Below are 288,358 nucleotides of genomic sequence, written 5' to 3' on the forward strand. Positions count from 1 at the left end.
TAAAGGCACAGATGGTGTGCTGCCACAAGAGGGATTGATCTCTAAGCCCTTTGCCTTGATCTCTAACTCCCTCAACATCCTCTCATGCTCCATTCTCATTCTCTCTCTCTCCAAGGACAACTTGTTATTCTCCATTTCCCTCTGACCCTCCATATGAAGCTTAGCCATCTCCAGCTTGTGTCCCTGTTTATCTCCCTGTCTTCCAACTCTCTGGGAGACAGGTCTTTGGAAGAGACACTACTGCCAGGTGGGGAAGGCACCCCTCCCCTGGCTGGAAACTCTGACCTATCCAGTTGCCCATCTGCATCCCCAGCTGGCTCCACCACTGACTCAGGGGCATTTCTTGCTTCTACCCAGGCCCTCAGCGCCTTTTGGTAGTCATCCTTTTCAGAAATGCCTGGTGTAGCAACTTTCAATTTCTTGCAGAGATGCTTGAGCTGTTTCAAAGTGTAAGTTTCCAATCTATCTTCCTCAAAATCTAGATCCATAGATGCAACAGATGCTGGTCTACTCATGGCAGTAAGAATTGGCAGTTCTCAGGAAAAAAGTAACAGTCCAAGGAAAAAAGATTCTACCCAAAAAGTATGTGGTCGCGTTTGGTCTGCACTCACTAGTAGTGTACACCAATCACTGAATATGAGTCACAAATGCAGGTTCAAATCCTCACCGCTGACCACCAGTGTTAGAACTGGTGGTCTCTAGTTGGCAGAGGTAGGTACCTTTGACCAAATAGGGACCATTGCTTCTAAGTCAGTGAAAGGGGATTACACTACTGGATAACCCCTGCTCACACCCTTGGTAGCTTGGCACGAGCAGACAGGCTTATCTCAGAGGCAGTGTGTTAAGCATTTGTGAACACATACAGTAATACAGTGAAAACACTACAGATGGACACCACACAGGTTTTATAAAAATAAGTATTCTTTATATAGACTTAACACCAGACCACAAATGACAGAAATCCACAATACTGTACTTAAAATTGGTTTCAAGATAGTAGAATTAGCTTAGTTCAAGTTGTTGGTAAATGCGACACAGTTCTCCCAAAAGTACCTGGATACGTAACGCAAAATAAACAAAAGGCTCGCAGCGTTGGAGATGCGTTGGTTCCTTGCTTCGGGTGAGATGATGCATCGCACCTCAATGCTTGCGCAGAGTAGGGGATGCGTCTTGATCCTTACCGGAGAGGAGGTGATGCATAGATTCTTGTGCTGCAGCCCGGTTGCGATGCGGCAAGATTGCGCCTCGATGCAATGCGACAATCCGGTGTGATGCGATAAGATGGCACCCTTGATGCGACGACGTTGAGACAATGCGACGTGCCCTGGCAGCCTTGCCATGACTCTCGTACTTTGGAGCCGCGACAGGCCCTGCGACACGCTTCGCCGATGATGCGACGGCAAGCATCACGGTTGCGACGTACTTCTCCAGTCATGCGACAGCAGACAGCTGCAAAGAAGGCATGCTTCTGGGAGATGCGGCGGCGGCACGCTTCTCCGGCGATGCGATGACTACAGCTGCGGTGGCGACACGCTTCTTCTTGGTGCGTCGCACTTCCAGCTCCCAGCGACACGCAAGCTTCTGCAGATAGATATCCCAGCAAGGAAATTCAGAGGGGAGCTGGTGGTGAGTCTGTTGTCCCTGAGACTTCAGCAGGAGGCAAGCACAAGTTCAAGCCCTTGGAGAAATATTCTGCAAGATGATGAAAGTTCTGTAAAAGTCCCTTCTCCTCTCCTTGGCAATGAAGCCACCACTGCAGGCCAACCCAACAACACAGCACACTGGCGGGGGGCAGTCCAGCTCCTACAGCTTCCTTTGGTTCTTCTCCTTGGCAGAGGTTTCTTCTTGTTGTTCCAGAAGTGATCTAAAGTCTTGGGGTTTGGGTCCCCATATTTATACTACTCTTCTCTTTGTTCTCTGAAGGCAGAGAGGCCTTTGCCTAGTCCAAACCAGTTCTGATCAGTCCTGGAGCACTTTGTTTACATGACTCCTTCTTTCCTTTCAGAGTGCAGGGCAGAGACATCAGACACACCACAGGAGGTGGAGTCAGCATTGTGGAGGGAAGGCCCAGCCCTATTCAGGTCCCAGGTGCAACTCTTCCCTCCCATCTAGATGCAGATCTCTCTATTCACCACTGGGCTGCTTCACCCTGTCTCCTGGAATTCCCCAGCCCTGTCACTCAAACTCCAGACAATGAATGCACAACCTAGCAGAGGCAGGCTTGGACAGTGTAGCAAGAAAATACCTACTTTCTAAAAGTGGTATTTTCAAACCAGAATGTTAAAACCAACTTCACTAAAATATGTGTTTTATCCTTCTGAGTTCAGGCATGCTAAATTCAAATTTGTACCATGTTCCCTGAGTCAGTTAGGATTATAAAATGTAATTATCAAACTGCCCATTCTGGCCTATGGAGAACAGGTAGCCTTGCAATAGTGAAAAACAAAAATGGCTGTAATTCACTATTAGGACTGCCATACACACCAAGGCATTTCCTACCTTATACTTACAATGCACCCTGCCCTTGGGCCTACCATAGGGGTGTCTGATATGAAGATAAGGGAAGGTTTAGGGACTGGCAAGTGGGTGCACTTGGTCAGTCAGCATGGCTGTACCACACTGCACATAGGCGCTGCAATGGCAGGCCTGAGACACACTTTACAAGCTGCTTCTGTGGGTGGCACAACCAGTGCTGCAAGCCCACCAGCAGCCTTTGATTTACAAGCCCTGGGCACACATGGTGCACTGTACTAGGGTCTGACAAGTAAATCAAATAACCCAATCATGGAGTCACTAATCAATACATCAATTTAACATAGGGAGCACTTGCACTGTGCACTGAATGGCAGTGGCACAGTGCCCAAAGCATCTAAACCAGCAAAACATATTAATAACAGAGGAGGCAATCAGTAAAAATGGAAGGGAGACTCACGCCAATGGTACCAGGTCTAACAACCAACATCATCTAAATGTTTAAAATATGATAAATACTTCTGCCAATGTAGATCATTGTTCTCTATTCAATTCGGTAGGGAATCTGCAAAGAAGTAAGGGCGGGATAAACTTCATTTCCATGTCCTCAATAGAAGTGACATTTTACTTCATGGTTGCTAGGAAGTTTTTCATTCAATGTCAGAGACTTGATTGTGCTTGTTTAAAGCTTACTTATCACCACTGAAGCCAATGGTGAAACTGGCTTGAAGTAACATCTCTTAATCATGGAATCAGAAGACTAGTCTCCCGTACCAACCTAACTCCTAAAATGTAGGTCTAATAGGACATCGTACTCCTGGCTGATTGGGCACTGAACATGGAGATACCAATGCTTGCCTCTTGTATTACCCATCGCACCCATCTAGCCATAGTGGGGAGGAGACCGCTTATTGTAGTTTAGTACTGGCAATTAACAACTGTTTCACCCAATTGGGGCCTAGTTCATGAGACACACACTCATGTTCTTGGATACAGCATACCATACATAGTTTGGGTGAATCCAGAAACGCAGGGTAAAGGACTATTCGCATATTGGTCTTAGTGTGATAGTAAATGAGAGTTAGACCCCAAATACCGGTCATGAGTTTACATACTAAAGAATGTGAGCAAGCTGGCTTACCTGCAACCGGAATGTGTCCTCCTGAAATAGCAGATCAAAGGGATTGATGGTGGAGTAAGCTCTGCGTACTAGCCATAGTGGGTGAGGAGACCAATTGATGTGGTTTAGTAATGGCAATTAATAACTGTTTCATCCCACCCTTCATGGCGTAGTTCACAAGACACATTCTCATATTCTTGCAGACAGCACACCACAAATAGCTTGGGTGAATCTGTAAATTTGTCTTTTTGCGATTAGAAATGGTAAACATCATCATGCATCAAAGGCCTACCTGTTAAGTCCAAACCCGGACATTGGCTACCATTTTTCATGATGTGAGGCACAAAATAATAGTTAGTTTGTTGAAGAGCTGCTTCCTGGAAAGGTTGGAATTATCCGGCCAGCTCGTAAACAGGTGTAGCACTTTGTTCACGCTCCAGGTATGTGTATATCTAAGCTTCGGGGAGTTAGACAACGTGATACCTTTTAAGAGTTTACATACTAAACAAACTGACTTACCTGCAACAATATTTTGTTCTGTTGAAACAGCAGATCAAAAGGAATTCATGGGGAAGTACACTCTGCCATAAAGATATGTACAATGTCAGTCCCCACGGGTTGCAAGTGTCTTTCCAGACACCACCTGTTCCAGGTTGACCAAGACGATCTGTATCTCTAATGGATACTTCAAGTTCCATAAATGAGGAAGCTGAGCTCTAAAGTCCTGACATATATTCCATCTTTGCCTGAGATACTCCATGGCACCAAGGTCAGTAGATTGTGACAGATCATCAAATGGACCTCTCCTTTTGGTCCTTGTAAGATTCCCTGGAATGTTGGAAGGACCACTGGACAATCGCTCAACATCTCCAGGAGAAGAGGGAACCAAGCTTGAGATTTCCAGAGTCACCAGGATAATTTCCACTCGCTGTTGTCTGGCCTGAGTCACCACACTAGTAATCATGATGAATGGGGGAAAGGCGTAAATGTAACCCCTTCCTCAAATCCTGAAGGAATGCATCCACTTCAATGGCTTCTAGATCTGGTCTCTGGGTGAAGAATTGCAGTACCTGTGCACTCAGTCTCGATACAAACAGGTCCTTGTTTGGCTTGTACCATCTCCGTCACAGCCATAGAAAGACTTGTGGATGTAGCATCCAGTTGCTGGAGTCTTTCAGATATTGCAAATTCCGGTCCACAACTGTGTTGGAACTGTCAGAAAGGCGGATCGCTGACATTGAAATTTCCTTCTCTAGACAGTAATGCGAAAAGTCCTTCGCTATTTCCACCAGAGTCCTGGATCTCATACCTCCCAGCTTGTTGATGTATTTCACTGCTGAGATGTTGTCCATTTTTTTTTTTTTTTCTTTTTTTCTCCTCTTTTCCTTCTCCTTTTTTCCTTTTTTTTTTTGTGGGTAAAAAAGCTTTATTGTGCAGAGAAAAAGGGTACAAGCACGGGCCTACAACCTCCTGGGCCGGCCGCTAGTATTCAGAGATGTTCAAGCAGTTCAAAAAACAATGACTGGCCCACAGGGGCTCCGCTAAATTACAGGAGATCAGACTGCACATAAGGGACGTCAGGATACACCCTTTTTAAAAAAAAAATAAAAAAAAAAAAAATTAAATAAAAAACCAAAAAACAAGGCGAGAAACATTGAAAGGGCGTCTAACCACAGCAGAGGAACTCCACACCCGACCACCATAGGGTGGTCGATAAAAAGGGGGTCTGAGAGGGAGGGGGGGGCCACGGGAAAACCAAACCTATACACAGATGAACAAATTAAGCAAGGAACCCTCAAGGATCAGGGGGACAAGGCAACCTCAGACGCATCCACCAGGGGGGGAGAACAGATAGTCCCTCGATACACATTCCACTGACCCCAGATTCTACCCCATGCCCCCGGTTTACCACGAGCCACATACACCGTCTTCTCCCTGAACATGCACCAGTCCATGTTCTCCTTCCATACGGACACGGTGGGAGGCCGTTGGGAACCCCAAAGCTGCGCAATATCTCTCTTTGCAATCATGTATGTTGTCCATTTTTAACAAGATGCAACACGTCGCTCTGTTTTTTGCCAAGCTGCGAATCACGAAGGAACCTACCGGGAGTTTGAGGCAATTGATATGAAAATATAGCTCCAATTGAGACCACCTTTCACCTGATGAAACATCCCCGCATTTGGCTCCCCACCTCCAGCAGTTGGCGTCCGATTCGATCACCATCTCTGGTATGGAGCCATAATTTACTGAGCCGTTCCACGCCACCACGTGGTTGAGCCACCAGACCAACTCTATCCTGGTTTCTCCGTCAAAGATACATTCTCCGAATTGGATATTCCCCTTTGAAGGTGAGAGCATTTCAGTCATTGCAGTGCTCTGTTATGCAATGGCCCGAGCAAATAGCTGGGATAGAGGATGATAACAGTCCTTCTACCCTCACTAGACTGTGTAGGGAGATCCGTTCCAATGATATAAGAGCCCTTGACTTCATCTTGATTGCTTTGATCTTGACTGGAGGCAATTCCAAGATTCCTTCCTGTGACTTGATGGTGAACATGAGGAAATTGATCTTGTGTTTTGGAACTAGATCTGATTTTGAGGTGTTGAATTTCAAGTCTTCAAAGAGCTGCACCACCATCTTGGCTTGAGATGAGATAGTGTCTTTGTCCTGAGCCATGAGAATGATGTTATCTAGGTCATCATCATCATCATCCAAACTTTTTTTCCAAACCATTAAAGTGTACAAAATCCATGCATTTAAACAATCTCATTCTTAATTAAAATATTCATAATAAAATTCCATATAAATAACGTCGTAAATATAATCATATAATCAATAAAACAGTAGAAATGTATACATTTCATTGGATATCTTCACAGCTAAATGGGTAAAAAATCAGTAGAATGTAAAGTGCAAACAAAATTGACAATTTTTCCTAAACGCAATCTTCCCCTAATATGCTTTAACTGTAAGCTCATTTTAACAATTACTTACTGGTGTATCAAACATGTAAACATACTAATCAGCCTGAGTCACAAACTTCTAGTACCTAATCCAGAAGTTTAATAAAAACGGCTTACAGCAAAAGATATTGAATCAGATGTTTCGGTTTTGTTTAGGAAGTTTTTAAGTCTGCAGCCCATGACCGTATCCAAGTCACCACTGGTTTTAGGAGTTTTGAGAAGCGCCATGGGGTGGATGACATACTTAAGGAAAGTACTATGAACTCCCAGATTTAGGACCTCTAAAGAAACTGAAAAAACCTCTGGTGAGGAGGAAAAATTAGCATCAACAGGTAGGCATCCTTAAAATCCAGCCTGATAAGCCAGTATCCTTGCCTGTGAAGTTCTCCCAGAAGATGGATGCCGTCCATATTGAAATGTCTATATCAACCGATTGTTGAATTCCTGTAGATTGGCCACCCGATGTACCTCCTTGTTCTTCTTGTTTACAATGCATATATTACTCAGAAACCCCCTTGGGTGGAGGAAGGATTTCCCTATAGCCTCTTTCCACTCTAAATTCTGTAATCAGATCTATAAGGCGGCAGCTTCCTCTGAAAAGGAAAAGGGGTGGCGGTCTCATCTGTTACCTTGGGGTACCCCAGAATTCTATATGGAACCCTTACACTGTATGCATATGAGGATATCTCCTCCCATCTGTGTAGACACTCCGTTGTTCTTCCCTCCAGTCTTACAAGGGAAGAAAACATTATCCTTATCTGAGGAGCTGTTGGGTCCTCTCCCTCTGCCTCTGCTGGTGCACCCCAAGAAAATGTGTTCCTGGAGGTGAAGAAGGGTGTATATGTCTTCTGCTCTTTCCAGTCATCATACACCTGTCCAGCAGGAACCTTGATGGACAAAGCAGCCGGACGACTGGCCCCATCCATTTCCTTAGGGTTGAACACCTTCATAAGGGAGGACTGAGATTTGGGCAAATCTTTAACAAAAGCCTCACCAAGCAATGTCTTTGGGATTAAAGAGGTTTTTGCCTTGATCCCGGTCACTGGGGTTAATTTTCGAGTTTTCAGATTCTTTTTGGACTCTTCTCTCCTCCAGGAGGATGCTAATCGCTCTAATGTTTTGACGCTTTATTAGAGTCTGAGGAGGAGAGGAGTCAGTATTGTCTTGATTTTGGTCAGAACATAGAGCCCCTGAAGGGGTATCCTCTGTGGAGAAGAGCCCACTGGGTCCAGCCCCTACTTGGGAAAGGTCCACTTCTGTAATAAGTGGTGCAGTTTCGCAAATGATTCCGCCAGCTCTTCGTACTGTTTGTAGCCCTCAATGGGGGTCTCAACTAGACCAGAACGGTGTGTCTGTGACAGAGTACAAAGAGTACCCTCTGGGTTCTTGGTGGAGGTATTCGGCAACTTTTGCAATGTTATGGTCATTGCATTTTCTATTGACTTGGAAACTGCCAGGTCAATCATCTCCACCAGCTCAGGGTCAATATTATTATATTCTTATTCCATCTCACATTCACATGGCCGTCTCCCACCCTAAAGAAACTGTGGAAACCAATGCAACTACACCCCAAAACAGAAAAAAAGGAGAGAGAGTCTAAAGAACCTGTGAAGAAGTTGCACCTGCGATGGGGGGAGACACTGCGGATATCTGAGCTTATGTCCACTAGAGAAAGCACGTTTGAAGAACAGCACGACGGCCAATAATAAAAAATGTCCGCCACAACTCCCACAGACCTATGCAATCGATCTCTAATGTGTGAGGGGACACACATGGCTGTTCCCGATCCTCCTGATGGGGTGGTGTACATCACTGAATCTCTCACTCTCTCTCTCCAGCCCGCAGCTCTTTCCTGCAGTTGTTATAAACTCAGCGGTGGGGAGAGTGGACCAAATCCTTCACAGCCCTGCTCTTGATGGGACGGCATATACCACAGAAAATGCCCTCCTCGAGCGCAGAACTCTAAGACTGAAGTCGGAGTAACTTGACAGAGGAGGGCCACAGGTAGGAAGATGCTACCAAAGGCACCCAGTAGATTGAAATCATTCTACAGTGGGCAAATAATGAGAAGAAAAAGCACTTATCTGAAGCTCCCATGATCAGGAAAGAAAGAGGACTAGTAGAGGATTACGCTGCATTATATACAGTCAAGGACATTGTTTTTGGTTGTTTTGGTCACATATTTGGTGACATACTTTGGGGTTCATGGGAGTTGTCTTTTTTTTTCAGGTCGAAGCCTACCAGACAGCACGGCTTTACTTTAGTTTACTTTACTGAAGACATCTTGAGGACATTCAGAAAGCTTTCCTGTGAATACATTCTGCCCATTGCTTACCATTGGATTTGTGGTTTGTAACTCACATTTCCTTGCTTTCTATTTGCTGGCTCTATTTGTTTTAGGCTGTCCAGCTTGAGTTTCTGCCTTCCCTTGCCCAAAACTTGTTTACCGTATCCTTCTGAGATCTCATTTTCTGTAAACAGGCCTTTAAATCTTGTTCTTATCTTGTCACATTTGCTGTGCAGAAATGTCAAATGTCAGGCTCCTTCTTCCGCGGGGGCTTGGTGTTTATTATTCTGTGTGTGACTTCAAAGTGAGAGTGTTTATAGAAAAGCTAGAGGAATGCAGATCCCTCTCCCCAAGGAACTCGCACGTGCTCCTCTTGTGCTCCAGTTTGAAAGGCTGTAACATAACCCTTAAAACAGGTCTGCAGGGAGAATGTGCACGCAATTTTTGTGGCAAGAAATATTCATGGTGAGGTTCTTCTATCAAAGCACTGTGCTTAATGTGACCCTTGAGTGAATGTCTAATGATCTTTCTGTTTACAATCAGAAATTCAGAGTACTAGACCCTCTTAGTAATAACACGCAAAAGTGGTGTAACAAAACTTGAGGGGGGCCCCTGCAAAGTACATGCAGGCCCCCCCACTCACCAGACCCAGTCCGTAGCGCTCAGGCCAGGGCCCTGCCAGTGCTGGAGGGCTCCCCCACCCCGTACCCACCACCATGCACCACGGGGGCTGCGGGGGCTTTTGTTACACCACTGATTAGCAAGCCAAATGGTGTTGCCTACACAACTTCACTTAATGACAAATAGCCTTAGTACGTGCAACATGTGCAGTAGCACCGTGCCATAAAAACCTAGACAGCACAGATTACTGCGTTCCAGAAAACTAAAAACAGGAGCCCGGAAACAACTAAATTATTATAACTACAGCCTTAAACATTCTGCCTATGTCAAAACATAGTTTGCATACTATTTGGTGGATGCGTGTGTTGTCAACAATGAAATAGGTGAACGTGTTCCACTGAAACAACGACCTTCTACTAGGGCCGGCTTTATCATTGCTGGCATCTGGTGCGACACTCTATGTCACTTCACTCTGTAACTCTCTACTCTACTCTGCACCTCTCTACTCTATGCTAGTGCACTTTACCCCACTCTACTACGCGCCACTGCACTATACACCAGTCCAGTCTAGGCCACTCCATTCTACTGTGCACCACTCCACTCTACACCAATCCTTTCCATGCCACTCTACTCTGAGACACTGCACTCTATGCCACTGCACTCTACACCAGTGCACTCTATGGCACTACTCTATGCCACCACACTCTATCCTGCACCACTCCACTCTACGCCACTTCACTCTACTCTCAATCTACTCTATGCCACTCCACTGTATGCCACTGTACTCTACTCTTCACCACTCTACGTAACTGTGTGTTACACCACTACTCTATGCTACTGCACTCTAACCTGCACCACTCCACTCTGCCCTGCACCACTCCACTCTATGCCACTTCACTCTACTCTGAAACAGTCTATTCTACGCCACTGCACTCTACACCACACTACTCCATTCTGTGCCATTCTACTCCACTGGACTCCATGCCAATGAATTCTTTGATACTGCACACTATTCTCTGCGCCACTCTACTACATGCCACTGCCCTCTACGCCATTCTACTCTAAACAACTGCACTCAACACCACTTTATTCAAAACCAATTAACTCTATTCCACTGCATGCTATACTACTCTATTCTACTCTGCACCACTCTACTCCATGCCACTCTACTCTGCAAGACTGCAATATCGGCCACTGAACTCAACGCCACTCTACTCTGCACCACTGCACTCCTCGCCACTGCACGCTATGCCACTGCAAGCTATGACACTCTACACAATTGCACTTTATCACTGTACTCTATGCCACCCTGTTCTACTCTGCACCACTGTACACTATGCCACTCTATTCTACTCTGCACCACTCTACTCTGTACCACTGAACTCTATGACACTCTACTCTGCAAGAATGCACTCTCCACTGTACTCTGTACCACTGCACTCTATACATTGCTCTTTACGCCACTCTACATCACTCTATTCCACTCTGCACCACTGTACTCTATGCCACTGCTCTGCACCAGTAGTCTCTGCACCACTCTACTCTATGCCACTGCACTTTAATCTTCACCATTCAACTGTATGCCACTCTACTGCACGCTACTCTACTACACTCTGCATCACTCAATTCCACTCTAATCTATTCTGCATCACTGCACTCCACGTCACTGGACTCTGCACAACTCTACTCTACACCTCTGCACTCTACCCTGCACCACTCCACTCTACTCTGAACCACTGCACTCTATGCCACTTCACTCTACTCTGAAACAATCTACTCTACGCCATTGCACTCTATTCCACTGCACTCTACTCTGCACCACTGTGCTCTACGCAACTGCACCCTATGCCACTCTACTCTATGTCAATGAACTCTACATCAATGCACTCTACACCACTTTACTCAAAACCAATGCACTCTACGCCACTGCAGTTTACGTCACTGCACCACTGTACTTTATCCTACTTCACTCTAGGGCACTCTATGACACTCCACTCTATTATACTCCACTCTCTGACGCTTTACTCCATTAATCTCTACTCTATACCACTTTATAACACTTTTCTCCACTCTACAACACTACTCCACTGTACGATGCTCGACACAACTCCCTTTATGTCATTCCATGCCACTTTGCTCCACTCTGTTCTGTGACACACTACTCCACTTTACGCCACCCTACTCTATGCCACTCCACCCTACTCTAAACAACCCTACAACACTCAACTCCACCCTAAGCCATTTCACTCTCCTACACTCCTCAACTTTACAACAATCTACTCTGCGATACTCTACTCTACAACACTCTACTCCCCTCTTCGCAAACACCCTCCACACCACTCCACTCAGCTCTACACTACTCCACTCCACAACAAACTCTGTGCCACTCCACAACAGTCTACTCCACTTCCTCCATGACACTCCACACCACTCCCTGACACTCCACTTCCTTTACTCCATGCTCCATGGAGCAAGATGGCGGCTGTACCGGACACAGTGAATTGAGCTCCGGGTAGGGCCAGAAGCTGCCCAGCATAATCCTCCTCACTGGTGCCCGCATTCCTGTGGATGAATCCTCTGCCGTATCTATTGTGTGCTGCCAAGATTGAAGCGGGAGAATATATGGCAGAGCCGCACAGCCTGAGGAGAGCGTCCCGGCTACAGGGGGTTCATTCAGTCTGCAGATGACGGGCGGGGACCCTGGGCAATGCCGAACCGTGCGCAGATGATCAGGCGAGGAGGATGCCACCACCGGGGAAATGCTAATGCGAGGTGACACCACCACCATGGCGGCAGCTCAACTCAGAGCAACCTCATCCTGATCCCAGCTGGACTGGGGGAGGGCGCAGAAGATGGTGGCCCCACTCTGATCGTGGAGGCCGTCCTGATTTCACCGGCAGACGCAGTGGTATATGTTTGTCGGGGAGGTGCCCCTTCCCGGTAGACTATTTCGGGGGGCCCATAGACCTAGGAGACGTCCTCCAGCCCCACGACTGGCATCCGCCTTGCGACCTACTGAGCCTCGCATCTCCCTGGTGAGATTTGGAGAGTTGTGACCTGCGGGGAACGAGCCCTTGAGGTTCGGCGAGAGAGGCTCCTGTCACCTACTGCCATTGTGGAGCCACGGGGATATTAATTGGAGTGTACGAGGGGTCATCAGCAGTGCGGCCACTGTCGCAAGGCGCTGCACTATGGGCCGTGGCCCCGGCTCGCGGGAATGCCGCGTGGAGGAGGCTGGGCCCTCCCTGGTCCTTGGCCAGCTGCCTCCCAGTGCTCTCCTGATCCAGAGTGCGGGCCCTCAGTGGCACACGAACGGAGGACCGAGGGTGACGAATGGGCAGGGCCGACCTACTGCCACCAATCAGCTGCTTTGAAAAGGACTGACGGCCGCCTCATTGTGCTAGAGCCTGGCTGGTAAGGCACCATCCCAACAAGCGTGGACTACATCTGGACATCACCAGCTGGGGGATCCCTCCCGGCCCAAGATCACCGCCCTTGAGTGCAACAACACCCTGAAGGCCTGGCTGAAAGCAAGAACCCCAGTAATGGCGAGAAGATCATGCTATGTAAAGATGTATTACATATTTGTCCTACCCTAACCCTTCAACTTTTCTTAAAATGTAACTTCAAGTGAATTTGCAACTTGCATATTTTTACTCTAACCACTAGTATCTGTAGTAGACTGATGTACTTACTACTATGCTTATGTAAATTTAGAGTTTATCTTTTCCTTGAGTGAATCTGCAACTTGCTTATATGTAACTCTAAGCACTATTATCTGTAGTGGACGTTTGTACTTACTGCAATTCTTATGTGAATTTAGAGTTTTTTCAGTTTTTTATCTTTTATGTAACTCATGTACTCTGAAGTCCTTATGTAATGTAACTGGTCCTATTGTCAAGCGCTCTGACACCTTCGGTAAAGTTCACGCTTGTTAGACCAGGCACCATTGGCGTAGGTCTCCCTTCCATTTTTGTCGTTTATTTCTCCTTCATGGTTGCTGGCGTTAGATGTTCTGGGTGCTGTGCCACTGCCATTCAGTGACACAGCGCGAATGCTCCTTATTATAAAATAACTGATGAACCGGTGTAGTCCTAGTAGTACCAAGGAACATGCTAGGGAGGTCGAATTTGGTATCCGCTCCAAATATTAACGTGCATCTGGTAGTAGTGATTGTCTTTATGTTCTGCGTGTACAACTGCCGCTTTTGGAAAGTAGGTATCTTTTTGTCTAAGTCTTTCTGTGTGTTTCACTGGTATGTGTATTGGTTGTCTGGTTTAGAGGGCCAGAGCAGGCCGGGGCCGACCTGGGTCTAATGGAGCAATCTGCCGTTGAAGTATGGGGAGGGGTGACCCCTTTCATCTGAGCTTGTCTGTGCCTGGCAAGGTGAATGATGGCTCCACCTCCCGCTGGGTGTCTGATGGTGGGCCCCTCTCCCTGGAAGGGAGGATGCAGCCTCGTAAATAAAGTGACCCAAGTCGATACCAAACTGGTTCTGGCCGGGTCGAGTGATTTGTGACTTTCTCAAGAACAAAGACTTTTGGGGTATAAAGATCTGAGCTGAAACCCCTTGGTGGTGTGTAACTTCGGGATGCCAAGACAAACCTCTGGCTGTGTAAACAAGAGGGAGAGGACTTTGAAACTTTCATCCATCCACTGAAGCAACTACCCAAGGGCCTGAATTGAGCTTGCCCCCTGCCGATGTCTCAGGGACATTAAACTTCATTCCTCAGCAGCCCGGATTCCTATTGAGAGAAATCCTACTCACAGGTGAGGCCTCTGTCGAGAAATCCAAGGCCTCTGGATCTACTGTGGGGAACGCCGCTTTTGCTTGTCTATGGAAACTACTGCTATTGCCATTGTGGGCTGCTGCAGCTGGGAAGCTGTGCCGCTGAGTGCCCGCATTTGCCTTGTCTATGGAAACTATTGCTATCGCCATTGTGGGCCGCTGCAGCTGAGGAGCTGTGCCGCTGAGTGCCCGCATTTGCCTTGTCTACGGAAACTATTGCTGTCGTCATTGTGGGCCGCTGCAGCTGGGAAGCTGTGCTGCTGAGTGACCGCATTTGCCTTGTCTACGGAAACTATTGCTATCGCCATTGTGGGCCGCTGCAGCTGAGGAGCTGTGCCGCTGAGTGCCCGCATTTGCCTTACCTACGGAAACTATTGCTATCGCCATTGTGGGCCGCTGCAGCTGAGGAGCTGCGCCGCTGAGTGCCCGCATTTGCCTTGTCTACGGAAACTATTGCTATCGCCATAGTGGGCCGCTGCAGCTGAAGAGCTGTGCCGCTGAGTGACCGCATAGGCCTTGCTACGAAAAACCTTGTTGTCGCTATTGTGGGCCGCTGCCGCTGAGAAGCTGTGCCGCTGGGTGCCCGCATTTGCCCTACTACTAGAATTAGGACCACCGCCACTGTGGGCCGCTGCAGCCGAGGAGCTGTGTCGCTGCAGGCCCGCATTGGCTTTGCTACAAGAGTTCCTACTATCATTGTTTTGGGCCGACGCCATCGAGAAGCTGTGCCGCTGAGTGCCCATCCTTACTTTGCCACAAGAATCATCGCTATCGCTATCATGGGCCGCTGGAGCTGAAGAGCTGCGCCGCTGAGTGCCCGCGCTAGTCCCACATCGGGAGCCTTGTCAACCTCCGCGTGCGCCGCTGGGTGCCGCTTCCACGCCCGTCTCAGGATTATTGTGAGTGCACGCTGCGGATCGCCACCGCCCAAGAACTATGGCCGCTATGGGTCCGCCTGCCATCCCGCTCCTTCCCTGAGTAGCCGTGCACCGTGCCCCTTTATATCCTAAGTACCTTGTACATTGTGCATCACCGGGTCGCATAGACCCCAGCCCCGAACTAAGTTTGTTCCACCTGTACGCACAAGTGCTTTCATCGCTCTTGAGACGAATCTGTAATTACGTGCATTGTGGTTCTTTGAGCATTCCTCATTTTCGTGTTTAATCTATATAAAGATAACTATTTTTTTATAACTGCTTGTGGTGTCTATTTTGTAGCGTCTTTCCTGCGTTATTGTGTATGGTCCTAAATACTTCACACACTGCCTCTGAGATAGGCCTGTCTGCTCGTGCTACGTTACCACAGGGTTGAGCAGGGGTTATCAAAGGGTGTAGCCCGCTTACTCTGACTTAGGAAGAAGGGTCACTATTCGACGTTGGCGCCAGCCACTGTTGACTAGAGACCCCCATTTCTAACAACTCTATATAAAAACCATTAAATAAATAAAATAAATGCCACTCAACTCTACGCCACACCATAGCACTCCACTCTGCTAAACATTTTGACACTCCACTCCATCAGCTACGCTGGTGTTCAACATGCCGTAAAACATATTGGCAAAGACAATAAATAGCTTTTGCATAGGCGACACCTATTGGCTTTGCCAGTGCTTGTTACTGATGGCTTCTATGAGAAAAGTAAAGAAAGTTCAAGCATGATCAAGCTTCTGGGCTTGACATAGAATTTTAATTAGGGGGAATCTTTTGAATGGATGATGAGGATTACGTTTTGAAGTTTTTGTTTATTTAGTAGATAATGTAGAATTTTTCGCATTTTGGAATGGAGTTGCTGTGAAAATAAAGCAACGGAAAGAATGGTCTAATCCTCACCTCTGACACTATAAATATAAACCAAAATATAAAATGTGCATGATTATTATCGAAAAATTTAGGAATCTCTTGTTCTTTTTTCGCGAAGGCATCTGTCCCAGGTAGGCGTTACATCGATACCATACATTTCCAAGGTGGCCGCCACTTTTTCTTACAACATGAAGAACTTCCAGTGCGATGTCTCTTTTCTATTTCCATGACGGTGTGCCAAAAGAGTGAAGTCTCCTATTCATGCTGCCTGAGTATGCTTTTATATTTCCATGGTGACAGTACTCGTCATCTCAAGTGACTCTATGACTAGACCTGACCCTGGAAGTGCTGTTATTGTAATTTCCTGGGTGGGGAAGTAAGATGGCGGCTCTTACTGGTCGGCTTTTGAGGAGACTTCACACTGTCATTAGGTATGTAGTATTAGTTAATTGTGGAAAGCACCCGATATGGATATGGTCAGACTAACTTGAGCAGTCATTTGACAACATCAGTAGACGCGTTTCGTTTTTTGCGGGTGTAGAGTGACGAAGAATATTCTTTGGTTGCTCGTGTTATTCTTGTGCATAACATGCTCACTGATGGGAACAGTCAAGGGACTTTACATAAAAGATTGGAGGTGCTTGTGTTTGCCTGTTGTCTTGTATTCGAATAGTATTGGGGAGACTCGTGAAATTAAATAGAGAGTAAAAACCGGAACAAGAGTTGCACAACTGCGCACTCGGCAGGTCCCACAGAAACAGCTTTCTTCTGTCACATGAGTATAATTGTGGGGTCCCAGGTGAGGGGCATTTTGGAATAAAACTGGAGGGGATGGCGCGCATTCTGTCATCTCATAGAGAGGGATATTATGATAAGCATTATATGTGTGTGTAAAGTACAGGGAACAGTGAACGGAAGTGTATCATGGCGGACAGTAGAGTTCGATTGCAGTAACCACCTCTGATGTGATGAAAGATCATGCAATGTGTAGGGAAACGTACAGGCACATTTCTCTGGGACGTGTGTGCTTTGGTGGTCTTAGCTGTGCTGTCAGGATATGGCACAAGTGACGCAATATGGAGAGCGAAAGCATGTTAGCCACCTTGCATCTAGTAGGAACCCCTACAGATGTATACAACAAAATAAAAACAACGCAAGGCACATATAAATATATCAATATTTTATTGATGTATACTAACCGGTCTTATTTATTAGAATATTAGAAATCAAATTCCAAGAAGTAAAGCGACGCACCAATACGTCACAATACAGTGAAAACACAGTTTCAAGACCCTTCTGTTTAGAAATCGTATACCTCGTATTTTTTCAGAACTTTATGCCTCTACATACAAATTAATTAGATTTATTTATTGGACATACTTTTAATGTGTATTGCGCCAATGTTTTGTATTTTTTGTGAAATTCTATTGTACCTGCCCGTACCATGAATTATTGTACCGTGCTTTGATGGTTTTAAATATTAACCGAATAAAGCAAATCTTTGATTTGATTTGATTTTTGCCTCTACATACCACCTGATGAATTAACTGAAGATAAACCTCCTTGTAAACACCACAGTTTTAATACAGAACTGTATTGCATAGCTAATGCAGACAAGCTCAGTATATATAAAATACATGTTATTTATTTAGTTTTTGCACAAACCTCCTACACATATCTACTCATTACAAAAAAAAATCTAAATACTGTAAAACTACAGATCAAAATCATTCAGACACCAGTTAATTTTCACAAACAAATATTCAACAACTATAACGGAATGCTCATTCTTCTTTGCATTAAGTGCAATTAAGTGCATAAGTGGTTATGCTGTTGAAAACATCATGAAAATGCATTTCATTTATTTGAGTTAAAATGCTAGTGCTATTGAAATAGTATGCATATTAATTTAAAATATTACTTTCATTTCCTCGTGTACCATACAAATGGTACTGTATAGTCTTTCTTTGTAGCAGATTTGGTCTCAGATATTTCTTCTTCGGACTGTCGTTTAAGTTGCGCTTTAAAAAAAAAAAAAACACACACACACCTTTGATGCATCAGAACAAATGTGGTATATTGAAGTATTCACATGCAGGGTAATACCAAAACTGTTTCTCGTATATCAATATAGTCTTAGGAGGAAGGAGTATTAAACAAAAAGCATAAAAGAAAATCGTATACACTAAAAGTTTATTTGAGACCAGATGACCCATTCTTCGAGCAAATATCATAATTGGTTTATCTAGCTACTTGAGCTAGACTCATTATCAAGCAAGGCTATTGTTTTACCTTTCTGTCGCCCAGATGCCTCTGTGATGGATGGAGCCTTTTAAGGTCACACAAATGCCACTACAATGCTATTAAACAACCTGTTCAGGATAATTAAATAATTGTGGTGTTCTTCTCTCTTTGTCATGTGTGAAAGCTTATGCTTCATACAGCAGGACTTTGTTGGTTTTGGTGACACGCCAGTGAATCAGAATCAATATATTTTATTGTTAAGTTAATTAAAACCATAACAATATACTAACAAAACTAAATACAAAGCAACATTAAACTATACATAAAAAATAAGCCTATTAAAATTACGAATTACATCAGGACCTGAGCACATAATTTGAGAATCAGGACTAACGACGTTATGCGATACATAAGGTAACAGAGAGATGCATGAGAACTAGTCCCTAAGGTGCCGTTATGCTTTACCCATATATTGTGCGTACAGTACGAAGAGGACACATCAGGCATAGTCTCTAAAAGAATTGCAATTTACCATCAAGATTAAATACAAAACACCATTAAAATGTGCTTAAAAGGAAATGTGCCTAATAAAAGTTACCTATTACAGCAGGATCTGAAGCACGTAATTTGAGTTTGAGGACTGAAAAGTAACGGAGTCTTAAGAACTTGTCCCTAAAGTGCTGTTGCACTTTACCCATATATTGTGTGTATTCTGCAGATAGGAGACATCAGGCGTAGTCTCTAAAGTGCATTTGTATTTTGCATCTAACTATGTTTTTAAAACGTTCTCATAATTTGTAAAAAAAAATTGTACTAAATGACAATTAAGCTGAGGGTCATTTGGATCGAGGCATCTTAATATAGCTGTTCGGCAGGTACGAATGCCTCTTGCATTAAACAGGTTCTTTAGTAGTTGTCGACGGTGTAAACTTAGAGCTGGGCAGATGCATACTAAGTGAATAAAGTCCTGCGTTGGGGATTCACAAAGGCTGCATTACTTTGGACCCTGATACATCCAGCCTGGCAGGTCTGCATTAGACGATAGCATTCCAAATCGTATTGCCAGCAACTTAGTCTTTAAATGGGGAGAAAATGATAGACCCAAGTATGTTGCTGGTTGCAATTTTGTATATCATTGCAAAACCATCCATGCATGTGCTTGTTTACTTAGCCTGGATTTGTCCTCTATTAGTGAATGCTGCTTTGACGCCTTCTTTAGTAGTTGTTGAAAGGCAGAAAATGGTAGATTCCGCTGCCACAGATCAACCATATTTGTAAGCTTTAATGATGAATGTAGATACTTGGTATAAGCGAAATGGGAATCACCTTGTATTGCATTCCAAAGCGCATTATTGGGCTGATTTTCACGGTTGCACCAAACTTTCTACCAAGTTTTTGTAGCTACATATCTTCTTTGCAGTTGCTGATGGTGCAACCCGAATTCTAACCGAATTTGTGCCGGTGAGGAGTTACAGGGCAGAGAGAATACCTTTTTATATACCTGTGTTTGAAGGTAGTCCAAGAATGCTGCATCTTTGCTGTGCTGAACTTCACTTCCATAGGCTACTGTTGGCAAAAGTTTTGCTTTCATTACCATTAAAAGTGGAGTGAATGATGGACCTTTTAACCTCTTTGACATCGAACAAAATGTTCTGCTTTTGAAAAGATAATCGACTGTCCATCTGAACCCCTAAGTATTTATAACTACGGACCACTTCCAGTTTTGTATTACTAATTTTAAATGGTGATTGTTTATGATGGCGGCGGCTTATTATCATGGCTTTTGTTTTTGTGACATTTATTTCTAGCAGATTCGCCTCCGCAAAGATCCCCAATTCGGTAATTGCTTTTTGCAGGCTAATTCTTGTGTGGCTTAAGAGCACAATGTCATCTGCATAAGAGAGGTGTGTTCTAGACAGCGTGCCCAAACATGGAGGGTGTGAGTTGGTTCCATCTAGCCTTGGTGATAAGTTGGCCATGAAAAGATTAAACAAGTGGGGTGCTTACACACAGCCCTGTTTAAGGCCCTCGCGCGTTCCTGGTTAACCTCTTTCCATCTGCAATTTTTACTCTAATCCATGTGTTGGTATACAATTGTATTATAGGTCACAATATTGTTTCCGGAAGGCCCGACTGCTTCAACTTATGCCATAAAATGCCTCTATTAACTCAATCGAATGCAGCTCTAAAATCTACGAAACATAGAAACAGATTTTGTCGTTGTCGTAAGCTTTTGTCTGCCATTAGACCTAGGGCGAGAATGTTTGTGGTAGTACCATTGCCCCTTCGAAAGCCAGACTGATTGACTGGGATTTTGTTGTTACTCTCAGACCAGTCTAATAAATCCACCAAAATCAATGAGGCATAATATTTTGCTTCAGCATCTATTAAGGCAATCAGGCGGTAATTAGCTGGGTCGGTTCGATTCCCCCACCCTTATAAACTGGATTGATTATAGAGCCTCTCCAGTTCTCTGAAAGATTGTTTGTAACATTTACCTCCTGAAATAGGCAGAACAACTTGGCCGCCCAGAAGTCAGGATCTTGCTTGTAAAATGATTGCAGTATGCCATTTGGGCCTGGCGTCCCATCTAGTCTGCCCTTAACTATGACCTTGGATATTTGTTCTTCAGAATATTGTGTAGATTGTTGACTTCTTGTCATGGTGCTCTTCATTTTTTCAAAACAAATTTTATTGTTTCATTATGCCTCTACTATTATCAGCGTCTCTGCAAGGCCTCGCTCTAATCCACCTCAATAGTTAACGGGTTAACAAACACCCTCCCCGCCCCCTCCCACCGTCAGACATGTCGCTCCTTCCGCCATCTCCCAGTTTTAAGAGTGAGTCATACTGATTGAACTATTGGTATCTCAATGTCAGGGGACAAAAGGACGGAAGCTACCACTTAGTACTCGCTGCCCTTCAACCACGCTACCCGCTCCATAAGGGCAATGCAGCCGTTCATGTGCGCAAGTCTCCTCACGAAGGGGATCAGTCATTGTCGTCCGTCGGGTTCTTAAGTAAGTCCACCATCGCCACCCATGCTCTGGCTGCAGTCAACATATTGTCATTATTGGCTCTCTGGGCCATTTGTATTCTGAAAATCCCCTCGCAGTCGGCCCACTTTATAAACTCTCGCAGCCATCGTGTAACATTAGGCGCCTTGACCGCTTTCCAATGACTGGTGATTTCTCTTTTAGCAAGGACTAGCCCCAAGTCTATGAATTTACTGGTAACTTTGTTACGGGCAGTGTGAGGGAACCAGTGAATTAAACAAAAACCCGCGGTCTGATCAATGGCCCTATCCGTTATTTCACCCACTTTAGCCGTTACCTCCCCCCAATACTCTTGCAGCAATGGACCCAAAACATGTGTAAAAATGTAGCATTCTCTAGTTTACAACGTGGACAGGCAGTTCGGGACCCGAAAAATGTGTTGATTTTGTGCGGGGTGAGATACGCCATGTGGAAGACATTAAAACTATATCAGCTGAAACCTCGCATCTCTAGAGCATTTCCACGCCCGTTCCATCAGCGCCTCCCACGGCTTCTCCTCTAAAGGGATCCCAAGGTCCGCTTCCCACTTAATACGTAGCCTCCCCAAAGGGGACCTGAGCTCCTGAGTAATACGCCTGTATAGGCAGGTTACCGCTTTGATCGTCCCTGCCGCATATACCACATATTGACAGGGGAGAGAGGTCGGGGGTTCCGCCATCCCCTTCTTCCAGTGTTTACGGATAGCTGCCGTCAAAGCAGCATGTAAGAGAAAGTCATCGCAGGGCAGTTCGTACCTTTCTAAGAGGTCTTGGTAGGGTAAAAGGACGCCATCCTCATAGAGGTCCCCAACAGTGGAGACCCCCACTTCTTCCCAGCCGCGCAGTCGCTGCCAATCCCCCTCATGTGGCAGTACCTCGCAGACCCTCAGCGGGATCTCCGGGGCATACGGGGGCCCCACCTTGGCTCTTCTGTTGGCCTGATTCCAGCTCTGCCGCACCACCCACAGCTCCCTCTAGATCTCTCGTTCGCGTAGAGGAAGCCGGAGGAACGTCCGAGAGAGCTGGCGCAGGTCCGGGCCCATGCCCCCTGTGGTCTTCCCCCAGGTGTAATCCCCTGGCCATCCACTTTGTGAACCATTGAAATTGGGCTGCGTGGTAATAGGCCTCAAAGTCAGGTACTGCGAATCCCGCCTCCCGCCTGGGGCGCTGCATGGTAGGAAGCGCCACTCTGCGTCTCCCAGACCCCCATAAAAATCCCGTAGCCATGGTGTTGAGCTGGGTGAAGTATTTTCGCGGTATCCATAGGGGAAGTGAGCCAAAGTAGTACAGAAGGCGTGGCAAGGTTACCATCTTTAGCAACGCCACCCTTCCCGCTACTGACAGTGGAAGGGTCCCCCAGAATTCAAAATTGATCCTGGTGGTTCGTAACGCCCTTCCGATATTCCCTTCCAGCAGGTCAGAGGGTTCGTGATAGATCCGGGCTCCTAGATAAGTCAGGCAGCTGCTTTCCCACCTCACGTCTAGCGCATCTGGTGGTATCCCTTTGCCACCCCGAATAGGGAAAAGGCAGGTCTTATTCCAGTTGACTCTGAGGCCTGCCACGCGCCCCAGCCTAGCCAACAATTCCCGAGCCCCCCGCAGCTCCTCGGCAGCATTGGCAAGGAACATTAGGAGATCGTCCGCGTACAGAGCGATGTAATGGAATTGACCCACCCCGTCCAGTCCCTTGTATTATCGTCCCAATCTTGCGTGCACCGCCAGCGGCTCCATTGCCAGTGCAAACAGGAGGGGAGACATCGGGCAACCCTGTCTCGTCCCCCTGCCCACACTGCAGGCCTCCGAAATCACTCACCCAGTGCGGACCCTGGCGCTCAAGAGGTTGTACAATATCCTCGTCCAGTCCACAAATCCCTCACCTAGACCGAAAGCACGAAGCACTTGAAACACATACGGCCACTCTAAACTATCAAATGCCTTCTCAATGTCAATCGATAAGATACACGCCTCTTCTCCGAAATGCGCTGAATTGTGAAGCAGCTGACAGAGTCGGCGGACATTCATGGCCGTGTTCCGGGAAGGGATAAACCCGACCTGATCTACATGCACAAGTGCTGTCATGTGGGTCAGTAGACGGCCGGCTAGAATGCTGCTCAATATCTTGTAATCAAGATTAAGCATTGCGAGGGGGCGATAGGCAGCGCGATCCCACGCCGGTTTGTCTGGCTTGAGGAGTGGTACGATTATTGCTTCTCTGGTGGAACGAGGCAAGCAGCCATCTCGCTACGACCTGTTGTAAAGGGCTAACAGATGAGGGGCCAACTGATCCACAAATGTGGTGTAAAACTCTATTGGGAGCCCATCTGTGCCGGGGGTTTTATTCCTGGCCATACGTTTTATTGCTTCCCGGACCTCCTCTAGTTCCACATCTCGACCCAATTTCTCTGCGTCTCCCACCTCAACCTGAGGGAGTTCAATATCCAGAAAATCCTCCTCCTCCAATACCCGAGGTCTAGTTGGCTTTGATAAAGGGCAGTGTAGTATTCCAGAAACTGGCCATTAATAGCCTGCTGCCCGTAATACGCTGCACCATCTCCAGCTCACAGTTCTAAGATTGGTGTTCCCCTTCGTGCCGGGTTGGCCAGCCACGCCAGCAGTTCCCCAGATTTGTCTCTCTCAGCATGTGCCCGCGCCACGTACGCCCTATAATCAAAACATCTCAGGCGTTCCACTTGGGTCGCCAATCCTTCCCTGGCCGTCGTAAGCCCCTCTTGTCTATCCACCCGTTCAGGTCTATCCCTTTCCGCGTCTCGGAGCTGCTGTTATGCCCTCTGAGCCTCCTTCAACATGGTTCTGCGCACCCCAACTGCTTCTCCTATACAGAGACCTCTTATCACTAGTTTGAAAGCATCTCACTCATTGTGAATGCTAGTGGTCGTGTTAGTGTTGATCTGGAAGTACTCCTTGATCGCAGTGCCTTTTGTGGCTCGAAAGACCTGGTCTTCCAACGTCTCCGGTCTGAGGCGCCAACTGGGAATAGTGGACCTGACTCGCAGCCAATTCATGGACACCAACAGGGGATTATGATCTGATATTGTCCTGGCTAAGTATTCACTCAGAGTGATGCCTCCATGCACATCTGGGGAACAGAGAATAGAGTCCAACGTAACATGTAGCTCATGGAAAGCAGAGAAATAAGAGTAGTCCCGTTCCTCTGGGTGATGAGCCCTCCAAGTGTCTGTCAGCCCCCAGTGTCACTGCCAGTCACGTCGGGCTTCTGCTATTCTATGCGTGGGGGCGTCAGGGAGGGGTGGGTGAGACCGGTCCAGGGCCACTTCAGTAATGCAGTTAAAGTCCTCCCCCCCAACAGCACAGAGCCAGTCAGGACTGGCGCTAGTTTCTGAGTTAGTTGTGCAAAGAAAGCCGGCTGATCAACATTAGGGGCGTATATACTTGCCATAGTAATATCTCGCCCATTAGGGCGCCCCACCACTACCACGAATCGCCCCTCAGGGTCTATTATATGTCTTACACATTGAAAGGGAACCCCCGCTCGCACCCACACCAAGGTCCCTCGTGCAAAGGTCGAGTACGTAGTGTGAAACACCTGACCCCTCCATCGGCGCTGTAGCGCAGCTCCTTCGGTCTTAGTCAAGTGAGTTTCTTGAAGTAATGCTATTTGCACCCCTCTTCTCGTCAGGTAGGCATGTATTTTGTGCCGCCGGCTCATTGTATGCATCCCCTTGACATTCCAGGTCATAATTTTTATGCCTACGGAGGTACCCATAATCCTGACTCTATACTCTGATAGCAGTGATCCCCCCTCCTTAGCGACATGTCTGATCCCAACCCACTTACCCCAAACTGTAAACCCTACCCAACTCCCACACCCCAGGACAGGCACACAAGAACAGGACTAAAGCATTCATACTCAAAGCCATAAAAAGGTGCAGGTGCGTGTCTCGCTCCCGCTGTCCCCAGAACTCCCCCCGCCATCGCTAGGTCTTCCAGCTGGGCCCCACGGTACAGCCAAGTCCCTCCATCATGTATCAGTTAGGCTACTGGGGCCAGGGGCTATAGTGGGCAGCCCATCATCTTCTCCCCAAGGAACCGGCAGACCAATCAACCAAACACCTCGTCTGCCGTCTGCGGAGTGACGTCCGGAAGTTCAGCATCAGAGAGCCCCTGGACGCTACTCAATCCTGAGCTCTCAGTTCTGTCCCTCTCGCGGTCCGTGTCATTGCCAGTCGGACTGCCATTCCCATGGCTAATGGCTGCCACTGCCAGAACCGCCCTGTCTCGCTCCCGTCGGCGGCCAGCAGGAGAAATGGACCTCCGTGGGGGTGAAACGGGAGACAACCGCTGTTGGGGTGAATTCAGATATAGCGAGCGTGGTCCAGTGTCACCTCAGGTTTCCAACCAGTCCCAAGCGGCTTGTGGGGTGAGAAGGAAGTGCGTCTCTGCCCCTGAAGTTACCCTGAGGCGGGCCGGGAACAGCATTGCGTAGGGAAGACGAAGTTGGTGCAGTTTCCGCTTAACAGCCAGGAAGAAGGATCTTTGGCGCTGCACTTCCCTAGTATATTCCGGGAATATCATCACCTTGCTGTTCCCGATCTGTATATTCTGTTTCTCACGGGCCCTCTGTAGAAGAAAGTCCCGATCCCGGTAATGCAGTAGTCGCACCACAAGTGGACGGGGTGGGGCTCCAGGTCTAGGTGGGCGAGCCGGAACCCTGTGAACACGTTCCAGGGCATAGAAGGGGGAGAGACCCTCCGGGGCCACCTCCGTTTTCAGCCATGTTTCCAGGTTCTGGACCGCATCAGCCCCTTCTTCTCGTTCCGGAACGCCTACAATGCGGAGGTTATTCCTTCTCAAACGCCCCTCACTGTCCTCAGCTCTCATCTCGAGCACCTTGACCCTGTTCATCACTTCTTTCAGTGAGCTTTGAAGGATGGTGACCGCATCTGGTATGTCCTTCATGGTAGTCTCGTTGGTTACTACCCTCTCTTTAAGTTTTCGGTGGTCATCTTTCAAGAGGGTGAGATCCGACCCAATGGCGTCCATTCTCGCTTCCAATGCCTCCCGTGAGAATATAATGGCCTGCATGATGTCACCCAGTGAGGGGTCTCCGGGTTGCCCCACTCCGCGCCTCCCGGCCGTACTCTCCTCATCGTCTGTGTGTTGTTCCGGGTCGGTCGGCCGCAGAACCTCGCATCTCTTGCTCCTGGACACTCTTCCCATTTTGCAAGCTATTGTCAGAAGGAGGGCGATGCGTGCGTAAGGTCCTTGGGCCCCGCCCTCCCCGGTCAAGTGCGATGCTGCCGCCCTCCAGTGGGTGCAATGGCACCCGCCCCTCAGCCCACGCGTGACTTGTCTGGCAGTACGTGAACCAGGCGATTCCAATCCATAGTAGCCCCTGGGAGTTGCCCCAGCTCCCTCAGTAGTGTGACGGATGGCCCTTCTAGGAACAGAGGGCTCGCCCCCGCAGCAGTCCCAAAAGTAGGAAGACCTGCAGCGCTATTACTGTGGTCCTCCAGTGCAGCAGAGTCCGGGCCCGGTACTCCCAAGGCGCTGTGAGGGCGCTCGCAATGACCGGCTCAGGCGAAGGAATGTTCCTGCGCTTCCATTGATGTTAGACCTCGCCTCCCCCACTGTAAGGCGGTCCGTCACAGTGCACCTCCGGCGCCAGTGCAATCGTGCTTTGAGCAGTGTCTTCGTCCAATCCAGCCCCCACACTCTCTCTCAGCACCGCTCTCTTGGCATGTCTCTGTACCACTCAGCGTGGGCATGTAGGGTGCCCGCGAGCACTCACCAGGGGTAGTCCGTGCGCACAAATCACCGAATCCTGGAATAGCAGGTCACTCCAGGTGCTTCCAGTCTCAGGCCACTCGTGCCTCCGCCCGTCCTTCTCCCACCTGACCGCACCGCAAATCCTCCGTGAGTCCAGGGCATTCACAGCAATCACCAGACCCTCCACGCACTGTGCTCGTCCGCAGGATCACCATGCGCGCGACCCTCAGTAGCTCCGGCCACGGGAACTTCTCCTTCCGTCCCAGCACCAGTGCAGTCGGGTGTCGCTGTAGTCTGCCGCCTCAGCAGGGTAGAGCGCTAATCCGTGCCGGTGGTCGTCTTCTGCTGGAGAGGCGGTCTAGATTCGAGTAGTTTCACTGCTGCGCAGGCAGGCTCCCCCTTTCCGCCATCTTAGGGTCAGGCAGCCTCAGCCAGGCAGCCCACCGAGGCGAGTCCCTCCTCTCCGCCCCGCAGCTTCACCGGCCAGAGGGTTCCCAGGCAAGACCCTACCTCCGAGCAGTTGGGGTATGACAGCCAGCAGTTGTGCCAGGGGCACTTGCAATCCCTAACGGCTGGCGTCTCCTCCTCCGATCACAGCCGCCATTTTGGGACCCGATTCAATGAAGAGCAACGTGCAGAGATCACAATTTTCTCCCTTTCCAGCGCTTCTCTCGCTTCAAAAGTTCGTCCAGGAGGGCACCCGGTATTCGGCATCAGGGGCCTCCGTAGCTCGTCAGGATGATCTACGGCGGAGGGCAGCCACGGAGGAGCTCCGAGGTCCGCTGCTGCTTACATCGGCGCCAAGCCACGCCCCCTGGTGCTCTTCATGATGCTTCCGACTTAGTGAAGGTCATAACTGTTTTATGCACTTGGTTGAGCTTTGATAATCCCTTTAATTCTACAGGTAGTATAAACTCTGCTGAAATTTCTACTGTCTATTGCATTATTTGGGTTTGGCCCTTGATCTGGGAATAGTTCGATATTTCCTGCACCACAGTTTTTTCCACAGCTGTTGTTGAGAAGGTGGTGGCTATATGGTGTATTCGCGCAGTCTCCGTGATGCAGGTTGGGTTTATGACTTTTAAAGGTCTTACAAGCAAATTGATTTGTTCCCAAAAGGCCCTTACATTTGATCATTCAGCGTTGTGTAGGAGTTTGGTCCAAAATGTATACAGTTGCAATGCCAAATTTGTTTTTTGTACTGCTTTTTGAAAAATTGTATTTGTGCCCAGGTCATTTTGAGTGGATTTGGGCCTCTTGTGTATCTGATCGCTCCTCCTAATTTTTTCCTAAAATTTCTGGCTGTTCTGCTCAGGGTACTGCTTTGGTCGCCCTTCGTACTTTGGTGCAAGTTTGTTTAACGGGGTCTCCTGTAATGTTTGTTAAGAAGGTGGCCCAAGATTCTACCACCAAACCGTTCTGAAATTCATATATTATCATCAATTAATTTGCCCTTGATGCGATTTGCGGAAGTGTACTACTTGTCCATCTTAAGCGTTTAAGATTTATCGATGTTCTTGACCCTATCTCTGTTGGTGCTATCATGTGCCTTGGAAAGGAAATTATCAATTCAAGACATTGACATGAGTGGTCACTGTCTGTAGTATAGATGATCGGGAAAAAAAAATGTGGGCGAGCTGCGGTAGGAAGACGATTGTATAATCTATCGTCGAACGTGCGTTGGGACCATGATACGTGCAAGCCGGAGGTCTGTCCTGTGCAGCTCTGCCATTTAGTACTCTCATCCCTAGGTTTTCAAGATCTGTCACTAGCTTCTGCCCTCCTAGATCGGATCATTTAAACGTTAAGTGGGATTGAGATTGCACTGACCAGACTGCATTTGCTGCGATTATGTTCTTCCCCGAGGTTGTATATCAGATTTGAGTTAAAATCACCCGTATTATTTCCAACGTAGGATGTTCGAACCGAAGTTCTGCTATAGTTGCACTCAGTAATTTCAATAGCGCTTTTTTAGTCTCATGTTTCAAGTGTGCATATACATTAATAAGAATGATAGTACTTGCCACTGTGTTAGGACCCAAATCCATTTTAATTAGTTGCATATCCGTTGTTGTAGTGGGCAGTTAGGCTGATGTGGAGATATATACGGCGAGGCCACCCTTTGGTCTGCCGTACCGCTAGGTTCTTACTGCTTTTACGTGGTGGAGAATGCGCCCTGGAGTGTGTACAGGGGATATTAACCATGTTTCCCGAAAGGCAAAGATTTCAAAATATTTCCAGTTCTCAGGTGGTACGTTGTCCTGCAGGTCATGCTTTGCACCTGCTATGTTCCATGACAAGATGTTAATTGGTGGGAGCTCGCATATAGCAGGTGTTATTAAGGGTCATTCGGTTCATTTGTGGGGCTTTGATCTGCCATGTTCTCTGTGAATTGTATCTTGTATGTTCAATGTTTATGCCTTATCCACCTCTTTGCCTCTCGCACTATGTAGTACTGAATAAACAGGCTTAATACTGGGATGATTGAGCTTAGTACGGAGTGAGGATAGCAGAAGAGTGGGGTAATGTTGCTTTGTAGGCTTAGACAGAGATATCCCCAGGCCTCAAACTGGGGTGCAGATTTTAGTATTGTTAGAGCTATTTCTTCGTTCTTCCACGTTGAGAGAGTTTTTTCCAAGTTGTTGTTATTCAACTGTTCAATGATCTCGATTGCTAGTAGGTCTGATGAGGAGAGGTGTTTCAATGTTGGAATGGCTGCCATAAGAATTAGGACATTTCCTCTATTTAAGTAATCTTGTGGTCCTTGTGATATGTAATGTGGAGTAAGTAAAATCTTTTTTTTATTTTTATTTTTTATTAAATTTGTTTATTGGTTTCAATTACAGCCATACATACATGATTGGACGACATCTCCAAGACGTTCAACATAGTAAGGAACAGCCATTAGTTCTCAATGCATATTATACCCTCCCCTCACATCCTACTTGTTTATTCATCTCCATTTCGACAGTAGGCGATACACAGAGATTCCCTCGATATGCATTCCAATGCGACCACTTTTATCCCATTTCTTGGGGCGACCCCCAAGCCCTAAAAACTGCAGTCTCTGCTAGCATGCACCTATCCATTTCGTTAGCCCACAAGGTGACGCGTGGTGGGTTAACTCCCCCCCCCCCCTCCCACCACCCCCAGCCTCTGGCCAATTCTCGCTTCACCAACGTATATCCCAGTGTTATGAAGTGTTGTTCAGTGTCTGTGAGGTCAGTTGCCTCCCATATGTTCAACAGTCCCATTTGTGGTTTCAGTACTATGTCTTTCCACAGGGAGGTTTGCATGTGCTCTGAGGCCCCATCCCAAAGTGGACGTATCTTTGGGCAACTCCACAACGTGTGATAAAATGTGGCCTGTTGTCTACATCCCTTCATACATAAGTCGTCAGGTCTAGCTACTATTCTCGCCAGAACTTTCCCTGTGATGTATGATCGGTGCAATATGCGAAGCTGAATCAGCCTGAATCTTTCTGTGATTGCCGCTTCTCGAGGGGACAGCCGTTTTCCAGTCTTCGTCCCCTATAGGGCCTAGGTCATCTTGCCACCGCTCTCTAAGCTTCGGAAATGTGTCTGGTAAGTTATTGCTCAACTTTTTGTAAGTTAGGGATATTGCCTTTGAATTAAGAGGCCCATCTAATAGACGGTCCTCTAGTGGCGACGTTTCTGGTATATCTTTAAAATACGGGAACGCCGCCGTCAGCGCATGTCTTATCTGCAAATATCTATATACCTCTCCTTGCGGCATATGATAGCGCCTCCGGAGGTCCTCAAAAGTAAGTAGTGCTCCCTTCTGTACCAGGTCTTTCACCGCCGAAATCCCAATAAGGTCCCACTTGTCGAACCCGGGCTGATAGCACAGCATGCCGAGCTTCTGGGAGAACCACAACGCTGTGGCCCGCGAGAGGACTCCAGCCCACCCCAGCTGGGAATTGACTATGTGCCAGATCTCAAGTGTATGTTGAGTAGGTCCGAAGAACCTCCCCCTCTTTTTCCTGTCGGCAGTGTATAGAGCCCCCAGATATCTGGACCGGTCAGTTTGATATCGGTCAAGCACGTACGCTGGGTCATCAGGGGGATGATGCATCCAGTGGTTGACAGCAACCAGTTGCGCAGCCCAGTAATAACACTGCAGGTCAGAGAGTGCAATGCCTCCATCGTACCACCCTTTCGTCAGTTTTTTAAGTGCGATCCTGAAGGCCTTTCCATCCCACAGCAGCGTACGAATTTCACCGTCCACTGCTCTAAAGTACGAATCCGGGACTCTATGCAGATAGTTATGTAGTATATAAAGGAAACGAGGAAGGGCCAGCATCATGAAGAGTGCAGCCCTCCCCAACAGTGTTAAAGGCAACGACCTCCAGTGCTTTACGTCGGCTCGCAGTCTAGCCAGAGGGGGAGCCAGGTTGGAGCTATAAAAGCGATCTGGGTCTGGAGTAACATAGATTCCCAGATAGCGAAACCCCTCCGTCGCCACTGCTATATTGCAATTCGACGGAAGTCGGGGGCTGGGCCTCTCAACATATATAATGTGGATTCCTTCCTGGCATAAAACCAGATTGATCCAGGTGGACCAGCGATGTGATAACTGTCACCAATCTATTCACCAAGACTTTGGCTAGCAACTTTGTCTCCACGTTAATCAGCGAGATTGGCCTGTAGGAGCCACATTGGTCTGCCGGTTTACCTTGCTTGTAGATGACCACTATGGTGGCTAGTCGCTGATCCTCTGGTAAACTACCTACTTCCAGGCTCTCTTAATACATGGCTTTCAGGTGTGGTATAGCCAGGGAGGCAGTTGCTTCCAGAAACTCTGCTGGAATGCCGTTTGGACCCATAGCCTTTCCAGACTTGATCTGTCCCAGGGCTTTACGTATTTCCTTGTTCAAGAGGTCAGCCTCTAAGGTCTCCCTTTCCCCATCCGAGAGGCTTGGCACATTACTGTCCCGAAGGAGCAGACGAGAGTCTTCAGCCGTATAATGCGTAGAGGGGGTGGATACCCTTTCAAAATGATCAGCGAATTGCTCCGCTATTTCTCGTGGATGCAGCACCGTGTCACCTCCCGGTGTCGTCAGTTTATGTACCCATCTAGATCCCTGCTCTCTTCTTTCCAACCATGCCAATGTCTTGCCAGTCCTCTCACCAAGTTCATAAAGTCTGTGTTGGGTGGCACGGTGCTTAGTCACCATTTGTTCCCTGGTTTTTATTCCTATATTCCTCTTGTTTCAGTAGAAGTCTGTGGCTCGCATCTGGGGAGGGATTTTGTAAGTGTTCCCGGTCCAGTGCCAGGAGGTCGGACTCCGCCTGAACCATAAGTTCATGCTTTTTTGCGACATATCCAGTCTTCAGGGATAAAGCTTGCCCCTTGATTACTACCTTGTATGCTTCCCAGAGTGTTTGCGCTGAGTCTACCGAACCCACGTTTTCAGTAAAGTAGTTCTCGGATTGTCTGCGGAGTTCATGCCTTATATCCGGTACGTGTAGAAGCCAAGGGTTAAGAACAATGGTAGTGCGTGGTTGTCGTTCCCAGTGTGTGTATTCCAGCCAGACTGGAGAGTGGTCTGATATGCCTCTTGGTAAAACTTTATACTGGGCGAAATCACCTATTGAGGACAGACGTGTGAGAAAATAGTCTATACGTGATAAGCTACTATGGACATTAGAGAAGTACGTAAATAATTTGTCAAGTGGGTGAAGAGCACGACCCACATCCGTCAGCCCCATTGCCATCGCAAAGTCAGCCATTGGGGCGTTGGCTCTCTCTTTAGACTTCGGTGGTTGGCGATCAACCGTATCGTCTAATGTAATGTTGTAGTCTCCCCCCACGATTAGTGTGCCCTCTTGGAGTCCTATTAGCTTACCTCCCAGGTCCTCTAGCGCTGCCTTGCCCAGAGCGGACGGTAAATACACTGAGAGGATGTTGATGTGTCTTCCATCCCATTGGGCCTCTGCCCCTGTGAACCGGCCTCCCGCATCCGCCCATGTCTTGTGAACAATAAGGGGCGTTTTTTTTTTTTTTTTACCAATATGGCCGTCCCCCTTGAGCCCGTGGTGTAATCCAAATGTACTAGAAGTTTGTTTCCCCACCTAGTGAGGGCCTTGGCTTTTGGCCCACCAGATGCGTATCTTGCAGCAGGACTACATCCGGAGAGTGTCTTTTTAAGTACTGTTGCACAATCCCTCTCTTAATCTTATCGCCAACCGCATTTACATTCCAGGTCATTATGGAAAGCGTCCGGTCCCTATCCCCCCCCATAGCTTTGCATCACACAATTTCCCAACACCCGGATTAGCGCAAACAGAGAAAAAGCTGAAAACCGCCTACCAAACAGTTGTCGCCCCGTGTGCAGCATGGCTACTTTACGCTTCCGAATCACAGTATAGCAGTGTTTACCAATAAAACCAACAAATAAGAAACATACCCAATGTCCAGACCTACTGGTACCCTTCCGCCTCCCCACTCCCTCGCCCGCAAAACAATGTAACTTCAAACATCCCTCTTCCCCCATCCCTCAACCTCCTCCCTGCCCCCCTGCTCGTGGATTCAGAACTACCCACCCCCAAACATGGCAGAGTGCCTCTCTCCCTCCCCAAAATGCTAGATATGCACGGGGTGATCAGCTCCCCTCCCCGCCTGTTCATATCACAATTAACTAATATTTTTGCCAACCACAGTTCGTTTCTATATGGTCCCATTCAGCTCACAACACTTAAAACCCATCGGCCTGTAATCGCTCACTAGGTCCTAATTGATAAGTCTCGCTTTACTGGGTGTTAGCAACTCCTGCCCTGACTTCTCCCCCCCCCCCCCCCCCCCCATACTTGCACTTTCCAGTCGGACACCGGCTCCCCATCCAGTGAGGCCAAGGGTCATCACTCTAAGGAAGTCTCGTAGTGGTGAAGTTGCGCTTGCAGATGGGCTTACGTTCACTCTCCTCACCACCCAGGTCCATCAGTCCCGGTCCTTCATCTGACTTCCCTCCTCCGCCGAGCCTTTATCACCTGTCTCTTTACTGAGATCCCTCTGCCGACCGGGTCTACCCGGTCTGTCTCTTCTTTGGCTTCCCACCGTGCTCCAGCCTTCCATCCATTCCCATACTGCCTCTGGAGAGTCAAAAAACCACGACTTGCCCTCTGATTCCACTCTCAACCATGCAGGAAAGAGCATTGCATACTTGAATTCTCGATCTCGTAGTTCCCTCTTTACTGCCTGGAAGCTTCGGTGTTGGGCCTGAACCTTCGCCGTGAAGTCCGGAAAGAAAGCCACTTCGTAATTGTCTATATGCAGGGTGGGATTAGAACGTGCGGTCTGCAGGATAGTGTCCCTATCTCGATAGTTGAACACTCGAGCAATAAGGGGCCTCGCGGGGGCTCCCGGTTTTGGCCTTCCTCCTGGTACTCTATGGGCTCTTTCAATGGAAAAATAGCTGGACAACGTCTTAGGCTTCAGGTGCTTCGTGATAAGATCTTCCACATATAGGTCTGCTGCCGGTCCCTCCGTTCTCTCCGAAACCCCTAAAATTCGGATGTTATTGCGCCGGACCCGCCCTTCGTTGTCATCAAGCTGCTGTGACTTCCTCTCTTGCCTCTTCTGCATTTCGAACATTTGTGTTTGGAGTTCCGACGTATCTGACTGCAAGGCACTAGTTACCATCTTTAGCTCTTTGACCTTCTCGTACATCTTCCGGAGATCGGCTCGCACTAGAGAGACTTCCACTGTAACAGAGTCCACCGAGGCACGCACCCCATTAATAGCCGCCATGACATCATGTAGAGTTGGCTCCGGGCCTTGTCCAGGCGCAGTTGCCCCCGCCGCTGCCCCTCCACCGTCTCCGATTGCGGTGAGTCCCCCGTGCCCACCGTTTTGGACCAAGCAAATTTTGCCAGCTGCTTTTGGGCACTGTTCTTGGAACCCTTCCCTCCCGTCGCCATGGTTACGCAGCAGCAAGCGGACCACTAGGTGGGGACCATCAACGGCAGGAGTGAATGAGTTTGTTTCCTACTTCCGGAGCCGCTGCCCCGTTGTCCCTACTTTCAAGCGCTGGGTATAACCAGTTGGGTAGCTCAACTCGCCGCGATGTTCGTCGAGGTGGCGTGGTGAGTCACCCCAACTTCTTGTGCGAAGTGTCTCTGTCCTCCTATTTTCGCCGTTCAACAGCAGTAATCTCAGGGGTACCAGATCACATGCCCCACTCCTCGACAATAGGGTCTCGGCCTCGACAGCTCCTATGGCTCAGACTCCAGCTGTCGCCGACTTATCCTGTCCGCACATGCTTCCAAAGGATCAGGAGTCAAGGCCTCGTCCTTCAAGTCCAGGCCATCTATCAGATCCCTTGAGCGCTGTCAGAGTGTGGGCCTCAAGGCTTATTTCTGCAAACCCATCCAGCCAGCCTCTCCTGCAGGTCTCTTCTCCCTGGCCTCCTCTATGCACATTCGGCATTGGTCACTGCTGCACTGATTTTCCCGGACTCCTCCAACATCCACTCCCTCTTCCTACCTCCTGTGCAGGTAGTCCATCGACTTCCACTCTCCGAATGCCTGCAGTCCGACCCTCTCCGCTAGGCTCCAGCCCTTTAGTTGAAGCTCCGGGCTCCTCTTGCAGTTGAACGCAGAAGCGGTCGCAGACAGCCCCCCCACGGCAGCCTCCGCTCCGCGTCACTGTCCCGTGTCACCTTCAGCAGCACGGCCCACAGCCCAGGCCCTGGAGCCAGGGCCCCCAGTAGACTCGCCTTTCACCGGGTGCTCTTCAGTTCAGTTCAGCCACTTCACCCGGTCACAGCCCTTTACAGTGGGCTCGTAGCACCGCTCATCCAGTAGCACAAAAGCGGCAGCAGACAGCGCCCCCTTAGCAGCATCCGCTCCGTGTCACCCTCCCGTAACGGCCACACGCTGGGGCCTCAATTCATCCTCCGCGGCCAGGTCTCCGAGTCCGGGGGGAAGGGAACGTGCAGGTTACCCCGACCTGGCACCCACCACAGCCCGACTCTTCTAGCCCCTTCGTTGGGTCTCCGCACCACTGTACGGACTTCGCAGGGCCTGCGGCAGCGCGACTCGCCGCCCAGGCCCGCGGAACCCAGGCCTCCAGTAGTTCCGGCGCACCCCGGGTGCTCCTCGCCACTGAACGTAGTGCCGGGCTGTGTTCCAGCCTCCTCAGGCGCCCCACTTCCGCACGTCGGTTTACGGGCCGCCCGCACCCTGCATCCGCCGCTGTGCTGAGGAATACCTTACATGCAGCCACCGATCCGGGTCCGATCCCCGTCACGCCTCGGGACCATCCCTCACTTCGGGTGTCTCCTGGGCGCCGCCATTAGTGTTTGAAGCTCCGTCGTAGGAAACAGACGACACAGGGCAGCCGTTCCTCCGTCCACCGATCCACAGTCCCCACGGGGGGTTGAAGAGTTATCACACTGGCATCAGAGCATGTATTTCGTCGTGGGTGACAGCGGATGTGTCAGGATAGGCATCGGGAAGGTAGGAGCTCGATTAGGCAGCGGCCATTCTCAACGGCTGCTAGCCACGCCCCCTAAAATCAGTTTTTTAAAGGTTTTGCTGGCTCGACAATTCGTAACTGTGATGCCGAAGCTTGGGTGAGAGTTTGATTTTCGAACTGTCGATTCGGATCTTGCCCTCTCCGCTTGTCCTGATGCTGATTTACTTGTATCTGAAGTTGTTCTCTTCTGTGGTGGTGGCATCTCTGCAATGTGATTTCTCGACCAGGCTTAATCTTTTTACTAGGAGAATGTAGGCTATCCCTTTGGATTTTATATATTGATTGCACCTCATTTGTATGTTTTTATGATTTGTTTTTGGAGGTTTGTCGATCCTCTGCTTTTTTTTATTCATTATATCCTCCGATCGGTGTGCATTGCTCATTGTGGGCAGTTTTAAACTGTCTGGGCAGGTCATTATTGCAGCTTGAGTTGTGTTTGGCCGGGGTCCTCTGCTCAAGTTCTTCTCATTTCTTTTGTTTGAGTCCAGTGGACCCTTCGGTTTGACAGATAATGAGGCTGGAGTCTCCAATAGTGCCGATTGAACGTTTCAATGCTGCTCCCCTTCTTTCTTATGATCTTAATTTCTTACTAGCCTTTCTGGCATTCTTCTTTTTCGTTTCGTTAGTAGGGGAGGTGGTGTTTTTATGTGATCATTTACAGGATTTGAAGGCCGATCGATCAAGCTTCGTGATATCTCATCTGCGCTGTTAAGGGAAAGTAATGAGGATTCTTCAGTGAGTTCCTTATCGTTATTTTCCTGTAAACACGTCAGTCTACTGGTTAATGGGGAATTGTTATTTTGATTTTTTTTAATAACGCTGCACATTTTGCTGTTTTCTTTCCCCATTTGGTGACTCACTCACTCCCACACTATTTGGCACTGAGGGCTGGACGGGCTGTTTACACTACTTCAAGATGTTCTTTAGGATTATCGGTAATTTACTTTGTTTATCGACTATTGGTCCACATGCACAATTATTTGACGGAACGGGGATAGCTGAATTATTTTTGCAGATATTTGACCCGTCAGAAAATCCAGTTTGGAATTTTTACCTTAAATGTGTTCAGCAATAATGTTCATCAAGTTGATTTGAATATCAAGTTTATCTGACTGCATGTTGCGGACGCTAATTGAGGTGTGAAGAGTTTTGATTAAGGAGATGTGCAGGTTTGAAACGTCTTCCATTTTTACATCTGGTTTATTATTCCTTCCCGTTGGTAGTTGACTAATGTTCACATGCCCTGTCCTCTTTTGTTCCTTTATAGGCCCGACAGCCATGGGCATGCTGTCTTTATCATGTTTGTCCTCAGATGAGGTCCGCTGATCATTATGTGTTTTAATTGTATTTCTTTTTGTTGGACTAGTAATTTCGCATTTTGACTGACTAAGCAAATTTGGTATTTCCATTTTTGAGCATTGTTCTGTTAATAACTGCTGTTGAGCTTCCGATTGGAGTGACTGTTGAGTATTGGGTAATGCAGTAACTGGATTCTTGTTTGTATTGACATTGATTTTTGACCATTCTAGCAAACCTGATATTTATATTATTGATTGTTGTTCTATTGTTGTTTGTAGTAGGGCTTCCAGTTGGTGCATCAGTTGAATATCGGGTTGTGTGTCAACTGGGTTCTTGGTAATAATGGCCATTGCATGTGTTAGCTCCGTGTTATTTGCTATTGAGAGTGACTCCAACCAAGGGTCATTATTTTTTTTTTCTGCTTTATTGATGACTTCCTGTGTGTAATCTTTTGCTAATCGTGGCCTTGGGGTAGAGTGGCCATTAGGTTTTTCCACATTGTAGGTGGTTTCTTGGATACTGTCTTGCAATAAATCTTGCCTAGGTGCATAGTAACCTGCGTTGCTGATGGGCACTTGGGCGTGAGTGACTTGCCTTGCACTGCCACTGCAGTTTGGTACTGCTGCCTCCGAAGGTGTATCTACTGGCATTGACTTTAAGTTTCTAGAATGGCCTAAATCCTGACCCTTTGCTGTTGTTGTTGAGGTCTGCCTTAGGCTAAGTGCTATCTCCTTGTCCTGTACAAGATCCGTTTTTTGCGGTGTCAAGGGTTTAGGAAGTCCTGAAATTTTATCCGGTGTTGTAAAAATAACTGCAGTGGGATCCTTTAAAAATGTGAATTTTCCAGTGGGGTTCATTGATCCAAAGATGGAGTATATTGGTGATATCAATGTTGCAACAGGAGATCGAGTTAAGTTTGATGAGTTTGCTGGGGATGTCTTGACTTTTTTTGGGTTTTTGCTTCTGTTTTGAGTTTTGTTTTGAATTTTTCTGCACCGGTTGCTTCCTTACCTTGCCTGATCTCATTTCCTACTGTGGTGTTTGTGTGGCAAGGTGGACTAACTAGTTAAATCACAGGGCTGGATTATGACCTTTTTATGCCACTTTTTAGTGCTGATTTGCCTGCCACCTATTTTCACTGGGATGGCTGAGTTAAATCCTCCCCCCAGCGTTCCCAAGCCCCTTGTGCTGTTTACGGGCGGTGAAGGAATCCCCCCTGTGTCAACAGGCCATCGGGACCGACAAGACCGCTGTTGGGGGACCTCAGTATAGGCGGCGATAAACGGTAGGTGGCAAACAACAGGGTTTTCCGCTTCTCCGTCTTCCTCCTTCCTCGCTGCCACGACAGTCGAAGTTCCTCAAGTTTGGGTGCCTGTCGTTTGATGCCTAAATCTTCCTTTTCCTTCTCGGCCGCACTGCCACACGTCTCTCCTCCATCCTCTTCGGATCTGCTGCTCTGTGCACACGTCGATCAGGATCAAACACACAGTGCCAGGCTGAACAAGCATTGGCATAGCCAATAGGTCTCGCCTTTGGAACCTTATAAGTATTTAGTTATGCAGTACAATATCCTTGTGCAACAACATCAACTGTTGCATAGCTAAACACTTATAAGGTGCCAAAGGCGAGACCTATTGGCTATGTCAATGCTTTTTTTGTGCAAGTTTGGGGCGTATCCAAGCACTGATTACACAGGCTGGAGAAAAAACAGGCAAACGCGTGGCAATAAATTGGTCACTCACAGCCTTATCACAGCTCAAGAGGAAAGACTGTAAATCACCAGGAGGAGATGAAAGAAATCCGGTGCCTCTCAAAGCAGCCATCGCTGGCTGCAACCGGGCTTTCTCCTCTTTTTAGCCAACAGTGTGTACATCTGGAGATATGTTGGCAAAAAAAAAAAGAAAACAACAATAACTAGGAAACAGAGCGCCGAACTCCGATGGAACAGGGTAAACATGGGAACTGGGAACTACCGGTATGTGGGTTTCGGAGATCTCTCTATTGAACAAATAGGGCGGGGAAACATCAGCCATAACCTCACAGGGAGGTTGCACCCATGAGCAGCGGAAGCAGTGCAAGAAAGGGACAGGCTTTCTCCAAGTGACTGGGAAACGAGTACTATAGATGGGATATTTCCGTTGGTACCTTGATCGGACATATTACTCCCCAGAAGACCCACACACATTGAACTAGAAAGGTTGACATACAGTCACAGGTTGTTTGTGAGGGCACACAATATTTTACTCCTAAGCGGTAACACTACCAGACCTGACACAGGTTCGGCGGCGTGGCTCAAGACCTAAGCTTTACTGCAAACTACCATGAAGAGACGATAAATTGTACACTTATCGGACGGACTAGAATGGATGGTCTAACTAAGTCTGCTGGCTTGCTGAACTGCTCATGAGCACAGATTTTAATCTTGATGGGTCCACTCAGCCTTTCACCCTTCAGAGGTCGATAAAATTAGTACCACTGAGATGGATAACAATACACGTGTTGCCTGCGCCAAAAAGCCCCAAGGGTTGATTTGTGCTCTTTACAAATACATGTTTTGTAAGACCCACTCACCTCTCGGCCCTTCAGGAAATACCTCTTTAACACACGCCTTTCAAAACACACACCCTTCAAACCACACACCCACACCATTGTGGTTCAGGAACAAATGCCTAACGGAGAACCTGCTGTAGAGAATCGCAAGTAGTCAAATTTTTTCCGAAAACACACAAAGTAATAGCCAGCTGCTGTGTTATACAGCTACCCAGTAGAGTAACATAGCACATGGTTTACAGAGTTAAATGTGAATAGTAGGCTAGTATGCTAGCTAAAGTTTTACACAAATATTATGCGGCAGCAATGAATCATTTTCCTTCAGATGCTGCAAGTCGCAGTGTGTGCCAAAATTTGTCGAGGTTACAAACGTGCAGTTATACACAGGGGTTAAAAAATTTAAAACTATTTGTGAAGTGTTGTGTTCAGTGCTGTAATCATTACGTCATCAATGATGCTGAGAGTACAGCAGTGTGATCGAACCGCGTAAAAACTACCAGTTACCTGTTTAATTGCTGCTGCTAAGACAATCGGAGACTGGCAGGGGGAGCCCCATGGCGAGAGGCAGGGACAGGCGGACGGACAGTAAGAGCGAAAGAGAGTGGGCAAGAGACGAAGAGGAGAGCGAGAGAGAGAGAGGAGAAAAAAAATATATATAAATCCAAAGCCTCAGAAGAGAAACTAAGTCGAGAAGAAAGAGTGAGAAACAGACAGCTAGAGCCAAAGAGTAAGCGAGCAACAGCGCATGCGCTGTTCTAGGCTCGACCTATAAAACTGTTCGCCAATGTTTGGCGCCCCTGATATTCCTTCAGGGTTATATTTTTCAAGTGCGTTAACAATGCTCAAATTATTTAGGAAGTTAAGGAAATGGGTGCCACTCGGTGCCCTAGCGGCTTTACAAACTATTTATTGTAGCGCGAAGGCGGGGGAGGGGCGGAGGCAGGGAGCAAGCAAGAGGAAAGACAGATGGCGCTGAAAGCTGGCGGTTCGCGCGTGCACGCTCGCGTGAATGCAAGCTTGTCGCCAGCCAGCAGCACTTTGAAAACTCACCTACTAAAGTCTCTCCGAGCAGCGCATGTGCGCTGACTCAGCGAGACCTAAAAAGGAAGGTGGTGCAGGTCAGAACTACTTGTGCCACCTGCCTGCTGCTTACATCCAGCACAATCACACAGGATCACAAGTGCAGCGTCAGGCTGCAAAAAGCATTAACGGCTAACGCAGTTCCCAGTATTAATTCAATACTGCTTGCTCAGGAGTGCACGAAGCATGTCAGTGACCAAAGATATACACTAGATCTGTTTATTATGAAAAGTTACAAGAAAGTCAGGGGGCCTGACTTATTTCTTGTGAAACCTATATGTGAAAGTCAATAAGTTTTAGGGGTGGTTGTTAGTTCTTTATTAAGAAAGGCATTTTGTTACATTGAATCTCCTAGTTTACTGTAGTAGGGTTTTAGTGTTGGTTACCCCTGTGACAGAGGCAGGTATAGAAGATTTTTACCATTATATTCCTTGTTAGGCCCTTTTAGGAGACCCAGTGTTTTGTTTAGATTAAGTTATTCCTGGCAAATCACTTAACCTGTGCCTAACCAAAACAAGCATTTGCATAGCCAATAGGTCTCGCCTTTGGGACCTTATAAGTGTTTAGCCATGCAACAGTTGCATAACTAAATCCTTATAAGGTCCCAAAAGCGAGACCTATTGGCTATGCCAATGCTTGTTTTTTTAAACGCTCGTGACATACAAACACCAGCCGTGTGGATACAATACTGGCCAGGAAGCAACACTATGCCGTATTAACTTCTATGTTGTCTATATTAAGTAGCTTCCATATACAATGTGGGAACACCACCACCTTGTGGACAGTTGTAGTAACAAAGAGCAACAAGGAAGCTATCGACTTCAGGAATGTGAAAGAAAGCTCTTGTATCTTGAAAGCCGATGACCCATGACGAGAGAGGAAAGCCATATGGTGCCTCTGCACGTAAGCGCGTGTCTGCGCACATGCACGCAAGCTCTAGGCCACAGTGTAGCACTATGAAAAGCCCCTCACTAAAAGTCGAGCAGCAGCGCATGCGCTGCTCTAGGCTCGACCTAAAAATGTGACCTTGTGTATTGTAACCTGGTGCTCATGTAAAGCATGGTGATGCCTTTGGGCTAAGTTTGCACTATACAAAACTGCAAACAAAAGTATAATTTTGTGACTGCATGTCTGATGGTTGCCTTTTCAGGAAGCTTAGGCTCATTACTTTAGGCCGGAGTTTGTTATTTTAATCAACCAATCATAAAGGGAACAGGACTGTTTAGTTCACTAACAAAAATTACATCCAAAGCCATTTCTGTGAACTCTTTATTATAAAATGTTATGACAAAGCCAGTAGGCTTGGTTGGTTTGTTTATTATAAAATGCATCTGTTAGAAGCAAGAGGCTTTTAATGGTGGATTGTTATAACCCTGTGTTCAAAGCCTGTATGCAGGTGTTTTTTTTACATGGACTCTCGCAGATTACCATAGTTGGCGAACGTTTTTGTGTAGGTGGCCTACTCGAACAATCAGTGGGGTAAGAAGATTTATGTGTAATTTTATTGCTGTGGACCGAATGGTTGTCCTGTGGGAAAGCTTATGCTCAATACATTGGGTCTGAGTTGGTTATGATGACAAGCCAGCGATCGGGACATTAGGAAAAGGTATGCCGGATGACATATTTCCTATCTGTTTTTATAAAAGTTACAACAGCAGGCCTTGTTTATGTATTATGAAACACATGTTAAAGCCAAAATACCTTTTAGGGTGGAATTCTTTTTTACTGTGTTAATCCTGCAGACACATATTTTGTTAAATCAAATCTCACAGATTACCTTTATAGGCAAGGATTTTGGTTTTGATTATCCCCTCTGACAAACCATTGGCACTATAAGTTCAGGCTTACTTGTCCTATTCTATCAATCTATCTGTCTATCTATCTATCTATCTATCTTTACACAGTAGCCATCGTCACTGTGTAGTAATAGTTAGGACCAGGTTTCCATAGGAAATTGATTTTTTTTTTTTGTTTGCTAATAACTTTTGCACCATTTTACGAATCTTAACAAAACTTTCCGAAAAAAAGATTCATCCACCTCAGAAACTTCTTTTAAAGGTTTGGGATGATTTTTCCAGCGGGGGCTGAAAAAGAGGGATCACAAAAGGAATCTCCCATAGGAATTTTAGACACAGCTACAGCCAAAACGGCTGAACGGATTTACACCAAATTTAGCAGGAAGATAGACCTTAATCCTGAAAGCACGCTTGTTGTGCTTTGGTGTAAATCTGTTCAGTAGTTTTTGAGAAATTAAGTTTAAAATGTATAGATATCCAGTGATGCAGTGCTCCAGCTGGTCCTCGTGGGCAAAAGCGTGATTTAATTGGCTGGTCCGACAGGACCAACTGATGTGATTTGTAGGATGCAAGTGGGAAAAAATGTTGCGTCTGCCATCACAAGAGTCGGGGACTTGGTCCCTGAGTCCTGAAAATGTTAATTAAAAAATAAATATAAGGGGGGAGTGTAGACATACCCTGACCCCTAGCTCTTGTGGGGGCATCACAGAGGGCAACAATTTAAAAGAAAAAATGAAAATGCCACAATCCCACTGGACTCGGCACAGCCCCTTATAGTCCCGCGGGACAGAATAAAAAATAAATAAATAAAGAATACCAAACATTACCATGCACAGCCTTTGCACTGTGGGCCAGGCCCTGTGGCCAAACATGCATGGTTGGCCATGCACGGAGCACGGTTGGCCACAGTATCTGACTTGGATCAGTCAATAAAAAAAGCAACCTTTTTAATTTTGAAGGCTTAATGACGTTTCATGTCCCTAAAAATTACAGAGGGGCATGAAATTCGCGTGTGGGCTTACGATTCTCACAATCTGGCAGACCAGGAGTTTATAGACAGAATTGCATTTTGAGTTTGACTTTAACCGGGTTAGCACAGATATTTGTATGTGATGTCCTGAAGGCTACTGCTAGAGGCATTTGTCAGTCTATTGTTGTGTGTCAAAAAGGAGATACAGCAAACTAAATCTAGGAAAACAATAGCAAAGCTTTAACAGTTACATATAGTTGCAGTAATAAGGCAGGGGTGGACGGATGGTGGATTGGAAGCTTTCTTGAATTTGATTAAGCCAAAAACACTTGTATCAGGAAAAAGGACTTGGCAATTTATGTAAATAGAAACTTAGGGCATAGTAACCTTGCTAAAAAGAAAACACTAAAAATAAGATCACAGAGATTAAAAGCAATAATAATTGACAAATATATCTGGAAAACTGTAAAGATGCTATATATCTGTTTCATAAGTGTTAATCTCTCCTCTTTTGTGAAAGTTAATGAGGTAATAAGCTTGAGGGAAAACAAATTTAAGCACAACTTAAATGAAAACCATTAATGAAGAGCTAAAGTGTTATAGACAGCTAATCTTTCTGAAGTTGCAGAGGTAATTAGTCAACTTTCAAATACGAAGGTAGCTGGTGACCTTGGCATTCCATACAAATCTTTGCCCTTACTGCTTTTGGTCGTGGAGGGTTTTTCAAGTCTGTAGGGTTGGACCTATTCAGAGTTCTGATCACATCCCAACATATGCATCATTTTAAAGAAAAGCAAGAACCCTTTGAGTCGGGCCCCTTATAGTCGTTCATCTTTACCTGATGCTGAGAGTAAAATGTATCTAAAGTTTTGGCCAGCTGCATCATTCTGATATTAAGTTCCTCTTTCCCAAGCATCAGCGGGCTCATACGAGGGCAAAACACCCAAGTGCGGCTCCTCCGCTATGGCGGAGGAACGTCGCTCCACTACTTTTAAGCAGTACAACGTAAAGGAAACATAAATTGATAATAACTTTGAGTTATCATTTTATGTTTCCGTCAGTACTGGCTTTGCAGGCTGGTGGGGCTGCTCTGCTCTTGGAGCAGGGAGGGGAAGAGTGCAGTAGCGGCTCCTGGTGGGAGTGCTGCGGGGCGGTGAGGCTGGGCGGGGGAGGGGCATGGTGGGGGGTAGTAAACCACGGAATACGGCAGAACGGAGGTAAGTACATAAATAAATAAAACCTGTTACATTGCGCACGCTGCAATGTGATTAGTTTTGTTTATTTATGTACTTGCCTCCGTTTGGCTGTATTCTGTGGTTTACTATGCCCCACCCTGGCCCTCCCCCGCCTCACCGCCTGCAGCACTCCCACCCGGAGCCACTACTGGAAGAGTGGTTTGCCCACTCCTAAGTGCACATGAATGTTTGCCCGGCCCTCATGGGCGCCCAAAACAATCATGCGTTCCACCCTGTGTTCCATGCAGGCTGCATTACAGGCTGCATGGAGAACATGCCCTGGCCCCCCATTCATTGGGTGAGCATAAAGCCAGGACGCTAAGACTAATCACAACGCTGTATTGCAGAGAAGTGATTGGTCAGGGGAGCCTGGCTGTGCTTCCTGTTTCTTGAGTCCGACGAGGAGAGCAGGACCAGAGACGCGGGACCCGACGGCAAGGTAAGTGTTTATTTTTTTACGTTTCATACCCCCCGTGTCCGTCCACCACCCGCAAGCCATTTCGGCCGCCACTGGGCACACCACTGATCACACAAACGCAATTGCATGTCTTTTGTATTTGGCTAAGCACAAAGATATTCACTTGGCTGTTGGCTGTTTGGGTGCAGAGAAGGCTTTCTTTCAGCCATGTTCGTTAATGGTCCATCCTGTGGCGAGTGCGGAGTTAAATGGAGATTCCTTTCCAGTTAATTTAAGGCATTATGCCTCTGCACAAAACCCTAACCTAATCTGATTGTATAAATAGCAAGATGACAAACTGATTTAAAAATTATACCAGTGTTGTCTTTTATCACCAAGGCCGTCGCCATTTTATCTGTAGCATTCCTGTCTAAGCTCTTTTGGAACTCAGGAATAATGGCACTGTAAAGACAGTTTATCACTTTGCAGTATTTAGTCACAACATTGTTATTTTCACCAGCGAGCCAGTAATCACACTGCCCTCAGTTATTGCGCTTGTTCGGCAGGCTCATTAAATGTAATGTTGCTAAGATCCAACTTTTGACCTTAGTTTTACCCCCATTACGAATCCCCTGTATAGTTCATACTACAACGTAATTAGGTACAAGATATCATTCAAGAACTGTTTACACCAGTGTTTCTCAAATTGTTTGGTAGTGCCAGCCGTTTTTTGGCGAGTCGTGAAAGTCCGAGCAATAAATAAATAAAGCTGCCTTTAATTCTGTGTTTATCCTTCACATTTTGTGCTTAAAACACAGAGGTCAAATAACAGGCTATATATGTCTTCTGGCAAATTGCAGCTTATGGGATTGGTTTTTACTTTTCCTTAACCGACTGCTAAATCAAAAGAGTTTTTAAAGTAGATTATGTGACAATCTTGCTGAAGTACAGGAAAGTGTGATGTGTTTTTTGCAACACACAACTAAATGTATATAGTTGTAAATAAATTGTATTCATTCAGCAGTTAGGAGAAGCAAAGAACAGGAAGCACATTTTTTGTGCGCTAGAAACCGATTTTAATAGGTACTAAACAAATCAATTCACTTTACTTTGTGATGCACAAATGATAAATATTCACAGAAACCAGATTTCCACGCATTATCATTTGTGCGCTATATAGTTTTAGCAATAAATCAGTATGTCTGTACAAAGTCAGTAGCCACTCTAATAAAATTGTGCGGTCTGTAAAAGACAGTGCGCAACCACACCATGCTTTATTAACATTAAAAAATTGCACCTTCGTATGTCTATTAAAGTGAGGTGGGTTCCGAAAGTTTGTTGTTCTACAAGGTGGAACTTGGTTCTAACAAATTTGTGAACCACTGGTTTACGCCAAAATATCGCACCTTATCAAGGAAACTGGTATGTTCAAATATGGACCAACTACGGCCTAAGTGTCTTAGCGCAGATAAAGGGAATTAAAATCAACATTCTCCCTCAGTTTTTATATCTGTCCCACAAGCATTATCACTTACTTTGGATCTTTTTTTGGCACTTAAATTAATTCATTTAAGATTGTGTATTTTTAATAATTTATGGGGTCAGTCTCAGGCTGTTTACTTTCAAGAGTTTAGAACAATGTTTATGAACCTATTAGGGTTAGGGGAAACGTTACAGATTTCTATCAAACATTTACAAACCCCAGAATCTAAAGGAGGGTTTGGTTTCCTGAGCAATGCTCATCACACAGAAAGCTACACCAATGAGATGAAGAAAGGGTCTTAGAAATTCTCACTTGTATCATTAGAGAAAAGAACTGACTAAGGAAGTTCAATTAGAGTCCCTTTTAGGACAGACAACTAGGAAAGTTAGAGTTGAAATTCCAAGCATAATAATAGCCAGAAAAGTATTCTTTCTTTTAAATGTGGTGAATGCTTATATACTTGGGAGAAGATATCATACATCCATGTAGAAAAAACTCAAATTAGAATTGAGGTTAAAACAGTATTTTTGAAATATTGGCAAATAGGAATCTGACCAGATTTGGACAGCTGTATAAGAATGTGGTAAATAAATATTTCGCTAATTTAATGGAAAGTCGTAACCTAGAGAGATCCAAACAGGAAAATTATAGCAAGCTTTGTGTAGTCCTACTTTGAATGGGTCTTAGCAGAGTATGGAAATGGAAGGTAAACCCCCACTTGGCATTTTTGATATGCTGAATAAGCTTGTGCTCCTATGCAGGCGTTTAAAAAATGTCTCACTGGTTGGTCAGTCAAATTAAATACTGAAATCTCGGAACGCCCAGGAAAGGCATCTAGTTTAAATTCCATTAGCACAGGTGGATATGTGATGAGTACTGAAGCAACAAAAATCTGTGTTAGACTAAACTGAACGCCAATGAGGATGAAAAGTTCAAAGTTAATAGATTCAGGTGTTTACTGGATATTTAAAAAAGATTTAGTAGGTACACACACTTGATTTAAGAGTGACACAAAACATTGGAATTTTGGAAGTTCGTTATGGCGAATGCAGATGGTAGTTTGTGAGAACATGTGTATCTCTGAGAAGCTATTGTTTCAGTCTGGCATTAGCCAAGACCTTCTAATGTTACTAAAATTATATATAGAAAATACTTATACGGTCTTTCAGCCAGCTCTCTTCATCTGTTGGCCTAATGTTATCATGTTGCCATTAACTTTTTTTCTGCCCACTGTTGCATACAGCATGTGACTCTAGGATAGCTTCACCATCGGTAGCGACAAGCTACTTTTTCACAAGGAGCACATCCTCACACAAAGTAATTCCCTTCAGTGTCAAGGACAACGATAACCATTTGTGTTTTTCAAGAAAACAAACATGATTTTTCTTTCAGCTATTTTTTTTTAATATTGGTGACAGACTGGCAGCTCCTTTAGCATTAAAGATTTGCAGAAAATCATGAATAAGAATCTCTGACAAAGCTAATAGACTTACAGCCAATGGAAGACCGATTGGCTCTGCCAGCGCTTATTTTAATGATGCATCAATGCTCTGTTCATAAAGCAATCTTGTAGGAATATGGGTACAGAGAGACGTTCTGGTGGTCAAAAAATTAATCCTTGTAAATGGCAAGGTATTATCACCTGTGCATGTATAGATAATACAAACAATTATAGAAAGAGTAACATTTACAACTCGAGTTAGATTACATTTCTTTAATGGGACATGGGGAAGATTTTTGCACAATGTGGTTCAGCGTGAGTAAGAGTGCTGCTAAGAAAAAGATTATATTGACATATATTTATGGTATAGGATAAATGCATATAATGTAAAGTGTGTGTAGAAACCTAAATATATATTCATGAAAGTATTATCAAATTGTCAAGAATTCCTGTCATACGAGGGGAGGAAAACGGTAACCAGCGAAAACGGACTACAGCTCCCAGGATGCTTAGCGGTTGAGAGGTTATGTAAACAGGAGAGCTGTTACATAACTCAAGGAAAACACCCCCTTATGTAAACAGGAGAGCTGTTACATAACTCAAGGAAAACACGCCCTTATGTAAACAGGAGAGCTGTTACATAACTCAAGGAAAACACGCCCTATAAAGGGAGGAACCGGGAGGTACAACGCTGTCGGATATTGTGTTTACACCGACGTACCTGCTTAGTGAAGAGCAGTGTTCCGGAGTGGTGCTCCAGTAAGGCAAGAACGGAGGTAGGTCGAGTCGTTACTCCCTGGGCCGTGTCTTGCCCCATCGTCACCTGTGAAGGACCCGGAAGCTCTACCGGATAACCATTGAGCTTCGCTTTTTGACTCAGCTGAGTCAAAGCGCAGTGGCGCTTTTGCTGGTTGGAGTCATAACTCCCAGCCCGACCAGAGATACAGGGACTGTCAGCTGTAACGGCCACCAGGAGGTGTTTGCCGCGTTACAGACTCGGAAGTCCACGGGATCGATCGAGCGGCTGCTCTCGGTTCAGTCTTCTTTGCTTGTGATTGGGGTATCGGTGACGCATCACCAGGAGGTGACTCCGCGTCCCGGTGCAGTCTGAGGAAGAGGTTGAGCGGCTGCTCCCTTCAGGTAGAGACCCCGGCTGGGTGTTTCCCTGACTCCTCGATTCTCCCCAACACTCTTCGTGCCCCTCACAGCCTACCGATTGGCATTGTCGGCCATTTCATTTCTGCCCTCTGTTGGCATACGCCGGGATCGGCGTATATGCAGAGGACGGTTAGGACCATCCGTGCTGTGGGCTGGTAACGTACTTAGCCTGGAGGATTCCAGTGACTATAACCTTTGTTTATTCCTTGTATTATTTTTGCCTTCATTAAAATAACTAAACCTTCACAAGTGGTTGCGTTCTCATTATCGTGTCTGTTAAACGATCCTGAGACGTTCAGGGCGTTACACAAATCATCAATCAATCAAACAGGTCTTGTAAAGCGGGGCTAATCACCCGTGGGGGTATCCAGGTGTTGAGAACCCTGCTGCTAGGGCGGGATTAGTTAAACAGCTAGGTCTTGAGTCGTTTCCTGAATTTCAGCAGAGAGGATGAGGTCTGGAGGGGAAGGGAAAGGTCTTTGCAGCAAGGTAGGAGAAGGAGCGTCCTCCACTGGTGCTTCGGCGGATGTGGGGAGGGTGAGAGAGGGAGGTGGCAGGTGTTTGGAGGGTTGGTGGAAGTGCAGGTGGTGATTGATGTATGCTTGTCCTTGGTTTGTAGGGCTTTGTAGGTATGGATCAGCATCTTGAAATGGTATCTCTTCTGAATGGGGAGCCAGTGGGGCTTCCTGAGGAGAGGGATGATGTGGGTTCGCGTTGGGAGTTCGAGGATGAGTCTGGCTGCTGAATTCTGTATGGTCTCCTGCCTTTTCAGGAGGTGCGAGGTGAGTCCTACTTAAAGTGCATTGCTGTAGCCCAGTCGGCTGGTGACTAGGGCTTGAGTTATGGTTTGTCTTGTGTTGATGGGGAGCCATTTGAAGATCTTACAGAGCATGCTAAGAGTGAGGAAGCAGGTGGAGGAGGCTAAGTTAATCTGGCTTTTCATAGAGAGCTTGCTGTTTAGGATGATGTCACGGTTGCAGGTATGATCTTTTGGAGTGGGTGTGGGTCCCAGTTCAGAAGGCCACCAGGCGTCGTTCCATGGGGAGGTGTTGTTCCCGAAGATCAGCATTTCCGGTTTGTCTGTGTTTAGTTTAAGGCAGTTGTCTTCCAGTTCGAAACACTCAACAAGCACCTGCGGAAGTTGACCATCACGGTGGAGGGGTTGTCTGATTGCGAGAGGATAAGCTAGGTGTCGTCAGGGAAGGATATGATGTTTAGTCCATGGGTTCTGACGATATTGGACAAGGGAGTCATGTAGGTGTTGAACAGTGTTGGGCTGAGGGACAAGCCTTGAGGGACGCCTCAGATGAAGTCTTAGATTCCGAGGTGAAAGGTGGTATTCGGCGGATTCTCTGGGCTCTTCTGGTGAGGAAGGAACCAATCCATTTGAGGGTGTCTCATGTACCAATGTGGTGAAGCCTATTGATAAGGTTGTAGTGGGATACGGTGTTGAATGCTACTGGGAGGTCGAGGAGGATCAGGGCTGCCCTTTCTCCCTGGTCAAGGAAGAATCTAATATTGTTGGTGGCATCGATCAGGGCAGTTTCGGTTTTGTGTTTGGTGCAGAATCCGAACTGAGATGTGTCCAGGTGTTCAATGAGTTGGCATTGATGGCTTTTTCGAGGACTTTGGCAGGAAAAGGGAGCAGAGAGATGGGATGGTAGTGCTTAAGTTTGCTAGGGTCTACGTATGGTTTCTTGAGAAGAGTTTGACCTCTGCGTGTTTCTATTCTTTGGGGAAGGTGGTTGTGGTGATGGATGCATTAAAGAGGACGTGAGCTTGTTGCTGATCATCTTGCTCCTGAGCTTGAAGATGTGGTGGCGTCAGAAGTCCGTGTGTGCTCTAGAGTGGATGGAGTTCTTGATAGCTGTGGTGTTTTGAGTGGTGGGCTGGACCCATGTGGTGAGCAGGTGGTCGGGGTTTGCATCTGGGAGTACAGAAGTACATTGTCATGTTTTCTCTTCCAAGGCGGAATGGAGTGCCCCCTTCTCTGTGAATGCAACCTTTAGAGATTTGGCCCCCAAACACTCCTCCTTACCGGACCTCTGGAATATGGGGTATTGTTCTCCCCTGGGGGGGCATTCCTGATTAAGGTCACCTTAAATAAGAAAAAGGGAGGGCGTATGTCCCCAAAATGGCCCATTAGGCTCTCTTCTCTTATCAAATGTTCCTTATCTTGGCCAATATCCGCTTCTTTCTGTGCCCCATTCCCAGAACCAGATTTTTCCATGCCTGAAAATTTTAGCTCCCCTATATATTTTTGTTTCACAGTCTGATTTGGAGGTGGCAGGAGGAGAGCTTCTGTACTTTTTAAGTCTCCTTTCAGATCCCCCTCACTATTTGCCCCTGCCTTTGTGAGTTTCTTTCCATTCTCTCCTCTTAATATCTCTTCTGGATCCGCAGAGGCCTTCAAAAACCTCATTGTGGGATTTATTAAAGAATTGCCCGATTTGACTTAACTTCGTAAGAGCATTAACTTCAAAAGATTTCCCTTTCTTCATAGAGCTCCATCCACTTCTTACAGTTTCAACAGTCACAGAGGCTGAAATTAATTCCTTGTACTTTTGATGTGTAGCCCTCCCTATCAGCTGCCTCAACTTGCCCCTCCTCCCCCCAATGCCACCTAGACATTTACCTTTGCCTTTTTCCTTATCACATAAGATGCTCTCAGAGCTGGTTTATTAAGTATATTGCTCCAGCCACAGCTGAACTAGCTACTATTTACTATATGCTTTAATCAGTCGGAGGAACAATCGAAGGCACAGACATTTCTTCATGAGTCAATAAGTGTTCCGTATCCAGGCAGCTTATTCCTCATTGTTCCTTCGCGTACTCTTACTATAGGGGGGGTTAGCATGCGCACAAGCACAGCAAAGGAGAGGGATCTGGTATTCTATTATATCTTTAAGGAGTCACAGAAAACTCAGGTTAAATGCAAGCCTTCTGTGCAGACTGGGCTCCTTGATAGAGAGGAGCCTCTTTTGTGGGACCTCTAAACGGCAAAGCAACCTGCCAGGCTGCATCTTTACCAGTTTGCTCAGAGACCTCTGGAGTGCAAATAAGGATGTTGGTAGGAGATTTTATAGAAGAAGGTGAATCTAATGCACCAAATTCTGCAGTGTCGATCTGGGAGGGCTATGGTAAAAAATTATTTTTATGTTTCAGATCTTCTGAAAGGAAGTCCAAGAAATGAAAGCAGCACAATTTGCCATGGTCAACAAATTGGAAGAAAAATTGGAAGCGGTTGAGACTATAATTATGTGTTTGAACAGCCGTCAGATAGAAGTGGAACAGAGGGTGGGGCATCCGAGGGCGTTTGGAGGGGGGGAGGGAATGGAATGTGGCGGAAATAAAAGGAAGGAAACTGTGTGGGCCGTACCAAAAGCGATGAGAAATATGAAGCATATGTGAGACTAGTAGGGATAGTTGCAGAGACCCCTGTTAGGATGGGATGAGCAGCTTAATTATGGTGGTACATTAGGGACTGCCTTGGATGGCGGGCTTGACGGTGATTAGCCTCATTATCAGTGGTCTTAACAATAAAGTGAAGAGAACACCCAATCCAGAGCAGGTTACCTTTTTACATGACCTTTCAGCCCAGATAGCTGGATTAGCTGGGTCAGAGGTTAACCTAGGGAGCGACTTTAATCGTGTTGTTAATGCCACAATGGACCGATCACACCCCCTGCTGCTGGGAGCTCAGGCCTACCAAATGGCGACGGTGTTGACAGACTGGGTGAGACACTGGGGGTTAGAAGACATTTGGAGGACACATCACCCTCAAGACAGAGACTTCTCATTCTATTCACCGATGCACCAGTTGAACACACGGATTGACGCCTTACTTTACTCCCCCAGCTTAGGACAAGCTATGTCACACACTGAATATTTAGGTCACACATTCTCAGATCATAGCCCCATGATACTGACCTTCCAAACAGTAGGACAATGTCCGCTGGTCCCACTATGGCTCCTCAATACACAGATGCTGGAAAACAACTGCTTCAGGGAGTCACTAGATTCTGCCAAAGAAACATACTTTGTCACTAACATGCACACAGCCTCACAGCGCTTGTTAAATGGAAGGCATTTGAGGTGGTGGTATGGGGTCTTTTGCCGGGGACAGTCTATCGGGGCACAACGGGTAATACACCAAGAACTACAGAAATTAGAAGACAAAATACATGAGCTGGACAATACGCAAGTCCAGGGCTCTGTCTTCCAAGGGAGATTGAAGTAAACGCAGACATTATACCACCAGCCTCTTGAAAAGCTAAGGTGTTAGGACTTCAAGGGATATCTAGCTAAAGTGCACAAAGAAGAAGGAAAGACTGGCCGTCTGCTAGCCTAGTTGATTAAACCAGAAATTTGGGGCTCCTCGATTACTCGAATGCGAACAAAAACAAATCCATCGGTTCACAGTCGAGGACATTAATGGCCTCTTCTGTACCTACTGCATATCTTTATATGAGCCCCCCCAGGTCCACCAGGTGGAACAAAAAGCATTCCTGTCCCAATCACGGCTGGCCACATTGGACACACAGAGCACAGAATCCTTAGGTGGCCCCATTGAGCCCAAGGAAATATGGATGGCGATCAAAAGTATGGCCACGGGTAAGTCCCCAGGCCCAGACGGCCTACCAGCTGAGTTCTACTCTGCATATGCTTCAAGACTGACCCCCCACTTAGTGACCATGTATGTGGAATCTTTGCGGATTGGAAGTCTCCCGGCGTCTGTCAGGGCTAGAATGGGGAACCCCTCCCCAAGACAACTCTTGAGGGGGCACAAGTCACAGATTTTAGACCCCTATCCATGCTCAACATAGACTTTAAAATCCTGAGTAAATCACTGGCACTAAGGCTTTTGCCACATATGCCTGGGCTAGTCCACGCTGACCAAAATGGTTTTCACGCCATCCCGCTGTACCTATAACAATCTGCGTAGATTGTACTCGATGATGTACCACCCTTCTGTGAAGCTTATGCCAGTGGCAGCTCTTCTAGTGATAGATCTTGAAAAAGCCTTTGATACTGTCAGATGGGACTTTTTATATGAGACAATGATACAAATGGGTCTGGGCGATGAGTGGGTAAAATAGATAAAGATACTCTATGATCACCCCACAGCCAGGGTCAAGACGGGTAGGGTAGTCTCAACACAATATTAAGTATTACGAGGCAGGGGTGCCTGCTGTCACCCCTCCTATTCGATTTAGCAATAGAGCCATTGGCAAAATTGTTCCGTCAGGGTGGTGAGGGCTTGAGCCTGACAGTGGGGGGCTCAATGGTTAGTAGGCATAGACAGGGAGGACTAAATCTTGCGTATGCTTGGGATTATACCCCCCTGTTACTTGCCAAAATGCTTGATCAATCGGTGGTGATCCCCCCCCCCCCCACCAATCCCTATCGCAGACCTCTGCCCTACGATGCTGGAGGCGATGCACGATGAAAATTCCGGGATCACCCTTATATGCCCAAGTGTTGCCGCTGGTTAGCTTGCCGTATGGCAACCCCAGAAGGATATTCAAAGCCAAGCAACGGTCTCCATGGACGGCGATGGGATTGGACACAGTGGGGGACTGCTACCAGCAGTCAGTCCTGTTAGCACTGGATGACCTGATAGACAATACTGGATTGCAGACAGGGCAATTCTTGCAGTATGAAGGCATGGTGCGAACATTCAAGAGGTTATGGGGCAAAGGCCTGGAGGAACCAGAGACACATGGGGTGCTGCAGTCTTTACTCATATTGTTTGAGGCACAACACCAGATAAAATGGTTCTACATCTCCCTTGTGGGGACATTTAGTACCCCCCCTTTAACATCTGCGGGGTAAATGGGAGAACATACTACATAGGGAGCTTTCAGATACTGAATGGAACAAAATCCTGGTGTATCATAAAAAAGCTTCCCCCCCAACAGCAGGATGAAATGCATACAATTCAATTACACACATTTGACGTACATGACGCCGCACAGGATAAGGGTGGTATATGATGGGGACATGAGGAACTGCCAAAGATGCGGTTATGTGGACGCAGGTTTCATCCATACGACATGGGATTGTGCTTTAGTACATAAATTCTGAGTTAATGTCTTTGAGTCAATGGGGGCAGCTGTGGGATGTACACTTGTCCACACAATAGAAACATGCATATTGGGTCTCTTCTCTCGACCACCCAAATGAAAAGTGGGTACCAAATTAGTGACTTAGCGTTAGTTATGGCCAATAGAAGAATAGCGCTCACTTGGAAATTGACAAGGGACCCCACAATAGAGGACTGGAAAAGCGATGTGACACACTGGTTGGAAGCAGATGGGAGAGCCCTAGCCAGAGAAGATGCACGAGGTATTCGGAGACACCCCGTGGCAGACCTCTGGAAAGAGGACTGGACTCCTGGGAACACCCTGAGAGATACCAACGCCAATCAGAGGCAACAGAAATGAGTTTGGGTTCAGACAGTGAACCTGATTTTCTAAACTGAGGGGAGGGAAGACTAGACCCCGCACGACCTTAGCCCCTTCACCCCAGATGCTACACTGCAAACCTCCCCCGCCCTCAATCTTAGCACACTTGTGAGTACTTGGTCCCTATATCACGTAATAGACTACTATTCAGGACTAAAGGGCAGTGGGCCTACCTGTCTCCTAGACTGCCTTCAGACCTACCCCCCCCACGTATCTCTTTTATTCCTCGCCACAGACAGACAGATATTGCAACGCACCACGCTGCATAGTTCATGGTTTATGTTTAAATTCATAATATATCGTTGATTTATGTCTTTAGGACACAACCATTTAGCAGCTCCCATAAGACCGCCAACAAGTTATTACACCGCGACTCACTTTGGTACACCAAACCTAGCTGAACAGATCTAGCTGGGATTACACTTGTGATAGAATCCATGTACACAATGATAGACAACAAAAAGGGGAATTATACCGTGAAAATACTGTGTAGATCAGGGGTCTCCAACCTTTTCTGTTTTGAGAGCTACTTCAGTTCAAGGAAAGTCCTGTTGAGCTTTTAGCAAATTTAATCACTGTAAAATATTGACAGCACATGTAAACATTACACTATGACCACCCTAAGCAGGATCATCATAGTGCCACCCAAGTATTCCAGGTGATAGTACCAGAAGAAATGCTAGGGAAAAATGTATCAATATTAACTGCTAAATGCCACCACCTGACTGATAAAGTCATATTCAAATCTTCACATGCCTTGTGGCACAAAGGACATAACCAAGTCTCCTCAATTCAGCTTGATTTATCTTTCAAGTATCAACTTTAAATGTATTTTGGAATTGCAACCTTTTGTCTTCATCAGCATATCAATTTCTGAAAAAACACAGATTTTTCTATCACCACTTTCCATTTTGGGCAAACAAAATTTTCCTGAAGAAAACCCTTGTTTGAAAAAAATGCCTTTAAAATACACGTTGTCATATTTAGGAAATATCAGCTAGTCATTTTAATTGGGCACTCACTTGTACACATGCCTCACATGGACAGACTGCTTCAAATGCTCAGGTATTACAGTCATAATCCGTGGCACCGTAGCACAGAGAGCGACTGTATAATGCCAATAATGCCCACCAGTATAAATTGTGCCAATTCTGGACACCATAAGGACCAGGATGGCCACCATATTATTAGTCATGGTCATTCTTATGCAAGGGGCAGCCACAATTATATCAGGGACAACTAAATATAGTGCAATCATGCTCTTAATATGTCACTGATGGCTGCCAGTATACCATAACTAGACCATGAATACCCCAAATAGTAAAGGATGGCCATAATTATGTCATTGGCACTATTATGCCATGAACTGACACAATTGTGCCACAGACAAAACCCATATGGTGGGGGCTAGCATACCCATTTGGTAGTCCTTGACACCACGTGTAGCTTACAGGAACCAACAGTGTTTATAATGGACGCACACATAGATGAATACAGATGAGGCTCTTCATTTTCTCTGCTCAGGATCATAACTTTCCTCAGCCCTTGGCTGCTCATGCACCCAACTGAAACATTTTCACTGACTCCTGCAGTTCCACAATTTAGTGGGTCAGCACTGATTACTGCTCAGGCTACCACTGCAACTCTTCATTTATGGCCCACTGTTCACACACATGGTGAAATTGATAAAGCAGGGGACTACCACACGGCTAATCACCTTGTGACTTAGTCCGAGACTGGATAAAGGTGACCATGTGGCAGACTCAATAGGCCGATACAGTGCGTGTTTGATTGTTAATGAGTTCCTGCCGTAGGCTGGTTGGCTAAAGATCTTCAGATGAGAAGTGCTGCCTTTTTTAATATGCTTAGAGTCTCTGCATCGACTCTCTGAATGAGATACTGGGATTGACCTCACCTCTGAGAGCTACTTTGATGGTACTGGCGAGCTACCAGTAGCTCTCAAGCTACTCGTTGGAGAACCCTGGTGTAGATTGATTGTGATATACAATGTTGTATCAAAGTAATTTGTACCAATTGTAAAGTTACAAACTGTCATACGTGAAGTTGATTAGCCTAAATCTCAATAAAAAAATGTTGAAAAATAAAATTGAGTGAAGAAGGGAAAGGGAGCTATTTTTGATTGGTGCATGCAATTTAAGATGCTATTCAAGCCCAACGTAATCTTATTTCTGGAGACTCATTGAATAAGGGGGAGAGAGACGAACAAGGCACTGGGACTGTTTTTAACCGTGAGCCCCCGCGCTTCGGAGTCAACCACCCTGGCCACTGCTCCACACCTCTTAGAGGGCTAACCATGATTTAATCACCAGAATAAGAAACCGCCAGACTGGAGAGTGCATGGAAACGGCAGAGGAAATTAAACAATTGTTTTTGGAGTGCTATGCCAATCTGTACTCTGATGATCAGGCTGGAAATATAGGGCGCGAACAGCTAATTGATGATTTCCTCAGAGACTAAAATGACCTGCTTTGACGGAAGAGGCAGCCTCGATTTTTATTGAGCCCTAATTCAAAAAGAGAGTTGAAAGAAATCATAAGACACTTTCCCAATGGTTAAGCCCTTGGGTAGGATGGTTTTGGCTCTGAGCTTTATAAAGGTTTTGTATCTATTTTAATGGACCCCATGAAGATTATTTTTAATCATCTGCTTGTCGGTGGTCAGGTACTAGGCTTATTTCAGAGAGGGGTTCTGGTGAATATTTAAAAGACAAGGAAAGAGGGCGAGGATCCAAAATCTTTTATAAACCTATAACTCTGTTAAATTCAGATTATACAGTCTATACCCAAATGTTGGAAACGTTTCAATTCCCATCCCAGTTTAGAAGATCCATCAAGGCCTTATAACAAAGGACAACAGCACAGTTAATAATAACTATCCGGCATGTCAAATTATTTTGAATTGCAGCATCCATCAAGTTTGCCCTCTTCCCTCTTATTATTTGCCATTTTGTTTAGCCCCTAGCTTAGTTTATCCACCAGTATGTAGATATCACATATCCCATGTACTTGGGCGCTAAAATGAAGGTATATGCAGCAGACTTCACCCTATTTTTAGTTGGGGCCATTTTTTAGGTTTCACCTGCACAGTGCATGCGAAATCTCTTGAAATAAAAATAAATAAAAAATCTTTAAAAGGGTTCACAGCCCGCCTATTACTTACTATTCATAAGCTTCACAGTAACTCTCATTTTCTTGCTTCTCGCTAGTCAGCAGCAGCTTCTCGCGTCATCAGGTTTCACTTCCTCTCATTCCTCTGCCGTTCCCTGGAGCTTGGACCAAGTACTGTTTCTGGCCAGTGGCTGGCCACCAGTGTCCTTCCACTGGCTGCGCGCTGACTAGTTACGTTTTTTTTTTGTTTTGTTTCCCGCATTCCATACATGAGTGCATGTGTTCTGTCGTCTTCCTGCTTAGAATCACTGGTTTTATTGTTTTGGCTTGCACTCTCCGTGTCATCTGGCTCCCTCACGCTTCTTTACCCTTCGCACTCCCCATTGTTTGTGCTCCCTATCACCTCCCGCTGTTACTTCCCACTAGTCACTCGTGTTTGCTTACCCCCCGATGTTCGTTCTTTTTTTTGCTATCTAACCCGTTCCGTGCTCATGTCGGAACCATGTCTTCATGAGCCACGGGCGCCGTGTGCTCATGACGGAGTGGTTCCGTCATGCTGCGGCCGTTGGCGGCCGCTCCGCCCACGCGGCGCTAATTCCACGCCTGTGCGGGCGATTAGCGCAGTGGGTGGAGTCATGACTGAACCACTCCGTCATGAGCACAGCTCAACCGTGACTCATGACGGAGTGGCTCCGTCATGAGCACAGCGCCACCGCACTGCCCCCAAACCACCCCCAGCGCTGCGGCGGAATTCCTGCCGCAGCCAAGGGGTTAAGTTAGCGAGAATACTACCCAGAGGTATTGGAGCACTTTACATGAGCACCAGTTGCATTACAGATGGACCCATACACTTTCAGTCTCTGAGAGATTAAGGGATTTTCTATTTTTTATTTTACTTTCTGCCGAGTGCATGGCACTCTACAGTCCCTCGTGTCTTACCCCACCTTCCCTCCTTCCATGCACCTACCTCATGTTGCTTAGCCCTCCCTTGTTGCTGCTCCAATAAGCAGAGGAGATCAAATCTTTACTTTTCTACAGTGAAATGCATGGAAAAGTTTGATGTCTGTTGGTGCTTAGATATGTTTGGTTAAAGCCTTGCCATCCAGTTATTTTCGATCTAATAGTGGCATTCTCAGTCAGAAACATAGTTGACCGGTAAACCGGCTGAAATATGTTTCGACTTAAAATTCGGTCGATTTTCAGTTGAATATACAGTAGTAAGTTGAAATAAACCCACCGTCCTGCATTCGTAAGTCCCTGGCCATTTGGAACTGTCTGTGTGTGTGTTTTAACGTTAAAACTGAGTGATGCGCTTCTTCAATTTTTTCTCACCTTTTGTCTTTCCCAGAGCCTGTAATTTTTGCAGGTGACTTTAATATTGTCTTAGACCCCACTTTGGATAAATCTCATAATAGTCTGTCTCGAATTCCATCAAAATCAAGGTCCTTTTTGCTAAACGCAATGAAGCAGTATGGTTATGTAGACATTTGGAGGTTAAGGGCAGGTGAACAGCAGGGTGTCTCTTATAGAAACTATAAATATCGCCATCAGTCCAGAATAGATTTTGTATTAATTAACCATACCTTATTGGATTTTGTTAAAGATATTAAATACCTCCCACTACACCTATCTGACCACTCTGCAGTAGTTATGGAGCTTATATTGCTGCTAAGGGTGCCGGCCAGGAGCTGGTCCTTCGATCGTTCCTTACTTTCCCACCCAGACGATGTTCTTTTCCTTAAGTCTGAGGTGAGCCATTTCTTAAAGATAAATGTAGGATCGGCAGGCATCGGAGTGGTGTGGGACTCCCTTAAAGCATTTTTGAGAGGCCATATTACAAATAAAACGGCTTATAGGAGGAGGGAATATAGGGAGGCCGTGACATCAGTGGAAGCAAATATTGCTAAGACTCAGTTAGATCTAGTTGCTGATTTTAATACAGAAGCAGTCCGCTCTTCTCTGTCTGAAAGATTACTTTCTTTAAAGGGCCATCTAGCTTCGATCCTAAATCAGCGGATACAAGAAAGGTGGGAGGCCAGCAAACTCGCACACTTTCAGTATGGAGAAGGAGCGGGGAAGCTATTGGCATGGAAAACCAAAACGGACCAAGTCCGTAATAATATCGAGGTGATTAATGTCAATGGCTTCCCACTCTCCCGAGATGACGATATTAGATCTGCCTTCAGAGAATTCTTTCAAACTATCTATTGTGAGGACAAGAATATCAGCCTAGTTACCATTAAAGATTGGCTCAGTAAGATTACCCTTCCAGCACTTTCTGATGAGCAAGGCGAGATGTTAGATAGTGAAATCTCGGAGGAGGAAGTTATTAAGGCCATACATAATGCCAAAAAGGGGAAGGCGTCTGGTACAGATGGCCTACCGGCTGAAGTATATAAAGCTCTGGAGTGGGAACTTGTCTCCTTCCTGGTAGTACTATTTAATAATATTCTACTGGATGGTGGTCGTCCTCCGACGTCATGGGACAGTGCGTCTATAACAGTAATTTTAAAACCGGGGAAACCATCCACTGAATGTGGTTCATATAGGCCAATCTCCATACTAAATGTAGATTACAAAATATTTGCTTCAATTCTGGCCAACAGATTAGCTCTTGTTGCCCCCAACATTCTACATCCTGATCAGAAGGGGTTCGTTAAGGGGCGGCAGCTATATGAATTAACCTTTGACTTAATAGGGGCTATTGACTTGGCAGTTTTGGAGTCTCTCCCCCTGTCGGTCCTTACTTTGGATGCCACCAAGGCCTTCGACAGAGTCAATTGGTTGTATCTGTCGGAGGCCCTGGCAAAGTTCAATGTGGGAGCAGGTTTTCGCCGGGCAATTGGTCTTTTATATCAGAACCCAAGTGCCTGTGTACTGGTCAATGGTAATTTATCTGACCTTTTTAACATCTCGAGGGGTACACGGCAGGGCTGCCCCCTCTCCCCGCTTCTTTTCGATCTATACGCTGAACCATTCGCCCAAAGTCTGAATGATAATGTTAATATCAAGTCGTTCGCGTACAGGGGTTGGGAGAGAAAAGTGCCCCTGTACGCTGATGATATCCTCATCTTTACATCTGATGCCCATATGGCCCTCCCGGAAATATTCAAGCTAGCCTCGGAATTTGGGGAAGTGTCTGGGTATGAGATCAATGCCACAAAAACCGAGATGATGACCTGGGGTATGGACCAGAATTTCTGTATTGCTGGTATTCGGCCAGGAAGGAAGATGAGATATCTGGGCCTTGATATTGAAGAGGACATAGACCAGATTGTCAATACTAATTTCTCCAAGGTAGTTAAGGACTGCCGTAAGTTACTTCAGTCTTGGTTTCATCTTCCATTGTCACTATTGGGAAGGGCTAACTTAGTCAAGATGTCTGTTTTGCCAAAGATTTCTTTTCTATTCAACACTATTCCCCTGTATTTTGATCCAATTTCGATTAAAACATTTCAGGCCGAGATTAACACCTTTATCTGGAATAAACATCTTCCAAGAATTTTGTGGAAAACGTTAAGGAGGTGTAGGGAAAAGGGGGGGGTTGGCTGCCCCGGACATCCAGGTGTATGCCTGGGCGTTCCAGTTATCTCATGCCAGGATGCTGTTAAAGAAACCATTAGAGTATGGGGGGGGAACTCTATACACCACTTTGCTTATTGGAGGGGGTTAGCCAGTCCGGATTCCTATTAAAATTTGGAGATCCCATGTTCTTTAAAAAAATTAAACTAAAGATTCTACTGGGAATGGCAAGGACTTGGGCCCAGATATTAAAATCTATTAAAATAGGGTACTATGGCTGCAGGACTCCCTTATGGGATCTGCCCGATAATCCGCCCTGGTTGGGAGATTCACTTGCAGTACCTATTAGAGAGGCAGGGGTGGAGGTTTGGGGTGACCTATTTGTTGAGGGGGAATTGCTTTCCTGGGAGTGTTTGAGTAGGAAGATTGGCCCAGGCCTAGCTAGGTTAAAATATCTGCAGATGTCTAGCTGGTCTCGCTCTTACACTGCACAGCCCTCTCGAAGAAGCAAGTTCCCATTAGGTGGTTATAGTACCCTTATAACTTTGTTAATTGATAAACCCCCTGCTAAGAAGGAGATTTCGTCTTGGTATAACCTGATGTTGGAGGAGATGGATGGAGTATTCTTGCTACCAGATGAGCTTTGGGGGCCAGATATAAGCAACACTAACTTGCAAGAGCTATGGAGTACATCGTGTAGAATGTTGTGGGATGTTGTGAAACCGGCGGGGTTGCGCAGGAACCACCTCTTTACTATCCACAGAGCCTACTACTCTCCCCTCCGACTTTCTAAATTTATTCAGGGGAATATGGTGGTGTGTGCTAGATGTGGGTTCTTGGCAGCCTCGGACATCCACATGTTTTATGAGTGCCCTCTCTTCTCTCAGTTCTGGGAAGCCATTTGCAAGACCCTGTCGTCTTCAGTAGACTTCAATATAATATTAGATCCCCAGTTGGTGATTTTCGGAATCTTAGAGGGGGTTTCTACATTGGCGAAGAAGTTAGTCTTTTATGCTATACTACTTGCTAGAAGGGAGATATGCAGGAAGTGGAAAGACTCTTCACCCCTTCTATCAATGAATTGTTTGCTTCTGCCCTGCAGGTCTCCAAGCTGGACTTGGCTAGAGTAGGGAATCCAGATAAAATATCTTTTTGGCGCCTCCTGAAATGGGATCATTGAAAGACTGTTTTTTTTTTTTTTTCCCCCAGGTCCAATGATTAAGCCATCTATCCCATTCCTGGGAAAAAGCCGTGCTCTGATACTTCTTTCAGTATTCTGGCTGAACTCCTGAACCCCCCTTAAGGTTATGGTATGGTGATCGCAGGTATATCAAGCCCTATCGCTGTGGGACGAGGTCCTCGCTCCATGTCTGTCCCTTCCAGTTGGTATGTACTGAGGCAGCATATCGCTTGTTAGCCTATAGATTGCTCATATAAAACCTTGGTGGCATATGAGGACAAAAAAAAAAAAATAGTGGCATTCTCAGTCAGAAACATAGTTGACCGGTAAACTGGCTGAAATATGTTTCGACTTAAAATTTGGTCGATTTTCAGTTGAATATACAATAGTAAGTTGAAATAAACCCACCGTCCTGCATTCGTAAGTCCCTGGCCATTTGGAACTGTCTGTGTGTGTGTGTGTTTTAACGTTAAAACTGAGTGATGCGCTTCTTCAACGTGTTCTCGGTGTTAGCAGCTAATTGAACTGAGGCTCGTGGACACAGTGATTTGTCCAAGATTACACAGCGTGGTTAGATGGGGACTGGCCATTATAACTCGTCTTTATTTTTTTAGACCAACCTGGACAAAGGCAATGCTCCTGGAGCGGCCAACGACTCCCCGTATTTATTAGCCAGGTATCCGCATCGTTTGATGCTAAATGAAACTGGTAATCTTATATTTTTGTCAGTAGTATTTAGACTGCTTAATATTTAAAAGTAGAAAATGTGGGATCTAGAAGACCTAATTCCACTCCAAATACAAGTCTTAAAATGTGGGAATTGACACTGACGTTAAGATCCCCTAGTCTGCCTCTTCTTTGTATGTTTTTGACAGAGAGGCCTTAAATCTTCTCTACCGCCAACCTCCCTTGGGTGGGCTTTAAGAAACTCAAACCGAGAATGTTGTTTAGGCGGGGCGGCTGGAGGTCCATCATTTTAGGTCTGAAAACATTGCCTGTCCTGTCTCTTCACAAAGAGAAAGGGTCGCACTATTCACATCTGTTTTCTGCCAAGGCTTGACCTCACCGTGTGACCATAGGCAGACCCGGTTCTCTCTATCTGTCTTGGTGCCCTCAGTTCCAAAGCTAGACGCCCTTGTATTGTTACCATCCTCCAGAACAGGATTATCTGTTATATTTACTGAGTGGGTTCAGCTGTCTGAATTTCGTCTGCCCTGTGCAGTGTTCCTTTTTCAGTATTTATTTATTAGGTCTCGCCTAGCATTGCAGCGTGCATGCGCTGCACGCTCTGCGAGACATATTGTGAGAGAGGAGATTTCAGAAGGGGGCTTGATGCTCCGCCCCTCATTTCATTGGATGGCGTCATCGTTTATGGTAAACAGTGGCCTTCGATTGAAAATGAGGCTTCTTTGTTACCGCCCTTTCTCCTTTTGGGAAGGCCCATCTGGACTGGATCGTTTGCTTCACGGCTGTCGTGAAGCAATTTCTTATCTAAAGGAGATGTGTTATATAAACAAGCCGTGAAGCAAAGGATCCAGTCTGGCTGGGTGATCCCAAAAGGAGACAGGGCTGTAACAAAGAAGCACTGTTTGGAGAGCTTGTTTTATTAGTGCTCCCTTAGCGCAGCGAGACACCGTGAGAAGCGAGGACTCTGCACCAGCTTGCCCCTCCGTGGACAATGGCTTTTGGTCTTTTACAACAGGCATGGGTGGGACATTTCTGTCAACAAATGCTGCTATTAAATGTTGTATTTCATTTATTGTCTAGCTTTGGAATCCATTCCTGTAAAACTGCTCTAGCTGCAGCAGCCCCAAGCACCTCCAGCTGCCAGGGCACCCTCTGCAGGGCCCCTCTACTGGCATTTATTGACCCGCAGGCTGTATACTCCCCTCCACTTCCTCTCGGATACAACTTACTTTGATCTGCGCCGGCTTTGTCCTCACTTCCGTCGTCGCAGCCTTTATTGTCTGGGTAACCAGGCCGGGGGGGGGGGGCGCCTCGCTCGGCCCCGGGACTGTCCAAAGTGTATCTGGGGGGACCTCACAGCTTCTGCAGGTCTCCAGGGTGGCCCAGCAGCGGCTCCGCCTTGGTCGTCGACACCTGGCTGGCCACGGGCTGCTCCGGCCAGGGGCTGCAGGTAGGGGTGTTAGACGGAGGCAGGCAGGCCGCCCCTGGAGTGTGGGCTCCACGAGGCGCTGAACACCGGAGCCTTGGGCTGGAAGCTGCAGGAGGGGAAGTCGAGGTGCTCCACCTGCCCAGGAGCCCTGCCAGCCCATACTGGCCGGAGGAGAACTTGGCGGCAGCCGACTCCTCGGCCTCTTGGCTTATAATCGAGTCCACATAGTAGGTGCTAAGAGTGCCAGAAATTAACATTGTCAGACATCATACAGGGCAGCGGGGGATAGGAACAGCACTGTCACATGCACCAGGGGCTCCCGCCACTCTGCAAGCCAACATAAGTAAAGTCGGGCTGTGCGCTTGTGAGTTCCTTGCACAATGATTGGTCAAACTTTTTCCCAGTGCTTGATAAATCGTCGGTGAAGGCGTAAATCACTGGCGCAGATGGTACTGCGCTAGTCAGTCACCCCCACCCCCTCCTGCATTCCAGCCTCGGCGGCACAGACTCCGCCAAGCCAGGGGTCGGCTGCGCGCACGCGGAGTCGGCGCTCGCACACGCAGGAGTCAGCGCTCTCTCGGACCCCAGGGTCCAGGCTTCTGCGCTCTAATGATGCCCTGGGGGCGCAGGGAAGGAAAACGGAGGGCTTTCCGCTCCACCCACCTTTGTGGGGAGGTGGGAGGGGGCATCTCGGTACTGCACCCACAGCCCCAACCTTCAGAAATACTTGTCCATTCATAACACCACTACTAAAATAATTGGAATGTAGCTACACAAAAACTTTTAGTAATATGTCACTACAGTGTGACGTGGACACTTTTCTATCTCAGCACTCTGCTCCGTTTAAGTAACTGGGGTGGCGGAGTGAGCTAAAGAATGATGATGGATTAAACCCAGATCAGTTGACTGGGGGTGATTGCTTGCATTGCTCAACACTCCGTCCATCCATCATCCCCTTTGGTTTTGCTTTGTTGGCAGGGTATGCCCAGACGTGGGTCCCTTGCTCACTTTGCCACTGGATTCATGCTAGCCTGGCTGATGATGGCTGATTAGCCAGAAACCGGTCCCAGGATGCTTGTTTCCGGTCCAGGGAAGACCTGGCTTTGCAGTTCGGCTGGACTGTGCCCATGAGGCACAGGGTCAGACTGATTTGCATACTGCCATGTCTGAACTGGGGTGGCGGAGTGAGCTATAAAGAATGATGATGGATTAAACCCAGATCAGTTGACTGGGGGTGAGTGCTTGCATTGCTCAACACTCCGTCCATCATCCTCCTTGGTTTTGCTCCGTTTAAGTAAAGGGCCAGGACGATGGGTTAATAAAATAACGCAAACAACAGACTTTTTTTTTTTTTTTTTTTTTGTAAAAACCTTTATTGACATTTCAACCAATTACAAGTATGGGCCTACAACCCCCGGGGCCGGCCGCTAAGCAGTCAGAGTAACAGAAAGCAAATTTTATCACAGGCGGCACCTCGGGGAGCAGAGTCTCCATGTTAGTATACTCTCGGCCACTGAACAGCCCAAGTAAGAGACCAGGATACAAAAGGTTTTCATTTTATAATAAGGGATGGAAGGATCAGGTGCCGAACAATTTCCCAGCAGCGAAAAATGGCAGGCAGAGTAATAAACGTCAACAATAAACAGCAATCTATCAAGTCAATGGCGCTGAAACAGGAAGTTCAGGATGTGGAGGAATATCACGGCCATTTGCGCCTGCAGTCCCCTGCCCTAAGACCCAGAAAACACCACGGAAATTGAGGCACACATGAAAAAGCAGTGATTAACAGCGAAGGAGTCCTACCATGCTGGTCCCAGAGAAGAAAGACAAAGAAGAATAAGAGAAGAAAAAGGAGGCCATGGAAAAAAAGGGTTAAAGACTAAAGAGTCCCCTCCCCCAACCCCCCACCCTGCACCTCTGCAGATGAGTACGGCCCCCCCCCCCCAGCAGTGTGCCTGTCGCCCCGGAACCAGACCCGAAATATAGAAGAAACAGAGAATAAGGAGTAAGAAAAGAAACCCCACCAGACGGGGGGGTAGAGAGAGTATTAATAAACTGGAGGAGGGCCTTCAAAACATGCCCCCGGCTTCTCCCTCCCGCACAATATGTTTTCCCCCAAAGCAAACAGTAAACAACGCAAAATCGACCATGTCAAAGAAAAATGGGGAGCATTATGCACCTATTACACTAACAGTTATGCCGTGAGAGCACACAACCCCTGAGCCCGCCCGCCTATTAGATGCCCACCTCTGAAGGATCAGCCTTATCCTTGGCCACTCTTTGCGAATCTACCCATGCATACCCATCGACCCAGTGCCATGTCCAATGTTACAAGGAAGAGGAGCGTCCATAAAAGACCAGGAAGCGACACACACATGTAGGGTGGATGTCTCTGAATACCGACACAGTCAGCATTATGGAGGGTCGTCTTTCCCAGTGCTGCCCCAGGATCTGCACTGCACACAAGGTCCAGGAAGGCGGAATCAGCCAGAGCAGGCGACCGTTGCTTGAGTATTGCCTGGGTCGCCGGATGCTGCGCGTGGGACAAAGCCGCCACCCCCCACTCAGATCCAAAACCTCCGGAACAGACCAGACCCACAGCCAGCCGATCACACGTTGGTACACTGTCCGGAGTTTCCAGCTTTTCCCTATTCACAGGGGCGGCCACGACACTGTCCTCCTGTGTGAAGTGTAGCAAGTCCCTGTGTACCTGGGGACAGGCAGGCCGCAACTGTTCCGACGCTGATGCCACACCATCAAGCTTTCTCCCCAATACCCAGGCGCCGTGAACCAAGGTGGAATGAAGGGCACCGAGAGCTTCGAGAAGGTCACTGTACCCCAGCACAGCTCCCAGCGCTCGCTCCGCCACACTCCTCATAGTCGCACACTCCCAATCTTGCTGAGACCCAGTGTACAGGATGGTAGACTTCGTCCTATCAAGATGGCCGCCGGGTAGGTCCACCCCAGATTGGGACCGGGACTCAGGCACAAGCACCTCAAATTCCATGTCACTGGAAACAGGGCTCCGGGGGCAGGCAAAAATATATATCCGGTGTGTGGTCACGGGCAACAGTCACCCCCACCACGGACCCGCGCCCGCGAAAATCCGGGAGCAGCCCGCAAGAATCGGGGCGAGTTACGGGCGGCGTCCGGGCAGCTCACCGGCGAAGGCTGAGGCGATTACCAGAGAATCTTGGCATGCACTCGTTCCGCTACGCTTAGTGGTAGGAACGACCACGGCGAAATGTAGGCCAATATTCGCACCGCTCCGGTAGTCCGACTCCACCCAGTCACCAAAGGCCGCTGTTGTTGAACTGCCGCCCGGCCATGTTGTCCACCCGAGGTCCCGGTTCCAGGGTTGCACAGGCCGCAAACTTCAAATGGACATTTCTCCGGCGGTACCGCCGCCAGAAACTTCAGGATCACACGATCGGTTGCTGCTCTCAGTCACCAACACGGGCATATAGCGCAGGCTAAGGATCTCATGCAGGATATCTGTGCGGGATGCGGAGGTTCACGGAGCCGGGAGCCTACGCTGCCGTCCCGGTCGCCATCTTGGCTCCTCCCCAACAACAGACTTAAACAAGTATGTGTGAGTATACAAACAAGTGCGCGTATATATAAATACATGTACACACACAGGTTTGCACATATGTGTGAATAAATAATACATGTATCTATTCACATATTTATAGTTGGGGGTGGCGCTTAGAAAGGATGGAAAGGACGAGGGTCTGCAGCCGTTTCCAAACCCTCAATTACCCTCCGCAACTCGGTAGCTGCTCTCGATTCACAAGCTCATTAAAATATCGAATAACTCGGCTCCGCCTCTGTCCCAGTGAACGCATAAGTTCACGACTGTTAAATACTTTAATGCAACTTACATTAGGTTTCTTTGATTTATATAGGCTGCGATTTACAGTCTGTGGAAACGAAAGTCAACAAGCATTGGCATAGCCAATAGGTCTCGCCTCTGGGACCTTATAAGTGTTTTGTCACGGGTGTTTGGAAGTTAGGTAAGAAATGCATACATACAGTACCTGCAGTTCAATCAAACGAGAAGAGGGCATGGGGAAGCCTCTTATAAGATCTCAATCAATGGAGAAGGCATGCATTACTGCAACTTGTGCGTGCTTTCACCTTATAAATATTTAACACATGATCCGAGGCAGTTGAATGCTAGAAGCGAGAAGTGAGGGAGAGAGGTAGGGAGGGAGATAGGAAGAGACGGAGGGAGAGAGGGAGGGAGGGATCGAGGGAGAGAGGGAGGGAGTAAGGGAGGGAGAGAGGATGCCTTTGGTTGTCAGGTGAAAGTCCAAGACTGAAGAGAAACTGTTCTTGATGACACAGAAGCTACGGTGTAGATAAAGATGAGGAAAAAGGAGTCACATTTCAGGACAGACAATTACTTGAACGAGAAAATCAGGGGATATACTGACATAGATGGGTAATCATAAGGTGGTGCTTCAATAAACGCTCATAAAGCGGCCGGTGTGGAGCCAGCCATAATTGTTTGTAGAGTGTTCCATATCAGAGGCATTTTCAGAGAAGGTTCTGGTGTACGTAGGTGTGCCTGTGTGTGTGTGTGTTTTCATTTAACTGGGGGACAGTTACTGTGGACTTCTTTCTTCTTGTAGGGTTCATGAGACAGCCAGCTTCGTTTTGGTTTTGGCACGTCGTGGGGTCACTTTAAATTTAATACATGAGTGTACCAGGGAATGGTTTTACATTTGTAAGCTCATCTTTGGTAATGTAAGGCCTGAATTGTCTCAGGAGTTTTATTTAGAGGGAGGCATGTCTGGAAACAATTTTAGATTAAGACTCCAGTTGGAGGGTTCTTGTCTAATACAAAACAAGATGGCTTAAAAACATGTAAACTAAAAATCTGTGCTTAGCATAGTGTGACCCCAGACTGGTATTTTGCTGCTTCTGTTATTACATCCAGATATATACTACAACAAATAACATTACACCTACAAGCCAGAACTATTGGCGTTGTGTAGGATAAATAAGCAACAACTTGCCCCTCACAGCGTTTGCTCCATCGGCCAAGAACAAGGACTCCAGCAGTTTCCTCTTTGCAACTTAAAAAACAGCAAGGGTATCTGTTTGAAGTTTGTATTGCCATTGTAAATAACAATGCCTTTTATTTATGTTTTACAAAAAATAAGAAGAAAAAAACCTTTGTCATTTACATTTTACAGTGTCAATAACTCAAACTAATGTCAATGCGAGACCAATTGCATTTCAAATGCTTGTTTATTTGAGAGGTTTTTTTATAGCGCTAGCGAGGCATGAAGGTATCAGAGCACTTTACAGGTCATGTGAAAAGTCTCCATAGAACTATTACGAGAATTCATAAGGGTAGACATGGTATGAGCAGAGGGGATAAAACAATACAACTTTATATAAGTGTATCAGAGGGTAAGGAATATACAACATAATAGATCGGTGGCGTTGGTGACAGATTTAGACGCTGAGTGGGTCGAGCATTGCTCATTAAGGGTCTTTCAAGATTTGGTTGACTGCTGCGCATGTGCATCGTGTGCTCTTGTGCGTGCCAGAGCTCTGAGGAAGGCGCTGTCTTGATATTTTCCCAAACTGGCTGGGTATGATTGTAAAAACGAGTGAAAGCTGTTGTGGCTGAAGAGGAGTCGGGCAATTTTATTTGCACTTAGGGTGTTTTATATTGTTCTTGGGAGCGCTTGGTACACTAGTAAGAATTGTGTGTGCTCAGCAGGTCTGAGGGGTGCCTGGGTAACTCCGCATGCTTTTCTCTGGGTCGATCTTCAGATAGCCCACCAGGGTTTCTGGCAGTGTCGAGGACGCGGACCACCATCACATACAAACAACTTACATAAAGGATCCTCGAACCAGTGCAGGTTTTGCTTTTTGAGTGGGGCGTAGGTAAGGGGGGGAGCTTGAGGGGGATCAGTGGAGCCAAATTTACTATCCATTGTTGGTGTTGGGTCAGGGGACACATTTTCTTTGCTTGCATTAGGGACCACACCACGTTTACTATGCCACTGTCTTTGGAAGGGGCGTTCAAAGATACCCTTTGGCCCAGTCTTGCACGTATGCCCGAGGTTTGGCCGCTCTGCTGGCGTTTACTTTATTGAAACACTTAGCTTTTCTCGCGAGGTTGTCGCAAAGATGCCTGCCGTCTCATACAAACCTGCTGTGGAGAGACCATGTATACGTTGGAGAAAGACCCGAGTTTCCTGCTTAATCAAGAATGTTAGACCTGTGGGGTGAGCCAATTTAAACATGGCAGGTGCCTGGGAAACCTTGTGTCCATTTAGCTCTTGAAGTCTGGAATGCACTGCGCATGCTATTGGCAAGGGCTATGAAGTGGCCAAAATCGGTATTGTTGCTCTACAGAACAAGCTTTGGCAAAGCCAATAGGTTTTGCCTGTATGACATTTATTGAGTGTGTCAATGTTTTAGGCGTGTTGCACAGCAGCGCGGGCTGCTGTGCAGCATAGCTTAAAGTGTTTTTTTTTTAAACGTGGCCCGTGTTAACTGTGTCAAAGAACTTATTTTCATTAAACCATGTTGATCTGCAGCCTGCGCGGCTGTGCAACATGTTTAAAAATACATTGAGTAACTCAATAGATGTCGCATGGACAAATCCTATTGACTTTGCCAATGCTTGTTAATATAAATGGGGCCTTGCAGTCAATTAAAACTTTCATGAATATAGGGGATTATAAAATTAATAAAACCAAAACCGAATGTCTGCTGTTTAATTCCTCATCGGATGTCCTCCCATTCGTTTTGAAGGAAAACCATAGAGCACGTCCAAAGGGTTTTCTTTATTCAGGAGAGCTGGAGGAAGTTTTTAAAAAAAATTGTAAACCTTTGCTGAGAGAGGTTTTAAATTTATTGGAAATATGGAAAAATCTCCTTTTATCAATCATTGAATGGGCTGCCCTGATAAAAAAATCAATTTTACCATTGTTCCTCTTTTTATTATATTCATTCCTTTGCAATTTAGAGGCTTTCTTTTACAAAAAAACATGACCAAGCCATATCTTCCTTTGTCTGGAACGATAAACGGCCACAAATGTTGCTGAAAGTGTTACAGTGGAGAAATTTTGCAAATCAACACGTATGTGGTTAATAAACACAAGTTGAGACAACACCAAAAACTGAATGCGATGAATCACTGTGATCACTGTGATTTAATCAATTATGCTAAGGTTGTCAAGAGGATCTATAGTTCAAAAGACAGCCTGAATTATACATTCAAACTTTTTGGGTCAAAACAGGTGCCTACAAGGTGATAGGTGGGGGTCAGTGCAGGTGTAGTGAAAGGGGAAGGTAGTGCAAATATGTACATCCACATTACATTTCTGAAACCTATCCAGCCAGATTTCTGGCAAATACATTCAATGTAACAACATAAACAACAGATGCAGTTGTAATATCACTGTCATCCAGGTTTGAGATGGAATGAAAAAAGAAAATACGACGTTTCGACCCCTGTGGGGACCAGCAAACTGTAAGTCTTGGGAGTGGGGTCTTCTTCAGGACCAAAGGGTAAAAGGGGTAGCACCAACGTCAGCAGGAGTCCTTCGTGTTGGGTAATAGGAGTGTGGGCCTGTAGAGCTCCATAAAGATTTGGGGAAAACCATATGTAGAGAATTTCTATGGTAGGCTGATTAGTAGCGCGGCACAAAAGGTTCATAAGTTACCTGTGGCTCCAGGGAAGCATCGAGGCATCTGACGTTGGTGCTGCATCTGTTGTTTATGTTGTTACATTGAGTTTATTTGCCAGAAATCTGGCTGGATAGGTTTCAGAAATTTAATGTGGATGTACATATTTGCACTACCTTCCCCTTGCACTTCACCTGCACTGACCCCCACCTATCACCTTGTATGCACCTGTTTTGACCAAAACATTTTGAATGTATAATTCAGGCTGTCTTTTGAACTATAGATCCTCTTGACAACCTTAGCATAATTGATTCGATCACAGTGATTCATCGCATTCAGTTTTTGGTGTTGTCTCAACTTGTGTTTATTAACCACATATGTGTTGTCTGTTGATTTGCAAAATTTCTCCACTGTGACTACTTATCTATGTACCACTAGTTACCCGAGTCCAGTGGTCTATCGGGTTACCCCATTGATATACAACTCTGCTGAAAGTGTTACACCTGCCCAAGAGGAAGGGAGGCTTTGAATTTCCAAATCTTCAAAAATACTATATGGCACCTTTTATCTTATGGTAACTATCAATGAGAACTACCTTATTTGTGGCGGCTAGACGTCCATGTCTGGAAGAAAAACCTTTTTGTTTTTTTATGAACCTAGTTGGTGGCATGCTTCATCATCGGATCCCACCCAAGGCGCCGAGTGCACCCCAGGTGTGCTATGACGCCTGATTACAGGGAAGCTGGTTTTGTGTAGTGAGAGTGAAGTGATGTGAATGAGTGAGAATTAAAAACTGTGCAATGGGTCCCTTATGATTAACGGGTTTTAATGATGGGCCCTTGGCAGTATTAAAAACAACATAGCGGAAATAGGAGGAGGTGAAATGTCTCCAATATCCTGATTTTAAGAGGTCAGGTCTACATGTTTCAGCAAGGCTGCTATGTGTGCTGGCTTTCGTCAGGACCTATGTGTGAAGTGGATTAGTGATGGTTAGGTGTGGTTTACTAGACCATGGGTGATACCGCACTCGCTAAGGTGCGTTTAGTGAAGGAGGATTTGATCCTCTGGTTGCTCAAAACGATGAGACTTTCATTGTGAGCAACATGAATCCCGTGATGGGGCCGGACCTGTAGTCACACATTCGTCAAGGTCACTGGCTCGCTCCTCATACCTGCTACGGCCTGCTACCGGGATTCCGTCGTTATCACCCATGGACCAATCATTAAAATCTGTTAATCATAAGGGACCTATTGGACCGTTTTTTCTTCCAGACATGGACGTCTACCTTCCACAAATAAGTTAGTTCTCATTGATACTTACCATATTTACTAAGGGAAGTGAACTAGTCCACATTCCTCCCTCTCGCATTTGATTGAGACCTTTTATCTTACAACTGTGGCGTTTCTCAATGCCTGCTTCTAATTTTGATAACTCCATTCTTCTACTTATGTTGAAACAGTTGGTGGTGCCTGATCTTAGGTGATATATTCTAATAGAACTGTCCAAAATGCGATCAGGTAGCAGATTGGCTTAATCTGTTATGGTCCTGCAGTCATTTTGAGATGTTTTGGAGTGGTACGTTTCATGCATTAGGCAAGACAATTGAACGGGACATTCATCCTACCCTGAGGATGGCACTTTTGGGAATCTGGGATGGGGAGATGACAGGGCAAAATTATTTGGAGTGCTTTATATTCATTGCAATGTTAATGGCCTGTTCTCTGATCACCACTTACTGAAAATCCCCCTCTGCTCCCAGGTTGGCAGAATGGGAGTAAAAAATGTGGAATGTCAGCAAGCGGGAAGCTTGGTACCACACAAGAGTTAATTGTTCCCTACACAGGAATTGATCCTGGAAGGGTTAATGTCTTGTGTTTATTTCAGTTTTTAGGGATATTTATAAAGGTCTAGGCTTTTTCGAGATGGTTGTGCACAGTCACTCTTATCTGCTATTTCTTTTTATTTTTCAGGTCATAATAGGATTGAGACGAGCTTTCAGTATTGGCACTTTAAGAAAGCACTGGTACTTCTTTTTGTGTACATATAGCACTTTAGGGTGTACAAGGAATATATTAGGAGCCCCATGAGTCTGGAAGGATATTTTTCGCTATGTATTTGATTGTCTGCTTGAGTGGTAGAATGCCTTTATAAGTCTGGGATGATGTATTTTGGCTTGATTAGGAAGTATAACGAATAGGGATTAAATTGACACACCAGTGTTGGCAGGAGGAGAGAACAGATTCTAACCTTTTTATTTTTATTTTTTATAAATCTTTTTATTAAACATTCATCGACATCTGAAATATAATACAGAGGTGGTTTGGGAGGGTTAAATGTTGATATAATTTGCCATATAAGCCATGTGTTTGTCATGGGTGGATTTTTTTTAATTATTAGCCCTAAGTGTCTGGATTGATGTATTGTGTCATGAAACTTCCTTCCTTGGAATAACTGCATTCAAATTAATAAAAAGAATTAAAAAAAATATTAATTAAATTAATTCATATGCCTCGGAAAAATCACAAACCTCACTGGAATGGCTTCATCATATTTATGTGACGAGGTGAGTTAGGTACACTTGACTTAAATTTCTTCATTGGTCAACTCTTGGCACTGGGAGAGAAATAGTAATCATGAAGAACGTTAAGTGAAACACATTGTACCATCCGCATTTATTTACATTTAATTTGTAGTGAATATTCCTTTTGCAAGACCATGCTTTTTGAGGTTTTTCATTCAAAATGTTATAAGGTGAAACTAAAGACATCCAATGCCTTGTTGCTAATTTAGATGCAAAAACAACGGTGCAGTTCCCACTGTCCTAAATCATCACACCTTTAAGCGCTGCATGCATTATTGAACTGAAATTCAAGAACATTTGATAGTCTTGAATGAATTTAGGTATTTTGCCAAATTAGAATCTAAGTATGTACTTTCCAAGAACAATTGATTCTGTTCTTACACATTTCTTCAAGCCTATTGTAAATTAAGTTGTTACTTCTAAAGATCAGTAAGCAATAAATATTTTCACATGGACTAAATTAATCAAGATTTACTATTAGCTGTTTCTTGATAGAAATTTGTTGCTGGTTGCAGTTTTGCTTACAAGCCACAGCTGCATGTGGACAAGAAACCTGGGCTCACCCATCATATTAGATAAACATGATAATTTGCTACATGATTCAGTTTCATCGCCCCAGATAACCTGCGTGTATAACCATTTTATTTTATAACTTGCTTAGATTATAATAAAACCTGAGATGTTTGGACAATGAGGGACAATAGAGAAAGCTAAATAAATGCTTGTCATTTGGGAGGTAGAATGGAAACTACTTGATATGCATATTGAGTTTGTATATTAAGTAAAATGAATGAAACCTATGAAGTGACATACAGTTACACACTTGTATGCACATTATTTGGCCTTGATATTAAAGAGAAAAACTATTGGCACAATTTCATATTTGTGGGATTGACAAATTCTCCTCTTTCGGTATGACTAGCGTGCCTGGGCACAGTAGCTCCAACTATTCATAGGTGCTGTCAAGGCCAATTGGTTTGTTAACAATCCAAGCGTTCTTGCAACCTTATTAACAATAAGGGACATAAATCAAATATAAAATGGGCACAATTTATTGAAAATTTGAAGAATCAAAGTTGTTCTGATAAATGTGTATCACTCCATATGTATTTTAATGTTACATTTATTTTCCTCCAATTGTTAAATGCGTATATTACAGTTTATATCAATGATGGGGGAACATACACACTATTTTATGTTTCATTATTCTATTTGCTTACAAGATGTAATGTTCTGGCAAGATGGTATTGCAATTATTTATCTGTTCATTGTGTAAATTTGAAGGAAGGTAGGATCTGACTGCATGGTTACCCCCACTTTTTGCCTGGTGTTTTGCTGGTTTTTGACTAGTCAGACTAGGCCCCTGCTAATCAGGACCCCAGTCTATCTGCTTTCTCCCTAAAATGTAATGACATGTACTTAGGTACACTCCAGATTGGATACTGGAGTACCCTTATCAGTCCCTAGTATATGGTACACATGTACCCAGGGCATCGGTACCCCAGAGGTCTCCCATGGGCTGAAGCATGTATTATGCCACCCATGAGAGGCCATGCAAAATGGAACTACAGGCCTGCCATTGCAGCCTGTGTAAGATGGTGCTTACACCGCTTACGATAGATATAGGTTTACTATATCTATAGGTCACTACACTTAAAACCTATAAGTCACCTGTTAGACCTGTCAGCCCTTTGGGTGGTCCCTCCTCATCATTATTTATTTTGTCCCACTTTGGCCTCAAACCCTGTTTGAATTTTTCCTTTTTGGGAACCACCAGACTTTTTCGTGTTGCTGCAGATTCAGGGAGCCATTTTAGCTACCCCTGAAACTTCTGTCTGAGGGCCTGGAGCACAAAATGGTGGCCACCTGTGACATCACCAGCATCCACTGGAACCTACCAGCACCTTCCAGAACATTCCAGAACCCTGTGACAGTTGGAGGCGGTTTAGAATGTTGGGAAGCTAAGACAGAGAGTTGGCAGTTGGAGCTGGCAGTTGGCACCTGACTGGTGAAGAGTGAGCAGCAGAAACCTGAAGGAGGAAGGAGTGAGGCAGCAGGGGTGGAAACTTGTGCCTGGAGTGGGGTCCATAAACCCACCCTTGAACCCTTGATACTAGTCCCTACTGACTGAGCCCAGCCTGGAGCCCTGTGTGGGAAGAAGCAAGAAAAACCATCCTAAGGACCTGGACAGCAGGAACAGGCCTTAGAAACAGAGAACAGCAAGATCCTGACCTGGAAACTGGTTTCCCTGGAGTCCGACGTCGAGTAGCCTGAGACCGGGAGCCCGAGGTGGAGAAGCGGCGCCGACTGGAAAGCGGACGTCGTACCCGGAGCCGCCAGAGGTCGAGAGAGGGCGCCGTCAGAGGTCGTGAGGAATACCAGAGGTCGAGGAGGAAGTCACCCGAGGTCGAGTGAGCGGCGTCATCGGAGGAGTGAAGTCCGCCCTCCGGAGTCGTCGGAGACCGAGGTGAGGTGTACCGGAGGTCGGGAGTGAGGATCGCACTCCGGAGTCGCCGGAACCTGAGAGAATCGTGCCGGAGGTCGGGAGTGGAGGTCGCACTCCGGAGTCGCCGGAAACCTAAGGAGAGGAGCACCGGAGGTCGGGAGTGAGGATCGCACTCCGGAGCCGCCGGAAGTCGACATCGAGTAAAGACTGCCCGACGCCATCGAATCGGAGGTCGAGATCGAGCCGAGGCCGCCGACATCGAACCGGAGCCGCCTACCGGCGTCGTCAAGAACTGACATTGTGCCGAGGCCGCCGACATCGAACCGGAACCGCCTCACGGTGTCGACACGACTCCAGCGGCGTCGGAGCATCAGAAAAAGGGCAGTAAGTGGAGTAGAGGGCGCCTAAGGCCCTGTGGAGACCTGAGAGACTGCTCTAAGGGGCTAGGGAGGTGCTGGAACCAACCTGACTGTGCCAGGGGTGAGCTGGGACTAATCTAGAGAGGTTGTGTGGAGGGAGAGAGCCAGGTCTCTGGTATTCCCCCCTTGATCTACCTCAGTTTAGACCTCAGCCTTGTCCAAGCCAGGGAGTAGACACCCTCAAGCCTTCCACATCCCCACAAGCTGTGCCTGGGCCAAATCAGCCCTTAGGAATTCAAATGTGATCTGATTCTATGAGTGTCACTGTCAGCTTTTAAGTATTTATTAGGGGCACTGTATTTATTGTATTTAACCTATTTATTGCTTCACTGTATTTATTGGTCCACAGTATTTATTGATGCACAATATTTATTGGTTTACAGTATTTATTGCCTCAGAATATTTAATTGCCTGTATGTATTGCACTTATATTTATGCCTTCATTATTTATGATCACCCCTATTTATTGAATCATTAAGCCAGTATTTATTTGACCTGCACTATTTAAAAAGTTTGTATATTGTGATTGTTATTTATTTATCCAATCAGCAACTAAGAGAAAAAGAAGATAAACAGATATTTTCATAATTTTTACGGTGTAGAGTCGTTTTTGGAACGGATGCACGCATGGTTATTGTTTGGGTATGTCGTATGCTTAGCACGGAGCCTGATTCCTGACCACTCGAGCCAAGCTACCACAGTGTGTCCGGGAGAACACCACCACCCTTCCAGAGTGGGAGTGTTGTTCCAACATCACCCCTATAGCAGGCCTTGATAATCCTGAAGGAAGGGTGCTGGGTTTTACACGAGATGGTGCCCCTGCATGAGCAGAGCCCCTCTGCAGCCTTCAGAGACCATTCTCCCGGATAGTCTGTGACACAGCCAAAAATATAGATAGAGGTGCATTATAACCTTGCGTTAAATGCTATCTCGAAAACGGCTGCAACAAACCATGTCGTGTTTGGTATCAAACACCTTGGAGTCATACCTCCCACACCTGTAAACGGTGTGGGAGGTATGATTCCACCCCTCAGAAGTAACCTTCGTGGGTTCCTGGTCTTCCCAGTACCAGCCTTTTCGACCCGGACAGCACAAAATGGATGCTGCTGACCAGAGACACATTTCTGCCCTCCTGCTGCTGAGCTCGAGCAGAAGGCGGCAGCACAATAAGCATCCTGTCACAGGGAGGTGTGACCACCTCCCGGACAGGATTTAGTTTTATTGGAGCTGGGTGGGGGCACTGCCAAAGTTCCTGAAAGTCTGCACGAGGGGCACACTTGGTGACCCTGTGCATAGTCCAGCTCAAACCAGTTCTGGGAGCCATTGGCTACTGCTCTGGTGCAAAACTGGACAAAGGACATGGGTTACACCACCGCCCTGTCCTGACCCTCCCCTGGGAGGTCCCCTGAATATGTCTAACCCTCTCCCGTGGGTACGAAAGGGCTTACATGGCTGTAGGACCCTAGGTTCGACGTGGACAAGATTCTGAACATGAAACCACTGACCTTCGACCGTCTGGACACTCTGGACTTCGCTGGACTCCCGACTGGGATCGATTTGTCTCCCTCTCCGTCCAAAGCATCGTCTGTGCCCGTGCACCATACAGGCTTTGTGTAGGACCTGTGGAGCATCAAGGACAACTGAAGTATTTTCCTTGGGGTGAAGGAGTCACTCCCCTGCGTTTGCAGGCACCGTAACGCAACTGACTGGTCTGCTGATCCTGAGCTCCTGCAGACTCCGAAGGCTCCAGCAACACAGGAGGTGGGTTCCTAAGTTTCTTTAGGTCGAGCTGCCCTCTCACCATGTTTGAGGCCAGTATCCCTCATGGGGACTGCATAACCCAAGCCCCTGTGCACCGTGTACTTTTGCAATTGCATATGCTTGTTGGTCTTCCCCAACTTTGTGCATTGAGCTGGCGATAGCCCCAACCTCTGCGCATATTTCGTACAAAGAACTACGGCTTCCTCGCACTCTGTGCTCTGCAAGCTGTGACTTTCTGAAACTGCTAGAGGTCCCCTCACGAATCATGTGCCTTTGGCCTGTGGGTCCACTTGATGGACAATCCTGATGTTCTTGGGCTCCCCTGGTTGCTCCAGGCCTTCCCTGACTCCCCTTGCTGCGGTGAGTCCTCTGGTCCTTGCTGGGTGAGACCGTAACCTTCTTTGACCTTCTTCATGGGTTGTCGTTGCCAAGACTTGTTGGTGCTCCCGCCAAACCCCAACCCCCCTCAGCACTCAACATCCTTTGTGGGACAGCTCATATCCGGCTCCTGGTTGTCCTCGACGCCTCCTGGTCCCTGCACTCAATGACATCGGTGGGCATTCGTCTACTGAGCCCCTGGTCACTCCTGAGTGACCCAGACTCTGTCCCCTCTGCTTTCACGTTCCTTCCATCAAGAATCCACCTGCGGTTTCCACCGGACACTTTTCTTCTTTCCAGCAGTGGCATTTCTTTGAAGACTCCCATTGAGAATGACTGCGGTTTCCGACGCCATTTCAGACCTATGCACCTTGTTTCCCTGGGATAGGTAACTCTGGTGCCTCGATATCCACGGGTGAGGTGGGTCTCCAACCTTCTATGTTCCAAAGGGTTTCCTCGTAATCCACTGGGAAGGGTCCTTTAACTTTAAAACTGCAACCGCGACTCTCGCATTGAATTGTACGTAGCACACAGTCGTGTTCTCACACTGCACCCGTCCTCCGTGGGGTCCCTACTTACTCACCTTGGGTGGTTCCTTGGGGTCCCAGTGATTCTAGACGTTGTCTTAACTTGAGTCGTGGTTCTTATACCACTATTTTAGTATATGGTTTGGTCTCCCCCAGGAGCCCACTGTGTATTAGTGCTATTTACGATTGTTTCTGTGCTATAATATTGTGTGCTTTGTGTTTATCTGCGTGTACCAGATACTATGAGGTATTTAAGGTGTTCTAATAATAAATATATATTCTTATAACTACTGTGTGGTTCTCCTTTCATATAACCAATACAATAAGATTGCATTCTAGTGAAACAAGCTGCTTAACATTCCTTCAAGACTAAGCCTGAAGGCTGCTCTCCACAGCTACCACTTGGATAGCTTTCTAAGGTTATCTTTGACCTCTTAAATCACCATAAGGGTTGTTTAGACTGGTGCAAGGTGCCCACTTTAATTAGTGGACAGCATATACCTGGCCAACTTCTCACAAAATTATTTTAACTTTTAAATTAAAAACAAACTTGTTTAAAAATGTAAACCTTCATTTTAGTTATAATAGGCTCCTTTGCAAAAACGTTTATCTTAGAACCATTATTTTTGAATCAAAATGTTTAGTAACAGGTTTTTGCAGTATTGTATTTGTATAGAATCCTCCCTACACTGACCATTATATTCTCAGTATAACAGTTGAAAGCGAAATTGTCTGAATTGTGTTGGTAGACTTGATAACTCCTGTAAATACATGGTTTGTTCAGGAACAGAAAGGGAGCATTTTAGTTATTAATTTTTCAATTTATTTCTTATTTGTTTCTTTTTATTTTTTTGCAAAATTGCAGACAGAGTGTTCCAGTTCTGGCTGAAGTACAGAAATATTCTTTATCTGGAGTAAGGGGCCATTGGCGTAAATTTGTGGCAGTGGGTTTTGGAACAACCCTCTGTGCTGTGCCCATTGGACAGGTATTCAAGTAGCATTTCTTGTTTATAGTGCTGGAAGCCAATACATGCCATCTTGTCCTCTGAATAACCCACTTATAAGAATCTTGGATTATTAGGTTGAGCACTCTTTCTGACCTTTTCTGCCATGAAAGAATTTTAAAGTCTCTTTGTTCTATTTTGTCATTTTTCTTTGGTTTTTCGTTCTGTCGTATATGAAAGACTGCACAGTTATAGAAGATGTATTTTACATTGTGAAGCTCAGAAAACAAACTATTACATTTAAAACAGATACATATATGTGGTAGTTTGAAAATGGGTTTACAGGTTAAGGTTATTATTTTTTACTTGTTTCCTCTTTGGAACAGAACAGTTGGCTAAGTATAATGTTTGTTTTTCAGCAATCAGAACATACTCTTTCCTATGAATCCTTAATGAAAAGGGCTGCTTCCTTGGTAACAGACAGCACACATACCTACCTTTCACAAACAACATATGCATTAATTGAAGCTTTAACAGAATATACCAAGGTGAGTGCTTTTATTTGATTGGTATTAAACACTTTCAGTTTTGCCTCCCATGACATAAAAGTTCTTGATTAATTGGCAACCAGGGATTTGAAACAGTGACTTGTGAAAGAAAGTTTACACTTGTAAATGAAATTAGATAACTCAGGAATGAATGTGCTAAACCGTTGCGTTCGTAGTGCCATCCAGTATACTCCCCTGATATTCATGTGAATTGGAAGGGCCTCTTTGTCGTGATAAATCATTTAAAACATATTTTCCATCTTCAATTTCCTTTAAAGAATTTCAGCCAAATGCTGGGCATGGTTTTTGAAGTATGTGCACAAGTGAGGTTGTTTCCCCACAGCATTATTCTCAAGATATAGAATACCACCATGATTCTCTCATTGTATTTGCTCTTATAAGGGGCATAAAGTGTATTGGTTCTTCGTTTAATTATGAGGCATGGGGAGGGAATGTATGAACATGAAGTTTAGCAAGGCAAAAAAAACGAAACTACAACCTTCTCATATATGGGTTAGAAAGAAATTCCATATGCAGCACTTATTGGGGTATGATGATCAAGCTCAACTTTTAACTGCCTAAATGTTTCCCACACTTTTCTGGGCTTCCCATTTTGCGAATATCCAATTGTGAGAGTTGAGAATATTCTGAAGAGCTTACGTTTGGGTCTTCAGAACTTATTATGAGTGACTTTCACAGTCGTTTGGTAAAATTGCTATGTGTTGGGGCTGCTTAACTTTCACTTATGTTTGTCTGGCCACATAGCATTATGCTGGGCGAGTGACCTCACGCTGACAGACCACCTCGTCTTGCAGTATGAGGTGTAAGAACAGGCTGCAGGATAGCTGGTAATGTTTTTTTCTTAACTGTACGCAAGTATTTCAAAATGAACTGCTATTTAGATGATTAAGGAAGTGTAACCTTTCTAGTACGAATTTTCTCTAGAAAGAGAGATCTCTACAGGTTGTTTATTGTTTGATGAGTATTCTTGTTCACGCTGGTAGCCAAGGTAAGATGTTAGCTGTTGGCTTCATCAATCCGTCTGTTGAAGGAAACCAAAGCAAGCAATGTGTTTGTGCATGCCCCTGCTGTAGCATTAACATTTGCAAGGAGGAGTATCAATTTACACTGTCTCCTTTGAAATGTGCCTATAAGACAGACATTTCTGCTGTACTTAGTTCAGGGGCGTTGGAACAGCCTATGTTCTCTATTTATTTGTGTTTTTTTTATAGCATGAACTGAACCCAAATATTGTCGAAGTTCATTACAAAACTTCCAAGTTAGATAACATCGAATTAATGGGAACTATCTACCGTAGCAGAACAGCTTGTTGCTCTAATGTACTGAAACTGTTTAATAGTTGGCAGCGTATTTTACAAAGATTCAAGCTAGCAAGCGAATATGGGTGATGGTAAAAAAGAAGGCAACTAGTCAGTTTGTCTTCTTGGGTCTTGTTTGAGGAATGTCAACAATTATTGGGACCACTAAAAACCATTGCATGAGACCCATTATTGCTATGAAAGACAGGCTACATGCAGAAGGTGACAGGACATGATAGGTGGAATTGTTAGTCCTTTGGGCTCAGCCTTGAAGACCTCAAGAGAAGGGTTTGTCCTCATTGATGAGGGCATGCAGTTCCATAACTTGTGTATGCTTCCTGAGCAGGATTGTTTAAGGGTTCATTTCTTTTTGCAACTGGGGATTTCCAGTAGGTGGATCTTTTTTTTTGATAAGCAACTTAATTAATTTTTGAGAACACCAAGAGAAGGTTAGCGGCAACAGCACAGTACCCAAGTTCGCATACAAGACACTGTAAGGGTGTCGATGGCAATAGTGTCTAGCATGCACAGCGATCGAGCATTTAACATGGCAAAGAAAACAAAAACAAGCAGTCAGCCAGAAGCAAAGAGCTATTCCCATGAACCCTCTATTCCAGCTGTTCCGACCATTTACCCCATACTTTCTGGTACTTGGCAGGGCAGTCTCTGGCTTCGAACAAGGGCTTCTCTTGAGGGGTGCACCTGTCCACCCCTCGGCGCCATTTAGCTATTGGGGGGGGGGGGGTGTCAGGCTGTGTCCAGGCCATAGCGAAGAATAATTTCTCTGCTTGGGACCCGTCTAGACCGTCCATAATACCCAGGAGGAGGCGCATAGGGTCATGAGATACATGCCAGCCCAGGATGTGTGTGAGTTTGGATTCTATCTCTTCCCAGTATTTTATTAGGCGAGGGCAAGACCAGACCATGTAGTAGAAGTCTGCTGGTTGGTACCTACAGCGTGTGCATTCAGCCGAGGCACACAGCCCCACTCTATGTAGTCTCTCCGGAGTAAGGTATGCAGTGTCGAGGTAGTAGATCTGGATGAGTCAGAGTCTGGCGGAAGCAGTGATGGTCTTGGGGGCCATAAGGGCGTCCCCCCAATCTTCATCCTCAAGGGGGCCCAGCCAACCCTCCCAGCGAAGTTTAAGTGAGTACGGTGTTGTGGGGCCATTGATCGTGAGGGAACGGTATATGCGTAATATGCCTCCCTTCTGAGATTTCCCATCATGATCTGCGCTTCCAGTGGGCTGAATTCAGGAAGAGTGGTGCCCATTGAAATGTGTGTGTTCAGGGCGTGGCGCAACTGTAAATACCTGTAAAATTGTGAGGTGTGTAGGGTAAAGCGGTTCTGTAAATCCTGAAAGGACCTCATATGGTCTCCCACCCACATGTCACCCAGTTGTGAGATGCCAAGACTTAAACCCTCGCAACGCCGCCACTTCAGCTAGCCACCTGCCCTGCCAGAGTGGTGTTTGTCGGGTCAATTTGGATTCCCACTGTGTATGACGCAGGGCCGAACGCCTGGCCAGGAAGCCCGTCCGGGTCACCATTGGGAGTGCTTTAGGAATGAGGCACCCATACATGAGGGCCTGGATTCGAGGGAAGCCCAGGTCACGAAGTTCAGTTCTCTAAGCTGGATCGGACCATCCTCCAGTGAACCAGTCATGGAGGACCAGCAGCCGGGTGGCTAGGTAGTATCGGAATAGGTCCATTATGCCCATGCCACCGTCGAAGGGCGGAATGCGGCAACGGGCGAGAGCCATACGTGGCCTCCCACCTCCCCACTGGAACCATGTAGTCATGACGTTGATGTCCCGAAACCAACTTCTGGGGCAGTGGAGGGTGGTATTTTGAATAATATACTCGAACCGTGGGAGGATCATCATCTTAAATAGGGCCACCCTTCCGAGTGGATTAAGCTGCAAGGTTTGCCAACAGCTGAGGTCCTCCTTGGCATTTTGGATAAACGGGGTGATATTCAGTGCCCAGTTCAGCTCGGGGAATAGAGCACCCCATATTCCTAAATATTTGAATGACTGCCGCCTATTGGGAATGGTGGTTTGCCAGTCAAAACATTCCCTAGAGAGACGAAGAGGCATGAGAGTCGATTTGGCCGGGTTCAGCCGGAAGCCAAAGAACTTTTCAAAGGCTTAAAGGGATTGGAGACATTTAGGGCCGGAGCTGGCCGGGTCCCCCAAGAAGAGCAGGGCGTCATCCGCGTATAGAACAATTTTATCAATGTGGTGGCTTCCCCACGACCAACCTTGAATCTAGTTGACTGTGTGGATGAGACACGCCAGGGGTTCCAGCGCGAACAGTAGCGGGGAGAGTGGGCAGCCCTGTCTCGTGCCTCTTCGGCTTGGGAATATCTCACAGAGGGTTCTATTAATAAGCACCCTGGCCCTAGGGTTAGAGTGTAGGACTCGGACAAATCGCCGGAACTGCTGACCCGTCACCATTATTGTGAGTACTTTTTCAAGATCGAGCCAGTCAACAGTATCAAAGGCTTTCTCGATGTCCACAAGAAGGAGTGGTAGGTAGGGGGTAAGTGTCTGGCGGTTTGCAAGAGCTAAGAGAAGGCATCTTAGGCAGTGTCTGGTGCTACGTGCTGGCATGAAGCCACATTGGTCGGGGTGGATCTTGACCTCAGTGTTGATTGGAGAAATCGGCCTGTAGTCCGCACTGAGAGAAGAGGGTGGTTGAGTCTTGGGAATGACCACAATGGTCGCCGTATCTGTTTCGGGGGGAATGCCCCAACTTCTGCCACATTTGGGAACAAGGTGGAGAGATGGGGGACCAGCAGCTCCTGTTAGGAAGAATAGTTCTCCTGAGGGAGTCCGTCTTCTGGGCCTGAGGTCTTCCGGGATGCCAGTTGGGAGATTGCTGCCCCTATTTCCTCTGGGGTGAAGGGAAGGTCCAAACTCGCTGCCTCTGAGTGTGACAAACAGGGAACGTGGACTTGCAGAGGGTTTAAAAAGTCTGGGAGGGAACCCTCCAGTTTGTGGGCTGAGTATAAGTAAGGATAGTAATCTGCAAAAGCCTGCGCAATCTCGACTGAGGTCTGACAATGAGGGTCTGCGGATCTCAAGTACGATTTGATTTGCCAAGGGGTATGAGGCCAGTCCGTGTAACAGCTTGCCGTACACCCGGGCGACAGACGAGCGCCTCAGTAATTTAGCTGATTCTAATGAGGTTTGCTTGATTTCTTCACGTATGGCTGCCAATTGCCTATAACGGGCCGCTTCTGGGGTTATGGCAAGGTCAGCCTCCAGGTGGAGCGCTTGGTCCTCGAGAAGGGCTAAATGACTGTCTTGGGTAAGCCGTTGCGTCCGAAGGCGTCTTTTGGCCACTCCACGGATGGTGGCCTTACTTGCTTCCCAGAGGGTACCTCGTGAGGATACCGAGCCCAGATCTGTGAGAAAATATTGCTGAAGTTCCTGTCCTATAGCTTTTTGGAACGCCTTGTGCAGGAATAATGGTGAGTGTTCTGAGATTCCCCGAGGGAGGATGGATATGTCGGTCACTCGTTGACAGTCGGGGCAGGCATGAAAATCATGTCAATGCACGCATGGTATGGTGCACTGCTGAGGTATGTGTGTATTGGGAGATTCAAGGGTTCCAGATCCTCCATATGTCCCAAAAGCCCAATGTGGTCGCCCAATCAACCAATTTCTTGGCATGCGTTGCCCTAATGGAGGAAGGTGTGCCTGTGGTGTCGAGGGTAGGTTGCATGACCGTGTTAAAGTCTCCTCCCAGGATCGTCTGTTCCCAGGACAGAGTGGAAATGTCAGTGAGATGTTGCAGCATTGAAGTGAGTGTCGCGGGAGGAATGTATATGGATAGGAGATTACAGGGATTCCCTTCCAGTGTCCCTGATAGAGGCACGAATCGTCCTTGTGTGTCCCTGTTAATGTGAGAGAGAACAAATGGGAGGGTCTGTTTTGGCAGGATGGCCTCCACCTGGGAGCCCCTGTTAAAGCCCGAATGTCACACCCCGTCAAAACCGTAGCGCGCAAGGAAGGAACAATGGGTTCCTAAGAGATGGGTCTCCTGAAGCAGGAGGATATCTGGGGAGTGTCGTTGGGCACACTTCAAGACTGCTGTGCGTTTGATGCGGTCTAGCAGACCATTAACGTTCCAGGATATGACCCGGAGAGAGTTAAACCCCTGGGTTGTGTGCATCGTGCAGAGCGAGTGGTCCATGTGGGTAACAGGGTCGTGCCTTGTGGTGAGCTTTTGGTGGGGTACAAGGCAGGCACCGCCTTCTAGAGCGGTGTCCGGTATGCGGGGCCGCCATGCGTGCGGGACATTCCTGTGTTAAAGTGCCATGTGCTGTTGGAAAAAGAAGTTTTAACATAAAACCTAAATTTAAACATTGGGCAACGGTCTTGGTCCCTCCCACCCCTCCGCCCCCCACCCTATACTTCTGAAATTAAAGCATCTGTCGCCCTACATCTAGGAAAGAACAACCTAAACTATCGCGTTTAGTATGGGAAATACATGGTGGACCCCTCCACCGGTGTCGGATGAAAGTGTGTCATCAGCATAATTCACAAGTTCCGCTGCATGACCCTGTGGGGTATGTATTCCAGAACTACAGGTAGCGATATCCCTCCATTTCCAATCGCCGCCCTTCAGGGGGCCCTCAGATTGCTGGGCTGCGGGAGAGGTCCGAGTGTGTGGCCGCTAAATCCAAGGTGCCCAGAGGGATGCGCCCCCTGGATAAGTTTTCAGCGGATTTAGCCCTTTTTGGGGGGTTTTGGAGCCCAGAGGTCTGAGAGTGCTTCCTGGTTCGTGGTTGGCCAAGCTCGGTGATCATGAGGCCTCCCTGTGGCCCCTATGCCCCCTGCGTGATTGTGTACGCCTCCTGTGCTGTTTGAGTGACAGAGGTTGAGAGGCCTGGGGATCCGAGTGTACGGGTGAGGTGTTTTGGCTGGGCCCCGAGGAGACGCTCCTCGGTCAGCCAAGTCCAGGCAGCCTGTGGAGAGTCGAAGAACTGTGTTTTGCCCTGTTAGATAACGCGAAGACGGGCCAGGAAAAGGAGTCTATATTGAAGGCCAAGAGCATGCATTTTATGTTGGACCTCTGCGTAGTAGCGTTGTCGGTCCTGCACCTCTTTTGTATAGTCCAGGAACACCATGATGGTGTGATTCTGAAATTTTAAGGGGCCCAGGGTCCTTGCCTCACTCAGAATCGCATCCCGGTCTTTAAAATTAAGGATCCAAGCTATTATAGGGCGGTGTGGGGCTCCGGGTGGTAGTCTAGGTGCAAGGGATCGGTGGGCCCTTTCAACCGCGAACCAGGTCGAGAGGGTGTCCTTGGGCATCCAGGATGAAGTCCATGTTTCAATGAAGGTGGTCATCTGCCCCCTCTCAGTCCCCTCCGGAAATTCCACCAGGCGGAGATTATTGCGGCACAATCAGTTTTCGGCGTCCTCAGCCCATCTGTGTAGCTCATTAGTGTGGGATTGCAGGCGGGTCCCTTGTTCCTTCAGTTGGTGGACATCATCCTCCACCGTGGAGAGGTGGGATTCGGCTTCCGAGATGCAGGCCGTGGCCTTATGCAAGTCTTGCCGGATCAGGGACATGTCGACTCGGACCTGTCCGATCCTTCCCTCCAACGAGGCCTGAGACGCTCTAATCGCCTGTAGGATTGGAGCCAGATCCCTGCCCTGGAGAGACAGGCTGTCCATGCTCCTCCCCCCCCCCCTCCCGATCCACTGTAGTGTACTGGTCCATTTTCGTTTGTGTTTGGGTGGTAGAGGATTTAGGGCCTTAGTCTTTTTTCCATGTTTAGTGGTGAGAGATCCAGCGGGGGCCGAGTCAGGGCGTTTCTAGTGCAGTCTCCCACAAGCAGAGGTTTCCAGTCTCTTCAGGCTCTTTGTAATGTGGTTAGGCGGGAGCGCCCTTGTCCCCGGGGTGGAAGACCCACAGGTGGTAGAGCCCTGGGGCCCCAGGGCCGGTAGCCCCCCCAGGAGGTCACACGTATGGACTTGGCTGTAGGTGCGACCCTCCCGGGGGTGAGTGGGTATGTCCAGAGCCAAGGGAGAGACTGAGTCCCGCCGCGCCAAAGGGCTGTAGGCCGGGGTCACACTCACGGCGTTGCGTTTAGGGCTCCACCCCCTTAGCAGTGAAATCCCGTCGGAGGCAGGGAGGAAATCTGCAGGCTCTAGCGTGGGCCACTGTTCTAGCCCACAGAGGGTGCAATCTACTACCTGTCCCCAGGTCTAGATAACGGGTGCCAGGTCAAAAGCCCAGTGGCCTCCCGGCAGGCGTGCAAGGATCACTACTGTGGGATGGGCCCAGTCCAAGGGAAAAGCACCAATCAAGGGCATCTGTCTCCAAATGTTCGGGAGGTGCCGCCAGGAGATCAAGTTGGGTCAATCTCCAGGCCTGCTGCTAGGGAGTGTGTAGTAAGGAGGTCCACGCAGGAAGGATGAAATTCAGGAAGCTTTATTGAAGATAGTTACATGTTGATAGTTCCAGAACAGCAGGTAGTTATGTTCTGTAGAGCAGCCCCACCAGGAGCAGTCCGCTTGCTGCTCAGCCCATTCTCAACTGTCATTCCCAACCTCTCAGGCACCCAACATTCCAATCGCATCATCACTCCAACATTCCGTGCAGCACACACACAAACACACTGGCTGAGCAGGGGGTGTAAAAGGCATAACAAGAGCCAGAGAAGGATACTACAGAGTGATTTACGGCAGGGCCCAGAGGCGACAGTGGGGGAGGCAAAACACACAGCGGGGTGAAGCCGAGATGAACACTCCCAGGCCGCTACTCCTCAAATCAAGGGTTCTAGGGTGCAGTTTCTCGGATTCCACTCCCCCCCGCCGGTCCGGGTATGCACTCATACACGGGGTCGATAATGCAGTGCAGGGGGGGGGGCGCACTCACCACCTTGTCGAGGGCCCAGCAGGTCCCAGGATCACTCGCCCCAGCCAGGTGCAGCGCAGGTCCGCAAGACACTCACTGCCACAGCACGGCCTCTTCAGTGAAGAGTTTTGTGAATAATGCTCATCAATTTCAAGATGTTTCTTGCTTTAGCCTGGAAGCAGTTCAAAGATCTCAAGAGTGAGGTGATCATACTTTCTGGAAAACCCAAACTAGTGTAGCAGCAGAATGGAAGATAGCTCTCAGGGGAGCAAGTTGGAGTGTCTGGATCCCCATTAGCAAGACGTTTCTATGGTGTGATTGGACAACATCTTTAATCAAGAGCAAATGTTTAATTCCATGCAGAGTTTATATAGTAGTTTAGCTCCTTTTGCTATGTTGTTTATGTGGGATTAAAGACTCAGCCTACAGGTTAAGAAAGGGCAGTCAGTGCTGGTGTGTTGGCAGTTGAGAATATTGGTGGCACATAGGCATGACTGTACTGGCACTAATCAGTCAGAAATCTGTCTCCAGGGGTTCCAGAGACTTTCAGATGAGGCTGAGTATTGTCAATTTGGATGAGGTAGGAGATGTTGGGAATTGTTTTTCTTTTACTTTTATGAGCATGTACACAAACACAAGCCACATGCTTAGGATAATAATCGCCAGTGAAAGTCATAAGCATAGGTTAGATGTTCAAGATTATCGCAGAAAACCGGCTATTAATTATCAGACTTCGGGATGATAGTTGATCTATAGAGACCATTATAGTTGCAATCAACAAACATAGGGCAGCAGTGGGTCCTGAAGTGCAGTTGGACAGTGTCAATTTAACAGTACTGTAATAACCGGAACAAATATGGGGGCAAGGGGAGGGGCTAGGGAGTAGAGGTCACGTTGAAGGGATGGGTCCAGCCTCATGGGTGCATAACAAGAAAGGGGGGGTGGTGTCCAAATGTGTAGGGGTGTTGTGTTCCATACCGATAGGGGCGAGAATAAAGTCTGGGTAGTTCCATTCATTATGAGGGTCCTCTGGGATAAGTGTGATAGAGGAGGAACACTTGCAGGTCATAAGATTTGCCCATGAATGCAGCTCTAAGAATACACAATCTATGTTTCTTAAGTGGTTTCTCCTTTTAAAGGTGGGCTTTAATGATCGATCAGAAGATGTTGTACCATTACAAGCTCTAATATGACTACATAATGGGAGGTCTATCATCTGCAGGACCACTTTCGTCATTGATTTTACACGGGGGCAGTGAATTTGGGGAATGGCTTGGGCTTGATCTTCATACGCAATGCCTCACAAAACTGCTGATGGCTCAGATTTAACATTAAAATCTCCTACCACAGTAACGGCAACATTTCTATCTAGTCCTTCTAGACAATCTTGTAGTACCAGAAGAGCTGGAGACTCAGTTGACTTTGGGGAACTTCTATTTTAAACATTATATAAAAGAAGTTTCTCCCATTCCAGGATAGGAGTTCCAGACCTAGAATATCTGGCAACTTTATATTTAACTGTTTCACCCGGCAACCTAGTGCAATATTGATGACCCATGTTGTTAGCCCCCCCGAGGGTCTCCCTACTTGTGAACTTGTAGCTGCTACTGAAACCCTCTTAAAGTGTGCTTTATGGATTGGTGTTGAACCCCAAGTTTCCTGAACCATAATAACATCTACTTTGTCAATGAATGCCCCCCCAGTCTTCTTGAGGCGGTTTGTTCCTCCAGCTTGCTATGTTCCAGGAAACTATTGATAGTGTGCTAGTTTTACCATTGGGTACCATGAGAACTTCTCCCGGACTAACAGGACCTACAAGTTCCGTCCTTGGTAGGGTGCCGTGGGTGTAAGATCATTTTTAGAAGCCGAGCTGACCCATGCAGACCCATATGGAGTAGGGGAAGTGAACAGCTGAAAAAGTGTGACTTATCAAAAGGAGTTAAATGTGTGCTAAGGAAGGTGTTACCTATTACATAGACTGGCTCCCCACTATCCTCCCCAGTAAGAGGATGACTAGCATTAAGCGATGTGGTTCAGGGTGTATTTGTATGCACATGTGGTACCTTCTTAAGTCAGTCAATAAGCCTAAGTGGCGAATCCAGTGTATCGCCTTGTTCTTAAGGAATTTTTCTGTCTCTATAGATGAAGAGCAGGACAGCCTAGGGATGTTAGTCATGTTTGCTCCTGCCCTGGTGTGCGTTATTTCCTTGATCCTTATAATATATTCCTCTATGGGCGTAGGCCAAATTGTTTGGATTTTCCCTCGGGACTGGTAATGAATGGCAAGGGTACCCGTATTTGTTTTTTTTGGAATGTCAACCCTCTTTTCTTCCGGGCTAGGGAAAGAACTCTCTAGAGTTCGTAATTCTGGATTGATAAGTGGTACTTGGGCCTGAATTAAAGACCCACAAGGAGGTGCAGGATGCAATTGAGGGGGTTGTGAATGCTGGGGCCTACTAGAGGCCAATAGCAAGTTAACTGTGGAAGTCAACGAGGATATCAAAGATTTCAAAATAAACACTTCCTCCTTCAAGGATTGTACAAGAGAAATACGTGAAACCTCATTGGCAGCAAAGCTACCAGGTGCTGCTGTTCCAGACATTTGACATTCGAAATTATTAGTAGCATTAACAAATTTACTGTTCGTTTTCTACTCCTCCTGCTGCTCACACAGTGGAGCAAAACGATTGCTGCAAAAGATGGTTTCAGACTGCAAATCTGGGGTTGGAGGAACTGGTGAAGGAGAAGGGGCTGAGGAAGCAGCAATAGATGTTGAACATGGTGCAATCTGGGCTTCAATGGAAAGGTTGTGCCACCTGAGGCCTTGACCTCAGAAACATTTCCGACATTCTTCGACAATTTTCTGCTGCTCGGCCAGTAGGGGAACTAGATCTTCTTGAGTGAACAGCAATAGGGTCTGAGACCAAGATCAAGATGGATATATAGGGGGAATCTTTTTAGTTGCACAGATTTCCTTCCCTCTTTTACTGCACAACTCTGGGAAACTCCGCTAATAGAGGAGCTGAACAGATCAGAAGAAAAGAAAGATGGCACATAAGGATTTCTTTTTAATGCACTGTGTAAGAGACAGATGTTCTGCATAATTCAAATCCATGTAATTAATCAAAATTAAAAATGAATTGTGGATACTGAAATGCAGCACTAGTCAACCTGTGAAAATTGAGTAGCAAAAACATGAGATAATTCTAAATGGTATTATCACATATTTTTCTGGCTGCCCTTTGTTTTCAACTTCATTTAAAGTTTGTTAGTGGAGGAGACAAAAATGTCACTGAAACAGTATAAGCATGACGTATCACAGTATTTTGGGTTTGGCCAGAAGTAGAGAGAGTTTTCATCTCAGATAGGACCACAGAGGCTCCTTTAATTAAACAGACGCAGAATACCTATCAAAGGCATTAATGGAAATGTATTATTTTCTAATCATTAGTTCCCATGGAGCAAGAAGAAAAAGTACAGCATATATGTGATCGCCAAATTGCTACACACCTGTCTCCTCCAATTATAACACTATTATCTCTTTTGATGTATGTGCTAAATATACCTCCTTTTTGTTTGACATTGTCTCTAATTATTCCTGTCAGCCTCTCCATCGCATAAATGTTTAGTGTGGAGCAGCACAAAGCAGTAGGAGAGTCAAGTGACTTCCAGGTATAGACTAAAACTAGCCTTGCTGCCAGGCACAGATGGGAAATAAGAGTGCCGCCCAACGAGGTAAAAGACTTATGTCCCATTCTCTCCCACATAGTCCAGCAAGTGTACCAATGGGCCCATTTCCAATACAGTACCTGATATCTTTCTTATAGAAGATCATATTTCCTCCCAGAAAGAAGCCTCCTGTGGGCATGACCCTGTATATATGCTGAATTGTTCTTGGCACAGCGCAACCTCTTCAGTTATCATTGAAACCACATCCTTCAGGCGCAATACGGTCAAGTACTGTTGGGCCATTACTTTATACACATTCTCCTTTTATTGGCAACAGATTGAGGATTTAGCTACTCGCATCGAAATCGTGGACTGCATGCCATTCACTATTTTATGGTTTCATTCTTTTTCTCAGTTAATCATTTTTAAATATTTGTATGATGACTTGGGTATGCTTAAGTCTGTAAAGTTTAGAGATGCTTTTTTCTATTTTGATGTTGTGAAAAAAAAGTTATTAAATCAGTATCTCATCCTTCACTGACTCCCTTGTAATTTAGGTAAATCCGCTTAATGTAAGGCGACGGTATTGAAATGTACCTGTGGGTGATGGGTGGGGTGTGGGCGGAATCTCCTCACGACAAGACAGTGTGGCTTTAAGTTGGTCGCTGTTAGTCGTGGCATGACGCCACCTCATCCCAAGCGCTGAAATCGAGAGTTCATCCACTCCAGTAGAAAAATTTGGTTAAGGACTATGGGTGACAAAGAGGAAATCCTAGTTATGTTCTAACTTTTTGAGTACGGTGATCTAATAAGATGTGGGAAGAAGACCGTACAGGAGGTTTTGGTCTTGCGGTGTTTGCGGCATATTCACTGTAAATAACTCATTGGTATTTTAAACATTTTAATAATGAGGCATGATATCCATTATTCCCCTTCTGCGTAATCCTGCTTGGCAGTGGATCACTCTTTACCATCCAGCTAGTGCTGCTGTCTGAGCTGATACGATGGCTCCATTCTCTCGAGAGTCTGGACCTGTAAATTCTGTATGTCGTGATTGATATCTTTACTATCTCAGACTTAAACCTGTAATTTATGAGTATTGTGCGCAAGTTCATTGTTGTTTGTTGCCAAAGCCACTAAGCTGTATGTCACAACTGTTTAATGCACCCTATCCCAAAGAACTATCATATGATAAAATAAAATCTGCTGCATTTATCAGTGTATGCTCTAACTGTGTTGCAGGCAGTGTATACATTAATTTCCCTTCAGAAGAGGTTTACTTCTATGATTGACAAAATAAATGAAAAAGAACAAGATGCTATGTGGCAGATCATCGTTGGAGCCCGTGTAGAGGTAAGATTTGCAATTGGAATAGAACTTTAATTTTAATGCACTTTCTGTTTTTACATTATAAACCGCTTACGTTACTCCACCTCTTCATTCAGCAGTAGTGCAATTTCCTAGTTTTCTATTTCCTTGCCATGTACAGCCTTGGGGAACATGTGTAAAATATTCAATTTAGTTTCCCAGATTTGTCCCTTTCTCTTGCTTGTTTTTATTTTATGTGTTACATTTGTCATGGGGTTCTCTTTGTCTATTTTGGCTTACAGTTCCTGTAGCCTAATGCTGTCCCTCAAATAGCTTGGCATAAGGCGCTGACCATGCCTCTAGTTATGCAATAGAGTTAAGTACTATGCATCACTCATTAATGGTAGCATCTGGCGTCTGCCATAAATCCATTAAAAACCCTCCTTCTAGTGATCTTTAACAATGCTCAGAGGTCCTGGGTAAATATTTGCATGTTCCAAACACACATATGAGCCCATCCTCTAATCACTGCAGAAGTACCAATATTTCTTTAATTGGTGGGTGGTGTAGGAGGGCCAAAGGGATGCCAGTAACGGGCATTTTTTCTGTGGACTTTAATGGTGATATTGCGCATAGTGGTTGTTCAGGAATTAGGCAGGATATTTGGCGGCTGCATTCTGAGACTAAGTATGCTCAGTATGAGTTCCGACTGGCCCCGTGCACCTGACGTAGTTTTCACAGATGGTGGATCCAACCCAGTTTGCCCAGTATATTCCTTAGGAATTCTGACCTGCACAATCTTCTTCCATGTCTTATGGTCAGCAGCTAGGGCCTTGCCCCAGGCATCAGGTTCTTGCCTTGGAACTGCAGGTTTCAGTGGGGAAGTGTGCATCACCTTACCTTTCCAAGCTTAGAATGCTTATGTCAGTAGAGCTATGTTCTGCTGTGAGCCACCTAGTGTGCCATGCTAGATGGGCCTCTTTGTACAAAATTTCCCTATAGAGTAGTGTAGACCTAAGGTGCTAGGGAGCACCACACAGTGCAAAGAGTTGTTGCAAGGAAAATTAGGTGGAGACCTGCACCAAACATTTTAGTCATGCCAAGAGTCAATGTTGTCCAGCCCATTTGGGACATGGGTGGAAAGTGCTCTCTTATTGGTAGAGAGTAGATTATAATAAAAATCCACATTTGTAAAGCGCGAACAATCACCCGTAAGGGTCTCTAGGCGCTGGGGGCCGTCGGGAAGATTAAGCAAGCTATTGCCCAGAGTCACATGGTGCTGGGCTAATCTTCCGCCAGCAATCGACCTGTGATCCCCAGATTCCGGAGTCAGTCGCCCTGGCCGCGTCGCCACACCTCGTCCTTGTGTTGTATGCGCAGTGATTGAGCCATTCAGGGCGCCTCTAGTTAGGTCCCTTGAGCCTACTTGAGGAAGAGCTGGAAGGAAGGGAGTGAGACCCATGATGCCTCAGACTGGAGAAAAGAAGCAAGATCCCTTTGTGCAAGCAGGTCCTGACCAGGCGGCTCTTAGAAAACCAAGGGCCAAGAGACTGGAAGGGCAAGGATTCCAATAAAAACTGTGCAGAGCCTTCATTTTTTTTAAGGGAGATGGGGGGAAAATTTGTATTGTTTTTTCACAAAATAAACCAAGATAATTAATTTCACAGTTGTTGCTGCCACTCTTGTACAGTGTATTCTGCAAATAGCATAGGCTCTAGCTATTTATTTCACATTTACAGTTTTCATGCTTTTTAGATGCTTCCTTAATAGCAGGCTCTTCTTTCACCCCATACCCTATACATGGGTGAAAGATCATCCTGGGTGTTAGTCGGAAAGGGCAGATAATACCCTTAAGACGAGTTAGCCTTTTCTCACAATGACTCCAGAATGTATGATGTATAAAGACCTTAATGGTGATCATCACAGAAATATCTAGGACTCCGACTAGGTACGAGAGGGATGGGATTCCTTGATGTTAAAAAAGGGGGCAAATTTCAAGGGACTGTCCTGATCATAACCCAGGTAGCCAGGGAGAAGGATTAGAGGACGCTGATCCTGAGTTTGTTCCAGGCAATTTATTTCTACGGGTACATTTCTTTATTGACATTTTGAGATAACAATTGCCCCAAACAAACAAGCACAAGCATGTGGTTGCTGCAGAACCGAGACCAGTGTTGCATAACTTCTCTCCCTAATCATTCACCCCACCAGTTTATCTTCATGTCCGTATATTACTCTGCTGCCCTTCCAGTGTCCCTTTCATTTCATTGAGTGTTTTTCCAAGTTACCAAAGGGGCCAGCCATCTAGTGTGATCCCTACCAGGACCCACACTTTTTTCTGTGATTCCGTGGACAGCCCCTTATTTGGTAGGCCTCTTTTTCTGAATTCATAAAGTGGTCAATCCCTTTGAGCTAGTTTCTACTATAGGTGGAGTGGTATCCCCCATCATCTCAAGGTGTCCTTTCTTGCAATGAGTAGGCCAAGTGTCCCTGACCGCGATTGCTATCTATGCAGTTCAGTTTCCAAAAAAGATACTTTGATGTAACTAACTTGGATTGCAGACTCCTTGTGCATCCCAAGACCTCAGCTAGAACTTGTAAGCTCCAGCACCTGCTTATCAGGTACCTTGGGCTGTGTACCCATCCAATTTGATAGTTTCAGCCTCATGTAGCATACCCTATATAGGACATTTAATTGTAGGAGTGTCAGACTGACCTGTGCCACCACCTGTCTGAGGTACAATAATGCCTCAAACCAGCACTTTCTTTAGTTCAGACTTTCTCCCACCATCCCAAGGTGTTTAATGTCAGAGTTTTGTGTATGTTTGTAGGCTGGTGCCTAAGAGCGGGTTCGCCTTTTCTTGCAGATCTCTACCTTTTTCAGAGCTTTGTTATCAAGTTGGGCTCCTATGTCACAGTTGGTTATCTGCAGGCATTTTCCATCACTGCTGGGTGATAAAGTGGACCTCCAACAATGGTTTCCTGCAAATGTACTGCATTAGAAGTTGCTACTCTTTCTTTTTGGAACCCTTCCATAAAACTCTTGGAGGCCACTGCAGGGTGGTTAGGAGCACTGTGCAACATCTTTAAATAACATTCATTTACTAACCTCACCCCAGCAGAGAAAACTCTGTACTGATATTTTTGGAACACATACTTTGCATAGAGTATCTTTAAAAGCATCTGTAATTCATGTTGTATTCTAGCTTAAGTTTATCAAAATACTCTGGTTCAGTAAGACTTCCATCCTAAAAATGCCTATTGAGCACTCTTCCCCCGAAACCCCCGAAACCCTTCTTGTCACTAGATCACTGTGTCATTTTCCACTGGTAATTGTAATGCCTAGTAATAGTTTGTGAGATTGGACAGGGACTTTAATTTCCCTGGTCATATGTTGTCTTACTCGATGTCCTCAAAGGACAATGAGGCACCCCATCTTTCCACAATACCCTTCTCAGCTTTGTGTCCCCCCCCCCATCCATTGAACAATTCTTGGGTAGCCAGTATGGTAGATTCCTAAAGTTTTCAGAGAACTTGATTGAGGAATAATTTTAAAGAAGGATGCTCGCATCATTTATAACACAGAACATGCCCTCGAGTGTAACATGTCTTCCCTGAACTTACCTAAGTGTACATCTCATTTTCTAGTCATAAATTCCTCCTTATTCTTGACTTGCCCAAATATTTAAATTGCTCAAGTCTTTGCAGGAAATTTGCCAGTACCACCCATCCCCAGGAGTTAAAATAAACACAAATTTTTGTCATTTGACTCTAAAGCCTAAGTGGATCTGAAATTGCTTTCTCATGTGACTGTAGGAAAATGCCCCTTTTTCTCGTGGTCACCCCCAATGTATTTGCTAGATTTTGTGCTTTCATTTTTTTTTTTACTCCACACACTGGGACACAGTTGTCCAGTGCGCAGTGCATGTGCTCGGACCCCTCAGCATGTCAAATTGCTATACACCTGATTGGCATATTTCACTAATTGTGTTCCCAGGGCTTGTAAGTTAAATGTCAGTAGTAGAGTTCAGCACATATTGTGCTACCACTAAAGTGACGTGACCATGCAAAACATGCCTTGATGTCTACCCCTGCAGTCTTGGTAGGTAGTTTGAAACTGCAACTTCGACCTGGAAAAATAGACGTTTCGCCAGGCCTAGACCTTCCTTATTAATACTTATTAGTCACCCCTCAGTTAGGCTGTGATTGCCACAGGGTGCATGACATTTACAAAGTAGGACAAGTATATTTTATGTTTTACATGTTCTTACAATGGAAAAAAACAGGTAATTTGTCACTGTATCAGGGCTGGCCCACCCATAGAAGATCACTGGGTTACATTATAACTCCTTTTAATACATAACTACAGTTTGGGAGTAGCTACAAAAATACTTCAAGGACTCATTTTAATAGTAATTTAAAATGTAACTTAATTGTCAAACCACATTTTATATCACTATTTTGAAAATGACACTTTTATCAAGTTGTCATTTTCTTACCTAAGACAAATGTGTCTTTCTGCCAGCGTGCTCTGTCACCCCAGAGCTAAATGGCTTCTTAGATGAGGTGTAAAGTGGCTCTCGGGGCTGAGACAAAATTCTGTGTGTGTGTGGAGGTATTCTGTTCCTCTGACAGGGTGACCATTTGGGCAGTGCCCAGGAACTTAATTATCTTCAAAGGGGCCTGCATGCCACAATCAGATGTAGATCACACCTGGGCCTACGATCTCCATTGTCCTGCTAGCAAGCTAGGCTCCACTCCCAATAAGAGAGGAGTGGCCATAAGAACCGGTTTTGAGTGACCAAAGAGGAGAGGTTGCTCATTTCCCTGGCCACTACTCAGGGTGGGCACAGAGAGCGCTGCAAAGAGAAAGAAAGGTTCTTCTATGTTGGTTTTGGGTAGAGAGGGGCACTGTGGGATAGCTTAATGTAAAACACACAGGAAGTGCTGCAAAAATTGATAGGGTCACCCCTGGGAACTTTTATCCTACTGGTTAAGGTGTAGGTTGGAGTTTCTCCCACCCACATGCTGGTACTGGGCATAAATGTGGCACTCCCATACCCACTGGAACTGAGGAATACAGAATAAGAACTGCACTTTCTGCTGTGACCAGTGAGAAAGTTTAGAACTGGACCTACTCCCACTTGTACCCTGGTCTGAGTAATGGACTTCAAGGGTTAGTTGGCTGACCTCTTGTTAAGCTACAGGGACCCAAAATCTGCAAAGAGCTCACTTTCCAGGACAAGAGCCTAGCTGACCAGTTCTAATTTGACCTGCCATGGACCCTGCTGGTGGCTTCTACTGGAGTCCTGACCCCTACATGGTGCTCCTAAGGTCTTGGGGTCTTTATATAAGTGTCCGTGTGTACTCCTGCCTGACTGTAAAAGCTGGTACTTGGAAAGTTGTTCAAGGATTTTTGCCTCAAGAACTGATAGACAAGGCCTGGAAAATTAGGCAAAGGTGAGTTGCCGGTGGGGCAAAGATTCAGGTTGCTCCCTTTTGGGGGTTTTCCTCCGCAACAAATCTGTTTCAGTAGGGCATCGCAGAGAAAATATCTCATCTCGTGGAGCCCTGTTCGGCTACAGCTTGCAGCTTTGCCACGCAAGAGGAACCCGGGCTCCAAAAGGTAGAAAATGTCACCAGACGAGGGCACAATAATTATCTGGTCCGCGAGGGGTCTTCCTCTGGTGTGAATTTTGAATTTCTCCAGCTGGGAGCTTTCACCTTTAAAGTCAACAGCTTCACAGGGTCTTCGTCCGACGTCTAGCCGGTTTCATGGAACCCATCTCGGCCACATCCTGCTGCCTTGCCACGTTGAGGATATTTGACCTCCATTTCAGCGAATAAGCCAGAAAGTAAAACTTTCGACTGGGATGAACCTGGTCTCTGAATCCAATCAGTGCTCCATCGCGGTCTGCCTTAAAACTTACCCATGACCCAGTCCAGCCTAACCAATTGGCGCTTTGTGGTTTTTGGCACTAAAATTTAATTCAAGCTTTAAAAATTCATAGGTGTGGCTCCCCTTATTGGATTTTTAGAATTTTGGTCTAATTTTGTTTATTAAAATACCCTTGATTTTTATTGTGTTGTGTTTTGAACTTTTTAACTGTTTTGGTACTTCGAAATACTTTGCACATTTTCTTAAGTTAAGTCTGTCTAATCTGTGCCATAGCTACTAGAGGGTGAACTCCGGTTTAAATTACTGAAACATTTACTGGACCCTTTTAAGGACAGTATCTTCATTACTTATGGTGGACTACCATCCACTCCAACTAATAATCCACTTTCTCACAGTGACTGAGAAACTGGGTGACTCAAGTACCAGAGAATGTATCTTGCATACAGGGAGATTCTACATTCTTCTCACTCCTTTCCATCTGAATCACCTAACAAGGGCCCCTCTGTTCACTCCAGTGCCAAGGTAAAAAGCAACAATAATGGGCGACAGCGCTGTCTCATTGCCTCACTCCAGCTTAAAGTATCAGATGTTGCATAATGCACACTTATCACTGCCATCTTATGGCGTATTTCCCCTATCTTTTTTCTGGGGTACGTCCCTAGCAAAATGCACGGAGAGTGCCAGGGCCTGTAAATCAAATGCGGCTAGTGGGATTGCAGCACTGATTGTGCACACCAGCAGACTTTCAAAGGGTTCTCAGACCTGTCTGCACTCAGTTTTTACTGCCATTAGGACTTGGAAAGTGCACCCACTTGCCAAGCCCTAACCTTCCCTTTAATAAAATGTGAGTCACCCCTAAGGTAGGCCCAAGGTACCCCTATGTGCAGTGTATGTGAGAGGCAGGACATGTACTGGTGTGGCTAACATGTCTTGATAGTGAAATACAGAGTAATTCGTTTTTCCCTATTGAAAGGCAATCTGTCCCATAGGATAGAATGGGGGAAACTTTGTAATATCTTACGAGTATATCTTTTCATTGGGACAAGATATAGAAATGGTGTTTAGTATACCTGAACTCAGAATGTAGAAATTGATCTTTTAGTAAAGATGATTGTTATATTCTGTGTTTTAAAATACCACTTTTAGAAAGTAGGTATTTTCTTGCTTATCCATCCTGTGGGCCTCTGCTGGGTTGTGGATTGACTGTCTGGCTTTTGAGTGACAGGGGCTGGGGATGCACATTCTCTTCAGGCAGCCACGGGGGGGTTCAAGGTGTGTCCTGCCTTTCCTGGATGAGTCAGGACTGGGCTAAATAGACTTGGGCTGCATTTAGAGTAGTGAGAGGATATTTCCTTGCACCTGAATGGGCCTGGTCTGCTGTGGACAATTCTGTCTCCACCTCTTGCTGGGAAGCTGGGCCAGAAAGGACCAAACTGGTTTGGACTAAGCACAGACACTCTCTGCCCAAGAGAACAAAGATAAATGCAGTATAAATATTGGGGCCCATATCCCAGAACTTTAGAACCCGCTTGGATCAAGGAACCTGCCAAGAAGAGCTGGAAGAACTGCCAGGAGGAGTACTGCCCCTTTGCTGTGTTGTTGCTCCAAGGGCTTGAAATCGAGCTTGCCTCCTGTTCATGAAGTCTCAGGGACAGGAAAGTCTTCACTAACCCCTGGGTACCGCCACTGGAACCGTGGGTTTCAGTTACCACAGAGGGGGAAAGCAGCCAACACTGACACTGCTATGGGCTCTATGTCCTGAAGGCACCGCAGAGGGCACTGCCGCACTTCGCACTGCAACCCTGGTCTCACCGATGATGAACGCCGCTGACACCTAGCCGATGCTTGCACCACGACTCCGCACTGCCTCGCTTCACTCTGCTGCCCTGGTCTCACGAACGACCACGTCTCCCGTGACAGCACCGTGGTTTGGGGGCACTGCTCGTAAGTTACACGACGCACCGCCCAGTCCCACACCGCAGTTTGGGCCGACCGACGCCAGCTCCCATCAACCAGCACTGTCTTTTGCACAGTGACCTGTCAGCACTGCCCCAAGCCCCGCAGCCCTGATCTCACCGACACCGCTGAACGACCGTCACTGAGCCGCTGCCTGCACTGAGACTTGAGGGCACGCACCGCTAAGCTTCACATCACAACCGCAACGGTTGCCACGACTGGCCCTCGCCGACACGGTTGGCCAGAACCAAAGGAACTGTTTACGAGTCTGCTAACACTAACACTGATCTGCACCGACCCGGTTGGCTGGAAATGTTGGATTCTGTTGTTTCCAGCACCGGACAGAGCCACCGACTTCAAGAAACTGCATTTTTAAGTCATACTTACAAAGTGCCTATTTTTGATTACTGTATGTTGGTCTTTTATCATTTTGGTCTTGTTTGCACAGATAAATATTGGTTATTTTTCTAAAAGTGGTGTAATGTTCTTTTGTAGTGTTTTCACTGTATTACTGTTGGTTATGTGCAAATGCTTTACACACTGGCTCTGAGATAAGCCTGACTGCTTGTGCCAAGCTACCAAGGGGGTAAGCAGGGGTTATTTTAGAAGTGTATCCCCTTATCCTAACTAGAAGGAAGGGTCCCTATTTGGACAAAGGTGCAAACCATTGCAAACTAGAGACCCCTATTTCTAACAAAGGGTGATCTGGGGTATTTGACTGGATAGCACTGCCCTTGTCATCTAGATATATGGAAATGATTTGTTGGTGTACGGGAGGCCCCTTCTGTAGCATTAACCTGTCTTGCACCAACTAAGAAGATACAGTGACTTGTCCCATATATGCACAAATTGGTAAAAGTGTGTATTTCGTCTGAGGCGCTGTTAGGATCCTCTGATACTCCTGATATTGGGTCCGAAATGGTAAATTGAGGAAATAAAATGTTTGGGCGCCTTATAGAGACTCTAACATGACAGTACATTAGATTTAAATGTGAGAGGTGTGAGGAATTGACCTATTGGATCAATTGCATTCTGTTAGAAATCCTCCCTCTCTTTGATGGTTCATAATGCTGTGATTACAATGGTACTTGCTCCCAGATACTTGTGCCTTACATGGAGCAACATACCTGTTTAGCTGTTGAGGGAACCCAATAAATAGCCTACTGTCCATTGTGTGCACCTGTTTGCGTCCCACAGTTAGACTTCAAACCTTTAAATGCGCTTACAAGAATGAGGGACTCTACTTTTAAACTTATTTTTAGAAACACAGTTGCAGTATCTTTGAAGTTTGCTAGATGATGAGCTGAAAGGTAAAAAAAGTCTTTTAGGTAGAAGATTTGGAAATTCAGACTTGAAATAGTTTTCTTCCTTCTAGACTGCATCAGTCTGACCGGTCATATGTGGTGTGAGCTAAATATGGTCAAAAATTGAATGGTGGAACCTCTTACCATCCGGTTGCACCCCTTAAGTGGATGGTCACATTTTGCTGTCCTGCTTGGAGGCACCTACTACAATATGGAGACAAAGGTGATGCTTGAGAATGAGGCGGCCATGGGATGTGAGATTGTGCTGAGAAGATTTTGGGATAGATTTTCAGGTCTCGCTGAGTCAGCGCATGCGCTGCTCTGCGAGACATTTTGTAAGCGGGTTTTAAAAGTGCTACCAAAGGCTTGGTGTTAGAAAAACACCCCACTCCCACACCTGAAGAGGTTGGTGGTAATGAGGTCTTTTCCCAGACATACACAGTGGTAGCTTGGCTCGAGTGGTCAGGGGTCAGGCACCGTGTTAAGCATATGTCATACCCACACAATAACCATGCGTGCATCCGTTCCAAAAACGACACTACACCTTAAAAAATTATACTGAAAATATATCTCTATCTTCTTTTCTCTTAGTTGCTGATTAAATAAATAATAAGACAATCACAGTACACAAGGCTTTTTCTGTGGAAGGGTAAGTCAAATAAATACTGTCTTAACGATTCAATAAATAAGGTAGATCATAAATAATCAAGGCATAAATATAAGTGCATTACATTACAGGCAATGAAATATTATGAGGCAATAAATACTGTACGACAATAAATATTGTGAAACAATAAATACTGTGAGGCAATAAATAGGATAAATACAATAAATACAGTGCTCTCAATAAATAATAAAAGCCAACAGTTACACTTGTAAATCAGTTCACATTCCTGAAGTACTATGGGATGATTTGACCCAATCCCAGCTTGTAGAGATTTGGATGGCCTGAGGGGTATACTCCCTGGCTTGGACAAGGCTGAGGCCTAAACTGAGGTAGATAAAGGGGGAATCTAGAGATCTGGCTCTCCCACACTACACAACCCCTCTGTATTAGTCTCAGCTCACCCCTGGCACAATCAAGCTGGTTCCAGCACCTCTCTAGCCCCTAGGATAGTCTTTTAGGGCTTCACAGGGCCTTAGGCGCCCTCTATTCCACTTACTGCCCTTTTTATGAAGCTCCGACGCCGCTGGAGTCGTGTCGACGCCGTGAGGCGGCTCCGGTTCGATGTCGGTGGCCTCGGCGCAATGTCAGTTCTTGACGACGTCGATAGGCGGTTCCGGTTCGATGTCGGCGGCCTCGGCTCGAGGTCGACCTCCGGTTCGATGACGTCGGGCTGTCTTGGCTCGATGTCGACTTCGGGCAGCTCCGGTTCGATGTCGGCGGCCTCGGCTCGATGTCGGCCTCCGGTTCGATGACGTCGGGCTGTCTTGGCTCGATGTCGACTTCCGTCGGCTCCGGAGTGCGACCTCCACTCCCGACCTCCGGCACGATTCTCTTCAGGTTCCGGCGACTCCGGAGTGCGATCTCCACTCCTGACCTCCGGCACGCTTCACCTCGGTCTCCGGCGACTCCGGAGGGCGGACTTCACTCCCCCGTCGACGCCGCTCACTCGACCTCGGGTGACTTCCTCCTCGACCTCTGGTACTCTCCACGACCTCCGTCGGCGCCCTCTCTCGACCTCTGGCGGCTCCGGGTACGACGTCTGCTTTCCAGTCAGCGCCGCTTCTCCACCTCGGGCTCCAGGTCTCAGGCTTCTCGACGTCGGACTCCAGGGAAACCAATAAACAGGTCAGATTCTTGCTTTTCTTTACTTCTAAGGCCTGTTCCTGCTGTCCAGGTCCTTAAGATGGTTTTTCTTGCTTTGTCCCACACAGGGCTCCAGGTTGGGCTCATTCAGTAGGGACTAGTATCAAGGGTGGGTTTATGGACCCCACTCCAGGCACAAGTTTCCACCCCTGCTGCCTCACTCCTTCCTCCTTCAGGTTTCTGCTGCTCTCTCTTCACCAGTCAGGTGCCAACTGCCAGCTCCAACTGTCAACTCTGGCTTAGCTTCCCAACATTCCAAACCGCCTCCAACTGTCACAGGGTTCCAGAATGTTGCAGAAGGTTCTAGTAGGTTCCAGTGGGTTCTGATGATGTCACAGGTGGCCACCATTTTGTGCTCCAGGCCCTCAGACAGAAGTTCCAGGGGTAGATAAAATGGCTCCCTGAATCTGCATCAATACGAAAAAGTCTGGTGGTTCCCAAAAAGGAAAAAAATACTAACAGGGTTTGAGGCAAAAGTGGGACAAAATAAATAATGATGAGGAGGGACCACCCAAAGGGCTGACAGGTCTAACACGCGTCCCCCCCAGCTGAAAGTGGGGAGAGCTACCCAACCCCTTGGGAGTTCTCATCACTAAGGCGGAAATACCTTGAGAGACCGTCTGCATTGGCGTGGTCCACTCCAGGCCGATGTTCCACCTGAAAATCCATTCCCTGTAGGGAGATAGACCACCTCAACAACTTGGGATTCTCCCCCTTCATCTGCATCAGCCAACGAAGGGGTCTGTGGTCGGTCTGAACCAGGAAGTGCGAGCCAAACCGGTATGGCCGCAACTTCTTCAGAGCCCATACCACTGCTGAGGAGGGACCACCCAAAGGGCTGACAGGTCTAACACTTGGTCACCAGCTTTAGATTACGCACAAGCGCACGCACTCCGCCCCGCCTCTCCAGTGCAGCGCGCCTCGCTCCACCCCTCCCCGACCACAGAGCGCGTCCCCGCGATCGTGATCGCTTTCACGGTCATTGGCGCGCTTGTTGTATATTAATTGTCCATTTCTCCCCATTTCGACGATCCCGGGCTCTCCTGCGCTCTCTCCCTCCACTCTTGCTGTCTCGTGATTTTGGAAAGTGTCAGAAATTGTGCAATATGCTGTCTGCTGCTCCAATGATAGACCGGCTCTGCCACCGCCCCTGCTTCTCTGCTCTGCTGAGAAATACGTCACAACAAACGTACTAATGTGTCACATGAAAGACTTTCTGAACTCAGGCTCGTGCCATAGACAGTGGCAGGAGATGATGACGCATGCGCTGCAAACCTGCTGTGTCAAGCCAAGCACTGTACGAGCGTCGCCTCATCCCACACACAGCACACAATTATCAACCCCCGAAACATGAGAGGCCCTGACTGTACCCGCGGCAAGCAGATTACTCACATGGGCTGTACCAAACATCTGAGCGCATAAATGCTAACCGTGAAACGACAAGTCCCAGGAAACAACTTGTTAGTAGCAAAATCCTAGGACTAGCTGAATGTTTCGCTAGCACTTGGGCCACTCGGCCTCTACTAGAGGTGGGCGAGCCATCAAATTAACGGAAAGAGCGGAGGCGAGTGTCTGGCTCGACTGGAAGAGCCAATGCATGAGCAGAGCCCTTAAAATATTGGTTTGTAAATCAATAAATATATTGAACAAATATTATAAAGTGTCTTGAAATTTTAAAAATAATGTATTTCTCTGACAAGCAAAAGCGTTTCACCTTAGTGCATCAGTTCCTATCACAGCATCGAGAGGCATTTATTAAAAGTGATAGTTTTTAAACAAGAGCTTAGAATCATACATGTCAACTCACCATGATTACAATGAGACTAATAAACTAAGAGGCAAATCAGTTGTCACACTTATCCCACATGTGGCCTAGATTCTTATTATGAAATGAGCAATATTATAGACTATTACATCAAACACAATAATTGTTTTACAGAACACATCCTGAACACACATATTTGAAGGTGCTCCTCATATTTAATAATGAAGATAAAGGAGGTTCAGTGAAATAAAATATTTGCCTAGGATCACACAATTTGGTTAAGCAGGGAAACCATGATTGAACCCAGGGTTTCTGGCTTCAGAGTGTACAATTCAGCCACTGTATGCCCATTTCCTTCTCTCTAATTTTTTACATCAAAGGTGACTTCTAGGCCTTTAATTTGCAGTGTGTGAAGTTGAAGCATGCGTGATAGCAGAAGTCACATGAAAGCTTGGCTTGTTTTGGGCAGTGGCGGCTCCTCTGCTAAGAAGTGGCCCAAAGAAAAGAAAATAAACCTTGGTTTATTATCGTTTTATTTTGTGTCCCGATGTCTTGGGGACAAGGCCAGGGATATAACAGGCACCCACAGGAGTGGTATACACTGTTATCGGTGCACATGACAGTTTGTCCGCTGTCTCAGGCCAGCCAAACCGTCATGCGCACTTTGCATGTTCTCCATGCAGGCTGCATTGAATATAGCATGTTACAACGCATGCTTTTACTTCGTGTTCTATTACAACACGGTTGTTACAACGACCACGTTGTTAGAACGCTACACCTTTACATCGCAAGTCATTAGATCGACTTGCTGTAGGGGGCGAGCTGGATTTAGGAATAGTATAATTTACTATTCCAACACCTTCCCTACTGTTGCGCATGCTGAAGGTGTTGGAATAGTAAATTATACTATTCCTTAGGTTAGAGTGCCTCCTACAGCAAGTCGATCTAAGCTAAATAAGGGGTGGACTGGGAGTCGATGCTTCCATTTCGGATAAGGGTGACGTAATGTTGCATGGCCTGTAATGTGTGATTAGCTGGGTGGGCTTCATAGAATACTGCCTCCCTGTAGCTAGTATAGAGTTTTGCAGGGTTATTGGTTCTATATTGCCATGTCGGTGTGTGAAAGGACCGAGGCTTCTACCCAGAAGTGGATGTTGGTAGTTAAGTTGAAGGGTTTTATCGGAGACAAAATGTCCACCAAGTTGTTTGTGATTCTTTCTTTGTGTGATCAATCAGTCAATTTAGAAAATCCATAACGGGCCATATTTGATAGACATGAATCCTGCATCTCCTCACACATAGGAGAATACATTCTGCAATAGCATGTAGACCATTAAATGCGGAAGCTAAGTCACTTGAAGGGAAGGCATTTGATTTTCAGGAGGCATGGGGGTATCAACACAAAAGAGATATGCTAGATCGGGTGAGTGACCTGCAAGAGCAGCAGCCAACAACACTAGGCCCAGATTGCAAAATATAAGAGGCGACCACACAAATGTCATACGCTTGTGGGGTGGCTAATATACTGGCAGGCAGAACCAACATAGGCAGGCACATGTTCTGCACATTACAATTAGCCAGCTGACATTGAAGGCACAGTTCGACTACCTCTGTGCACACCAACCTTAAGGTTGCAGCTGCGTTTTGGGTTATGCACCAGCGGCCAAGCCAGCCCAAGCAAGGAGCCCAGCTTATCCACAGTAATAAAAACAAGCATTTGCAATATAATAGGTATCGCATTACTGAACGTTTGAGCTGTTGGCATTGCAAATGTTAATGTTTGTTAGATTCTTTTTGTCAAAAAATATCCCAGCAATAGCATAAGTAGTGAAAGAAAATCCATAAAGCAAATAAATGGTGCAGTACCACAGGCTTTATTAGGTGTCCCTGTGAAGTTGTAAAGGGACCTCTATTAGCCATATAAGGTACAAGTAAACCGAACAGTTAACGAGCAAAGAGGCAGGTCAACTCTAAGTATAAATAACCTGAACAGTAAGAACACATGTAAGAGGGGCAGTCCTCATGGGAAGATACAAAATTCCAAAAGGAGGGACTACCAAGTGTATTCACCAATGAAAAGCCAGCGTTTCTTAAGGACAGCAAGAGGAACCAATGAAAAAGATGGGTGATTTTTCAAGCCCATAGCCTAGATACAGCATGTCTTAAAGAGACAGCGCTGCCTAGGCGAGACCTAAAAATTATCTCCTCATCTGGCCTGGCCATAGGTTCATCAGTCAACTCTGGATTTTTCGCCTTTCCTACCTACATCTAGCCCCGTCCTTGGGCCTCACAGCACTTACATTTTGCAGGGTAAACTACTGTTGTAATAACTTTACAGGATACTTTGCACACACTGAGATATTGTAAGATGTTTGCTGAGTATTGGGGGACTATCAGTCACAGAACACATTTTTTGTGTTTCATGAAAAATCTGACATTTGATATTGACGCTGTCGGGTGTTAGTGGTGTGCGAGTGTTTATGCGCTATTTCCTGTTTTTAATCCACTTGTAATTTACCTGTTTTAATGCTCGTGACTGTGTGCAGTGCTGTTCACTTAAAAAAAATAATAATTTGCTCACTTGTTGGTCGCATTCTCTCCCCGTTCCACCGCAGCTTGTGCTGTTTGTGTGGAGGGAGCCTGTTACGACCTGGTTCTCCGCTCTCCCTCACTTCCTGTGGCATACTTTGCGGTAGCCATCTTGGTGGAGTGACGGACTAGGCTTTCCCCGATCACACGCAATTCATTATAAAAATGGCAATGGCGCCGATGTGCAGCCGAAAAGCTGACATTTGATATTGACACTGTCAGGTGTTAGTGGTGTGCGAGTGTTTATGCGCTATTTCCTGTTTTTAATCCACTTGCAATTTACCTGTTTTAATGCTTGTGACTTTGTGCAGTGCTGTCCACTTTAAAAAAAAAAAAAAGTATTTAATTTGCTCACTTGTTGGTCGCATTCTCTCCCCGTTCCACCGCAGCTTGTGCTGTTTGTGTGGAGGGAGCCTGTTACGACCTGGTTCTCCGCTCTCCCTCACTTCCGGTGGCATACTTTGCGGTAGCCATCTTGGTGGAGTGACGTGCGCAGCAGGCGTGCCAGCAGTGCGCCAAAGGCCCGCCAAAGGCAAGCCCGTCTGCCGCCAGACATGCTGTCCCTTTCACGAATGTTAGTCTAACTTACACGTGGAACGATCTGCTAAAGATTCGGAATGCAGTGAGCGGAAGCAGACCGGTCTGTGGAGACGCTGTGGAGGGCCCATTCTGTTGCCTCCAGTGTGGCTTTTGATGCGGCATATATCCTGTCGCCATGTTGCCACTTCCTGGGTCCAGGAGGCAGATCAGCATGCTTAGTCTTAACTGTCGTTCCTTAGCCAAACACTATGCTGATGTTTATGACCTTTTAGAGGACGCCTCTCCGGACGCCTTCTTTCTCACCGAGATGTGGCTCTCTGACGTCATGTTAGCTGAATAGCTGAGCCAGGCTTTGCGCTTCCTGCGGGCTATTGCATCCTCTCCCTTAACAGGGCGTCTAGAGGTGGGGGCATAGCAGTTATTTTTTTTTTTAAATAACAGTTTTATTGATAATAAACGGCAACATGTCAGGCAATGCAGAGTTAGCAGTGGCAAGGCAGATGATACGATAGGATACATTTCCAGTTATGCAGATTAAGAGGACACTTAACATTGTGTCTAGACCGGTATCCGTGCAGTCATAACAATGGTTCCCTCTTTCCAGAGAGCAGAAACAATGGAGAGCAGGTGCATATTGTTTACACTTTGGAGTAATAGGAGTAGTCACCCGGTGGATAGGACCCCCCGCCCCATCCCGTAGTTCCATCAGTGTCCGCATCTCCCTTCTCAATTCCACCGTGGGAGAAATGCAAATGTCCCCTCGATATTTATTCCACTTTCCCCACTTACTATCCCACTTTTTGGGGCATCCACGCCCTTTGAACACCGTTTTTTCAGCTACCATGGCATAGTCCATGTCGGACGCCCAATCACTCACCCGTGGCAGCACTTCGGATCCCCACTTCTGAGCGATATTACGTTTGGCTATGGTCCACCCCATAGTCGCCCATGATTGTTCCATCTGGGTGAGGTCTGTGGCGTCCCAAATATTAAGAAGGCAGACCTTGAGGGATGGATGGGTTTGCCGCAAGCCCTAGTAAGCTGCCTAGTGATATCAGTCCAATAAGTTTAGATGTGAGGGCAGTCCCAGAGTAAGTGCGTGAAGGTACCAATTTGGTTGCAGCATCGTAAACAAAGTGAGTCCGGTCTTCTACCCAACCAAAACAAAAGCGTTGCATCAAAGTAGACCCTGTGGAGCACCTTAAGCTGAATCTGTAGGAGTCTCAGTGGAATCGCCACCTCCCTAGGGGAAGCGAGCGCCTCCCGCCAGTCATCGTCGTCCATCTCCTCCAGGTCCCTCTCCCAACTTCCCCTCAATTTCAGCATAGGGTCATTCCGGTTGTTAACTAATTTTTTGTACGTGAGGGATATAGCTTTGCGATCCATGAAATCTAACAACAAGCAATCTTCCAAGGGGGAGGAATCTGGAAGGGGAACATCCCCGGGGAGAGCTGAGTCAATGGCGTGGCTGATTTGTAAATATCTAAAAGTCTCCGAGGGGGCGAGGTGATATTTCGCTTGTAAGTCTGCAAACGTGGCCTTTTTACCCTTGACCCAGAGGTCCCCATCCCTGGAAATCCCAATCAAGTCCCACTTATCAAACCCCGGACATGCACTAAGATGGCCTAAGATGTCTGGTTCCCACAACGGGGTAGCCTTAGTAAGGCGGTTATGCCACCCCAGCTTACGCGGGACTTTGTGCCATACCTCGACCTTGCGAGCCGTGGGACCGATCAACCGCAGTTTATGATAGTTCGTATAGAGTGCCCTGTTGTACCCCCCCTTCCCCAGCAGCCAGTGGTCTGTCCGGAAATTAGGGTCGTCATGTGGACCGAATGCCCATCTGTTGATGGCTACCAGCTGCGACGCCTGGTAATAAAGGCGTAAATCCGGCAGACCTATGCCCCCGTCATACCACCCCATAGTGAGTTTAGTGACGGCGATCCTTGGGGGCCACCATCCCAAAGCGGCTCCCGCACCACCACTTCGATTTGCAAGAAGTAGGAGTCTGGAATCGGGTGAGGAGCATTTTCCAGGGCATAAAGAAAGGGCGGGAGGGTGAGCATTTTAAATAAGGAGGCGCGTCCCAACAGGGTTAGGGGCAATGACCTCCAATGCGTGACATCCGACCTCAGACGTTGCAGGGGTTTCTTGAGATTCAGTTCGTAAAAAAGATGCATGCCATGAGTGAGAAAAATACCCAAATAATTAAAGCCCTGATCAACCACTGGAATGTCATACCCTCTAGGGCTAGAAAGGGGTTTGCCCCCCAGGGCATACATTTGGGATTTGGACCAGTTGATCTGATAACCCGAGAGTGCCCCAAATGTGTGGAAAATGTGAAGAGCCGGACGCAGGGATCGTGCCGGGGTAGCAGTTATTTTCAATTGCTGTTGCCCCTGTACCTTCATAAAACAGGTGGTAACCGGTTGCGAATGTGCATATTTTAAGGTCACACTGAGCCCGAATTATACGATGTCGGGGCTCCTAGTATACCGACCCCCTGGGCCATCCTCAGATTTCGGGGAAGCCCTCGTGGAAACGGTCAGCACATTGGTGGTTAACACCGCCAATTTTACAGTCTTAGGGGATTTGAACCTTCATTTGGACAATCTCGATGATACTAACAAGGCGAATTTTGTAGCTGACCTTGCAGCATGCCAGCTGGTGCAACTGGTCTTGGGTCCAACACATATTGCTAGGCACCTGTTAGACCCAGTTTTTAGTAATATACCCTTGATTACAGTGCACGCGCCCATCCCTATGGGATGGACAGACCACTTCTTGGTCTCAATGTCACTCCAGGGCTTAATCTCCACTCAGACTGAGGAGCCAGATGCCCTCTCTCAAACGCCCCTGGCACAAACTGAACTGGGAGCAATTTGATGCCTGCCTCTCGGCTACCTGTCCGAGTTTGCCAGAGGACCCCAACGAGGCACATAGGGTGTTCTCTGAGTGGATCAGCCAGCCGTTAGACAGCCTTATCCCTAAGAAATGGTCTGTTAACCGTAAAGCAAAAACGCGACCATGGTATAAGAGTGAACTTGTCGATATGCGCAAGGGCTGTAAGAGGCTGGAGCGGTTATGGAGAAGGGACTTTAGTCCTGCGGCAAAAGATATCTATCGGGTTGCTATTAAGAGGTATCATAAGGCCATACATTTGGCACAGGCAGCATTTTACGCCACCCAAATCCGCGAGTGATAATCCATCTAAGAGCATTTTCTCTATACTCTCTAGCCTGCAATCCCAGCAGACCACCGCTGGGTCAACTATCAATTCTAATCAGCAGTGTGAGGACCTTGGCACCTTTTTTGTTAAAAAGGTGGATGACATCTACAGGTCCTTTCTGACTGCACATAGTAACGTGCAGGCGGCACGGTGCTGTCAAAAGGCTAATACCCTAGATACTTTCCCACCTATCACGGTTGATCAGCTGCTAGCACTGTGCAGTAGGATTAAGTCTGGATCCCCTGCAGATCCGCTTAAACCAGACCAATTCAGGAAAGTACCTCCTACAATATTACCCTCTCTGAGTCAGGTGATAAACGGTTCCCTTGGCACGGCCACCGTGCCCAGGGCATGGAAACAGGCTAAGGTAATTCCCCTGCTTAAAAAACCTGCGCTCGATCCGACCAGACCAAAGAACTACCGCCCTATTTACCATATGTGAACTCCCTCCTGTCGGATTTTCTGACCATGAATAACACACTGGACCCCTCCCAGAAAGGCTTTCGACCAGGTCACAGCACGGAGTCTGCCCTCCTGGCAGTGACAGAACATATCTGGTCAGCACTGGACACTGGGTGAACGCCGGCACTGATCCTGTTAGATCTGAGTGCCGCGTTTGACACCGTGTCTCATGCCATACTGCTGAGACGTCTGGAGGAAGTGGGAATTACTGGCTCGGCCCTGGAGTGGCTTGCCTCATTCCTCCATGAGAGGTCATTCATGGTAACAGCCCCTCCGTTTGCCTCAGGTGAACAGTCTATTAATCAAGGGGTGCCACAGGGCTCCTGCCTTAGTCTCCTGCTAATTAATATCTATGTTCAACCCCTGGCTGACGATACACAGTTGGTGGTGGCACTCTCGAATAACACAGAGCGGGATGCCCTTAAGTTTCAGGGCGACCTTGCGGTGGTTGCCGGGTGGATGATCGCCAACTGTCTCCAGCTGAATTCTAACAAGTCGGAGGTATTGTTAGTGGGAAAGGACCATGGTCAGTGGAGTGAATACTGGTGGCCAGATAGCCTCGGCAGGGCCCCTGCCCCGAAGCAGGTAGTGATAAATCTGGGGGTTTGGCTGGACTCATCCATCAACTTTCGAGTTCAAACAAAAAAGGTGGCAGGAACCAGTTTTGGACTTCTATGGGGGCTCAGACCCCCTATTGGGCTTCTTTGATGCACCTACGCGTCAGGTTATCATTCAGGCATCTGTATTATCTAGACTTGATTATGCCTGCTCTTTATATCTGGGGTCCAATAAGGCGGAAGTTCTGAGGCTACAAAGGACACAGAACGCGGCAGCAAGAACCCTTCTAGGCTTGCGTAGGTCCTGTCCAGTGTCCGAGGCCATTTGCCGTCTCCACTGGTTGCCTTTGGCCAGGCGAATTGAATTCAAAGCCTTATGTATCTCCTTCAAAGCCTTGAAACTGACCACCCCCACTATTTTGGCTAATCTCCTCTCGCCATATGTGCCTTCACGACATCTTCGCTCACAGGGTCAGCACCTTGTGGTGGTCCCCCAGACACGAAGAGTTCGTGCTGGAGGCAGCTCTTTTCGCAGTAGAGCGGCCATCCTTTGGAACGCACTCCCTGCGCATATCCGTGGCCTTAGCAATTACTTAGAATTCAGGAAGGCCATCAAGACTCCTCTTTTCCCTGCACCATAGTCCTTGTCCGGTCCATCTGCTTGTCAGTCTTTTTCTTGGTACCAGCGCTGGGACGCCCCTTTGCTGGGGCAGATGTAGCGCTCTACAATTCTCAATAACATAACATAACATTCCATAACCACTTACCCTAAATCAGTCCCTTTTAAAAGACCTAGCTAGGCTGTCTGAAAAAGGTGCTAATCTGGTATGATTAATATGACCTACTTTGTTTGAGTTACAGTACCTTAATCACCTACTAAAGTAAGCTCTGACTGCTTGCAATTGACCACCTTCAGAGAGAGAAGTTTCTAAAAAGAATAACTCTTATCGGAATTAAATAGTCTGTTCTAAAACCGCTATCATGAACAACGGTATCCTCAATAGATGTTACCAATTAATCATCTATTGGCCCTGCCTCACATAAAATGACTTGCAATATATTTCCTTTTACAGAATAATATTGTGAGACATTCGAGAAAAGGGCAGCATAGAGATGTCAGAAGATGCTGTGAAGTTTTGAGCCTGCTGAAGATTTTTTTAGCAGAGAAACAACCACAGCCTTTTTAGTTTTTATATTGGTAGGACCTTATGATGAGACTAACAAGATAATGCAAAGGAGGTTGAGGGCATGTGCTATGATCTCAAGATCAGTAGCGGTGCGTCCATTGGGGCGGTGGGGCATTGCCCCACTAGCCATCACACCAACAAGTCGAACAGTCAGACTCGCCACTCCGCGTCCGCGGGAGTCCGCGCGCAGCGCGCTCGCAGGCAGCAGCAGTCGGCATTATGGCAGTCAGTTGGCTGCGGCGCTGAAGGGGGTGGGTGGGGGCGGTGCTGACAGACCGGTAGCTGCGCTTAAGCTCTGCTGCAATAATAGTGCGCATGCTCGATTTTGGGATATGACCATCCCGAACATGCGCACTACCCTACTTACCTATAGCAATAGCCAATAGCCACTCACTTAGCCAGAAAGCGAGGGGGGGAGGAGTCGGAGCAGAGGGTTGCTTCATGCAGCAGGCCCCGGTCTCCTAATGGGCGAGCCGTCACCCGTGCTCTAGCCAATCCTGGCGCTGCTAATGCAGCATCTGGTTTGGCAGAGACACCGCGCAGCCTGAGGGCAGACATTTGCCGCATTGGGTGCCGCGCGTGGGTGGGGTGGCCCTGCCGCTGTGCCGCACTGTGATTGGACCATCGATCGCGCAGGCTCCGTCACAGTCACCGCGTCAGTGCCACGAGGAGTCGACACGACACCAGAGAGTGACTGACTGAGACGAGACCTCGTCGTGCGGTGCTACTACTCTGGCGATTCATCATTTGATGATTTCCATCCATTCCATTCCATTCCAGATTTGATTGATTGAAGTGAATCAGATCTCCTCGAAGTCACGTTGAAGTAAGAATCGACAACCAACTGACAGTAACTTAACAAAGCATAGCATATTAATTTACATATATTCAATCAGTCACTGTATTCAGTAAAAAAAATATAATAATCAATCAGGTGTCAGACAGACAGTACTCCGACTCGGAGTCCGCCGCGCAGCTTGGTCAGGTGGGGGGGCGGGTGAGTGTGGGTGGGTGGTTGGCATGGTCGGGTGCTGGCTCAGGACTGAGCCTGATGAAGGGACCTCATCAATAGGCCACTGGCCTGACCCTCTAAGTCACGGGCCTGGGGTTGGAAAGGGCGCGAAAATTGGGCAGATGGGCGGTCCAAGGGAAGCGGCACCCGAGGTCCGGGCACCCGCTCCTCTCCACCGGTCCATGCTTCAGCGCAGCCCATTAGCCCCTCGTCGCTCCCTGCGGGCCAGTTACCTGCAGCCTCGGGCTCGGAAGCAGGCCTCGGCGCAGGTCAGCCGCGTCCTCCCGGTGGCCTTACTGACTGCACAGGGTCCGTTCATACCGCCTCACATTTAAAGTGTGTGGAACATAAACCCTCAAAGATGCTCATGGACAAGGGTCGCTTGCACTGCTGCTGCCTTCAATGTAAACTGTGCTCTGTTTGTAAGGGAAGCTCAGATAAACCATATCTTTGCTCTAGCTGATTTGTGTAAGAAAGGGAGGTTTGCACTTCTGTTTCACACTCTGAACCTGTATTGTATGTGTGCGACAGTACTTAATTGGAGCTGATGACATCAGGTGGGTTGCACCCAAGCACCAGCACTTATTTTTGGACCAGGACTTAATTTCCAGTAGACCTTGGCCTAGATCAAAAGTCAGCCCATCGCTCACCACTGCCGCCGTGCAACGCGCTCCCATTTCACATCCTGGCCTCATTGTGCAGCACGCCACTGCATTGCTAGGGACCCTAAATCCACAGCTCAAACGTTTTAGTTGTTTTTTTAAAGGAGGCTGCGACCATCAGTCCCCAGGCATCTCCCACCATAATTAACCCTAAAAAGTAAATGTATTGCGGGGGCGGGGGGGGGAACTTCTTTGACGGCTTTGTTTAGTCTGTGAGTGAGGCACTCAGAAATGCATTGTATCTCGAAGTATGTTATGAAGCTCTGTGGACATACTGAATAAGCAGCTACCTATATTATATGACATATGTTTATTAATGAAATAACTGCACTTTCACAATTGCTTTATTAACCTTCATGCTTTCTCAAATTTGCTTGAAAATGCACCATTTTTCCTCTCTTTTTTTCAAAATTGTCTCAGTGGGAGAACCCCCCCTTCCCCCGAACTCCCCTTATGGTGGTTCGGGCTCGCTCACTACGCTCGCTCGCAACGGTGCAGTATGCCAATCATTTTACGCCTCACCACTTTCAAATGTCACCATCCGCCCCTGCTCTAGATGTCTGATCTCTGGATAGGACATATGCAGGAACCCGTCTCACTGGGAGTGAGATTTAATAGGGCAAGAGGACTAATAGATTACACAGAGAGAAGGCTACCATACAGCAGACACATTGAGGATGGTGCAAAATCCCAATCCTTTGTGAAGGATGACTTGTGCATCTCAAATCTGAGACAATGTATTTACATTTTATTCATGTAAACTAAAGAGATAGGAAATTGCAAACTTCGGCAGAAGGCTCAACTGACTTAGCAGCACATACTGGATCAAGGACATTTTTAACTCATAAGTCTTTAACATTTTTTGCTGATTCTGCCCACTTTCATCCACCTCTCACCACAATGTTTTACTTTTCACCTCATTTCTTCCCAACCTATTACCTACTCTGGCTTGTTCAGCTTCCTATTATATCCACTTCACTCCTGCATTATCTCCTCTTCACCTCTCATCTCTCCCCAAGCATTTTACCTTTTTTTTCTGATTCTGCCACACCTACATCCATCTTTCCCTTTCCCCTTAATGCTTTACTCCTTCCCCTCATCTTCACATTCAGCCCCTCACCTTCTCTTGACTTAAATTGTTTTACTAGTTCTGTCCTCATTACATTTACACCTTTTCCACAGCCTCTTCTTGCTGGTTCTGTCCCTCTTACATCCACACCCTTCTTCCACACACTACTCTTTACCACGCTTCACCCTTTAGCCTCTTACCTTGTTCCAGCGCTTCTCCTTCTTTACATCAATCTCTCCCCTTCTACTCTACCATTTTACGATTGTTTTTTACTTTTTTGCATGGATTCTGCCCCTCCTAACATTACTCTATTTTGTATTTTATTTTTATTAGTTTCACATTTTTAAGTCACATACAGTACTTAAGGAATAGTTCGGCAGGAGATACAGTACATTGAACCATAAAAGGATAAATCGGGTGCAGTCATGGTAACTCTGGAGGCCGCCCCTCATTACGCCGCAATTCCATTTCTACCATTGGGGAAACACATATTTCGCCTCTATATAAATTCCATTTGCCCCCTTTTCTCTCCAAAGGTGGCAATAGCAAGCAGTCAGAGCTTACTTTAGTAGGTGATTAAGGTACTGTAACTCAAACAAAGTAGGTCATATTAATCATACCAGATTAGCACCCTTTTCAGACAGCCTAGCTAGGTCTTTTAAAAGGGACTGATTTAGGGTAAGTGATTATGGAATGTTATGTTATGTTATTGAGAATTGTAGAGCGCTACAGCTGCAGCGTTGCACCTCTGCTGCTCTTTGGGCCTTGTAATGTGGACGTTTTTTGAAAGGTGGTGTTCTGGTGCGGGCCCCTTAGTTGTGAGCAGAAGTGAGGCCCTGGGCAGATGCCCACACTGCCCATGCCTAGCGCTGGCCCTGCTTTTTTGTGTATACATTTTGTCCACATAGAATTGACATATGCCTTTATACATCCTAGTAAAAACTGTGCGTTTGTTGGACAACCTAAACATCAGGATTGTGCCAGACTGATTCCGTGATGCCCTCAGAATATGTTGGCATGTAGATATAGAACCTTTTCGTTTAGACTCTCATGCATACTTAAATACACAATCTGCAGTTTTAATATTTATTGAAGCGTGTTTCTTGAGTAAAATACATGCGCTGCAATGATTAAGAGAAGGAAATGGAATAATGTAACTAGATTTATGAGAATAGGGAAAAAGATGAACAATTCCACCATTGTGCTAAAACAGTAAATATACGCTGGCATATAAGTACTGTGTATAGTGTACTCCTACCTAGCGCTCCCAAACCTAGTCTTGCCTAGGGTGGGTGATCTGCCAAATCCCTGCCGGGTGGTCTATCTTCCCCATTACCTGCGGGCAAATGTCATCAGGCTGTCTTTCTTGGTGTAGAGCTGGACATCCCTTGTGTTTGTAAACGGGAATCAGCTGAGCTTTGAATTCCAGTATGCAATGATCTTGCAGTGTCAGCTGAGTGCTCCTCTGCCCTAAACAATGAAGTGGTTCTGTATATATAATAAACAACACACATGTGTCCATGTTGAAACCCTAGCCAGGCCGCAATTGTTTATTCTAGTTTGATGGCTTTGTCGCCTACTGGACAATAACAACAAAAACATTTGTGTAGTGAAATTTATCCCTTGCAGTGAATGTTCAAGGTGTCGTGATAGTGTGCCTACAAAGTGGAAATATAAGCCATGCCAACTTAGAGAATGTTATCCTGCATTGTTACACACGCAAATGTATGTCAAAAGTCACTGTGTTTAAAAGAGAAGGCAACCTGAGAAATGTGAGCATGTAAATAATGGTGTTTCTTACCAGGCCTATCCCGAACACGTGACACTCGCTCCTTGAACGTAAGTCGATAAAAGCTAAATGTGAAAATCTAAGGACCAATAAGTATAAAAAGACCCACTATAATCTAAAAAATCATCAAGCTTCTTTAATAGCAAAGAGCATAGGGGAAGTCACTAAAAAAATTTTAAAAATATAAAAGCTGTATTAAAACAAATTTCTAAAAGCAATTTTGCATTTATAAAAAAGCCAAATTAAAAATAGTCCCACGTCTCGAAACTGACAAATTGTTTGTGTTTCGAGAGGTAGATGAAACATTGCTGTTCCAAGCAACTGCAGACTATGTTCTCAGAGGCACCCATAGAGCAAACATATTCCCATCCATCCCCCTCAGCAGCCGCCGAAGGTGGTGCAGCCAGTGCGGGATCCACAGAAGCAGAGCCAAGATCCAGATCACTAGAAGCACAAGCATCCCAAGAAGGCTTGTAGAATTTGTTTAGAAGCAACAGCAAATGCAAAGGACAGCAGTACAAGTGGGCCAATAAGAGGCTTACCACTAGGTCAATGTCTGGAGACCTAACCAGTTATGTTCCTAGGCATATGTCCAGGGTACACTTGAAAACGCACAATAGACAGTGGAATACAGGCTTTATGCAGTGTAGCCACACAGGCCGTAAGGACAAGAACCATTGTTCATTTACTTCCTGAAGCAAGAGTGTGCAAAAAAAAACACTGTATCATGCATTCATAACACAGGAGCACATGTGGAAGTGCCAGTTCCATTTGGGCTTGTGATGGGACATCCCTTGCAAAGCAGGAAAAAATAAAAGCACAGTCCCAACAATCAGGAACCGGACCAACCGAAGACCTCCAAAAACACTTCCAAGCATGGAGTGTATGAATGATGGAATAACTCCGAAGACTGTCTGCAGGGTACCAACCGACCCAGAGCCAATTGTCTTGAAAAAGTGTGCCACTCCTGCAGTACTAGACATGTTAAAAATGCAGTGCACAAGTTTCCCAAAATGTAGTGGGAAATCAGTGCGGAGTAGCGACTGTATCTCAGAAGAAGACCTTGCAACTTGAAGATCAATCGTCTCCTTTGCAGACATTAAGGCCATATCCTTCTAGAACAATAAGGCTTTCAGTCTGCTCAAAGCATCAAAGTGCACAAAACTTTATTGAAGGCCAAAGCGTCATCTCCCTAGCTGTGCGGGCAGGTGTAAACAGTACTTGGGTACAACAAGTTACAACTGCAGAAACCGTCGCCAAATAGGCAATTCCCAGTCTCATGCCACAGCAACCTTGATCGATCCACATCAAATAAATCCCACTTGAGAGTAATCTAAACGTCGACAGATCACAGCAGCTGGAGAACCCTTCAGGTAGCAGGATACATTTGCCATGAACCGTTTGCACGCGCCAATAAAGGAAACTTCCCTACACACTAAGGAATGCCCTAAAGTACTCTCGTAGTCTGTCCTGCTAAAACAAAACGTCAGTTTCGCCATTCCTAAAGCGGTATCTAAAACGTAAGATTAATAAACTGTGCACTTATCCTTCTCCTATCGCTTCATATCTGCCTACCTGATTGTGTTGTAAACAGTATTGGAAGTAAAATGTTGAAATTGGCAGAGAAATAAACCCATGGATTATCCAATCTGTGGAAGGTGTTTCCGCAACAGTGAATGGTAATTTCTCCAACTTCTCAATGTGTAACATAGTGTACTTCACATCTTTTCTTGCCATGATGGTTTGCTGTTTTGTGAGCTGTATGGTAAAAACAAGCTATTGGCATTAAGGTGTTGCCATGGTAGGTGACCAGCACAAAGTGTCTGAAGAGACCAGCTCAGTAACATAATCGATCTGAGCTGTGACTGCCCATGTTGTAAATAGGACATGCCACTCTGTATGTCTATTGCTGATGAAACAATGTTACCTAGAGAGTAAATCCTAGTAGACAAGGTTTTCATACCATTATCGACTACTGCTAGAGCCCTTTCTAAATTAGCCCTGTCAATTCCGTGCAGTCTCTCAGCAGCTTCCTGCGGGGAAACTTTCAACACTTCATTGTATATCACATACAAGAAGTGCTTTGAAGTGGCTTTCGAGGACCTAATAAGTCCTGTAGTCCCATGTCATCAGAAAGAAAGGACAAGTGTTGTTTCACCTGTTGTATGTTGAGGTTTTTAGCCAATCAAGGCAAAACTTCCCAACACTGTAAGTTGTTACCACCCCCAAGTGTTGTGTCTGCGTGTAACGTAGGTTGGACCTGCTGATCTTAAACCCTTTGGTGTCGCCTGGGAAACGTGCCTAACATCTGTTAGTGTCTAAAGTACAGACTCACCATCCCTTCCGATTGTTCCCTGAGGAATTGTATGATCCATTGCGAAGCATGGTGTCTGAAATGTCCTCCGCATAATTTGTAAACTGTTGCCAGTTTGCAAACCGTCCAAATGTGGGAATGCTTGGTGTGTTTAAATCTATTATCTTAGCCAGGCCAAGACATGATGTTTGCTGTACAGTTTTGTTCAGGAAAATTATTTGATGTGGTATAAGGCATGCTCGAATAAAGCCTCTTTCCTCTGAACCTGCCAATCCTTAGTCCCCCAAATCGATTTTAAATCTACAGTATCCCTGCAAAAGTCAAACCCTTGTGTAGACAGCTAGGACAAAAAAGAATCAGAATAAATCAGCTTGGTATCAGTAAGCATATTCTTCTTTGCTGGTGACTGTGTGAGCTTATAAAAATAAGACCCTAGGTCAGCTGGATTGTGACCAGAAAAATATGCAAACTTCTGTGCAAATGTTTGTGAGCTTTCCTGTGGTGGTGTTTGGCAGTGTTCCCATTGTGTGTAATTAAATACTGCGCATGATGTACTTGCTTTATGCAAGAAATGGTGACCATAATGTTGAAACCCGAACATTTCATTATAATTAGCTGTGCTATTGTACATAGTATCAGAGTTAAAAACAGTAGAATGCTAAAGGTCTTCTAGCACTTCATGCACTGTATCAATATCCCAATCATCAGAGACAGTACTAGGGGTGGTGAAGTCATTTAAAGAAATATAGAATACGTATGAAAATTGCAAAAGTTCAGTTGGTCCAAATATATCATACAATATCCTATCCAAAACATTCCATCATGAACCGGAACAGCAGAAATGTTCACCAGGGAACGATCTCTTTGCACTTTGTGTGATAAAGAATGGGCTGTTAAAACCAAGTTCACCTATTGTACAGCATTGTGTTCTGAGAGGTAGTGTCCATTCAGAAGCAGGAAAAAGACTGCCACACAACCAATCCAAAAGATGAGGAAAAGTAATGAAATTGTAATCCAAAGGTATAGCCAAGGAGGAACAAAGTACTTCTTCAGCCAAAAGTAGAATGCACACTATCTACCTCAAAGAGGCAGAGGTGGCTCAGAAGAATCCAAAGAGAAGTCATGAAAGTCGATAAAGTAGCCAGAGGCTGTTCGATCTTTTTTTGGCAGTTCTGGAAGCTGTGTAAAACTTGAGAGTTGACTTGGATTATGCTACAATGACGTAGACACCATCTGTATTGGGTTATCAAATTGGAATCTGCGGTCCTATACAAGTTGTTTTTATTGTAGTTGTTGATGTAGCAGATAGATGTGATACTTCATTACTAGCTATCCCCAGCCGGCCACATAATGTGATTTGATGAGATCTATTGACATAAATCTCTTGTTTTTGAAACCAGCAAGGGGCAGTTCTGGTAGCTTCAGTGCTGAATTTGAGCCAGTGGTTTCTAGTGCTCGGCACCATCACGTAATTGTCAGCACCGGTGCCTGTGACGGTCCACCACATGGTGGTGCTGTCTGAGATGAGCACAACAGCCATGTTTATTGAGTCAAATGGCATTGAAAATGAATAATACCAGCCTCTCACAGCACTATTATAGCTTTGTGTGGCCTGAAATATTCTGAATTGCCACACTTGTAGGAGTGTGATGGTTAGGTGTTATGTTGGCACTGTCATTGGCAGCACTGGCAGGGGCACTGTGTGGTGCATACTGCAGTGGCCTCCTGAAAAGGGCCCTGGAACTTCATTTTTTACAAATTAACCACTGGGTATCTTCAACAGCCAGGACTGGTACAGTAAAATGGCCTAAATTCATTCATGTCTGCAATATTCTCCCAGACCAGGTCCCCAATTTTGGAATCCAACCACTTCCTTCACTTTTCTAGTGGCGGTGTATTTTACTTGGACATTGCTGTGTACGTCCCAGAAGCTGTTCAGTTCCTGTAAAGCAACCAAACGTTCATTGATGTCAAAGGGTGTTTTTGCGGCCACTGTGCTGAGATTGTCGAGGTAAAGTACCCACATCTTAGCCCCAAACAGGATCTTATTGTGAGTCCGAGGGCCTAGGGATTGTCTATGCAGCTTGTTTAGGGCTTCCTGGACCCCATATAGGTGTAGGACACAACTGCAACCTGAGCCTAATACCCTTGCTGTTAAAGACCGCTTTAAGTCTTGGTACTATCATTCCCACTACTGCGTTTCTCTCTGGATGGTAGGAGGAGGTGTACTGCACTGTCACACCCAATCTTTCCATGGTGTTTTTGTAAGCCTTGGAGGCGAACTCCGGACCCTGGGCTGAATGGAATGTGCCAACTGCGTATGTCCCGATAAAGACTTGAAGATCCTTTATAACAGTTCAGGCTTCAGCCGTTCGCTGTGGCCTGACCCATAGGAATCTAGAGCAGGAATCCATTGCAACCTAGATGTATTTGTAAGCCCCATCTGATTGCAAGGGGCCAAAGTGGTCCAGGTAAACACAAGCGAGTGGCTTGTCTGAGATCAATAGAGGTGTCTGTGGTGGGCATTCTACGGTGAAACTCTTCATCTGCTGGCAGATGTCGCATTTAAGTACAAAGTCCTTGGTCTGTTTGTATAGACCCGGCCACCAATAGCGTGGCTGCAATAGTGAAATTGTAGTTGCCACACCTGCATGTGCAGATGCTAGGCCCTCATGTGCTGCTAAGATTAAACCTAACCTGCGGTCAGAATTTGGTATTACTCTACCCCCCCCCCCCCCACTCCGGGAATCTGAGAAAATGTAATGCTTTGCGCAATTAACGGGTAGGAGTATTTTGTTGTAAAACCTTGTGGCAGGTGGGTGCCGTCGCGTGCAGTGTTGAGAGCCACCATATTGTCTCTATCTATTCTTGTGCTGGAAGAAGTGATTGCAGCAGCAGTTTGCTCTGTTGCTTTTGCGGCTTCATCAGCCATGGAATTCCCTGCAACGTTTATTCCTGTACGCTGACGACTCAATGTGTGATTCACATGAGTCTGTAGCAAGCATGCTTTTAGCTGAGACACTTATCCCCAAAGCATCTTGTACTTTATTGTGTACCCTTTAAAATCTCTGAATCCATTCTGGCTCCAGTAGTGCAAGTACTCGTTGTAAGACTGGACACAATAATATGAATCACTCACTATGAGTGTGGGGAATATGGGATATGTATTCTCACGTGCCAGAATTAGAGCTCCAAATTCAGCCAGCTGCCCTGTGTAGTCACCGAATGACTGCGTGTAGGTTTTTTTCAAGCTGGAATTCTTCATCCTGCATACGACCCTTCATGGCGGTGCATGCTGCCAAGTATTGGTGCTTTGTACAGCTGGCTGGGCTGAACCATCAGTAAAGATGATGCAATCATACTGATCAAGAGGCATGACTTTATTATGCAGAGGATATTCGTGTTCAAATTATAGGAATCATTGTGTTTGTAGGTTAGAGTCAAAAATGTCATCTACATCCGTTGCGGTGATTCAGTTAGCCCACTGTATTAATCTAGGATGTAAAGTTATGGCATTGGGAATGCTGGCCTTTGTCACAGCTTCAAAGGTCAGAACTGGAGTCAGAACAATGATTTCCCCTGAGCCAATGCTCTCTCTCTCCCACCACAGCAGGCTATCCCGCCGTTGGTATCTTTTCTGTTGGTGCAAAACGCATATCTACATTGATCTATACGTGTGATTTATATGCAATGGGTAAAGTGTCACCTTCATTGAATGTAACATAGGTGGTGTACCCTGATGTCCCCGTAATTATTCGGATCACCAGGTTTGTTGTGGTTACACATGTGTGTAAGTGTTTTGAAGCTACCATGGCAGCTTGTATTGAACATAAAATTTGTGTGTGTGCAACTATCCAATGTCTGCTTGAGAAATCTGGCGAATCAAGTTGTAGAACGATTTAACCCATTCTGCATAATCTGGAATGTAAAATCACCCAAAATTTAGAAAACCCAATATGGATTGAAGTCTATTCGATGTGTCCAGGGGTTGTAAAAGGGCTCAGTTCTCTAAGAAATGTGTCACTAGTGTTTTGCTTTCACTTGACAGCTCATATCCCAGAAACAGGACAGTGAGGTGGGCAATCTTTAATTTTTTTTTTTATGAATCTATAGCCTTTGTGAGTAAATCCCAAAACAATCCGATCCACTGTTGTCAACTTTGTAAAAAAGGTAATCATCCGTTAAATAAATTCCATCGACATAGGACCATGCCTGGTCGTCAAAAGTTTGTAAAAGTTCTGTAACCCAGGTTAAAAACAACCCTGGGCTGTTCTTATACCCCTGGGGCAAAGAGAACTATTTTTGAGAACCCAGCGTGCTAAATGTGGTCTTCAGGCGCTATATTTTGCCCGAAAAATCAATTCAAGACGATATTGTTCATTAGTGCTATGCTGTGCACTTTTGTACTGCGAATGTACGTGTAGCTGTGTTTAGGTGTCTGTAATCAAATACTAGAGGATATGAATGGTCTGGTTTCATAACTGGAATCAAGGGATTATTCATAGGAGAGGTGCAACTTTCTGTTACACTTTGGTATTTGAGTTGTGTGAAAATACCGCCAGAAACAAGGTATTACACTGGTCCCTAGTTGACTTATGAAGAGTACGTAATCCAGCCTGTACAAAATATTCCTTTTACTCACCCCCCCACACCCATAATCTACACATCAGATTAGATTGCATGTTCTTTTCTAACACTTTGCAGCCAAGTGAACCTCACTGAATATCTGTGTTAGACTATAGCTGACCATAGCTCCTTGCTTGTTGACACTTCCTGGGGAGAACATTGGCTGCAGTAGCAACTTACAACCCACAATGCTAGTCTTTAGGTGTTCCGTAGCAGAAGGCATTACAACCTATTTTTAAACAAATGCTGCCATTTCTACCTCTGTTTTAATTGATTGTGAGGTATTTAAAATCTTAATAAGGATGAAATGCATACACATTACAATGGGTGCCCCTAAAACACTAGTAAGTGAACTGAACGAGTTGGAGACTTCATTGAGGTGCCTCGAGTCTCGAGTAGGCCAGGGGAAGCATACAATTCTATTTCACTTGACCGCAGACACAAACATGCTTTCATTATAGAGCAATTAAGGCATTTAGACTATAAAGCATACATGGCCAGGACGTACTCTTTTTAAGTGGACAGAGCAAGCAGACTATTATATTGTCTCCTTAGATAACACAAATGCTAGCCCCATTCACCGCCCTACATTCCTTTCTGGATACCGTTGTCTAAGCAAAACACAAAATCCACACAGTTTTCCATGATCCTTACATTGGTATGTATAATGCCATACTTCTGGGCACTCGTGACGCTGTATCCAGATTCTTAGAGCTTTTGGTTGCTGAGGATTACTCCTTAGCATAGCGCAGCAATAGAATAACTGATGGTTGAACAAGAAATTCATGGTGCTATTTAAGAATTACTGCTAGGTAAAACACTGGGCTTACATGATTAACATATCGAAATTTATAACACGTATGTGTAGCAATTAGCCCATGAGCTAGCTTAACTCTCTAATACCACCGTTGAAACTAGTACAATACCTACCTCACTTAGGGAAGCATGATTAAGAGCTCCTGATCAAAGTACTGGTGACAAAGCTGTTTCGGGGGTGTGCTAGGTTGATTTACTTGGATCAGAATGGATTTATCCTGGGCAGAAATACCTCTTAACATTACACGTTTATATCCTGTAATGGAGGATGCCTTAAATGGCCTCACACAGCATGTCTGACATTGGACCTTAAAAAGGCTTTTATTACCTTCAGGTGGGAATAACTGTTTGCTGCATTGGCTTGGGTAAGGATTAGCCCTAAATTGCTCTATTGGTTTAAACTTTTGTACACTCACCTAACAGCGAGGGTCAGAGTAGGCAGACTAATGTCCAATGCAGTCATAGTCGGTCGAAGTACTCCTCAGGGGTGCCCACTATCACCCCTCGTGTTTGCCCTTACTGTATATTCTTTAGCTGCAAAACTTCATTTAATGGGGACACCAGTGGCCTCCCTTTGAACAAAACGACCCACGTTGTATCATGGTACAACCCCTGATCTACAGAACTCCAAATGAGAACACCGCAAAAGAGAGAAGGCCTGGCGCATGGATCCTACCGAACCCAACCACATTGCACTCAAATAGTCCATCCGCAAGCATCACCAACTGATCCGCACCGCCAAAAGAACCCACTTCAAAAACCGCCTAGACAACAACGCCCACAACAGTAAAGAACTCTTCGGCATCGTCAAAGAACTCTCAAACCCCAGGACCTGCTCCAACGAACCCCCTCCGTCACAAGAGCTCTGCAACTCCCTCGCCACCCACTTCCTCCGCAAGATAGAAGAAATTCACAACAGCTTCAGCCCCAAACAGACCGCAGACACCCACGAACCCGACGCCCCGAGCAACACCAACCTCTTCCACACCTGGACCCTCGTCAACGAAGAAGACGTCACTCACACCATGGCCTCCATCCACTCCGGATCCCCATCGGACCCCTGCCCTCACCACATTTTCAATAAAGCTAGCAACATCATCGCTCCCCACCTCTGCAACACCATCAACAGCTCCTTCGAGTCAGCCACCTTCCCGGAAATCTGGAAACACGCAGAAGTCCACGCACTACTGAAGAAGCCCAAGGCGGACCCAGACGACCCGAAGAACTACCGGCCGATCTCCCTCCTCCCCTTCCCGGCCAAGGTCATCGAAAAAGTCGTCAACACCCAGCTCTCCCGCTTCCTAGAAGACAGCAAGGCACTCAACACCTCCCAATCCGGATTCCGAAAAAATCACAGCACCGAGACCGCACTCATCGCTGCCACAGACGACATAAGGATCATGCTCGACAAAGGAGAAACCGCAGCACTCATCCTGCTGGACCTCTCTGCCGCATTCGACACGGTATGCCATCACACCCTCCGCACACTACTCCACAACGCCGGAATCCGCAACAAGGCTTTCAACTGGATCTCATCATTTCTCACCGGCAGAACCCAGAGAATCCGCCTTCCGCCATTCCTGTCTGAGGCCTCCAAGACCATCTGTGGCGTCCCTCAAGGATCCTCCCTCAGCCCAACGCTCTTCAATGTCTAAATGGCTCTTCTCGCCAACATCGCTCGGACACACCACATCAACATAGTATCATACGCAGACGACACCCAGCTGATCCTCTCCCTCACGAAAGACCCCACTACTGCCAAAAACAACCTACACAATGGACTACATGCCATCTCCAACTGGATGGAATCAAGCCGCCTCAAGCTAAACACCGATAAAACAGAGATCGTCCTCTTCGGCTCCAACCACTCAGCATGGAACGACTCCTGGTGGCCCAACTCCCTAGGCACCGCACCCTCACCCACCACCCACGCTCGCTACCTGGGCTTCATCTTGGACTCCACTCTCAGCATGACTCAGCAGGTCAACGCAATCTCCTCCTCCTGCTACAACATTCTCCGCATGCTCCGCAAGATCTTCAAGTGGATCCCCGTCGAGACCAGGAAAACCGTCACCCACGCCCTGGTCAGCAGCAGATTGGATTACGGCAACGCCCTATATGCAGGAACAACGGCCAAGCTACAAACCAAGCTACAACGTATCCAGAACGCATCCGCCCACCTCATCCTGGACGTCCCACGCCGCAACAGCATCTCCCCCCACCTCAGAGACCTACACTGGCTACCCGTACCGAAAAGGATCACCTTGAAGCTCCTGACCCATGCACACAAGGCTCTCTACAACACCGGTCCAGCCGACCTCAACAACAGACTTTACTTCCACGCTCCCACACGCTCTCGCCACCATCCCCCGCACCACTGCCGGAGGAAGATCCTTCTCACACCTCGCCGCCAAAACCTGGAACTCTCTACCACTCCAGCTACGCCAGACCCAGGACCTCCTAACTTTCAGGAAACGCCTCAAAACATGGCTCTTCGACCAGTAGCATCCCCTCTCCCCAGCGCCTTGAGACCCTAACGGGTGAGTAGTGCGCTTTATAAGTATACTGATTGATTGATTGATTGATTGATTGTATGCAGATGACATGTTGGTATAACTGAAGCATGTGCGTAACCAGAAACAGTCTTCTGAATTAGGAGATGTACTTGGCAGCTGTGCGTGTGTTTGAATGGCGTGCACATGAAGAAAGTGAGGATCAAATTCAGATCCCACTGTGACATCATAAAGGGTTTGGGGAGTGGATGGACACAAATGAGTCCAACATTTTAGAAACCTCATCACATCCAGTGATTTTACGGCTGGTCTAATAAACATAAAGGTTGAAATGGCTGCCAAAATTTAACAGTGCCCACTGCAGGTACTTGCTGGGCCAAGGATAAAACATAAATAACTGGTTGCTATTGCACCTGCCACAACAGGCAACAAACTTGTTCCACGGCCCAGCATAGAAAGATTTTGTAGAAGGACTTCTGGCTGCTAAGATGACTTCCCAGACCGCGGGAGGAAAAATGAATGCAGTCAACTGCTGCCGCCCAATCCACACATGGAGGTGCAGATCGTGCTGGTTCGAATGCCGGTCCCTGACTAGCTGCTGTGATGGGAGATCCTCTGATGGGAGATGTCTGAACTGGGGTGGCAAAGTGGGCTAAAGAACGGTGATGGATCAAACCCAGATCTTTTGACTGGGTGTGAGTGTTTGATTGGTTCTGATGCTCCGTCCATCACCACCCCCTTTTGTACCGCTTTGTTCGCCATAAGTTGGCAGGGTATGCTCAGACGTTGAGTCCCTTGCTCACTTTGCCACTGGATTCAAGCAAGCCTGGCTGAAGACGGCTGAAATGCCAGAAACCGGTCCTAGGAAGCCTGTTTCCGGTCCAGGGAAGGCATGGCTTGGCAGTTCGGGCTGGACTGTTCCCATGAGGCACAGGGTCAGACTGATTTGCATATGGCCATGTCTGAACTGGGGTGGCAGAGTGGGCTAAATAACGGTGATGGATCAAACCCAGATCTTTTGACTGGGTGTGAGTGTTTGATTGGTTCTGATGCTCTGCCCATCACCACCCCCTTTTGTACCGGGAGATCCTCTTGAAGCAGCAACCTAATTGGAGGCCACATCTGATGCCCAGACGTTTTGCATACCACACTCTCCTTGCCCAATCTTGTGCCACAAGGATGACTTGGGCTGGTTGTTCCTGATCTTCTTCAAAGCTCTGAGCAGTAGAGGCAGCAGTGATAATGCGTACAGAAGTCATATGCTCCACTCTATCCAAAATGCGTCATCGAGCGAGAGCCTTAGAAACTTCAGAGCTAAAAAGGTTTGACATTCTCAGCACTAGGGAAAGTATCTAATCAGGGTTCACCCCATTGCTTGAAGATGGTCTATGCCACCTCTGGATGTAACTGCAGTCTGTGGTCTTCCCTGGTGTTCAGAGATCCCTCCAGGTGGTTCATGATGAGGGAAATGCCCTGGTGCTCCAGCCAGCTCCAGAAACTAAGTGCATTCTGGCGCAGGACCCCACCCTACCCTGCTTGTTGTAGTATCACATGGCAGGGGTGTTACCCCTGAGCTCCTGAACCGGCCTTTCTTTGAAGGACGTTAGAAGGCTTTCCGCACCAGGCAAAGGGCCTGCAGCTCCAACTGATTGTTGTGGAGGCGGTTTCCTCTCGAGACTAGAGTCCTCTCACACATGACTTCACTACCCCAATGGGAGCTCATCAGTCACTATCGTCTCACCACCATCTGGGTGGGGCAGGGAGCCTGGTTTGGCACCGGTTTAAGTTTAGTTGAGCCACTACTGCAGGTCTTTTGCAGTCTCTGTTGAAACCTGGATGGAATGAGACTGGTTTCCCTGGTGCCTGGTCCACTGAGACTTGAGGTTCCACTGCAGGGCCCACATATGCCCCCTGGTAGCATGCATATGTCGACGAACTGGATGCCAAGAGACCTAGAAGTCTCAGATCCACCACACCAAGACCCAGGTTGAAACATCGGAATCATAACTAGAATGTCCTGGACTTGTCGTAGTTTAGGGAAGGCACAAAACTGCACCATATCCAAGATAGCTTAAAAAAAGGGATTCTCTGCGAAAGAAGTGTGACTTGCGCATATTGATAGTAAATCCCAACGATATCAGGAGGTTCGCCATCGTCTGGAGGTGATCTACCACTGACGGTGGGGAGCCCACCTTCACCACCTTAGTAATCGAGTTGGGGAAAATTGGAATCCCCAACCTCCAAAGGTTTGTTGCTACCACCGCCATCACCTTTGTGAACACTCGAGGGGCACTGGTGAGGCTGAATGAGAGTACATCAAATTGGAAATGCTGCTGGCCCATCTTCAACTGCAAGTAGAGTCTACAGCTCTTGATGAGTTCATGAAAATGGATGTCCTGGTGGTTCAAGTCCACCATCCAGTCATTTGTATCCAGGGCAGACAGAATGTGGGCCATCGTGAGCATCTTGAATATGTCCTTCCGCAAAAGGGTGATCAGAAGATTAAGAGCAAAACAGGATGTTCCTTTTTCGGCACGATGTAATAGCAGGAGTAATAGCCCGGACGCGGCCTCAAGGGCAGAAACAGGTGTGTGCCCTCGAATTCGAGCAGGTGTGTGACTTCCGAGCCATCTTTTGGTGTTTGGCTTCACTTTACTCTCCAAGGTTGCATGCAGGCTCTTAAGGGGTTACTCTTTGGAGGGCTTGGAGTCGTGGGCCAGTTCCAAACACCAGAGGCACACCTCTTGGAGATCTCTCACAGGCATGTGTGTGTGACATTCTCTACAAGGCTTAAACCCTGTAGCCTTAGGGAAGGACATAGTTCCCTTGCACACGGGGAAAAAATGACATGGAAACAGTGAGGGGCAAGCTCTAGATCAAGGTACAAAAAAAAGGAACTGACGATGTGCAGGGGTAGCGCTTAAATGCTGCTCCATCCTCATTTCTGGGGTGGAGCAAAGTTGATGCTGCTCCACATGGCAATCCTACTGGCATGTGGGAGCACTTCTGATTAAATATTCCTTATCCAGTTTGGTGCCTAGACCTAGTATAAAGGTTAGGAATCTGTGGTTAGACGTAGGCATCAGAATTGTTTTTCCTTAAGTGACCAGTACCAAATGGACCTTGCTGGTGGCCTCTGTGGGTGTGAGTACTGGCCCATATGTGCTGTCATTGAGATCCTGGCAGCCTTAGAAGTGACCCAGAGTAGTGGCTCTAGAAACACTAAACGTTTTGGACTTCCAGAGCCATCAGCATAGCGGTAAAGGTGTCCAATTCGATGGACCAGCAGAACTACCAGTGAGTTGAGCTCAGGTTAATTTAGTGACTTTGAAGTTAACTCTGACAAGTAGGGATTGACTATTCCTTGAGGTGGGCAACTGCCCACCCCACCTTCTTACAGTTATGCGCTGATGTTTCAGTCCTTTTTCCCCAATCAGCAATCATTTTGTAATAAAAGCCAAAAAATGCTACCTTAACTTGTTTGAAGAAAATGTGAAAAATGAACATTTGTAAACCAGTTCCTCCTTCTAACTATACATTTTCTAATGTGTTTGGCTGAAGTTGAATGGTAGAATTATGGCTGAAGTTTGACCGTAATTGGATAGATTCCCTACTTAATGTTGCAGTGGCTCGTGTGAATGGCCTTAGTAATTGATCTTTATTTGGACGTTTTATCTGCTTGCAACTGCAGGTGACTAAGAGGCAGCAAGAATATCTGAAACTTGAACGCAACTGGATGACTGCTGTAAAACTTTCAGAGATGGCAGCCGAGGCTGCATACCAAGCAGGTAACTTGGATATAGCTTTTGCAACAGTACTGGTGCACTAAACTGTTTATGCAATTTTCTTGTTCCGTGTTATTAAACACATTTCATAGATGCGGATGTCGCTGATTTGTCATTTCTAGAGTTGATGTGCCTTGTCCCTTAACCCAGGGAGTTGGTTTGGTCTTAGTGGCGATTTCAAATGTCTGTTTTACCAGCGACTAGCAATTGCTCCTATGCAAGTATACATGTGTGTCATTCACTTCTAACTGAAATTCGAATATAGTGGTCTAGAATGCTGACCTTATCTGTTGTCCAGCCCGATAAATTGCACATTTAACTAAAACAGCAGAGCCTTGGGTTTGCTTCATTGCATTTGAAGTGCAGCGCTTTACATTTCGACAAACAAATTAACAAATGTAGAATCTTAAATAGTAAAATATTTAGAAATGGGCTCAATTCTTTTTTTATATTTACTGAGAAATATTGCATCATATCTTAATTTATCTGAAGTAATTTCTTTATATCTTGCTAATGCTTTCTATAATGTTTGTGAGGTTGCCTTTGTGTTTATTACTCCTTCAGGTAGCTAAATTTGAGAGAACTTTTAATAGGGCTTGGTTTTTTTGTGATTGTCCTGTGTTTGAAAATACTCACTGCATAGAATCCAGGTAGTGAACCATCAACTAGGGCAGCATCGCTTTCAATCTCTCTCTGTTGGTGTATGGGGGGGGGGTTTAAATGTAGATTATGTCAAATGTCAGAACCAACTGTCTGCGGATTGACAGGGTGCGACACTGAGGACTTCTTTCTTTTTTAGTACACCCCATGTGCTCCATCTTGAATAAATTGTCTCTTCTTTTAGCCATTAATCTTGTCTACCATCTTAATAATGATCATATTTCCTATATGGGAAGAGGCCGTGGTAGCCTTATCGATTTTACTGCACTTTCCCAGCACTATAACGCAAGGCTACCAATTTTGCAATTCTTCCAATCTGTTTAAGCGATCACTACCCACTTACTTTATCCTTTGATACGGGTAAAAAGAAACAACATCAGGATATATCCCCTATTATCCAGAAAAAGAAAGAGAGGGGGGCCCCCTTCCCCCCTTGACACCAAAGGAACAGGGCACCAAATAGACTGTCAGTCAAAATAAAATTTCCTTTGGGACTATATTAAGTAATATAGTGATGATTCATACACCATTCATTCCAGAGCTTCCTCATGGACTCAAAATTTCAATATGTGATTTTTATTCCGAAATAAAAATTTTTAAAAACAGTGTGTCAAAAGTACAATAATCACATTCCTAATATTGCAAAATTACGTTAAAAAATCAGTGTTTTACTTAAAAAATCGTTTTAATATTAAAAACAAAGTCTCAACGCTCATATAGAAAACTGGGAGAAAAAACTATTAAACATTCATAAATTTGTCTTTCTGGCATGCTAATCGAACCAAACAATCCTGGGTTTAACCACTCTGATGGTACTGTCTGTGTGCAACCAAGGCTGAGTCAATTTAGTGCTTAACTGACTCAGCGTCGACGCGTTTCGGTGGATTAAAATGATGTAACCACCTTCTTCAGGCACAAGGATAAATGTCTCCCACGGTTTCAAATCAGCCGCAGGAGACTGATTTCAAATAATTCCAAGGTCCTGTATCTTACTTATTGAGCGTGTCGCATCTCCCAACAATATCCTTACACATGTACTCTTTCAGGACTGGAATGTATCCAAAAATCCTTTATACTGTCACTTGTGGGATTAAAAAATCTCCACTTCAGGCTTCATTCGAATATGGTCACGAATATGGTTACGAATATGATCCTCAAATTAAAACTGGCGCCGGGAAGAAGATGCCACTGGTCATTACCCGATCACCTTTGCTTGTCAGTCTTCGTTGTGAATATACTGACAAGCAAAGGTGATCGGGAAATGACCGGTGGCATCTTCTTTCCGGCGCCAGTTTTAATTTGAGGATCATATTCGTGACCATATTCGAATGAAGCCTGAAGTGGAGATTTTTTAATCCCGCAAGTGACAGTATAAAGGATTTTTGGATACATTCCAGTCCTGAAAGAGTACATGTGTAAAGAAATCTTTGGGAGATGTGATGCCCTCAATAAGTAACATACAGGAGCTTGGAATTATTTGAAATCATCTCCTGCGGCTGATTTGAAACAGTAAGAGACATTTATCCTTGTGCCTGAAGAAGGTGGTTACATAATTTTAATCCACCAAAACGCGGATGCTGAGTCAGTTAAGCACTAAATCGACTCAGCCTTAGTTGCACACAGACTGTACCATTACAGTGGTTCAACCCAGGATTGTTTGGTTCATGTAGCGCACCAGGAAGACAAATTAATGAATGTCTAATTGTTTTTTCTCCCTGTTTTGTATATGAACTTTGAGACTTCGTTTTTAATATTTTAATGATTTTTTTTGTAATACTGTGATATTTTGGATGCAATTTTGCAATATTATGAATGTGATTATTGTACTTTTGACACACTGTTTTTAACAACTTTTATTGAGGAATAAAAATCACATATTGAAATTTGGAGTCCATGAGAAAGCCCTGGTGATATTGGTATGAATTCAGAATGAATGGTGTATGAATGATCACTATTTTACCTGATATAGTCCTAAAGGAAAATTAATCTGGACTGACAGTATATCCCCTATTATTCCAATAACATTTAATAAAAAGAAGGGGATTCTACGTAGGTGGGTTACGGTGGACTCAGGCACCATACTGGAGGTACTGCTAAAGAACAACAGGGGGCAGGTACTAGCCTATTGGATTGTGAACTCAACCCTAAGAGTATGCTGAAGACGTTTGAGTAAATCTGTCACACAACCACTGATCTCCTGACAACTCCAGTTAAGACAAGAAAACCTAGGTTACAAAGGTGGTTTGACAGTAATTGCTCGAAGACCCACAGAAATCTTATACAAGCCCTAAAACAGGTCCTCTCCTTTAATAATCTGGATGTATAGGCACAATTGCTTATAAATATTTTGAGAAACGTAGCTATAAAAGGGCCCGCAAAATTGTGGCTCACTGCTAATACAGTATCCATATTTTAAAAAGGTGATAGAACAGATCCCCAATGCTACCGCCCGATCTCACTTATCGATACCATGGGTAGAATTCTACTTGATCGGCTGGAGGCATGGGAGACTGATAAGAGGTGCTTTTCTGATGTGCAGTATGGGTTTAAACAAGGCCTTGGGATTGTTGAACGGTGCCTCAACCGTCACCTGATTATATCGCAATACATGGGGGCAAAGAGCAGACCCTTCACTTAGGTTTAATGGACCTAACTTCAGATTTCGACTGGGTGGACAGAGTGGAAACTATGGTTAAAAATGCTTGAAAAGGGTATTGACTCAACACTGGCACATTTTTTTGCTTGAATGCACGAGGGTGTGACAGAGTGGGTAAGGTATGGGACAGATGAGGAACTTACTGACCCAAATGATATGAAACACAGAGCGAGATAAGGATGTGTATAGGCCCCATATCTATTCTGCCTATATATCAATGATCTTGAGAAACACCTTAATTTAGGGGAGGCAGATACACTGAAGGTGGGGGCCTAGGACACTGCATGCTCTACTCTACGTGGACAATTGTTTCCTAATATGAATAACGGGTATTGGTCTACAAAAACTATTAAACAGGTTCTACCCATTTATGAAAGATTTGAGTTTAAAAACATTAACTGCCAAATCATGTTATGGTTGTAGGGAATCCCTGTTCTATTCTCAAACTTCACTATATCGATGGATACAAACTCCTCTATGTTCCAACCTTCTCCTACCTAGGGGCACCTTTTGATCAAAAGGGTACCTTATCACATTTGATTAAGACCAGGAAGTCACGGTTTGGCCAAACCACCGAGGCCCTTTTTAGGTCTCGCGAGCCAAAGGCTCGAAGAGACATTTTATATGTGGGATTTTCAAAGTGCTACCCACAGTCTTTTGGCTGGCCTAAACCTTGAGTGCACGATCACATGCACGTGCACAGCTGCTCCTCTGCTCATTGCATTCCCCCCTCCCTTCTCACCCAGCCCTTTGATGCTCTGCTCGATTACTTTCACTTTTGCCGCTTTGATGTTTGATCGCAAACGCGATCACTTCCGCTTGTTTCTTTTCCTAGCAGGTTGCCTGCTTCCTAGTTATACAGAGCCGTGATCTGCTTCCCAATCCTGTTTGGGCGCACCCTTTCCAGTTCTCTTTTAGTCACCCTTCTCTTCTGGGTAGCGTTTCTGCCCGAGAAAGCTCCACTCCTTTTCCTGTGTTCTTAGGTGCTTTTTATCCTCCAGCGGGCTCCAGCTTGAGCATTTTATGTCGCATTACAGGTTGCCTGCTTCCTAGTTATACAGAGCCGTGATCTGCTTCCCCATCCTGTTTAAACTAGAGCTGGGCATGTAGACAGTACGGTACGCACACATCTGCTACATAGAATATGGTATTTCGTTCCTTGCCCGTGTTTGGGCGCACCCTTTCTAGTTCTCTTTTAGTCACCCTTCTCTTCTGGGTAGCGTTTCTGCCCGAGAAAGCTCCACTCCTTTTCCTGTGTTTTTAGGTGCTTTTTATCCTCCAGCGGGCTCCAGCTTGAGCATTTTATGTCGCAATACCCCGGGGCAGCTGACGTGAGCAAGCACAGCGTGTCCCAATGGGAAACGGCCATTCTGTGCTCGCCGCCTTTTTGTGTCGTCATATGTTTAGGGTCACGACTTTGTCCGTGAAGAAACACGTGTTGCTTTTACTAAGCTAGAAATAAATGCTCTTTCCCACGCAGGACGTTTGATCTAAAGAATACACGAGTCGAGAGGCTAGTACGGAAGCTGTAAGATGAGATATTTATGCTAAAACCAGCCGCTTCTCACAGGAAGGTTAACTCTGATCGTGTCCATTGATACACCTCATTAGGGTGAAAACACCAAGTCTCACCAAAGTATTCCTTCCGTACCTAGTGACTGGTTCCAGCTCAGTCCAGTATCTTATGTATTTCTTGCCCGGACAGTACTACAAAACTGTCCATGAACAGAGCACAGCTTAACTGTAGGTTTAAATGGCCCATTCTCAGTAGCCCTGTGCAGGACTTGTAAGTGGGATGAAAAAAACCGAAGGGTCTCAAAGGGGTGTGGCCAATGTAATCAAGGGCGTGGCTTAAACACGTTTGCTTAAAAATCAGAATTTAACATAGTTTGCCCCCAACTGGTATTTTGCTGCGTTTATTGCATCCAGAAAAACAATACAAGTAACATTCCACCTAGAACAAGCCAGGACTAATGGCTTTGTCAATGGTTGTTAGATGCATAAGATAAATAAGCAACAACTTTGGCATTGTTGTATATACTATTGAAAATGTTTCCGTTCTGAAACGATGAGACTGTGAAAGAACTATAACGAGTGTCTTTGACGTTACATCAAAGACAGTCAAGGTGGTATTGCTGCAGAGTTGAGGATTTTTTTCCCCCCGAAGTAGGGTGACCAGATTTTGTGATATTGTGAGTGTGTTATGAAACCAGTGCACATTTTATATCTGTGTATCCTATGTGTGCATATTTTGATATTTCTAAAGCACAGACTCCACTTGCTAGCAGCAGAGCGCTGTACAAGGGGACTGTGGGAATACATGGGGCATGGGGGCTTATATATCTTTTTTGCTTGGACATCGTAGACTGCTGAAGGCATTCCATATTTCTCCAAGTGTTAAGCCTTCCAGAGAAATGGTTCAATGGGAAACCATGCACAGCTCCGCAAACAATGGTGCCTTAAAGCCACTGCACTGAAGTTGTAATCTCGGTACGTGTGCTCCAGTGGCCCCTGTCTCCAGATGCTCCTCTGTCCCTGCGCCTCCTCTCCGGCAGTAAACTCAAGCCCCAGCAGACCGGGATATTTAACACCCGCCCCTGTCCAGCCCCCCTTCACTGGTGTGCTTTTGTGATACACCACCCTACTGCAACAATACATGCCCCAACATTTGCTTTTTAACCTGTCTTTACCAAGTCCCTCGTGCTGTATTTACAACCGTTGGTATTTACTTTCGCTTTTCAGCAGTCACGTCTTAATTTTTTTCTCCCTCTATCAGGCCCCTTCTGCTTTTGTGATAAACAGTAAAAAAAAGCTCGGGCAGGTAACAATAAATGAAATATATATGTGTCTAGCGCCAAAGCACTCTTAGGACATCAGTGCGCTGCACAAGTGACTTCCATTCCAGTATAAAACCACATGTGGAAATGCACAGCTCCGCAAACAATGGTGCCTTAAACCCACTGCACTGAAGTTGTAATCTCGGTACGTGTGCTCCAGTGGCCCCTGTCTCCAGCTGCTCCTCTGTCCCTGCGCCTCCTCTCCGGCAGTAAACACAAGCCCCCCCCCCCCCCCCCCCTCCCGCAGACAGGGGTATTTAACACCGCCCCTGCCCAACCCCCCTTCACTCGTGGCTAATGAGACCTGGACTGGAAGAGCTGGTTCTCTTTGAAGATCCCCATGAACCAGAGGCCGGCAGAGCCCAGCCCCGGACCAGAGCAGCAGATTGGGAACACGTGGGGTGGCACTGCATGCCCTGCAGCTATCGTAAGGGGCACTGCACACCCTGCAGGCACGGGCACAGCACTGCTACCATGCTCACAGCACTGCATACCCTGCAGCCACGGTAAGGGGCACAGCAATGTTATAGTATTTATTTATAGCAGTTTTATGTAGCGTGAACGTGCCCAATGCCTTTTATGTATGCGTTAAGAAAACCTGCAAAGTGTGTGTTTACGCGCACCACTTGCAGGTTTTCAAAACACATAAATAAAAGGCAGTGTCATTTACAATGTCAATAGCACAAACTCTCGCAAATGCGAGACCTATTGCATTGCAAATGCTTGTTAGATTTGCTGGGAAGCTTGGGTCCAAACCCCTGGAAGCTATGGTCAACATTTACACTGCACACTGCTGCTCTATGGTTACACACAGAGCCTGGGTATGGGGATACTTTAATGTTACCAATTTACAGATTGCCAAAAATCTGTATTTGAGAAGACTCCCAAATAGTCTTCCTATATCTCTTTGCCGTACGGAACTAGACATAATGACCCTAGAGGATCGCATCAAACTAGAACCTCTAATGCTATGAAGAGCAATCCGGGCCAAACAAGAGACCATCCTCAACCAGGTTATAATCAATGACTGTATGGTTTTAGATAATGTATAGAACATTACTTGGCTGCGATATATAAAGGAGCAACTTGGCATGCTAGGGAGAGTGGACTGTTATCAGAACCCACTGCTAATGGTCATTATTACCAAAAAGCAGCTAAAACAAGATTTACTTAAACAACAACAAAGGTCAGAGTTGGAAAGAAGAGGATGAATGGATATCTCCCTCTTGTTACTACAGATTTTATGGAACCTTATCTTATATTCCCATTTACCCTCTCACAAAGATTTTATTTGATCAGGTTCAGTATTGCGCACCTCTTGAACTCCTATCCTAGCAATGTATATTGTGACTCCCTACTTGAACCCTGCTCTTGTGACTCGACCACTAGTCAGTCCCCGTTGCACTTTTATTTTCTTCTGTAAACTATACATTGCAACTAGGAAAGAGTTCTTAATACTGAAGTTCTTAAATATTAGAAGGTGTAGACCAGCCTATTTTACTTGCAACTTCTACAGTCAGAATGTATTTGATTGATGATCTATCAATTCATTTCTACTGCTGTATGCTTAAGAAATGTAGTGAGGAAATAAATGTTCAAGGCATGTGTGCAGTAGATACACATGCTGAGCATACGTCTGCCATCTAGTGTTGGGCTCGGATGATTACAAGTTGTTGTTCTTTTTCTAAGTTGTTTGAGTCACAAGGTTGTGTGACTTCTGTTGGTGATACTGCTCATGGGCATCAACTGCATTGTTCGATAGATTTATTCCGCCAACTAGTTTGGATGTAATCTTTTGCACTCCGGTTCGAGATCCTTTCTGGCTGCCTTTAGTTTGCTACTGGATCCTTCAAATCGACAGTATTGTCTCGATTGCGTAGCTACTCTTGCGTTCCGAGCAAATACATATTTGTGCATCGGGTTTTTCAACTCGCTTCCACGGCCTACGGGCCAAGCCTGGTTGGCCTCTTCTACTTCAACAGAATTTTCAGAGAATGAGCTGCTGATCTAAAGTGCCACTCCAACTACCCCCACACTGACAAGCATTCAGTTTGCAATCTATGCCTCTCCCCCAATCAATGAAAATATACCTGTCCTGTGAGGCCTGCAAATCTCTTAGGTCCAAAAAGACACTTTGAGATCGACGTGCTCGTCGCCAACAAATGCTTCGTAGACAAGCAGATGACTCACCTGACATCTTCGGTCGACAGGAGGAAGAAGAAGGAGGCGGCATAGACCGCTCAAGAGGAATCCTTGTCCATCCATGATTCTGAATTCGTTTCAGACATGGAACAAGAGCCAGCCAGTCTGTCTCAATCTGCTCAGAAACATCGGACCGTGAATACAACTTCCTCCAATCCAAAGACAAAAAAATATTGGTTCCATCCGAAAAAACTGTTCAGGGTCTGCCACTGCAGAAAAGCCATGGCGCGCACTGTTAATGTTACTGAGACTTCTAAAGCACTCTGTTACCCAGGGGTGTCCTGACGCTGTGCACTACCTACCTGAAGATAAATCAGATGGAATAACTCATGTAAATAGCCATGTTTTTAATTCTTTCCTGAAGGGTAGGAGCTCAGTAGAGCTTCTAAGATGGAAAGGCAGGCTGTTCCATGCCTTAGTGGCACAGTGACGAAAGCTCCTACCACCCCAACTGGCCTTGTTGTAGCGAGGAACGATCACTTGTTTAGCTTGCGAAGAGCGCAAAACTCTTCCGGGAACATACCATTGTATCGCATGTTTCAAAAAGTCAGGACCAACACCCTTAAGGGCCTTAAAAACTATACACAAAGCCTTAAACTGTGCCCGATGCATGACAGGGAGCCAGTGAAGAGTTCTAAGTCCCATCCTCACCGAGACAAACCTGGGTGTACCTGTTAACAGCCTGGCTGCCGCATTCTGTATGATCTGGAATCTGACCAAATGTCTCTTCTGGATGTTGATATAGAGACTATTGCAGTAATCCAGACGTGAAAGAATGAGCGCTGTGACTGCTGTCTTCGGCTGTCTTCCGGAAGGAGTAATCTGATTTTCCTCAGAATTCTGAGAATGTAAAAACAAGATGAGACGACCCTACTAATTTGGTCACTGAAGGAGAGTTTCAAATCAAGGATCACTCCCAGATTCTTAGCCTTCTCCACAGGGACTGGAAGCATGCCCATTGCAGTCGGCCACTAGTCAGGTGTCCAGAGGTTAGGGGTGATCGCCTCTGTTTTTCCTGTACTGACATACAGATTCAGAAGCCCTGCCCTCTGCACCAAAATTTTGACCTACAGCAGGGGCCTCCACTTCCTTAAAGTCTGAATTGGCAACAGCTCACCGACCATCCACCTTGGTTCCGAAACAGAAAAATCTTGGTGCTTTGGGTCCGACCACACCAGCACCTAAATATTATTCGGCTCCGAAATCTCCACTCGAACAAATCCTCGATGTTATGCAGGAAGGGTTTGATGCAAAGCAAAAAGCAATGCAAATACAACCCGGAACTAAGAAAATAATTCTTCAGGCAGCAAAGCCTCAGTCCTCTAAAAGACAATTAGCTTTTGAAGAGGCTATAGACATTCCTTTACTACATCAACTAATCACCAATAACTCAGTAAAATGTGTCGCTAAATCAATGGGGGCCTTACAAACTCCCACATATCAGAGGTCCTTTCATAGGCCCAATTTCAAACACGTGCTAGACCTGCCTTCACTGACACCACAGGGTCTTCCTATAAAAATCAGGGACAATTCTCCACTGGTAAAACCTTTTACAGGGGATCCTACAGAAGAAATAATTTCAAGGGCCGCAGTTGTGGAAATAATGCCCGTACCGGAAAGTCAAACACAAAACAGTGACTTTAATACCATTCCTCCGACAACTTAACACCTGTCAGGGGACAGCTTCAGAATTTTTTACTGACATAGAAAAACATCACACACATCGGTGGGAGTTGGACATTATCCAACATGGTTATTGTGTGGAGCTTATCACAACTCCTCCAAATATTCCCCCTCACAAACACAAACTATCCACATGGCACCAATCTCTCCTCCAACAGGAGATATCAGCTCTATTACTCAAAGGGGCTATATAACCAGTCCAAAAAACATATCACGGAACAGGGGTATACAGGGGTATATTCATTATATTTCCTCATTCCCAAAAAAGACAGCTCACTTCGACCCATTCTTGACCTCGGACCACTCAATCATTATATCCAATCAGAACACTTCCACATGGTCACTTTACAGGAAGTATAATTCCACTGTTGCAAAAAGGCGACTTCATGACTGCTTCAGACCTAAAGAATGCCTATTTCCACAGACTTGTACATCCTTCACATCAGAAATACGCATGGATTGTCTTCCAAGGAAAACATTATTGATTCAAGTTTCCTCCCTTTGATGTCACCACCGCACCATGGGTATTCATAAAATGCTTAGCAATAGTGGTGACACATCTGCGCAGGCAAAACTTACACATATTTCCTTATTTGGACAATTGGCTCATAAAAGCAAACCACTTCCAACTTTGCAAATGGCATACACATACAAACGCTCAACCTATTACATCAAATATGGTTTACCATCTGCAAAAATCGCACCTTTAACGATCTCCAATACAGCCATATTTAGGAGCTATACTCGACGCTCCCTTGGAACTAGCATACCCAAATTCAGACCGGATACAAAACATTGAGTCACTATTCCAACACCTTCAACCTGGGACCCAAGTCCTAGTCAAAATACTCGTGCAACTTTTAGGTGTGATGGCCTCCTGCACCCGTCAGGGATGCATCTCACAGCAGATGCATCCCTGACGGGTTGGGAAACTCACGTGCAGACTGATAATTCATAGGGTGTGGGACTCCAAACACTAAAGTCTCCATATCAATTACCTAGAGCTACAAGCTGTTCACCTAGCATTGAAAGTGTTCCTACATCATCTATTGCACAAGGTTGTCCTAATCCGGACGGACAATATGACAACAATGTACCGTCTACAGAAACGGGGGCACGCTCTCTGCAATTATTCTGCTTAGCCCATATCATTTGGCATTTAGCGATTCATCACAACATTCATATTCTGGCAGAACATGTACCAGGGACAAGCAATCAAGTTGCAGACCTGCTCACAGAACGCAGCAACAAGTCCATGAATAGGAACTTCACCCCAAAGTTCTCCTACCATACTTTAAACAAGCATTGGCATAGCCAATAGGTCTTGCTTTTGGGACCTTACAAGTATTTAGTTATGCAGCACAATATCCTTGGTGCAACAACATCAACTGTTGCATGGCTAAAAACGTATAAGGTCCCAAAGGCGAGACCTATTGGCTATTCGGTATTCGTACCACTGGGTAGAATCGTTTGCTTCTGGAACACTATGTACAGTATTTCAGTGTGCCCGAATCATGTAAACTAATGTTACTTTTTCAAAAGAATACGCATTGGCTAGACATTGAATTGTTAACTGGTATTGGTTGTTTATAGAGATCTTGTTCTCCAACCTCACAACACCTCCCAGACTAAGCTTGCAACTGCTCGGCCTCACTAACCGGAGGGTCAAGTGCTAAAGGGCTCAGTTTGGGATCCTGCAGTAAGAAGCCGGCCCAGGACACTTGTACTAAAAGGCTCCAAGTCTCTGATTGAAATAACCTGAGCCCACTAACCTGGACGACCCTGGGACTCCAGAACCAGGTCCAAAGAAGACCAATGTTTAACACTGCAGAGACACGACTGGGATGGGCCCATTTAATTGCTTCTGCTCAAGGCCTATGGACACCCCGTGCAAGAACCTGCCAGTGCACTTCACACAGGGCAAAGTGGGGTGACAGGTAGGGGTCATTTACTGGCTACAGGTCAACACCTGCAGACACCCTGTGCAGGCACCTGCCAGTGCACTGCACACATGGCAAAGTGGAGTGACCGGTAGGGGGCATTCACTGGCTACAGGTCAACACCTATGGACACCCCGGGGCAGGTACCTGCCAGTATACTTCACACAGGGCAAAGTGGGGTGACAGGTAGGGGGCATTCACTAGCTACAGGTCAACACCTATGGACACCCCGGGGCAGGTACCTGCCAGTATACTTCACACAGGGCAAAGTGGGGTGACAGGTAGGGGGCATTCACTGGCTACAGGTCAACACCTATGGACACCCTGGGGCAGGTACCTGCCCGTGCACTTCACACAGGGTAGTTAGGGAGTAGTTTACTGGGTACAGGTCAACACCTACAGACACCCCAGTACAGGTACCAGCCCGTGCACTGCACACAGGGTAGCTTACTGGCTACAGGTCAGCAACTACGGACACCGCGGTGCAAGTACCTACCCGTGCACTGCACACAGGGCAAAGTGGGGAGAAAGGTAGGGTGTCATTTACTGGCTACAGGTCCACACCTACGTACATCCCAGTATAGGTGCCGGCCAGTGCACTGCACACAGGGCAGGTAATGAGTAGTTTACTGCTTAACACCTACGGACACCCAAGTGTAGGAACCTGCCAGTTCATTACACAGAGGGCAGGTAGTTTACTGGTTACAGCACAAAACCTACAGGCAACCCGGTGCAGGTACCTGCCAGTGCACTGCACACAGGGCAGGTAGCGAGTGGTTTACTGGTTACTGCTGAACACCTGAGGACACACCAGTACAGGTACCCGCCAGTGCACTGCACACAAGGCTGGTAGCGAGTAGTTTACTGCTTAACATCTACGTACATCACAGAACAGGTGCCCGCCCGTGCACTGCACACAGGGCTCCGTCGCCCTGTCTCGGTTCTCTCTCACTCTCAACCTCCATCTTGCCTGTACCTCTGAAATGCTAACAGATCTACACAATGGTGTGCCCCGCACCAGCCCCGCCTTAGCAAATAAGCCACCTGCATGGCAATGGGTAATGGATGCAATGCGCATCCCCTACTGCTCAGGGAGCGGAGTTCAGGACCCCCATGGCACAATGGAGCAGGAGAGGGGTGTCTGCAAGGGAAAGCCGCCCTGCCCTCAGTGTGTGTGTGTGTGTCCATACACCGGCTTCCTCATCATGGTCCCCAAGACACACCGATGGACTGGACCCACAACATACACATATGTGCTAACAGGCCGCGCTCCTTCCCGACTGTAATCGCCCCGGAAGCAGTCTGTCCACCGACAGTGGAATATTTTGCATTGTTTTATTCTAATGTCCACGCCGTTATGCCCTTGCCTTCTTCGGTTGTCCGACTCTAGCAGTGAGTGGACACACTCTGGTCTGGCCGCAGCCTGTTAATCAATGCATCCAACCACTATCTGCACCCCAAGAGTTCACAGCGCCGAAACACTGAATTGTGTGATCTGGAAGTTAGCACCCATCAGAAAAGAGTTCAAGAAAAGAAAAATGGTCCAGCCAACATGTGAAAATGTGTACACGGCTCACAAGGATTCTCAAGTCTGCTAGTGGTGATGACACTTTGCCTTGGTAGGAACAAGAGCGCCTTAATCCTATTACAGGGATTCAGAGAAAGCTGCAGGGGTCTGAGCGGTGCATTGGAAGGGTTTCCGGCGTAAACTACCCCCTCCTCCCACACGCACATCCACAAAGCCCATTGTTAAAGGTCTGGAGAGAAACATTGGTAACCGGGCCTGGGGCTGCCATGCTCGTACTCGTAGGCGGGACTTCCTGCATGAAGCAGCACCGGAAACAGTTTGTCCAGCTCGTTGAATCAAATCTGATGAGAGGAAAATGTCCTGCTGACCTGTGCGGCTTTACCCAGGTTCTCACAGAGCATTTCAAGTTATTTATGGATCCCACCCCTACAGCCCAAAGCTAACCTAAGGGGATCAGAGGCTCAGAGCTAACAGACGTCCCAGGAGTACCCACCCTTTAGTAGAGAGATTCCTATGAAAGATTCCTACAGAGCACCCCATCCCGAGGCCGGCCTCCTCTCCATTCAGAGCACTCAATGAGCAGGGACAGCCATCTACCCACCCCTCCCACCGCTTTACAACTTGGAAAAGACTTCTGAGGACTTCACAGCGCCTCCAGGACACAAGCTGTGTTCTCCTCGACAGCTGCATCCGTAGAACTGCTCAAACACTTATTCGAATAGCAATAACCGCCTTGGTACTTGGTCTTCTACTGCAGATGAACTGTTTTTGCTTTAAACCAGGGGCGTGGCTATCGATGGTGCAGCAGGGGCACCGGGGTCCTAGTAGCCTCCTATACCCCAGTTAGAGTGGATTTGAGCACCAAACGAGGAGATGGGGACAAGGGCGTCCATTTGTTGCACCCTCCCACACTACTGAGGACTTTGCTTTCAATTTTAGCTTCACAGCGTCGCCCCTCAATGTCGCCCTTCATAACCGGACCATAAATTGCAAACAAAAATAATTGCGGCCCGGTTATCGTAGACAGACCACATACTCGCCCAATAAAGCAACAGATAATCAGATCCAAAAGTATTACCAAACTTAGAACTACACGCAGAGCTTGCTGGAGTCAAAGATGGAACACCCACAGCAGGGGGAGAGAACCAAGGGGTCCTCTTCAGAACAGCAAAGGGCTGAAACGTGCAGCTGTACAACTATCACTTCCGAGAGGATTCAGAACACAGTCACATACCCCTCTTAAGCAGCTATAAGATCAATGTTAACCCTCCAAAGACAGTTCACAAACTGCCAGAGAGCCAAGAGGTGTTGAGTTTGCAGTGTAAGCCCACAGACGGTGGGATGGAGGTGGGTCGATCCTCGAAAAAATTGCCCGTGCAAAAAACACGCGTTTCTCCAGTGCACTCGTGCAAATAATGTTAGGTCTGTGTTGATAGACTAGGGGAAAGATCGCTGGAGGCTATTAATGTTTTGGTAGGAAGGCCCTTCCACCAAACCCCAAGAAACAAAATAAAAACGGTCTGTCAGTAACATAGACTGCAGCTCGCTTACTGGTATCAGATAAATGCAGCCTTTTACATTTGAACCATAGTTCTTAAGTAGCCCTAAACCTATTGTGTCCCACGGTAGGGGGGGGGCTGTTAACCCTATTGTATCCCACGCCCCACGGGGGTCTCTCAACCCTATTGGGGCGCAGGGGCGCTAACCCTATTGTGTCCCACGGGGGTCTCTTAACCCTGTTGTGCACCACAGCGTGGGGTCTAACCCTATTGTGTCCCACGGGGGTGGGGGGGGCTATTAACATTGTGTCCCACGCCTGACGGGAGGGGAGCAGTTAGCTGTGCCTTGCAGAAAATGTCCCCCAAACCACTCCCTGTAAAGACAGAAGATGCTTAAGACAGCAATACAAGTTTTCACAAAAATCAAGTGCTTCAAATGGAAATATAGAAGTGCGGGTACTGTATCTTTAGAGTACCTGTATACTCCCGAGAAGTGCAGGCACTCTCCCACTAAATGTATTGCAGCAGCGCTGAGAAGTACAGGTACTCTCCTCTTCAAATAAAAGAAGTACAGGTACTCCGTACCCGACAGCACCTGCCCATTTAAAGCACTGCACATGAATCCACAGCCTGAGCATCCTAATTAAACAAGACTCTTCTTCCTAGACACAACCAAAGAGGAACATTCTGAATTTCAGAGACTATTTCCAACAATTCTGTTTCCTCCACCATTCCGTGCTAAGTGCACCCAGTAAACGCGATAACCGCCGGCCCCAGATGCTTGAAGTAGAGCTGAAAGAGTCGCGAGGGCTGGTCCTGCCACACACTGCTACAGAAGACCGATGACGCTCCTGGAGGGAAGCGCTTCTAGGGCGCGTGAAACCGCTACTCAGCTACGTGTTGTCTGAGTGGGTCGAGGCCTCGATGGCTGTGTTCACTCCTGCTTCAGATCAGGGCTCGCTTCAACCCAAAGATGCTGGGGTTAATGCATGCTCTTCCGGCAGGGGGCAACACTGCGCGGCCTTTAGCACAGAGGTCAAGCGGCGGCACAAGGACATTCCGGATACAGGCCCTGGCCAGGCAGGAGGCACCAGGGGCAGAGGCACAGCTGCTCCCAAGGGCTCAACAGCTCCCTCTGACCCTCTGCACAATCAGCTGCAGAAATCGTCTGGATGAGTGACTTTCAATGGATCTCATTCTCTGCATGATCGGATCGACAAACGTAGTCATTTCTAGCCACACTCAAGACCCTTCAGCCACCTATGGGGCAACATGCATGACAGACAAAGCATGAATGTCCCAATGTTGGCACCAGCAACAACATTGAAACCAAAGGTCCAGAGTCATGCAGACGTTTTAAGGTTACGGACATGAGATAAATGCACATCCACCGAGTCTGAAATGGAACACAATACACAGTCTGTGCTTATCCCAGCACCAGCCAAGGATCCAGCCTTCCTGGACCAAACTTGGACGCCTCCGAGTCAGCATTTCAAAATGTGTTGTAAAGTGCAGCAGTTACAAATGAAGAGACAACCTTTTTGACATCACGTTTTTCAGTCTCACTTTTCTTTGGTCGAAGTGCAAACAAAGGTGTGATCATATAATTACCTCCAAGGTTAACACAACTGCGTTTTAAGTCACAAATAAGTAGATTTCACTGTTAGGAGTTATCACTAAGGCACATAATATGGCAATTTCAATGGACACCATGGGGTCAGGTTTGCAGGGATTCACCTCTGTGTACAGTTGTACTACAGCGATGGCCTTTCTGGCTCTGCCAGTGATTTACAACAATAAAGTGTGTCTGCATCTCACTGAACAGTTTCTCAAACTAAGAGCAACGTGCGCGCCTCGCATGGCAGCAGGGGGAGGGGAGAGAGGAGGGGGGCCTGTGCGATTCCCTTGCGGAAGTGAGCAGCAAGGCGCGATAATTGATAACATATGGCGCCAGCTGCTCGCTCCCGCAAGGGAATCGCCTATCGCGCGTTGCCATTGAAAGCAATGGAACGCGTGCACGTTTTTGGGCGAAAAGGGGAACCGATGGCTAAAGGCCTTTTTCCTAAGCAGCGCGTGTGCGCTGCGTAGGCGAGACCTAAAAATTGGGATTTCCCCAAATAGATCCATTTGCAAACCCCAGAGAACGCAAAATGCCTAAACTTCACATTCAGGTTCCCACACCCCTTATCCAAAGTGTATGCATGAACTAGTCAGGAATATTTGTCTACGCTTTTTCACCTCTCCCACTACACCCATTAGTGGTCAGAAAGCTCTGGCAGACCTCCCTCACCATAATTCTCAGACCTCCAACATGGGCTTGTCGACCATGGTTTACCACATTACTGGAACTCTCCCTAGTTCCACACAAGAATGTTACCCTTAATCCAGACTTCCTCACACAGAACCATGGCAGAATAAGACATCCCAAGCCCAGGGAGATTAACCTTGCAATATGGCTCCAAAAGTCATAGAATTTGGGTACGTAAATGTATCACAGCAATGTATGGATATTTTTAAACAAGCTTGTAGGCCTACGACCACTCAATGCTATGCTGCTAAATGGAAACGATTTGTTCTATGCTGTCAGCATCAAAAGGTTAACCCTTTACATACACAAATACAAACAATTATTTTTTATTTGTTCCATATTCAAACTTCAGGTCTAGCCTAAACTTCAATACACTTGCTGCCATTGCAGCCTATTTACTAAATAGGCAACATTTATCTCAGTTTAGAATACCTGTTAAGGCATTTATGGAAGGACTTATAAGAGTCATTCCACCTGCACCAATATGGAATCTTAATATTGTATTAACAAGGCTTATGGGGTCTCAATTTGAGCCACTACGAATGTAGTGGCTCAAATAAATGTGCCATGATTTGTCCCTTTACTTCACTTAGACGTGTTAGTGAGCTCCAGGCATTAACCTTAGAAGAACCATTTTTCTCCCTAAAGTAGTTTCACCTTTTCTCATTAATCAATCAATAGAGTTACCTGTATTCTTTCCACAACCTGACTGTTGCAGAAAGAGATTTACATATATTGGATGTGAAACGAGCTTTGATGTCCTGCACTGACTTTTACAAAGACAAAGCAATTATTTATTGCTTTTTCACCTCCCCACACTGGAAATGCTATTTCAAAAAGTGGAATTTAAAGACGGATAGTAAAATATATCCAAACTTGCTATGCTAAAGCTAAAAGACGTTTACCTGTTAACCCTAAAGCTCACTCAACTCCTAAAATAGGGGCTTCAATGGCATTTTTTGGCAATATTCTCCATGCTGACATTTGAAAAACAGCAACATGGTCCACACCACACACCTTCACAAAACATTATTGTGTGGATGTACTAGCACGTCAACATACCAATGTTGGCCAAGCTGTACTACGGAATCTTTCAAACAACTGCAAGTCCTACAGGCTAGCCACCACTTCAGGAGAGGGACTGCTTTACAGTTGAGGCACAGCATGTGTATCTACAGCACACATGCCTTGAACGGACGTTACTTACCCTGTAAGCATCTATTCTTGGCATGTAGTGCTGTAGACTCACATGCGCCCGCTCTCCTGCCCAGAAGCCAGTGCAGGTCATAGTTCATTTACATTAATTCACATTACTTGCATGGACATCACATTACTAATACTTACTACAACTCAATTCTCACCCACCTATGGCAAACCAGTTGAACAATGGAGTCAAAGCCCATTGTATCACCAACAAGAGGAGTCGCACAACCTCATGACTTCAACTTCTCGAAGAAAAACAACTTGTAATCATCCGAGCCCAACACTATAGGGCGGATTTATGCACAGCATGTGAATCTACAGCATGACATGCCAAGAACAGATGCTTACAGGGTAAGTAACATAATCCATTCCCCATGTAATTCTTGGTGAGAACTCAAGCAATTCTGTTACAGGATTATGTTAGCACTTTATACAGGACACTTTACTTTAAGATATCTGTTTTTGTATATGCATAGGGCACTGTATGGTATTAATGAGAGATATGGGCTCCTCGGCTGACCCCACAATACCCTGTTTTATATTTTTAACTGAAGGCTGGTCTGTTTGAGCTTGTGACATTTGTTTTTAGTATTACCCTAACTCGATTTTGTTTACATCTGTACCTTGTACTTTTGGTTAACAATACTAAGCCCGGTTTGGATGGGCAGTGGGAACCGTTGAGTCTTTGTTATAGATGTGTGTGTATGGATTTTAAGATAAAGTTATAAGGATTGATTACTGCAAAAAATAATTAACATGACATCTCAAAACTCATTTTATATGCATATATCTTTTATGTTTTTTAGTCTGTGAACCGAATAAAGATTTATCTGGTGATGATGCATCTCTTATTTACAGGGGCTGTCAACTAGGTCCTTGTCATTAAAAAGTAGATGTTCATTTTGTCCATAAAAATAGAAATGTTTTCAATGACAAGTATTCCTACTTCTTCAATTTGTCTTTTGAACCACTACATTCATTGTCTCTTTGCTTAGGTAACGATCCACTTTTTTTCTGTCGAATTAGCCATTCTTTTTCAAGCTGTTCTAAGAGTTCCTGTGTCAATAGACCTTCTTTCACTAATTTGGCAGAAAGAGGACCACTCCTATGGCCATGCTTATCTGACTTCAACTCAGCAGTTCCAGAACCCAGTGTTTTGGATCCTCTCATTCTTCTCTGACCAGGACTTCGTAGGACATTAGCCGGTATACTGTTATGAGCACTAATTTCTTCAAGATTTTGAATTCCGTCATTCACATTTGCCGTTGCTAGTGGAGATGCTTGCATCATAGGCATGGTAATATTTGTTTCCGAAACTCGAATAAGTTTTGTAATGTTGCACACCCCAATTTGTATAATACTGTCAAGTTCTTTCTGTATTACTCTTATAAAGTTAGCATCAGGGAACATATCCATAAACCGGTAACTTAACCACAGATAGAGATCAAGGACATCGTGAACAGCTTCTAGATGCATAAGTTCCTTGATGTTCTTCGGTGGGATAAGTGGCCAATTAACATGTCTGCACATCCAATCAAATGTCAGTGGCTCATTTCTGCTGAACTGCCTGGCAAACTTCAACAATGAGGTGCAGACAAAAGGCTGTTTTCTGTTGATGGGTGCTGTGCAGAACACATACCTTGCTCTCAGGTTTAAAGGAATGTGTTGAATCATATCTGCAACAAATTTAAAATCATCAATATTGCAGACAAAGTAATGTCCATCTACTTTTGAAAGGCTCACAAAAATATCAATTAAATTTGACAGAGTAGCATCAGGAAGCTGATAAGCAAACATTTCTATCTGCTCTGCAGTGGGGTGTAGACCTGCTGTCTCAATTTGATCAACAGGCTTATTCAGAATTTCTTTCAGCAACACCAGGTCCTCGCGATGCATTGTGGTGACAAATCCTTCCTTAAATATTGAGCTGAATCTCCCTGCGCGACCAGAAATCTGCAGGGCTTGAGATGTTGTGATAATGTCAATCTCTTTTTCCCCTTTTTCATTAATGGTAGGCTTCACCAGAGAATTGAAAATTATTCGTTTAATGCTCAAGTTAAGTCCCATTCCTATAGCATCTGTTGCAACTAGAATTTTACATGGATCATCAGGATCATTAAATTTTTTCGCCTGAGACAGTTTTGTTCCTGGTGGAAGACTTCCATATATGACTGCACATTCTAACCCACGGGCTTCAATCTGTCTACTCACCGAGTAAATGTCATTTTTATTGAAACAAACAATGCAGTCACCAGGATGTAGGTTATCTAATGTTTCCAGAGCACGATCTTGGACAGTAATTGGGGTAAGTCTCTTGTAGTTTTGTACCTCGACTTCCTCTCCTGTTGTGAGCATGAGTTCGGTCACCAAATTTATAGCAGCAGCTTCTCCACATACATGAATTTCTTCTGCACACAGTCCCAAAAGGGCTCTAGTCCATGCCCATCCTCTTGCTGTATCTTTGATCATCTGAATTTCATCAATCACTGCAACTTCATAAGGTGTTGTAACACTGCACATCTCGATAGTGCATGCCGCATGACTAGCTGGTCTGCCTCCTGGATCAACGTGCACCACTTCTTCTCCTGTTATTAGGTCACATGGCACACCAGCATCATTACTTTTCTGGAAGATTTCATGTGCCAGCAATTTTAATGGACCACAATATACGCCTGATTTTGCTGCCAAGTACCTTTTGATGGCATGGTAGGTTTTTCCACTGTTCGTAGGTCCAGCATGAAATACAATTTTTCGTTGAATACCTCTTGCTTCAGCATACCAGTTGGGTGGTAATCTTAAATCGCTGATTTTACGAAGATCGTCTATGCAGTCCAGCATGGGGAAGATCTGTTTTGCGTGTCTCATAAAAAATGGAAAAAGATCATCAACATGACCTGCATCACAGCATATGTCGTTTAGAGTAATATGCAGGTCCACATCCAACGATTCTGACTCCATTAAATGTCTTCTAAAGCTTATAAAAGCTTGGTGAAAAAGGCGTGCGTCTAACCCGTTTTCCGCTCCCAGCTTTTGCATTTCTTTCCTTTTGTAAAATCGATTTAACAGTTTCAAGATCTCTCCTCTGTCCAAGGCTCGGGTCAGTTCAGCCCCAATGTCACCCTCCAAGTTCTGCATGGGCTTCACCTGTACAGGTACAAACAGGGAAGTGTCCATTGGTTGACAGTCGTCCCCCTTTGAGGACACCATAGAGCGGCCAGAGACCAGCCAAGGACCCCGCCGGGGCCCACCATACCTGGACCAAATACGTGACGGAACACATGCTTTGCCGCGGGACAGTACCCAAAAGAAGCGGAGCACAGACATGACCACCGCAGAATAGAAATATGGCCAGTAAGGTCTTCCGGGTAACAGTGAGCAGAAGCACTGCGAATTCTAGAGCGCGCAGAAAACTGCTTACACGCGGCAGAATAAATCGCCGAGGTCTATTGAAAAGCGTCGGCCATGTTAGGTGTGGGTGATCCCACGAAAGATGGCGAACAGAGGCAGAATCCTCCACGGTTCAGCTGGAAAGCGTCGGCCATGTTACATGTGGACGATCACACGAAAGATTTAGAACAGAGATGAATTCAAATTGTAAACAACATAGTCTTGGCCGCGTTTGTATAAAGTACTGTTTGTTGGAAAGAAATACACTTTTTGCTGGTTTCCGCACTGCGTAGAGTTATGCGCATTCCAACAGCGAGGTGACCGCTGCAATAACAGTAGTAACTTTTAGAAGGCTATTAGTTTTTCGTCCCTCTTCTATGTCTATATTGTAGCAGTCACCCTTCTCTTCTTAGTCCGTCTTCCGTTCCGCGTAAATGCTAGCAGTAGGCTGTTGTTGTGTGGTCTCCGATATGAGAAAACGGGCTGAAGATGGAATCTCCAAGTCTTATGAAAAATGTACGCGATAAATATCAACGTTCCCTGTTCCTGTAAGAAGGGGAGTCGAAAAAACACCCAGATCATTGCGCATGTGTTGGCAGCTGAAGGTGGACAGGGAGGAACAGGCGAACAGCCCTGACCACGCTGTCTCCCGCGCCGGAATTCTGCCTATACGGCTTGCCGTTAACAGCAGCTCGGGGTTAATCACTCAGAGACGGAGTGGTCAGCTTGTGAGGAGCACTTGGTAAACAGCCTGCGACTGTTGGAGCCATATCAACGGAATGTGTATCGGCATTTTTGCATGCCCCAACCAATGTCTTTGTCAGTCACAGTACTTTGTTGATGATTTATCTCCTGATGTAAGTATGTACACACTTACATCTGACTCCACTAAATCATCAAGTACTCGAAATAGTTAAAGCATTACTGTTTTCATGTGAAGCACAAGACGAGCTAGTGACCTTTCCATATCTTTACAGTTCCTATTACTTAGTCTTGCTTTAAACCCCGTCTGATCATGTGACTATATATTTGTTCATCTTGTAAAACACTAACATGTTCTCTTTGTGATATAATGATGCCCCTATTGTTCCGCCACCCCTTCCAGTTAAAACAAAATCTCTACTCACCTTAGAAATGTTAACTGGTCTGGTGTGAGAAAGTGCCATCTTTCTTGCATGGTATGCCCCCACTTTCTGCTGAATTGCTGAATGTACTTTGACAGAGTGTGCCCTGGACTCCTGCCAATCAGGTGCCCAGGACTTATGTTCCTTCCCTAGACAAAAACCTCAAAACCAAATTGGCAAACCCTGGCCACATGTCAGCCCCTGGTAAGTGGTACCCTAGGTACCCAGGGCCTTGTGACCAGGGAAGGCCTCTAAGAGCTGCAGCACTCATTGTGCCACCCTTAGAGGCCCTGTACCCTAACACACACACACTGCCCTGGCAGGCTGAGTGTCTGGGTACAAGACAAAACAGAGAGACGACATGGCACACATCCCTGCGTGCCATGCCCAGAACCTACACTGCCCTGGCATACATCAGCCACCCCTCTAGCTGGGAGCCCTATGCCAGTGGTGTGGGCACAGAGGCAGGAGCCCTGTGCCCCTACAGTACCCAGGTCCATTCCTGGGCCCTGTAAGTGCAGTGCTGCCATTTAAGAGTACACAGTGCTGGGAGCTTGTCAAACACAAACTCCACAGCACCATAATGGCAGCACTGAAGACTGAGAAGTTTGGTATCAAACTGCTCAGCACATTAAATCCACACTGATGCCAGTGTGGGATTTAATGTACCAAGCACCACAGAGGGCATCTTAGAGAGGCCCCCGGAAACCTAACCCACAATCCACGTCTGTTCTGAGGATGCCTAGGCTGCCACACAGCAGACATGTTGCTGGACCCCTGGGTAGGAGAGCCCCTGCTCTCCTGGGTCTGCAACAATGCACATCCTGGGCGAGGTGCTAAATCTCCTCCCCCAGGATGGGCAGGGGGAAGCTTCAAAGGCATGCCGCCTGCTCTGTGAGCTTCCCCAGGCCACTGCAACCCCCCACTCTGGCGGGAAGCTTGGCTGGAAACCCCAAGTAAGGACGGGATGTGCCAGCCTGCCAACCCCACCCCTCAGGTGGGGGAGGCGAGGTGAAGCACATTCCCGGGCTCTCGCCATCTTGAAGATGGGGCGCCCTGCCCAATCAGGATTAGGCTACTGCCCCCCTCCCACAGGAGAGAGGCAGGATAGGGGGTGTACCCACCCCAGGAAGGAACCCATTGGTCCCTGCCCTTCACCTACCTGTAACGCCCCAAAATCTAGTATTTAGGGGCACCCTGAACCTTCCTTCTCCAGATTCCAAAATCCGACGAAGAGCTAGAAGAAAGAAGACCTGCCCTGCAGCTGCTAAGAGGAAGACACCAACTGCTTTGGCCCCAGCCCTACCGGCCTGTCGACCCTCGAACCTGCTCCTGCTCCAACCCGGCATCTCTTGTGGCCAGCAACCTCACAAACCCCGGAGGACATGGCTACCTTTTGACTCTAAACCCCTGGGACTCCCATGAGAAGAGGCTCTACTCAAAATCTACTTCTAATCCCTGGCAGCAGTCCGCAACCGCGAACCCAGCACACTCTGCATCAGCCAAGCCTGGCCTGTGCCGGAGTGAACAAAGACCACGAGGAAGACCCCACGGCGACTGTGACCCCGAGTCCGGCACCCAAGGACCTCCCTCGACACTCTTGAAGAAACCTGCAGCCTCAGAACAAGGTGCCCCCCCAACCGCGATCAACGGAGGGTAAGATTTCCCGACACCAAAAGGCACCCGGCGCCCCGTGGCCCCCTGTGCCCAATCCCGGGGTACCTACCTATCCTCCAACTACCCAACTTACCTCTCGAAGTGGTGGTGGCACCTGAAGAATATTCGTCCCCGAGCTTGCAGTCTTTTTCTAAACCGGAGATTTCCCATTGAAATCAATTGAACGCCCGAAGGCTCAAAAGCACCCTGCACCCAGCTGCCCGAGTGGCCCTGGCAGTGCAACCTCTACACCTATCTACTTCCCCACTTGCCCTGAGTAAGTGACCAGGAGCCCAGCTCCCACAGCCGCGTGGCCTGCTAGTCAGCAGCCATCAACCAAGGCCCCCCTACTGCTCATAGGATAACATTGGGCCTAACTCTCTCTGCACCCGGCCACCCTTGTGCCGCTGAGGGTGAACCAACTGTACCTACCTGACCCTGGGAGACCCCTGAGTCAATGCCCAGAACCTTAACTCTGCCAGTCTAGTACTTACCTTTAAACCGATAACTCAATTTTCTCCATAGGGTAACATTGACTGGCTTTTCCTGAAATTTCTTCTAAGTGTGGACTTTTCGATTCTTAAAATATTCACCAAAAATCAACCGAGTAGCGAAAACGAAAATACTCACCTGCTCTTAGGTGAGCTCCCAGTGCTGGATCTTGGTGCCCAGCACTGACTCTGAAAAATACTTACAACTGTACTTACCAGTAACCCAATTTTCTTCCATAGGAAATCATTGACAGTTTTTCTGTGAAATTTCTTCTAAGTGTCAATTTCTGCAATCTTTAAATATTCCTTAAAAATCGTATAATATCTGAAAACTTAATTACTTACCTGTTTTGGATAAAGCTCTCAGTACTGAGTCTAGGCACCCAGTACTGGATTACAAAAGTAACGAGAACCTACTATACCTGCAACTTGAATTTTCTGCCATAGGGATTCATTGACTGTTTTCTATGAAACATTTTCCAAGTGTCAACTTTTAAAATAGCAAAATATCGTCTAAAAATCATCACAGTACTTAAGTCGACTTTTATCACTTGATTCCAAGTACTGACCCAGGACTGAATCTAGGATCCAGTCCTGGAATTCCAAAAGTAATCCTAAAAGTAATCTGAGGCAAATAACTTGAAACTTCCATTGAACTCAATGCATTATTGTGTTTAGAATTGTGTTGCCGATTGCAACCACTTGTAACCGTCTACAAAACTCAATTGCATATTGCAAAAGTATTTATATAAAGCATCTCATTCTGAGAAAGTATATTTTAATGCCTATTGTTGGTTCTAAAATAAAACAAGCATATATTCCCTTGGCCTAGAGTTCAGTTATTGAGTGTGTGAGACCATTTGCTGGCTGAGTGTGTGCAACAAATGCTTTACACTGTCCTCTGATACTGCCTTACTGCTCGACCAAGCTACCACTTTAGAGAGTAAGGTTATATCTAACTTTAGCCTCTGCCAAACCACTGGGGACTGGGGATTCTGTACACCCTGTACCTATTTGGGAACAGTATATACAGAGCCACTTTCTCACATCTGGTATATATATATATATTCTCCATTCCATTGGTTACTTTCCATATAATTACCAAGTCACCTATATATAATGTGCATTTTTTAGTCTTCTACGCCAGCTCAAAGACAAGTACTGTTTACTGTGTTTTTGTTTTCCCTTAACACTATTCTTAACTTTCTGCAGATGTTCACATGATAAACCTCCCTCGCTATTAAGCAGAAATTTCAGACACCCTGGAACCAACTAGATTCTGGCCTCGTGACCTCGCAATAAAAAGTAACAGAAAAACCCCTTTGGTGGAGTATGGCATGTTTAAATGGTCCTATAGCTTTTCCCTTAAATATGGTTTCACATTTAAACCTGACGCCACATGAAGGACCCTACAACGCCACATTCAAATGTTTAACACCATAATCCTCTAACAACGTAACCATTTTCTCTTACACAGTGTCCCATTGTCTCACAGCATTCATTTTGGTGGTCCTTCATGCACCGATAATTCACTGAGAAACTCCAGCACTATATATGTAGTGGTAGTAGTACTCAAGAATGCGTAATAAATCCTCTTGATGAAAACAATCTATCGCCATAGTGAGAAACATCATATTGCCTGGCAGAAAGTTCCACTGTCTTGTAAAGTCTATGACCACATTCTTCCATGGTCAGTCTTGTTTGGTATTTATTTTAAAAGTTTTATATAGCGCTAGCTAGACCCGTAGGTATCGGAGCGCTTTGCATACATACTGTAAGGAAAAAAAAACAGACGGAAATTGTATTACATAGTAGGCAGGCAGTAAGGAAGTAAACCGGGGATAAAAAAAAAATACAGCATGGAAGAGAAGGTGGTTAACACAGTCCGGTCACCAACTATCCTTGAATGTCAAGAGAGAGGAGTAAACTCGTAAATTAAAGTCTAGGTTAGTTGACTTTGGTCAGTAAAGTATTTGTTAAGGAGATAGATTTAAGGAGATGGATTTTTGAATGAATGGTACTGAATGAAGAGGCCTCTACAAAGTCTTCCACCATTTATCAGATCTTAAGACAATCATAACCACCCATTCACAAGCTCCTCAATCTGCACATCCATGGAAGGCAACCGGTAACACTTCTCAACAGCTACTGTCACAATGGCATGACCACAGTGAGTGAGCTGAAAAAGTTTACCTCCTATTCTTGCAGGGCATACAGCCAAATTAGGTCTGAGGATGACATTCTCAAGTGGAAATTCGAAGCCACTTGAGCCATTAATGAGCTGAGAGGAGGTCCCCCAGCTCATTAATATGGAGTGTGAACAACCGAGTGGCCTAGATGCACCCCTGCCATACCCCTGTCCTAACCTTCCAGGGGTCTGTCATGCCGCCATCCTCCTTAAACCTTACTGCCGCAGTAGTGTTGTTATGGGCGGAGTGTAGAAAGTTCACCAGGTCCGGTTCCATACCCAGCTCTCCCAGGATCGTCCACAGTTTGGATCTATTTACACGGTCAAATGCAATGTTAAATCCATAACGGCCATGTGAAGGGTACCCCTCTTAGCCAGTGCATATTTCCCAACCACCAGGTTCAAATTAATACATTGATCGAGTGTCCCTCTGCCTTGCCTAAAACCATACCGTAGATCGCTAAAAACATTTAAATTATCTAACCACAATGATAAACTATTTAGAATCACCTTTCCCATGATTTTGGCAGCGGAGTCCAAGAGTGAAATGGGGTGGTAACAAGCAGGGTCATCCCTTAAACCCTTTTTTAAAATGTGAATAATAGCTTTGCCCCTCAAGGGAGTAAAAGCTGCATGTGCCAGCCACAATAAAAACCCGAGCCAATATTCTCGCCCAGACCAAAGTGTCTGCCTTGTACAGGTCAGCTGGTACCCCAACCGGGCCCGGTGCCTTTCCCCCAGATGTAGCAAGGATAGCTCTATAGACCTCATCTACGTTAAAATGAAGAGGTGCAATGACTAAGCTGGAGTCTCATTGTGTCTCTGTCCCTTCCAAATCATCGCCACTGTACATACCCCCAAAATGCTGAACCCATCGATCTGGGGCCATAGTGCAAATTGTTCTGGCATTTGCAGAATCAGAAAAAAGGGCTGTTAACAACAGCCCAAAACTTATTACTATCTGAGAGTGTGCTTGCTTGTCCCAGATCCTCACAGGCCTTATCCCTGATGGATTTCTTCCTCTCTTGAATTGCTTGCTTATAAACCCTCCTGCAAGTCCTAACCTCACTCTCGTCTCTCAGGATTTGTTTAGGTGCCAACAGTAACTTCCTATAAGCAGTGGAGCAAGTGCTGTCAAACCACCCCTTAACCTTGGGGCTCTTATCCCTGCACGGGTCGGTTAGACAGATAGCTATCTGTTTAGTTAACATTTCAAAGACATCTAGAACAACTGTTCTGCGCGTTGATGTCCGTGCATGCTAAAACCTCGTGAGCACAATCCACATACAGGTTATCCAAAAACTTTTCCGGTACCACCTTTGCCCACTTCAGCCTAGTTGATTGATCCTTGGTACTGATGTCGGAGTTGGTAATACCACTCTCTACTTCAAGTAAAGCTGTTGAATACATTACTTCAAGCATGAGAGGGTGATGATCACTATGACTTCTCCAAAGAGCGCTGAGTTTATAAACTGCTAGGACTAATGATGCAGAGATCATTATAAAATCGATGGTACTAGAGCAACCCGTGCCTCTGTAAGTAGGAATAGGGGTATTCTCTCCCATTTGCTCTAAACAGTGCAAGTTATTGGTCGAGAGAAACTCTTCAGTAAGAATACCTGACTCTGTGTGTTCAAAGTGTGTGGATGGTGGAAAGAAGTTTCCATATACCTTAGTGAAAGTGCAGTTACGATAGCACTGGTGGATATTAAGTCTCCTAGAATTATGATCTCAAAATAGGAGTGTTTCCCCTTCCTATAATGTTCAAGGAAACCCTCTTAGGCAGCTACGTGTTCTATCTCTGAACATCTAGTGAAGGAGTTATAAAAATTAACTACTAGCAATGGGCAATGATTCTTAAATAACTCAACTACTAACGTATGGGACGACTGACACTCTACTCTACTTATCTTACATCCTAAATCAAGTGAAACTGATAAAAGAAGTCCCCCCCCCCCCCCCCCCTTGCTCGACCCACTGCTAAAGGAATATCATGCTTAAAAAATGAGGCAAACCCATCCGAAAAAAAAGCTCTCACTGGTATCCCAGGTTTCTTGTAAGGCAATTAAGTGGCAACCCAGAGACATCATCTCTTTTTGACCCCAGACCTGCAATGTTCCACAAAAGGATCTTCAGACAAGCAGCACCCGCTCTAATAGGTGTTGTTCTAGAAGGAAGGGCAGACTCTGGTTTCAAAGATGAGGGAGTATTATTGGCTCTATTAAGTGCTGGTCTGAATGGAAGTTCTCTAAAAGATGCTAGACTAGATGGAAGGGTGGGCTCTAGCTTCAAGGGTGAGGAAATAGTGTTAGTGGCAGGGTCCTGGGATCTAAGGCCCTGCTGTTCAGCCTGGGCTATTAATTGTCAGTCAATACCATCCAGCCCCTTTAAACTTTGCAAGGGCTCAAATCTATTAGCTAGTGGTAGGACAGGTCCAAGATTACTAATCTGAGCTGGTTTAAATGTTCTAGGTGCCAGATGCCAGGCATTATTTAAAGAAAAGTTAGCGGGGGTAAAAATACCGAAGGGAGACGATCCTAATCAGTGTTTTGGAGCTACTCATCAGCTCACAATCAATAAACGCTTTAGCTTTGGCAGGATGTCTCATATTAACAATAACCCAGACCCCCTCAATGTTTTTCCCTAGCCTGCTTCCACCCAACCCTTTCTTCTAGCCATAATAATATCCGGGGCTAACTGGTGACCGTTGACAATGTTAGCATTACACCAATGAGTGACTTTATGAATAAGGTCCAATGTTGACTCTTTAGCACCCAGTGTAGTCGAGGGAACTCCCAATAAGATTACAACCAAAGATGCTGATTCCGGGGGCAGATCTATAATATTGTGGCTACCAGCTTGAGTCTTAGTAAGATTATTTGAAGCAGGTGTATCAGCTTGACACCCCTTTGGTAGTGATACCCCTTGTGATTGTGCCGTCTGTGTCACCTGCACCACGTGAGGGAGGTTGCTGGACGCATAGATGCCCCTTAACACTTCGGATACCCCTTGATGCAGTTGCCCCGTATTTTGAGTTGCAGGGGACGCCTGATTGAGGGTACCAATCACTACTGGCAAACCCACTGTGTCTAATGTCCCTCTGACAACCAGTTGCGAAGTAGTGGGCCTAGCGAGGCTAATACACACACCCCCATGGGCTCTCTGGCGATGGAATGGCAGGATGTTAACGGGAGAGTAGCATCAAACCTCCCCTCTAAACCCTCCAGCTCTTGCCGTATGGGCACTAAAAGTGTTTCAAACATAGACTCACGTCTTGGCAGGAGTGACTCAATACAATGTTCAGAGTCCGTACTAGTTAGCATTGTGGTCCTTTTGGACGGTGTGTTCTGGGGGGGCTCTTTTGCAACCTGTTCTCTTTCTCTTAGAGGGGGAGGGCTAACCGGAACTGAGTTATCTTCCAGCAATGTCAAAACCGTCTCAGCATTAGTAGCCAGAGAGGATGGAGTAGTGGGAAGTAATGATGCCAACCCAGGATCTGCCTCTTCCACTCCAAGGTTAGGAGAAGTGTGGCTCAATGGTGCAGAGATCTGGCCCGGGACCAGGGTTCAATTCCCGCCTCGGCGGGTCTTGGGCTCAATTTCCTCGGACCTGATAATTCTCGTCTCGGTGCCTACTCTAATCATGGGTCCCACTCTGCAACTCTGGGCAATAGCTTGCTTAATCTCCACAACGGCCCCAACAGCGCTGGGGATGCCTGGCTTCACCTTGGGGGTGCCCAGGAGTGGACATTTCACAGCGAAAGCCAGGAAGGGTTCCACAGCGGTATGAGTACAAGCGCCAGGACACCCCTTCGCTGGGGCAGCAGTGCGCTATACAAGTACAAAATTTCATTTCATCCATTACAATTTGGGCCGGAACAGATTTCCCGATCTCCAGGGAGAGGCTCCTTTCAGTCGGATCTATCTCCTTTGAGATAACATTGGCCGCCCTGGTTAAAAATGAGTCGGTGTTCTCTATTGTTACCCCCTGCCCCTCCGGCTGTAATTTTTCTCTTAACCATGTTAAATGGGTTAGGGATGAACTGCTCTTAATAAGAAGAAAAAGGGAGGCTGAGCCCAAACCAATGCCCTGCGATGCAGAACCAACTACTAAAGTATTCAGGTGAGAGGAGGGCGCGCTTCACTTAATTGTTGTAGACTCTCAATAAAATACAAAAAATAAGTGAAGGACAAATAAGGAGCCACGAGCTGCCTTTAAATGCCTCCTGGCGCGCTGGAAGTGGTTGCGGCGCGTCTGTCACGCGGCCTGATGGGGAATGGAGCCCCCAACTAGCGATGATAGGCTTTGGGTATCACTTATATGCACATTTGATATAGTTTGCTGCCAGGAGACCTGGGCTACCGACCCAAGCATATTGATGGTTTTAAATCTTATTGATCTACGGTTATTCCGTCACCAGCAGTTGTGGGGGAAGGGGGGTGTGGTTGTTTTTATATCTGTAAAATTTGAGAATCTCGCTATCAAAGTACTAGAGGTTAAGCCGTGTTTGATTTTATATAAAAAAAAAATCTCCTTAGTCAATGTTATTTTGGTACATTTTTACTTTAATTTCTTAGTGCAACCTGTGAGCATTATAGAGGAACCGTGGGAAATATTGGAAAACTACTCAAGTAGCAAGTGACGTTATATACCAATCAAATGGGCTGGTGATTTTAATATTGAGCAGTGTATTTTCAGCAACAATTGTATATGTGGATTCGCTGATGGCGAAAGGGAGAATACACATCATTTTACCCACACAGCATATGGGGATGCATTAAACGAAATCATCCTTATAAATGATGTTATTTTCTTCTGACTTTAATAGGCAAATATCACCCATGTGCCCACATTTGTAGGGAAAGGCTAGGGCAGCACAGTTGATTTTGTGCTAATTTCCAAAGATCTTACCATAAATTATTACAGTATGAGGTACTCCTCCATCCATACAGTGACCACAACCTCATCATTATAAGTTTTGATATCCATTTGCTTTCAAGTTCTAGCGGTGCTCCAGATCTCCTGGTCCACTTTTCAGCTCATCCTGGAGTACGAATAAAATGGGATCACGTTGACCCAAGTCAATTCTTCAAAGACTTGGTAACAGAAAGTAGCGAGGAGATTTTTCAATGTGTCTCCCCTGATAGTGACCGTAGTAAGATCTGACATAGCTGCACAGCAATATGTAAGACAGCAATTAGTAAGACAGCTACCCGACTCCTCACAAATACCAGGCCACCTAAAGATCAGAAACAGCATCCTTGGTTCAATTCGGACTGTACTTTAGCCTTAAACGTCCTCAAAAAAGCCATCAACATAATCATGCGCAATAGTGACGCAGTAAGATCAGCCAGGAAACGCTATAAAAAAGTACTAGAAATTAGGATAAGGGAAATCTGGTACAAAGCATGGGAAGACCTAGATAAAGCAGCCCAACTAAAAGACAGCAGGCTTTTTTGGGAGGTTAAAAACCAACCTTTTTTTTTTTTTTACAGAGGCCCCCCTCAAATGGAATTGAATGTCATGTTTTAGAAAAGGAGTGGGTACGTAATTTCTCCAAAATCTTTAACCCTAATGACCAACACGATGAACCCCGCATGGAATTACAAATTGAGGCACTCTTCTTTGATGGTGACTGGCTAAGCAGATTTATTGGTCTAACAGCAGTTACCAAAGCAATCCAGAGCGCTGATTCTGGCAAGGCCCTCATGAAGTCCCCACTGACATGCTAAAATCTAAACTGGAATTCAGGGGCCCATTAGTGACTAATGTCCTTAATGCAGCTGTGCAACGAGCTCCAATTAACACTTGGAGGGAATCCACTTTAGTTCCTATATTTAAAAGGGGAATAGGAATTGTCCCACGTGTTATTGCCTGATTTCTTTGTTAGCTGCCAGCGTAAAAACCCTTGTATGGGTTATCTTGGAAAAGCTAGAAGCATGGGCAAAAAAAGATTCCTTCAAGGGATCAAAATGGTTTCAGTCTAACCTTAGGGACCATCGAGCAGGCACTTAACTTATCCCTTATACTGGAAAATATGTCAAGGCCAGGAGAGGTTCATTACTCATGGCGTTTATGGACCTCTCCTGTGCTTTTGACTTGGTAGACAGGGGAAAGTTGTGATCTTTGATGGAGGCAGCTGGGGTGGACTTTATCAGGCAGTTACACTGGGATATAACCACCAGGATCCGTTATAAGCAACAAGGTGGATGCACACAACCTATATAGGTAGTCAGAGGGGTCAGGCAGGGCTGTATAATAGCACTGTTTAGTTTTTATTCCATGTCAACTCTTTAGATAAAGCCCTGTGCTTATGCAGTAATGATACCCCTAGATTCTCTTCTCGACATCCCAGTTCTTTTATATGCGGATGACACAGTTTTAATTTCACAAATAGCAATTGGCCTCCAGAAACTTTTAAATGGTTTTAACAGTTTTATGACAAACCTAAGTTTAAAAGTAAATCACCAGAAATCATTAATTTTAACCTGTGGCTCAGAAAACACCAAAACAAAATCCTTTTTTTATTGGTGCAACCCCAACCACTAAGGTTTTATATTTCAAATTTTTAGCTATTCTGTTTGAAGCAAATTTGTCATTATGACTAACCAGAGAATTCAGAAAAGTGGGAGTAGTTTGCAATTCAATTTTTAGATTTGCAATCAATTTGTGACACAAGGCAATACAAAAGATGGTCCAGCTATATAAATCTAAATATCCGGTAGTGGGATGATTTGGGGCTTGTGTGTGGGGTCATGAAGCACCAGCTAGAATGCAGACCTTCGAAAATAAGTTCCTCTGCCGGATACTGGCCATCCCTAAAATGACCCCAAGCGTCATCTCCCACAGTGAATTAGGTATGGGCTATCTGGAAGACAAAGTTAAAATTGCCCTCACCCCCCTCCCATTTACTCTGGGTTAAAATTTGGTGAACTCCACAAGCAAGCTTTTCAAAAGATATTTTGAGCGATTACCTGAAGTTGGACATTAGATTTGCCATCCCTTGGCTAGTATATGTTAGGAAAAGCTTTAAAGATATGGGCTTGACCAATCTATTTGGTTTCCCAGATAGTATTTGACCCCAGGCTAAGGCCATAGTTAAGGAAACATTTCCTATGATGAATGAAGAGATTAGAATTGCAAAATCAAGCTATTTAACTTCAGTTCTCAACTATTTGTCAATTTCCACAATGCCTGGGTAGAGCAGTATCTAACCTGGATGGAAAAACCAGAACACAGGTTTTACCTCACGAGGTTCAGGTTAAATTTATTATTTGGCTGCTTTCCTGAACTCTGGCTCCTAGTTTGAATCCCTTCCAGGCTGGCCATGCAATAACTCTTTGCCCCAAACGACAGCATACTTTCAGCTTGAGACGACGTTCCTTACTACCACCATTTTTGTTTCAAATCTGTTTATTGAGAATACAATTGAGGTAAGAACAATATAGCCATCAAAATCGATAGAAAACTGAGAAGGGAAAAAGAAGAAGAGAAAGAAAAGAGGAAGGCAGAGAGACAGAGAAGAGGTGAGGCGGGTGATGGTCGGCGTCCCCCCGGTTCGGGGAAAGTGGGCTAAGAGAGCAAGGTTGCTGCAATTCCCAAGACCAACGCGTACCACGGGTGCCATTCAAGAGGAGAGCAAGTCTGCCTAAGCTGAGGGAGAAGGTGGGATGGTGGGAGCCTCCAGGGAGAGCCCCACCGAAGGAAGGGGTCGGGTGGTATCTCTATTGGTTCCCCAGAGACTATCTGCATCCGTTGGGGATATGGCATCTTCAAATAGGCGTAAAGCCCAGAGCTTCGGTGGCTGAAGATGGGCATGTTCCAGTTTGCAAAAATAGTCTATCAACGGTTGCCAAAGTTTGGTGAAGTTGGTGTCTCGAAGTTGCAGATGCACCGTAAGCAACTCCATTGATTTGCTTTGCGGCGCCAAGCATATGGAGGCTTAGATGCCAATCTCTGCGGGTCATGGCAAGCAAGTTCAGTGGCTTGAGGCCTAAAATGACTGTGGTTGGGTTTTCGGACAGCGGGAAGCCAATTACCAGTTTGATGTGACTAAGGACCTCCTTACAGTAGATGGTCAAGAGCGGACAAGTCCACCAGATGTGGAGAAAGTCCCCAGAAGCCAGCAGAGAGATGAAGAGGTAGGAAACATTTTGTGTAACCTATGGGGAGTGTAATCCCATTGTGTCATGACCTTGTACACTGGGAAATGCTACGGAAAACCTTTGGGATGTCGCGCCACAAGTGATCCCATTGTGTGGGCGCAATGTCAGTGGATGTGTCCGACTGCCACCTGGACTGGTAAGCATGTGGGGCGACCCGTGGAGAATGTTGGAGGACTTGGTATGTGCGATAGATTAGACCCCTGGAGTTGTCAAAGAGCGCACCAACCGTTCAAAAAGGGTACAGGGGCGTGTGGCCGCCTGTGCCGAGGATGACGCCTGGACCCAGTGCCGGAGTTGAAGATATTGGAACCTAGCCCCCTCAGGGAGCTAAAAGTCTTGTTTACATTGATCGAAAGATTTAAAGAAATCCCCCGAAAGGAGGTCCCGAAGCTTCAGACAACCCCCATCCGACCAATCCGAGAAAGAATGTGGGTGTAAGGCAGGCGGCAAATGGGAGTTGCGTGCGATAGGAGTGTGAGGAGATGGGAAAGAGGTAAGACCCCTAGACAGTGCTAGTTTATCCCAGATATAAAGCACCAACTTTGTGGGGATGGCTATATAGGCGCTGCATGAGCAAGCCTCCCGTGGGAGCCAAGCGAGATGCCATATGGGTCTACAGGTCACCGCTCTATCCATGTGGAACCAGACTTTCTCACTCTCCCACGCCATCCATTCCGAAATAAAATTTAAGGTGAGAAGCCCAGTAATACTCCAACAAATTGGGACAAGCCAGCTTCCCCCGCCCCCCCCGTCTCGCGATAGCAAGAGAATTTTATTGGAGAAGTGCGGTCGATGCCCTACCCAAATGAATGTGGTGAGCTCACGCTGAAGGCTCTGGAACTGATGTGGGAAAGGTTAACTGTGTTCAGCCATCCCAGCCAGGAAAGCGGGAGATACTTTCACATTGTCAGGTTGTCTAGTATGGCCTTTTTACATTCCTGCCAATTAGCTTGTGACCACGTGGCAAGATTGGGGGTCAAGTTGAGCCCTTGGTATCAAATGGAATGGGAGGCCCATTGATATGGGATGAGAGACTGGAGCACGGGAATCTCCGCCTCAGGGATCGTGAGGTTGAGGGCCCATGATTTAGTATGGGGAAGGAGGTTCGCGGGCGGGATAGCGTTAGAAGGAGATCATCCGCAAACAAGGCTATTTCATGGTCCAACCCTCCGAGGGTGATGCCATGAATATCGGGGGACTTGCGTATGATGACAGCAAGGGGTTCTACGACAAAGGCAAATAAGAGGGGGCAACCCTGGCGGGTGCCTCTATAGAACGAGATTGGTCTCGTGAGTTGGACGTTAACCCGTACCTGGGTCAAAGGGGAAAGGTAGGGAGCCATGATCCTAGCGGTCATCTGAGGGCCCTATTTTATGCAGGACAGCCCAGAGGAATACCCAATCCACCCAGTTGAATGCTTTTTCAGCATTGAGGGACAACGAGCAAGCGGGTATATTCCAGTGATGAGCCTTCCCGACTAAATGTGCGATGCATCGCACATTGTCCGCTCCCTTCCGGTGACGAATGAAGCCTACCTGGTCAGGCTCGATGAGCCCGGGTCGATGCGGATCGAGTCGCTTGGCTAATATTTTAGTATAGAGTTTAAGATCCGTGTTTAAAAGCACAATGGGGCGGAAGGAGAAGCAGAGCGTGGGATCCTTCTCTGGTTTGGGAAGTAGGGCGATTTCGGTCAGTGCCATAAATGCGGAGGGTCCCTCAGTATCTGAGAAAGAATTAAAAAGACGGAGTAGATGGGTCTTCAGTTGCGGGAGAAAATCGCGATAGAAAGAGACCGGAAGGCCATTTGGTCCCGGAGATATACCGAGAGGGATGTCCTTCAGGGCGCCGGTGAGATCCTCCCGAGTAAGCGGGACCTCAAGGAGCTGCGCATGGTATCGGCCAATCGGAGACCAGATGCAGTCTCCCAATACAGCCTGTATCTGTTCCGGACTGGGCGATTTCCTTGCATAAAGGGACGAGTAGTATTCGTGAAAGGCTTTTAGTTTAGCGGCTTCAGTGATGGCCCATGCGCCATCCTCAAGTTTTAGTTTGACAATGTATGCCTTAGCGGCCCATGTCCGGAGGCGACGGGCCAGGACCGCTCCCACCTTGTCTCCCCCTTCATAATACCGTTGTTTCAGGGCTAGGAGAGCATGTTCTGCCTTGTTGGTTCTATGTGCCCTTAACTGGCCTCTAAGCATGGCTAGACGTCTCTTGTGGAGGGCCAGAGGACGTTCCTGATCTAATCTCTCTAGGGCTTTTATATCCCGAGAGAGGTTGTCTTCAAAGAGATGGGCTGCCCGAGCCCGAGCTATGGCAATGGACGTAATACAACCTCGAATCGTGGCCTTAAAAGTATCCCAGACAATGGGCAAGGGGCTCTCAGGGAGATCATTAGACATAAAGGAATACGTGATAACTTCCCAGAGTTCCACGACAATCCACGGGGTCTCGAAGAACTTGGGGAGGGAGTCCACAACGGGGAGGACAGCGTGGGTGAGAGGAGTGGTCCTGCAGGAGAAGTTCCACATGAGCATGATCAGAGACGGAGATGTGCGGACACAGACTTCGAGAGGGTGTCGCTGATCAGGGAGCGGGAAACGAAGATGTAATCGATGCGCGAGGAAGAACGATGGACATGCGAATATTAAGGATAGTCGCGTGCAGCTGGGGAGTGGTAGCTCCAAATATCTATTAAGCCAAGATCAGTTAGACGCCTCTTTAAGGTGGAGGGTATGGCCCCCGCCCCATGAAACAAGCCATCGCTATAGTCCAGACCCGCATCACAGACCAGGTTGAAGTCGCCCCCCAGGATGAGGTGAGAGTCATCATGTGCTACCTGTTCTTGCAGGAGCTCCCTAAGGAAGCAGTCTTGAGCATGATTGGGAGCTTAAATGTTGCAAAGGGTGAAAGCCCGTTGCCGGATCTTGACCACCAATTTGAGGAATCTACCATCTTTGCTACAGATCACCCTGGAGTCCCCCTGGTGGATACCTGCCCTACAAAGGATAGCCACCCCAGTCGATTTAGTAGGTGCAGATGTCCAGAATTGAAGGGGGTATCAAGGGTGGGCCATGCGGGAGATATCTGCCCTCATCAGATGGGTCTCCTGTAGGAAGACATCTGGATTCTGCTGTAATAAATATCGCCATATCTGGCGGCGCTTGTTGGGTAGTTAAGACCTTTAACATTACGGAAAAGTAGTTTCAGACAGGGTATAGAAGTCATCACCAGGGTAGACCTCGCACAGGCGCCAACGCAGGCAGAGGAAGTAGAGTGAGACGCAGCACCACCCAGCTACCCCCGGCATGCCCCCAGGGGATGCAGGTATAGCTGGAGTAATTCGCAGAACCCAACGTGAAGCAGAGGGGGGTAGAAGCAGCACTTAGCCGCCCTCGCACGTAGAATAGCGCACCCATGGTAGTTAGGTCCACCCTCCCTCCAAGCAGAGGAGAAAAGAGAAGAAGAAAAGGAGAGCAAGAGAGGAGAAAACAGCGGCCAACGTGGCTATTCCAGTGCAGGAGCAAACTATGCTCAACAGCACAAGCCATCCCAGAGATGTCACTCTCCGAGGAATAGGAGGGAAAGCGGGTCTCAGGATATCAGCATCGCCATCGAGGAGCTCACTCCGGTACCGCTGCCATGATGTGTTCAGAGCGAGGGGTGAGCAAGCCTGGGGAGTGGGGGGGGGGTTCAACCCCGACTCCGCAGTTGGCCGATAAAGACTGTGAAGATCTGTGGAACGCGAAGAGATGCCTAGACGTTAGTTCTCTGTGGGCTGAGAGCATGAGGGAGATTGACCACCATCCAAAGAACGAAGGTGTTGGATAATGTCTTGTTTGGCTTGAGAGGAAGCACGTTCCCCTCAGTGAGACAGGCGTCGAGATCGGTGCACCCTGGCCCGATGTGGTTTAGCAGGTTCGCGGCTCAGGGATAGTAGTCTTGAGGGGCTGGATGGCGGAGTGACCGGGAGATAAAGCAGTTGCGCGGCCTCTTGGAAGGATTGCAACACCCGACGTTTGGATTACCATTGGAAAATGAGTGCGAATGGGTGGCCCCATTGGTACTGAATGCCCAGCTCCCTTAACTTGTCGGTGACGGGTTTGTAGTCCCTGCGGCGACGAAGCGTGGTAGGGGCGAGGTCCTGGAACAACTGGATGGTAGCGCCCTTGTAAGTGAGTTCCGATTTGGAGCGTGCTGCCTTAAGGATTGCCTCCTTTTCCGTAAAAAAATGAACCCGGGTCAGTATATCTGGGCACAAGATAGGGGCAACCAGGAGGACCATACACACGGTGAGCGCGGTCAAGTGCAGGCGGGGAGGCATGTTCATCCCCTCTGATTTCGTGTAACAGGTCTGAAACGAAAGTCATGATGTCCAAGCCCTCAGCCCCAACGGGGACCCCCCTTAGGCACAAGTTGTTACGGCAGGCCCGATTTCTAAGTCCTCCTGTTTGATTTGGAGCTTGATGTGTTGTTCCTCCAAGAGGGCCAGACGCTGCCAAAGTTGCTCTTGGTCCACCGTGCGCGCGTCAACTGTCTTTTCAAGGCCATCTACTCTTCCTCCAATTTCCGTGACATCTCCTGAGCTCCCTGACGCAAGATTGTACTTCCGTTCGAAGAGAGCCAATTTCAGATTTAAGTTCTTGCATAAAATTGGCTGAGAAGGATTGAGTGACCAGGTCAGAGGACCCCCCCGCCGATGATGCCATATCCACGACAGGAGTAGAGCCTGGTTTGTTCCACAAAGCAGTCACAGGGTTGGGGGTGCAGCGGTGTCCTTCCCAGCCTTCGATCGAGTCATGACCCATCAGGTTTCCACGTGCTGGACAGGAGATCAAGGCCAGAGGGCGCCACATGAGGCCGGATGGTTCCCCGTGCATATGCTACAGAGCACCACAATAGGCGTGAGCTGGATGCTCCCCAGGCAAGGGATGAGTAGCAGGGGGACGACCTTCCAAAGTCCGTGGCCCCCCAGGGTCTTCCCCAGCCGCATGAAAGAGTCCAAGTTGCAGGCCGGGACAGCGAAGTTCCATGGCACACCAGGGCCAGGCAAGTGGTGAGAGCAGGGGCCCACCCGCAAGATCGCACAGGAATGGGACACACGAACCGTCTGGGGGGCAAAGCCAGAAAGGAAGGGTGGCAATCCAGGGCCCAGTTGCAGCGCGTGTCTGCGGTCCTAGGGTGCACCAATCCAACAAGCGTCGCCACTCACCCCGGTTCGAGGAGCGGCACCTCAGAACCCCCAGGGGATAAGCCAGAGGAACAGTCTGTCTAGCAGCCTGAAGCTGCGCACCCAGGCCACCAACCCCCAGCCCCAATGCCCCGAGAGACGTGCAAGGCTCACCAGTGCGCAGAAGGGTGACGGTGGGTGGGGGGGCCTCTTCCTCTGGAGCTCTCCAAGGCCCGGCAGGGACCCAAATGGCGGACGCAGGCACCCACCTCAGGCTCCCCCTCCAGGGTCCGCAAGCACGCCTTCACCGCTGGCCAGGAGGATGCACCCGGCGGTAAGGAATGTTCGGCCATCGATGTCCGATGCTCGATGTCTAGGGGTCTCCAGCGACGTCACCAAGGAGTAGCGGGGAATCAGATCAGGCACCCCTACACGCCTCCACAAACCACGTGAGGGGGCCCAAGATGATGACGAAGGCTGTTGCTGAAGGTCAGCGCGCCCTCTATGCACCAGTGCAGGGGGGGGGGCCAGGCCTCCACCCCAGACCCCAGAAAGGGATATCGGACCCCCCCGGTTCAGCGACGGGGAGATGCAGTAGGCCCTCGCCGGGCAGAAGCTCTTCAGGGCCCGGGAAGGCACAAGATGGCGGCTACAGTTTCTCCGGCCGGGATATGGCCCTGCGTCAGCTCCGCCGCCCAAGGAAGCAAGTGGTTTCAGGGAGCCTCTGGTGCCCAGTCGTATATGCAGTGCTTCCAGGAAATAGTGGGTGGCCGGGCCAGGACTTTACGGTCTGCGCCCACGAACCGTGCCAAGAAGGGCAAAGATGGTGGCCAAGGGAGCCGCTGCTGGGGAGTACACCCTTCGTGTGTCAGTGCCGGGGGATCCAGGCCTCCGAAGCACCACCACGGACCACAGAAGCTCCGGTAGGGTGCCCGGGAGTGGCAAAAAATTGTTCCCTGAGCAATGACAAAATGTATATATCCCTATATTATACAATCAAAATTCCGATCGTAAGTCCATGTAAAATTGGTAACATCCAGTGTAGATCCACAGTCTTTATTTTCATATTCTGTAGTTTCTCAGGAAGACTGGTTTACACACAAATTCCGTTCTCAGATAATACAGCCAACACGTGTTTTGTCTATGGTAAAATTTCCAAAAGACTTCCTCAGGGCTTGAGCAGCATAAACAATATAAGCACTTCTTCATTCATAAATATCACCATAAAATCATAATCCAAATATAGTGCATCTTATTTTCGTAATTCAAGTTCGGTATTAACAGTCTTTCAAACTACCAATTCACAGACAGTCTTCTCATGTCTAATATCTCCTCCAATATCAAAGCGAAGCCTTCCAGCGCGTACTGCCGAAAAGTATATTTGGCGTGTTGTCCAGGAGCGGCAGCAGGAGAGCGATACGGGCTCCCACTGGTCAGAGAAGCTTCAAGGCCCAGTTGACCCAAGATGGCGGCTGCACACGCCCAGGCCGGGTTCCAACTCGGCGCTGCCACAAACACCGCAGCCAGCAGCCCGAGGTGAGCGTCGAGCCGCCAGGAGATGCCCAGTCCCTTCCCCTCTGCCCAGGCGCTCCAGGCAGCGTAGCCAGCGAGGCCCCAACGCAGCGGCTGTCCGGAGCTCCCACGGCGTGCGTCTCACTCCATGAGCAGCGAGACCACGCCCCCACTACCACCATTTTTAAAACACAAACACTTTTCATCGCAACCAGAGGGGCTGATCTTTTTAACCCCTTCGCTGCTAGGGTCAACAAGGGGTCATTTGTGTAGATCCTTCAGGGTTTCCCTAGATGGACGCCAAACCTGGGGCAAAAAACTCAGTGAAAACTGACCCTTTTTTGCAAAGTGCCCAAAGGGGACAAAGACTGGAATTTTGTGGGGGCATTGGCATGCCCATCGTGCGCAACCCCCACCCATAAATTAATCTGGGAAAAAAAACCTGGTGTCTAGTGGGATTTTGGGATTTCTGCCCCTCGGGGAGGGGGGACAGATTGTGGGCTTCTGCCCCCCAGGGGGGGGGGGGCAGGAAGACTCTAATTTTGCAGGGGGCATGCCCAAATCAGGCAGCCCCCACCGCTGATTCCAAGTTTAAAAAAAAATCCTGGTGTCTAGTGGGCTTTCTGCCTCCATCTGGGGGGGTGGGGGGCAGAAAGACTGAATGTGCCCAAATAAATATGGGGGGAGCAAAGGCTATTGCCCAAGGGGCCGCTCCACCCTCCCTGGTGCCTAGTGGGTGGATCCCTGCTTGGGGATCCACTGGGGAGTGGTACCTTTTTGAAAGGGGAGATTCCCCCCATTCCAATGATACCTCTCCCATCTTTCTGCGTGCTCAGTGTGCTGAGATAGCCCCCTGAGCACATAGAAAGCAAGCGGTTTCACGGAAATGACGTCAGCGCGACGTGCTCGCTGATCGCCATTTCAGGCAAACCAGGGAAGCATCTTCAGGAGCTGGGGAAGCTCTTCCACAGCTCCCGAGGCTGTTGGGGGGGTAAAGGGAATCCCTCTGGTGCCCGCACATGAGCAGTGGTGATGCACCGAAGGGGTTAAAATGCCTAACTCCCGCAATTTGCTTTCTATTCTTAACTATATCTTGTCTGCAATAAAATTGAGGAGGTATGCTTCATAAGAATATTACTTTTTAGCCCAGACAAGATCGTTAATAGTATTTAAATGAACGTTAGCCTCCATAGGTGCTCATAAAGCAATTTTATATAATTTGCCAAATCTATACACAAATGATATATTATTGTGTTTTGAAATTTGTGCTAATTGGTGTGTGATGTTTTCTTAATATTCTTTGATCCTGAGATATATGATGTATAATGTATTTTAAATCTGTGTTTTTATGGTCACCGATATGACCGAATAAAGACTATTAAGGGCTTTAAAAATCATAAAAATTTCACTAGACCTGCACGTCAGTACCTTGAAACATCTACTCTAACTTGATCTAACTGTAATGCACTTGACCTCTGTCTCTGAAAGCTGAGCAAGTGTGACAAGTTAACAACATTTAAAGGTATTTTTATTGCTCATTCACTTTGTGAGCAATAAAGATGCCTTTAAATCTTACTATCTTGTCACATTTGCTCTGCTTTCACAGCAGAGGTCAAAAGTCAGGATGTCTTCCTACTCACCGAAAAGGACTAGTCGGACCTAAAAATAGCCGCCCTAATTAAATCTGGCTCGCAAATGCTAATGGACGCGCAGATTTTTCGAGCCCTGCTATTGACTGCCTGAACAATTATGTTGTTATACAAAGAGAGTAAGACTAATTCCTGATTTCTTTCTTTCGATTGCAAGTGCAGGATTCATCTTCAATGAGATTGTGGGTGTGGTTGTAATGATACTGTCTTCAAACATTTATTTCAAAAGCTGATCATACACATTCAGTGGTACAGGTCTTGCGTTGTGAATGACTGGTCTGGCATTTTTCTTCAACCTACTTTGATGTTCAAAAGCCATAACACATCCGACTTTGGACTCAAATGCATTAGGAAAAATATAAATAATTTGTTCTGCTGAACACACATCCAGCTCTATCTTCTTGGCCTCAGTATGATTCCTATGTTGGCTTGATCAGACCATCCCATGAAGTTTGTCATGTACTTGACATAAATCTTCCCATGAATTCCAATCTATTGTTATAATAACCCATCATCTGAATCTCAAAATTCTCATAAACCTTAGGATTTACATCAGATTTATTAAAATGTTTGTTTTTCCACAACTTTGCATACGGCACTAGAGAGTATCTTTCTGGGTCGTTCCCAGGCTGCTATAATGTTGAGTTACACCTGCCCAACATGAATCCAATACAATGACCCTTTTCCCTTTATAATCCTGTACACTGTTTTCTACGATTAAGATAAAACAATTTTGCTGAAAATCCATCATCACTTTAACTGACATTATGCATCCATACCTATCTACATTGCCACTCTTACACACACTGTAGAAAACCCCACATTTCCTAAATGTGCTACAGCTTTTGCCCAAAGGTGAGCAACTGTTGCTATTGCCTAAATATTTTTTTGATTCGCACCTAAAAGAAGCACTAGCCCCTTTCTTGATAGTGCTTCTAAATCCCCTTTCCTTAATTCAAGTGGCACATACTAGTGTACTTTCTAAAGCACAAACGTTTTCAGAATCATTATTATTGCGAACAAGAATCTTAGCTGACATTGATGATCTTACTATATTTTTTCTTTTTTCCAATTAAATCTTATTCTTTGTCCTTAACTGACTCCTGTTTTGTTTTTTTATCTTTTTAAATCTTCATCGAAAAAGAGCAAGTACATTACATTGAAGTGCATATTTCTGTACACAATGCTCTACACTGCATTGAAACGACAGCATTGCTACAATATACATTTTGGCTCCTGTTTTTTATTCTCATATCGATTCTGCTCTGAAAGGTTGGTACCATTGGCAATACCTAAAATGTCTTCCAGAGTTGGGTTGTGACAACCTAACAAATGTTCCTGAATTTTATTTTATTTGAATAAAAACTAAATACAAATTGATCCCTCAAGAAGATATACACATGGTTTTTACATTCATGTCGATGGTTAAATAGGAGTACTTTGTTTCACTCTGCATCAAACTTTTTGCTATCAATTACATCTATGTAATCTCAAACCATTCCTTGCACTTCAAAATTTGGGTTTGCTGTTTGGCTGATTCATGTTTAATGCATAAGCTATGCTGACACTAGGTGGGCACCAATATTGCACAAAGAATATAGTACTATTAGAGGCTCAACAAATACAAGATTAACTTTTGTCCTCTGTACAAATAGCTAATTATTTCTAATTCAATACTGCTTGAAAATCAACATACCTGCAGACATTAACTAACCGCCATATGCAGTGAAGAGATTTTTGCCAGTAGCCCAGTTTTATCTCCAACTCTTGTGTTTATTGGTTTGCAAGACATTCCTTTTGTTTACATGACCCTCAAAATGGCTACATGTAGACACATCTATGTCACTGATGCGCAGGACCTCACTGCTTGCTATGTCTGTGTCCGTCATACACAACATCACTGATAACCATGGTGTGAAATTCACAGCCATGGGAGCGGCTGCTTGCTGAAGGGTTAGCTAGGTTGTAGTGTAGCAATAAAAATACAAGCAAGCTGACAAAAAATGGCTTTGTAACAGGTTTGTAACTCTTTTCAATCCAGTGGAATTTACTGTTGGATTACTTTATGGATTACTTTTTCTACTCCGTGTGATATGCCTAGATATCACACTGGGACATTTCCTAGAGGAAAAAGTAAGTAATGCAGTTTTAAGTTATTTGCAGTTTTTCAAGTTCTCATACAAAACCAACTCTATACAACAATTTTCAGGAAAAAGCAGTCAATACAACCCTATGGAAGGACATTGAGTTATCAGTTTACAAGTAAGTACAAGTTTGTGGGAGTTGGTATTCTGGGGTTAGAACCAGGGTTCCCCCGAGTCAAGGATGCACCCTCGGCGGCACTATGGCGGCCGGGTGCTGAGTACAGAGGCCCAATGTTATCCAATGGGGGATAAGGGATCTTCGGTCGGTGACTTCTCACGAGCAGCAACCCGGCGCAGCTGCTGGGTGCAGGGCGCTGTTTTGGTGTTGGGTGTTCCTTACCAGCTCCGGTCACAGTCAGGGGGGATCCTCCAGAAAGAGGCTGCAGGCTTCGCTTGGAGATTTGAGGCAGGTCAGAGATCACCAGATCTCAGGTCAGGATCGCAAGGAAGACCTCCTCGTGGTGTTGGGCCACTCGAACTGTAGGCGGGTGCAGAGTGGTGTAGACTAGTGTATTTGGCCGGAGCCAGAATCTGAGGGTGTGCAAATCTCGGTTCTCACGGGAGACAAAGTCTTTCTTTTGGAAGGCAGGGCAGGTCGTCTAGGTTCTTGAGGTTGCTGCCTGCAAGACACACTGGGATTTTGCTGGAGCAGGTTTGAGGTGGGGACAGGCCGGTAGAGCTGGGGCCAAGTCAGTGGGCGTCCTCTTCTTAGTTTTGTGGAAATCGAAAATAATAGCTGTTAGCATGAGCTGAAGCTCTCATGTTTGCAGCATCCATTTTGTTAGCCTTGTGATTCTGCCGTCTTCACTGTTGCCTGCTTTTCTATTCTACTTGAGTCATCAGCTTTAGTTAACTCCTTCTGTACGGAGCCGGAGCAATGTACGAGCTCAGAAAGGCCTGTAGCTGCTAGAATGCACTTGTTTGAGGATATAACTGTTCACCATGTCTTACTGATGTAAGCAGTTTTGTCTCCCCTCCCACCTTGCTAACTAAGTGATTTCCCATCTGCCCATGTCTGGCTGGAACTATTCCTGTGTATGCTTGCACCTTCTATTTGTAACTACAGGCTTACTCTGCAACAAAGGGTGTATATAAGCACCATGGTCTCCGTATTCCATGTACTGCCCCCTACAGCGCCTGAGGGTGTTGTATTGATGTAGTCCCACTCATGAGTGATTAATAAACTTATTTGAATTCCAGCTTCAGTGCCAATCTCTATTTTGTTGGTTTAAGGACCCGTGGACAGAGAAGGGTAAACCCTGCACCGGTGTGCCCCTAAAAAGGCACATTTCCACAGTTTGGCGCCCGACTCGTGGGCCTCATCGGAGACGTGGCCGCCCGTAGGAGTGGTCTTGACGGAGGAATGGAATCTTATGAGGCGACGTCCTGCATAAGGAGACTCTTGTCTTTGCAGACCGAAGCGACTTTTCCGCTTTTCTCGATTTGACCCTCCAGGTGGTGGCTGGTCCCGACTGAGACTTCCTTTGGCGCAAGGTTTGCAGTGACCAGTAGGTCGACCAAGAGATTGGCATTTGGAGGTTGGAGACTATTGTTTGGTAAGGTCGCGGCACTCTTGATTTTGGATTTGCTTGGCCAAGATTCTGGTTTTGTTTGTCTGTTTATCTCATTCAATAGATAAAGGCAGGTAATGTGGAGATTTTCCTCTACTTTGACAAATCTGGGATAAGTAATATTTAAAAAGAAATTGGTAGCATGCCTGCTCCTAGCACACTCCGTAGGTTGTGTTGCTGTCTTGGTGGTACCAGAATGGATTTAGAAAGAAGTCAGACGGCTCCCCCAGAGGGGACACCTAATAGGCATATGTACATTAAATACGGTATTTCTTCCATAATGTATAGTACACTGTAGAACAAATGTGCGAAAAAGGATCCTGATCTACGATGGCCAGTAAATGGGTCATTTGATTTTAAAAAGATTCAGTATGTAGAGCAGTGTCTTTTTAAACGAAAGAGTCGACAAGATATGTTTGATTGTGTACGAATGTGGGAGAAAGAAGTGCATGAGAGAGTGAGGAAAGAAGAATCTATAGCAGAAAAAGAACAGCGAAAAACGATATATCAAAAAGCATTGGAATTGAATAATAAGGAGATTACGGAAATAAAAGAAGAAGATAGGGAGCGCCGTTTAGAGGTAACTGGCAAGTACCCTATTAGGCGCCCTATTTATCCCATACTTAATAGACCTCAGGATGATTCCATCCTGTTAGATAGACCTCCACCCACGTATAAATTCCCTAGTGCCCCTGAGAATAAGGGTTCTGATGAGGAGCATTTGTCTTCAGAAGAAAAAGATATGGATAAGCAAGACGGGCGGAAGACTCGCTCTACTTTGACTTCTAAATGCAAGGCCACTCACTCTTAGATCCGCTGCTCGTAAGGCAGCTCGTGGGAATGCCTCCGCTCCATAGCTTATAGCAATGGTTCAGCAGTGGACAGATTTAGAGCAGATATACTTTGTAGAGATGTTTATTTGGGAAGTAATACTCAGTTTTAGAAAACATTCTGATGATCTAGAGCCTTCTGATATAAATTCTAATTATAAACAATTAAGTCATGGTACCTTTCTTCCTTTACAGGTGCCTGATCTAATTAGGCGAGTGTTTAAATTGCGCACTGACACGTTCCGTCTGCGAGAGGAGCAAAAATCAGCTGGTAAAGTTAAAACTGCACAAACAATTCAGACCCCAGTGCAGAAAGAAGTTGTTTTGGGGACAGACAATGACCCTAGTGATACTGTGGTTACTGTAAAACCGATGCATGAAGCTGCGCCTCTGTATGTTCCCCCAAAGGGAGCGGGAACGAATGATGATAAAGATTCAGATGATGCAAAGGGATAGTTTGTTTATAATTGGGTCTACGCTCCTTGGAGTAGAGCAGATGTTATGGCTCTTAAAGCTGCTTTGCCCGACCCACGGAAAAATCCGGCCGCTTTTTATGAAGAAGTGGAAGGAGCTATTTGCTCCTGTACTATGACTCTGCCAGATATTGACATGTTATTTGGACTTATTTTGCCCCCTGACATGTAGAGATCAATTCGGAAGGTAGATGATAAGGTGCATTTAGAGCAAATAGATGCGGCTAGAGACCCTGCGCAGAAACCACGATAGGAGATATTAGATCTTCCCAAAGCTATTGTGACTGAATTAAAAACTCGTATACCCCCTAAGGAAATAGATTGGACTGCATTAGCATCTTATAAACAGAAAGCGGATGAGTCAGTTTCTGATTTCTTTACGCGATTTGAAGAGACATTCCATGATTTTAGTGGGCAGTCAATGACAGATGACACGGTTAAGCATCTGCTCGTCGACAAATTTGTCGCCAACATGTTGCCAGAAATACATAGTCGCCTAAAGGCCAACTAGAGTTCATGGACTACGTCTTCCCCAGTCTCCCTTTTGACTATGGGCCGGTATTATGAGCGTCAGGAATTGGAAGCAAAAGGCAAGGAGGATAAAAAACGAAAATTATGTTGGCTCAAGTCTATGGTCCACCATTTAGAGGAGGTGGACGTGCGATGTATCGCCTTCGTGTAACCCCTTTCCCTCGAGCAACTTTGGCTTCTGATCAGTGTGCCTACTGTAAAGAGATTGGACATTGGCGTTCTGAGTGCCCCCTTTCGCGAGGTCAGCAGTATCAACGGGGTCGAGGAAGCATGAGAGGACGCCCAGGGAATTCAGGAAATAGGGGAGGAATAGGAACTCATCCCAGGTTTGAGGCAGTTGAACATGGGCGAAATTATTCTAATACTTTTGATAGATGAAATAAATATCAAATGTCAGATTATTCGGCTGATGGTCTTAAGGATTCTAATTATGCATAGGAATGCCTAGGATGATGGGGTAAGGAACAGGTTGAGGTCCCAGTAGATCAGAAAGGTCCTTATGTTGATGCAAATGTTTTGGGCTCCACTGATCGGTTTCTGATTGATACAGGAGCTACTCGTAGTGCTCTGTCTAACAAAATTGGTTCCTAGGGCTCCCCTGTGTGGCGCAATGATAACATCGATAGGATTCGATGGGACACCTACATCTAGCCCACTGTCACAGCCACTTGCATTTAGTCTTGATAAATTCACTGCAGCATGTCCATTTTTGCTTTCCCCTACCACGCCGGATAACAATGTGGGTATCGAAATGCTTAAACATTTTTGTGCTTCAATACGTTGTTCCCCAGAAGGTGTGCGTGTTATCTTAAATGATAACTATCCAATGGTTGAGAGGTCTTGTCTCATTAAAGAGGATGTTGCTCTGGCATGGCTACCTTGTGGGCTACATCAGATACCGATGTGGGACAAATGGGTATCCCACTAGTACATATTCAAGTGAAGGAAGGTGCTTTGTTGCCTCGACTGCCCCAATTTAAAATGTGAGAAGTTGGCCTGATGTATGATGTCACTAGTTATAGTGTACACCTTATATCAGTCCAAATACCCTTATGGTGATTGGTTGTAAAGTCAACCTTATAGACCAGCTATCCTAGTGGTAGCATGGACAAGAGCAGTCTTAGGCTAAACTCTGAATGGCATGTGAAGCCAGCTGTGATACCATATATAATCCCTTGAATACCAAATGAAAGGACACCACAACAGATATATATATAAAATAAAGTGTATTTATTCTAAGCAAACCCTCAGCACTCTTTATGAGATTAGAGGTAAGTACAACACAGTCTTATTAATGCATACAGTAAGTCACACAGGTAAGTAATACAGTTAGGCCCTAGGGGCCACGCAAACCATATACTAAGTAAGTGGTATAAGAACCACTGTCACGGAAATAGAATAGGCCTAGGCCTAGGGAATCGCTGGGGCTACACTACACTAGCGTTAGTTAGGAAGTGGGAGGCCCACGGGATTCGTGTGCAGAGTGGAAACACTCGCGCGTAATGCGTAAAAGTCAATAGCAATAGTACAGTTTAGAAAACGGTAGATTTAGGACACTTCCGGAGTAGCTAGGAAGTTGAGACTTGAAAACTAGACACTAGGATAGTCACTATCCTGATGAGCACCGGAGTACCCAAGTTACCTAGCCCACAGGCTGCGGGTGCATAGGGGTGAAGATGCGTCGTTTTCGTCGTCGACTCCTATGGATGCCTGAAGAAAGATGCTGACAGGCAGTCAGGGAAGAGTGTCCGGTGGATCCCAAGGCTGGGATCAAGAAGAGAAGAAACCTGCAAGCAGAAGGGACAGAGTCAAGGTCACTAGCCAGTGACCACGTGGAACCATGAAGGAACCAGGCGATGTCGTGAAGAGTTGCAGGTGAAGGTGAAGCTTGTCGCTGCAGCCAGGAGGACCAGGAAGCGTCGAGGGCGACCAGGACCAGGAGGCGAGCTGTCCCACGAAGGCTCTTGCTGTCGGCGGCGTCGAAGTTGGACTAGGACTCACCAAGCCTTGGCAAGCGGAACCCACGAAGAACAAAGGACTTGCTTCTGGTGCAAGACCAGGAAGGTCTGGGGTGCTTCTTCTTTGCAGAGAAGCGGGAGCCAGTCTGGAGGAGCCAAACCAGCGCAGAAGATTTCAGGGTGCGTCGTCACAGAGGCCACTAGCCAGCGGGCAAGCAACCGGACAGACGCGGCAAGCAGGAAAATGCTGAAGGGCCCCACGCAGGACTCGTGGAGTGTGGGGGGCTGATCTTCGGTGCAGATGGTGCTTGGGGTTGGGGCTTCTCAATCCCCGGTGCACAACTTCGAGGGTACCTCAGAAGCTGCGCTGTAAGTTACTAGCCACTTTTCCCAGGTAGCCGGTCCCACGTCGCTCGTCGCCTCCACGGATCTCAGCTCTGCTGCAGATGTGGATGAGGGTCGGAGAAGTCTGGAAATCAAGGCTCTGGTCGGGCTCTGCAGTCGGTTCCTCGTAGAACGGTCGCAAAGCAAAGGGTAGTCTCTTGATGGTGCCTGTTTGCACAGGGTAGCCACTCCTTGGCTACAAGGGAGATTCTTCAGTCTTCTTCTTTCGTCGAATGTCGAAGGTCCAGAGTTTCTGTTCAGTTTTGCAGGTTCAGGATAATCTAAAGTCTTGAGGCCCAACTCCCACTCTTATACTAATCTGGGGGGCTGGGATACCTGCTAGGTCACGCCTTATGGGTGGGACCTGGGAGGGGGTGGTTACACCCACTTCCCTTTGTCCAGTTTCGCGCCAGAGCTGGGGCTGGAGTGCCCCAGCGCCGGTTTGAACTGGACTATGCAAGGAACACCTTGTGTGCCCCAGGCATGTCTCATTCCTTTCAGCCCACCCTGCCCCAATACACTAAAGGCTGTCTGGGGAGGTGCTAGCACCTCCCCAAGCAGGAAACCTATTGTCCAGGCCTCCCTGGCTGGGATCACTCCCAGCAGCAGGAGGTCAGACTTGTGTCTGTGGCAGCAGCATCCATTTTGTGATGCTGAGGCTTTGGTTAGAGATAAACAGCAAAGTAGGATTTTAACATGTCTCTCCCTCTAGAAGGGAGGAATAATATCCTCATCACCAGAAATGGTATGGGGGTATTATTCCAAAGTGTTAGACACCTTACACGACATGTTTTGATAAAGCCAAACCATAGTTACCATAACCGTTTAAGATTATAAGGCACTTTAAGAGTATATGGTAGGCTATATCATAGAACAGCTATAAGGACATGGTTCCGAAAGCTGCAGACAGGCTCAGCTCATGCTAGAGCACCATCTCACATGTTACCAAGCACTCTGCCTCCAGGATTGTTAAGGCCTGCCATAGGAGTGACTGATAGGTACACATGTGTCTATATATAAGGGCAGATATAGGCATACTATATCTAAGCAAGGGGTGATTACACGACCTTGCCCCAGCTGAGTGATCAGCCAGTTGTGTCTGATTGGAAGGCCAGACCAGGGGTGGCATAATACATGCTGCAGCCCCTGGGAGGCCTAGGGTACACCTATGCCCTGGGTACCTAGGGTACACTGTACAGGGTCCAATAAGGTGATCCTTACCAATTGGGAATGTACCTAGGGTACATGGAGTCCATTTTAAAGAGAGAGCAGACAGCCTGAGACCCTGAATGGCAGGATCTCAGGCCAACTAAGTCGAAAAACCAGCTAGACACTAGGCAAAAAGTTGGGGGTAACCATAGTCAGATATCCACCTTCCTACATAAAATATCTTGGGAAGGCGAAGAAGCATTAATACACATTGTTCAGGATTTGATCAGAGTGGGGGTTGTGCAAGAAGTCCCTTATGGTACCTGTAATAGTCCTATTCTTCCTATTTTGAAAAAAGACACTGACACTAAAATTTACAGATTCATCATTGACTTACGAGAGGTCAACAAAATAGTGGTGCCCCAATACCTGGTAGTCTCTGACATCATGACACTTCTTACTATAGTTCCTCCTACTGCCACTACATTTAGTGTGATCGATTTGAAGAATGCATTTTTCTCGATACCTATTCACCCTAACAGCTGTTATTTGTTCGGCTTCACTTTGAATAATCGATCATTGAGACTGGATCCGTAAAGTTTTTCGTCAGCAGTACCCCTGCCCGTCGGTAGGTGGTGTCTGTCAACTCGGCGTCATGGTCGCCGGGCGTCATGGTCGCCGGAATGGTGTCGCGGAAGTTACTTAGACGCCGCCCTCGCACGCTGACGTCTGTTCTTTCTTTTCCCGCACCAGCAAGCACCGATCCGGAGAGAATAGTACCTCCAGTCATTTTTTGACTGAATTTTTGTGACTTTTGTTGACTTCTTTTCGAGTCTATATCGACTCCTGGTGCACGAGGGATGCCCGGTTTCAAGGCTTGCGGTTCCTGTGCCCGACTGATGTCGGTAACGGAGCCGCATCGCAGGTGCCTCTACTGCCTGGAGCGTGACCATGACCTCCAGTCGTGCTCTGACTGTCGTACATTTGCCCCGAAGTCTTCACGCGAGCGGTCCCGAAAGCTCCTCTAGGTCCAGCAGTCGGCTCCGTGTGTCGTGCGAGGTCCCGGTCGCGTGGGTAGTCACGGGACCGGTAGTGGAGATTATCACTCCTCGTCGAAGCCTTCGCACTCTGGGTCAGGGAAGCCGAAGCACAAAAAGTCAAAGAAGCGCTGTGGCTCTTCGACTTACCCTTGTCCGTCGGCCGACGCGACGCAGGGTGCATGTGGTGCCCCTCCTGCAGCTCCGCGTGCAGAGCCTTCATGGTCGACTTCGGCCTTCCCTCCCTTCCCGGGACAGGCAGCGACCCCTGCCCAGCTTCGTCAGTTAAACGAAGAGATGCGTGCCATCTTTGGGCAGCCCGACCCTGTTGGTGCGCCTTCGGGACCAGCGGACTCGGCTGGGGGCCCTAGGCCTTCGACGGTGGCTCCGGCTCCACAGGGCCCTACAGGGCCCCCTTGGATCCAGGCCTGGATCCGGATCGGCGCGGGTCGACCTCGTAACACTTCCACCGGCGCTGATTCCACCGGCACCACGTCCGCAGCCGACGCCAGCTGGACCCCCAGCCGGCATCGAGCCCGGTTATCCCCCGATGTGGATACGGAGCTGGGTCGACGCCGGATCCAGCACCGATGGGTACTTTTGTTACTGCATTCCATCCTGGCCATTTTCAGCCAGTTTGGCAGCCAGAGGAGGGTGAGGAAGACTGAGAGGGGTCTGAGGACCCTCTTACTGCTCAGTTGGAATACGATCCGGACTGGACAGATGAACTGGGGGATGCCAGTGGTCTAGACACTTCACCAGACCTTGACATGTTGTCTCCTCCTACCGTGGCTACGGAGGAGGGAGCGTCTTACACAGTGGTGTTGCGTAGGGTGGCCGAGGTCCTACACCTCGAGCTACCTACTGTGGCAGTCAGGACTAACCTCCTGACAGAGGTGCTTCAACCAGCAGCAAGCTCCTCTGAGCCCCTACTGCCATTCAATCAAGCCCTCATGGACATCCTTTTGGGAACCTGGTCCAGGCCCACCACACGGGCTCCTGTGGATAGCACGGTTGCCCGACACCACCGCCCCGGTCGACCCCACTTTCCTCTCCCAACAACCCACCCCGAGAGCTTGGTAATCCAAGCCTCAGCGTCCCAAAGCACATTACCTACCGCACCACCAGACAGGGAATCCAAGAAGCTGGATCAGTTTGGGAAGAAGTTTTGTTCTTCCTCCAGCTTATGGCTACGGTCTGTGAACACTGCATGCCCCTTGGGCCGTTATTCCCACTCTGTGTGGGATACTGTGGCGCAAGTGCTGCCACAGTGTCCAGAGGAGGCTCGGGCCGTGCTCTCCCGTGCTGTCGTCGAGGAGAGAGGCGCAGCAAATTTCTCCATCCGCTGTGGACTGGACATTGCCGACTTACTGGTTAGGGCCATTTCAACGTCGGTGGCGATTCGTCGTCCAGCCTGGTTGAGAACGACTGGCTTTTCTGTGGCCAGAAAAGCCAGTCCTGCGGAGACTCCACTGGCTCCCCGTGGAAAAGAGGATGACCTTCAAGATCCTTACTCACTCCTACAAATGCCTACACAACAATGGACCCAAATACCTCAATGACAGAGTAAACTTCCACGTACCCAATAGAAACCTCCTTTCTACCAACCTCGCACTAGCTGAAACACCACGCATCCACAGAGCAAGAGCAAGCGGAAGATTATTCTCTCACATTGCAGCCATGACCTGGAATGAGCTGCCGACAGACATCAGACGTGCCCCCTCCCTAAACTCCTTTCGTAAGGCTCTCAAGACCTGGCTCTTTGGTTGAACGGAGTTGTCGTCCCCCCCCCCCCTACCCCCCCAGCACCTTGAGACCCTCATGGGTGAGTTGCACGCTTACAATTCCCTGATTGATTGATTGATTCTGGGGATGTACAGAGCACATTGATGGACATGCCTGTTGATGTTCATCGACAAGGCAGACAGTGCACTACAGCGCTTCAAGGACTCTCGGGCTACAGCCAAGTCCTTGGGACTCTCCACGACGCTCCCTGCACGGTCTGCTTTTCACCCCTTTCGTGGCTATGGAAGGGGTGCCCCAAAAGGTTCCTTTCAGAGCCACAGGCCAGCGCAAGCTGTTCCACCTCAGTGCGGCTGGGGACGTTGGAACCGCCGATGTGGTTCTAGGGGCGAGCGGGCGGGCCAGTCCACCCCCCGCAGCAGCCTTCTAGCCTTCCTAGTCCGACCTTTCAGGCCCATCAAACGCCAGTGGGTGGCAGGATTTGCCATAACCTCCCTCACTGGTGCACCATCACGTCGGACCGGTGGGTTTTGCAGATAGTCCAAAGGGGCTACTCCCTCCCCTTCGAGACTATTCCTCCAGCCATGCCACCACAGTTACATTGCATGTCGGGGGATCATCTGGTCCTTCTCCAACAGGAAGTTGCGGCTCTCTTGGCCAAGGGAGCCATTGAGCGCGTTCCTGCCCCGGAAGTAGATTGTGGTTGTTATTCCCACTACTTTCTAGCGCCCAAGAAGGACAACGGCCTGCGTCCTATCTTGGATCTCCGGGACGTCAACCGCTTCCTCCGGAAGGAGAAGTTAATAATGTTGACTCTGGCGTAGGTCTTGTCTGCCCTAGACCCTGGAGACTGGATGGTAGCGTTGGACTAGCAGGAAGCTTATTTTCAAATCCCCGTCCTTCCGGCGTTATCTGCGGTTCACGGTAGTCCACGAGCACTTTCAGTTTACCTTGCTCCCCTTTGGCCTTACCAGTGCCCCTCGGGTGTTCATGAAAGTGATGCCGGAGGTCTCCGCTCATCTGCGCACATCAGGGGTTCCAGTCTTCCCCTATCTCGACAACTGGTTGTTGAAGGCGGGTTCGCCCCAGGCAGTGGTCTCCCACCTCCAGACTATGGCGACCTCTTGCATTCACTGGGGTCCTCCATCAACGTGCCGAAGTCACACCTGACCCCCTCTCAGAAGCTCCTCTTCATCGGAGCAGTTCTGGACACAATGCAGTTTATGGTTTTTCCTCCCGAACAGCAAGTCCGGGATATTCGGGTTATGATTCCGATCTTTCAGCCTCTATCCCGGGTTTCGGTCCGGATGACTCTGAGGCTGCTGGGCTTCATGGCCTCCTGCATCCTGCTGGTTGATCATGCCAGGTGGCATATGCGGGCTCTGCAGTGGGACCTGAAATTCCAGTGGGTGCAGCATCAAGGGAATCTGTCCGATTGCATCCAAATCTCAGAGGGCACTGCACGACAATTGCAGTGGTGGCTCATGAATCAGGATTGGGTCAACGGCAGATCCCTCTCCCTCCCCAACCAGATCACACAGTGGTGACAGACTCGTCCCTTCTGGGATGGGGTGGCCACATGGGAGAGGCGGATATCAGAGGCCTCTGGTCTCCGGTGGAGTCCTAGCTTCACATCAACCTTCTGGAGCTCTGGGCGACCGGTCTTGCACTAAAGGCATTCCTTCCCTCTGTCCGGGGAAGAGTAGTGCAGGTGTTCACGGACAACACCACCACCATGTGATACTGCAACAAATAAGGCGGGTGGGCTCGTGGACCCTATGTCAGGAAGCCCTGCGCCTCTGGACATGGCTGGAACATCAGGGCATATATCTGGTGGTTAAACACCTGGCAGGTTCACTGAACGCCTGGGTGGACGAACTCAGCCGCAGGTGCATGATGGATCACGAATGGCGTCTTCACTCGAAGGTGGTGCAAGGTCTCTTTCTGCAGTGGGGAGAGCCTTGGTTAGATCTATTCGCCACCGAAGAGAATGCGCAATGTCAGCAGTTGGAATTTCCAGGGCGGCATTTGCTAAGCTGCGCTTTTCGTTGTGATTGGAGTTGCGGTCTTCTATACTCCTTTCCGCCTATACCACTTCTGCCCAGAGTGCTGAAGAAGATCAAGCGCAACCAGGCCCAAGTCATTCTTGTGGCTCTGGATTGGGCACCAAGAGTCTGGTATCCCGAACTGCTCAACATGGCCATCGATCCTCCGATCCGACTGCCTCTTCGGGAGGATCTTCTGTCGCAGCAGCAGGGGACGGTCCTCCACCGAACCTGTCCAGCCTCCACCTCCTTGCGTGGAGATTTGAGCGGCGGCAGTTGACGTCATTTGACTTGCCTCCCGAAGTTTGTGATGTAATCTTGGCAGCCAGGCGTCCCTCCACTAAGACGGTATATGCCTTCAGATGGAACAAATTTGTGGCATGGTGCACAGCAAAGGCTGTGGATCCCCTTTCTGCCCCTCTTTCTGAAGTACTCTTGTTCCTTCTTTCGTTGGTCCAGCAGGGCTCTGCTCTGGGCACTCTTAAAGGCTATCTCCCTGCCATTTCAACCTTTCTTAAGATTACTGATCAGCCTTCTCTTTTCAAGTCCCATGTTGTAAATACATTTCTTAAGGGTATTACTCATCTGTTTACTCTTGTTCCCTTCGTAATGCCTCAGTGGGACTTGAACTTGAACTTATCATATGTGGGCTCCCTTCGAACCGCTACGTAACTGTCCTCTCAGACTCTTAACTCTCAAAACTGCTTTTCTGGTGGTCATCACCTCTGCATACAGGGTGAGTGAGCTACAGGCTCGGTCTCCCAAGCCTCCTTTTCTGGCTGTTCATCCAGATAAGGTCGTCCTCAGAACTTGACCTTCCTTTCTTCCAAAGGTGGTCACTTCTTTTCACATTGGCCAAACCATCACTTTGCCCACCTTCTTTCTGCCTCTGTATCCTTCAAATAAGAGAGGATCCACCTTCTGGATCCAAAATGGGCGCTCTCCTTCTCTTTGGATCGCACCAAGCAATTCCGGGTGGATGACCAGCTCTTTGTTGGTTACGTGGGCGCTAAGAAAGGTCGGGCCGTGCACAAGCGAACCATCTCCAGGTGGGTCGTTCTGTGCATCAAAGCATGTTACTCCTCAGCTAAAAAGGAGCCTCCAGTGGGGCTACGCATCTATTCCACCAGGGGACGGCAGCCACTACCGCTGTGGGACGAGGAGTTCCTCTGAATTACATTTGTCAGGCAGCTACTTGGGCATCGCTGCACACGTTTATGAGACACTACTGCCTGGACAGCCAAGTCCGGAGAGACGGCTTTTTCGGCCGTTCTGTTCTCCAGGACTTTCTGCTGTGATCTTGGTACGCAGACCCACCTCCGGGGTTGGTAATGCTGGGGTATCTAGTCTAAGGTAAGGAATCTAAACCTAACTGTTTCTTTCAGATGAACAAGTTACTTACCTATCTGTAAGAAACATAGGTTAGTTATAGATTCCTTACCGCCCCACCCATCCTCCCCGTTCTGCGAACTGATTCCTAGGGTTAAGGACATCCTTTCAGTTCCCCAGTTTTGTGCAGCAGTGGTCAGTGTCTTGCATGGCTCGGCGTTCCTGGCACAGAAAGTCATGTACAGAACTGCCGTCAGCGTACGAGGGCGGCTTCTAAGTAACTTCCGCAACGTTATTCCAACGATGTACGCGGAGTCGACCGACAACACCTACCATCACGCAGGGGTACTGCTGACGAAAAACTTTTCAGATCCAGTCTGATGCCTGGGGGATATTCTAAGGTAAGGAATCTATAACTAACCTATGTTTCTTACAGATATATCGTTACCAAAGGTAAGTAACTTGTTCAACAAAGGTGACAACCAAAAGGTAGATGAAGTCACCAGTCAGGAAAACCTCTTGCAGGGAAAAAGTAATGAACCTCTCTTCCATTGCCCACTCGGATGGGAGGAAAGCATTTCTAATTACCTAAAAGAGTGGAATTCCATCACAATAGACACATGGGTACTGAATATTGTTCAGAATGGCTACTGTCTAGGGTTCTCCCATCCTCCACGAGCTGTACCTTCAAAATAGTAATCCATGTTACACGTAGAAGAACTTCAAAAAGAAGTGGAGAATTTCCTTCAGAAGCATGCAATGGAGGAAGTACCTCTTTCCCAGAAGGAATGGAAATGTAGTCCTGTTATTGTTTAGAAAAAAGATAGATCCTAACAGTAATTTAGACCCATTCTTGTTTTAAAAAGTCGCAATAAATAGATACAGAAAGAAAAGTTTAGGATGCTAGTGTTACATCATATTTACCCACAGATCCATCATGGGGATTGGCTATGGTCCGTAACCCTTAAAGATGCATACTTCCATATACCAATAGCCAAGAAGCACTTCAAATTCCTGAGATTCATGGTCGGCAGCAATCACTACCAGTACAAAGTACTTCCGTTAGACCTCAAGTCAGCCCTGAGAACATTTGTGAAGTGAATGGCTGTCATCGCTGCGCACCTCAGGAGATGCAAGATCTTCATCGATCTATATGTAGACGATTGGCTTATCAGGGCATCAACATCTCAACAAGCTTGTCAACATTTCTAAATGACTGTCTCTTCTCTCAGTCGCTTAGGGTTGCACATCAATCACGAGAAATCAACATCCTCCCTGTTGCAGTCTCTTCTCTGTCTTGGAGCTATTCCGGATACCATAAAAGCAAAAATGTTTCCTTCGGAGGAGAGGTTATCTATATATTTGAAATGTCAGAATCTGTTTAGAACCACACATCCAACTGCAAGGCAGGTGGTGTTTATACTGGACTTCATGGCGTCCTGCTTCTTTCTCTTCCAGAACGCCCGCCTCTATATCAGGCCACTACAGGAATGTCTGGAAGACCAGTGGAGTCATCTCTCGGACAGTTGGGAGGATAAGATCACCTTTTCCCTCTATGCAACACTCTCTTTCAAATGGTGGTGTCATCTGAAGAATCTGCTCCGCGGAATGGCTTCTCATCAGGAGGTTTCGCACAAGACAATCGTGACCAAAGCCTCCGTTGCGGGTTTGGGTGCGCACATCATTACCTTCAAATTCAGGGAACATGTTTCTCCTAATAAATTAGATAACGCATCACCCTGCTGGAGCTAAGGGCAGTTCACTTGGCTCTGAAGTTTCCTTCCCTCCTTCTTGACAGACAGCCTCCTTATTCAGACGGACAACACCAATATTGAGATAAGCAAGGTTTGCCCTGTTAATTTTCATATCAGTTAAACTTAATCTAATTTAATTGTGCTCGACATTCAAAAATATCAAGCGTGAAGCCACATCCCCATTACACCGATATGCCAGAGATAAAAATAATCGCCTACAACGTCTGTGTTTTTCAGATTAAACCTCTGTAGAGTTTTTCTGCAATACAAAAGAAGCATTTAATTTGGTCAAACAGTGTATGGTTACAGACAACGGCGGACACAATGACCGCACTCTCCTGCTGTGTACCCTTTGTGTGAAGGTCAATGATTATTCAGAATGGGTGTGAATTAGCCACTCCAGCACCTGCCGTTGTTTGGTGCTAACTACGACGCAGAGAAATGCTGAACCCAAGATATGGAGTGGTGCACCACCTGGTGTATAAACAAAGTTGTTTCTCAATAAGTCTTAAAGTCTTTCCTACTTTTTCATAAACAGTCTTTTATTACAAAGAATTAAATTTCAGGGAATTGTCAGCCAACGCGTTTCGTTCATAACAATGAACTTCTTCAGGGCTGAAAGTTACAATATAGAATACATAAGTGTATGTACAGAAACAAACGTTTATATATACATGGCACCAGACTTGAGTGACACAGAGGTGAGTATGTAAAAAGGGAAACAGTGAAGGTAGGGCAGTGGGATCAGCGATGCCTATGAGGCAGACGTCAGGAAGGTAAGCAGGGTAGGGGATGGTCAAGGGGTGTGATGGGAGCGGGAGGTATAGTGAGTTTGAGGCATGTGGGCTGCTGAATTCATATCTGTGCATAGATCGCCGCCTAGTGTTGGGTCCGGATGTTTGCACGTTGTTGTCCTGGAAGAGTCTTCGAAGTATCCTGAGATAGGTGACTCCTCCCCTGGACCACAGTGCGCATGGGCATCCTCTCCATCCTCAGATTGTTTTTTTCCGCCATTGGGTTCGGATGTGCTTATCTTAGCTCAAGTTAGGAAAATTTAGTTTAAGGCCAAAAGGCCTTTAGTTTTCGTCGGTACCGTTCCCGCTCGGTATCGACAGCTTTCTTGCTTAGTTTAGCAAACTTATACAAGTTTTTTCGGATCCGTTTAATCCGACCATCGACCTTACATCGACGATGGAATTGAGGACCCCATTCAAACGGTGTCCTGTTTGCCACGCCAAATATCCACATATCGACGTCCACCCAGTGTGCAACAAATGCCTCTCGCCGGATCACGACGAATCGAAATGTATGGCCTGTGCCCGATTCCGATCCAAGAAGACTCTCCGGAATCGACGAGCAGCGAGATTAGAAGCGCAGCAATCGGCACCGGCCCCGACCAACATCTTCAGCACCGAGGACGAAGATGTTGAAAGCGTGGAAGACATGAACTCCAGCCCCGCTTCCGAACACGAGTCCCGATCGGAAGACGCCGATGAAGCGCTTTTTCACAGGGAAGAAGCCGACGATGAGGTAGGAGACTACGATGAGGCCTTTGGGGCCGAAGAAGATAGCTCTGGTGAAGAGCAGGGCCTACCCGTCAAAACGGAGGCTATCAAAGTGCGTCATTCTACGGCTCCGGTCGAGGGATCGCCTCCGGGCCTTACCCGAGATCAATCCCGCAGTTCTTCGGCCCCGCCTTCAGGCCCGGCCTCGAACATCCAGCGAGAGCCATTATTACCGAAAAAGACTGGTTTCCCTTCAACGAAACCGAAACCAATCGTCGCACCGGTTCAACAGAAACCGAAAGTGAAACTAGCAGTGGTCGGCTCGAAGACCTCCACTCCTTCGACGCCAGCCAAAACCATCGGCTCCGAACGCACAAAAAGGGATTTCGGTGCCGAACTCGCTGCAGCGGATGTCGGTACCGACCCGAAAAGGAAGGCCATCGGTACCACAAAAGCGCCTCGGCCCCCGGCACCGAAGCAATCGGCCCCGACCACCAAGGTTAAAATGGCCGCTCCATCGGAGTCCACTTCGAAGGCAGCGACTAGGGTCAAGTCATCGACTCCGTCGACCGCTACTACCTCTCCTCGACTCGATGACCCTGTGGCTCCGAAGCAGTCCACGCCTACCTCTGCAGAACCACTCGGCACCAAAGAACCTTCGGCGTTCTCGGTGCGACAAGTTGCGGCGTCATTGCAACGCATCAGAGAACAGGCAGCCCTCCAGTCCACGTCGGGCCCCGACCCGAAAAAGGCTCCAAAGGCACCTTCGGCACCAACCAACATCACTTTTGGTTTGCCGCCGTCCACGGCGCCGAAAATGTTCGAGATCCGAACACGTGTCAGCCAGACAAGGTCCCCATCTACTGGACACTCTCCTACTGGGCCTTCACCGTCCCAATTCATCGACGCCGACACCGGCAGACTCATGCTCCGAAAACGGAAGGTCACACCAGAGCAGGCTTTGGACTCTTACAGAATCCCTCTAAAGCAGAAACTGCCAGCAGAATCGGAACCGGTTCTATACGAACGCCTACACACCTCCTATCCGGATCCACAGTCCTTTTCGCCGACGCCCTCCCACACGGACGCAATGGAGGATTACATGGGTGATGATACCACTTACCCTAGGGATATAGATCCTGAGGAGCAGCAGGACCCAGATCAAGCTTGGGATGACCCTGCAGACCCGGGTGCCACAACAGATACCCAGGACACGCAGCTTTACGGCGCAAAAACATCCCCCACAGAGGACACTGCTGCCTTCAATGCCCTCATAGAACGTGCTGCAGCCAATCATGGAGTGCAACTCCACTCTGACACAGTTGAGGACGACTTCTTGGTGGACACTTTCGCCTCCTCTGAGAGGACTGTCAAGACTCTGCCCATGTTAAAAGGTGTTCTCAAGCCAGCAAAGGACATTTTCAAGGAAACAACCAGGGCACGGGTGATAAACCCCAGGATTGAAAAAAAATACAAACCTGCGCCCGGGGACCCTATGTACATTAGAGGTCAGTTACCTCTGGACTCCATGGTGGTTGCTAACGCTCGCAAACGAGCGCACTCGCAAACAACTGGTGATGCTCCTCCCCCAGACAAAGAGTCCAAGGTGCTGGAGACCTCAGGCAAGAGGATTGCAGCCCAAGCAGCAAACATCTGGCGCATTGCCAATACACAGGCCCTCCTGGCTCGCTACGATCGTTCACACTATGACACGCTAGAGTCACTACTCCAACATCTACCAGACGAGTACAAAGAGGCAGCGGAGCTCCTCATCAGAGAGGGACAACTTCTTACAAACTCATCCATTAAGTGCGCACTAGATGCTGCCGACACAGCTGCGAGGGCGATAAACACCAGCGTCATGTTACGCCGACACGCTTGGTTAAGAATCTCCGGATTCAAACCTGAGATTCAAAATAACATCCTAAATCAGCCTGTCAACCCCGACTACTTATTCGGACCAGAAGTTGACACCACCTTAGAAAAGATCAAAAAGGACACTGACACTGCAAAGTCAATGGGGGCCCTGCAAACGCAGACATTTCGTAGTGGCTCCTTTCATCGCCCCGGGAACAGGGGAGCGGCTAGAGGACAGGGGTCACAGCAGACATACAATAAAGGGGGCACACAGAGTACCTACGATAAAAACAACAGAGGTGGATATCGTGGCTCCAGCACCAAGGGCAGAGGACGCGGTTACGGCAACACCAGGTCCTCACCCAAGAACAAACAGTGACGCCCTCTCCCTTCCCCCCGACCACATAACACCTGTCGGGGGGAGACTCCAGCGGTTCCTGTCCAAGTGGAATACCATCACCACGGACAGGTGGGTCAGGGATATTATCCAGCACGGTTACTGTCTCGAATTAACCTCCACTCCACCCACAATACCGCCAAAGCACCGTCCTATGTCCGCAGAGCACTTAGCATTATTGCAGCAGGAAGTGCTAAGTATGCTGCAAAAAGGTGCAATAGAGGTCGTGCCCGTCCACCAGCAGGGGACAGGGGTGTACTCTCTGTACTTCTTAATACCGAAGAAGGACGGGTCACTCAGACCTATACTAGACCTGAGACCCCTCAACCACTACATTCTCTCAGAGCATTTCCATATGCTCACCCTACAGCAGGTTCTCCCGCTGCTCAGCCAGGGAGACTTCCTAGCCACACTAGACCTCAAAGATGCGTACTTCCACATACCCATACACCCGTCACAAAGGAAATATCTCAGGTTCACTATTCAGGGGCAGCACTACCAATTCAAAGTCCTCCCCTTCGGTGTGACAACAGCACCCAGAGTTTTCACCAAGTGCCTAGCTACAGTGGCTGCACATCTACGGAGACAACACATTCACGTCTACCCTTACCTGGACGACTGGCTTGTTCAGGCAAAGTCAGCCCAGCAATGTGCCAGCCACATGTCCCTCACCATTCACCTTCTTCATAGTCTGGGATTCTCACTAAATTACCCAAAATCACATCTCCAACCCGCACACGTACAACAGTACCTGGGTGCGACCATAGACACTCTGGCAGCCACAGCTCAGCCAAATTTAGTGAGGATCAACAGCATGCAAATGCTGATTTCAAAGTTCAAACCTCAACACTCCCTTCCTGCGCGAGTGTTCATGCAGTTGATAGGCATGATGGCCTCCTGCATTTTCATAGTCCCACACGCAAGACTACATATGCGCCCGCTTCAGGAGTGCTTGGCACGTCAATGGAATCAGGCTCACGGACAATTAAACGACCTAGTGTTGGTGAGCGGTCGGGCATACAACTCTCTGCATTGGTGGAATCCACAAAACCTTTGCAAGGGCCGACCGTTCCAAGAGCCTGTTCCACAAATAATACTGACGGCGGACGCGTCTCTCCAGGGATGGGGAGCACATGTACTCAATTACACAGTGCAGGGACTATGGACAATACAACAAAAGAAGATGCACATCAACCTTCTAGAACTGATGGCAATCTTCCTGGCAATGAAGGCATTCAAAGTACACCTGTGCAACAAAGTCGTGTTGATCCGGACGGACAACATGACTGCCATGTACTACATACAGAAGCAGGGAGGAACATACTCTCCACAGTTGTCTCATCTGGCTCAGAGCATGTGGAAGTGGGCCATTCAGAGGAACATATTCCTCATGGCGGAACACCTCCCCGGCAAGGACAACCAGATGGCGGATCTGCTCAGCAGACACAGCCACCAGATGCACGAGTGGGAGCTACACCCGTCAGTACTCCAACCGTACTTCCAACAGTGGGGTCATCCAGTGATAGACCTATTCGCCACAAACGAAAACGCAAAATGCCAAAGCTTTGCCGGCAGGTTCCCACATCCACAGTCGCAGGGCAATGCGATATGGAGGAACTGGTCCGGCAGATTTGCGTACGCTTTTCCCCCAGCGCCATTGATACCGCTGGTGGCACGCAAACTGCGACAGCACTCACTGACACTCATCCTAGTTGCTCCCACATGGGCGCGCCAGCCATGGTACACCACCTTTCTAGAACTTTCCGTGGTGCCGCATCAAAGGCTGCGGATCAAACCTGCACTCTTAACGCAGAACCATGGCGAAATTCAGCACCCAGATCCGCAACAGCTGAACCTGGCAATCTGGCTCCTGAAGTCTTAGAGTTTGGCTACCTAAACCTGCCACCTGACTGTATGGAGATCATTAAAGAGGCCAGGAGACCCACTACCAGAGCTTGCTATGCAGCTAAATGGAAGAGGTTTATCATTTATTGCAACAACAATGACATTAACCCGCTAGACGCATCCATTCAAAATATAATCTGTTACCTCTTACACCTATACCGATGCAATCTGGCATACACCTCAATACGTATCCATTTGACCGCAATAGCAGCCTATCTCCAGAACAGGCAGCACCTCTCTTTATTCAGAGTGCCTGCCATCAAAGCTTTCTTGGAGGGACTTAAACGAGTAATTCCCCCAAGACACCCACCAGCACCGGTGTGGAACCTCAACTTGGTCCTCACCCGACTGATGGGTCCACCCTTCGAACCTCTCCACTCATGTGAGATTCAATTCCTCACCTGGAAAGTAGCTTTCCTAGTGGCAATCACTTCGTTAAGAAGAGTTAGTGAACTCCAGGCACTAACCATTCAAGAGCCATTCATACAGGTTCACGCAAACAGGGTCGTACTACGTACCAACCCCAAATTCATGCCTAAAGTAATATCGCAGTTCCACATGAATCAAACTATCGAACTGCCTGTTTTCTTTCAAAATCCACAAAATGTAGCAGAGAGAATGCTCCATACACTAGATGTAAAAAGAGCCCTCATGTACTATATAGACAGAACTAAAGTCTTTAGGAAGACAAAACAACTTTTCGTTGCCTTTTCTCCACAACACAAGGGCAACGCCATTTCCAAAGCCGGTATAGCCAGATGGATCGTTAAATGTATTCAAATTTGCTATCAAAAGGCTAAACGCACATTAACGATTCCCCCACGAGCCCACTCAACACGTAAGTTAGGGGCGTCCATGGCTTTCCTGGGAAACATTCCTGTACAGGAAATATGTAGAGCAGCCACATGGTCCACTATACATACATTTACCAAACACTACTGTGTAGATGTACACTCAAAACAGCAGGCAGCTGTAGGACAGGCTGTTCTCAAAACTCTTTTTCAGACCGCTGCAGCTGGCACTGGTGGCCGCCGCTAATAGGAGGTACTGCTATGTATTCTATGCACAGATATGAATTCAGCAGCCCACATGCCTCGAACTGAATATGCTACTTACCAGTATGCATCTGTTCTTGGCATGTAGGGCTGCTGACATTCATATCGCCCACCCTCCTCCCCGGCGCCTGTAGCAGCTGCAGCTCTCAGAATTACTGTATAGCATGGTCATCACTTTCTGTATCTACTCCATCACTGCCACAATGGCGAAAAACAATCTGAGGATGGAGAGGATGCCCATGCGCACTGTGGTCCAGGGGAGGAGTCACCTATCTCAGGATACTTCGAAGACTCTTCCAGGACAACAACGTGCAAACATCCGGACCCAACACTAGGCGGCGATCTATGCACAGATATGAATGTCAGCAGCCCTACATGCCAAGAACAGATGCATACTGGTAAGTAGCATATTCAATTTAAGAGCGAAAAAGGGGTGTTTGGGAGAGAGGTGAGAAGACGTAGTGTTATTTGTTAAAAACCTATTTACTTTAAAGGTTCGTTCTCACTATAATATTAGTGTGTGGGCTATACAGTGTGTTCTGCAAGCGTATGTTCCCAAATGATGTCTCCTGGTTGTGTTTTTAAATAACAAGAGGGACTGATGGGGTGAGCAGAGACCTTAATCTGTGGTCTCGTGCATTGTAAGGTAGGTATAGAACAATATGTGAAATGATGGGTCTGCGAGCAGAGACCTATTCTGTGATTTGGTGTTTGGCGAGGTTAGTTTTATAGGAAAACGATGAGTTTAGGTAGGTTGCTACTAGTATAATAGGAATCGATGAAGTATAAGCACAGAAGTAAATGGAGCAAGATGTGTGGCTTGCGGTGTCTGCAGAAAACGTTTCTCTGTTAATAAATGATCTAAGAGGATCGATGTACCCCAATATTTGAAATAGGTAAATGCACAATAGTGAGAAGAGTACATACCATATGATTATGTCGCGTCTTGTATGAAATATAAGCATGTGCTGTGGGCTGCGTGGGCCGCCTTGATAAGCGCTCACGGTCTGGTAAAAAAAGAAAAACATGTATATGAATGCTCATCTGTAATGGGGATAGTTATAAAAGTGCGCACGAGACTATGATGTCCGGAAAGGTCAGTGTAATACAATTAGAAGGTGATAAAAGGCGGTAGCTGAATCAGCTAGCTGTAGTGGTGATGATCAATGTAACGCGGGTCAAAGGGGTGAAAAAAAGCAAGCCAATGTTCCGGCAGGACTACGGCCTATGTAAAGCCGAATGAGAAAATAATAATAAGGACTTTGTTTGGGACCAAGTGTAGGCAAGAGGGCCGTATATGGGGCTCAATACGTTAAAAAGTAATGCGTAATTTCGCTAAGTAAGGTGGACAAGAGAGTCATATGGGATGTGAGCACAACAGCTAGAGGGTAGATAACCAGGCGGGTTGTGCGCGGCTTGGTTGTGCAGTTGTGGCAGGACGTGCTATAATTAAATATAACGAGCATTTGCAATGCAATAGGTTTCGCGTTAATAAAAGTTTTAGCTATTGGCGTTGCACATTATAATGCAACGCCAATACCTCAAGCTTTCAGTAATGCGAGACCTATTGCATTGCAAATGCTTGTTATTACTTGCAGTTCATAAAGCAAGCAGTGAACAGGCATCAAAGACTGCAAGTAAACTGCAGGCCATGGGTTGAAAACCGTATTTTTCCTCAATCTGTTATGATAAGGCTACTAAAAAGGTGTCTTTGGGTAGTAATAACGCCAAGCACTATGCTATGTTTTAAATCCTGACTTTGTGTTTTCCCTTGCCATACAATCTTAGCTCCTAATCCCAAACATTGAAGCCAATGTGACTTCTAACCCTGGAAACCCTTATCGTCTTATGTAACACCCTGTACATTGATTTACATTACAGTTGCATGATTTATTGTCAATATATAATGTATACGTGTGATGTAAAGTGCTCTGACACCTTACAGTAGGATGGTTAGCGCTATAAAAATATTAAATACAACAAATTAGCCAGTGCCATTTAAATTGTTTTTCGTGTAAATACTCACACATACAGATGCATGTGACACTCTTACAGTGCATGCATAGCTCTTTCACAGGGGGTTGCACAAAGTCAAAAACCGGACTCCAAATGTCTTAAGTTTCTCTAAAGTACTCGTGAGGTGATAGCAAGCTGTGTGGCTTTGTTACACAGGGTGCATTGGCACCTATGTGTAAGGCTGCAGATAGCTCCCAGACAGGACTGTACTCCAACAAAAAGAGGGCTGATGGCCCTTTAAATTGCCCTTCGTTTTGGGCACAAGACAGAAGAGGTCGTAAAAAGCCATTTTATTGCCAGGCAGAGAACGGGCGGAGGCAGCTGAATTGTGTCCACGTGTTGGCAAATTACACAGAGACCATGTCAGCAAATTTCACTGGGGCCAAACGGATCCCCGATCTGGCTGACTAATCTCTGCTGGACCGGGGTTCTGGTGGGTTCCGCCTTCATTCCAGCTCTGATGAACCTTCATAGTTGTTTAGAGAACCCTCTTCCCACCTAAACATTCCCTCTGCAACTGAAGAGACCCCTCACACAAGCCCATTCTACCCTATGTACATGGCGTTTGGCATCCATTACATTTATTTTATTTATTTAGAAAGTTTTATATAGCGCTAGTTCGACTTGTGGTTTTCTTTCCTGTGAAGTTCGATTGTGTCCTTGTCCATGGGGTGCGTTTGGTGTTCTGCCGCTGACCGCGGCCCCCGCAGGGGGCCAATAGGCGGTCGGCGCCTTAGTGCCCCCGGGGCAACGGTCACCCCTCCCCACCCCCTTCCATAGGAGGGGCGGGGACGCCGACCGGAGCCCCCTCCTCGGGCTGGCCGGAAGTGACGCGCAATACGTGTCACTTCCTGGCTGTGGTGGGAGGGGGAGGCTATTTAGCCTTCCCCCACCCTTCCTGGCGACCTCTTTGTCGCCCACCTCGCCTTTTGATCGGTCGTCTCGTCGTCTCGCGTTGATCGTCGACCGTCCAGCTGCCCTGAATATTTTGCGGTGAGTTTGCCGGTTTGACGCCCCGGCCCTGTCCCTGGGCAGTACCAGGAGACGAGGCCCTGTGGTCGGAGTACCACGGGCGGGGGGGGCCGTGATCGGAGCAAAGCTCGTGGTGTTGGCCATGATTTATTCCCCAGCAAGGGGCGAGGTGGCAGATACTTGGGGGAGACAAAGTTTGCTGCTGCCTTGAGCTATTCACTGCAGAGTGGGCTGATCGGGGCGGGGGCAGCGGGCGGGGCGGCCCCCCCGCCCCCCGCCGCGGCCTCCCTTTCACCCCGGCCTGGATGGAGGTTGCGTGGGTGGTGGGGGACGCGGGTGTTCATTTTGGGGACCCCGCTCTTGCTTGCCCTGTGTGCTGGGCGCAACCCTGCCCCCCTCACTCTCCGGCGTTGGGTGCATGGCTGGGGAGGTTGCGTAGCGCGCGAGTGGGGTGCAGCCCTTGTCCCGGGCGGGCGGGCGTTCGCACTGCGGGTAGCGGCTCGGGGTTGGGGATATGGGCTGGGTGTCGGCCCCGTGTGACGAGCTCGTGGGGGGGTCCCTCTCCCCTCTGGTCCCTGCTCGGCGTACGCCTGGGTCACGCGCTTCATGTTCGGCGCTGCGGTCGCGAGGCGGCGAGGCGCCCCTCGGGCGTGTCCCGGCCCAACCCCAAACCCCCCGCGATGCTGGTGACTTCAAGGGGGGGGGGGGGGGGATCAGCCGTGCCTCAATAGGACGGATAACAGCACGTTTGAGCGCGCGCTGCCTTTTCGGTAAACCGGCTTCGAGCGCTTGTTCCCAGCGCCAGCCTATACTTCCTTCCCCTTCCAAGGAGTGGTTGCACAAGCGTAGCGTTCATAAGGCCTTCCCCCACCACCCCCCCCCCCCCCCGGCTTACGGATTCACTTGGGGGGGGGGGGGGCGAGGTGCATCACGGAGGCCCACGCGGGGTGGTGTCGGGCTGTTAGCTTCCCCCCACGGCGCCCTTGTCTGTTCACCAGCGAGGCGTGGTCCTCCTCCCCGCGCCACGGTGGCCCACCGCCTGCCTCCAGCCTTAGGGGCAAGGACCCGGGGTTCGGCCACGAGGTCGCGGACACTCCTGGGCAAAACAATTAATTTAATTCCCCTGTGCGTCGGGTTAGATCCGGGTGGGGCCTTGGGGAATTGGTCCGTTGGCGGCGTGCTGTTTTAGGTGCGGCGATGCGGGCTGCGAGCCTCGTGGGTCCTGGGCCTCTTTCCCCCCCCCCCCTCCCCCCAGCACTACAAGGTTTGGAGCTGCCTGGCCCATCGCGGGTGGCGCTCCCGTGAGCCCCTTCCGGTGCCTGCGCTTTCGGTATGGCCGGCGGGGGGTGCTGACATTGGGCGGCGTGCTCATAGAAAGCAAGTGCGTTGTCGTGGGGGCGGGGAGGGGAGCGGGGCTGAGGGGTGGGCGATTTAATCTGCATAGCGGGACGCGGTTGTGAATAATCAGGTTCGGGCCCCGTGGGGTCGCGTCCGCTATTGCAGGTGCGAAGCTCGCGTGGCCGGGGACATTAGAGCAGGGTAATAGTATACTTATGCCCCCCGTGCCTCGTTGCGCAAGGCCAATACGGTGCGGATATTGTATTAGGTGTTATTTGCATACGGCGCTCACGTAAAGCACTCCAATACCTTCGGGTCGATTTCGCGCTATATAAAGAGGCAGCATGTAGTGGCTGGCTGCCTAGAGGGCCGATTCTGGATGCAGGGGCTGCATGGTTCTTGAGAATTTGCGCCACTACCTCTAGGTCGAGTTTGCGCTCGGTAAATATGCAACCTCTAGGGCCTTAAGTGGCATACCAAGTGCTGTTGCTGGGCGAGGGATGGGGCTAGAAAGGGGAAGAGGCGCACGAGGCGGATGAATTTAAAAGTTATGTGTATGACCGCGCGCATGCCCACCTGTCTCTGCGCTCCCGCCTTCCCCCCCCCCCCCCCCCCCTTTTTATTACTTTACAGTTCGCGCGTGTGTGTTCTGATTGGCCCTTTCTTGTTGTTTACGCTGGGTTGTTTTACAGTTACGCACCGTCCGAATTCGTTAAGCGGCAGCTCATTGACGTGACAGCAGCCAAACGCGAGCCAGACGTGCTCCGTACTCTGCACCTTTACGGGAGTAAGTACGGGCAGGTGGGGGAAGGGTGGTCCAGAAGTAGCATCCTTAGGCCAAGGAGCAGGGTGGCTGGCACGAAGGGGACGTTCATGAAGTTAATTGTCTCTCTTTCCCCTTGCAGACTAGAGAGTGTCGCCGCAATACGATGGACAGTCAAGGATCCTCCCCCCCGCTGTTCACGCCAGGGCCACAAGTTGAGGAGACCCAGGCAGGCACATCGGAAGAAGCACGGATTGCCGCCTTCTTGGAGTTGGCAAAGACCAAGGGCTTAGCTTGGGCAACGGAACTTTTGAAAGCCAGTAACCCCTCGGACTCTGGTATAACCAGTGACGTTCCGTCCGTAGACAGGGATTTGGGAGATGACGCAGGCCCCTCGTGGTCGAAAAGGATTTGCCGCCCCACAATCAAGGACTTTCCGGCCGAACAACCGCCGGCACGGATCAGAACCGCTGCCCCACAAAGGGCCGCTATGGCCCCCCAGGCAATTGCTGGCTTGGGTATTGGGCCACTCCCCACACTCCCGGGCCCATCCCAGGTGACATTTGCGACATCGGACGACCTGGGTAAGCTCTCAGATACTTTAAAAAACTTTATGGAGGAGGTCAGATCTGGCCTGTTGCTTGTCAGGTCACCCACAGGGGTCAGGCCGCCCGCCTCAGCCCCACCGAGCGTAACTCCGGGGCCGAGGGCCTTCACGCAAGTCTGGGGCCAGCCTGCTGCTGCGGTGGCACCCCCACCGCTGCCCCCCCCCCCCCGAAGGATGTAGTGGCTGGTGCTGCGGCAAGCACCCTCAACCTAACAACGGGGCTCCCCCCGCCGGCTCAGACTCTAGCTGTAGTACCCAAGCCGCTGGTTACCACTGCCCCGCTAGTATCTGGCCGCTGCTCCCTAGCTTGGATGGTTCCATTAGTGGCCAAGGAAGGGATTTGGCGTAGGGAATTCATAGATATTTTCACCCTTCTCATGCATGGGGCAGAGGGGGTAGATACCAGAAGGATGGGCACCAAGGAGGAGGACAGGAAGGTGCGTTACCATTCATGGCCTGAGAAGACCATTGTGACCTGGGGCCAGGCTTTCGCCATCATGGCAGCTGTAATAGTTGAGAAATTCCCGGATGAAGGGCCAGGTCTCTTCCACTACGCGAGCGTAATCACAGAAGAGGCTGCCAAGTGCGGGGGCATGGGGTGGTACCATTATGATTGCGACTTCTGGAAACAGAGGGCTATTTGTCCAGACCTTGATTGGGATCAGTTGGAAGTCAGGTTATGGGTGAAGCACATGGGCAAGCACACAGTGGAGGCAGCAACAAAATCAGGCACAGCGAGTAGCGAAAAGAGCAAGGAAGACAAACAGGAGGGGAAAGTGCAGAACAGGAAGCCCTTTCGGGGCGGTCGAGGGGGGGCCGCAAGCCGGGCGTTAGGGCACAGTCCTCCGGCACCTGCAGGCTTTTTAATGCAGGGTCTTGCTCCTGGGGCAAAGCATGCCGGTTCACTCACAAATGCAGCAAATGCGGGGCCCCCCATGCCGCAACCGCTTGCTCCAAGCGGGACAGCCCTGGCCAACCCACCCCGGATACCAGTTCGAGCGAATGATGGGGGCCAGCTTGTACAGGGCAGGGCTGGGACAGCCAGAGAAGTGATACTCCAGCCACTCATTTAGGATCGGAGCAGCCACGGCGGCCCACCTAGCTGTTTTGGCACCCGCCAAGGTGGAATTGGTGGGGCGGTGGGAGTCGGACTATTATAAACGTATGTTCGCCCCTGAAACGATGTCCAACGACCCCCACACCACCCCCCCCCCCACACACACACACCCGTTTGGGTGTGCCGTGATTGTAGTGTTTTTGTTATTATGTGGATAAGTTAAAGTCTATTAAATAACCATGAGTGTGTACCATGTCTCTTGTTTTACTAATTCGCGTTCTGCAGCTGCAGGGAACGGGGAACCCGGTTCACGGACACTTTTACCTCGCTTAGGGGATGCGGCCAGCCAACATTGGTCCTGCCGTCCCAATAACTGGGGTGTCAGCGGGCCAAGCACAAGGGGACATTGTGTCAGTAGAACATATGGCACGCCCAGGGTGCCACCAAAACTCTACTTAAACGGAGCAGGAATTTGGCACTGCAGGTGAGGCTCTGGGTTGGCGGGGGTGGCACCCCCCCCTGCCACCCTCCCACCGGGGAGCATGATGGGAGGGACATAATATGACTTAGTCAATCGTCAAGGCCTGAACCATGCAGACAGCGCACTGCTCAAACCAGACAGATTACCGAAGATGGTATGCCTAGGGGGTTTCATCACTGAGGGACCTGTAGGGGCATAATTTCCATGAGAAATAAGGGATGGTGGGCAGGGGCAAGAGTTGCCCCTTGCCCATGGTCGCGCGCTGTCAGCCAGGAGCACTCCTGTGCACCAGGTTTAAGCACTCAGAGGGGACTGTCCAAAGTTACGTAAATCCCTCTTGCCACAATAGCAGCCCCTATCCAACCCAGGATAGCGTCTAGGGCTTGGGGACATAGATGGGGCCATCTATAGCCCATGGGCAAGCCTTGTGCCTGGGGTTGTAAAGGATCCCACAGGTCAAAAGTTGAGTCCCTCCAGCGCTGTCGAAGTGTCAGAAAGGGGGCAACATTTCAAACTCCCCTTCCAGCTAGTTGCAGGAAGCCCAAGACGGGAGAGGTGCGGGTTGGTGGGGGGCCCTGGCTGCGACGGTGAGCCGCCTCCAGGGCTGTGGCGGAGTTACAGGGCTATCTGGAAGCAGGCCGGTACAAAGGGTACCTCTGCGCGGCACCATAGGGGGTGCCTGAGCCAAAACCGAGGAGCCTCAAGGGAGGTCCCGGAAGCCGTGTCGGCGCCCCGCTAGTCCTGCGGGCGGTTGTGGGCCTGAACAACCGGGGGCTTGCTATGCGACGCTCCGCCCCGAGAGGGGGGGCGTGAGTAGAATTACCAACGCCACGTGATCGTAGAAAGAATCACCTGGAGGGCAGCAACGGCGGGCATCGCTCCCGCGCTGCCCGGCTCATCAGGCGGGCGGGCGACCCAGTTGGTTGCCTGCCCTTGGATCGCCCGTAAGATAACCCACCCATTACATATTCTGGAATTATGTAATTATGTAATAAACCTGCAGCATTGTTACCCAACACCAACTGTCTCGTGTGTGTCATTTGGGGTAACCTACGATGGGGAAAGGGGGGGGACAGCGGGGTGCCCCTGGGGGTACTATGGCCTGTGAATTACTATGACGTGCTATGTTTACGTCACAATGATCGTTGAAATGTACTTTCCCATCCACGCAGTGTTTTGTGTGCTTTTGGGAGGGTGTGGATAAGCTGTCCGGTCTGCATACAGCTGTGGGGTGTTCTTTCAAGGTGTAAAGCCAGCCACGCCGACAGCCCGAGGTTTGTTTGTGGGTTCTCGTCCTGTGCGTGTTCCCTTGTGTAGCTGCGAGTGTCCGGCGCGGGCTGCTCAGCGCTAGAATAGAGCCTGGCAGATGAGAGATGTGCTTCGGAGTGCACGAAGAAAGCAGCAGCTAGCAAGTCCAGCCCACACCACACAGTCGCCGTTGACGTGCACGTCTTTGGTGCAGTGCGAATAATCCCTAGTCATTCAGTCAGTGCTGACAGGAAGAGGAGAACCACAGAGGTTTCCCACCATGCCATAACAACCAGGCTCGGCGGCACAGTGAGCGTTTGCCAGAGACACCCTGCGAACAGGGAGAGCAGCTCCCGGCACATGAACACACCCAGACCTACCTCAGCGTGTAGTCACCATTGCCTCCTGCACAGGGAAAGAAGACAAAGTTTAAAGGAACAGTTGCATGGGGAAAGGCTGATAGTGGTACATGTACACGCATAGTGGTGCTTACTAAACAAACAATGGCGAGTAGTTTAATAATAGTGACAAATCCCATGTGCAGGCCAGCCCCCCCCCACCCCCCCTTTCCCCACATCTGCCTCTTACGTGGGCGGGGGCCAACATGCATGAAGAATAGCCTTATGCACAGAGCACGACTATTTGCTGCCTTGCTCGGACGCGTAGAGTCCCCAGTGTGCATGGTGCGCTGTCTCCAGTGTGTGAGGAAGCAGAGGCAGCATGCACCATCCCACTGCGAACTACAGTACCACAGTACTTAAAAGAAAACGAAATAGAATAATATATTGGGTGTGGGGAAAAAACGAAGAGTAAAACTTTATTTTTAGAAATGAATAGAAATTCGGTGACTGTCCCTTCAGCATCAGCTGCTGCCTGTGCCTGTGGACCTTGAAATGAATGGCGGTGTCGTCGATCATTTGTTAGACATGTAAGTCACTAACTACCCTGTTTACAGCGAGAGTCAATAGGGGTTTTGTGTGTTCTAACTTTTCACGTAATCGATATTTATGTATACATCCTCGTCTTCCCTCTTCTGGTTAGACGATTTTCACGGAAGACCGTTTTGACCGACTCAATTGTAATGCATTTGATAAAACACTCAAAAGCCGCTCCTAACGCAGCAGTGGCCATGGGGTTTCCGGTTTTGTGTTCGGAGGAATAGGAATACGCACTGGTGACAAAACAATTTTCCTGTGAAAGCCACAAATGGGGGCAGGGAAAGGTGCGGAGTCACGACGGGTGTAGTGTGCCATGAGGAACTATTCAGTAACGGCCTAAACTTTATTTTCAATTACAACTAATAAATAACAATTATATCTTGTAGTTTACATGTATATTTAACAAAGGGCGCATAACTCACTCACCTAAGTGCAACTAGGGGCCTGCAGCTAAAATATGTCTCGCTGCAATAAAAGCATTAACCAACTACCTTACATAAAATAGAAAACTATGACCCATATACAACAGATACATCTAGCCAGAAGCCATTTGCCGATTCAACCCTTTGACCGAAGATTACACACGTCTGCAGCAAGAGGAACAAGAAAAACAAGCCCGGCGGAGAGTGGCGCGCGCGCGCTTGGGGGCGGGGGAGCGGACCCTTTGAAGTGCTCCCAAAAGGCAGATTGCATGGCGGCACGATGCGCCTGCTAGCCATGCAATCCGCTTTTTGGGAGCACTTTTCAAACCCGCTTTCTATAGTCTCGCTTCGCGATCGCTTACGCGATAGCAAGGTCGAGACCTAAGAACAGGCAGGTGTAGTGCAAATCGTCCGCGGTTGGTGCGGCTTGACGTTCAGGTTGGTGGTGAGCGTCAAAAGGATAAACAAACAAAAGTAGGTAGAAAACTAAAGGGGGCCATAGAGTACGCAAATGGTGGAACAAAATTGGAGTCAGGCCGTGATTTTCAGGGACCATTATTGCAGTCGTAGAGACTAAAATGAATCTAAAATATTTAAGAGTGCAACAAAACTTGCAAGCATGATAGACCAAAGTTATAAACATTTTAAAGAAAACGTTCCCAAGTAAGCAGAGCTCCGGCCGGACTAGGCCGAGGTTTGGATTGGAGGCTATGTTGGAGACCAAGCGCGTGTGGAAACGTACCTGTAGGATGAGATATCTCCTGCCTTCTGCTCCGTCCAGTGAGGTGAAATGACTGGCTGCAGAGGTGCCGAATAAATACTAAGGAAAAGCGCGGGGAAAGGCTCATGGAACGTGTGGATGAGCACGTAATGTGTGACGAAGATGGAGGTATGTTAATCTAGTGGCTGGAAGATGCACGGATGCATCCGTGTCATCTGGGTAGTGAACGGCTGTTGTGGTGGCAGAGTCAGAAAAAGTGCCTAATTTTTACAAAAAGACCCGGGCAGCGTCAGTACATACAAAAATAGGTTGGAAGATGCAGCGGTTGCATGATCCCCAAAGTCTAGGTATGCAATGGGACATTTTATGAAGGGAAGATATATAAGTGTTGTAGAGATATAGAATATGGATGAAAGTAATAGAAAAAAGGGGCAAAATCGTAAAGATAAATCGGAATTAAAATGCAATTGCCGGTAAGAGGTCTTACGGGCTCAAAAGCCCTCTGGGCGATCTGAAAACAATGAACACACATAGGTAAGATGCAGGGGAGAAAAACGATTGGTGACATCAAAAATGTATGTCACCGAGAGGAAAAGGAAAGGAAAAGAGGTAAATGGTGCTGTGTGGGTCGTAAGTCTCAAGGGGGTTAGATGTACAGTCCCGGAAAGTTCGTAATCAGTGTGGGTGGTAAAGACAGGTTGTACGAGAAGGGGAAAAGGAGATTGGGAAAAGAACAGAGATTCTCCAGGCAACTAAGATGAAAAGTTTGCAGAATCTAATAGTACAAAGGGCGGAACATCAGTGAACCAAGAAGGGACGTCGGTGAGCCCATGATGATCATTGCGTGCTCCTCCTGGAACAGAGTAGATCTACCGCTACCAGTTCTTGGTGTGTGGGGATGTTTATCTAAGGATGTAATGAAGCTCATGATCAGTGTTGTGTCCCCGCTTCACCGCATCTAATCTACATATCCATTTGGCCTCTGTTCTTCTCAGTGTCAGTTCTCTGTTTCCACCCCGGTTACTGGGTGGAATATGATCAATGCCAAGAAAGCTGAATTTGATTGGCCCTGTGTGTGTTGAGCGGTAGTGTTCGGTCATTGGGTACCTATCGTTGTTGTTAAGTGCCCTGCGGTGTTCTTGGATCCTGGTTTTAAGGTTGCGAGCTGTGCTACCTACGTAAATGATTCCACATGGGCATTCCAGGATGTAAATGACAAACTGTGTGTTGCAGGTTATGTGATGTTTGATTTTATACGTGTAGCCTGAGTTGTAACTCCATTCTTTGCGTTTGTTCTGTCCCAGGCAGCAGATATTGCAGTTAGCGCAAGTATAGAAACCGTCAGGTGGTTGTGGCAACCAGGTGTGTTTGCCTTGCTGGTGGTGACATAGCTGGGACATAGGGAATTTCTCAGAATGCGTCCTCTTCTAAAAACCAGCGAGGTATGGTCGGTGATGAGAGGCCGTAGTGATCGAATTTCGACCAGTAGGTGCCAGTGTTTCCTAAAGGCCTTGAAAATCTGATTGCTATGTGCTGTGTAGTTGGTGAAGAAAGCTATCCTGTCTTTGTAGTCTTTTATGTGTTGTTTGCCAGTCACTTTTGTGTTATTGTTGGTGAGTGTGTCAGCTCTAGATAGTGCAAGCACTCTCTGCTCAGCTTTGTCTATCACCTTTTGATCATAGCCTCTAGCTTTAAAGCATTCCTTTATGTCTGTGATGTTCTTGCTGAAACCCAAATCTTCACTGCATGTGCGTCTTGCCCGAACCATTTCTCCATATGGAATATTGGAGATGACTGATTTAGCGTGAGCACTACCAGCGTGTAGTATGCTATTACAGGAGGTGGGTTTGCGATGCAATGAGCTGTGAATCACTCCGTCTTTCACAAAGAAGTAAATGTCCAAGAACTCTTATGTGATCTTATTCAATTTGGCCAGGATGTCTTTACTGTCTCTTAGGTAGGATGGTAGGTTGGTGACATGTTTTTGTAACGCAAGGTCAACAAATTCTGACAGTCTCTCAGTGGGGGACCCGGTGCCTGAAATGATTGGTCTGCCCGGTGGGAAGGCGCCCCGCTTGTGTACCTTAGGGAGAATATAAATGCAAGGGAACCGAGCGTTATCAACATGCAGGTATCTATACTCATTATTTGTTAGTAAGCATTCCTCCCTCCATTCTGTGAGCCTTGTGTTAATGGTGGTTTGTAGCGCTTATTGGGGTTGTGTTGGATGGGTTCGTAACACTGTTGGTTGTTCAATTGTCGTGAAATCTCCCCCATGTAGTCATGTAGGTGCATGACCACCACGTTCCCCCCTCCCTTGTCTGCCTCTCTGATTACAATGTTGGAGTCACTCTGTAATCTTTGGAGTGCCTCTCTTTCCTTCCGCGGTAGGTTCGGGGTGGGGTGTGTGTTTTTCAGTGGTTTCTAGCTTTCTAAGTTCTTCTGTAACCAGATCACCAAATTTTTCAATGTTACCATGGCATACCCCAGGCGGGACAAATTTAGACTTAAGTTTCAGACCAGTATCCCGATTATAATTTTCATGAATTTCCAAGTCCTCTAGAATGGACTACATTTCAGGTGTTATGTCTTTTTCAATTGCCATAAGTGTTTGTACTCGCCGTGTGTCCCCAATTGTGCGGTCTGTGGTTTGGGTACGGGTGGTACATATGACAGGTCTATCTGGTTGCTGAGAAAAGAATTCTTTTAATTTCAAGGTTCTCAAAAATGTGTACAAGTCAATATGTACATTAACTAGGTCCCCATATTGTGTAGGGCAAAACCCTAAACCCATTTTCAAAACATTACATTCATGTTCGTCGAGAGGCCTGCATGATAGGTTGATGATCTGTAGTTCTGATTTCAGTGTTGATGTCACAGTATGACCGCTGTCTCCCTCCGTGGTGGGAACATCAGTCTGCTAGGGGTTTTGGTGTGTTACTTGTTCTTCTTGGGGTGTAGGGACATTGCATGGTTTTCTGTTCGTCCTCCCTGTCCTCCCGCCTCTCCTTATTTTCTTTTATTCTTTTTTGCCTGTCTCTCGCCTATGCGTAATCTTTCCAGTTCCCTCTGGAAGCTGGAGGTACCCTCCTCTAAAGGGACTGTGGGTTGTGCTGTGCTGGAGGTGGTGCTTTCATTTGAGGCCATTTAATTTGGTCAACTGGTAAAAACATTATTTTGTTAGGATTATCTAGTTCCTTAATATTCAAATACCTTAATTATACAGTCTGAAATATAAAAGTAACAAGGTAAAGTTGTGAAACGTACATAAACTAATGAGTAGTAGAACTTGTGCTCAATAAGAAAGTACTACACGAGAAAATCAATGCATTTCCTCTAGCAAAGCTCAACAAGCATTGGCATGGCCAATAGGTCTCGCTTTTGGGACCTACTAAGTATTTAGTTATGCAGCACAATATCCTTGGTGCAACCACATCAACTGTTGCGTGGCTAAACACTTATAAGGTCCCAAAGGCGAGACCTATTGGCTATGTCAATGCTTGGTGTGGTTGTGTGTGTGTGTGTGGGTGGTGGTTGTGTGTGGGTGGTGGTTGTGTGTGGGTGGTGGTTGTGGTTGTGTGTGGGTGGTGGTTATGTGTGGGTGGTGGTTGTGTGTGTGGTTGTGGATGTGTGTGTGGTTGTGTGTGTTTGTGGTTGAGGTTGTGGGTGTGGTTGTGCGGGTGTGGGTGTGGTTGTGTGGTTGCGTGTGTGGTTGCGTGTGTGGTTGTGGGTGTGGTTGTGGTTCTGTGTGTGGGTTTGGGTGTGGTGGTGTGGTTGTGGTGGTGTGGGTGTGGTGGTGTGTGTGTGGTTGGGTGTGGATGTGGTTGTGGGTGTGGTTGGGTGTGTGGTTGTGTGGGTGGTTTTGTCTGTGTGTGGGTGTGGGTGTGTGTGTGTGTGGTTGTGTGTGTGTGTGGTTGTGTGTGTGGGTGCAGTTGTGTGTGAGTGCGGTTGTGTGTGGATGTGGTTGTGTGTGGGTGCGGTTGTGTGTGGGTGTGTGGTTGTGTGTGTGGTTGTGTGTGGTTGTGTGGGTGCGGTTGTGTGTGGGTGCGGTTGTGTGTGGGTGTTTGTGTGGTTGTGGTTGTGTGGTTGTGTGTGGTTTTGTCTGTGGTTTTGTCTGTGTGTGGTGTGTGTGGGTCTGTGGGTGAGTGTGGGTGTGGTTGTGCATGTGGTTGTGCGTGTGGTGGTGTGTGTGATAGTAATACTGAAAGCATATCAAAACAAAGGAACACAAACATCGAGTTTGTGGAAAGAGAAAGCACATTGTAAGTCAAACAGGCGCAGCAAAGCATTAACACAACATGTTCTTTGATGTTCTTTGAACGAGAACATCAAAGGGGCACCGCGAAAGTGATCGCGGGTAAAAGTGAAAGTGACCGCGGGCGCTTAATGAGCATGATGAGGTTTGCCCCTAAGCGCTCGCCCGCACACATGCACTGTAGCTCTAGGCTGGCCATGGTAGCATTTTTTGAGCCCTCACTAAAAGTCTCGCCAGACCAGCGCATGCGCTGGGTCAGACGAGACCTAAAAAGGGGAGAGGAAAAGGAAAGCAAAACTATGTGGCAACACATTAGAATGAACACAGAATAAATTCAGGACCTAGACACTTAAAAGAATAACATTGTAATGGGTGTGACAATGCGACAAAAGCCCCTATCCATAGCTTGAACTAACTAGGACAGGCAAGACTGTATGTTAGTCGAAGTGCTTCAGAACGGTTGTTAATGCTAAGTCTTCTTCCTTTCAGCAGTTTCCCTGGCTGGATGCTCTGTAATAAATGCTTATAAAATATATCCGTATTAGTTGTTTTTTCATGTATGTTTTAAGTGCTATCACCAGTGCTGTTGATTAGGAAACAAGATTACAGTACCTTTAGGTTTGTCAGTATTCACAGTTTCTTTACATCCATTCCATGAGCTGTCTGAAGATTGAACTGTGGTAAATCTGATAACCCTAAACATTTGGGTTAAAGGATTCCACTCAGCACCGTGATCTCCATCAGGTCATTAAGTTTACTGTTGTAACAGCAGTGTTAATTATATTGTGTTTCAGGTGCAGACCAAGCATCTATAACTGCTCGGAACCACATTCACCTTGTGCAAACACAGGTGCAAGATGTGCGCCAGGAAACGCAGAGAGCAGCATCCAAACTTGCGGAGGCGCAAACAGAAGAAATAAGCAAGTTTTTGAAAAAAGAGGAAAGAGAAACTGCACAGAAGGGAGGTCAAATGGAGAGTTCTGCAGTAGATGAAGAAATGAATGAGGCATATCTTCGGGAAGACTAATTCTTGTCTCTGTGAAGTTTTGGAATGCACGGGTAATGTTTTAGCCACCAGAATTAAAAGTATGCAGATTCAGCCAGGCAGCCAGGTTGTGTCATTTTCATTTTAGTGTGCCTTCTGTGTGTTACTGTTCCTTGTTCTCTACTTTATTGTTCTCCACAATCCAATCATTTTTTGTGCCAGAGATTGAGGTTTGATTTTCATAAATAAATGTGAATATTTTCAGTAGACTTGCCTAAAGGGAGGTCAAGCCTCTTCAGTGGACTGCTGCCTTTGATGCCACTGCCTGTACCAAACCTGAGGCAGCACTTCAAGTGGTCAATGTTGTCCCCAGGAGATTTCTTCCAAGTAAGCGGGATTGAAATGTAAAACATGTTCCTGATAAACGGAAAACCTTGTTTCACAAAATAAATGGTACAAAACATGATAACAGTAAAGAAGTTAAGCAATCTACAAATAGGAGAGGGGAAATATAAAGTAAGTTGTCTAGACCTGCCTTTTCTACATAAAAAGTTTGTTGCCTACCATTAGACTACTAACAGAATCTCTTCTCTAAGTTGCATTTTTGTCTCAGAACATTTTGGACGTTACGCTTGTGAAATTGCTTTATTAATTAATACATTGTTAACTTGTCTGTTGAATTTAAATTTTGGAAACCTTTATGCTTTCACCTAAGAAGAGCCTCAAAAACTTCATTAAAATGACATCTAAACTCATGATAAAGAGCCTATTTATTTGTTTAAAAGTATATAATAAATCCTCATGCTGCCTCGTTTTCTTATGTCAAATGGTTAATGGGAATTTTACAGTGGGTTTATAAAAACACTCCTTGTAAGCAGGAGTATAGTTAGGTGACCGGGTTTTTAGGGCAGTGATTTCTTCTATCGAGGGTATTATATACTAAAACTTGTCCCACAGACAAGAGTTCAAAACGGATTACTAGCACTCGGTGGAAAACTCACACTATTTTGTACTCTAAAACAGCAAAGGGAATATTGCTGTCTAAAAAAACATTCTCTTATCACATGTGAATTTGTTGTGTGGGTTCTTAATTGGTTTCACTATAGAACAATGTAAGTACTTCCCAGGTCATATTATTGTTTTCAAAATTGACTTCCTAATCTTGCCTATCGTCAGAGCTGTCGCTTGGTAAGACTGTAAAGTATGGAAAATAAAATTGGTTTATTTTTGCAACTGTGAAAGTCAGAACAATACTTGGTGAGTGCATAAACGTAGTCTTTACAAAAAATTAATTGTGAAAACCAACAGGCAGAGGAAGACCGGTTTTTGTCTTGTTTTGATTTTTTTCAAGCTGTGACCGAGTGCAAAAATTAAATTATTACTAACTGTAACATTTTTAAAAGGTTTGCATTGAATCACATTACAGTGCATGTGATCTACCTATGTTGCTATTTTAATTGTGTGGAATTTAGCCACACGCAGGTTTATGGTATTATGGCTTATTTTCATAAGGCTACCATTGGCTTATTTTCATAAGGTTACCATACAGTATTAACTGTATTCAGTCATGTTTCTAACTTTTCACATACAGTTTTCACCAACAAAAGGAAACAAATATTTGCAACTGATTAGCATTTGAGCTCAGTTTTCTAATTAAAAATATTTGTATTGTGACAACTAGAAGTGCAATAAAAGCAAGTGAAATACCCTTGGGACTTTCTTTTATTTTCGACTTCATATATATTTTTTTTTTTAAATGTATTAAACGTTTTTCAAAAAACAGATAATTCACAACATTGTACAGTGGGTGTATGTATACATCGTCATATGACATGTATTAGTGGTAGGCATTACGTATCAATTTTATCCTGGGTTACATGTACAATGGTTCTTGGACACATTCTAAGTATGTGGCAACGCGATGAGTCTCAATTTGAGGGTAAATCCCTAGGCAGTCAAGTGGTCAGAAACAATCAAGGACTCATATCAAGAACCGACATGATGCAATTAACTCTGTGTTAACTACAACATAATTTTAAAAAAGATTCCATATTTTTATTATTTTCATGTTAAAAACATTTCTGGACATGTGTATGACACATCGATACTATTAGTCAAACAAAATACAATCTATAAAAAGACAACATCAATATAATACAAAATGACATACCACATTAAATCCACACTTAAATACAATGGAAAATTGGTTCAGGTCTGATAACATTAATACAAAGATAACTGAACGGTGGCTATGAGATGGATCTTCAACGCACGTTTCGTCGCAAACTGCGCCTTCATCAGGAAAAGCCACAAACCATATCCTATGAAATGAATTAAAACCATGGAAGATATGACAATATAACACTGAGTTTCAAGATATACAAGATACAAATGATCAACTACATGCCTTCACCAGCTCTATTCAATATAAGTTACCATGTATCAGGCAATTATTATCATGTCTGATAAAGGACAAAAGGAAAATAGAGTGGAGTGAAAGTCTAACCATCACCGTGGACAAAGTCAAGATGATAGAGCAGAGAAAAATAAAATAAAATGAAAATGTTTATTCGTGTCTATATACATAAAAACGTGAAAAACGAAGCAAATGAGCAGAGAAATTACTTTTAAAAAGAAACATAGAAAGTGTAGAAAGCATTCCAAGATGATGCAAACAGGAAGGTTGTCATGATAAAAGACACACAATGATATATATCAACCGCTTACTGTGTAATTGTAAAAGGTGAGACTTCGTTCCCACAAATCAGCACAAAGTTACCCAAGCCGACAGATTGCGTGTATGAATCTATGAATGAAGAATACAAGTTAATAATGATGGTACTAACTGTTGCTCAGGGTCAATTCTAGGATAATGAGGAAGAATATTTACCCTATGTCAGGTATACGGATGTGTATACCTTTAGAGAGTGAAAATTTAGTACCGTCCAAAAAATGATTTGTCACACACGACAGGCTAAATGTAAAAACAGAAGAACAATTTATAACTTGGGTGTTTGTCGCATCGGGACCTACAAAGAGACTGTGTGCCCTCCTATGTTTATTTCAGGTAACTTGCAATGCTTGATATCTGCAAGTCTATAAAAAACATGCGTAATTACCTAAAATTCAGAGGTTGCTGAGGATATTCCTCAACTGATGTCCTTTATTTATTATGGATACTTGAAGTTCTGAAAAAACATCATGGCACTGGCGTGAGTCAACTAAGCAGAAAACTGATTGCATGCTTAAAATTTCAACATGAATTAAGCATAACAATACCCGTGTAACGCTCGACGAGCTGATACACGAGGGGCAGAGTGTGATAAATGTGAATGCTGCTCAACGATCTTGCCAGAAAATTGATTCAATTATATAAAGTGGCCTTCAGGTTGGCGTCTCTGGTTAGCGCTGTCTTAGAAAGAATTCACAGCGATGATGTAAATTAAAGTATGTCTGTGTCTAGAGGCTAAGGTTATTAAACTGGCTAAGGATCCTAAGATCTTACCGATATAATGACGGGATGGTCTTGCTCCAAGGATGCTGGGTTGGGGGGCGCTAGGTGGCGCACTGACGGAATGGCTGCGCTTTAGCGAGGATCCCGTTTCCCGGAGCCAAAATCATGAAAATATCCTGCCCGACGCCGTGGCCGACGCCTGCCCCAGTGCCAATAGCCTTGTAGGGGTATGAGACACACTCGCTGAAAGTTTGGGGACGATCGGGCCAAGAGAACCCGAGTTATCCGGTGGAGAAGTTTGCCCGGGTGGAGACAGCGGAACTTGGCAATAGCCGGAGGCGGCGGCGAGACTAGGCGAGCGCGCGGCTCGTCACGAGGCGGAAGGCCGCAAGCCGCGGCAGGATTCAGCAGAGGAGACGGCCCTGTGCGGACACGGTGGAGCTGGCGGAGAGAACTGGCAAGTACCCTGATCTGGCGGAGGCACTGGCTGGCGGGACGTGAGGAGTGCCAGGCCGGCGGCGGGGCGGTAATCGTGGACACCAGCGGGGGCCGGTAGAGAGCGCCTTGGGGCTGGCGGACGGAGCGGCTGAGCGGCGCCGGTGCAAGGCAGCTCCCCCCCCCCCCCCCCGAGAAACCTGGGATTGGGGGGCTCGGGGTGCCTGCTGCCGTGCCGCCGACGGAGGGCCTAGAAAGAAAGGTCGACTGGATCCGGGTGTGCACCGCCCCAGGGCACATCAAGCGCCCACACAGGGAGAAAGCAGGGCCTCGTACATTGAATGGGGCGCTGGCACGCTTGTCAAGGGGAGACTACTGCGCTGGCTCTCCTGCCCCCTTGGAGACATTTACAATACAATACCTAAAAAACAGGGGGACATGGTGGCACTGAGCCACACAAAGACGTACTGCCCTGCTTAAGGGAGGTGATGGTCACGACCTGCTGATCATCGGGCGCGCGGGACCACCGCGGAGGAAAGCGGGGCGCTGTGAGCACAGCCAACAGAGGTGATCGCAACAGTCTGCTGGCGAGACGCTTGTCTACAACCTAGTGTGAAGCGCCACGTTGAAGCAGCGTGGGGGAGAACCAGGCACGCGGGCTGGCAGTGTGGAGAGCGGGACGCTCTACCCCACCAACGGGACCTACACGGCAACAACATGGGCAAAAACGATACTAAACAGTCGAAATTAAGTTTCGAGGCACCGAAACGGGGTGGCCCATCGAGCCAGACCAGCCAGCCACCTGGGGGTCGAGTGGAGGAGCAGGAGAGTGGCGGACTGCCGGCGGCGGACACTCGGAGCATCCTTCAGGAGATCAGGCAAGGGTTCGCCATGGTGGTAGAAAAGGTGGAGCATATGTCAACCAGAATAGACAACATAGTCCACAAACTTGAGGGGCATGAGAACAGGCTCCAGGAAGCTGAGCAGCGCATATCTACGATGGAAGATACCACCGCTAAGCACAGCACGCAACTAGCTCGAATGGACAATCTCTTGCGAATAATCGCGGCGAAGAATGAGGATTTGGAGGCGCGTAGTCGCCGCAACAACATCCGCATTTTAGGGATTCCGGAATCCACCAACATTGGGAAGATGGAAGCTTACGTAGAGAAGATGCTGCTGGCCACTGTGGGAGACGGAGAGCTGTCGAGCCAGTTCATAGTCGAGAGGGCTCATCGTTCACTGGGGCCCAGACCGCAACCGGGAGCGAGCCCTCGTCCCATCATCGCGTGACTACTTAATTACAGGGACAGAGACAAGGCCCTAAGAGCTGCCAGGGGGAAGCAAACCCTGTCGTATGAAGGGAACTCATTCACGATATACCCCGACTTCACGCCAATGGTGCAGGAGGAAAGACGCAAGTTCATGGACGTTAAGGCCAAGCTCCGAAAAGCGCAAATTGACTATGCACTGCTATATCCAGCGAGGCTTAGAGTGACCCAGCAAGGCAAACAGCATTTCTTCACCTCGCCAGCCCAGGTGGAAGACTTCCTCAAGCGAGCTAAGCACGCGGGGCGCAGTGGAGGTGGGCGTCTGCTGGCGCCACAAGGACAGGCAGACGAGCGCAACGATGAAGCATCATGAACTGTGTTCGATATGCCCGGTCGAGAGGGTGTCCCGGACACGGTGTTTCTGCTGAACAGTTAAGGTGGCATGGTTGGGGCGGATTGGGTGGCGGGGGCGTCGGTCGCAGGGTTGGGTACACCATGTGACTCCTCCGGGAACCTCTGGCTCCTCTAGTTTCTGGCCGCTTGGCTGGGGGGCTGGGGGGGGGGGGGGTGAGAGGAATTTGTGTTGCCACCTACTAAGGCCCCAGCGGGTATTACCCAGATCCAGCATCCCCGAGAGGAGTAGGGGTGCTGTAGTAGCCCTGGTTCAGTTGAGTAAGATGGGGGGGATGGGGAGGGGAAAATGCGCTGACAAGTTGGGGATGCTTCAGTGGGAGGGGGGGGGGGGGGATGGTTAAAAGGGTTGCGGTTTTTTCCACGGTTTACTCCCTTCTAGTTCTGGAGGGGCAAAAAGAGGTAGCATTCGGAGAACGCTCAGGAATGACAGGTTTCGAGATGGGCAGGTTGCGCAGAGATCGGAGAGTCCCCAGACCAGTTCGCAGGGGAGGGCGGGCACACCTAGGTCATGGCGCCACTGAGGAATATGGCTGAGGGAGGTCCTCATAATTTAAACATACTCACATGGAATGTTAGGGGCTTGGGAGATGCACGAAAGCGGAGACAAGTACTGGCTTACCTAGACAGGCACCACACGCACATTGCTATGCTGCAGGAAACACACTTCTCCCCCCTGGGAAAGGAACGATTTGCGAGCACATGGGCAGCTTACAGGGCCTTCTTCTCATACTCTTCGTATGCGCGAGGCACAGCCATATTGATAAGGAAACAGGTGCCTTTTCATGTGGGATGATGGCTGATAGCCAGAAACCGGTCCTAGGATGCTTGATTCCAGTCCAGGGAAGACATGGCTTGGCAGTTCGGGCTGGACTGTTCCCATGAGGCACAGGGTCAAGACTGATTTGCATATGGCCATGTCTAAACTGGGGTGGCGTAGTGGGCAAAAGAACGATGGATTTAACCCAGATCTCTTGACTGGGGGAGAATGTCTGCATTGTCAGCATTCCGTCCATCATTTGTTTGTTGTAACGCTTTTCGCCCTAAGTGGGATGGGTATTCCCAGACGTGGGACCCGTGCTCACTACGCCACTGGAGTAAAGCTATCCTGGCTGATGATGGCTGATAGCCAGAAACCGGTCCTAGGATGCTTGATTCCAGTCCAGGGAAGACATGGCTTGGCAGTTCGGGCTGGACTGTTCCCATGAGGCACAGGGTCAAGACTGATTTGCATATGGCCATGTCTAAACTGGGGTGGCGTAGTGGGCAAAAGAACGATGGATTTAACCCAGATCTCTTGACTGGGGGAGAATGTCTGCATTGTCAGCATTCCGTCCATCATTTGTTTGTTGTAACGCTTTTCGCCCTAAGTGGGATGGGTATTCCCAGACGTGGGACCCGTGCTCACTACGCCACTGGAGTAAAGCTATCCTGGCTGATGATGGCTGATAGCCAGAAACCGGTCCTAGGATGCTTGATTCCAGTCCAGGGAAGACATGGCTTGGCAGTTCGGGCTGGACTGTTCCCATGAGGCACAGGGTCAAGACTGATTTGCATATGGCCATGTCTAAACTGGGGTGGCGTAGTGGGCAAAAGAACGATGGATTTAACCCAGATCTCTTGACTGGGGGAGAATGTCTGCATTGTCAGCATTCCGTCCATCATTTGTTTGTTGTAACGCTTTTCGCCCTAAGTGGGATGGGTATTCCCAGACGTGGGACCCGTGCTCACTACGCCACTGGAGTAAAGCTATCCTGGCTGATGATGGCTGATAGCCAGAAACCGGTCCTAGGATGCTTGATTCCAGTCCAGGGAAGACATGGCTTGGCAGTTCGGGCTGGACTGTTCCCATGAGGCACAGGGTCAAGACTGATTTGCATATGGCCATGTCTAAACTGGGGTGGCGTAGTGGGCAAAAGAACGATGGATTTAACCCAGATCTCTTGACTGGGGGAGAATGTCTGCATTGTCAGCATTCCGTCCATCATTTGTTTGTTGTAACGCTTTTCGCCCTAAGTGGGATGGGTATTCCCAGACGTGGGACCCGTGCTCACTACGCCACTGGAGTAAAGCTATCCTGGCTGATGATGGCTGATAGCCAGAAACCGGTCCTAGGATGCTTGATTCCAGTCCAGGGAAGACATGGCTTGGCAGTTCGGGCTGGACTGTTCCCATGAGGCACAGGGTCAAGACTGATTTGCATATGGCCATGTCTAAACTGGGGTGGCGTAGTGGGCAAAAGAACGATGGATTTAACCCAGATCTCTTGACTGGGGGAGAATGTCTGCATTGTCAGCATTCCGTCCATCATTTGTTTGTTGTAACGCTTTTCGCCCTAAGTGGGATGGGTATTCCCAGACGTGGGACCCGTGCTCACTACGCCACTGGAGTAAAGCTATCCTGGCTGATGATGGCTGATAGCCAGAAACCGGTCCTAGGATGCTTGATTCCAGTCCAGGGAAGACATGGCTTGGCAGTTCGGGCTGGACTGTTCCCATGAGGCACAGGGTCAAGACTGATTTGCATATGGCCATGTCTAAACTGGGGTGGCGTAGTGGGCAAAAGAACGATGGATTTAACCCAGATCTCTTGACTGGGGGAGAATGTCTGCATTGTCAGCATTCCGTCCATCATTTGTTTGTTGTAACGCTTTTCATGTGGGAGGGCAATTGGTGGACCCGCAGGGCCGTTATTGTCTAGTGTGGGGACGCCTGGGTTCCATTTCAGTGACTCTGGCATGCTGCTACGGGCCTAATGTAGACGACCCCGGCTTCTTTTCATCGCTTTGGGCCAAAATTATGGAAGTGGACTCCCAGCACATTATTTGGGGGGGAGACTTTAACGTTACATACTGCCCGAACAGGGATAGGTCTCACCCTGCCCCGCACCATTACACCAAAGCGGCCGGTATACTCGGAGACACCATAGAGACGTACCAACTCTTAGACGCTTGGAGGCATGTACATCATGATCGCAGGAGGGTACGCATTACACGGCAAGCGCAAATTCCTGGTCACGTATCGATTACTGGTTGGTGTCCAGGGGTCTGGGACCAGCGATTGTCCAAGTGCAACACCTAGCGAGAACATATTCGGACCATGCTCCGGTGAAGCTCACATTGTCGTCCCCGGATCTCCAGGTACCGCGTAGCGACTGGAGAATGCAGGCCAACATGTTGCTGGACGCGGTGTTTCAGGACGAGTTGGGGGAGGAGGTACGGGACATCTTTAGACGTAATAAGGGATCGGTGGAGAGTGTGGAGACCATATGGGAGGCCTTTAAGGTAACAGTCCGTGGGTTCTGCATATCCAAGGGGTTTGGTGTCCTTCGGGACATACTTCGGACGCTAGAAAAACTGGAGGGGGAGTTGAAAAGTTTAGAGGCTGACATGACGCGGGCTGGGACTAATGAGGCACGGGTGTGGTTCAGGGACAAACTAACGGAGTACATCAACACAGCGGAGAGGGAAACGAAATTTCACGGGAAATACTGGAAAGCCCGCAGCTACGGGGAGGGGGAGAGGCCTGGGAAGGTACTGGCGAGCCTGATTAGACCATCCAGAAATTCCAATTATATTCTAGAAGTGGAGGATGAGGAGGAACAAGCCTCCCGAGACTCGGCTTCCATCCTCACAGTGTTTACAAAGCACTATAGCCAGTTATACACTACCCAACGACGCGGCGAGTTAGATTTGGAGGGATTCTTGGGGGAGGTCACTTTGGGCTGGCTCAGCGATCGGCAGAGAGAATTCCTGTGCGCGCCCTTTGAATTAGACGAGGTGCGCGAAGCGATTATGGGTATGCAATCTGGAAAGGCTGCCGGTACGGATGGCCTCCCCATAGAGTTCTATAAAACATTTATTGACATTATGGCCCTGGTACTGCGTGAAGTATACGAGGAGTCGCTGGAGGTTGGCTCTCTCCCTGCATCAATGAGAGAGGCGCTTCTGATCTCCCTGTTGAAGCCAGGAAAGTCGTCGCGCTCGTGCGACTCTTACAGACCGCTCTCCCTTCTGAATTGCGATGCCAAAATACTGGCTAAGCTGATCGCCAATCGCTTAAGTCTGGTGCTCGATAAATTGATGCTTCCAGACCAGTCGGGCTTTGTGCCTGGGAGGGCGACATCCCATAACCTGCTCACGCTGTTTGCAGTCCTTAACAATGTCTCGCCTGATCTTCCGCTCGCGGCGGTCTTCATTGACGCCACTAAGGCGTTTGACTCGGTAGAATGGGACTACGTCTTTGGTGTGCTGAGGCGAATGGGCTTCCCGCCCCTGTTCCTGTCATGGATCCGGTTATTGTATACTCTGCCGGTAGCCAAAATAGTGATCAATGGACAAACATCGCCTCCCATATCGATCACGAGAGGGACTAGGCAGCGGTGCCCGCTCTCTCCATTGCTCTTCGCGCTGGTTACGGAACCGCTTGCGGCGAGGTTGAGGCAGCACCACCGAGAGCGAGCATTGAGATGCAACTTAAGGCAGATCCTGATCTCGATGTATGCAGATGATATCACGTTGTATATTCGGAACCCGCAGGAAAACCTGAACCCTATTCTGCGAGAATTTATCGTATTCGGGAGGATATCTGGCATCTGCATCAACTGGGGCAAATCGTGCGTGTTCCCGCTGACATCGTCGACTCACAGATTCGCGCTCGACTACCCCCTGGAGTGGTGTGAGGAGGAACTGCGCTATCTCGGGGTGCGTGTGACTAGAGACAGGGACGAGTTGCTGCGGCTGAATTACGGCACTGCAATGGGGCGGATAGCGGACTGTGTGACCTGATGGCTCACCCTGCCGCTGTCGATGGCGGGGAGGGCGTCACTGATTAAAATGGTGATTCTACCCCAGTTGCTCTACCTTTTCCTCAACATTCCCTTCTACCCGGGGAAACACTTTTTTGAGACACTCCGGTCAGAGCTGATACGATTGGTATGGGGAGGTCGACAACCTCGTTTGCACTGGCGCATCCTGACGAGACCATATTCACGGGGAGGGTTCGGAATACCAGATTTTGAGCTGTACTACCTCAGCGCGCAGGCTCATTATGCTTGGTACTGGGTGAAGCAGCCCAAATACATGCCGCAGGTAGCGGCGGAACATTGGTTAGCGCACCCGATACCGTTGGACGGCGCGCTTTATACACCCGTGACACCCAGGTATAAGAGCCCTACAACAGTTACCTGTATGATTCATGCTTGGCGTAGGATTGGGATCCTAATGGGCACCCCTATGCAGTATGCGTCGACTTTACCACTTACATATCATCCAAACATGCCCCTGTTGCAGGAGACGTTGTTCCACCGGTTTAGAGACCGCGCTCACATAGGGACGTAGGGGAAGTTCCGCTCCGCAGAGCAGATGCTACAAGGTATACCGCAGACCCCCATGGACAGATTTCTGTATGTTAGGCTGCGAGAAGGTATACGTGCGCTCACACCGGATTTGCCGGAGGAGCCGCGGCCATTAGCCCCACTGCAAGTGATGCTCAAGTGCACGTCGGCCTCGCGTCTCGTTTCCCTAATCTATAGAACGATCCATACACAGAGGGAATACGCGGACCCCAACTCCAGAGCGAGATGGGAACAGGAGCTGGGGATAACACTTTTAGATGATCAGTGGGAATTCTGCTGCCAGCAAACAGAGAGATTAATAGCCAGCAGTAGACTCCGAATGATACACTATAAATACTTACACAGACTATACTACACACCGGCTAGGATGCACAGATTCCATTTGAGGGATACGGACTGCTGCGATAGGTGCAGGGAGCCTGCGGCGGATTTCTTGCATTTGGCGTGGGAATGCCCTGAAGTGCATCAATACTGGAGACGAGTGTTTGAGGCAGTGTCCCATATGACGCATGTGCCGGTGGAGCAGACGCCCTTGATGGCACTGCTAGGATTTGTTAAACCTATTCAGCCAACACACCGGAAGTATGTCGCGGTTGTGCTCCTGATGGCAAAGAGGAGGGTGGCCTGCCGGTGGGGACGGGGGCGGGCCCCGAAGTTTAAAGATTGGATTACCGACCTGGTGACTTGCCAGGAGCAAGCTATGTTATATTCGGAGCTCCTGCCTAGAGCCTCTAGGCCTCGTGACATATGGGCGCCACTAACATGCTATTTACTTGAGCACCCGCTAGAAGACACGACGCACTAAAGCGAGCGGGATTCCCATGGATGGGGAGGGGAGGAGGGAGGGATAAGGGAATAGGCTGCAAGGGCTATGCAACTTGTCCACAGCTGGGGGCCACCGGGGAGGGAGATTACAGGGAGTTAGACTTGGGGAGAGGCTTCATAACAGGGTTGACGACTGATGGAAGGTGGGCATGCTGCGGGGAGGGAGGGGGACCACGTGGGATGGCGAACTCTCTGAATCTAACACACATTGGATTTGCAGTACGACAGACACCAGGAACAATGTAATGTTTTGTTGTATAGATGTAAACTCTGTATACATCATCCTGTTGGAAATGCTACCTGAGAAAGCTATGCCGAGATTATTGGTTAAGATGTGGTTTGGAAAAAAACTAATAAAAAGAAGTTTAAAAAAGGATGCTGGGTTAAGTAACCGATGTGAGAATTCTCAGGTTTAAATTGGCAAACTAATTTGCGTGTACAGGTCACCTGACTACGTGATGAATGAAACTAGACGACAGACTCGTGACTAAGGAGCCGTGTGGCGATGTAGATTGTTGGTCAAATCATGTGCAAAAGAATGTTGCCAGGAGGAGGATTTTATTTATAAAAAAAAAAAGAAAGCAAATAAATTCCGAGCGAAGAGAAAAAAGATTTAAAGTAGTCGATGGTTGCGCTATAAGCATACATCGGTTCTGCTTGTGGGTAGATACTAATTTTCTAGTGTCTCAAACAAGAGACTAAATGGAGATCGTAAAGACGCCTTAAATCGTCTATTCTTACTGCTACTCAAAGAATGTAGATACCATAGTCTTATCATACATTCAATATGTTAGAGAGCTCCTTGTAAATTATTAGATACAAATAGCTCTCCACAGAAATGAATGACACCAAGAGAAGAAATGCAGAAACAGCAGGAGAGATGGATTTCCACCCAAAATAGAGATATGTGCAGAAACACGGAAACGAAAATATTGTAGAAGTTGTTGAATAATATAGCATTTTCCCAAGGTAACTCATTATTGAGACCTTGTCTATATGTATTCAAAGTGAATATCCCAAAAAGTCTCTCTTTTTCCTTATTTCATTGCTTCTATTTTCGTCTGAGTTATCAATTTGCCACAGTCCAGGAAATGTTTGACTAATGGCGCATTCAGTTTCGAGATTCGAATGGCTGAGTGATGTTCAGTAAGGCGTGTTGTGACTGCCCGAGATGTCTCTCCTACGTAGCCCAAATTGCATGGGCATACGATGAGTATATGACGTTCTTAATTTTACAGTTCCATAGTCTTTTAGCACATATAGTATATCCATTGTGGATAAAGGGGCCCCCCTCAAAAACAGTCTGACATGACTTACAGTTGGAACATTTATAAGTTCCTTTCACTGGGATGGTGCCATCTAAAGATTTCTGCACAAAAGGCACGCTTGTATGGAGGCGTGAGTGCACAATGATATCTTTGATGTTCTTGTTGCGTCTATGGGCAAACAGAGGTTTCATCAGTTTGGTCCGTCGGTTGGGGTCACTATTCAGTATATGCCAATTGGAGTTGACTATTTGCTTGATTTTTTTCATTCATAGTAGAGTGCTTCGTAATGCATAAAAGTTGTGTCGACTTAAGACACTGATTGGTTTGTAGTAAGTGATCTCCATTATAGAACCTAGCGTGTTTCAGTGATTCTCTGACTAGGTGATGAAGATACCCTCTGGCTATGAATTTGGCTTTCATAGCTACTGCTTGTGTGTCAAAGTCGGACAGATTCGTACAGTTGCACCGTAGTCGCAAAAATTGTCCCAATGGTATGCTCTTGGATGATAGCTATTGAAGTGTAGCAAAGTATTTCTGGCGGTAAGTTTAACGTAAGGGTCGACTTCAAGATGGTCAAAATTCTGCCGAATTAGAATATCCAGAAACTCCACTTGATGTCGACTAGTGTGTGCGATGAATCTTAAATTGGTATCTGTGAGATTCAGCCATATTAGGAATTCTTGAATTTTTTACTCGATGTCTGTCCAAATGAAAACAATGTCATCTATATATCTAGACCAAAATTGGATGCACTCAAAAAGAGGGGCAATTTCGTTATAAATGAATTTGGTTTCAAACAAGGCCATGTAAATATTGGCCACTGATTTTTTTTTTTTTTAAAACATATTTTTATTGACATTTTCAAATTTTATATACTGTACATTATACCCATCCATCGAGCAATTCTGCCATATAGTACAATATGCGGCATCACGTATCATCTGCATAGACTGGTGGAGAGTCAGCAAGGAAAACAAACAATCAAATATATCACGATGTGTGTACCCTATGGGCTCTGATATATAATATGTCACTTGAACTGGGGTGTAACACAGGTATAAACTAGGGGATGGGCATAGAAGTTCATATCCGGTCCTCGCAGACGAGTGCATAAACTAAATATTGGCCACTGATGGTGCTACTGATGCTCCCATACTTACGCCCTTCGTCTGTTTAAACAGGGTGTTGCCAAACTCAAATGTGTTTTCTGTTAGAACGATTTTGAAACCGTCCAAGACAAACGTTTTGGGACAAGGAACATGATATGTATCAGTGAACCAGGAAGCTGCCTTTGTCGCTTCAATCTGTGGAATGTTACTATTTAAGGATTCGATGTCCAGAGTTACTAAGATTTGGTTGAGGGAATTAAATGGCAGGTTCTCAGTTTTCTTGATCATTTCTCTAGTGTCTTTGACGTGATGAGTCTGTACATGGCAATCGTAATCTGAGTACATCAATACCTCACACGCCAGTGTATACTTCCGTGCGGGACACATTTAAACATTTAGCTTGCCAGTGGATCAGTAAATATTATCTTACCCCTATGTCCTCATTACACCATGTCATCCTGCCCACCTTTAATGGCTACTTTAGTGTCTGATGTGGACAGAAGGTAAGTTTTCAGGGAGTCCCATGTATGCTTTGGGCTAGAGGTAGGTGGAAGTAGTTCTGCATATGTGAGTGATTGCTCTTGCCACAATATCAGATCCTGCAGCCAATCTTTAAATTTGACGGCCCTTCCCCATTTGCGAGCAACTTTGTGTGTTGCTATCAGAAATCCCAATGGCATGTATTTCTTGTGTACTTTTTCAACTTCGTCTGTGTAACCTAATATGGCAGTGATCAGGGATATCTGGAGTGGTGAATCCACCATCTGTGACATTGCTGCGAATACTTGTTGCCAATATTCATGAATTAATGGGCACTTTCATGCCAGGTGTTGAAACCCACCCCGTCGCGCCCACACCGCCTACATCTACCATTATCTCTTAGGTGAAACATGTGCAGTTTGGCGGGGATATTCAGACTTCATATTAAACCTTTACATGCAGTAAGCTATTTTAATGCTTTAATTTGACTTATATGAACGATTATGAATAAATCTGACCTTTAATAATACATGAATTACATTTTGTTTACTATTTTTACTGTATAGCGTGAATTAACAGCTGTTCCTAGCATGGCAATACTTTGTCATCTAACACTATTCCTTTTTATTTACAGTGGTAGATACAACTGCGTATCAGAGCTACATATTTCAAAGAAATCACTTTATAGGCATATTTAATTCTCTGGTGGCATATAGACCACCCTTCCCTCTTCTTGCACTAACCATTCGACTGTCAGCCACCGTCATGTGCCTTCAGCGTTTGTTGCCTGAGGAGACCTGCAACGCTCAGGTTTTGTTCCCCCCTTCCCCCAATGTCCTGCATTGCTGCTGGACATATAGGTCTGAGGACACAATCTTTGGCGTTTTCTTGCTCTCTATGTGGCAGCTTCCTGTCGATTCTCCCCTTCGCAGGCGGGCTGTGGATTCTCCTGAGACCGCCCCTGACAGACTGGTTTGTGTCACATTGTACTGCCCAGGGACACTCTCTCGCCAAGGCAAACATTTACTTTGGAGTTTCAATTCTCCTGGCTGTTTATATTTTCAAATTACATTTTGTAGTTGCCTCTGATACAAAGCACAAAAGTATTAATGAAATATTACTTAATGTGTAATTGTCATTATTTATCATTTATAAATGCCTTTATATTTCGGATATAGTCCTATTATGATTTCATTATATTTTATTTGTTAGCTTGAAGATCATATTGAGAAATATGTCACAAAACTTACAATGGAGTGAAGATGAGGTGACACAAATTTTCTGAGATAATCTTAATGCCTTCATCAAGGAATCGGCCCAACGGGATGTATTTTACTCTATCAGACGTGACTAGAAACCTCAAAGTCTCCTTGCAGCAGATGTTACAGCAAAGAGAAAAGTCTGGCTGAAAGAGGGGCAAAAAAAGAGTCATTGTTCGAATTAAACTCCCCCCCTTCCAGGTTTCTTAATAGTGGACACTTTTATGTTCTGATTGTTGTAACACATTTGAGGGATACGATGATGATTGTTTGTAGCATTGGCACGTGAAGGAGTGTGCTTACAGAATCCTTAGCAACGATTTGCAACCCAGAGGTCTTGACATAGAAAATAATCCTATACAATTATGGTTCCATCTCTATCAACTGGTTTCCTTTTCAATGGCCAATGTTATGGAGAACAGTTAATTGAGATGACATTAAATCATTCTAATTCTTCCCATCTCATCTGTGCATATTTGATGTACTCTACAAGAGTCATGACACAGCACTTTAATATTACGCAATTTTGAAAGAATACATGACAGCAGTTTGCTAAAACTGAGACAGTAGCATCATCTTATAATCAACAAGATCCCAGGGAAGCATTGGGACCCTATGTGATTCCTGATGATCATCTTGGTATTTAATGCAACTGTTGGACTACTGTTCCTCCAAGGCTCGCAGAAATGCCAGTCCTTGACTTGTACATAGAAAACGGGAGCTTCAGTTTCCCTTCGAAACAGAATGATGGGATAATGTTCCGCCAGTTAAAGTTTGATGCTATTAACCCACCACAATGTGGCTCATTTTTTCTGCCAAATGGTGGTATCTTTGTTTTAGATAATATGATAGATTGTTTGTTAACTGACACAACAGTACGATACCGAAGTATACAAGGTTGTTTACAGTTCCTTTAGGATGAGGTAGTTCTGCAGAGTGTGCATAGATGGTGCAAGCAATCATTAACCCATAAACAAGTTTTACACACCATCCTACCTTGCTATAAACCCGAAATTACAAGAGGTTCGGCATAGTAATCAATAGCAGCCTGGTAGAATTTAGGGGCAGGCATAAAAGGTAATTTCACTCTTTGTGCCTTTGTGTATGAAACCCATATTCAATTCTCCAGTGCCTAACGTTGCATCTGATTTTGGAAAAGCAAAAATGCATGTCCCACCTACCTGGTTCGTGCGTCTGGACACCACTTTTATGGCCATTATTCCTATTAGATTCTGCTGTGGTTGGTGTTAGGCTGTTGAAGTGTATTAAAGCCCGTAATGAGAATAATATAGCAAGAAATGTGTAAAGAGAAAAGGACAGACTTAATGCACCTTTGTAGATTGAAACGTATGTGCATCAAGTTGTCCTGGCACCACTCTAGTTTGCATTTTTGATACAGTAATTGCATGCTTCTATAGATGTACCATAGTTATGAATCTAAATTCTATCTTTTATAAACCACGTCAAACTTTTGTTAAAGGCAGATACAATGTTGGCAGTTGGAGCAGCTATAAGATATTTTATACTTGCGGCTGGTAGTTTCTCTTTGACATACGATACATTGAGGAGTTGGTTGATATAATTCTTGATTGTGCAGACTAGAGTACCTGAGTACTGCATCACACCGTGCTTTGGACATAGCGTGCTTAAAAAAAGACAGATTGTAATACCATCTAATGTGTGTGTATATATATACTTTATTGGCATTTTAAGGACACCGGGGAACTCGTCCCCATACATGGTACCAAAACGGATATTGGAAGAGTGAGAATTGGTATCCCTGTTCGTCCCCCCCCTGGTCTGCGGAACATCAGACCCACGACCCCTCCCCCCCTCCCGCACATCACACCAACCCACTGCCCAGCATGTACATTTAACATTTCCCATCAGTTTCTGTTCCATATTCTGGTCACCCTCCTGCAGCTCAAAGTTCTTGGGGCCTCGGATGAGTGACTACCGGGGCTCTGATCAGTCTTTCTATCGGGTCCAATGTCTCTGCGCCCGTACGTATGGATAATACGATGCCCCGATATCGTGCCCATCTCTTCCATACTTTACTATGCTTGTGCGGACAGCCCCTTACCAAGAATACTGCCTCTTCTGCGGACATGCAGCGATCCAATGCCTTCCTCCAGGCCTGAACTGGGGGCAGGGTAGATGACTTCCAGTGCTGGGCAAGATCTCGCTTGGCCAGCGTCAAACCCAGAAACAGGAGGTGCCGCTTATAGATATTGCCTCCTATCTCCTCAGTACTGTGTAATGGTGTTAACCGGGGATCGAGGGGTAGCTCCCAGCCCAGCACCCCCCCCCCAAGCACGACAGGACCTCAGCCCAGAACGGGCGCAACCGACCACAGTCCCACACCGTGTGTATGAAGGTGCTGTCGCCGCATCTGAGACATGTAGGGGACTCAATTATGTTCATGCGCCAGAGGCGGTGCCGGGTGTAATATGCCCTGTGTAGGTACTTGAATTGTATAAAACGGTATTTGGCGGCCACCGCCGCATATCGCGGACTTGCAATAGCCTCAGCCCAGTCGTCCCCCGTGAGTGTGGGGATATCTTTCTGCCACGCCTCTTTGGTGTTATCTAGGGTGGTTTTCGTGTATGTTGTTAATGTCTGATAAATTTTGTGATCCCCAAGGTCCCCCATCAAGAGTTTGCCTTCTAGCGGATGGAACTCTGGCAGAGTGTCTAGATGTTGAATGCTAGGTGTAAGAGCATGTCTCAATTGTAGGTATCTGTGAAACTGGAATTTATGCAGCTCAAACTCAGCCTGCAGCATCTGGAAGGATTTGAGCGACACCCCCCTCATTACGTCCCCCAGCGTGGAAATCCCGATTGTGTCCCAATAGCGAAAACCCTCCAATTGTGCCGTCTCCTTGAGCAGGGTACCCTGCCACAGTGGGGTGGCCCGTGTAAGCCTGCTTCGCCATCCGATGGAGTTGACCGATTGCCGCCAGATCCGGACCACCGTGGCACATGCCGGGGGCAACTCCCTAACGACGAGCCACTGTAGAGGAGATGCAACAGGGGCGTCCCTGCCAACGCGGCCCGGTCCAACGCATAGGCCGGATCCGTGGGGGAGGCGTACCACCATTCGTTGATAACTAGGAGATGTGCGGCCCTGTAATACGCCTGAACGTCCGCCACTGCTATTCCCCCGCAGTAAGTGGATTGCACACACGTCGCCAGGGCGACCCTCACCGGCGCGCCGTGCCATAAGAATCCATTCAATAATGCATTAATCTGACGGAACCACGCCTGGGGCACCTGGAATGGGTAATGTTGAAGACGGTACAAGAGACGCGGCAGTGTCACCATCTTGAAGATGGCGGATCGGCCGTATAGGGAAGGTGGAAGGTGTGACCACACCGTAGTTTCATTGCGGACCTGAGTCAGCAGGGGTGCAATGTTTAGGGTCCAAGCGAGATCCGGTGTACGTGTGACCTCCACTCCCAGGTATTTGATGTGATCTGGGGCCAGTACCAACTGGGAGGCCCAAGCCTGGTTTCTCTGGTCTCCATACAGTGGGAATAGAGAAGACTTAGCTGGGTTGGCTAATAGGCCCGAAGTCTCGCCGAACACCCGCAGTATCTGGAGCACCCTGGGCCCGGAGGCCCAAGAGTCCGTTACGAAGAAGATAACATCGTCTGCATATAACGCGATGCGGTCGGAGTGGCCCGAGGGCCAGTCCATACCCCGAATGACGGGATCTGAGTGGGTCCATGCCGCCAGCGGCTCGATCGCCAACACGAACAGCAAGGGGGACAGCGGGCATCCCTGCCGCGTTCCCCGTTTTATCGGGAAAGAAGGGGAGCGGGCGCCTGCCACCCGGACCGACGCCGAGATGTCCGTATATAGCAATCTCGTATACGCCAGGAAGCGGGGCCCCAGGTTCACCGCCCCAAGCAGCTTGAACAAGTAGGTCCAGCTGAGGGAGTCGAAGGCTTTATCTATATCAGCTTGGATCAGGGCTGAGGGCCGTTCCTGTTGCCTGGCCTCGGCGATAACATTATGAAGCCTGCGTATATTGTGTCTGGTCGACCTATGAGGCATGAACCCGGATTGATCGGGGTGGACCAAGGTGGATATGCAGGTCCGCAGCCGATCCGCCAGGACCTTCCCTAGCAGTTTCGGCTCAGCGTTTAATAACGAGATAGGCCGGTATGAGCCTGACTCTTCCGGAGGCCTGCCAGGTTTCAGAAAAACTACTATCTCGGCGTGTCGCCAGTCGAGGGGAAGTATGTTGTGGTCAACTGCGTCTTCCAGAGCGGCAAGAAGGTGCGGGCCCAGTGCCGCCACATGGGGCCTAAAGAAGTCTCCCGGAAAGCCGTTGGGGCCGGGGGCCCGGCCCGGGCGCATGTTTGTCATCGCGGTGCGGAGCTTGTCCAGCGTGATGGGCTCATCAAGTGCATCCCTCTAGGCATCCGTCAAACGTGCGAGGGGAATATCAGAGAGGAACTCATCTATGAGTGCCTCGTCGAGGGGCTCCCGCTTCGCATATAAATCCCGGTAGAAGGCAGCGAATGCCTGCGCTACTGCCTCTGGGGAGGTGTGGATTCGACCGTCGCCCGCGCGGAGGAACGGGACCTGTGTTTGGGCATCCCGGGACTGGCACAGCCGGTGTAGCATCTGGCTGGACTTATCGCCCCATTGATATATCCGGTGCTGGGTGGCGAGCCACGCCTCCTTAGCATTATCAGTCAGCAGCTGGCCTAGCTGGCGCTGGACATGTAGCAGATTCCGCTGAGTGTTGGGATCCGAAGTCCGGAGGAGCTGCGTCTGCAGCTGCGTCTGTCTGACCTCAAGTTCCACTACATCTGACCGCCGGGCCGCCTTGGCGTGCGTTCGAAAACTACTATCGACACCCCGGAGCACGGGCTTCATGTCCTCCCAGAGAATCGCTGGTGAAGGCGCAGTACCCGCGTTATGTTGTATGTAGTCTGTGACTGCTTGGCCTAGTGCGTCACTGTATTCTGCGTCCCTAAGGAGCCATGGCGACATACGCCATCTATACGGCGTCCTACGAGTCAGCAGGCGCAGGTGCACCTGTGTCGGTGAATGGTCCGAGAGGCCTCTGGGCAGGATCGCCGCCTGGGACACCCTGTGGAGATAGGTATGTACAATGAAGATGTAGTCCAGTCTAGACATAGTGGGGTGAACCGCGGAGATGTAGGTGTATCCCTGTGTTGTTGGATGTAGTGCACGCCAGGAATTGGCCCATCCCAAGGTAGTCGCTAACGTATGTAACCGGGAGTCCGTGTGAGCTGCGGGTCGCCCCAGCATGCGCAGCCTGTCTAGCCCACCCATTGTGGCGTTCCAGTCCCCGCCTAACAACACCAGGCCCTGTGGCAGCCCGCCCCAGACCCGAGTGATTACCTCCACAAACGTTTGGCCTAATGACGGGGGCGCATACACACTACCAAAGGTGACCGGTTCCCCGCCCAGCGTTCCCGACACAATAATGTACCTCCCTCCGTCATCCACCCATCGCCTGCCGATCTGAAAGGGAACCCTGCGGTGAATTAATAGCGCTACTCCTCGTGAGCCTCTAGTGTAGCCGGAATGCAGGACTGTGGTGTAGCCGAAGCGTGCCAGGCACGGTGCCTTGGACCCCTGAAGATGGGTTTCTTGCAACATGAGGACATCCGCGCCGTGTGTCTTACCCGCCCTTAGCACCGCCCCCCGCTTGATTTTGTCTAACAGGCCCCGAACATTCCAGGACACAACATTCAGGACGGCCGAATGGCCGGAATTATGACTCTGTGCCATTGCAAGTCTGGCGACATACCCGGAGAAGCCCCCTCTTCGGAGGGATGTGGACCTTTCGAGGTGATGTGTGTGCGAGAACAACTAACGCCTTAACAAAACAACTCTCTCCCCTCCGTACCTCGAACCCCCAGCCCCCCCGATCACCCTAACCCCCCCCATACTTCCCCAAACATGAAGTATCTGTCGCGGTGCCAATCTCCCACCGGCTCCAACTTGAGTCCTGATGTGCGACCACCAATGTATCCCCCCCTCAAGCCCTCCCTCCCACAACTTAACAATGGACGGGCTACCATAGCCTCTAGAAGTCCCTGTGTGCCTGATCATACGATACCATTCCGCTGAGGAGGTGATTATTGGTTAAGCTTTCGGGTGCCAAATCAGTGTAGGTCCGTCTATGAAGCTGTCTCAGCCGGGGAGCGAGAGCGCCAGTTTGTGCGCGACCTGTGGCGTTTAGGGCGAGAGGTCCCATCCTGCTGCACCTGTCTGTGGGAAGTCTGAGAGGAGTCCGAGTCCAAGGCAGGTGGGGTGTGGGGCCGAATTCTGTGTCTCTCCTCAAGCCACGTAAGGGCGCTGTCTGGTGTGTCAAAGAAATGAGTTTTCTCCTGGAAGATTACTCTCAACCGGGCCGGGAAGAGCAGGGCGTAGGATAAGTTCAGTTGGCGGAGTTTCCTCTTGACCGCTACAAAGGACTGCCGCTTTTGTTGGACCGACCTGGTGTAGTCCGGAAAGACCATGATGGGCTGGGAGTCGTATCTCATGATGTCTCCGTGTAAGCGGGCATGTCGTAAGAGCGCGTCTCTATCCGCATAGTTGAGGAAGCGTGCAATCACCGGCCTGGGCCGCGCGCCCGGCGGGGGTTTCTGGGCCAGCGCCCGGTGGGCTCGTTCAATGACAAAGCAAGGAGATCTGTGTTCCGCTGGGAAGACCTTGAGGAGCCAATCCGTCAGGAATTGTAGCATGGATGGCCCCTCGCAACTTTCTGGAAAGCCCACCAGGCGCAGGTTGTTGCGGCGGGCCCGGCCTTCTGCATCCTCAACTCTGGCGGCCAGGTCTCGTGTCGTGGCAGTCAATTTATCCACTGTTTCCTGGAGAGACGTGACATTGACTTCCATTGTGGAGACCCTGTTCTCTGCTTCGGTGATTCGTTCCACCGCCTTACGCATGTCCTGACGCAGGAATGAGACCTCCGACCCCACCGCGCCGATCTGGGCCTCCAGGGACGCGTGGGATTTGTTAATGGCGGCCAGGAGGGTAGCCGAGTCGTGGGACAGGCCTTCGGAGGAGTCCTTGGGCGTCGGTGGCTTGACAAATTGATCGAGGGTGGGCTGTTTGGCCGCCGCCCCCAGCTGCCTGTCCGTCCCCATGCCGATTATTATCCTCGTGCCACTGGTGGAGGGCCGGGGAATTTGCTGCCCCTATCGTCGTATCCCGACTACTGTGGGTCCCCTGCCTCCCTGCCCACGTTGTGGGGGGCCTCCCTTGGCCAGCCCGGCCTAGGCGTGCAGCTCGTACTCCCTTCGGCACCTCCCGGCCGGGATAGTCGCTCCGCAAGTCACCGCCGTAGTCACTCCGCAGGCTGCTGATCCCTCTGTCGTCCGAGGCCGACCAGCCCCCAGGCGTACGTGGGAGACAGGCCCCAGCCGTCCACCGCCGCGTCTCCGGCCTCTGGGCTCAGCCCGCTCCCCAGCCGCTTCCCGGGTCCGGCCCCGTCTCCACACCGGAAGCTTCGGTGACGAGCCGGCCAGGGACCGCCGCCGCCGTCCACTGTGCCGGCGTCTGGCTCGTTGGCGGCCGTGGCAGCCGCCGTCTCCGGCCTGTGTCTTCAAGCTGCTCCCGTCCCGGTACACACCCCGGGAGGCGGCCCTCTCCACTCCGCGCCACTTCTCCTGCTCCTGGCGTTCGGGCGACCCCCAGATGGTGTTGAGAGGCGGCCCCGGCCTGTCCGGCGCTGCGCCTACCCGGGCGGCTCAGGGCCGCGCCTCGGATCTAGCGCCTCTCTTGTGGGTGGTACTCGGCCTGGACCGGCCCCGATACCTGCACTGCCCCCCAGCCGAGGACATCTGTAGTCATTTGGGGTGCTGGCGTCCCCTGGGCAGCCGGGCCGTCCGCCATCTCCTGCCGATGCGGTCGCCGCTGAGAGGCCAAAGCCGCGGCCTCTCGTAGCTGTGCTCCCCAGCCCGGGAAGATCCCTTCGCCCGTCTCGCCCCTTAGCCCCGGGCGGCTCCTCTGCGCATCCAGTGCTCCCGGCTGGCTTCCCCAAACAAATGCCACAGCTGTGACGGCACAGGGAGAGGATAAATGCAGGATAATCAACGGCTAGGTGGCCGAGGTGACGGAGCTCTAGCAAGAAGCGTCCGCCATGCTCGGAACCTAGGCTACGCCCCCTTACCAATTGATTTTTACTGTTTGATTTACTATTCATTGCTATTATTTTTAATATCCCCATGCATACATACACTTCAGATGTTTTCTAATTGAAAGTACGTCCAGATGAACCCCTGCTTTATGATACAATCACACATACTGGTTTCCTTCTGGGGTAGTGCGGCCCTGTTTTCGTACAAGACGTGTTGTGGATATTGCATGGAAATTACTAGTCAGAAACAAGCAGAAATATGCAGCATCCAACAACTTTGTCAAATGGGGAATACATTTCTGAGGATAGTCTTTTGAGTGTCACAAAGCTGAGTAGTAGATATTCTCCTTCGGGAACTTTGGGAGTGATGAATTAGCCGTTTGATGTTTGGTAGCCCTATTGTCCTAGCATATCCTTCTTAGAAGACCTCAATTATTCACAACTAAGGCGGGGTACCACGTGCTGGGCCTGCTGATTGTATTTTAGTCCATACAAGCATTCCAAGATAAAGTAAATATTATGTATTCATTTACTAGAGGAAAGGCGGGAGCTGCTATTTACCAATCATCATAAATGGCATAATAGAGCTTTACCTAACCATTATTCCAGAGGACGATGTGGTGCTAATTATTACATTTTGATTTTCTAAGATTACAGTAACACCAAGAAAGGAAAATAGTTGGGGTGGCTACAGAGACACTATGAATGTATCTATCATACAGTTACTCTGGAGTCCTCTTCAATTTGATCTAATATATAAAATATCATACTAGGACCCAACTGTGTCAGCTACTGTATGAAGAAAAACGATTCAATAAGTAAGACATAACTGTGGGAGATGGGGGGCTATGGATTCCCCACGTGTGAAACATCAAGTCAAAAATGACTTCTGCATTTATTGCCTACATTTGACATCGCAGAACTATACAAGGAGGTGATTACGTACATTTCCAGACAAAGTAGCCCGTTAAGTCCAGTAAAGTAGAGTCACACTGCATAACCACAGCAGCCTCTACTCAACAACACTAATCTAGCAAATGGGAATTCACTTGCAAAAACACCCAAATCACATGAGGACACAGTGCTCCAGAAAAGCAAAATCTTAACCCACAAGAATATTTTATTGTTCAGCCTACCCAAATAAACGCCCCATATACACATATAAACTAGTGCAGCAACAAAGGGATACAATAGAACATCTTTCTTACTAAGAAAAATCAGAAGGAACAACAAAGGGCCCGATGTAGGTAAAACCGAAATACCGAGTCCTTAATAGCAAATTTTACCGATTCGCTATGAAGGACTCGCAAAATTGAATGTAGGTAGGAATCGCTAAAATATTAGCGATTCCTTAACATTCCTTAATAACGAATCCCAAATTGAGATTAGCTAATCAGAAATACCTGCTGATTGGCCCATAGGAATGAATGGGAAGATATTCACTATTAGCGATTCGGTATTAAAGAATGGCAAATAGCGGGCGCTATTTCAAGGTGCCAGGATGTTAAAAGGACACCCTGTTGCACCCCTGAAATGTGCATGTGTGCCACATGGCACTTTAAAAAAAAGCATAAAAATGCTTTTTTAAAGGAAATCGCTAATTACCTAAAACTGAAGTTGGTGGTAATTAGCGATTCCTTAAGGCTAAAGTGCACCTTCTTTTGTGCTACTTACTTTGCATTTAAGGAATCGCAATTCCCGATTCCTTAAATGCAAGAGCAAGTAAGGAATCGCAATTTTGCGATTCCTTATTTTGCTAGTAGGTTTTAAACTCACCTACATTGCTCGCAGTCAAATAGTAATCGGTAACGCTGGAATTCTGCTAATTTCAGCGTTACCGATCACTATTTGTCCACCTACATCTGGCCCAAAATTCTCTAAAAATGAAGTCAATTGCTACCGAAATTCGAAAACAAGCATCCTTAATCAAAATAGCTGCAACCTTCTAATCATACAGCAGCACTACACAGATCTATATGCTACAACAGCACATCCAACTCAACACTCATTTGCACCTTAATGACCGAATGCTGAGGCAATTACAGAAACATAATTTCGGTCAATGGAAACAGAGCAGGCCTCCACTGATAAAAGGCATCATATTACAAGTAGCATCACCATGAACATGCATATCGGACCAAACAGAGGACATGTAACTCTATGCATGCTGAACTGCAATTGCTGCATTCAGTCAAAAATGGTGTCCTTCATAGCACTGTGGAGGAAACTGAGATGTCCTCATGCTTTATACTGTGGTTACTGCTCTGCAGCCTAGTCTGTACTGTACCATGTATGCCACGAAATATAAGCTGTGGTATGCACAACTGTTATATACTTATGTTTGTAACTAACTGGTCTGTTCAGTTAAGTTGCAAATTAATAAAATAATTTTAAAAATATGTACTTCCAACTAACTTTCAGCCACCTTTGTGTCTGGTTGCCGACACGAACCGGACATGTACGTGTCGATTCACGGCTGATTGACACGCCGCTCTCCTTCGCCTGGATTCACTCCCAATTATTGGTAACCAGGAACCAGCTCGCCTCCCCAGACGCATCAAGGACTTCTTACTGCCGGCCGCTGGCCCTCAGGAAGCCGCCTTGCCTCCCGTGGCGCCTTACCCGCACCCTCCAGTTCCCCGCCAGTGCGACTCACTCCCGCCCAGATCCATTCGCGTAGGACTTTCCACGCAACGCTGTGCATTGCCCAACCACGCCGGCTCGGTCTCACCATTCCGATGTGGACCCGGGATCGCCCAAAACACAGCACTTCTAAAGACAGTAGCCCCATCCTGAAGATGATCCTAAGTTCATAGGATCGAAACGTCGTCCACCCCTCAGCGCAATTGAAGGCGCCTTTTCTCCGTGTGGTTCTATCCAAATTGTTTCCATCTATTCCCACGCAACCATTGTGATTCAATCAATCAAGAAAGCTTTATTCGAATGTTTGAACAAAACAATCATAAAAGCACAATAAAAAGAGAAAAAAGTGATTCATTTCATGCTGAACCACACAGTCACTTGTATATATTATTTCACTTGTCACTACGCTCCGTTCCGCTGTTTTCACTTTGTAAATGTGTTTGTACTTATATAGCGCACTTCTACCCAGGGGACTCGTAGCGCTGTATTCATACCGCTGTGGAACCCTTCCTGGTTTTCCTGTGAGATGTCCACTCCTGGGCACCCCCAAGGTGAAGCCAGGCATCCTAGCGCTGTGGGGGCCGTTGTGGAGATTAAGCAAGCTATTGCCCAGAGTTGCAGAGTAGGACCCATGATTAGAATAGGCACTGAGGCGAGAATTATCAGGTACAGGGAAATTGAATCCAAGAACCGCCGAGGCGGGAATTGAACCCTGGTCCCGGGCCAGACCTCTGCATCAGGGTCTGCCGCTCTAACCATTGAGCCACACTTCTCCACTTTGTCACTTGCGTCGCCACTTATATGTGTCACAAGCACATTTGTGCACCAAGTCCTAATTTGGGCTGCCTATGCAACTTACGCTTAGAGTGCTGATACTGTGATATTGTTGTTTTTATCGTATATTTACCCAGATCTCAAATGGTTTATGGGTCATACTCCTGTGGTTTTTCCCATAATTTTTGATGAAGCACAACCATGATGGATCTACGAACTTGCTAGCCAGCCCGACTATGTTCCAGGAGATGATATTACAGAAATTGCTGACCGACTCATGACTGCAGGAAAGCCCCTGGTCTGGCTGGTCTTCAGGATCCAAGCAAAGGAATTAGAAAGAGGGATCGATGAGGATAGTTGAGGCCATTCGGGAAAGGTCGGGGTCTCTAGGTTTCTATGCTGTGGTATCACAGGTGAGAGAGAATAGAAATAGCCCAGGGGAAGGGCCCTAATGGAAGATATTGGGCCCATGGTTTTGCAGTTACTAGCTGTGTGAAGAATCCTTTCTGCCAAGTGTAACCGGTTAAAGTTAATAATAACGCAGCCATCATCGCTACTCTTTTTGGAATCTCCTATCCAGGCCACCCTCCAGACCATTGTAATGTGTCTCTCCACTCTAAGGCCCAACGGTGTGTTATTATTGAGCCAGTAAAGAACCTTTGGGCATATTAGCAAGACAGGCGATAAAATTATCGCTGCTTTAGCGGCAGAAAACTGCCGCTAAAACGGCGATAATGGGCTTGATAATATGCTCTATGGAATTCCAATTGAAGCTCAGGTTAGATGTCCTTCACATATAACATGGGCTTCAATTGGAATTCCATAGAGCATATTATCAAGCCCATTATCGCCGTTTTAGCGGCAGTTTTCTATAGCGGAATCTGGTGAGAGTTGGGAACCAGGCATGTGTGAAGGAGGCAGGAGAACCATGATTGGGAAAGTACGCAATGCCATGAGTGGCGGCGCTGTGCCGGACAGACCGCAGCATGCAGAACACACCCATATCCATGGCGACATACACCGCTGGTGTATAGAGTGTACTGGACAGTGGACGCAACCACATCAACCCAGCCCGTGGGGGAGTTCACGGCAATGTTGCCTATTACGTCCTCCCCGTAAGCGTGAGCAGAGTGGGGTGGCCCGGTGTACGCCAGGCCAGCGTAGGGGTGTGAATAAAAAGCACGTAGCCCTGGGCGTGGCCCACTTCCCGAATGCCCAACGTCTCTGCCAGAGCGGCGCCTCTCCCCCCGCCACGAGGACGAGGCCATCCTCCTGAGCTGATTTGCCTGTGATCCTGTGTGCCTGCCGTACCCCGGCCCGCTGGGTCCGAACCCGTCAGACCCATCCCTGCGCAGCCAGGCCACACTGATCACCTGCCAACACCGGCGTGTGTCACGGAGGGCCCACCACGTGCCGGCGCAAGCTCCAAGCCCGAGGCCCGCGCCACTGGCAGCCTCCTCAGACCATCACGGCCTCCACGACACAGGCCCGCTTTACTCCTTTCTCGTTTACGTACTCTACTGCTGCATCCGGCCTACACTACAGTCAAGTAGGTCACACATTTGGAACTGAGCCTTTATCATACATTGTGTACGCACAACAAAGAAGATTCTACTTCACTGTACTCCCTACAATCAGGTGGCAGCAACCATGTGCATAGCATCCCAATGACAGGTGGCTGTGGGCCCTTGCTGACCGCTGCCTCCGGTCCACGCTGCAGTTGAGTAGGTCACACACAATTTTGAATTTAGCCTTGATTTATTTATGGCTGACTTGATGTCATTGTACAGGCCTCATCGCAGACTGCATTCCCTTTCAGCCCGGTGCCACTAAGTCTGTTCCCCGAGACCCATGGACACTTTCTGGTTGGACTTTGGTGGCGACTGAGTCCATGGACTTGGGGTTGTCGTCGCCATCATGTCGGTGATACTGACTCTGTTGCGAAAACGATGCTGTGGCATTCCACTCCTCCATTTGCTGCTTTCGGACAGCTTCCACCCTCTGCATCATGCCCTGGAGGACAGCTTCCACTGTCCTCCGCAACCCTCTACAACATACACCTCGGACATTGATGAGGACCCGCTCAGGTCGCATGGCCCATCTGACTGCACCGCAAGTCACCGTCCCGTGGCTGGGTGCCTGTGCCGGCCGCTGTGCATCTGGGTCCACTAACTCTGTGCTGGTCAGGTCCGGGACCCCTTCTTCTGGGATACTGGATGGCCTCTGAGGGGATGGCCTTGGGGGTCATCAACGCCATGTGTCTGTAGCCCTGCGCTGTCCACTGCCTCTGGACTCAACTGTGGGCCACCAGGGCTCACACATCAAATCGAGCCCTGACCGACCAGGACGTCGCATCACCGCAGGATGCACACGCCACCACTGCAATGACCACCTCCAACCGCCATCTGCCAGAGTCGAAACGGTGGTCCTGACAGACTTACGAAGTTGCTCACACCTGTCGTGGATACCATCATCGGCCAGATACCCTGCTCAGCACTCCAGGTGCCACTAACTCAGTGCACCGCAAGCCATCGTCTGTTACTGATTGCTGCACAACCTCTCAACAGCCCAAAACTCAATGTCACCTCAAGCAGTGTGGGGGACCTGGTACGCTGATGAGGAAGATGATGCCGGTTTGACACACCCCACTGAATCTACATCAGGAATATCTCTAAGGGACACAATCCAAGACTTTTTCTTCACATGAGCGCGCTCATCTCTAGTGCCCCAGCCCCAGTGCACTGCAACACACGGACACTTCTGTTTGCATGTTGGGTGTCCTCTGGACTTTCTCCTGCTCCCTCCATGTTGCTCAGCAGTTGACTCTGTTATGCAGATGTTTCCTGTTTCCATTGCACTGGTGTCCACTGTTCAAGTTGTTGCCAGCACCAAGCACTCTGTGCGGGCTGGCTTACACTCACCCCACACACATCCAGCACAGACGTCACTGTACATGTGGCCCTGCCAATAAAGGGGCCGGGCGCACATGCCCGTAGCCAGTTCAACATGATATCTGCGTGTGTCCCTGTGGTCTTGTTGTATGTATGAAGGCCCTGGACCCTATGACATTGCATTGTGCTGTGTACAGCGGACGCAGACATATCACCGAAGGCAGAGGTTTAGTACTTTGTCGTCAACCACTCAATTCGTAAGGGGAGTGGCTTGGGCCGTCGTACGCAGAGCCAACGTGGGTGTGTGACTGCTATTTGCTTGACCCTGGGCGTGGTTCTGTACTGTGAATGTGCATCTGCATGTGTCTATGGCAGTGTGCGTCTCCTTTGTGGGGTGTTGGTGGTCCCTGAAGGGTAATAGACACCAACGTATGTGATCTAGTTCGCCTTCCATGGGTTGGGTCCCCACCCACATCTGTTGGGCCACCTCCTTTGGGCGTGCTGACAGATGGCATTGGGGTGCCGTGGGTGGGTGGGTGAAGTGACGTGAGCCAGCTGTGCTTGCGGGTGCTTCCTGCTGTGTGGTCTGTTGCAGGCTCTGTTCTCCTCTGAGTAGCTTGGCTGCCTGGGTCCTGGTGGTGGATTGCGTGGGATGTCCATGGGCTGTTGTAGGGCGTCGATTTGGTGGTCCTCTCTGGAATCACAGATGTGTTGTCTTCTGTGCTCTGCTGGAGGTGTTTGGTGCCCCTCTGCAATGTGAAGGGGAGATGCATGTTGACATGTATGTTGGCGCATTGTTCTGGTTTACATGCAGACTGTTTGACAATGTGACTGTTTGGGAGGTGCTGAGTACTGCTGCGGGACAGTGTACATTTAGACTACACGACGGCTGTGCGGTCGTACCAGTTCTTTTCCATTGCACAGTTTCCTGCTCTGTTAGATGTAGTAGGCATGTTTCTGTGCGTGTGCGGCGCCAGTTGCGTCTTCTGTTCTGCAGTGTCGGCTTTGCACATTGTACCACGTTGTCATCAGTGTGGGTGTGCTGTTCTTGCTATGTGTGCTGCAGTGTGCCAAGGGGATCAGGGACATGATCCCGGGTAAATGTGGGTGTGCAGCGTGCTACACATCGTTGTGCATGCGTGCCATTGTGCCCATCTCCCCCGTCCGCCCAGTCCCTGGTCTTTACTCACCCTGTTGATGTTGTGTCCGGTCCTCTTGGGCTGTGTCGGTACTCCCTACTCCTGGCACCATCTCCACACTGATGACTGTGGCCTAGCTTTCCTTCAGCTCCTCCTGTGACGCAGGACTGCCACCTCCTGTCGCCGTTGCAGCCTTCCTGTTTGCGGCAGATTTGTGCCTGATTTAGGTTGTCACATCATACCAGCGCCTCTTGGCCTCCTCGGCACTCCGACTGCATTCAAGGTGGTCTACTTGTGTGTCAGTTGATGGTAGTGTTCTGTCACCTCCATGACGCTGATCTGGTTTTTCTGCAGACTGCACCCCGTCTTCCTCTCCCTCTTCTCCCTGGCCTTCCCCGACCCTGTTGTACCTTGCTGGTGGTCTGTGGGGCTTGTGGGGTTCGTGTTGGCCTCTGCGCTGGGTCAGGGTGCATCCATGTTGCTGCACACTTTGGATTGTTTCTGGTGTGTTTTTCTTGTTCTGCTTTTATAGTGCATTTTCCCGCCAGATGCGTGGGATTTGCAGGCCAGTGGCTGGTTTTCGCAGCTTTTTGTATCGCGCTTGGCCTCATCGCAGCTTTTTTTGCATTCATGTTTTGCATTTTTGCAGCGTGGCGTTGTTTTTAACACGGCCATTTGGCGTGTTATCTGATGACTATCGCATGGTACTGCCGTTTTGTGAATACTTAGTTAACACATCGTAAATTTCCCGTAATGGACTGCGATGTTGTAGGTTGCGTTAAGTAACTTTTGCGATGGTTATCACACGTTCTTGAGAATATGCCCCATAGCCTTTTGACGCGTTCCCAGGTCTACCAGTCTTGGTAATTTTGGGAATGCTCCAAAGTCCACGGGTGGATGCATTGAAACACCCACGCTCCACCAATGTAATGCCTTCCCTGGGCAGAGTAACGCAAGGCAGCAACTTGCTCTGCCTTGCGTTACTCCAGATTTACCAATCAACACAGGGCCACGCAAAGTTTCCTTGTGTTGGTTGGTAAATCTGCCTGTAGTATTGCTTTGTCCTTGCAACACCGTGCGTGACGCAAGGGCAATGCAAGACTATCATACATCTGGGCCTTGGTATCTCTTAATAATAGACCCTCATTGAGCAGCAACTTGTGTCCTACTTTTACAACCAGGCATACCTCACATTAACCATTACACTGCCTGAACAAGCCAAACATTCCCTTCTGCTCGTTCTACCACCTTGTTCCTATGTTTGATGATGGACCTCCTCGGTTACTTGCAATATCTTTATATTGTAGAGCACTGGGTACTGCTGACCCTCATGATCTTGCCGTTACTCCAACAGGTGACATCAAATATTAGTTACAGGCATGTTTGAGAATGCCCTATCACAACACTGCTGCAGGCGAACTAATGTACTTCAGGACGCAAACATCGAGACCTAATGCAACATCAAGAAAGCGATTGGAGTACTCTGGCAACGCTTTTTAATCCTACATCACACAGGCCTGTGAAGGGACAAAATACACCCATTAAAGGTGGGGCTCTGGATAATGACTCGCCTTCTGAAGTAATGGGCTAACAAGTAACTGGCACAACATCGCCTATGGACTAACCTAGCAGATTTGCCCTAACTTATTAACAAGTAAAGACCACACACACCTCTCATAGTTTGTGAGAACACGGGGCCAGATTTATAAACTTTTTGTGCTGGGTTTGTGTCACAAAAGGAACGCAAACCAGCGCAAAATATTTTTTGTTAATTAATTTTCCAGCGCAAATGTGTTTTGTGCTGGAAAGTTGCCTAAAAGTCACACAAAGGAGAGCAATTTGCTGCATTACTGTGCGCCAGAGAGGTGATGCATGGATGGTATAAAGGCGTTCCTGTGCTACCACCCATGCTTTTTGACGCAAAAACCTATCTACTAACAATAGTAGACAGGGTTTTGCACCGAACAATAATGCCAATTCCAAAGCAGGCATTAAAGAGGAGTACTTTTATTCTTTCTTTCTTTTCTGACTTTGTATGTTTGCTGTACAGTGCAGCACACATGCAAAGTAAGAAAAGTTGTAAAGTTAGTCTAAGCATTGTATTGTGTACTGGAATGGTACCCTTCCAGTCCAAAACCTATGCTAGACTCACACAGACACCATTGCACTGTGGTTCAAAGGTGTGTGTTTGGCGCATGACTGCCTAAATGTGCGTCGGCACTAGGGAAATGGGAGGAGAGTGCCAGATCTCTGGTCTCTCCATGACACGCAACGCAGCATATTTAGGTGCTGTTCTGCGTTGCCTGGCATCTTTGTAAATCTGGCCCAGGGACTGTTCCAGCCTTTGAGAAGCTTCCTGACCAGTGCACCAGATGCATGACCGCACTAGTCCCTCTCATAGAAATATTGTGCATCTGTGAGGCACCTCTAGAGCCACTTGCATCTACTGCAACATACATGCGGATGAGAAGGGTCCCAGGTGCATAGAGGAATGCACACTGATGCTGTAGTAATCTTAGCGACTGGGTTCAAATACATTTGGGAGGTGTAGTCAGTAGTGCTGGAGTAACCAAGGCGCATATTATCAAGAAACGGCAATAAAATTATCGCTGCTTTAGCAGCAGAAAACTGCCGCTAAAGCGGCCATAATGGGCTTGATAATATGCCCTTGAGAATTCGAATATAAGCCCATGTTCTGGTGTCAACATGGGCTAGATAATTTTAACGCCGTGCTTGATAATATGCCCCTAAGTGCCTACATGCTGTACCCGATTGTGTCCTTTTACCCCGATACCTTAGTTATGTATTCTTCTCTCACACCTGTGTCATGGAACATGCTTGTGCAGTGGTCTGACACGAGTTCTTTGCTTTACTATTGGAAATCAATGTACGCTAGAGGCCTGCCGTGTAAAGAGGGAAGACTTCTACCTCCCAGTATCCTGAAGTCAGTGATCCTTCTCCGGCTGAGGCATTTGGCAACAGAAGGGGGAGTTCTTCATGATGTGGTGAGGTTCCTAGGACTACTGATCAGATCCCACGAGGTTCCTCATCTGCTGGCTGAAACCTGGTGGATGGTGCTGCTGTAAGGGGCGTGCACCGATCTGCTGAGTATTGTACCTTGGACTGCATACTGTCACCTTATGCCCATTGTGGCTAATAAAGCATGTCTTCGTGTCACTGTGCCAGTGTTTTCTGCACTTAAGGTGATGATCTTGATGCCATTTAATATTTTTCCAACTAACAGCAGAAGGTTCGGCCCTTAAACAGTAAGGCTGGGCCCGATAATCATAAACACCACCAAAATGCCAATACTGTTATGTTTTTTTAAACCATTATTTATCGAGGAGGCACATGGACCAACTCAATGTGACACCAAAATTTATTTAATTCTCTTTTTAATTTAAAAAATGTTCGTGATAAATTTTTTACTTTCATGTATTAAAAATGTAAACAATTTTCATGTAGCAAATTTGCAAACCACACCCACCATTTTACATAGTTCACACGTAAAACATCAAAATGTACATGACCAAAACACAACGCATAACATGAAAGAACTCATAACATAATCTTTTACAAGGACAGTGTTAGATCTGGGGGTCTCTAGTTGGCAGAGGTATTCACCTTAGACCAAATAGGGACCCTTGCTTCTAGTCAGGGTACAAGGACACACACGGTAGATAACCCCTGCTCACCCTCTAGGTAGCTTGGCTCGAGCAGACAGGCTTATCCCCAAGGCAATGTGTAAGGTATTTGCACGTAGACACCACAATGATCCCCCCTCCGCACACCACAAATTTAGACCACACAGGTGAGTTATATCAAAAATAATATATCTTTATCTAGTTTCCGCAGTTGAAATCAAGCATCACAGGTTTACACAATATTCGCTTTCTTGGTTGGTCGGGATCGTAAGATGATAGTCTCTAGTCTCTTGTGTGATTCGATACTCACTGAGAATGAATCAGTTTGTAGGCTCTCGATGTTTAGGCAGCTACGTTGCTCCTGCGGTGTCGCTGCACTCGTTGTACAAGCGCTCCTCGGGCTGTTCGGTGCAAGGATTCCACAACTCCCTCGACGAGCCCCCAGTGACGATGTCGACGTCACCGGAGTCAGCCACTCACAGCGCGGCTTCGTAGAGCAGGGAAATACGACTCTCGATCTGCGTCAGGCCTCCGGGTCGCGGCAAGGCACGTGCCGATGAGCACGTCGATCTTCTTGATGCGGCAACCGGTGTCAGGCCCGGGTCGGTGCGGTACTCTCCAGCAAGACAGAGAGCAGCCAGCCCACCTCACAGGCAGATGTTGAGAAGCTTGGTAGAACAGTCCACGGTCCCTGCGGCACACAGCAGCGCAGGTGGGACACAGCAGAGTCTTGAATTCTTGGCAACCTTTCTATCCCTGGGTTGCGAAACAGGAGGCCAGCTCTTCTCAGGCCCTTGGAGATTCAGTTGAAGACACAGCACACAGCAAAGTCTTGTTTGGTCAAGTTGATAGGGTCAGCACACAGCAAGACCCCTTCTCCTCCTCAGCTTCAGTTGTACAGCAGAACAGGTCAGCCTTTAGAGCACACAGCACGGCAATCTTCCTTAGTTCTTCAGCGATCCGTCTTTCAGCAGAGGTTCCTCTCGATGGTCGAATCTAAAAATCTGTTGTCAGGGGTCGTATACTTATACCCCTAAAAGTCTTTGAAGTCTTTGTGCAAGTGGGTCCTGAGCCCGGTCTGATCCAGTTCTGGGTGTTGCTGGAGCACTTTGTTTTCCTGGCCTCTACATTCTTTTCAGAGCGAGGGGCAGAGTCGTCAGCCGCCCAGCAGGAGGTGGAGCCAGCAGAGTGGCAGGCAGGCACAGCCCTATTCAATCCCAGGTGCTATCTCCTCCCTCCACTCTCCTTGCAAATGTCGCCATTCAGCAGAGGGCTGACTCAGCCAACCTCCCGGGGGATCCCCAGCCCCTGTCACTCTCAAACCAGACAGTCAATCCACAAGCACGCCCAGGCACACAGAAGGGTCAGACAAGAGAACAGCTACTCTCTAAAAAGTACTATTCTCCAACTCAGGATTTAAAAACAACCTCTCCTAAAAGATGTGTTATTAAATGCTGAGCTCAGGGATATCAAACACTTATGTCTTATCTTGTTCCTATGGGAAGATAGGCGGATAGCCATTGGCACCCGCCTCCCCCATGTTAGCCTATGGAACAAGATAACCTTGCAGTAGTGAACACACAAAATGGCCGGTGTTCACTACCAGAACATGTTACCTGCACTAGTACATGCTCTACCTTCTACATACACTGCACCCTGCCCAGGGGGGTACCTTGGGCCTTCCATAGGGATGACTGACGTGTACGAAAAGGGAAGGGTTAGGCCCGGCCAGTGTGGACACTGGCCAGGAGGACATGGCAGTCCGGGGACTGCAGGCAGGCCTGCGGCGGCAGGCCTGAGACACTGTTTTAGGGCTACACAGGTGGGTGGCGCAATCAGCGCTGCAGACCCACTAGTAGCATCTGTCATCACCAGCCCTGGCACACACAGTGCACTTTACTAGGGACTTCATGGTGATACAGATATGTCAATCAGGTATATCCAATCAATACGATATTTTACACAGGGACCACTTACACTCTGGCACTGATTAGCAGTGGCAGAGTGTCCAAAGCATCTAAACCGGCAAAAACGAAATCCAGCATAGCATCAAGATCCATGTAGCAGAGGCAAAAGATAGGGGAAAAACCCACGCCAAGGATGTCAGGTCTAACAGACAGCATTTGACTATAAACATTAAAAAAAAACTTTTTGCACATTTAGAAATCTGGCTTACTGAGTTTAGCATTTAAACACAACAGTGCACTGTTTTAAATAACACACTGTACAACAAGCATCAAATCTATTCACTACATTTTTTTTTGAATAACGTTATTATTTTATATGCTTGGACGTAACCAGGGGTGACTCTTTTTGCTGCACTTGTTTGGAAAAACGTGGTCTACGTTTTCCAAACAAGTGCAGCAAAAAGAGAGTCAAAGATTCTGTTATGAGTTCTTTCAGTCACACGGAGTTCATGTGGAGGCAGTCATTTCCAGTTGTGTGCCACCCCATGGACATTCCTATGCATTCCGCTGCATGTGGGCTGGGCATGGATTGCTCATATGGTGTGTTGTAATCCATAGCAGCATGTTTCAACCCCGAGTTGTATCGTCTAAGGAGCACAACTGGAACACACTTGTTGAAGTACCTCATTAGGATCAATAAAGTCCTCCTGGGGCTGTTTGGTCATGTGTCTGGTTGTGTGAGGCCTCCACAGCGACGCTCTTGACTGCCTGATCTGGGCTCAGCTGAGACCTATCTCTTTCAGTGCGCGCTGCGTGTTCCTATGAAGCAGTGCACTCAGGATACAGTTATAGTGGAACGCAGGTCGGTATGGTGCACTAGTCTTTACAGATATGTTAAACATGCTGCCAATAATCTATCTTTGGCCATGCTGATCCTGCTGTGGGGTTGGCGAAACCTGGGAGAACAAAATAGAAGGCAAGTCATTGCTCAATTGGTGATTGGTGGGCTGTTATCAAGCAAGAAACAGGGTGGTGCAGAATACTCCAGTGAATTCTAGGCTTGAGCAGCTCTGTAACAGGGACCTGTGCTCTCCTGCGATATAGCTGCAGAGCTGCTGAAGTCCTGCAGAGTGCGTTACCTTTAGATGAGCAATCACATACTCGAGTTCCATCTTCTGACATATAATTACCACTGAGACCATGGCAAAGTACCAGATTGTGTACAAAGCTGGTTATGCTTTGCACTTTTATGATCTTATGCACTATGTGGAATCTATGTAGAAATCAACAGGGAGGGAATGAGAAGCAGAGATCCATCCGGCTTCCAATGGTTGGTACAAATAATCAAGTTGTGGGAGAATGGATCACTTGTCCTGTAAAATCAGGGTCTTTGATGTTGGGAAACTTTGTAAAAAACCCTCATATGAGTACAGAGGTCGGGGGCGGTGTATCTTGATTCTCTGCCATAGTGTACTGTCACAGCATCATCATTGGGGTTTCTTTTGTATATATGCTGTCCTCCACCTGGAGGTAGACCAACTGATTTGTCAGTAGTGTCCAGATATCAAAAGAAAGAGGGACGTGCAGGTGCTCATAAGTGGTGAACTTAAAATTCCCTACTGCACTCAAAATACAGTAAAAACTTTAATAGAGATACGAGTGAAGTGGGAAATTAAAACAAAAGTGTGATGCTTATATAGACGAAGTTACTAGTCTATTGCATCAGTGGGTCAGGTCAACATGTTTCAGCCTTCTCACGCATTCTTGAGGCTTTCGTCAGGACCAGAATGTATTAGGGGCTCGTTCTGCCACCTAATGTAAGTGATGGAGTCGTCACTTTTATCTTAGTATTATTCTTAGATCTGTTGTATCTGTAATTGGAATCCCACAGGCGATATCAATATATAACATCCTTAACCTCACAGCGACGTTATTTATACACTTATTGTGATTATCTCACAGCACAAATCGCTATATTAATAATCATGACACACGCGCATTGACCTTCCGCAATATCGAGACTTTGATAATGCGGAAATAACTAGTGCAGATTTACCGCATTTTTAGATATTCACGAAATGTGTCTCCTCTTATAGTCTTTTCACCTGCCTCCCCATATTTGTTTGAATTAGTACGAATGCTCCTAAACTCCTGTTGAATTTGTTTATTTTATAACTTGATAATAATGTAAAGTATACCAACACTGTCATAGCACAATTTTGCAATATAGGACAAATGGTCGCTATATAATTAACAGAGGGTACACTAATTATTGTGACATATATATGAATTTGATTCCAATTACAGATACAACAGATCTAAGAATAATACTAAGATAAAAGTGATGACTCCATCACTTACATTAGGTGGCAGAACAAGCCCCTAATACATTCTGGTCCTGACGAAAGCCTCAAGAATGCGTGAGAAGGCTGAAACATGTTGACCTGACCCACTGATGCAATAGACTAGTAACTTCGTCTATATAAGCATCACACTTTTGTTTTAATTTCCCACATCACTTGTATCTCTATTAAATTTTTTACTGTATTTTGAGTGCAGTAGGGAATTTTCAGTTCACCACTTATGAGCACCTGCACGTCCCTCTTTCTTTTGATATCTGGACACTACTGACAAATCAGTTGGTCTACCTCCAGGTGGAGGACAGCATATATACAAAAGAAAACCCAATGATGATGCTGTGACAGTACACTAAGGCGGAGAATCAAGATACACCGCCCCCGACCTGTGTACTCATATGAGGGTTTTTTACAAAGTTTCCCAACATCAAAGACTCTGATTTTACAGGACAAGTGATCCATCCTCCCACAACTTGATTATTTGTACTAACCATTGGAAGCCGGATGGATCTCTGCTTCTCATTCCCTCCCTGTTGATTTCTACATATTTAAGCAGCGCACAGCTGTGGGAATTCTTCTTCTTTTTACTAGTGACAACTGGAATCATTTGTTTATTCACTAAAGAAAGACCAGCCACAAGTTGTGGCTGATCGCAAACTCACACGGGAAAAGGAGCGATCTGATCGGTTCAAGGCGAAAATGGCGGAGAACCCTGGTTTGAGCTATACTGAGGAGGAAGTAAATGCCATAATAGCAGAATCATCACTATTGTAAGATAAAGATCTGGCACAAACCCTGACACAAACTAATGAATGGGATGAACTCACTGAAATAAAGAAAGACCAAGTCAGAACTGCCATTCATGGCATTATCATGAAAGAGTATTTACGAGCAAATGCAGCCCCAAAAGGACTGTGGGTACAAAATGCCCCACGCATCTTTCTCAGAGATATTGCCTTTCGTAAAGACTGGTCCTCAATCTCCTGGAAATGTACCAGAGATTATCTGGTGCTTATCATTAAAACAGTAACAAGACTAGTCGAAGCACTGACAATAAAAATACAAGTCATTGAAGCTAAACTCAAAACAACAGTTCAGATCTCGGTCTATAAGAAAAGACTGGAAGAAATCAATCGAGAAATGAATGAGACTAAAGACTATATAACTCAGAATAAGATCCAGAAACTAGGCAAAGACCTGAAACGTTTCTCAGTAGAAAAAATGCATCCATATGCAAAGGAAGACTATGTAGCTCCAGACCAAGGTGAAGAAGATTCTATGGGAGAATCGTCGAGTAACAATTCGGATTGGAGTAGTGATGATGGTAACTACCAAAGACGAGGAAAGTTCCACTACAAACGGAACCAACGTCAACATGGGAACAGATGGCAGACCCCCAGATATTATGAACAATCACAACCAAATTTCCAACCTTTCATGCCAAACTTCAATGGATGGATGAATCCATATTATACAGGCCCTCAAACAATGGGACCCATGATGAATATGCCTGCCCCTCCTCCTTTTTTTGGAAGACGCCCAAATTCAAGAAGGGGGAGAAGAAGGGGAGTTACTTGGGACGATCAGGAAAGACAGGTACACACTCGCAGCATGACGAAGGAACAACCCGGACCCAGTTCAACGAGTCATTGGTGATAAACCTCACTGATATAACTCTGACGACTGATCAAGAAAAAGTCCTAAATAAGGGATTGGGTTTTGTTCCAACACCATCCTTAGACATTTTCAAAACACGATGCGAAATAGCAGAATTCTGTAGGAAAATCAAACTGAAGGCATTTTTTATGCATAAAGAGGAACAAACCTCTGAGTATGATACCAGTCTGAGACCCAAATCAACATTCTGTCCCCCATCACACACGGTTCCAGTAGAATTACAGGCATTCGAACAGGCAGAAATGAAAGAGGTTGAAAACATCAAACCCACAGCAAAAAAACATTATGTGAATATGACTAAACAAGAACAGAGAGCCCTAGAAGATCTACGAAAGAACAATGATCTAGTAATCAAGCCAGCTGACAAAGAAGGGGCGATCGTCCTATTGAGCAAAGAAGGGTACAATCAACAATGTCTGGAACTACTCGCCGACCAAAGATTCTACAAGAAGCTCACTATTGATCCAACTGCAAGACTAAAGAGGACAATTGATCTAATGGTAGAAGAGGCGGAAGTGAACAACTGTATTTCGAAAAATGAAGCAGACTTTTTGAGAACCAGCAGTCCCAAAGTGCCCTACTTCTATTCTTTACCAAAAACCCATAAGAACAGAACACCACCACCTGGACGTCCTATTGTCTCAGGAATAGGGTCTGTTGTCACAATTTGCAGACCAGTTTCTCAGACCACTGGTACAAGGAACCCCGACATATCTCAAAGATACACAAGATCTTCTCAACCAACTTGAAGGCCAGATGTACAATGAAAGAACCATGTACTTAGTAGGACTCGATGTAGAGAGTCTCTACACTAGTCTACCACAACAGAAGACCTTAGATACTCTTGAAAAAATTCTATTCTCTGAAACATGGAATTACCACACACCCAGACATTTTGTATTGGAATGTTGCAGGATAGCACTTACAGAGAACTATTTTGAATATGAAGGGATGCTGTTTGGTCAATGCCACGGTACTTCTATGGGTAGTACCTTCGCCCCGAGTGTGGCCGGGTTCTATGTAAGTACTTTTGAGCAACAGTTCATACAGAATCAAAGTAACCCCTTTCACTCACAGATACGTTTCTGGCGACATTATATTGACGATGTAATCATGATATGGGAAGACTCACAGGAAACATTGAATGAATTCCTAACATGGATGAACAGTAGAGACGAATGCTTGAAGTTCACATGCACATCAAATAGAGAACAACTTGACTTCCTAGACATAACAATCTACACAGAAAACAATACCCTGCAGACCAAGACATTTTACAAACCTACAGCGCGGAACAGCATACTTTCCTATAAAGCTTTCACCCTCGCCCCTTGAGGGAGAACTTACCCTACAGCCAGTTCCTACGTCTGAAACGTAACTGCAGTACTATTGAGAACTATAAAGATCAAGCCAGAGATCTGGAAAGGAAACTACTTTTGCGAGACTATCCAAACAGAATCATCAAGAAATGTCAAAAGAGAGCACGTAACCAAGCAAGAGAGAGCCTTTTGGAAACAACACCAAAGGCAACACCTTCAGATCTATTGACATGTGTTACTACTTACAGTACCTCTACCAACACAGTCAAGAAAATCATAAACCGGAATTGGAGAATCCTAACTTCAAACACCTTACAATGGCCTAAACCAAGATTCGCTAATAAAAGGACACGAAACCTGAGGGACCACTTAGTGCATACCAGACCTGCACCAGTTGTCAATAAAGAGAGCCTAACAGCAATTTGGAACTTGGGTCCCATCATGGGTCATTACCCATGTGGGTCATGCGCAGTGTGCAAACTCACTACAGCTACTAAAAAACTAGAATTGCTACCCAACTTTACATGGACCTTACGTCACCATACAAATTGCAATACGACTCACGTGATATATATGATCACGTGTCCATGCAAAAGCAGATACATAGGCATGATATGCCGGAAAATCAAACTCCGCATAGGAGAACACAAAAGCAATGTGAACTGTAGAAGAGCCACAACCAAGATGAGCAAACATTATATAGAGAAAAACCACAGTATAGACAATCTCAAATGGGTGGTTTTGGAAACCTTACACATGAAAACCAACAATGTTGAACGTGCCCTTTTTGAAAAAGAACAACGCTGGATCCATCGTCTCAGAACGGATACCGAAGGGTTGAACGACTTTATCCCTTGGCACACACTGGCATGACATTTTCATAATGACGGTCTGATTCAGAGATAGGGACAATAGGGCTGTCTTCGCAATGGTAAATTGGCTATCTATAATACTTACCTTTATCTTTTGATGTCACCAACATATTTTTACTCTATCGGTATTAACATCTATTTGACATTCTAGAGGAATTGTCATGATAATTCTGAAATAGAACGTAGTCTCTTTTCTATTTTAGCTACCACACTGCCAACCACTATGCCAACCAGTACGACACAAAATGAGTCCTTTCTCAGTCTTTAACCTCTGTTAGACTATGTAATACAAGCGATACGCGGCCCCACGTTTACCGGGACACCGCGATCAGAGACAGCACAAGTTGCGTAACAGGACGAATCGGTAAGCGCTCATTCCTCGTAACCACGAGGCAGACGCCGAACGCGGTAAGCGATCCCTTACTAAACATAATCTAATTTCATAGGAACAGGATCTCTCCTTGATCTCTGATGTCCTGAGGAAGCCACAACACGGCATTTACAAAGGTAACAACGCTGCAAGATATCTACTCGGCTAAGTAAGCGATATCTGCGACCACGCCAAACAGATAGCACCACAGGCGATATCAGTATATAACATCCTTAACCTCACAGCGACGTTATTTATACACTTATTGTGATTATCTCACAGCACAAATCGCCGTATTAATAATCATGACACACGCGCATTGACCTTCCGCAATATCGAGACTTTGATAATGCGGAAATAACTAGTGCAGATTTACCGCATTTTTAGATATTCACGAAATGTGTCTCCTCTTATAGGGGCCTCATGTAGGTAGCCAAATACCGGTCGGTAACGGCCGATTTTCGGTAAATATGCCGTTACCGACCGGTATTCAGACAAGTGAGATGTAGGAGTCCAAAAACCACTTTTCGGTAAATATGAGGCGGTAAATACCGATTCATATTTACCGAATTCCAAAATACCGAATCAGAGTTACCGAATACATAATTAACGAATCGGTAAATATGAAGTGGTAAATATGAAGTGGTAAAATTTAAAATGACATGTAGGAGCACTCGGTAATTAAGAAATCCAGGAAAATCGGTAAATAAGAGTCGGTAATTAACACGGATTGAAAGCAGGTGGTAACCATCAACAATGCATATAGGCAATCCCAAAATGCAACAGCGTGGACAACATGGCCGCCATGTACGTCATTGCAAGGCGCCTACGTCTACAGGCAGCAGGACTGAGGGTGTGGCGACGGGAGGAACAAATCTACAGACAGCGCATCACACTATTCCAGCTGACTGATGCAGAGATACATGAGAGGTACAGGCTACACCCCGAAACCATCATGGACTTAATCAGGGACCTACACCCACTCCTGGACCATCCAATAAGAAGGGCGCACGCCATACCCCCACATGTGCAGGTGCTCTGCAGCCTACATCTGTTGGCATCCGGCAGTTATCAGGTGGTGATAGCTGCGGTGGGTGGGGTATCCCAGAGTTGCCTGTCACGTTTCTTCAGGAAGTTCCTGGATGCCATGATGCAGAGAATGCACCACTACATAAGCTTCCCAAACACACAGGCTGCACTGCAGAAAACAAAAACAGACTTTTATCACATGGCACAGTTCCCCCATGTCATCGGCTGTATTGATGGTACACACATCCCAATCTGTCCACCAGCTGATACAGAGCACATCTACAGGAACAGGAAGTCCACCCACTCCATCAATGTGCAGGTGATCTGTGATGCAGGGAACATCATCACAGATATTGTTGCAAAGTTTCCGGGGAGCACCCACGACTCTTACATCTTCCAGAATAGTGGGATCTACACACGACTGAGTGCCGGAGAATTCGGAGAGGGATACCTGCTAGGTAAGTAACAGTGACGCCCCTTGAAACCTGCAAATCATAGTGTATAGAGGCATGTTACTGATGGTTCCCTTTTACTCATCCAGGCGACAGTGCATATGCATGCCGGTCATTCATCCTCACTCCCTACCTACACCCAGCAACCCAGAGTGAGAGACGATACAACGTGGCACATAAAACAACACGCAATGTGGTGGAGCGCACGTTTGGACTACTGAAGAGCAGGTTCCGCTGCCTGCACAAGAGCGGAGGCGCACGCCAGTACAAACCCATCACCTGCTGCAAGATTATTACCACTTGTGCAATGCTGCACAACCTTGCCACGAAAAAAGGTACAGATGTGGAACTAACATATTTTGAGGACAACGAGGATGAGTCAGGCCAGCCAGAGGGCAACGCAGCTAGAGTGCCAACTGCAATCGATGGGAGAGAGAGACGGGCAGAGATCACATGCAACTATTTCTGAGTAAGTGAGGGGACACAGCGAGTCGTGAGAAGTCCTGACGTAGTTTTAATGTGGCACCACGCCATGAACACATGAACAGGCCAATCTGGCAATATACCATCTATACAAGGAGTATGTCCAGGGTTACGTCACCCAATGGGAAGTGGCTAAGCAGGGCTACATCAATGTTTGCGCATACGCGCTGCAGTGGTGGATTGCACGGCCTGTGCATCCTCACTAGAGCCAACCCCAAGCCGCCTGCTGCTCCTGCGTGCTTCTGGGACGGGGGGTGTGATGCTGCTGCTGGTGTCGATGCTCTCCGCAGCATCCCCTGCAGCAGTTGTCGACGCCTGACTAGTCAATAGCACCCCTAGTGCACTTGTCACCTGCACCATCCCCCGAGACAGGTCGCTGCAGCACTGTGTTAGGCCCTCCTGCATCGTCACAGAGCGCCGGCACAGTAGAGAAGTCGCAGTTGCCAGACGGTTGAGTGCCCTGCTGGTAGTGTCCCTTCTCTGGCGTTCCCGGCGCCGTGCTTCGATGTCAGCATCTAATTTGCTGCACAACTGCTGGATTGACTGGGACATGTCCCGAATGCCCGCAGCCATGCCGCTAATGTTATTGTCCATGTTGACTAATGTTGTCTTCATCACCCGCATGTGCCTCTGGACTGACATGACTGCCTTTGATTGCAGGCGCTGTTGTTTCAACATTTGGCCCTCGAGCCCCAAGAAGACACCATGGCCGTCAGTGGGTGCTGGTGGACTCTGGACACGCGACCTGCGGCGCCCTCTTGCTCCCGTCTGTGCTGCCTGTGAGGTGTGGGGCACAGTGGCATGGCTCCCTTCCTGGGGCCCGGTGCGGTCTTCTGGGCCCATGCTGTCGTCTGACGAGGTGTCTAAGGCTCGTAGCCTGGCTGCTGGACGCCTCCTCATTCTCACACCTGCAAGCGGAGATGTGGCCGGTGATTCGAACATGAGTGGCGATGCTGGCTCTGGTTGTGGTGATGCTGGCTCTCGGTGAGGTGATGCTGGCTCTCGGTGAGGTGATGCTGGCTCTGGGTGCGGTGAGGCTGGCTGTGTTGGTGGTGCGGCTGCCAGTGGGCCTGCTCCCTGGTCTGAACTTGTGCTGGCTAGAGGTGATATTTGTGGCCGGTGTGCCGTCTCTCCTGCAGCATGCCCTGTCCTGCATGATGTCACATCTGTGGACAGAAATACAACATTGGCTCAGTGTCCCCGAAGGGCTGCATTGCAAGCGTCACAATCAATCATTTCACATTCCAATATGTCCTCTGTCTCCTTGTGCCTCGAGTGCGTGACATGCCTTGTTGCCCTGTAACATTTACGTCATGGTTAGTGTTGCCCTGACTACATCTCCCGGAATGCATTGCCTGTCTGCACTGACACGTGTGGACTGCAGTGTGATTCTCGTTTCACAATGGGGGATGTGGGATAGGGGTAGGGGGGGCTACATTGCTGTGCTTTCGTCTTACCTTGGTGTGTTGCGGCTCTGGCAGAGCTGTCGGCGTCCCCAAGACCCACGACGCTCTCTTGCTCGATTGTGGCCGCCACCAGCTCCTCCAGTTCGGTGAGGGCAGGTGCCCTGTTGGTTCCACCTCCGGTCTGGCTGGCCTCCTTCTGGATGTCGCCCATCTTCCTCTTGGTTACAATCCTCAGGTCATACCAGCGCTTTTTGAGGACCTCAATGTCCCTGTGGGTCACTCCCACAGCATTGACCTGCGCCTGGATGGCCAGCCATATGTTGCGCTTTTCCGCCTCAGGCACTTGCAGGGATTGCCTTCCAAACAGCTTCTGGTGCTGCTTCACCACCTCCTCCACCAGCACCTGGAGTTCCTTGGGGCTAAATTTCAGCTTCCTCCTCCTTTCCCCTCCGTCTTTCTGTGTTCTCTGGCTGGACATGCTGTTCGTTTACCCGCTCGCACATGCAACGGCTCCCTGCCTCTCCTCTGCACTCCAAGCCTCTCCAGGGTCGGCTAATTATGTACACCTGCCTGGGTGTGGCCACTTCGGCTAATTATGTACACCTGCCTGGGTGTGGGCACTTCCTGGTTGGGTGGGCTGTCGTTGCACAGGATTAGCTGTTTCGTCAAGTCATGTGATTTTATTTACCGAATCCGTACATACCGATTCGGTATTTTCCGATTCGGTAAATACCACCTCGGTATTTTCCGATTCGGTAAATACCACCTCGGTATTTTCCGATTCGGTAAATACCACCTCGGTATTTACCGATTCGGTGAATTCCGATTCGTGATTACCGAATGTTACCGAATCGGTAACTGTTACCGAATTTTTACCTACATATAACTTACCGATTCTAATTTACCGATTCGGTACGGCTCGGTATTTAAGAACCGGTAAAATGTATTTACCTACATGAGGCCCCTAGTCTTTTCACCTGCCTCCCCATATTTGTTTGAATTAGTACGAACGCTCCTACACTCCTGTTGAATTTGTTTATTTTATAACTTGATAATAATGTAAAGTATACCAGCACTGTCATAGCACAATTTCGCAATATAGGACAAATGGTCGCTATAAAATTAACAGAGGGTACACTAATTATTGTGACATATATATGAATTTGATTCCAATTACAGATACAACAGATCTAAGAATAATACTAAGATAAAAGTGACGACTCCATCACTTACATTAGGTGGCAGAACGAGCCCCTAATACATTCTGGTCCTGACGAAAGCCTCAAGAATGCGTGAGAAGGCTGAAACATGTTGACCTGACCCACTGATGCAATAGACTTGTAACTTCGTCTATATAAGCATCACACTTTTGTTTTAATTTCCCACTTCACTCGTATCTCTATTAAAGTTTTTACTGTATTTTGAGTGCAGTAGGGAATTTTAAGTTCACACTTATGAGCACCTGCACGTCCCTCTTTCTTTTGATATCTGGACACTACCGACAAATCAGTTGGTCTACCTCCAGGTGGAGGACAGCATATATACAAAGGAAAACCCAATGATGATGCTGTGACAGTACACTAAGGCGGAGAATCAAGATACACCGCCCCCGACCTGTGTACTCATATGAGGGTTTTTTACAAAGTTTCCCAACATCAAAGACCCTGATTTTACAGGACAAGTGATCCATTCTCCCACAACTTGATTATTTGTTCTAGGTGGAATCTAGCCTTACATTACCCACTAGGCAAGAGCCTGGGCAGTCAAGAGCGGTGTTCAATGGGCCATGGCAGTCTTTGTGGTTGCACCTAACCACCCCTCATCCACCCACTTAAGGACTTGGCGTGGGATCTTAGATTGCATTTCCAGGTTTGTTTCCAGCTAGGATCAAGAGTTTGATCCGAAGAGTTCCTAAATATCTATCTGAGGAAGGTTTCCATTTGTGTGGTGAAAATGATGCTTTTTGATTGGTATTTATTTGGGTAATTATTTGTGTTTCCTTGTAAGGGAGAATCTGTGTGGTGTCAAGATCCAGGGGCATATTTAACAAATATTCACACAACGTGCCTTGAAGAGCAGGGCGAAAGGGAGAGGGGAGGCATGCGCAGTATTTAACATTACACTGCACATTACTGCTCTCTGCCCGTGCTGGTGCACAAACTGCTGGCTAGTTCCAACGCTATAGGCAGGATTGTTTTTGTGCAGGAAGGGACACTTTCCGCCAAATAGAAAACATCCTCAGAGGCATTTTCCTCTTTCTACATGTGCTGCACAATCCTGGTACTGGCACGTTAGTGGACCTACATGGGTCCACCAGCACAATACACCTTGCGCAGGTATGACTGTAATACACCCTGGATCAGAGAAGTCAAACAGCGCAACATAAGGTACCCTGCCTACGGGGGGGGGGGTCTTTCTGACTGAGAATGCCGCTTGATTCAGCTGTCACTTGCCTCTCATATAAGCCTACAGAGGGTAAGTCCACTCTTCATTCTATCAGCCACACTAAGTAGAGAAGAACTATTAATAATTATTGTGCACAGATTTCAGTTACATGCACCAGCCTTTCACAATGTGGCCCAGATTTATAATTTACAATGAGGAGGAATATATTTTTCCTCGTTGCACCTCTATTGGGGAGGCATACAATTCTGATGCATTCACAGGTCTGCCAGTGTTGGTAAATCTGGGAATGTGCCAGAATGCATGGGTTCATCCACGCTTCACCCATGGCACACCTCCTTTTCTGTAGAGTGACGCAATGCAGCACTTTGCGCCACCTTGCATTACTTTACATTCATTAAGCTACGCAAGGCCGGGCCTTGCGTGGCTTGATAAATCTCATTATAGGTTTTGTGTCGCTTTGCATCTCCTTGCGTGGCGCAAGAGCAACACAAAACTGTTGATAAATATGCCCATAAGGATTAAACCGAGACTGTTCCATTGAGTCAATTCCTGTTGTTTCATCGATATGAGTTTTGCATTCTCTTCCAGCTTTATTATGGAACCTGCATGATGCCCCAGTGCTGTGATGCCATGGGGAGGTAATCATCGGTCTACAGTTCAGACTCGTTTTATGGTCGGAATATGCTGTCTAACCATGGAATAAAGTTCCATCTCATCATCCTAGAGTGTGTTGCTTCTCACACTGGGGCAGTGCATCAGTCTATCACCTACTTGTTCTGAGCTGAGAGACACCCAAGCAGATACAACAGCAGAGGACCAGGCTCCAGTGTGCAACAGACAGCAGTGACAGAGCGAGGCCTGGTCACTGGCAAGGGGCTGTGTAAACTACACGCCCCCAACATGGCTCCTGCATTACTACACACCCTTGGTGCTGCATTTCCCGCAGGCCCCTCAATCTCTCACTTGTTACCATTTCAAAAGTGTGTGCGCTCCTCCACTCTGACATGTAAGGCACGGTTATGGAGTAAGTCACGTGCTGCAGTCATTAATAAGCGTGCCTTATGTCTGTCCTCCATATGTAAGATAGGACACCCGAGGAGGACATGTTCAGACCTTCCCCACCATGAGGCCCATGCAGATATCCTTATGAACCAACCAAGACACAGAGGAAAAAACCCCAAATGAAGAAAATGAGCTAGAAACAAGAATTGCTGCTCCTTACTAGAGAACAGGGTGACACAGACAGATTTGTTACTATGTATCAGCAAGTACAGTGGCTCATCCATCGATTAAACGTCTGCTGGAACTGGCACATCCTGAATATAGGCAGTCGGTCCCCAGAGAAACCTTTGTTTTCATTCAAAAGGAATCGGAACCTACGAGATATATTGGTGCACACTAGACCTAGATCAAAGGGCCAGGCATCTTTTTGTGTTTTAATGAAGGTTACAGGGCACCATCCCTGTGGTATGTAGAGTGTGAGAGAGAGCATGTGTGCGAGAGAGAGCATGTGTGTGAGAGAGAGAGCGAGCATGTGTGATGTGAGAGAGAGCATGTGTGTGAGAGAGAGAGAGCGAGCATGTGTGAGAGAGAGCGTGTGTGAGAGAGAGAGACCGCATGTGTGTGAGAGAGAGCATGTGCGAGAGAGAGCATGTGTGAGAGAGGGCATGTGTGTGAGTGCGCGAGAGAGAGAGAGCATGTGTGTGAGAGAGAGAGAGCATGTGTGTGAGAGAGAGCGCAAGCATGTGTGAGAGCATGTATGAGAGAGAGCATGTATGAGAGAGAGACCGCATGTGTGAGAGAGAGCATGTGTGTGAGAGAGAGCATGTGTGAGAGAGAGAGCATGTGTATGAGAGAGAGAGCATGTGTATGAGAGAGAGAGAGCATGTGTGTGAGAGAGAGAGCATGTGTGAGAGAGAGCATGTGTGTGAGAGAGAGAGAGTGAGCATGTGTGAGAGAGAGCATGTGTGTGAGAGAGACCGCATGTGTGTGAGAGAGAGCATGTGCGAGAGAGAGCATGTCTGAGAGAGGGCATGTGTGTGAGTGCGAGAGAGAGAGAGCATGTGTGTGTGTGGGAGAGAGAGCATGTGTGTGAGAGAGAGTGCGAGCATGTGTGAGAGAGAGCATGTATGAGAGACAGCATGTATAAGAGAGAGACCGCATGTGTGAGAGAGACCGCATGTGTGAGAGAGAGCATGTGTCTGAGAGAGAGCATGTGTGAGAGAGAGGGCATGTGTGTGAGTGTGCGAGAGAGAGAGAGCATGTGTGTGAGAGAGAGAGAGCATGTGTGTGAGAGAGAGCGCAAGCATGTGTGAGAGCATGTATGAGAGAGAGCATGTATGAGAGAGAGACCGCATGTGTGAGAGAGAGCATGTGTGTGAGAGAGAGCATGTGTGAGAGAGAGAGCATGTGTATGAGAGAGAGAGCATGTGTATGAGAGAGAGAGAGAGCATGTGTGTGAGAGAGAGAGCATGTGTGAGAGAGAGCATGTGTGTGAGAGAGAGAGAGTGAGCATGTGTGAGAGAGAGCATGTGTGTGAGAGAGACCGCATGTGTGTGAGAGAGAGCATGTGCGAGAGAGAGCATGTGTGAGAGAGGGCATGTGTGTGAGTGCGAGAGAGAGAGAGAGAGAGCATGTGTGTGTGTGGGAGAGAGAGCATGTGTGTGAGAGAGAGTGCGAGCATGTGTGAGAGAGAGCATGTATGAGAGACAGCATGTATAAGAGAGAGACAGCATGTGTGAGAGAGACCGCATGTGTGAGAGAGAGCATGTGTGTGAGAGAGAGCATGTGTGAGAGAGAGAGCATGTGTGAGAGAGAGAGCATGTGAGAGAGAGAGAGAGAGAGAGAGAGCATGTGTGTGTTTTTTTTTGCTCCCTTCACAGAAAAGAGCACCTCTTTTGATTTCGGCCTTTGAACTGCATGGATCTCTGTTACTTTACTAACTTCTCCAGTACTGGGACATTGACCTCATCAAAGGCCCATGTGGCCTCAGATACTTGGGCCTGATGACTCGAAAAATCAAGACTCTTACCTTGGAACACCGCAGCAATATTAGGTTCAAAACCAAACTTGCCTCATTTTCTGACTATGGATCATCAAGAAAAATGGTATCAAGCGGACAATCATTAGGAAACCAATGACATACAAGAACCCAGAGACCCCCTCATGTATATTGTTTAGGAAAGAACTAAGCTCGGTGTTTAAATCGAGAGCCAACATCCTGGACCTTAACAATGACGTATCATGGATGTCGTCAGCATACATCGAATTACCGTTCTTGTCTTTGTGTTATTGATGGAGGTACAACGCTGTGCCTGCTTCTGTGGATCGAATATATAACCTTTGACCAATACTATGCTCTTGAGCTGAGGCTTACAATCCCCAGATTCCTAATATCTCTGGCGTACAGCTTGCATCACTCCCTGTACTGACCATCAGTGGGCCTACATTGGTCCCAACCCCAATACACCTCGCAGTCATGACAGTAATGCACCTTGGATGAGAGAAGCTACACTAGCATAATATAAGGTACCTTTTACTTACAATGCCTACGGGGGGAGGGGGTGACTGAGAATGCTGCTTGGTCCAGCTGTCACTTGCCTCCATGAAAAACTCTCATACACGCCTAACAGCTGCACATTTGACGGTGATTACCACACACACTAAATAGAGAAGCAGAACTAGGAATAATTATTATTGTGCATAGATTTCAGTTACATGCACCAGCCTTTTTCACTGTGGCCCAGATGTATCAATCTGTCACACACAACACAAGACATCTTGTTGCATGAAAGGGAGAGGGCAGTAATGCAGCATATTTAACATTATATGGGGCATTACTATCCTCTTGGTGCTGGCGCACAATGTACTGCCTTGCGCCAACAAAGGCACCCTTGTGCCGTGGTGCAATGGTGCCTGCATAGTAGGCAGAAGTGTTTTTGTGAAAGGAAGGCAACCTTCCTTTCACAAAAATAATCCTATGTGGCTTTTTCCTCTTTCTACATATGTTGCAGAATGCAGCAAACATAGAAACAAGCATTGGCATAGCCAATAGATCTCACCTTTGGGTCCTTATAAGTGCTTAGCCAGAGGTTTTGGCTTGGCCTTTGTTTTTAAGCTATGCTGTAGAGCAGTGTGGCTGCTGTGCAGCATGTTGAAAAGTTATAATGAACAAGACTGGCCACATTATTTTGTAGGCACATGCATGCATTACCACGTGAAATGACACGGGCGCCTTTTTTACTTTTGTGATCCAAAAGGGAATGCAATAGCTCTCTCATTTGCTTGAGTTAGAGTTATTAGTGTTGTAAATGATAGCGTATTTTACCCATGTGTTATAGAGGGTATGTACATGGTGTGTAGTGGAATTATGTGAGTTGAATTGGAATGGTTAGTTATGGAATTGTGTGGCATGGAATTGTGTGGTGTGGAGTGGATTTGTGTAGTGGAATTATGTGGCATGGTATAGAGTTGAAATATGTAGATAGTAATTATGTGGTATTGAGCATATATTTAATTATGTGGAGTGTCTGTTTTGGCATGTAATTATGTGGAATGGTATTTTGGGGTGTGGAATGGTATGTAGTGAAGTTTAATTATGTGGTGTGCTGTTGAATTTTGTAGCATGATGCGGAAATATGTGGTTTGGATTGGATGTATGTGGTGTTATGCAATTGTGTTGGTGAGTTGAATTATGCGGTTTGTTGGTGAATTATATAGTGTAGAATGGAAATGTGTGGAGTTGAATTGTGTGGCGTGGAACTGTGTGATGTTGAGTGAAAGAGCAATGTGATAGAGAAATAAGGGAAGGAAGAGAAGCAAGAAGTAAGTAATTAAGAGAAGGAAGGGAGGAAAGATGAGAGGATGTAAGAGAGGAAGGGACAGAGGAAAGGACGGAGGGAGGGAAGGAGAAAAAAGGATAGGAGAGAAAGCAAGAAGAAAAAAGAAACAACTAGGCGAAAGGGCGAGATAGGAGTGACTGGAATAAGTGAAGTTGAAATAAGGGTTGAGGAAATAAGATTGGGTATATGATTAAAGAGTGAAGAGAGGGATTACGACTGGCAAGAAGGAGAAAATGAGGTATTGAAGATAGAGAGAGGATTCTAGGCAGAAGCGACATTGGAAGTAAAAAGGAAAGAAGAGTTGGAGGGAAGGGGGAAATCGAGGAAGGGGGAAGAGATGGTTGAAGTAATGAAGAGCGGGAAAAGGAGGGAGCGTTAGGAAAGAAGGAAGTAAGGAAAGAAGTCAGGGGATTACAGAGGGCAATAAGGAAGGGAGGAAGAGGGAATAAGGAGGAGAGAGAGAAACTGTGAAATTAGGTCTGGGATAGGTAGGCAGTCAATCCGTACTGGAGTGCAGTTGAGGAGGATTAATAGTGCAGAATGCCTCTAGAGTTCTTGTGCAAGCTTCATTTCAAGTGTAACTTTTGTTTGAGATATGCTTTAGAAGCAGAAGAAGTATTTTAGAAATTATGTAGGTATGCCATTCGTAAAAGGTTTTGTGCTTTGAAAAATGTCAAAATGTTGTTTTCCATTTTAGAAACTTAATAATGCATGTGCACGCTCATAACAAAGCACTGTATGTTTCTAGAGAGCCATGTATGCAATTGCATTTCAAGTGTGATACCTAGATTTCACTCACATAGCTCAGGAGAAAAGCATATATACAGTAAAACAGGTAGTTTGATACTGACGGAAGGAGATAACCAATGAGTCAGAGATATAGTGACATCTGTTATGTGTCTGACAGCAATGCAGGTACTTTCACAGTCAGTCAGGCAGTATTCAGGCACTCATGCAATAACCAAGCCACTACTCAGGCAGTCATCAAATCAGAGATTCACTATCCATGGAGTTATTCAGTTACCCGGACACTACACATGTTCTCAGGCAGGCAGAGAATATGTACTCATTGAACTATGCAGGCACTACCCATACATTCATCTAATCACCTAGATACTAATAATTGACTTATGAAATTAACAAGGTTGTAACTATGCAATCATTATAACGTTTGCCCAGAACCAATGCAGCCATGTAAACATCCACGTACAACCCATGCAGTCATTGAAATACTGAGGCACACGCGTGAACTCATGCAAACTCCGGTACTACTCATGCACTCATCTAATTACATATAGAGTACCGTTGTAGTAAACCTGTTATCCACCCAGTAGATATGCACTCATTTAATTACTGAGGGAATACTCTTGCACTAATACAATCACCCCAGCAGTGCACTTGCTTTCATCCAATCTCTCAAGCTTTAACAATGGAATCATGCAGTCACTCAGACTAGTCATGCACTCATCTAATTAGCCAGGCACTACTGATGCACTTATTCAATTCTCCAGGCACTACCCGTGTAGTTATCTAAACATCCAGGCACTACCTGTTCACTCAACCAAAAACAAATGGGCAGCATCCAATCGCTGAAACACTATTCATGCACTCATCCAATATGCTAGGTGCTATGCATGGGCTTAAACAATTATGTATGAACTATCCAAGCACTCTATAAATCACCTATATACTATGTATGTACTCTTGCAATCATCCAGGCAGTAGTATTGCACTAATTTAATCATCCCACCAGTATCTATGCATGTATTGAATTATTGAAGAATTAGTCACACACTTGTCTAATCATTCAGGCTCTACTCATGCACTCATCCAAATACCCAGATACTAGTGGTATACTCATGCAAACACGCAGACAGTAAGTATGCAGATCTGGAATGACCCATGGAGTTACGACATAGTCAGGGAATCCTCTACGCACTACTTATATCCTCAGGGAATCACCTAGGGACTACCGATACACTCATTCAATCATCCAGGGAGCATTGATATATTCAACCACAAACCCATGTATTTACAGGTTTTACTGAGGAATATGTAGCCTTTTAGAACCATGTCGGGAATAATATATGCAACCTGTCACACACTCTTTGCAAGTACTCAGAAGAATTTGTAAGATATATGGTTGAATATAGATTAATGTGCAGATTTGTATATGCAGCATTTCCCAAAATTTTAATCTGATACAAGTAGAAAAGTACTGAGATACTAAATACACCAGTGACACACTGGTGGAGAGGCACACAAATAGCTGTTATGGTGTGTTTTTGGTCTTAAAGTGTTGAGATACTGTATGTACTTCTACACTTGGGTAAGGCAAGCCCTTTGCACTGCAGCATGCTTTACATCTTTTATAAATTTTGCCTTATGCAGTGACATTTGTCTCTAGCAGACCTTCCCCTACCAAGAGCAGAGGCAGCAGCGTTTTTTTATCCACTGTAAGTGTTACCCTTTTAATTGGGGTATATAATGTTTATCTTGGTACATGGTGTGAACACACACGTTCTCTTCACGTTTGTGTGCAGTGACAATACTTCACACATTTTACTTGATTAGCAATCTTGCTTTCTGAATGTGTATCATTTCTAGCATTACCAGTTCCACTGGAAACCACAGCCTGGCGTATGGAGACCTAGATTTAGTATCTGCCCCTTTGCTCAAAGGGTTTACCAATACACCCACTTTGGTGATCAATATAGAGAGGGTTGGTCCTGAAGAAAGCCCATACCAGGGATATCGGTAGGGCTGAAACATATCAACTGTCTTTATAAGGGTGGAATTATTACCCTGATATTTTAACTCTACCCACTGGGAATCTTAAAACTATCCGATCCACCAGGAGGTAGTCTTAACAGTTACCTTCTCTTTATTATTTTACGTATTACACCCAGATCAGATCATCAAGGTCCCCACGTTCATGTTTGTGGACTCGAAATTTGTTACCCCAACGAGCCCCCCTGTTTTTTCAGGGTTGTAGCCCACAATGGCAGTTGCTTCCGCTAATGTGAGAAGGTGCCCTGTGATAAGGTATGTTCGCCCTATGTGGGAGAGTGCTTCCGCCCTTAAATAAACTCATTTGTTACAGGAGAACTCACAAGGGGTCCTGCAGTTTTCATACTATCTGGGGACCTCACGTCGGGTATTTAAGTTGACAAGGAAGATGTGCCACAGCTGAATCTTCCTCCTCTGTTATATAAGCCGAAATGTGATTATTCATGAGGCATGGAACGGTGAGACTTCTAACTTCTTGTCTTGGAAGCTTAGCCTCACTAGAGCCAGGTGAGTTGTGGTGGGCAGATAACCATGTATTTATTGTACTGTATTTTTTATGCAGTGTTTCAATTCTCCCCTCCCTCAAGCCCATGCTTCCTCAGCAGTGTTATGTATCAATGGGGTTACCCGAAATGCTACCAGACCAGTGTCAGAATTTCAGTATAATGAACAATTGATCACAGTAGCAACATTTTTTCAAAACAAAAGAAATAGAAGGCAGCATTCACAATACTAATGTAGCATAGTCTGCAGTGAATGCAATTTATTTTCAAAGCAAATATTCACTTCAGTTTCGGCAACACAGTTGCTCTTTCATCTGAAGTCAATTCAAGTATTTCTAGGTGCTCTAGTGTTGGGGAAGGAAAGGACGGGGTGTTTGAGGTAAAAGTAAGTAAGTGAAGGTGGTGGATAAGGGAAAGGTGATGTGACATATACAGCCGAATCCGGCCTAACACAGGTCAATTGGTTCCAGTTATACCACATAGCATTGCATAGACACTGATAATGAATTTCAGTCGTCGGGGCTTGTGCAGTAGTGGGAGTCAACGTTTCGACCCCTCAAAAGTTCAAGGTGAATCAAGCCTTAGCATGGGGTCTTCATCAAGACTGTGTGAACAGGCAGCACCTAGAGGCAATTGGATTCTCCGTGTTAGGGGGGTGTGATTTAAAAGGTAGGTAGTGAATGCTTTACAATTAAGGGAAGAGATTACCTAATCATTCCACCAGCGCATGAATTTCGGCTGGGCGGTCAATGAAAATGGGCTCAGCTGAGCTCCTAAATTCAGAGAAAACACTGAATCATATTTAGAACTGTTCAAAAAAGGCCGGGGAAACAACTATCTATTCAACTACTAGCATAGCTCTTACTGAGTGGAGTGAAGTACGGCCAGACGTGCACATACGGGCCTTAGTGTTCAACTGTGGGTCAAAAGATACCTCGCAGTGACAAGATGAATCTACCAAAAGAGGACAAGTCTGGAATTAGGTTGGTTCCCAAATGTAAAAAAATCTGTTTAAAATTTATTCAAAAGGCAGAAGGCATGGCATACCAAAGGATAGCTGAATGAAAATGAGCTCTGTCGAATAACTTGCTATTCAGATTAGGGGGCTGACAACCAGTGACTGCACTCAGCAGATATATCTCTATTTAGTGGGGTTGTGCATCTTTTTATTGCAGAAGGAAATTAGAAGTGCTGGAAATTACACAGTGCGCTCAATCCTGAAGGAAATCAAGCAACACATAAAATAAATAAATGAAACGGCTACCACACTCATACCCTGGTCAGAGGTCGTGCAATGTTGTGGTGAGGGGTTGTCCACCACCTTCACTTACTGACTTTTACCACAAACACCCTATCCTTTCCTTTCCCAACACTAGAGCACCTAGAAATACTTGCATTGAATTTAGATGAAAGAGCAACTGTGTTGCTGAAACTGAAAGGAATATTTACTTTAAAAATAAATTGCATTCACTGCAGACTATGCTACATTGGTATTGTGAATGCTGCCTTCTATTTCTTTTGTTTTGAAAAAATATTGCTACTGCAACCAATTGTTCATTATACTTCAATTCTGACCCGGGACTGGTAGCATTTTGGGTAACCCCATTGATACATAACACTCTAGGTGCAGGTACCTACCTGCAAGGGTTTATGTTTTGTTTGGAACTTGATGGTCCAACCATGTCAGAGAATGAAACTATTTCTTACACAGAAGACTATATTAATAGATTGATACAAGGACAGTCTGGGTCCAGTTTCCTAACATCCAAGACCCCCAACATAGACTTTACACTCAACGAGAAAATCAATAAATTGGAACGCCTGGAGAAGAAATTGGTCTGCACCCGCCTCCAAGGCCATACCTTGACCAAATACCTCCAGGCCAATATCATCCCTGCGGGCTTGCAGGTCCAAAACGAGCCACCTATCTTCGTGGATCTCCCTAAATTTAAGGAAGCTTTAGTTTCGTAGCCAACAATTACTCGCGCCATTTGATGGTGTTGGGCATGGAGACTGCTATTGAGCAAGTGGAAAAATCACTGAAGGAGATTAATGACCTCAAACTTGAAATTAGTGGTGCCTCTGCACTTACCAACGCCAAAGAGCCCCCAGAGAGATTGGACAGACTTTCAAGGAATTTGATACCAACACCCAATCCAAAAAGTTGGACAAATTGGCCAAAGACATACGTTTTTACAATAAAAAGGCCACATACCCATATCTCCAAGAAGACTATTTTAAGCAGGACACTCAAGGCCTTTTTTACAACAGAGGCAGAGGAGGATACAGAGGGAGCAGCACCTTCTGTGAATCTTCAGGTTCCAAGAGTGCCGGAAGCGACGGGGAACAAGCAGGCACAAGCGGTGGTTATCAGTACCAAGACACCTGGTATCAGCCACCACCGGGACCCTCTTCTTTTTTAGAAGAAGGTCAGTGGATACCACCAAGAGGCAGAGGGTACAATTGGAACAGAACAACATGCAGAGGACAGAACCAGCAGAACTGGGACACAGGTCGACAGCTGGGACCGGTCCAGAAGCAGCCACCGAGAGATCCAGGCCCCGCGACAAACATACAGATGATGAAGGATGCAAGATGTCCCATCATCAATCTGTCAAGTTATGCACTCTCGATCAATGAAACCAGTGTCCTGAGTAAAGGCCTTTCCTTTGTGCCTACCACCTATCCCAATCGTTTCAACGTCAAAACAGAACTGCACCGTTTTTTCCGAAATGTTAGGCTAAGACACTACTTCAAACATTCCCTACTGGTACTCTACATCACATACTGGACTCGGAGTACCATCCACATTTATGCCTCCTACGCATATGATGTCACACAAGATACTTGCGTTTGAAAGTGTGGTACTCCGTGATGTATTGAAAGTGTGCTCAACCAAACAATACACCAAGCACAATGTTACCAAGGGAGAACGTGAGGCCCTCGACACTTTGAAGCACAACAGGACGATTGTGATCAAGCCGGCCGATAAAGGCAGAGGAAATTGTTGTTCAAAATACACCAGACAACAAAGCGGTAATCAATTCCCAACTTTGAGATGGCATAAGCTACGCCAGCTTCACAACGGACCCTACAAAGGACGTAAGGAAATTGATCTTGACCATCACAGAGAAAGGCAAACAAGCAGTATTTATTTTGGACCAGGAGTTTGAATACCTTAATACCAAACAACCACGTCTTCCAACGATCTACACTCTGCAAAAGAGGCATATGAACTTGGAGAACCCCCCGGACGGCCCATCATCTCTGGATGTGGCTCCCTACTGGAACCAGTATATTGACTTTTTTCTTAAGCCACTAGCTGAATTAACCAAAGCATACCTGCGTGACACCATGCAAGTGATCAGTCTGATTGAAGATATGCCATTTGACCAAGAGACTCAACTACCGGTGACACTGGATATAGTGTTGTTATATACGAGCATCCCACAACGACCAGCACTGGAATCAATGACAAAGGCTCTTGGGAGAAGACCTCAACCAGTATATGTCCCCACGGAATTCATTGTGGAGCTACTGGAGGTAGCCATGATGAAGAACTTTTTCTTGTTCCAAAATGAGCTTTACCTTCAAACAAAGGGAGTGGCGATGGGGACAGCCTTCGCCCCGGACCTGGCTATCATCTTCATGGATGATTTTGAGGAACAGTTCATCTTCAACCACACCAACCCCTATAAGGACAACGTGACACAATGGCGCCGCTAAAAAAGATGACATTCTCCTGATCTGGACAAGCGATGAGACAAATTCACCATCCATTGTGATAAGAACACCATTGATTTTTTGGATATCTCTATAAAAACAGATAATGATGGGGGCGTGGCTAGCGGGCGAAGGAAATGGTCGCTTGCTAAAGCGGCTCCGCAGCCCTCGCCAGACAATCCGGTACCTGATCCATCCTAAAACAAAGAGTTTTCCCTGAAAATTACTGGGGAAAGCTCCTATAGCCAATCTGCCTTGGAGGTGATACTCTAAACCGAGTCGCCTTATCCAGCAACAAAGAAATCACCCGACTCAGAGCTCCCAGACGGAGTAAAATGGCGGCCAGATACCTCTTCCATGGTCAGCTTCGGGACGTGGATCGCTGACTCCACTGTGTCGCCCTGGTGAAAGAAGGGAACGCCGGAGGGGACCACTACATCACCAGAGAGTCTCCCTGGCCAGATTCGGGCAAAGAGCTGCCCGGGGGATCCACCAGCCAAAAAAACACAGGGGAACGACCAAGGGTGCGGCTCGCTGACTGCCGCCCTCGAGTAGCGGAACTGAACAAATCGAGGCCCTGGCTTTGGGGCCTCTCACGGTGGCTGCCACAGAGAAGAACAGAAGGCGGTGCCCCCTAACGAACTGAGGTGAGGAGGAGCTAGTTGGGGGTAGCGCAGATACGGGCGACATGGGGCACGCTCTCCGCTGCCCACTCTGAAAGGCATACATATAAGGAGGTGAAGAGGGGAAATCGAGGCCCTGGTCGGACGGCCTATATTCACAGATATAATCTGTGCAACGCGCATTCAGCACCGACCACCCCCCGGGGAGGCCATTTGGGCTGTGTCCTTACCTAAGCCTGCAGAGCGCTCCAGACCTGTTTTGTCCCAGATAGTAGTGAGTGGCGCCGGACCCTGGAGAGGTGGGGGCGGCCCGGCTCTCACGAAACACACCACATCGGGCCTGCGCGCATTTGGGTGCAACCTCTTCTATATTTTCCAAGACGCTGGGGGCATACACCTGATCCACCATCCAGACAGAGGCACAGCCTGCCTGGCTCCCCCCCTGTTATTCGATGGGCTTTTAGACCTCATGGAGGGGTCATTCATATACTTCAGCATTAAACTGACTCGGGCCTGGCCTGCCATCTGTGGACCTGTCATCGGTGCAGATTGAGGCCCCGCCCAAAACACCATCGGACATTGATCGGTCTGATCTGACTCCATCCTGATCGCCGCAGTTCCTCTAGATCCACCTTGAAAACCGACAGACCTGCAGAGGATAGCCTTTTCTCTGAGCAGGCGGCGGCAAATACAGGTGAGATCCCCCAAAGCAGCCTATAGCTCCGACACGTTGCTCATGGCGAATAATAAAGGTCTCAAATCACAGGCCCAAAAACAAGTAGCGAAGTTCGCCTGGACAAAGCAGGGAGAAGACACCGAGATGGCATCGGGCAGGGATCCCAAAGTCTCACAGCCTCGCCCTCCGACTAAAACCCTCACCCTTGAAGACGTAATGGAGGCCATCGCTGGGGTACGGACGTCCCTGGAAACACGAATCGACTGTCAACATCGAAGTCACCCTCCTCCGAGCGGACTTCAAGAAAATGGACTCCAGGGTCAGAGAAGTTGAGACCACCACGGCCGCCCTCCTATCAGACACCTCCGCCCTTCAGGACCAAGTCGCCCACTTGCAGACTCAGCAGAAAAGAATGGAGGAGCTCCTCGACGATTACAAAGGGAGGACTCAGAGAAACAACATACGCATCTAAGGAGTGCCCGAACGGATGGAAGGGCCGGCGGACAACCTCTTTGTGGGGAACCTAATCCTTAACAAGCCGGGTCTGGTGGCGCAGTGGAAAAATGCATCCACTGTAGGAGCCTGTGTTTGACCTCATGGTCACATGTTCTAATCCCGGCAGGTCCACTCAGCCATTCATCCATCTGAGGTCGATAAAATGAGTACCATTGAGTTGGGTAACAATATAAATCTGTTATGCAGCGCCTTGACACTTTCGGGTGATACGTGCGCTATACAAAAGTACATGTTATGTTATGTTAACAAACTTCAACCTAAAGGTCTCTCCAGTTACTTCTCCATAGAACGAGCTCATAGAGTTCCCGGGGGACGCCCTAAGCCCGGGGCACCTCCGCGACCTCCGATTGCTAGAGTATTTAATTTTAGAGATAGGGACGTCATTTTGCAGACAGCAAAAGGAGGACCTCCATTGAAAGTCGACAACGCCGTCATCACATTCTTCCCGGACTTCACTGTCAAAGCACAAGCTCAACGGCGCAGCTTTACAGCGGTAAAAAAAGCCCTCCGGGACAAAAACGTCAAATACTCCATGCTGTTCCCGGCTAAACTACGGGTAGAATCTGACGGTAAGACCTGGTTCTTCCTGTCCCCGGAGGAGGCGTGGGACTGGATCGAAGACTGGCGTAAAGTGGGAAGGCAATCAGACGGTCGCAACAATGGAGCCCCCACCAACAACCAGCAGGCTCCCCACGCAATAAGAGAGGCAATCGGAGGAGTACAAACCTGAATCACACCAACACATGCTTAGAAGGCCAACGACTTCATTTCATGTCTGTGATTCAGATCCTCGACTCTAATATCATGTATTTAGGACGCTACATAAGAGCGCCACAAGCTCGATATGGGACTCACGGAATCTGTCATGCCTCACTATCCTAAGTACATCAAGAAACGCTCACATAAGATTGGACTGCATCGAAGATTATCTACTTGCATATGACTATTATTATGCCCAATGGCGAGGGTTGGCGGCGGTTAGCCAGGCACCTCACAAATGGGAGGGTGGGTGACAGGCACTCTGCCTTGTTGGGGAGTGGATAGTTTCAATTCCACTGGCTGGGGGGCTTTTTGGGGCATGTTATGAAGGGTTGAGGGGGGGGGTCGGGGTTTAGTTTGTTTTCTTTATCTTGCACAGAACACACCAGAAAGTTGGGGATTGCTGTTTCTAAAAGCTACACTGGTGAATTGTCGGCAAGCAACAACGTTAATGTCACGGGGCCCCAAGCGACATCATGATCACACTCCATTCTCTATTACACAGCCTGCAGCCAGAGCAGCCGCAGCTTCCACATAGCTTCACATTTGTTAATGATAACTAATAGACGTGGCGGACTCTAAAGATCTAACGCTATCCATATTGACGTGGAACGTCAATAGGTTAGGCAGCAAAATAAAATGGGGGATAGTCCTGCAATACCTCAAACGCCAATCACCAGACTTGATATTATTGCAAGAAACCCACTTGGTGGGGAACAGCTGTAAGGCACTCCACAGATGAGGGTACAAGCTTGTGGCCCATGCGGGTTTTACATCCGGCTCTAGGGGTGCGGGCATCCTTATACGAAAAAGCCTAGCCCTCACACCTATCTGCGTTTGGGCCGACCCTCAGGGCCGATTCGCTGTCCTAGAGGCGGTATGGGAAGGGAAACAACTGAACAAAATCTCAGCCTACCTACCGTCAGCCCTAGGTAAAACAGCACTACAAGATTTAGGCAAAATACTGGTTGATCTCCCCCTGGGTACTCTCGTTCTGGGCGGAGACTTCAACATGACTATGAACGACACGTTGGACAGACACCCCCAAAGACCTTCCTTTAGGTGCAACACCTCCCTCGCAGACTTTCCCAGAGCATTGGGACTCACAGACATATGGTGCACGCTAATCCCAGATAAACCGCACTTTACACACTATTCCAGCGCAAGAGTATGTCCCGCATTGACTATTTTTTCACTTTCCTCCCGACGTAGAGTTCTTCCAACGTCCCCAAGGGTTCCATAGGGGTATCTCCGATCACTCTCCCCTCGGGATTGAACTCACCTTTCACCGACATATCGTCTGAGGCCCTATAATTATCAATCCTTGGCTACTTACCGTCCCAGATATCAAAGAAGACCTTCTTGAGCACACAGATCATTATTTTACGGAATACGTATGCGCCGTAGACTCAGATAGCACCGTCTGGGAAGCATATAAGGCGGTAATCAAAGGTCGAGCCTTGGCTTTAAAAATTGGATATCTTCGCAACCAGAACGAACAGCTGACCCGGCTGGAAAGCGACCTGCTCTTACTTGAAATGCAGCATAGCACATCTCCCACTGAAGCCACAGCCCAAAAACTCTGAAACAAACAACTAGAATATAAAGAGTTAGCAAGGGAAAAAGCCCAAGCCAGACAACTCCACACGTGCCATAGAGTTTATGAACTCGGGGAACGGGCAGGCAAAATGCTGGCATGGCTAGAAAAACGTGATCAAGAAGCTAGATGGGTTCCCCAAATCGTGTGGGATGAGGGGAGGCGGTATTTGCTGATCATTTGGAGGCTGTGTATACCTCCAAGACCACGTCCTCCTCCGAAGATTCTTGTCAGCTCCTGGAGGAAATGACACTGCCAAAGGTTTCGGATTTAGACAGAGAAGCCTTAGAGACGCCGATATCACTGCAGAAGAAATCTGCAAAGCCATCTTCGCTGTTAATTCTGGGAAGGCAATTGGGCCCAATGGGGTTCCTATTGAGTTTCTTAAGGGGATGGCTCTCATGATAGCTCCACACCTTAAAAACATGTATGAGGAAAGTTGCGAAAACGGCACTCTTCCCCTAGACCAAAGGCTGGCTTCTATAGTCGTTATTCGCAAACCAGCAGAACACTGTGGCTCCTATAGGCCCATCTCTCTGATTAGCTCAGAGGCCAAGGTGCTGGCCAAATTACTCGCAACCCGACTTACGGCTATACTCCCATCCCTGGTTCACAAAGACCAATCAGGATTTATTCCAGGCCGTAACACCGCCCTTAATATTAGATGAGTTCATAACATCCTGGGTAGACAGTCATATCTCCGCGAGGACGCGGTTATTCTGTCCCTAGACGCCACTATGGCGTTCGAATCAATAGAGTTGCCCTATCTCTTCGAGGTCTTGGCGCGGTTGAGTTTCGGCCCCCGTTTCAGACAATGGGTGGTATTGTTATACAAAGATCTGCTGGGTCAAGTCAGGGTCAATAACCATACTTCTCGCACATTTGCCCTGCGAAGCGGAACTAGGCAGGGTTGTCCTCTACCCCCCTTGCTATTTGCACTCACCCTCGAACCGTTAACCCACTGGATTAGACAAGACATTTCCATACGGGGACTAAAGTGGGGTGAGGATACGGAGGACAACATATCTCTTTATGCGGATGATATCCTTATATACCTAGCTTCCCCCCCCCCCCCCCGAGCCTCCCTCAACAGTTTATTTAATGTCATCATCAATTTTGGCAAGTATGCCGGTTACACGATCAACTGGTCCAAATCAGTATTATATGTTCTACACGGCCCCCCACCTTGCTTACCCCGTGGATACACGATTGAATTGGCTTCAACAGTTTTTTAAATATCTAGGCGTATTTATTACACCTGACCCTACATTGTTTTCCGACCATAATCTTCTAGGCCCCCCTCAAGAGGCTACAAGAGGATGTGAGACACTGGAGATCACTGCCTCTATCCCTACTGGGAAAAGCAGCGCTGTTTAAAATGCTAGCGCTTCCCCGATTTTTATATGCACTCCAAAATTGCCTATTCCTCATAGATGACAACCATTTCACCACTATAGAAGGGGAACTTCGTACCTTGTTATGAGATGGGAAAACACCACGCATCGCCCTTCAGAAGCTCACCAAGGGGTGGTATGACAGGGGGAGGGGGCAGGGGGGGGGGGAAATCGCCCTTCCAGACTTGTGCCTTTATTAATGGGCCTCTCAACTGGTAGCAGTCAATCAATGGATCCATGGATCCCCAACAAATCCAGCCTTCCACTCAGAAAAATACCAAACTGGTCGAGAGGGTTACTTGGGGGCCTTATACAGTAAAACCCGAAAAGGCCGATACCTGGGGCCTGTGGTGCACACAGTGGCTGTCTGGCACAAGGCAAATAAGCGCTTGGGGTGGGCGGATACCTTCACGAAAGCTACGCCACTATGGTCATCGCAAAGACTGGGATCCCTTTGTTTCCATCAGGGATTTGACAAGTGGGGCATTATCGGACATAATACCATAGGAGACTTGCTCACTAAGGGGAAACTTCTTACATTCAAAGAACTACAGTCCAAATATGATCTTGCATAGGGAGAGATTTTTAGATACTGACAAATCCGTCATGCCATTCTTGCCAATATCCCTGACCTCCCATCCCTGCCGGACGCCTCCCCCTTAGAGGACCGCTTGCTCACGGAACCACTTTTGACTAAAGCCATATCCTGTACCTATCATAAACTCTGCAATAATTTACCCGACCCCTTACAGGCTGTCCTAGTCCGCTGGCGGCAGGCGGACTTGGGAAGTTTGAATGATGATGACTGGCAGGCTGCATTAATGTCCCCCAGGGAAGCAGCCATAAACCACCGTTTACGTCTTATACAATTAAAAAAACTCCCTAGGTCCTAGCTCTCAGTCCTCCTCCTGGCAAAAATAGGTAGCCGAGGGAATGTGCTATGCCTCAGAGGATGCAGACAGGACGGTACTTTTTATCATGTCCTTTGGGACTGTCCCCACATACACCCTTTTTGGACCAGAGTGACCAAGAAGATGATGGACACACTAGGAAAACACATCCAACTATCACCAAAAATGGGAATTTAAAATATTTGAGAACCCACAGATTTGACAGAGGTAGAGCAGCAATGGGTGGCCCTGGGTTACTTATTAGTGAAACGTGCTGTAGCAATGCTCTGGGGTTCTGATAGAGTGCCGATGACAATTGGGTGGGTGGCAGAAATTGACAAATGTATGATTGCAGAGAGAACGGTCTACAAACAAAGAGGTTGCCCTAAAAAGTGGGACAAAAAGTGGAGAGGTTGGAATGCTTTTAGGGGAGAAATTTGGACCTCGCCCACGGACGACTTGGCGATGAGAAGCACTAAGCTTGGAGAGCCCCTCAATTCCTGATAGCTGTAAAAATGCTTGTCGACATACTGTATTACATGAATGCTATGCCGCACTGTAATAATGGTATTATGATTCTGTGGTTTTTTTCAATACATTTAAAAACAAAAAACAAAATTAAAAAACAGA

At 47.1% G+C, this 288,358-nt stretch overlaps 2 protein-coding genes and 1 pseudogene across 2 annotated transcripts; 1 reads left to right on the top strand and 2 right to left on the bottom strand.

Moving 5' to 3' along the window:
- Positions 1-16,330: 16,330 nt before the first annotated feature.
- Positions 16,331-221,758, top strand: DIABLO (diablo IAP-binding mitochondrial protein). Its single transcript, XM_085633271.1, has 6 exons — positions 16,331-16,486; positions 83,038-83,158; positions 83,536-83,664; positions 96,773-96,883; positions 136,629-136,725; positions 219,860-221,758. The coding sequence occupies exons 1-6, from the start codon at positions 16,437-16,439 to the stop codon at positions 220,090-220,092; spliced, it is 741 nt and encodes a 246-aa protein (XP_085489397.1). The 5' UTR covers positions 16,331-16,436; the 3' UTR covers positions 220,093-221,758.
- On the bottom strand, positions 66,038-66,706 carry LOC146783806 (homeobox protein Hox-B9 pseudogene; annotated as a pseudogene).
- Positions 156,010-159,808, bottom strand: SUPV3L1 (Suv3 like RNA helicase). The gene has a single exon (XM_085633471.1). The coding sequence runs from the start codon at positions 158,560-158,562 to the stop codon at positions 156,181-156,183; it is 2,382 nt and encodes a 793-aa protein (XP_085489597.1). The 5' UTR covers positions 158,563-159,808; the 3' UTR covers positions 156,010-156,180.
- Positions 221,759-288,358: the final 66,600 nt, after the last annotated feature.

Source organism: Triturus cristatus, chromosome 11, assembly GCF_964204655.1.
Source record: "Triturus cristatus chromosome 11, aTriCri1.1, whole genome shotgun sequence".
Classification (NCBI taxonomy): domain Eukaryota; kingdom Metazoa; phylum Chordata; class Amphibia; order Caudata; family Salamandridae; genus Triturus; species Triturus cristatus.

Bases quoted from the DNA above. Each gene is read 5' to 3' on its own strand.
- DIABLO (XM_085633271.1), top strand. From the start codon at position 16,437: ATGGCGGCTCTTACTGGTCGGCTTTTGAGGAGACTTCACACTGTCATT. The intron at 96,884-136,628 runs GTAAGATTTGCA...TTGCAACTGCAG, and splicing joins TCGTTGGAGCCCGTGTAGAG to GTGACTAAGAGGCAGCAAGA. The intron at 136,726-219,859 runs GTAACTTGGATA...ATTGTGTTTCAG, and splicing joins CGAGGCTGCATACCAAGCAG to GTGCAGACCAAGCATCTATA.
- SUPV3L1 (XM_085633471.1), bottom strand. From the start codon at position 158,562: ATGTCTGTGCTCCGCTTCTTTTGGGTACTGTCCCGCGGCAAAGCATGT.